The 288,358-nt window shown below is 43.2% G+C and overlaps 4 protein-coding genes across 6 annotated transcripts; 2 read left to right on the top strand and 2 right to left on the bottom strand.

Moving 5' to 3' along the window:
- Window positions 1–85,082: 85,082 nt before the first annotated feature.
- Window positions 85,083–102,360, bottom strand: LOC130865846 (zinc finger protein 345-like). 3 transcript variants are annotated; one of them, XM_057756905.1, is made up of 5 exons: window positions 102,258–102,360; window positions 94,793–94,919; window positions 94,210–94,305; window positions 89,470–91,642; window positions 85,083–86,841 (listed from the first exon to the last, which is right to left on the bottom strand). In XM_057756905.1, the coding sequence occupies exons 1-5, from the start codon at window positions 102,258–102,260 to the stop codon at window positions 86,667–86,669; spliced, it is 2,574 nt and encodes an 857-aa protein (XP_057612888.1). In that variant the 5' UTR covers window positions 102,261–102,360; the 3' UTR covers window positions 85,083–86,666. The 3 variants fall into 3 exon arrangements, with proteins under 3 accessions (XP_057612888.1, XP_057612889.1, XP_057612890.1); XM_057756906.1 differs by having other exon boundaries at window positions 86,724–87,665; XM_057756907.1 differs by having other exon boundaries at window positions 86,724–91,642.
- Window positions 102,361–117,435: 15,075 nt separating this feature from the next.
- Acad9 (acyl-CoA dehydrogenase family member 9) lies at window positions 117,436–143,865 on the bottom strand. Its single transcript, XM_057757193.1, has 18 exons — window positions 143,670–143,865; window positions 138,501–138,594; window positions 136,992–137,093; window positions 135,024–135,130; window positions 134,161–134,261; window positions 133,347–133,425; window positions 132,280–132,454; window positions 130,399–130,472; window positions 128,446–128,521; window positions 126,810–126,880; window positions 126,497–126,616; window positions 122,864–122,992; window positions 121,493–121,572; window positions 120,657–120,783; window positions 120,387–120,464; window positions 119,484–119,612; window positions 118,832–118,904; window positions 117,436–118,138 (listed from the first exon to the last, which is right to left on the bottom strand). The coding sequence occupies exons 1-18, from the start codon at window positions 143,838–143,840 to the stop codon at window positions 118,038–118,040; spliced, it is 1,887 nt and encodes a 628-aa protein (XP_057613176.1). The 5' UTR covers window positions 143,841–143,865; the 3' UTR covers window positions 117,436–118,037.
- A 116-nt stretch (window positions 143,866–143,981) lies between these two features.
- On the top strand, window positions 143,982–212,308 carry LOC130866055 (ankyrin repeat domain-containing protein 26-like). Its single transcript, XM_057757303.1, has 11 exons — window positions 143,982–144,070; window positions 162,914–163,057; window positions 165,990–166,182; window positions 172,554–172,737; window positions 174,248–174,385; window positions 178,998–179,068; window positions 179,521–179,614; window positions 183,508–183,798; window positions 184,819–185,033; window positions 186,476–186,701; window positions 212,177–212,308. The coding sequence occupies exons 1-11, from the start codon at window positions 144,034–144,036 to the stop codon at window positions 212,288–212,290; spliced, it is 1,707 nt and encodes a 568-aa protein (XP_057613286.1). The 5' UTR covers window positions 143,982–144,033; the 3' UTR covers window positions 212,291–212,308.
- Window positions 212,309–212,455: 147 nt separating this feature from the next.
- Mccc1 (methylcrotonyl-CoA carboxylase subunit 1) lies at window positions 212,456–262,721 on the top strand. The gene is made up of 19 exons (XM_057757110.1): window positions 212,456–212,615; window positions 215,747–215,793; window positions 217,353–217,489; window positions 220,705–220,800; window positions 222,957–223,078; window positions 223,572–223,719; window positions 223,803–223,924; window positions 226,709–226,820; window positions 227,996–228,077; window positions 241,448–241,575; window positions 243,749–243,932; window positions 244,592–244,701; window positions 246,770–246,986; window positions 249,110–249,196; window positions 253,375–253,424; window positions 256,835–256,972; window positions 258,449–258,556; window positions 260,949–261,020; window positions 261,745–262,721. Exons 1-19 carry the CDS (start codon window positions 212,539–212,541, stop codon window positions 261,856–261,858), a joined length of 2,151 nt encoding a protein of 716 aa, XP_057613093.1. The 5' UTR covers window positions 212,456–212,538; the 3' UTR covers window positions 261,859–262,721.
- The last annotated feature ends 25,637 nt before the right edge of the window (window positions 262,722–288,358 follow it).

Here is a 288,358-nt window from a genome sequence, read left to right as displayed (position 1 = left end):
TGGATTTTGGTTTATTGATACACATTTAAGGTCAATATTATTATATGTATATTTCTGCTCTTGATTAACGTATTGTGTTTGTGCAGTTCATTTAAAAATGTAATGTATAATCAAGAATTATGGGTTAATAGATAATCATCTATGTCAAGCTTTTACCCATGTTAGTTAGGTTTCCTTGATTTACAGAGATATATTTTAGATGAATAGTTATTCTTCAAACCTTTCAAAGACTAATAGAATATGGCATTTAAAATGTTTTAAGAACTTAAGACTTTTCATGATAATGAGACAAATCTGCTTCTGGTAGCTCCAATCTACTTCAAGAGGTTGATGTGCCTTGAAGAGACACATGGACTTTGCTACCCATTTTTGCAAGAAACTGCTCTTGCCTGGACTGCTTGATGATATGCTGTATCAACTGGACACCCACAGAAAAATAACTGTTGAAGTTGCCTAAAGAAGGTGAGACAGCCCTTCAGGGTTTGTGCTTCATGAAAGATTCTGTCAGACATTCTTCAGAATAGAGAAAAAAGTAACTGACAAACTGCCAATAGAGGTGAAACAGTCTTTGAAATTTCCTGCTTCATGGAAAAGCCTGCCAGATTCATATTACACATGTCAGAATGGCTAAGATTAATAAAAACAAGTAAAAGCTTATGCTGGCAAGGATGTAGAGTAAGACAAACACTCGTGCATTGTTGGGGGGAGTGCAAATTTGTACAACCATTGTGGAAATCAATACAGTAGTTCCTCAGGAAACTAGAAATCAATCTACCTCACGAACCAACTATACCATTCTTCGTAATATTCCCAAAGGAAAACAAATAATTGGGGCTGGCTTACAGTTACAGAGGCTTAACTATTATCATCATGCCAGGAAACATGGTGGAGTCATGGTGCTAAAAAAGGAGCTGAGAGTTCTACATCTGGATTGGCAGGCAGCAAGAAGAGAATGCCACACTGGGCCCTTTAAGCATCTAGAACCTCTAAGCCCCCTCCCAGTGACACACATCCTCCTACATGACTTACCTACTCCAACAAGGCCACACCTCCTAATAGTGCCACTCCCTATAGGCCTGTGGGGGCTATTTTTATTCAACACTACAATGTGGATAGTAACTGTAAAGTCAAAGATACCCAAACTACAATCTTACTACTACAATGAACTGTTAAGTCAAAGATACCCAAGCTACAATCTATAGTACCACAGAGAATAGTTTTAGAGGAAGGGACTAGAAGGTCCAGATAGCTTTCTTTAGGAAAAGAAAATAGAATAGATTCTTATGAGTAGATGATGTAGGGGCTAGAACAGGAGGATCAAGTAGGGAGGAGGAAGGAAGAGGGAGTTGAGGAGGGAAGACAGGGAGAGACAGCTAAAATTAAAGGGCATTGGAGGGGCATCATAGAAATATAATACAACAGAAACATCCTAAAATGTGTCCATATATGAAGACAATCTAAATGAAATCACCAAATAATTGGGAGGCAGAGTCCCACTTGGCCATTTCTTATCACCAAATGAAGTTTCCAGTACCAAGATTGGGTTCTATCTAATTGAATTGTTGGGCAAAGGTTCCCATGGGAATCCCCAAAGAATCCTGGCTGTTGCCAAAACAGTAATAGACTGCTCTTCACAAACTGACAGTGAGGCCCATTTGCTGAAGACAACACCCCCACAACTCACTGAACATGGAGAAGTCACACTGGCTCCTATATAGACAGCATTTTCACCACCATGTTTTAGCATCTTTGGTACAGGAAGGTATTCTTCAGGCTACCAAAAGACAAACGTAAACACCAACCAGCCACAAACCCTTTGATCTACAATGGTGTCCTCCCTATAAGATACGCTAGCCAGACGGTGGCACAAAGCTGTGAGATGGAACCCATATCTGGCACTGCCTGGGTGACCAAGAACCAGAGACCAGAGAGCCCAGGGACCTAAGGGAAAACCAAATATTACTGGTCTTTAATAAAAGGACAAAGGAAAAAATGTAGTGATAAAATGATTCCTAAAGATAATCTGTTATACTCATAATATACTCATACCTCCTGCAGAGATGGAAACAAATGCAGAGACCCACAGCCAGACACACACACACAGAGACCTGGGAACACTCAGTCCTGCCTGCAGTGTCTTCACCAAGTCCCTCCCCTCAGAGCTCAGAGAACACCATACAAAAGGAGGCAGAGAGAGTGTAACAGCCAGAAGGGAAGGGGGAAGCAGGGAAACAAGACCCTCAAAATCACATGAACTCACAGAGACTGAAGCAGCCTGCACAGGGCCTGCAAGGGTCCAACCTAGGTGCCCTGCCTACACACACACACACACACACACACACACACACACTTTCAGTTTAGTGTATTATGCAATTCCTGAGTGTGTGAACAAGTGGGTCTCTGATTCTTGTGTCTTCTCTTGGGCTCTTTTCCTTTTGTTTGTTTGTCTTCTCCAACTTTGAAGTTATCTCTTATTTTGTTATATTTTTATCATTACCTCTAAACATCCTGCTCTTTTCTAATTAGAGATAGAAAGGGAGTGGACCCAGATCAGAGGAGGGATAGGAGGAACTGGGAGGAGTCAAGGGAGGGGAAACTGTAATCAGGATACATTATGTGAGAAAACAATCTATTTTCAGTAAAAGGAAAATAATTTGAAAAAAACAACACTCCCCCACCCCACCATAAAAAGGATGAGAAGAAATTAGAGACCTATGCTGTCAGAAATGTTGAATGGCATAGCCAGTATGGAAAATAATGAGTATTTTTAAAAAAAAAAAAAAAAAAAAAAAAAAAACCTTGAAGATATATCTGTCTTCAAGATATGACAGATTCTATGCCTGGTGGTCATTATTCCAAAAGAACTAAATGTACCATGCTTAAAAGATTGTTTCACTCTGGTAGTCAGGGCAGAAATATTCACAATAGCCAAGATATGAAAATAAACATCCGTGACGGGAGACCTGAAAGAGAATGGTGGTCAGCATATACAATAGACTGCCGTTTGAGTCACGCTATTACAGCAAGTGAACTGAGCCCGTTGGGAAGGACAAACACTCCCCCATTTTATTTCTGTATCTAATATGGTTTAACCACGGAAGTGGAGAGAATATGTGACCTGGTGGTTTTGCGGTTACTATAGCAAATGTCAGGGACAGAACCAGAACCTCAGGATAATGTGTCTCTGCCCAACAGAAAGAAGTGGCTGAGCAGGATTCAGTCAGCACACTTGACTCCAGTGCCCAAGTGTTCCTGGAACATCAGCCCCGTTTCAAAGCACAGAAGAAAGGTATATTTCCAAACATCTGTAGATGAGGAAAATGTGTGAAAATGCCCAAGCACACATTGCTGCTGGCTCTGTCTTAAGGGCAGAATCTCCCACAGCTGGAACCCAGCAGGAGTTCCCGCCACTCTCACCCATCCTCATTTAAAATGGAAACACCAGCAAGGACAGACGTTCAGTCGCCATGTTTCTGCTCTGAAGTCATTGATATGAAAAGTGTATGGCAAACAGGAAGAGCAGTGGAAAAATAGGACACCAGCCAACTGGGAATTGTATATTTAATCTGAAAAAAAAAGATGGGTTTGAGAAATGGCCCATCAGTTAAGAGCACTTGATGATCTTCCAGAGGACCAGAGTTCTGTTCCGAACCCCCATATCGGGCAGCTCACAACTGCCCATACCATAAGCTCCAGGGCATCCAGTGTCCTCTTCCAGCCTTTGGACACACACACAAACACACTTGAGGCCTTAAAACAGAAAAGGAGTTAATTAAATATGTAACTATAGGTGTCAAGTCTCTTCACTTACCATATCTGCATAGTCACACTCAGGAGCATATCATCCAGGGAGCACACCTCCATCCTCTGTGGTCACACTCAGGAGCATATCATCCAGGGAGCACACCTGCATCCTCTGTGGTCACACTCAGGAGCATATCATCCAGGGAGCACCTGAATCCCATGTGTTACACTCAGGAGTATGTCATCTAGGGAGCATACCTGCATCCTCTGTGGTCACACTCAGGAGTATGTCATCCAGGGAGCACACCTGCATCCTCTGTGGTCACACTCAGGAGTATGTCATCCAGGGAGCACACCTCTATCCTTTGTGGTCACACTCAGGAATATGTCATCCAGGGAACACACCTCCATCCTCTGTGGTCACACTCAGAAGTATGTCATCCAGGAGCACACCTGCGTCCTCTGAGGTCACACTCAGGAGTATATCATCCAGGGAGTGCACCTGCATCCTCTGTGGTCACACTCAGGAGTATGTCATCAGGAAGCTCTTATGTCAAAGCTCCTTTATTATAAGCACACATTGCAGTTTGCATTTTAGAACTTGTTTCTAAAGATGTTTAGAAATAGATAAACAAAAGAGTCACTTCTCTTGGGGGATGTGGCTACTGTTACATTGTCCATGCCCCAGTTGAAGGTCCCACACCCACTTACACCTCAGTGCCAGTAGGACTCAGGGAGAACAACAACAGTAGCATTAACAAGAATAATAATTAAATGACCTGAAGTCAGGAGGGAGACAGTTTTAGGGTCCAGGGACACACTGGACAGAGGTTGGAGGAGAAAGATATGATCAAAATATATTTTGTACATATATGAAACTTTTAAAGGTAAATACAAATATTACTTTAAAAAGAAATAGCTGACTCTGCTAATTCTGCTCATTGTGATGCCTCTCATTACATTCAGGAAAGAACTTAATCATTTATAAGCATTTATTAATTGCTGTTAACAGCTACCTGCAGCATTTGAAAATTTCTTTCCATTTGAGAACATTATGTCTTAGGGCAACGAAAGTGATAGAAGCCATTGTAGAAGCAACAGCTAGTGCTGTAACAGAAGGCTCACAAATGCTCAAGGGCTCTAGATGGAAACATTAGCAGAGATGTTTTTATAAACAGAAAAGATAATTGGATAACCTAAAGCAATGAGAAATGAAACACATTTTCTGAACCTGGAGTTCATTAAGTTCCCACAATGCAGTCTAAACCATTAGACTTACCTGAGCCTGGTGGAAAAGGTGTAGATTTCCAGATATCTGCAGACTGAGGCAGGAGGATCACAGGCTCAAGACCTGTCTGGACTATAGAGTTCAAGGCCAGCCTGGAAAAAATTTTAAAAAAAAATAACTTTTTTAAAGGACTTGAAATATAGCTCAGTAAGAGAGAACTCACCTGGCTTTGCCCAGCACATGCAAGGCCCCAAGTTCAACCCCAAGTAATGCAAAGTCCTCCTTATGTGTGATTTCAAGATTAAGAAGCAATCTTTTTTTTTTTTTGTTTCAAACCTGTATATTTTTGTTACCTACTGAAGATTCTCTTAGTGATGTTAGAAGCCTGTACAAACGATGTGTAAAGGTGCTGGATTACATGACTTCTGGAGAAATAGTTTTATGATGTGGGTGTTTTGCCATATGGCTCGTAGAACATTGCTGAGAAACCCAAGGCTTTCTTTGCAAACTGCGCTTGCTCCCACGGAGGATCCTATAAGCATGTGTCATTCCTGTGAGCTATCATTTTCCCACTTCTGCCAAACTGTGCACCTAGTCAAAACATCAGACAGAGCAGAAAGCAGAAGGACTCCTACGCACACCACACAGCTCCATATTCTCCAGCAGGTAGGTCCAAGGTCGCTATCACTGCTTTTTCGCCTTCTGGGTAACACACAGCTGTTTCCTCATTAAGGATGCAGACAATTTTATAGCTTCATACTTGGTAACTCTAAAACGTCCACCAGCACCTCAATTCAGCAACATCAAAGCTGACCCCTCTTCCTGCCTGAATTTCAAACTTTTCTGCCCGATATCAGTAGTGACCTCATCACCCACTCAATTTCATAGCACAGAAAATTCAAGGAGTCTTCAACTCCTTATTCTTTAAGTCTGAATAACACTGTTTTCCAGCGGCATTGGCCCATGCTCTTGTTCTCTTGGGCTTCATCTCCTGACCAAGTGATCTCCCCAAGTTGCTCTCTGCCTCCTCCTCCTCCTCCTCCTCAGCCTCACATAGCGCAAAGGCAGATTTCTCAACAGTCAGTCAGCATCCCTGGCTTGCAGCAGTCTTGAAAGATTTCTGTTTTCTTCGGGGTGAAGATCAATCCCTACTCACGCCTGTAGAGCACTTTACGGGTTGGCACCACTCCGCATTTCCAATCTCTTAGCTCAGGGTGCTCACACTGCACGCTTTAATCTTTACCACACAGAAATTATCGTTATTCCCCTAGGCAGTCGTTCTCAACCTTCCTAATGCTAGGACCCTTTAATCCAGCCCCTCATGCTGTGGTGACTTCCCCCAAACATAAAATCATTTTATTGCTACTTCATAACTGTAATTTTGCTACAGTTATGAATTGTAACATAAATATATGATATGCAGGACAGCTGAAATACAGCCTTCAGAGGGGTCCCAACCAACAGGCTGAGAGCCACAACCCCAGGCAACCATGCTTTCACACTTGCTTTGATAGCTGTTTGAAATGATCTCTTGTTCTCGGTATGGAAGATTTGTACTTTGTGAGTTTTTCCTCTCGCATATTTCTCTGTGAAGTCTCCACTCCCGCACAGGCTGCCAGTTGTTCATGTCTCTGCCTGCATCTTGTGGGTTATGCTTCGAGTCCTAAAACCCAGTTCCCAGGAAAACACTTACTTTTTAGTACCTAAGGTCTCTGCATATGCGATCAAATTTAGATGAGGCTTGGGGTAAAAGAGAGTCTCAGCACTGGTATTTTCACAAAGAAGAAATGTGGACTCTGGTGAGTGTAGAGGTTGTGGTGAATTTAATCTGAAACAGTAGCAGAGACTCGATGACCCTGCCTTTAGACAAGGGACACTAACAGAGACACAATGACCCTGCCTTTAGACAAGGGACACTAACAGAGACCCAAATGATGCTGCCTTTAGACAAGGGACACTAACAGAGACCCAAATGATGCTGCCTTTAGACAAGGGACACTAACAGAGACACAATGACCCTGCCTTTAGACAAGGGACACTAACAGAGACCCAAATGATGCTGCCTTTAGACAAGGGACACTAACAGAGACCCAAATGATGCTGCCTTTAGACAAGGGACACTAACAGAGACCCAAATGATGCTGCCTTCAGACAAGAGACATTAACAGAGACTCGATGACCCTGCCTTCAGACAAGGGACACTAACAGAGACACAAATGATGCTGCCTTCAGACAAGGGACACTAACAGAGACCCAATGACCCTGTCTCCAGACAAGGGACACTAACAGAGACCCGATGATGCTGTCTCGAGACAAGGGACACTAGAATTGCTGGCAACAGCCATCGTCTAAGAGGCAGCATGAACTACATCCCTTCTAGAGCTGTCACAGGCCTCGATTTCGGGTCTTGGCTCCACAGCTGTCAGAAGACAAATGCATGCTGATGGGAGCTGGGCTTCCAGCACTTTGTTTACAGCAGTCTTACTAAGTCAATGAACCTGGCAAAGCAGCACGCTCCTCTTGACACTGAAGAACGGTTTTGCCTTATGTCTGGCTTTCTACACTGCCTGTAGACTAGACAGCAAAGATGGAGAAAGTCTGAGACCTTGTTTTCTTTGCACCTCATCCCTGTTTCCGATCAAAGTACACTCCCTTCAGCTCAAAGTACACTCAGTCCTTAGCTTGGTGGTTTCCCTAGGCCTCTGTCCGTAGCTAAGAATGTTCTGAATCTGTGGCATGTGTGGCTCAAACCTAGAACCAAGGCCTAGTTGAGGGAGAGTGAAGGAGTATCACAGTGGGTATGTGGACAGCAGCCTATCTTACCGTACTGTCCAATATTTTCTTTCTGTTTTAATGCTTGCATTGTTCTTACCGAGTCATTTGAAAGGAAATCTGAGGCCTCACTGTTCTGCATGTGAATCTGTAGCATGCATCCCACCCAAATTTTTATGTGGCTTCTGAAGATCCTGTCTCTGGCCTTTGGTTTGTGCAGCAAGAGTTTGTCCACTGGTGCATCTCCCCAGGCTGAAAACAAATATTTTTATGCTAGCATTTTATTACCAGAACTAAGAAAAACAGCTATTCCTTGACATTATCTAAAATGGTTTCTGAATTCAAATGTTTCCATAAGTTGGGCTTTAACCAGGGCTCAGACACTCAGTGTGCTTCTTCAAGCCCATCCTGATGTCGTTTCACCCTAGGAAATGTCCAAATGTTAAGATTCCTATTGACTGGGAAGGCAAGAGCAGACTAAAAGTCCCATGTCTCAGGTTTAAAAGTCAGCTAACGATTGGTCTCTGAAGTATTGGGGTCACTAATTAATTTGCTAATTGATAATATTTTTAAAGAGACAGATTTTATATAAATCCAAAGTTAGTATTTTTCTCATAAAAGATTCTAGTAAAGAATGTACTTCATCTTGTGGTTTAGAACCTGACAGGTGAAGCTTCCTATCCCCTGCTCACCATGGATCTCAATATGTGTCTTCTTGCACCATCGGGTCCATAGCCCCTGTTCACCTCAGCCTCCACTCACAGAGGCCCCCACTCAAAGGGGCCCCCACTCACAGCGGTCCCCACTCACTGTGGCCTCCACTCACCATGTCCTCCACTCACAGTGGCCTCCACTCACCATGTCCTCCACTCACAGTGGCCTCCACTCACCATGTCCTCCACTCACAGTGGCCTCCACTCACCATGTCCTCCACTCACAGTGGCCTCCACTCACCGTAACCTCCACTCAATGGCAGCTCCCTCTTACTGCGGCCTCCATCACCACAATCATCCATTAATGTTAAGTCTTATTTTTCATCCAGTTGACCACAGACTCCTCTTCAGTTTGCACTCCAGATATTCTCAAAAGTTTTACTCTTAATTTTCTGCATGCTTTCATGCACTAATAATGGAGTAAATTCCTGCGCGGTCCAAGAGATCCAGACTTGGGATTCTCTTACTAGAGCTGTCGAAACATCAGCTTGTCACCTTGGAGCACGGACGCTTGGTTTGTCCCTCATTGTTCAACACAGTAGTTCCGTGCCGTGAAGACGGAGTACAGACGTTACCTCTGCTGCTTGATAGCTCAGGTGCTTCCAGCCTGGGCTTGTCGTTTAGGAAATAAGGGTAACGAGAAAATGGGCAGCTGAAATGCTTTAAGTCATGACCACAACTCACATACACAGATCCAGTTATGACAGACTTTACTAGACCGTCCTTTTCATCATGAATGCTTTTGCCCTGGAGAGACACAAAGTAGAGGACTAGAGGTTCTTGCCAGCAATTGAGGGGGTGGAAGAGGGAGAGAGAGGGGGAGAGAGGGGGAGAGAGAAAGGGGGAGAGAGAGGGAGAGGGAGGAAGAGAGAGGGAGAGAGAAGGAGAGAGATGGAGAGAGAGGAAAAGGGAGAGAGAGGGAGAGGGGGGGAGAGAGAGAGAAGGAGAGAGATGGGGAGAGAGAGGAAAAGAGGGAGAGAGAGAGAGGGAGGGAGAGAGAGAAGGAGAGAGAAAAGGAGAGAGAGAGGAAAAGAGGGAGAGGGAGGGAGAGAGAGAAGGAAAGAGAAAAGGAGAGAGACAGAGGGGGAAAGAGGGAGAGAGGGGGAGAGGGAGAGAGAGAAGAGAGAAAAGGAGAGAGATAAAGAGAGAGGGGGGAAGAGGGAGACAGGGGGAGAGGGAGGGAGAGAGAGGAGAGAGAAAAGGAGAGCGAGAGAGGGAGGGGGGAAAGAGGGAGAGAGAGGGAGAGAGAAAAGGAGAGAGAGGAAAAGAGGGAGAGAGAGGAAGAGCCAGGGAGAGGGAGAAACCTTAGATATTAAATAGTATTTCCTCCCACTTCAGTTCCAAACAGACAAACAACCCCAACTTTTCCTGCAATTGAACAGCAATGAATTTGTGATTTGAACTCGAAGTCATCTGACTGGGGACACCAGGCTCCACAAATTTATGTGACATTTATGAGTAGAGTTCCTACTTACTCTTTTAAAAATATAATTCATGGGAGAAAAAGTCCCACAACTGTCTTGTAGCTGTTTTGCTCCAGAGGAAATCACCTCAAGCAGGATTTCAAAACCATGTCTTCATGGTGTAATGGATTAATTAAAAATACTGCAGATCTCCGAGTGGCTGCAGCTGCAGAAATGCTGCAGGTCCCACAAGTGGTGGCAGCAGGACACAAGGAGAGACAGACAGATGGGCACCCCACAAGACCACACTGCAGATCTCTGAAGGAGGCTGGACCCAGGCAGGAAGCCACGTGGCAGCGGGCAAGAGACAGAGACATGGATAGACACACCATGAAGAGTGAGGTTGGATATTTATTTAATAGGTTATGGAAGGGAAGAGGGAGGAGAAGGAGAGAATAGGGGGGGAGAGAGAGAGGGAGAGAGAGAGAAACAGAAGGGGGAGAATGGAGTAAGGCAGAAGCTGACTCTTCCAGGGAGAGATGGAAAAGGAAGGCACTCAGGCTGGAAGCTGAAGATCATCTTGCTTGAGCAGTCAGGGCAGGGAATGGGTGTGACTGAAAGAGACAGGACAGACCATCACATATGGGTGTGGTACCTACGCATATTTTTTTTGAGTTTATTTTATTATGAATTTCCCAAGGAGTGACAACTTGACTGCATTGGACTCCTAATGTTACACCATCTTGAGATTTTCACTTCTTCGGAGGAAGAAAATGGTAAGGAAAACAATAAATCATAAGGAAAAAATAAAACACAAAATTTCAGTTTGTTTTTCATATGATTTGATAAAGGTTAAGTTACCAGTGCCATTCTTGACCTAAGTGCTTGATGGTTTACCCACTTCTAGGAAATTATTTGTGGCTGTGTTGCCACACAACTTAGACCGGCAGGAACACACCTGGGTGGTCTTCCTTGCCTTGTCATATCTGTGCTAACTTGTTCTCCCAGTTTGAAAACCTGGCAGTGCAAAAAATCTATTTTTCCTAGGTACTGACATGATGGAAGTTCCCTCTCACCAAGTTCACACCCCAGGGGAGGGTGCTGATGAAAGTCACCTCTTGTTGACAGAGTTTCTGTCCTGCCTGGTTCCCACAATCCTTAAGTCCCAAAGATATCACACAGAGGTCTACATTAGTTATAAACTGATTGGCCCATTAGCTCAGGCTTCTTATTACCTCTTATAACTTCTATTAGCCCATTATTCTTATCTGTGTTACACATGGCTCAGTACGTTTTTCAGCAAAGCAGTCACATCTTGTTTCTTCTGTGGCTGGGCCAGGACTGCAGACCAAGCTTTCCTCTTCCCAGAATTCTCCTGTTCTCATTGACACACCTCTACTTCCTGTCTGGTTGTCCTGCCTATACTTCCTGCCTGGCTACTGGCCAATCAGTGTTTATTTTAAATATAATTGACAGAATACAGACCATTGTCCCACACCACCCTATCACCATGTTCACACCCCAGGAGAGGGTGAGATGGAAGTTTCCTCTGCCCATGCTCACACCCCAGAGAAAGGTGCTGATAGAACTACCCTCTGGCCATGCTCACACCCCAGGGGAGGGTACTGATAAACTACCCTCTCCCCATGCTCACACCCCAAGAAAGGATGCTAAATTCTTTGACTTATATAAAGGCCCTCTACCTAGCAATGGAGTGCTATGAAAATTTTATTCCTGCTTGTGTTGTCCCAGGAGTGAACACCTATTGCTGTGCAGTACACTTTCTGTGGAAGAGAGGCATCCTCTAAAGGAAGACCTAACCATGTAACATCGTCTGCATGACACAGGGAGCATCCCAGAAGACTGGTTGGGTAGACAGAAGAGCATGATGATGTCATACACTCTGAATCCTACCCAGAACAGCACCACTTCGCAGCAAGCCACCACTCTGCTGTCCTATATGCCAGACTACAACCAAACAAACCTTCCTCCCATAATCAGACGGTATTGCCTAAGACAAGAAGGAACCATAATGTAGCCAGGATAGGACAGAATACACACAAAACATGACTTTCCCTGAGACGGTCTGTATGTGTCTTATGTTGTCTGAGTTTATTGTCTACTCTAATGCTTAACTGCTAATTCTAAAAATGCAAGGAAAAATATCACCAACTCAAATCATCATGGTTAAATTCATTAAAGCAAGAAATTAATTAAAACAAACTTTTTATTTATGTCCATGGGCTGCTTCCCCTTAAGGCGGGGTTCAAGAGGTCAACACTGGACATGAGGAGGACAAGGTTTTATAGATCAGGTGTAGGGGGTTTCCAAATGGGGATTTGGCAGGAAAATAGGCATGGTTACATGTGGGGTCCCCTTTTTTCCCACAGCCACCAGTCCACAAAGATCAAGGGGCAGACAGAGAGCTTTGTATGGGCCGTGAACGCAATGGAAACAGCGGTCCGGAAACGGCTTCAGTGAGAGTTCAACTTTATTCCAGTGAATAGGGGATGGGCAGTAGCTGCAGAATCACCTAATTTGCATTAAACAGCTCGCACCTGTGATAAGGCTCCAGAACAAGGGTCAGCCTGCACCTGTGGAAGCACTGTGCTATTGCACCATTCATAGCACAACATCTAATTACCACATGGGCAGCAGGGGGAAGCTTCTGCAGGGAATGCTGTCAAGTATCACACAGGTAAGTCAGGCATCCAGGCCTAGAAACAGTCTCCAAATCAGGTCGGGCAGAGAACAGGCGTGAGAGGGCGTCCTCCCTGCTGCCAAGAAGAGAGCTTAGGAGCGGGCAGGAGTGTGTCAGGGGTGGCATGGTGGGTGAGACTGAGTCTGTCGTCTAGGAGAGTCAGGAGAGTAGAGCCAAGCCACCCACAAGGGGTCTGCAGGGACACTGAGGGAGGAGCCTGCTGAAGTCAGCATTCAAGGTTCCCAAGCTACCAGAAGGAACAGATGAGCAAGGAGTGAAGGCTGCATCCAGAGACCAGGAGGGCCAAAGTCAGGAAAACTCCAAAGCCAGCTGTGATGTCTAAGAAATCTTCAGACTCCCTAACAATCCACAGAATCTGTGATTCTGACAAGTCACTAGCTTTGTTTGAGAACATTCAACATTCCAATACATTTGGTCAATAAATTCAACATTTGGGTGAAATCTAAAAACAAAACAACAAAACAAAACACCTTGATTTTCTGTCAATGTCACCTCGAGCACCCACTTCTCTGCTGTCGCTTGCTAGGATAACGTCACTCTCCCCTCTTCATTGCCTTCCACTTATTGGGCTTCCTGCGGATTCTTACTCGTTTGTTCAGCGACGTTCAGAATGCTACGAGATTTTGCTTGAATATGATTCCACTATAACTGACTAATTTGAAAGAAATTAACCTATTCACACGCATTTATTCAATTCAAATCTTATTTTGCATCTCTTTTTGGCATGCTGCTGCTTTTTAAAGTTCTCACAAAAGTTATTGCTAAATATTTCTGTTCCATTTGCCTCTGAATATGATCAATATTTTAATTTTGAATTCTTAATGGCTTTTTCAAATTTAAATGGAAACAATTGATTTTCATAAACTAACTTTGTGTATAGCTAGATGAATGTATTAAGTCTGTATTTACCTGCATCTCTTGGCTTGGCCGCCTAGACTACTTTGCTGTCTGCAGATAATGAGATCCCCATGTCTCAACGCTGTGGCTCCCATGTCAGCTTCCACTGACTAAAACTCCCCTCTGCTCCTGTGACTCTGCCCTTTCCTGACAGTCTGGTTCTCTCTGGTGTTTTGTTGGAGACCCTCCATTTCTGCAGCGAGTGTTTTTAAGGTTTTCTCTCAGCCCTGATCTCCTGCCTATGCTCTAGTCCTAGAAGGTACGGTTTGCGCTCCTCTCGGTAGTTTCCCGACCCAACTCAGTCTGCGCAATTCCATTCTACCTTTTCTGAGTTCCTCATTAACAACATCTGTTTTGTTTTACTTTCCCAGACTGGAGAGAGTCAAGCATTGTTTTGTCCCTCACTCTTCTTATTCTCTTAGTCCTCCCCATGCAGAGTGTAATACCCTGAGCCTGCTGTAGGGGTCTTCACTGCTTCCTCCTCCTGGAGTCACCAGCCCAGTGACGTCATTACTTGGAGGCTAGGGAGCGTTTTTGTTTGTTTGTTTGTTTGTTTGTTTTCTCTTCTTGAAATACCACTTTCAATCTGCTGTTCTCTTCCAAGGTTGGCAGCAGGTACCTATTTTCTTAAATATTAATCTCAAATTCTCCTATATCTGAGATCTCTGCAAACTGCAAAATATGGAGCTCCCACCTGCTGGCCTCGGGTTCTGTGAGGACTGAACAAAGCCGCCAAGAGTATTTCCTTAGAGAACTAAAGCATCCCGTCCTTGCATTCCAGGTACGGATGGTCACACTCCAGTGTCCGCGTTTTGCTGACCCTGCCCAGAGGCCACTCCTCAATAGCTGTGGGCTCTCTCTGTCTTTTACTTTACATAAATAAAAGATCCCTAAGTTTTTAAGGCAACTCAGAATGTTCCAATATCACTCCATCTGCATGATCTGTCATTCAAACTGCATCAAACCACAAGATGAATACAGTGCCAACCCCATACATGGATACAGGCTGTGAAAACAGAGTGCACACTTTGTATATTCTGCTTATTACCATACACAAATACCTATACTAACTTTTTTCCTTTAAACAAAAAAATATTGTAAATAACTTGTAAATAAAAAAATCACACAGAGAGATTGGCCAGACCCAAGACTATACATCTTAATGAACATCTATACCACGGTGGATCTACAGCTATGGAGCTTCACATTGGACTTTGAACTTTCTTTATCGACTGTGTATTTATGCACTTACCCTGTCCTGGCTTGCTTTCTCTTGCTGTGGCAAACACCATTCTCCAGCACAACTTGGGGAAGAAAGGAGTCACCTGGTTTTTGACTTTCTGAGGCCAGCATGCCTGCACCATGGAGGAAGTACACAAAGCCCTTTGCCAAGAGTCAATCATCTCCAAGACATGCTTATATGCATACATGTGCAAAAACAGAAAACCAACCTAAACAACTGAGCATCAAGCAACAACAAGCCTGTGTCAGCTACCATCGCTGTATGACACACTACCCTAAATCTTGTCACCTTAAACCATAGCTACCTTCTGAATGCTGCTGGGTTTGACAAGTCAGAACATTAAAGATCGCACAAGAGAACTGCCTTATCTGAATGAAAGCCGGGCCTCCACAGGAGGGAATGGCTAGGAGAAAATGACCGTTGTGTTGGCCAGCTGGGATGATCTGGAGGCCAGTCCCTCACATGCTGTCTGGACTGCACACAAAGAGGAACTATGTGGAAGAGTTTGGAGCTGTGGCTAATAGAGCCCTAGAATCTTGTAAGGAGAGCACAGAGGGCTATTCTCGTGTGTGTTCAGACCAGAATGCCAGAAGAAATGTGGACAGCAGAAGCTAGGCACGCCGAGATTTCAGAAGGGGTGGGCAATCAGCTGTGAACTGAACAGAGACATTCACGCTACATTTTGGCAAAGAATCTGGCTGTGATAACTGTCTATTTCCTTTAAAATGTTTGAGAATTCAAAGGTAACAGACTAAGTTGGTTGGTGGGGGAAATTTCAGAACAGTGAACACCCAGGCTGTGACACAATCATTGCTCAATGCTCTTAGATTCCGTGTGGGGCTGACGGGATGGCTCAGGAGGAAAAGGCTCTGCTGTCAAGCCTGAGGACTTGGGTTTGAGGCCTAGATCCCACACGGTGGAAGGAGACAACAGACTCCCTCAAACTGTGACCTGACCGCCACACAAGTCACGCACATACACATGAAAATTGTGCATTTGGGCAAGAAAAAGGGCAAAATGTAATAAGAAATGTAGACAGAGGAGCTATAAATGCTAAAGAAATTGGCTCCATTGGAGGGAAGCTACTACACACTGGGAAAAGCGCTTGGAGGGCAACACTTCCCCTATCCAAAACCTCAGCTTATAAAATACAAATTCATTTGAAAAAAAGAATGCCTGGGTCAGGTCTCCAGGGCATCCTGCCCAAGTTGAGCCACTTAGGAAAGTTCTTTCCCACAGCAGCTAAGCAGGGGCCCCTAAGCTGCTGAAGATAGTGATAGAGCAACCAAGCAACATCGTAAGCCAGCGACACAATCAGGCGTCATCACATGAATAGATTCCGCGGGCATGCGGAGTGCAAGAATGGAGGAGGTCATGGAGGCTTGGAGTGAGGCTGCAGAGAGCTGCTGAGGCGAGGAAACACAGAACAAGGCGGGATTTGTGAACGCGGTGCTTGGTGACCTGTGGATGAAAGCGAAGGTAAAGCCTAAGTGTGGTGGAGATCCCTGGATACAAGAGATGCCAGCAATGAGGGACAACCACCAAGCTGGAGCACTAAGTGTGGTGGAGATCCCCGGATACTGGAGATGCCAGCAATGAGGGACAACCATTGGACAACCATTCTGGGCATCTGAACACATGATGCCCAGATCGTGGCACTGGCCTAGACTGCTGTTCTGCAATGGAGTCTGTCTGGATGAAGTTGGCTGCTGGAGCTTGGCCTTGATGTGAAGCCTGTGCCGGAAAGCTGTCTCCTCTGAGACCTGATCCAAGCAGTGGTGAGCCAGCTCCACTAATCTCAGCTGGAACTGCTCCTGCTGCCACGCCCTCCCCACCGTCACAGATTCTGCCCCACTAACCAGGAGCCAAAGTTAATCCTTTCTTAAGTTGATTCTTTCAGTTTTGATCATAGCACTGAGAAAAGCAGTATATACTGAGTACGACGGGAATTGTTGTGCACAGAGGGACTTGTGGACTAAAGACCTGGCAGTCAAGTCTGTGGAAATGCAGTCAGTCCTTTATAGCTATAGGTTCTGAACCCATGGATCAGAATACTTCACAGTGTGGTGATACAACTACCTACCCAGCAGCCACATGGTTGGGTAACTGATTGTCGTGAGCAATCTAGAGACAATGCAGAGCATACAGGAAGAGATGGCAGGTTCCATGCAGACATACCATTTTATAAAAATGAATAGTGATGGTCAACATGGCCTGTCAATTTAGAATGATCCCATGTCAGAACATGGTCCAAGAATAGAGTCATGTGAGGGCAATTCTGAGTATTTGTGTGAAAACTCAAAAAAATAAAAAAGCAAAAATCAAAAAACAAACAACAACAACAACAAAAAAAAAAACAAGACAAGAGTCTTGTAACCTCAGATTCTTTAAAAACAGGGAGTTGTTATGGGAATGTTTTCATGCCCCTTCTATTGCAGCAGATAGGAGTGAGTTTATTTCAGATTATTCATTACGACTGGCTATTGGTATTTGTTTACGTGGAAAACTGTTGTTGTCACGTGTGGCTTGTCCACCATGCGCAGCTCACCCTTGTAACTGGACTCGTAACTCATCAGTCCTCAGACTATAAATTGTCTGACGCCCTGAATAAAGCCGGTCACTGCATGGGAATAGAGCCCACCTCATTTATCAGCTCCACTCTCCCAGGTCCCACTGCCATTAGAGTTGGAAGCCCTAGAGTTGTCCAGGAGGCAAGCCTCGGGACACACCTTTAATGGAGTTCCCAGTTTGAGTTCATTGTTGTGGAAACCCTTCCCCCCGTTGTGGGCAGCACCCCCTCATTGGCGAGGGTCCCAATGGGTCACGGAGAAAGTGAGCTGAGCACCAGCTTTCATCTTCCTGCTTTCCGACTGCAGAGGTGATGGACAAACTTCCCGACACTTCTGCTGCCCTTCCTTCTCTTCCTCGCTGTGCTGCATCCTCAGACTATAAGTCAAAATAATCCCTTTCTTTGTTAAGTTGCTTTTATTAGGTATTTTAACACAGTTATTAGAGAAGTAACTAATGCCGCGCTGTCTTTGGATTTGAGTATCTGAAGGGGATGTAGAATCAATTCCCCACAGTTACTAATTCATGTATTGCGGTGACTGAAAACAGACTCATGTCACGTGGGAGCACTTAACTGGCCACTGTGCACAACAAGGGCTGTCTGACTGCTCTCAAGGACTTTAGGAAATTAGGAGAGTGCTAGAAGTGGGTAGAAGAGACATTCGGAACTGGAAAGAGTTATAGCCTCATTGTCTGAGGATGGAAATGATCCTGGAGAGGGGAATGGGGTGATGGGAAAAGAGGGAGACATTCACAAGAGTGACGTGTGTGGGCAGAAGTGGGTAGAATTGAATGCATGAGGGAAGGGTTGATTTTAGAGAGGAGAACAATTTATTCATGTTGACAACTTGTAGAATCCATGGGCATGGGGATGATTTTTGTTGAGAAAACAATTTCTTCTTAATTGCTACTAGTTTCTTAGTAACAACAGCAACAACAACAACAACAAAAAACCTAGGCCTTTAAATGAGAATAAGCAGGAGACAGGAAGGAAACAATGCATGGAAAGAAGAAACTATGAAATGGTTGTCTTGGGAAGGCAGAGCAAAGGCACATGGAGGTGTGGTAGGATGTATGAACCCTCAAGGGCCCCATGAACGTCCCAGTGATGGACAGACCTCTCCAATTAGACGCGCGGTCCTTTCCCCAGCCACTGCTGCTCTGTTAGAAATCCTTCCACTTAAGAAATAAGGCTCCTCTCCTTCTGCACATTCAGCAAGACTCTCCCATCTAGAAGGTTTCTCTCTGGAGCTTCTCTCGGGAACAAGGGGCTCGTGTGCTGAGCCCACGCCTGAGACCTCTCTGTAATCACCAGTTAGTTGTAATAGCCCACAAAATGGAAAGCACGCGCCAAGAAGAATAAATCAGATGTATAAAACAGTAACTAGAAAATGCATTCATCCATTCACCACAGTCTAGCTATTTGACGTCAAAGTGAATTGAAAATAAATGTTGCTCGGAGAATTGTGAAGCAAACTGCCTTAAAAGCAAATAGTACATTTTGTTCTTTTACCTAAATTCCCATGGTTTTCTGACTTTACTTTTCATATTGCGACTTGCCTGTGGCTTTAAAAATTCATATCAATTGTATGGAATAAGGCAAAATCAAGTACAACAAATCAACTAAAATTGAGATTTTTGACAAATCCAGAGAAAAGGCCACATGGCCAAGTCAAGAGAGCATGCTCATTGTGTTCTGCAAACATCGCCTCTATAGGATTGGACCTGGAGTTCTCCCTCTGATGGATTAACAATGCTAGCTCGTATTTCTCTAAGAACAAGGCAGTTTACATAAACTAAGAAGCCTCCTCCGGGAAGCTGAGTTGGCAAGCACGTGTCTCTAAACAAAGGCCACTGCCTTGAATTCCGTCCATCTGCCCTTTTCCCAGCTGCAGGCTTAGCAGCCTCAGACAGAAAACGCAGGACCACCATCCAAGTCCTGCTCAACACTCCAGTCGCTTTCCCGGATCGTGAGCTTCCTAGGCTCAGACTATTACCTCTGACCACCTGAGCCATTTGTTCTTAGCTCGTTCCTACACACCTGTCAGCCTCCATATCCCTCCTCAACTCATTTAGATTGCCCCATCCTTTTCCTCAACGGAGTTTATGCTCCCTCCCTCATAGATAAATAACACAGTGTATCATCAAATATTTGATGTCTGTGAACCTCTCTAGCTTATAAGCCACATAAAGGCCGACTGTGCCAGACTTATTGGCCACAATAAAGCTGTCAGCTGGATGAGGGAAGAAACGTGGCCGTCAGGAGCAGCTAGTGATGGTAAGTACGGTGTTCATAAACAAGTGGTCTTCTCTGGAACCCAGAATCTGAGACGGCGGTGGGGGAGCGATTGTTGTCTTTTGTCCTAAGTACTTGAAAAACAGAAATCAAGTAGGTAAAGAAGAGGGTAAGAACTCACTCCTCTATTACATGGAAACAGTTTTCCTGAGAAATGCCTGGAAAGTATTTCTGTGAGGCCCAGAAGCTCAGACTGACTGCATTTGGCTCCATCAGCTAGCTGTCATCATGGCTTTGAAAACCAAAGCTCTCTTGACCTCAGAGCCTCCCATCTGAAAAGGTGAGGACATTGGTGAGTGTGTAAATCCTATTCCTCCATTAAAAAAGGATGAGTTGAAGACAAGCAGACACAGGCAATCTCAAAATACAATTTCATTCTTCGGCAGCCAAGACGCTGGCATCTTCCTTACCTGAACTGCATGAATACTTATCTCCAAACACAAAAGAGAATTAATCAACAGACATAAAAGGGATACGCCCCCTATGCTCTTGTCCTTTTCCATAATCAACAGGACTGAACTATGCAGAGTGTTTTGATTGAAGGAAAATAGCAAGCTTTAACATTCAATAGATATGATTAACAAGCTTACTTGGGAAATAATAAGTTACATAGGGATAAGCAAACAGAATGAGAAACCCTGCCTGATCTAAGACAATGGGGTCAAATCTGAACTGCTGAAGTCTGCTCTGTGGAGCTGCTTGCCCCTTCATCTTCTCTGAAAAGGGTGGCATTTGTCCCTCTCCCTTGAGAAGCAACCACCAGCATCCGCCTACGCAGCATGTTCTGTTTGCTAAGGATGCAACTGTCCTAGCTAGAAACTTGCACATTTCAGCTTCTGGAAACCTTGCTTAGCTCTGGGAACAGTCTCTTTTGGGGTGGCCATGAGAAGACTGGTGGTCACAGATTGTGACAATGCCCAGCCATATATAAACCATGAAGCATTTCTCCTCTGGGCTGGGCCACTGAGCAATAGTTAGAGGGTACAGCTATGAGCTTATTAAAGAAATTGTCACCTTATCTTCAACCACTGAGAATTCCTTCTTGGGGGGAGGTTGAAGTCCCCCCACCTCAGCAACTTTAAATACAATAGCCTTGTTATAAAAATATGCCCTCCTAGTATCTGATCTCTTTTTCAGCCTCTGTGTTACCCAAAATTAGTATGAAGGATGATGCCGATGATGCTCAGAATGCACACCAGCATCTCCAGGACCTTTAAAAATGTCACCCTGTTCTGTCCCCAGGAGTCACTCCCTTTTGATTATGTAGCGATACTAAAGAGGGCAGGTGTATGTCAGCCTGCAAATGAAGATTGCTGGGTCTTGCTTAGTCAGAAGAGATTTTCCCACTAGGAGCCTGCTGCTTTGATCCTCACATCTCTCCATCTCACACCCGGGATCCTGCACACCTGCTGACTGCACAGCCTACCCCTCACCTTCTCACAAGGCCTATCAACCCCCCGGGCAGATTGAAACCCTGCCTTATCTTGCCTCACATTCTGCCTCTGCTTTGATGAATGTGCTTATTATATATATTGCCAAACAGATTCTAAACAGGGCTATAGTCTTAGGCTGCCTTGGCTCCTTAGACTGCAGGGTATCTAGCTCAGAAGTGACCTTTATAAAATGCTTGAAAACCACATGCCAAGGACATGAAGATAAGTGTGTGACTTTTTAGACTTTTTCCAGTCTAAAAATGCCTGCATTGTTTCTTAAAAATCCCCACTCTGGTGTTCTAACCATTCTCTGAGAATGGCGGAAGTCAACTATTTCCTTTCTTTGGTTCTACAGGAAACAAAATGGACTTGTCTGGTTACAGTTGTAACACCAAAAACACATTCAAGGTAGGACTCGCTGGAAGATTTTTGTTTTTAAATCTCTAAAGCCAATGCTTTCTATCAATTCTTTTTTACCTACCATGTCATGCTACCCATTATAAAAGAATATCTATCTATGACTCCAGGAATAATGAAGATGAACAAACCATCTATGACAAGCTGACTTCCTAAAACCTCTCTCATCCCCCACATACAGTCCTCCCTAGTAAATTCCCAGAGCACACTTTTAACATCATGAGCACATGCTGTTTTGCTTATATTTTTAAAATCTAAAGAGTTCCACGTAAGAGCCCCTTGCTCTGTTCTGAGGAGCTAAGTTACTCATTTGGCTTCCTCTTACAATCTCTGAATATAAAAGCCCCTGTGCTAAGTCCTAACTCCTGTTGTACTGAGGTCGTTACCTGGAAACAAGGAGAGCTGGGAAGCACAAAGACAAACCTGTTGGCTAATTTTCTTCACTATGGCAGTTTATCTGCCATAAACAACTTAAGGAAGGAAAACTTTATTTTGGTTACAGCCTCTTAAGGTTTTAGTCCTGGTTGATTGACTCTGCTGTTCTGGGATGTGAGGTGCAGCAGAGAATCATGGGAGAAGGGCATGGTAGAACAGAGCTGCTCACCTCAAAGCGTCCAGAAAGCAGAGGTGGAGGAGAAAGAGCGGGGCATGATATATATACTTGGAAGACATGTTCTCAGTGACATACTTCCTTCAACTAGGCCCCACCTCCAATAACGACATCACCTTAGGAAATATACATTCTCTCTGTTGTCTCAGAGAATGGGCATGTAGTCACATGTCTAATCTAGGGATTAATTCATTGGCTACAGCGGTGTCATCACAATCTAATCCCCTCTAAATGATTAAGTCTAACAGCTGGAAGTCAAGTCTTCAACATACAATCCTTTAGGAGACCCTTTATATTGAAATCACAACAGCGAAATATTAACTTTTTATTATGTGGCAATATTAATGAAGAAATACATCTGGGGGCAGTGGTTTGTGCCTATTGTCTCAGCACCTGGGTGGTTGAGGCAAGATGAGCAGCGGAGTCCAGAAGTTCAAGGACAACCTAGAAAATAAAGTGAGACTCATCTCACAGACAGGGGAGGAAGAAAAAAAGGGGGGGATGAGGGAGATTGTATATATGCTTCTCCCCAAAAAACTCAAAACCTAATTTTAAAAACTATAACTTATTCTTTGTAATCAAAAATCCAAAATGTACAATTCCAATGACACACGCTTATATTTGAATTACGTTCTTTTTTTTTTCTCTTAGTGTTTGGAGTACCATCATACCACATTTTCAAGAGTTACAAGGACATCGGGAGTTGATTGTAAACAGGGAGACATGGTCTCATTTCCCTTCATGTTTTGCCTACTACTTTGAGTAACAAAAAGAAACCTGAAAAGGACCTGAACTCTTTTGACAACTCTTTGAGAGAGAATGGGCTTTCATGTAAGAAAACAAACAACATCAAACAAAACTGCATGAACTTGGGTCAGAAAGCCCGGAGTAGAATGCCTTCTCTGTTGCTGACTCTCTGCTACCTTGGGTGAGTTCACAGCTCTGCCAAGCTTCCCAGGAGGCCACAGGAATAAATGTGCTCTTCAATTCACTCTAATTACAAAGGCGTGGCATTGTCGCTGTGGATCCAGGTAGCATGCGGCTCACACCAAGGACTCTATCTACCACGCATATGCAGATCCGGAGTTACAGGGTTCTACTCTAGACACACTGAGCAAGAAAATCCTGGGCATCGAGGTCTTACAAAACCTATACTGATGTTTCTGGCACACGTCTTTGGTTAGCAACCCCTGAACTAGAAAAGCAGGGTCAGAAAATACACGTGAAGCTGAGACTGGGGACTCCTAACTGAGGGGAAGCCGAGACAACATGACAGGTGGAAGGGAATAAGGTACAGCCCACCTTCACTGACAGGCAGAGCCAACGCCTCAATAGAGGCTGAGTCACAACCCCAAAAGTCAATTGCTTAGCTGGGAAGTAGCGTATGGTTCAACTATTGCACCTATCAGAATTCCCTGAGGGCAGAATCATACTAAATAGGACTATACATAGTACTTATGAATATTGGATAGCTAAAAGCAAGGACAAAACTGTCCTTTTAAATCAAAATTTTCTGTGCTCTAGAGATTACGGCAGTAAATTTCTCTCAAGAGTAAAGATCTGCCTGCTTCTGCCTCCCAAGTCCTGGGATTAAAGGCATGCACCACCATGCCTGGCTAAATGCGTATCCCAGGCTGGCCTCAAAGTCATGATCCCCCTGCCTCCCCCTCCTTCAGCAAATCCTACCAGCATGCACCATCACGACCCACAAGAGGAAACTCTTTTGAGTGAGGGCATGGATCAGTCTGTTGAGTGCTGTTCATGAATGGCTATGTGTGCTCTTAGTCCTTATTGATGATGTGACTTTGAGTTTTAGTGAAATAATTGAAAGGCAAATATTTGGGACTAAAACAGTAATTTTGAAGACATGGCCCTTTAGAAAGGATGTGGCACTATTCCTATAAGATAAAACAACTTCTGGTTACTCCTGGCAATCTTGACTTAGGGTAGACATCACAATGAGGGTGAATGGGAAGAAGAGTTCCAAGAGAGACCGATGCTCAGAAAGAGACGTGGTCAGCATGAGTCTCAAAAGTGAAACTTAAGACATGGGTCGGGTTCAGCATAGTTGACACTGAGTGGTCATCTCTTGCCCTGGGACATGCTTGCCCTCTGAAACACTTAGAGAAATTTTAATTCTAAATACCAGTGTTGTCTGTGTGTTTAAAAACTGAGATGAGTCCCATGTTCTCTCATGCCTTTTGCCTATAAAGGGGAGAACTGTGAGAAATGGCAATCTGGCAAATGCCTACATTTTCCCAAGAGTTTTCAAAAACACTGTTAGTAGCAGAAGCATGATTTCTAGGTTAAGCTAATATATTGGACAGTTATGAAAATGGGTAGCCATGGAAAAATGAGGGAAATTAGCAACGCTTACAATCTCCTTAGTACCTCCTTGCCTTGGTGCACAGACACTGCTGAGAACACAGAAGGCTTAGCCATTAAGAACTGTGTTGCCTGAACAGAGCAAAGTATGAATCCCAACTCTTCCAAGCGACCTTGATAATTCTATTAGCATCCAGAGGTTCTGTCATCCTGTTGAATACAGTCATGAGGTGGACTGAGCAAAATAATGCAAGTGAATATATCTGATATGAGGTAAGTACTCAGTAAATGATTTTTATTTTATTTTATTAGAACTTAAGTGATAGAGCCACATCTGCTACATCTTAGAAGTGCTAGTGGTCATTTTAATAAATCACCAGACCTCCTGAGCCAAAATCAGGACGAAGAAGATGGACGAAGACGAGGAAGGTGGTCAGCTGCAAGCTTCCCTCAATGTGGGCTAAATAGCTCTTCCTGTTTCCCACAAAGGAGCATGAAGCTTCTATCACTGCAAAGCCTCGCTCCCACACTGTCTTCCCATGACCAGTTCACACTCCCACTACTTCTAGGTGGGTAGCATTTGTACCACCCCCCACTGCTTGCCTATCACAGAGCCTATCAGGGGCAAACTCCCACCAGAATCTTACGCACCCATCCTCATGTGCCACAACCCTGCTTTTGGGGAAGTTGGCATTGTTTTTAAGTTATCTGTATCATAGAAAGACTTGGGTTGATAGGAGGGAGGTTCTGATGCTTTTAAAAAGTGATCTTGCACTAGAAGACCTCAGTGTGCTCAGAGTTTTGCCCTTGCCAATCATTTCCTATTTTTATTCAAGGCTTTTAAAAAACAACTACAGAAAGTTAACTCAAATTACTACAAGAAAAAAAATCGCACATTGATCATGTAATGCAATTCCACCTTAAAGGGACAATAAATGCATGTGTTCCCAACACTGTCAACCTCAAGACCTGACCTCAGAAGAACAGGAACACTTCCCTTCACCCAGTCTTCTAGTCAAGCCCATTGGCAGTAGCCCTACTCTCCTCTCCACGAACTTCCAAGCTAACTTCTAAGAGAAACAATAGCCAAGCCTGGCGTGTCGACACATACCCAAAATCCCAGCACTTGGAAGGCTGAGGCCACATGATTATGACTTCGAAGTCAGCCTGCACTACATAACTAGATCCTGTCCCACCAGGTTAGACCAAACCCACCCCATCCTTAAAGTCGAGATTCCAAAGTCTGAAGCCCAAAGCAAAACAAAGCAATGTCCTAATGGGAAGTCAATCATCACTGTCATCCTTTCTATAAAAAGAAATAAGGTAGGACTGAGATTCAATACTGTCTTAGTTAGGGTTTCTATTGCTGTGCAGAGACCCTATGACCACAGCAACTCTTCTAAAGGAAACACTTAACTGTGGTGGCTCACTTACAGTCAGAGGTTCGGTCCATCATGGCAAGGACGATGGTGGCATGCAGGTAGGCATGGTGTAGAAGAAACCGCCGAGTGTCCTACATCTTGCAGGTAACAGGAAACCAACTGACACACTGGGCGGTATACTGAGTAATGAAACCTCAAGCCCGCCCACACAGTGATACACTTCCTCCTACAAGTCCACACCCGCTCCAACACAGCCACGCCTCCTAAGAGTGCCACTCCCTATGAGATTATGGAGGGATCATCCATAATACATTTAAACTACCCCAATATCCTATACTGGGTAGGAAATCAGAGGGAGAAAAGGGGAGGGAGGGAGAAACAGAGATAGGCAAATGAGATAGACAGAAACAGAGATAAAGGAGAGAGACAGACATAAAAGAGTTAAGAAACAGAGAGGAAAGAGAGAGACCACAGAGACACAGAGAGAAAGAGACCCTGTGAAGTTAAGCCTCTAGTTAAACAAATTTGAGGCCTCAAACAAGTTTTCTGCTCCTTTCCCTTTCAATATAACAATGCTGAGCCCCGGAAATGAACCCGGAATATTGACCTTATGATTTGTGGGGTGGAAGACAGGGAAGAGGAAAGAAACTAGGGCTGACTTTAATAGGGAACACCATGTACAATGAGTTCATCACTTACAGATGTGCATTCGTCTGCAAGTGTTCAGAGAGATTTCTCGCAAGGAAGGCATGTTAATTCTTAATACTAAAGGAACCGAGGGAGGTCCCTTCCTCCACAGCAGATTGGGCACCTGCTTAGTATGAAAACCCCTTCCCACAGTGAGCTTGTTTGTCCTGGGCCTGGCTGTCCAACCCCGCTCATTGTACACAGCCTTCAAAGGAAACCACTGGCCTCTGGAGCCAGCACTCTATAGTCACCGAGGGCAGTCACATCTGCCCCCTAATCTGGTCTTGATTGTGTTCTCTAGGTGCAGGATTGGCGTCTCCGTTTCACTAAGTCTGCTGGCAGGCAGGCTGCACAGCACACCGATTGCAAAGTAGAAACTATTGCAAATATATCTGTGAAATGCACGTTTCTAATCAACTTTGTCTCATGTTGTCTTTAAGAACGCACACTTTGCACTAGCCTTTCTGTGGCTAGCATGCCTATTCGTGGCACTTCTGATCCCTCTCCTGTCTCACTGCTGCACAGCGGCCATCTCTAGCAAGCCCCAGTCTGAAAGTCTTTGGCCATTATCTGCAGACAGCTGCCTCCCACTTTCCTGTCAGGAGAGCGAGCTCTTTTATCCACAAGAACACTCTTAGTTGCTTTTTCCTCTTTTCAGAATTGAATATCTCACTGTCCTGACCCCTTTCAGACCCAGGAAGCCCTCACTAGACTCCCTGTGTCTTGCCTTCATTACTTCCCCGCTTTGCTCTCTCAGACTGCCACAACCTCACCTGCCTTATTCTCCTGCAGGATATAAAGAACCCGGGTCCTCAGGGAAAGCTCGATAAGCAAGAAATCCTGAGTGACCTAAATAAAGATCCTCTTGGCTGACAAGATATAAAATATATGAAAAGATGGAGGATCGGTTCCTTCTGCCATTTCTGATATTTTGATATTTGTGTGTTGTTATGGTAACAGGAAGAGCCTACATTTGAGAAAACCGCAGAATGATGAGATGTAGAGAGTGATGATTTTTGCATTTATTAAGCATTCATATAAATATGGTCACCTCAATGGTATTAGCAAATGTTTTTACATTAAAAATTCCCAAAGTTCTCCATGTGAAATAAAATTGTTTTGCTTTCTTATACAAACAAACAAAATACCAAATTAAAACAAACAAACAAACAAAACCCCACGGCATGGAGCTAATACAAAGGAATAGAGTCACAGGAGACAGAGTTGCTTGGCACACGGGTACCAAACAAGAGGTGCGGGAGACTGGGGAGGAAGCATTCCCTCCGAGGAGTGTGGAGAAGCAGGGACTCTTGCTCACAATCCTGAGGCCAGGTCTAGCCCAACAGTCATAATCATCATGGACAGAACAGGACAACCATCCTGGGTTTCTTATATTAACTGCAGCATCAAATATAGATTATATAGCTTTGGGTGGTTAGTGTTAGCCACGAAAGTCAGCCCTGGTACTGACGACCAATTCAAATTGTCATCACAAGGTAATAATAAAAATCGAATCGTATTTTGGTTAGTTGTTTGTTTTTTTTAAATTCATACTTAATGCACTTCCTTCTTTGACTGTTTGTGTGGTCACAATTCCACCGGAGTCACTGTAGAATAGTTTCTCTGCCTGAGCTCTGAAAAGTGCAGAAAGGAGCAAGGAAGCAAATACACTCAAAAGAAAGATGGTACAGGGGTAAAATGATATGCAATTATCATTTAATCTTTTATATGCAATTATATATTTCATATGCATTATATATTTTATATGCAATTATCATTTATAAATGATATGCTTTTGGCTCATGTGGCTATACAGTCTCTCAGGGTACAATAAATGCTTAACTCTCTTAGTCAATTGACTCATACATACTTAAAATTCACATGTTATGTAAAAGCCAGAGAAAATGAAAACATATAAGACAATTTCAAAACATTGAGTTTATTTTCTTACTCTTAGGATGCATGAGCTGCGTTTTCAAACTTGATGTGTGACTTTTAAATTATCTCCATTATCACTAAAGTAATGTTCAAGTCCTTCCACATAGTTCCTAGAGAATATTACCTTTATTTTCTTCTAAATTACTTCAGACACCACATTTTCTTGACTCTCTGGGGGATGCTAGCTATAGGAATTTTGTGCAGAAAAAATTTAGTCATTCCATTAAATATTTATTGGTTTTCTGTTACACATTATAAATGTATTCTGCAGCTAGTATTTTTGAGGACATATTTACTGTATCTTTAAGTAATCTCGGGAGGGTTTACTGAAGCAATTATCTAAGCTTGATGTGTAGTGCATGTCCCCCGGGAACAATCTGTAATCCTGCGAATGTCATTGTCCTCTTCTGAGCCAAGCTGTAAGTGACCTTCCATCATCTTAGGCACAAAAGGACAATGATATCTCCAGCTAGACACTGGACAGGGAAGGAGAGTTGGGAGCAGTGACATGGGCTAGGCAGCATGCTGACCCTCAAGGCTGACCAGCACTCACTGTTTGCTGTGAGGAGAGCCATTCTTCTCTTAACCAGGCAAGTGATGAACTCCCAGATTGAAAAGCAACAAACCAAGCACACCCATAAAGCCACCAGAGAACAGTTACCAAGACAACATGGGCTCTTATACCTAGACACTTCTCATGTAATCTTGTGGCCATGCTCTGTGTTCAGAATAAACAGGGAGGTGCCTGGACCTATGGCATCCAACTACAGTGTGACTGGGTGCTTTTCTGATAACAGCTAATATTAGAACTGCTTTAACCTTCGTCCTTCTGCAGGCACGTGCTGGATGAACCAAAGTTCAAACTTGACCCTCTCTGAAGCTGCTGTTTCTGTGTGAGTTCATTTTCATTAGAAATTATTTCTGGGTCTTTTTTTTTTTTTTTGGATTTTTCGAGACAGGGTTTCTCTGAAGTTTTTAGTGCCACTCCTGGAACTAGCTCTTGTAGACCAGGCTGGCCTCGAACTCACGGAGATTCGCCTGCCTCTGCCTCCCGAGTCCTGGGATTAAAGGCATGTGCCACCACCGCCCGGTTTATTTCTGGGTTTTTAGACATTCATTTCCCATGACCCATACCAATAACTGTACTGCAATCACTGATACCACCTAGAGCAACAAGGTAAACACAAGCCAGTTGTTTAAAGGGTGTTGGGGATCCTCAAAAGATTGCATTGCAAACCTCTATGAGTGCGTTCTGTCCCTAGAAGCTTGATTTCAGACTCTTTCTGTCCTGTATACTAACAAGGAAATCGGAAACCACACAGTTACTGCCTGAGCAGATTTCCCAGCCTCAGAAAATGTTGCTTCACACAGCTTGTCCAGTAAGTGAGATCCGACAGCAATTTCTTGGCTTGTATTTTCTTCATTTCTTTCCTTGAAGAAAGCACGAGCTGCCTCGTCTGTCATTATTAAAAGACTGGAGTTCAAGAAAAGCCTCAAGACCTGGAGGAGTTAAAAAAGAAAAAGACTCAGCTATCAGCTTGCTTGTGGCTAATTTATTTCTGTAGAGACTCTGTATGTGGAACAAACATTATTTCTGATAGTGCCGAACAAGCAGCATGTCAGAATGGGAGAGGCAGGAGGCAGTGTCGGTGGGAAAGAGAGCCAAGGCCCCAGCAGTGTGACGGGTTCCTTCAGAGACGTCTATGCAGGGAAACCAAGACTCTTGACTGCACCTCAGAAAAGAACCCCAGCGTGAAACAAAGCTGGACTTTATCATAAAACAGTTTTGATAGATTTAAACCCAGGTGTTTAAGAAATGAGAAGCACTTGGTGTCAGGGTAATAAACTCCCAAACACGAGTCAGGCTTCTCAGGAGAGAATCACAATGAAGGTTTTTAACAGTGACCAGATACATAATTTTGGTGAATTCTGAAGTTACATTGTTCAAAGTGCTTCTAAAGAACTTTTTTCTTTCATAAAGGAGACCATGGGTGGCTCCTGAGGTGCACTGGGCAGGACTCCAAGTCAGTGAGATAAGGCCACAAGGGTGAAAAACAATCTTTATTTGTAGGAAGTAGAGAAACTTCAGTGAATGCAGTCCTCAGGGAGTGTCTTTTGGTGACACCTACCTGCCATGCCAAAAACCACAGAGTCTCAGGTCTGCAGAGCGATGGCAAGGTCTTCTTCCCTGAGGTGAGGCTCACAGGCATGGCAGAACCTTCCTTTGGTCAAAGCAAATACGGAGACAGTGTGTGCAGGAAACATCCACCGTGACTTTCTCTTCCTAGGTGTTGGTGATCTGAAACCTGCTCCCCTGCAGAGACTGCTCCTACCAGGATCAGCCAAACCTGCCTCCATGATCCTGCCTCCGTGTTTTCCTGGATATATCCCCACCCCTACCTCTTTGTCCAGCTGTACGCGATAACTCTGTCTTGTTGTTAACTCTGAATAATAAACACGCTGAGCTTCCGTCCGAGAGCCCACACCAGGGGCCTTCTGTCTGAGTGTCTGTCTGTCTGTCTGTCTGTGTTTTCCTCACTCACCGTCCTAGTCAGGCTCATCCCTGGAACCAAGCCAGTTGAGGTGCTTATTACACCAGGTTACAAGGAAGTTAAGACACATGGTTTTCACTGTGAACAAGATTCATAATTGTGTTTATAGGATTCTCAAGGAGCTACAGGTCTAAGTTACTGGGATGGAAGTAGGTAGGGCCTAAAGGTCATGAAGGCTTCGGCCCCAAGCATGATTCACGCCTATTTTAACACTTGTATTTGAAAGATCTCCATATGAAAAGAATATTGTCTCCATATAGATGATCTATACAAATAAATTTTGTTAGATGTACAAAAATTCCTGACTCTTAGATGAAGAGCAACTTTAAGAGAGTGAGCGCCCTGCCCCTGTGAGTGCCCCACCCCCATGTGGCTTTGATTTTCTCTTTTAATCCTGCCTCAGCAATACTGTCCTCACGTTAGACGTCTCAGTCAGCTTACTAGATCAGCTTCCTGGACTGGAAATGGGATGATGGAATCTCAGGTTCCCAGAAAGCTCTAGAAAGGCACACGTGGAGAAGACAAGGTCACAGAACTCACGTTCAGGATCAATAGAGAGGGACTTGAAGTGAGGTGCCGGGTTCAAACCTTGGCGTTGCACATGGAGAGCAAGTGCTCTGCCCATATGTTCTAGCGCCAGACGCCTTTTTCCTTTTCCTTAATGAGAAAAAGACTTGGAAAAGCCCTCCTTGGGAACAGGCCACGCGAGCAGTCAGTGAGCACACGAGAAAATGCGCAACAGTTTTCTCCGTGAGCAATGTAGGGACACTAAGGTGTGATAGCACTTCCTCCCAGGGGGACAAATTTTGTTTTAGTTACAAAGGATGTGGATAGGACATGAAGCAATTCGAACGGTATTACAGCAGAGCACAGCTAGTTTGTGAGGCTTCTGGGGCATACCTAATCAAGATGAACAAGTGCCCGTGGCAGTTTCACGCATAGGCATGTGCTAGACAGAATGGGTGCATTTGTGCACCGTGAGTGCCCCAGGCAACATAAAGTGAAGTTTGCAGCCACAAAGCCCTAATGTGCTTACCTTATGCTCTACCCATGTGTCCTAGCGCCATTTCTGTCGCTGTCATAAAATACCCCAGCAAAAGCAACTTAGGGAGAAATCGCTTGTTAGCTCACAATTCCAAATTGTATTCCATCATAGTGAAGAAGTCATGGCAGAAATAGGAAGAACTAGTCTACGTGGCCACATTCGTGACCCGAGAGACAACACATACATGTTTGTGGAGAGAGAACACATGCATGTCCTTGGAGAGAGAATGCTTGTATGCTTGTGGAGAGAGAATGCATGCATGCTTGTGAACAGAGAATGCATGCATGCCCTTGGAGAGAGAATGCATGCATGCTTGTGGAGAGAGAATGCATGTCCTTGGAGAGAGAATGCATGCACGCTTGTGAAGAGAGAATGCATGCATGCTTGTGGAGAGAGAATGCATGCATGCCCGTGCTCACCTTAGTTGTTCCAATTTAACTCAGCCCAGGTCCCACCCCATGGAATGGTGCACCTACTCTCAGAATGGATCTTCTCATATCAGTTAATATAATCAAGACAAGTCCCCGCAGAATGCCTGCCAGAATCACAGGCTAGGGCCCCACTGCTGAAGTTCTCACACACTCCGGTTGCAGGACCAGAGAAATCGAGTTGAGCTGGCAGCTTTCCCACCTTGGCTAGCTCATGGTGCGCAAAGGGACCATGTTAATTCCTTAACTAACATGAGAAAAAGAATGTAGTGAGTCTAGGCCCTAGGCGGCATCAAGTTTATTAAAATTTTGTTGCTCTTAACTAAGAATCCTGGTCCTCACCCATTGCATTTTTATTCTCTATCCACATGAAACCTGAAGAAAACTATCTGGTCTCTTTGAAGCTGTTTCACAGCATGAGTTAATCCAGTTGTTCCTATCTGCTCCATCACTCCCTGCTCCTCTAGGGTGGTTGGTTTCCATCATCCGCAGATAAATGCACGAACAATGGTCTGCGCGGTAGGCGCTCTCTCTCCTGAGTCCCTCACTTCTTACACAGCCCAGTTAACAGAACGTCAACCCGCATTGTCCAGACAGCTTCTGCATTTCACATTCTGTTTCTCTTGTCAACTATTATCTTAACTATGCCGAAGTCGGCATACCTTCAACTGATGCAAAAATTAATAAATGTAAAGGCAAAATTAATTAAGATCACAATAGTCACAGGCTGTTACCATTATTATAGGAGTCACTCCTATCTGAGTCACTTCTGACAATGATTTAGACATGAGAAACCAGACGAAACAGACTAAATGCTCAGAGAGAATTCTACTTTCTGTCTGGGGCTGGTTGTTTCCACTGTCGAGAATACATTGCCACTGCCGCTCTGTGAGCCTGCATAACAACTGCACCCACCTTTGCAGTAACTGTCCCGCTTCTGGGGTAGCCAGGTACAGGAAGTCACCTAGATTTTATCCATCAAGCTAGTCAGGTCAAGACTGGCAGAAGAGGCAGACGCTGTGGAGAGTCATTCAACCAAAGGCAAGAGCTGACAGACATTCGTTCATTCTGAGAAGCCCCGAGACGAGCAGCTGGAGTCAGGAGTGTGTGTGTTCACTATAGTAGTTCTTTTTAGACAAGATACCTCCTAGAACCTGCATAGGTATCATTTGTTACTGTGCTATGTAACCAACCCTCGGGTGGCATGGGGTTTCTGAGAACGACATCTTATTAAACGCTGTTCACAGTAATCTTCAAGATCCGGTGGTATTGTTTAATCTGAGCAAATCATACTAATGTGTTCCGAGTGATGAATTGTATGCAAAGATACGGTGGTATTGTTTAATCTGAGCAAATCATACTAATGTGTTCCCAGTGATGAATTGTATGCAAAGATACGGTGGCACCGTGGTCTTGGAGGACAACTGTTACACAGCACCAGGCTTGTCTCCGTCCCTACCAAATGCTAACAGAGACTTTCTTTTGCGAAAAGAGGTCATTCTGTGCCTTCAGGCCTCCTAAGCTGTGTGTACCCTGTGATCTCCGGATGAAATCTTTCCTGATTCCTTTCCCTAACACAAGGTAGACAGTTCATCACTCACCTTTGGGGTAATTAGTTCCTCCCAAAGATTTCAAGTCTCCATGACAACTGCAAGCCAATCCACCTCACCTCCATTACACTCTGGGTATCAATTTAGAGGTTTGTCTCATGGAATCATTGCTTCCCTGGTTGATTTTCAACCTTCTGTGTCAGGCCATCACTTAGGCAAGGATGATTACCTGTCTACCTTAATAATCCCAGGGCTTTCTACAAAGTCTGTCACATGAAAATAATATATTTTTAAATAAATTAATTGACAAGAGAAAAGAGGAGGTACACAAACAGCTTTGGGGGTAATGAGTCTTTTCTGGATTGCGCTATAATGTTGGATACATGTCATTCAACTCCTGAAAAGCCACAAAACACAGAATACTAAGAATGAACCTCAATGTCACTATGGGCTTGGAGAGACACTGCTGCATTAATAAGATATTAAATCTTATCTTAATCAGATATTACTCAGGTGAAGGGAGATCTATGGGAACCATGTTTTCGGCAAGTCTAAAACCGACCTAAAACGTTGTCTATTGAAGAAAAACAAACAAGAGGAGTGTGGCTAAATGTCATTGAATGTCCTTGTGTGTGCCCTGACATTAAAGAGATTTCAAAACAGCTACCTGGAAATACAGATCACAGTCTTTTAATAAAACCACATAAAAGAAGCCTTGGAAATTAATAATGTTAACTCCATTTATTGTATGAAAAATCAATATAGGTAGTCTCTCAGTATCACATGGCTAAAATTTCAGCAAGGCATATGAGAGGCTAATTCCTGAACTGCTCCTTGAGTGAATGACTCAGGCTTGCTGAGATGCAAGCATAGAGTAAGGCTGTGGTCTAAGGCACCTCAGAGTCTGAAGAAGGAAAGTCAGGTCTGATTCTACTATGGGTGAACTCAAATAGTCCATGGCAAACTGTTGCCCTAAAATGACTTTATAATCACAATCAATCTTTGTGAAAAATAAAATAAAACTGCCAATGAATCAAATGAAGCAAAGCACGAGAAAGGAAATAGCAGGCATTGCCATGACTGACTACGTCTCTTGGCATAGCACAGTCCCTGCTCTGTGCTAGGAAGTATAGTTCAGTAACACATCATTTGACCAGGCTCTGTACATTACGGTTTAAGAGAAATGGAAAAAGCTATTAATTCTTAACACCTTAATATTCTTTTTCATAAGAAATAATTTTACAAACCTCAAAATACACTATATTTATATACATATGCTTATATATAGCTTACATATAAATATATAATTTATTACACTTTAGTAAGATTCCACACTTGGAATTATAGCCTTTGTCAAATAACAAAATAGGGATAATAAAGCAAATGGAATATCATCAAAGTCACAAACGTAGGCTCTTTTTTTTTTTTTTTGGTTTTTCGAGACAGGGTTTCTCTGTCCTGGAACTAGCTCTTGTAGACCAGGCTGGCCTCGAACTCACAGAGATCCGCCTGCCTCTGCCTCCCGAGTGCTGGGATTAAAGGCGTGCGCCACCATCGCCCGGCAGTCACAAACGTAGGTATGAAAATACTAAACAGACACTCAGAAGACAAATCCAATCAATAGCCTGTCTTCAAGCCAGGATCACCATAGAAAGGCAGTGAAAACTAGCAGTTAAAAATCTACTGTGCCATTTACCACAGTAAATGAAGATACAAGTTATGTAGTCATTTCTGAGGACATAAGAAAGCATTCAATGTAATACAATATTATATGTTTGATAACTTTCAGCTCCTAGGAAAAAATGTCATCAACATAAATAAAACATAATTTTATCATATAAAATCCTGGACCAAATCTCACACATGGTTTATCTTAGTCAGGGTTTCTATTGCTGTGACGCAACACCACGGCCAAAAGGCAAGTTGAGAAGGAGAGGGTTTATTTGTCTTAGACTTCCACATCAATGTTCATCATCAATGGGGGTCACAGTAGGAACTCAAACAGGGTAGGAACCTGGAGGCAGGACCTAATGCAGAGGCCATGGAGGGGTGCTGCTTACTGGCTTGCACCCCATGATTTGCTCAGTCTGCCTTTTTATAGAACCCAGGACCAACAGCCTAAGGCTGGTCCCACCTGCCATGGGCAGGGCCCTCCCACATCAGTCACTAGTTAAGAAAATGCCCTACAGCCAGATCTTATGCAGGTGTTTCCTTGTAGTAGGGGCTGCGGGCCTCTTCCCACAGCCCGGCTCATGGTTGCCTGGCTAGCTTATGCCCCAAAATAACGACACACAAACTCTATTCTTTTAAACACTGCTTGGCCCATTTCTGTTCATGTATGTAGCACCCCAGGTGCGCTTACCGGGAAGATTCTAGCCTACGTCCATCCTGGGTTGGAGTTTCATCGCGTCTGCTCTGGAGAGGAGAGCATGGCGTCTGTCCCAGAGAGCAGAGCTGTCGAGTCTGAGCTCACTTCCTCTTCCTCCCAGCATTCTATTCTGTTTACTCCACCCACCTAAGGGGTAGCCTATCAAATGGGCCAAGGCAGTTTGTTTATTGACAAATGACCTTCCTCCATCATTTCCCTTTTTTCTGTTTAAACAAAAAAAAAAAGGAAGGCTTTAACTTTAACATAGCAAAATTACATATAACAAAACAGTTATCAAGTAAAAATTACAATATTTACATCTATTTTATCTTTATCATAACTAAGGAAAACTATAACTATAACTATCTATCTATTATTCAACTCCATCAAAGACTCGAGAAGAATACAATATTACCTAAGCAAACAAAAAGTAAGCAACTTCTAAACTCTAGAAATGACAGAGACATCTCACTGCCTGGACAGTCACCCAAAGTTCCTCTGTACCGTTGGGGCATCCATCTTTGGCCTAAAGGTCCATAGTATCCAGAGACGTTTCCATGAAGCAGGAAATTTAAAGGCAGTTCAGTCACTTATCTGTTGTGTCCTGCAGAATGTCTCGCAGACTCTTTCATGAATCAGGAACCCCGAAAGATCATCTCACCTTTAGGCAAGTTCAGCAGTCCTCTCTCTGCGGGTTCTTTGTGTCCAGTTTATAAAATAGTCCAGGCAAGAGCAGTTTCTTGCCCAAATGGCTATCAAACTCCATAAGGATCCTCTTCGATGCCCATCTTCTTCTTGAAGTAGATTGGTGCTGCCAGGAGCAGAGTGTCTCATTGTCATGAAAAACCCTAAGTTATTAAAACATTTAAAATACCATATTCTCTAGCCTTTGAAAGATATGATGAATGCCTATCTGAAATATATGCATGCACATCTAGAAAATCTAACTAACATGACTACAAACTTGACTATTATTGATAATTATCCATTAACAACCTATAGACATTACATTTTTAAGTGAACTACACAATCACAATACCTTAATCAATATCAGAAATACATATACATATAATAAAATTGACCTTAAATTAATATCAGTAAACCAAGATTCATATCAATGCAAATTATTCACATCTATATCATCTCCCCCTTTAAATATAAAAGAACATTTATAAACAATATATGGGAACATGGGCGCAGGTTTTTCTCTCCAAACTGCTTCCTGCTGAATGGGGGCGCTGTTATTCGGGTCTTTTATGGGATAACCTGTCTGCTAGGTTCATCTCAGTTGGCAGTTGAGCGAAGCAATTTTTTAAGGGTGTTCACAGCAACCCTTCAGGAGGGCGTGGTCTATCATACCATATCGTGATCAAAGAAGCAATCCACAGTGTCTCATCTTCTGTGAAAACAAAAGAAGAAACTCTTTTCCAAAGTATCATATCCTTAGATCCAAATTCTGAAGTCAAGGTATTTTGAAAATATCTATCTTGGATTAGTTCAGCAGCATTTATAAACAAATATCTTTTAGCAGATGTTGCTCTTTCCTCAGCATTCAAACAATTCAAAGAGAGCATAATAGCATACAGTATCAAGATTCTCTGTGTATTTTCCATCTTTGTGCAGCTTTATTTTAACTCTATTTTGTTTACTTTTACTTTTATTTTATATTTTCTGTATATTTTCGTCCTGGAATAACTCTTTAGACCAGGCTGTCCTTGAACTCACAGAGATCTGTCTCTGCCTCCCAGGCAGTGGGATTAAAGGCGTGTGCTACCACACCTTGAAGTCACAGAGGTCAATCTCCCTCTGTCTCCTAAGTGTTGGGATTAAAGGTGTGTACTACCACACCCAACTGCTTTCTTCCTTATTTTTTTTTAAGAACTTTTAGCCTGCATATACTTTTAACACACTGTAAACAATTTAGAAATTTTCTTTGTCTTTGAATCTCTCTTTACTGTATATCTCTCTTTTTCTGACCACATGAGTCTTTAATTTACCAAGCAATATCAGTAGGACGAAAGCCGTGGCTTTGACGGCCGGATCCAGCACATTCCTTAGCTTTCCAGCCTCATGGCTGAGGTACCGGCTGTAGCCATGTTAATCACCACAACTCTGTGGCGTTTCAAGGTCCTTGCCAGCAAACAAGCTACAACATTCAAATGCTCTCTCTGTAGCTGACCTCCTGCCTCAGAGTCAGAGTTTGCCTTGGCAGGACGGACCAGAATGCCAGCATTTTAAAACAGCACAACCTTTTTTTCCTGCTACGTCTGAAAACAAACAAGTATGCAGTCAGCTTTTCATCAACACCGTTTTAAGTATTTCGTGGCAGGACCTCTTAAATGAGCTGCAAGGTTTCACAGCTGAAGCTGAGTCAGGAAGCCTCTCTTAGATGAGAGTGCTTGCTTGCCTCTAGCAAGCAGAGCAGACCCGAGAAATTGTTGCTACCAAGAAAACATGCTTTACTCTATTCTTTCCCAAGCTTTCTCAGGCTTTCCGTAGATTCAGTGCCCCAATGTCTGGGCGCCATCTGTAGTAGGGGCTGCGGGCCTCTTCCCACAGCCCGGCTCATGGTTGCCTGGCTAGCTTATGCCCCAAAATAACGACACACAAACTCTATTCTTTTAAACACTGCTTGGCCCATTTCTGTTCATGTATGTAGCACCCCAGGTGCGCTTACCGGGAAGATTCTAGCCTACGTCCATCCTGGGTTGGAGTTTCATCGCGTCTGCTCTGGAGAGGAGAGCATGGCGTCTGTCCCAGAGAGCAGAGCTGTCGAGTCTGAGCTCACTTCCTCTTCCTCCCAGCATTCTATTCTGTTTACTCCACCCACCTAAGGGGTAGCCTATCAAATGGGCCAAGGCAGTTTGTTTATTGACAAATGACCTTCCTCCATCATTTCCTCAAATGACATTCCCTCCCTCCAGACAACTCTAGCCAGTACCAAGCTGTCATAAAACTATCCAGCACATGGTTATAAAATATTAAGTTTATTGGCTACAATTTAGAAACATTCCTAAGGGACACTCCATCATCTGTCCTCTATCTATCTCATCTTCCTATAGCGGCTCTAGCCAGCAAGATATAGCAAATAAAGTTCCAGAACTGGAAAGAGCATTAACACAGCTAATACAGGAAAGATAAGGTTGTTACAGGGGAACATCATGTGAACACTAAGTCGTTGTCAACTGAAGAAGATGAAGGATGAGGCTTAGGACCCAGAGACTGAAGGGTAGTCTGTGAGAAATAGAAGTGCCAGGTATTGAAGGGTGTGATGAACTCAATTACCTAAGGTCTATTTCAATTATCTGAATAAATAACAGTTTGGCAATAAGAACAATTTCAAATATTGGTATTTCTTATACCAATAACAAATATAGTCCATGTGATACACAAATAACTATTGTTTAGAAAAACAATGGAAGAATATGCAGCTATATTTACCTATATGTAAAACATTTATAGGTAATGAACACCTTTATTGAAATATATTAAAGAAAGCTTAATGACAAGGTAACCCCACATTCAATGGCAGGACACCACCACAAGAATATTAATTCTACCCATATAGATGAGGAAATTAAAATCTTAATAAAGTTACACAAATATTATTCATGGAAAATAAGCTTACTTTAAAATGTATGCTTACATACAAAAGGTCAGGCAGGACTAGGTAAAACACTTACAAGGAAGAAATATGAATGGAAACCTCACTTTAAGTTTTTGGTACTTAAAACAGTATGAATTTGTGGGGAATAAGGGCATTGAAGATCATCTATCTATCTAAAATACATCTCTGCCTGATCTTGAAAGCATGCCAAATATATCTACAAATCTAATTGTTTTAGATGACTAACTACTAACCTATATTTCTTGATTATCTTAAATAGTTTATAAGAGCTTTCAAAAACTAGAATTTTACCTTACATTTTTAAATGAACTGCACAGGTACAATGTCTTAAACAAGAGTAAGAATATGGACACAGTGTAACAAAAATAACTTTTCATTTCTATCAATATACTATAATCCCCTAAATGATAACAAACGTCCGTACCCCACCAGATAATCAACAGCCACTCATACCATTTTTGGAAATGTGGGCATCATTTTCTCTAGACTGCTTCCTGTTGTCTGGGGGCAAAGACATCTTTAGGGGTCCCTGAGAAAAGTTTAGATAATGACCAAGTCCTGGCAAGACCAGGTATAATCTTTGTTGATAGATATCACCTGTCAAGTTTCAGGAGGTCTCCCTTGATCAAACCTGATCCATATTAATCTGGAATTAATCCACAGTCTCTTGTTTCCTGTGGAACCAAAGCAAAACCTCTTCTCTAAAGCATATTTTCATATAAAAGTCAATATATTTTTAAAATATCTAGGCTGGTTTATTTCAACAGTCCTTTCAATCCCATGTCTCTTAGCAACTGTCATTTGTTTGCTTATCAACAATCAAAAAATTCAAAATCAACACAATAACATACAGGATCCAGACTCTCTGTGTATTTCCATTGTCGTGTGGCTTATTCTTTTTTATATTACTTTACTTCTCTCTTTCAAGATTTTACTTCATTATTTTTTAAACTATTTCTTTCTATGACTGTCAATAGCAATATGCTTTCTTTCTTACACCTGCGCACCTTGTAGAATACACTGGAATCTGTCTACTGTAGATCTTTTACTGAGGGGATCTCTAGTCTTTTGGGACCCTGTGTGCAAACCTTAAGAGACTAAGCTACAGCTGGGTTCCCTGCACTGCGCTGTTGGCCAGCTCTGCCCACTTCTCAGTTTTCGGTTCATGAGAGCCAAGCCTAAAGCCTGCAGCTGGGTCAGGGCAGCATGACCAGGAACTGCATTCAGCCCCTCATAGCTCCGGAATGCGGAATGCCCGTGCTTGTGCTGTGATGGGCTTTTTACTTAGTGTGAAAGGGCTCTTTCTGTATAGCAGAGTTTTTTTGAAGAAGCCATATCTATTTTTTTTGTTTTGTTTTTAAGCTTTCTCAGGCCCTATGGAAATTCAAGTCCCACCGTAGGTTCTCTAAAATGTGGTTGGTTAATCTTGCTAGTTAGTTCTTTTGCTCTTTGGGGGCAAATAAATACCCAGAGGCTTAATATTTCTTATAAATGCCCAGCCTTGACTTGTTTCTTGCTGGCTTTTCTTAACTCAAATTATCCTGTCTACCTTTTTCCTCTGGGCTTTTACCTTTCTCTATTTCTTTTCTCTCCTTTCTATATCTTTTCTTTCATTCTTATTCTGTGTCCGTTGTGTGGCTGGACCCTTGAGTCCTCCTCTCCTCCTTTTCTTGTTCCTTCCATTAATTCTCTCTGCCAGCCCTGCCTAATCTTTCTCCTGCGTCGCTATTCATTCAGCTCTTTATTAGACCAGTCAGGTGTTTTGAACTGCATGGGCTGATCAGCAGTGCTTTGTGTTGAGAGGGAGCAGCTTTTTCTCACCGCTTTGCCTTCTATGAGCTAAAGCTGGAATAATGTTCTACTTAATTTCTCCCCTTGGCATTTTCTACCACTTTTCAGATCAATAAAACAGGATGAAGTTGACAGTTTCCTTACAAGAATTGATACCAAGGATGCTGTCAGGGATGTCCCCACCCTAAAGCAAAGTTTCATCTTTGTGTCCACTCGCTGGACTCAGGCTGTTCATCCAATAATTTATTCAGACGATGTAACAGACCATCGGCCACGATCCTGCCCCAGGTGAGGGCCAGGTCTATGCTTCTCCTTCAGTGCTCGGGAAATGGCTCGGCCTTTCATTTCCCTCCTTCCTATGTTTATTTTTAACACAACCTTTATTGCCTTTTAAGTCAGTTTTCCATCTATGCTTCTTTCGTCACAAGCAAAGAGAAAGTCACTTTACTGGGATTTTTCATCCTAGAAGCCCTTACATATTCACATGTATTGTGGAATATTATTTCTTATATATTTATATGTGTTGTGGATATTATTTTAACTGGGCAAATATTACATTTGTTTATGCTGTGGAATATTACTTTAGCTGTATAAAAGTGTGTTTCATTTGTTTATGCTGCATTTCATTAATGATGTAAGGATGTGTGTTTAATTATGTAAAGATGTGTTGCATTTGTTTCACCTTGCCTGCCTAAGCCACCTGATTGGTCTAATAAAGAGCTGAATGGCCAATAGCTGGGAAGAAAGGATAGGCAGGGATGCCGAGCAGAGAGAATAGGAGGAGAAATCTAGGCTAGAGAGAGAAGAAAGGAGGAGAGAAAAGAGAAGAGAAAGAGAGGGACACACCTGGGGCAAGAAGTCAGGCAGCCACCAGTGAGCAGACACAAGAGCAGTGAAAGTGAGAGAATAAAAAGAAAGTAAACAACCCCTGAGGCCAAAGGTAGATAAAGAGAAACAGGTTAATTTAATTTAGAAGAACTAGCCAGAAATGAGCCTGAGCTAGTTCAAGCATTCAGGACTAATAAGAAGTCTCCACATCATGATTTGGGAGCTGGTTGGTGGCCCCAAAGAAAAAGCCTAGAACACATAATGTGAGGATACCCCCTAGGGCTCCCCCTCCTAGAACACATGATGTGAGGATACCCCCTAGGGCTCCCCCGCCTAGAACACATGATGTGAGGACACCCCCTAGGGCTCTCCCGCCTAGAACACATAATGTGAGGACACCCCCTAGGGCTCCCCCTCCTAGAACACATGATGTGAGGATACCCCCAGGTCTCCCCCGCCCTGCCTCAGCAACAACACTACAATTCTCAGATTGAATGCTGAAAGTTGAACCAAGAATAATGTTAGAAAATAATTCATCAGACAAAGAATTACAGCACAGTATTTCTATGTAACTGCAAAATTCCTTAAGTGTGCACAACAGATTAAACACTAAGTGAGTATTTTGGGATGTGCTGCCCTCAAGACTGAGGCCAGCACTAGCAATCCAGTCCCACAGCAAGGAGGACCTTGCATCTCCAGCTCTCCTCTCAACGGCTTCCTTCTGCCCAGGGTCCAGGCTCAGACCCTGGGATGAAAAGCAGCAGCCTCTGTTCCAGTGAACCCCGAGTAACATTTGATAAATAGATCCCAACCACACAGAGGCAGGGAATTTGTCCCCAAGGACTGTGACCAACTGCCACAAACCAGCTGCATAAAGCCACACACATCTCTCACAGCTCTCAAGGCCAAAAGCCCCTCCAGTTTCACGAATCAGGGCCCAGGGAGGACTACACAATGGCTAGAGGCTCCAGAGACACCTGCTCCCTGCTTCTAAGCTTCTGTCACTAAAAAAGGATCCTCCTGCCTGTGATCAAATGGCCTTCTGCTGCCTTTTCGTAGGGGTACATATAGTTAGTTACATTTCTAATGATCTGTTATTGTAATGCCCTTAATCTAGGACCTTCTGCAAATGTTTGTTGCTGTCAGAAAAAAATAAATACATAACGTTCCCAGTCTCCAGGAAGTAGTATTTAGGCATGCTTGTGGAGAAATTGTTGAGCCATTCATGATAGGCAGATTCTAGATGCCATCATCAAAAGAATAAAATGGCCAAAATTCGAAGGGGTCCTTAAACAGACGGGTGGATATGCACGTGTTTATCTCTGTACAGTGAGATTTTGTCATCAGTTAAAGAAGCCACAGAAAACACACAGAAGAACCTCAGATAAATGTTAATGAGTAGAAAAAGACAAGGCAAAAATGTTCTAATCCTATGTTTCCTGTCATAGAAAATTCTGGAATATTGAAGCTGAATTCAAAGAGATCAGTGGCTGGCCAGGTTGGGGAGGTGGGAAGTGTGCAGGGAGGCAGGTTTCCCCTGGATGAAGCTGTAATCACCCATAGGCATAATTATGTCACGATCCCTGTGGCAAAAGGGTGGACCCAGATATGAACACTTGGCCTTAGTAATAATATTCTCCCACATTTGTTTCTTATAGCTGTAACAAGAGAACTACACACCTGCAAACTGCTAATAGCAGGGAAAGGTGAACGCAAGGAGAGAGCGTATGAGAACTGAAAACCGCTTTAGGAAATAAAGTCCGTGAGAGTTTAGAAAGAGAATTCATATGCTGCTCAGTGATAATCTTAGTGAACTCAGATAAATTATCAAACTCAGATCCCAACATAACATCTAACTTGAGTCCTCTCTTGCTTTTTATTTTAAATTTACAATGCTCCCCCTCCCGGGTGTGTGCATGTGTGTGTGCATGTGTATGTGTGCATGTGTGTGTGTGTTCAAGCATGCGCTCATGTGAAGGTCATAGGATTCTTTGGGAGACCAATTCTCTCCTTCCACCATGTGGGTTCTGGTGATTGAACTCGGGTCACCAGGCTTAGTGACAAGCACCTTTACCCACTGACCATCTCTCTAGCCCTTTCTCTGATTCTTATGGGACATTGTGTAGAAAGGGTACTTGTTATTATGCAGTATCATGAGAACAGAGGCAGGCTGCCAGTAATCAAAATGTACAATCATTTATAAAGTCATATAAGTAGTAAACAGACTGTCTTATAACTCTGATCTCATCTCTAAATATTCACTGAGAATGAGCAATATAATAGCTTTTAAAAATGTATCTTCTTTCCCCTCTCTGGCCTGTCTCTGGGAGGACATAAAAGCTGGGATGAGAAAAGGCCAAAGAGTGATTTTTTTTGAAGGATAAATAACAGGTGTTGAAATTGGTTTGAGAAATCAAGAAATGCTATCTTCATTCCCCAAATAAATTGTTCTTTAAAAGCCCATTTTATTCCAATTTAATTTCAGAGAGTTGAAGAAAAACACAAAGAAAGACATCAACAACAAACACCTTAGTTCTCTGCTTGAAGATGGATGTCTAAATTGGAAATGCCTAGATCACAGCCTGGCTAACTCACGCCCACTGTCTGCCTGCGGTGGCAGCACCAATTCAGCAGATAGGGAAAATAGGTTTCAGAGACACAGAAAACAATTCTCAAAATTAATACAATTTTATTCAATAACATTGGATTAAATAGGATTTCTCAAGAATAATTTGTCCTGGAAAATCTGTACTACTTGTATTTCCACTGATATTTATCCCAAGCCTGAAATTGCTTGCATAATCTAAAATAGTTAGAGGGCTGGGGATGTGTCAGTGATACAGGACCTACTGGGCATGCGTAAGACTCTGGGTTTGAGCCAGGCCACAAAAAGAGGTAACAGACCCACACTGCTGCTTCAACCACTTCTGTGGCCTTGAGCAGTATCTTGTCCATCACGGAACAATGCTCAACACTGTGAAGCATTTACACAGAGTCAGTAGCTCACCCAAGCCTCAACCCAAGGCAACACAGCACCTTTCAGTCTCCTCTAAGAGTTCCGTGTGCAAGTGGGGTCTCCCCTGCTCCTTACACAGCCAGGCCAGGTTTACATTCAGATCTGAGGGTTACACTGCCCTGCTGTGGGTGATTCTCACATTCTGGGCCCTCATTCATGACCAGCATCTTAGGAGAAGCACAGAACCAGAAACACTATTTTTATTTGCCTTCTTTAATTCTATGCATCTTCAAAGTCTCTACTCATGACCCAGCTCTCTCCAAGACAGACACAACAACCACTGGTTGCCATTTCTATGACTTGCCCAGAGATACAAGAGCGAGCCTTCCCACCGTACAATTGGTCAACCACTTAGTTATTTTACTCCCTCACCTCCATTTTATGCCAAGTTATGCATACTAATTTTTAAAACTCTCCTGTGTTCCTTCTGTCATGCTCCAGCATTCCTGAAACCATCTGAAATGACAGAAGAGCAGCAATCCTCCCTGAATCGAGGTCTTCTTTATCAGAAAATATCCAATTGTCTTGTGTGGTACATGGGAAAACTACGGCATGTCAAACCCAGGAGGGCTCGGCTGTTAACCCAGTCCCACCACCAGAGGGCAGAAGTGAGCAAGACAAGAGACCTGTGAAGGGTTTCTTTTTTCTTTCCCTTTACAGTATTTCATCAGCATGGCAAGCGATTACTGAGGGCCTTGCTATCTGATCTAAAGGTGCCTGTGGTGCCTGTCTCTGCTCAAGGGCCCTGATGATCTGGATTTTGGCTTTCACTATGCCCACATGTGGGTGTTGGGCAGTCAGCTTCTGTCAGTTAATTTCAGAGGCTTGGCTTCCACTAAAAAGTATTTATTCCCTATGTCTGTTAGCCAGGGTCCTTTCCTAGCAATGAGGACAGATCAGAAGACAAAACATACAAGACCTTCCTTCAGCCAGCACGTCTTTAACCATACACTCTTCTGCTTCTAATATTACTGCTATCTGCAGAGACCTTTCTAGACCTTCCCGGCAGCCACACATCCTCCATCTAAATTCTCTCTGAATAATTCCTATTGTTGTAGGAAGGAGAAATCAGCCTTAACTTAATTCTAGTAAGGGTTTGGGTGTTCACAATATATACTGAAAATAAGTGGAATTTATGTATGCCTTGTATTCTGCATTTCCAGAATTGTGTGTCTATCTTGTGCCAGCAACATTTCAGTTTAGCCATCATAAGCAGCTATCAGGGGTCTCTACTTGGAGGTAGATTTCAGAGGGTATGACTGGATTACTACTTTAAGATCATCAAATATCACTGTATCAGTCTGTGATGGCTATTAGTTTTCAACTTGACTATATCTGGAATTAACTAAACCCCCCCAAAATGGATGGTCACACCATTGAGGTATTTTTGCTTTATTTAAAGTAGGAAGATCCACTTCTGATCCAGAACTTTAGGCTGGGAAGACATCACTTTAATCCAGATCTTTGAATCTGGCCCGTGCCCTCTTCTGGAAGCCTATATAAGGACGTAGAAGACAGAAGCTTTTGCTCTTTGCCTGCTTGCACTCACCTCTCTAGCAAGTTTGTTTCTTCACTGGCAGTAGAGCCTACTTCTTCCGGTTCCCGTGTGTACTAAAGACTACATGAGACATTCAGCCTTGTGGACTGAGTACTACTGGACTCTGGAACCTACTATTCATGTGCAGCCATTGCTGGATTGGAAGGACCAGAACCAGTAAATCTTACTAATAAATTGTGTGTGTATGTGTGTGTGTGTGTGTGTGTGTGTGAAAGAGAGAGAGAGAGAGAGAGAGAGAGAGAGAGAGAGAGAGAGAGAGTTATTCCACAGTCTGTTATTCTAGAGAACACTGACCAGTACACCATCTGTGTCCAACAAGCTATTGGCCCCTTTCTAATGCACAGAATAGAGTATCGCCTGTTGTTTGTTCATTTCTGTCCTCTCCCGCACAGCTACTGTTGGAAACACTAGATCTAGGGTATGAATGTGGAGAGACGGAATACAAGTACATCATGAGGCACCAGAAACCCAGGGTGCCCCTCATTCATTGCTGTGACCCGGGGCATCACAACTCACACCTTTGAAAAGCAGTACACCCTTGCAGCTTAGCAGCTGCCAAAGCCCAGCTTGGTGCTATTTTAAATTGACATAAACATGGAAACAATCAAAGAGTCCATCGTGGCAGAATGCACATTTGTGGCTTCATGCAGTGGAAAACAATATAAAAAAAGGCAAGCGGCAAGCTACAGCAATTAAAAAATATACCAACACTGCACTGAGTGAAATAAACCAGACTCAAAATAATCCATAGCACAGAGATTCCACCATAATTAATCTACCATAAGGCTTACAGTAACAGCCAAGTAAACAGAAAAGTTATATAGTACGAAAGCTAATGTAAGCAGGAGGCAGTGTTCACTGACTCTCTATTTGACAGTGGATTCAGAAACCCTTAGACTAACATTCTAAGTAGTTGTATGTGTTAAAATAGCACTGGTCATTGGAAGCTCATATTCTCTGCCACACATTACTCATTAACTCTAACATGAAAAAGAAATACAAAGAGAAACATTCTGGGTGTGCAGTCAAGTAGAATATCCTTGGAATCTATGCCGTCCTCTGAGAGAGCTTAACAAGGTTCTACATCTGAAATAGGAACAGGAGAAAGGGACTGTCAACAGAACGCCACCATCAGCAGCTGGGGGCTTCCAGGTCCTCAGAGCACCAACATACGCAGTACCACCCAGTAGTACAAGAACTTCAATGGGACAAACTGATGTGTTATCAGCTACATGGTGTTTACAAATCAGTCCGTTTTAGATATTACACATGTAAAGTTGCCATGATCACCACCAGATGAGCGGAAGAGGAGCTTGTCTCAGGAGCATCCCAGCGACGCTGTCCTGACTCTCTGACTGCGATTCACTCATCACTGCCCTGGTCTTCCATGTTTCCCACGCTGCCTTGGATTGTAGCATTCTGCATAACTGCTGACGTGGGTGAGAGGAGACTTGCTCTGAAGCCCTTTCCTGTGATGGATCTGCACACACGAGAACACAAACACACACACACACACACACACACACACACACACGGCACTGACTTAGATGCTCCACAGTTTTTGATACTGTGCTCTCGTTATTATAGCACCTTAGTCTTCAAATGTTTGGGGGTTTCCCAGAGTTCCGTGATCTGTCATTTAGTTCAGCTGTGATTATAAAACTTGAATAGTTTTAAATTTACTGATACGTGTACCATGCATGACCCAACATACAATCAGTCTTGATGAATGTTCCCTGTTTACTAAAAATAATATCTTTTAAAGCTGTTGTTGGCTCGAATGTTCTATAGATGTCCCCAGATCAACCTCAACCCCCCCCAAAAAAAAAAGAAAAAAGAAAATGACAGATGACATAATGTAAAACTATTCACACTGAGAAAATGAAGTAAGTAGTTATTTTAAAAGAAATATTTCATAAGCTACAGTGCTAGCAAGATTGTTTCTGATTGGCATAATTCTAAATATATCTTTTGCTTTGTTTCATATTTTCTTATTTTTCAACTTTTCCTGCCTAAAAGTTTGTTTTAAGTATGGAGACAATGAAAAATTGTTGATGTACCATGTTACTATGCAACAGAATTCTGGAAATGTGGAAAGCAGAGTGACAGAACCAGAAGCTTTTAGTACAAGGGGACTCAGCCAGACACCACTAGGGCTGAGGGTGCAGCTTGTACAATAACATAATTGAAGTGTAACCTTCTCAAAGGCAGGGTAGAGACCACACCCTGGGCAATTTGTATCTACTTGGGGCCATGCAGAGAGGACACAGGAGCAATTTGTATCCACCAGGAGCCATGCAGAGAGAACAGTGTATCTGTTGAAAGCAAAGCTGAAGATTTCAAGACCCTTGGAATTTGGGAGACTGCCTGCCCCTCCGCCTCATCTTGTCAGAATGATGACTATCTGCTGCGACCGTTGGGCCTTGCCTGACCCTGCAAACAGGGCAAGCATCTTGAGTCCTATAACCTGCTCAAGCTACCATCACCTGTCCAGCCTGCTGCTGTCTTGTGTTTCTTCAGACCTCAGCACCCAGTGTCTGAGTATCACAGAAGGCTCAGGCCTCTATGCCTGATCTGTGCCGGCTTCTGACAGCCCAAACCTTATGCTTTGCAGAAAATCAACTTATTTGATTCAAACTGTCTAGATAAATAGCAGATAAACACCATGGCGGTTCCATTATTCTCTCCAAACACAGATATTTCTAGAATTAGGCTCTGATGAAGCACATGCATCATTTAGACAGATCAATAGTTTGCTAACCCTACAGAACAGCATTTCACAAATGCATATCCATCCTGTTTCCTTGCTGGCAGGGTTAGTGCCAGCAGGAAGAGACTTGATGATGCTGTCATCTTCTTAATTTCTCCCTGAGAAGTTTCCAGTGTTAGAAGTAATCAGAGGTTATTATAACCCAAAATAATAAACATATAAAACTAACATGACGAAAGTCGTGCGCCTTCTCTCCCCAAGGTCAAAATGACAGTGCACTGGGGAAGACATGAGACAATGAGAAATAGCATCTTGAAGTTATGTGGCAAGGAAGAGGACAGAGAAAGCAAATATTCAATAGCACTCACATTCATCCTGGATAAAGACGAGATCAGAGCCAACACAACAAATACTTGAGAACCTGAGAAAGAAGAGAAAAAACTGAGAGCAGCTTCAGGTGACAAAGAAAAAAATAATAAATCAATGAGGACAGAGAGATCAACTTGAGAATTATATTTTCCTTTGAGAAGTAACCAAAATAATCAAAAATATCAAACACATAATTAAGCAATTATTTTTTTTAAAAAAATTAAAGCCTTAAGATCATGGATTAAAACAATTTTCTCCATTTCTGAAGAAGCAAACCCAAAGAAACCCACAACTAGGAACATCTGCTAGCTTTAAAAAAATTGTAATGATTAACAAATTCTAATAAATTGCCAGGCTGATGAAAATCACACATACTGGCCTGCTGTAGGAAGTCTTACAGGTGTGGTTACCCGCCTACTGGGGCGTGGCCTCTTATACTATATATGCTGATGCAGAGCCTGCGTCCACCCTCTTTTCCAGCCGCTCTTTCTGGTTGTTGGATTCGGTTTCTGTTTTCCATTCAAGCAGAGGATTCTGATTTGTGAGTTTACCCCTAAATAAATAACCATCTATTTCTCAAATCTGAGCTAGTGTGGGATTTCTTTTAAGCATCTTTCCACACTGGCCACATTTTTTTTCTTCTATATTGCTAAACTTTAAAAGCATTGAAGATAGATTTGTAAGTCAGTTTTCTTCTCCTACAGTGATAAAATAGTCTACAACTTAAGAGAAAAGCATTTATGTTAGCCCACAGTTCAAGGTTGGACACATTGCATGGTGGGGAAGCAGGCATCAGGAGCTTGAAACAGATGGTCGCATTATGTCCACAGTCCAAAAAAGACAGGAATGACTTCTGCATACTCCTGGGTTCTCTTTCTTAAACAGCCCAAGATCCCCTGCCCAGGAAACAGTCCAGCCTTGGGGCTGAATTCCATGACTTATCTCTTTGGTTCTTCATTCAAATAATTAAATAATTTCCAAGCATCTACTTCATGCCAGGCACCACATGGGGCCCTAAAATACTGTAGTACAAAAGAGCCATGCCTGCTCCCCTCAAAAGCTGATCTTTTCACTTCTTGAAGGACTCTGGCCAGCTGGAGCATGCCTCTGGCAGGCCTTGCCTTTCTCCCCCATTTCCCCTGCCCATTAGATTAACATTCCTAAAGCCAGCCACCAAATCCTGAGGGTGACTACTAAGGTCCAGCTATCAAAGTACTGAAGCCCTGCAAATCAAAAGCCCCCTTGACTCACCTAATTATGATGGTAAATTAAAATCAAACACCTCGTCGTAACACGGGGTTTCCCACTTTACCTTGAAACCTCCATTGGGTCAGGTCTGTCTCCTTTCCATCCAGAGACAGTCCTTTGCCCCATCCCATCCTAGGATAAATACCTCTGCCTGGCTCCCTTCCCCTTCTCCCTCATCCCCTATCTCCTGTCTTTGTCTCTAATTCCCTGCCCTCTGTCCCTCTGGAGCAAATAAATCTCTTGTGTGAATTTGACCTTGGGGTCCTGAGACCACACATTTCCTCTCACTTCTCTTCCATCCTATGTAGAGATGATAATTCACGGGTCACATTCTTTACTCCAAATTTAGTAAGATCTCTTCCATATATGATGTCTGAGTAAAGTCACAGTGGGTGTGAAGGCTGGCGTTGAGTTGTCTGTAGATGGGACACCTGTGCAGATGCAGTTTTCACACCCAGGCCTTTGGTGCCTTCACATGAAGACACCGTGCAGACGTAATTATCACGTGGGCCTCCTGCTTCAGCGTCTATGGTGGAGCGCCTCTCCCAACACTTAGGAGGCTGAGCTGAAATTCAGTCAAGATGAGTGGGAACCTGCCTCACCTTCTAGCGTCAAGTCTCCACCTTTGAAATAGCTCTTACAGAAGATACACCAGTGTCCTTCATCTCGGAAAGGATGGGCATTGGGTCCAGAGGTGGACATGGGAGGGAACAGAGTTGGGAGCTGTGGACTGCACACACTCAGTTACTACACAAAGCTGCCCAGGCGTCAAAGGTCCTCAAGACCACTGTCAGCTCAGTGATCCTATACGGAGATTCTTTGATCTCAGCAGCCACAGCTGAGAGTTACCGCAACAAAATGGCACACAATGAAATCAGCAGAGGAATCTCATGTGGACAAAGGGCACCAAAAGATCTTGTGGATGCTCTTGGGGCACCGTGTGTGAGCAGAGTTTTCACCTGGGAATGGCCATGCAGGCCTTCTCTGTTTAACACACACGGAAACTCTGGACCACGAGGAGTATAGTGGGTACTGTTGCCACAGTTTAGACACAGTGAGCAACTTTCATCAGTTCTGCCCGTGATGGGAACAAATGTGCCTGGACTCCTCCCAGAGACCGTGCAGCCAGCAGAGCCTTCTATGGGCAGCAGTCTTAGCCCTGCCACGCTAACCCTGCTGGGTAGCATTTGAAACCACACTCCATAGCAACTCTTGCCTTATTCTCTTTATTGACTTTAAAAATACTATATTCCATTATTGTTTTAAAAAAGAAATGCCCACTTTCTTTTGCCATTAAAAGGGTTTTTCTCCAAGGTCCCCACGCAGTTTCCCTTCTTCCCTTTCCTCCCTACTGATCCTCAAGACAGGGAGTCAGTTAGCTAGTTGCTAACTTTGGAAAGAATAAATAGGTCTACTTGGCTCAGGCCACCCTTGGGAGTTGTCCTGGCTTCCAAGCGCTTGCGTTTTCCTTCAAGGTGAGGCCCATTCAGTCTTATTCAACTTGTGGCCTATGGCAGGCCAAGATTTTCCATCCCAACAATAAAAGTAATTTTTGCACATCTTCTGCCTTATTTTTATTTATCCACTACCGAAATGATTTCCTCCAGATTGAAATCCTCCCTTGTGGAGGGGTAAGGAAGGCTCACGAAGCTAGCAAAAAATTACAAGACTCATGAGGTTCTTCCCTGAGGTCCTACAAGCAGAAAATAATGGGCTTGGGGGAAAAGACTCTGTTGACAGAGGCTGCACAGGGAGGCCCAGAGGTACACTCTTTATGGGTCCTCACCTACACTGGGGTGGGCTTTTTGGTAATGTGACTCCAGCTGGGTCACCTACAAGTTCCTGTAAGTAACACCAATAAGCTCATTGGTTCAAGAAAGACGTGAATACAATGATTTCTTGCATCTGCCACTGCTCTCTACGTCAGAGTTGGATAGAAATAGATTCACCAGGAAAATGAACACAGCATTAAGTGATCCAGAACCTAGAGGGGAGGGTGCTTCTGGATGCCCAAGTCCTTCATTCTCCAGTCAACAGAAAAGACTGTTTGGAAATTGTCAAAACATTTTTTGTTACAGTTGTGCTATCATCCTTTAGGTCTTTAATTTTTCGATATGTGAATTGTTGATTGTGTGTGTGTGCAAGTGGAGTGCACACTTTGTCAGTGTTCTATGGCTATGATGAGACACCATGACCATGGCAACTCCTATAAAAAAAAAAAAAACATTTAACTGGGGCCGGTTTACTGTTCAGAGGTTTGGTCCATTCTTGTCACAGCAGGAAGCATGTCAATATGCAGGCAGGCACGGTGCTGGAGAAGGAGCACACAGTTCTACATCCAGAGCAGTCAGCAGGAAGAGAAAGTGACATTGGGTCTGGGTTGGGCATCTGAAATCCCAGAGCTGCCCCCAGTGAGACACTTACTCTAACAAGGTCACACCTCCTAATGCCATTCCCTAAGTATAAATCTATGGAGGGCATTTTTATTTAAACCATCACAGTGTGTGTGTGTGTGTGTGTGTGTGTGTGTGTGTGTGTGTGTGTGTGCCCGTGCATGTGCGTGTGGAAGCCAGAGTCCAACACTGGGTATTGTTTCTCAAGCACCAACAACCTTTTTTTAGGTGGGTTCTCTCACCAATTGGACCTAGACTGGGAGGCCAGGGAGCTCCAGGGAGCACCATATGTCCATCCCCACAGCCTTGACATTACAAAAATGCACCAGTGTGCCCAGATTTCTCTGCAGGTTCTGAGGATCATACTCAAGCCCTCATGGTTCCACAGTGTGTTAGTTATTTTTTGTTGCTGTAGTTCAATAGTGACTTGTAGAAGGAAGAGTTTATGTCAGCTTACAGGTCCTGAGGGGTAATCTAGGCAAGGGTGACATGGCACCAGGCAGCCGGAATGGAGCAGAAAGTTAAGAGATCTTCAACCACTCGCAGATGTAAGAGAGAGTGAACAGGAAGTAAGGAAAGGCTACAAATACTCGAAGCCCACTTTCAGTGATGTACTTCCTCCGGCAAGGCTCCATATCATAAGAGTTCCATAATCTTCCAGAACAGCAACAAGGGACCAAGTGTTCATATACATTAGCCTATGCAAGACATCTCTTGTTAAAACCAACACAAATAGCAAACACTTTCTCTACTGGGCTATTTCGTCGGCCCCAAAACTTTTGTTTTATACCTTTAGACTATTAAGACTGTTCATGGTGCCACACACCTTTAATGCCAACACTCAGGAAACAGAGGCAGGTGGATCTTTCTTTGCGCATTCAAGGCCAGTCTGAGCTACATAGAGAGTTCCTTAATAGCTGAGGCTACATAGAGAGATTCTGTCTCGGGGTGGGGGACTATTATTTCTATAATTAAGTAAAATTTTTTACCCAAAAGTCCTTGGTGTTGCCAGATAGTAGTGGCGCACGCCTTTAATCCCAGAACTCAGTAGGCAGAAGCAGGCGGATCTCTGTGAGTTTGAGGCCAGCCTGGTCTATAAGTGCTAGTTTCAGGACAGGCTCCAAAGCTACAGAGAAAACCTGTCTTGAAAAGCAACAAAAAAAAAAGTCCTTGGAATCTTCAAAAATCAGGAAAAAGATTAGACAGTGACTGTGAGCTTAAAACCTTAATAGAACTCCTTGTACATCACCTGTAAAATCAGTTCAGGGTTAATTTCCAAATAGGAAAAAATGAGGACAAAATATTGTGATTCTTGTGATCTCACTGAAAATCTGATAAAATCTATGAAATAATAATCTCCATGTTATAAGGGCTATAGTTGCTCCAGATGGAGGACAATAAATTACCAAGTATCAAGTAAAAATGCACAGCATAGACAGTAATAACAACCCCACTTAATGTAATCATGCAAAGCATGATTTTTACCTCTTTCCCAGTAGCTTATGCGTATTTCAAAATGATGCAGATTTTAAAGCCTTCACACTAACCTCAGCTGGCTTTGGATCTTTTTTTAACCTCTCTTCAGAGGAAACCATTTGCTGAAATGTGTTCTTGACAATTGATTGAGCTCTATTATTCAATTCCAACACAAACACTTGACTAAGCTGTTTGCATGGCATTGTTGGAGCTTTGATGTCAAGGCTGAAAAAAACTCTCTCTTTAAAGTAAGCTTTTTTCTTGAGCTTTCAAATACATTGGAACCTTCATAGAAGACCATGATTTCTGATAAGAATGTATCATTAGACAATTGAAACATTATGGTGAATATCAGAGGAACAAATGGCCCCAACATCTCCCAAGCTCCAAGCCCTAAATTTTTCTTTTATTCATAGATAAGATAGATTATAGAGATAGATAGATAGATAGATAGATAGATAGATAGATAGATATAGATGACTGATAAGACAGATTATTGACATGTGATAGATGATAGACAGATATAGATAGCTAGATAGATGAGCTAGATAGATGATATATAGGTAGGTAGATAGATAGATAGATAGATAGATAGATAGATAGATAGATAGAGAAATAGATCCAACAGTATATTAATGGCAATTTTAAAAGGCTTTATTTTTTTGACTTGTATTCATTTATCTAAAGATTAAAAAAAATGTGTTAAAGAAATTTGAAAAATACATCAAAACATTAAAAAAAACAAAAGTCAACTATAATTTTACCATCATCATTTCTTTTACAAGACACTTTATTTTCTTTCAGCTGTTTCCCCATATTTTGTTGCAAATGCCTTTTATAAATGCATATATTATATGCCCAGAATCCCTCTGAAACTGTTCTCCAAGTCAGGATGTATAAAGTTTAAATTTGTATAAAGTTTACTTCTCTACTCTTTCACTATGAAAAGATTAATTCACTGTAGGAGCCGGAGAGGTGGAGAACTCCAGGAGAACACGGCCCACAGAATCAACAAAGCATGGCTCTTAGGGGCTCATGAAGCAGCAATCATGAAACCTGCATGGGTCTCAGCCAGGTCCTCCACATATATGTTAAGGTTGTTTAGCTTGGGGTTCTTGTGGGACTCCCAAGAGTGAGAATGGGGATGTCTCTGACTGTTTTGCCTACTCTTGGGACCATTTTGTTCCTACTGGGTTGCCTCGTTTAGCCATGAAATGAGCACTTGTGCCTAGCCTTATTGTATCTTGTTATACCACATTTGGTTCATATCCCTAGGGTCTGCTCTTTTCCGAAGTGAAACAGAGGAGGAGCAGATCTGGGAGAGGGGAGGGAGGAGTACTGGGAGGAGGGGAGGAAGGGTATACTGTGGTAAAGAAGAATTGTATGAAAGAATAAATTTTTAAAAAGAAAGATTAATTCACATTATTTGATGGGACAAGGGTTTATTTTCATTGCTGTGTAATATTCTACTGCAAGAAAGACATGAATTAACCTAGTTCTACTCTAGTTAGGCATACCAGCTGGGTCTGCTCTTTGCCATTTGCTTTCCATGTGGAATTACAGTCTCTCTAAAATGTTATATCTATTTTAGCACTTAACATTTTAGTATATTTTTCATTTACTACATGACATTTCATTGTGTATACGTGTCATCTATCCAACCATGCCTCAAATGGTTTTGTTCAGATTCTTTCCAAATGCTATAAATAAAATTATAATGAACATTTTATAGGTTGGAAACTTTTAACTGTATTTCAAAGTATTTCCTTTGGTTATTTCTAAGAAACTAGAACCGTCATGTTAAATCGTATAAGTATTTTTAATCGAATTCTATACAGAAGAATGGTACTAATGAAAAGTATTCTTTTCTTGTGAATAAATAAGATCATTTGGCTTCGCTCTAGCTGGAATTTAGACCTCCCCCCACAGCAATGATTTTGATGGAAAATTTGACCTTTACTTGATCAAAAAGTATTCTTAAAAAGGCATGTTGAGTACAAGAAATACCTAGATAGATCCCACCTGCATAAAGAGGCAGCACAACCAAGTGCCCTGAGGCTCCTAGAATGTGGCAAAGTTTTTGAAGTAGCAGGGGAGACAAGACATACTGTGCTGTGCTGGGGGAAATGTTCTGGAAGAGCCACTTCAAAGGAATCGCCCTCAAGGTCCCTCCAGCAGGTGACACAAACCACCCCAGGGACCCAGGCTTCCAGCTTCCTTTGCCTCCCACAAGTGACTCAAGTCCTGGGGAGAAATCATGTGTCATCTATCAGCCTAAATCCTGAAGTGAAGAGAGCCTCATGGGGGGGGGGGGGATGTTGAGTTCTTTTATGTCTGGTTTGATAATCATTAGCCGAGCTTCATGGATCCTATAAACCCCTCAGATAGCCTCATAACTATGGAATGCAAAGTTTCCAAAGCTTCTTTTTCTCTGGGTCACATGGAAATCTGAATTTTAACTCATTTTTCATATCAATGGGAATTCCAAGCATTAAGGTACTTTATGAGTGACCCTGAAACCACAGGAGAAACTTAAGGCAAAAAAAATCTCAAAACAAAACAAAACAAAACCCCACAAAACAACAACAACAAAAGAAAACCCTTTAAACCAAGGTTTTAGGTTTCTACGGCAAGCACTTCTCTCTGAAGATATTAGCTAAGTGGATCCTTTAGGTTTTGTTGTTTGTTTTGTTTTTCCTTGTGTTGGTAAGCTCCCCCCAGCCCCACTCCTCCCATTCCAGGTGCCGCCCCTGAAAAAGCCCTCCATCTGCAGCTCCTCCCCTGGACCTGCTCAAGACCACCTATAGGCTATTTAAGACCTGGCCCATAGATCTGCTTATCAGCTGGTGTGTTGGCCAGGGTGAGTTTGAAAGACCCTCGGGGAGGACCTTCCCTCAGGAGGTGACCCCGGGACCCAAGGAACAGTCCGAGACCACTCACTGGCTGCAAATATCAAGAGGTTTATTGGGTGTGCACAGGTACCTGCAGGCAGCAAAGTCTTTTCTGAGGACTTGTACGCCTGCAGTCTGGGAGAAGGTCTTTTTATAGGAAAAGGGCGGCAGAAGCAGGCATACAGAAGCAGATGCATGGTTACAGGGATCTCATTGGTCGGCTGGAATGAGGCGAGAGGCATATGTGGTTTTTCCTCTCCCAGCACAGATGTATGGCCACAGATATCCTGTTCTCCTAAGCAAATGGGATGTTCTCATGAGAGCAGGCTAGTTGCAGATCCTGAGGGGGTCCTGAGGGTCTCAAAACAGACTGTTCCCATGGGAACAGCCGACTGCAGGTCCTGAAAATCTTTCAAACAAACAGGATGTTCTCACGGGAGCCAGCCAGCTGTGGGTTCTGAGGGGGAGGATCCAGAGGGTCTTTCAAGTTGAGTCTTTCCCAGACCAGTTGGTAAGTATTAGATCCCCAGTTGTCGGGTTCCTCCACTGAAGTAATAAGCCAAGTCAAACCAAATCAAGGCCAGCTGGTCTGGGACTGAATAAGCATGGGTTGAAACTGGACTCTCTGAGCATGGCGGACAATGAAGGCTGATGAGAAGCCAAGGACAATGGCACTAGGTTTCGAGCCTAATACATGAACTGGCTTTGTGGGAGCTTAGCCTGTTTAGACGCTCACCTTCCTGGACGTAGATAGAAGACCTTCGTCTTCCTGCAGGGCAGAGAATTTGGACTGCTCTTCAGTATCCAGAGGGAGGGGGAATGGTGTGGGGGGAGGAGAAGAGGAGTGGGGATGGGGGAGGGGAGTGGCGGGAGGGGGCAATATTTGGGAGGAGGGGAGGGAAATGGGAAACGGGGAGCAGGTGGAAATTTTAATTAAAAAAAGAATTTAAAAAAATTCAACTTAATAAACAGAGGCAAGCAAAGCAGAGTACTCCCAGGTGACTCTTGGGAAGGGAGAAGGGAGAGCATGAGAGCATGTAGAAGATCTATGGATGGGTCTTAACCTGTAGGCATTCTTGAGCACTTCCATAAAAGGAGCTACCAATAGCGGGATTTTTTTTAGGGGTGGGGGGTCTGGAATGGGAGGAGTGGGACTGGGTAGAGTGTCCCAACACTTTATTTTCTTATCATTTAGCTATAGCAGGCCTGGAACTCACTATATAGACCAAACTGGCTATTGTGCTGCCTGTGCCTACAGAATGCCAGGATTACAGGCATTCACTTCTCTAATAGAAGTGGATGTACCAGATGACCCAACATTTCAGAGGACCTCTGTTGGAGTTTCCTCTGAGTTCTACATCTAGAACAGCCTGAAGACTGATGGCTGAGATGATCAAGCCTCACACAATGTTCCAGTCAGGACTTGACCACCATCCTAAATTTTCTTCAGGTCTCCATAAGATTATCCGTGCTCCCAATCAGCAGGAAGTTTCATAAAAAATCCCCAAAAAATGGATTATGTGTGTCTGTCTTTGTTTAGAGTGTTGGTTACAAGTTGTTATGGATAATGGTCAGAGAAAAAGCTAAACAAAGGAGATTAGATTCAGAGTTCTTGTTTTGAAAAAAAAAAGGAAGTACTATAGGACAGTGCTCTTGCACCCCGTAAAGATTTGTCACTTCTATTGGTTTAATAAAATGCTGATTGGCCAGTAGCCAGGCAGAAAGTATGGGGAGGGGCAACCAGAATAGAAGAATTCTGGGAAGAGAAAAGGCTCAGTCTGCAGTCATCACCCAGACACAAAAGAATCATGATGAGAAAGCCTCACTGATAAAAGGTACCAAACAACGTGACTAACAAAGACAAGAATTATGGGTTGATGTGAGATGTAAGAATTAGTTAATAAGAAGCCTGAGCTAATAGGCTGTCACTCACAGAACTCCCAACAGCATAATGGAGAGGATAAGTAGAATCTAAGACAGAAGAACCAATTTAAAACTTGGATACTACACGGAATTGACCCGTGAGTTCAGAACATCTCTTCTGCTACTTCCACCCTAATCCTGGCCAGAAGAAAAGAAGGAAGGAGGGCTGAGAGAGAAGAACTAAGTGAGGAAGGTGCCTTGTCTAAATGATTGATCCATCTCTGGAGAACCAGGGCACTCACTGGGAGGGTAACCACCAAATGCTGGCATCTAGAAGGTCAAGCCTGAAAGGTGTACAGCACATGGAGTGATAAATCAATCCAATAAAAGTATGAATTCTCCAGGAAAGAAATCCCAGAATGAAAAGTATAGGGAAGGAGCCACAGGCTTTCCTCTGGGCTTGGCTATTACAGACACTTAAAAAACAATTAAGATGATCATATCCCAGCCCACACCTCTTGCAGAACTTCCTAGTCCACCAGAGACCAGGCCCCCTGCCTGAAAACCAGGTCTCACACACACACACACACACACACACACAGAGAGAGAGAGAGAGAGAGAGAGAGAGAGAGAGAGAGAATCATAAGATTGTATAGTGGTACATGCCTATAATTCCACCACTCAAGAGGTAGAAGTAGAAGGATCAGAGTTCAAGGCCAGCCTAGAATACAAAAAAGACCCTATCTCAAAAACACAAACCTAAACAAATGAAAAACAATTTTAGTGATCCAAAGGCAGCAATTGATTCTAAGAAGAGGGGGAAAACTGGGCAGCCAGCACTTTACAGGATAAAACCGAATTTCCCAACTGGAAGAGAGCATACCTCTAACTCCACAGTGGATGTATCGAGGGTTAAAATTTAGATTAGGTTCTGTCTGTCAGGGCAAGGAAGCTTTTACAATAATACTCAGTAGTGGCATTGCTTCTAATGGTCACATAGAGGCCCAGGATTGAGGCTGCAACCAGAGGCCTTGGTGATGTCCCATGATCACATAGCTACTGGAATCATTCCCATATGAGGCTCCAGTCCCCCCACCCAGAGCCAGGGTGTCTTCCAGGCCTAAACTTCTGCCAAGGACCATGTCTGGGTCATGGTCCAACCACAGCTGGGGTCTGTGTTGATGTCTGTAGCCAGAGTCAACTCAGGAGATCTTAGGAACCATGCCAGATGAAATCAGAGGGCTATATGGAACCAGTACCACCCTTCACTGCCCTGGGAAAGCTGGCTTTACCTCTCGCTGCCCATTACAGCACCAGAGTTGGCCCCTGCACTCGGGAGAGAGACCACCACCACCACCACCACAGGCTAGGATGAAACTACCCTGAGGACACGCATGTAGGGAAGCTGACTCCACAATGAAACCCCCAAAAATTCAATAAAGAAATAATAATAATAATAAAAAGAATATACTGCAATGGTATTGAAGTTTCCAAATTTCCATGTAATTGGAAGAGTAGCCTGAAGGTGGTAGAAATAAACTCATATCAACAGCACCATCTGCTGGACACAAAATGGACTGCCTGGATGTTAGAAAAAGAGGCCCACACCAAGACACACACACACACACACACACACACATACAGACACATACACACAGACATACCACATACATTCACAGATACACACACTGGCGCACCACACACACATATATACACACACACACCACATACATCCACAGAAACACACTGACACACTACCACACACACACAGACAGACACATACACCACAGACATACCACATACACTCACAGATACACACACTAGCACACCACACACAGACATATATACACACACACCACATACATCCACAGAAACACACTGACACACGACCACACACACACACACAGACACATACACCACAGACATACCACATACAGTCACAGATACATACACTGACACACCACACACACACACACACACATATGGATGCACACACACCACAGACATACTACATGCATTCACAGATACATACACTGACACACCACATACACACACATATACAGGCACACACAGACATACATACACACATGCCACAGATATACCACGCACACTTACAGAAACACACTGACACGCACCAGAGAGAGAGAGAGAGAGAGAGAGAGCAAAAGAATGGAACACTTGTGCAAGAGGCTTTTGAAAATTAAAATTAGGTATAATTTCAAATGATAACAAAATGATCCTCCTGCTAACCAACGCCACGTGACGTGGAGACTCCTCCTTCACCTGAGATGGGAAAGTCAATAGTCGCTTGTGTGGTGACAGAGACCGACTGATGTTCCTAACACAAAATGAAGGCACATGCAATAGTGCTGAGTTGGGACAGGGTCTGCCTGCCCTCGGGGGAGCCGCCCTCCCCTTCATTCCTGCAGCCTATGGATCGGAGACTTCAGACAAGACTTCTGCGAGTGTGGTCTGAGATGGAGCGCGTTCGGGAATTTCTATCCAGTGGGGTCAAACGTAATCATAAGGCTCTTTAAAAAGGAAAATGGGGGCAGGAGAAGCAGAGTCCAAAGAACTAAAGACTAGAAAGCAGCGCCATTGGCACGACTGGCAGCTTTTCCAGCTGACCAGGGGTAAGAGGCAGGAGCTGGAGAAACTGGATCCCCCAGCCGTCTGTGATGAGCACAGCCCTGCCAGCACCAGAACTTCAGCCAGAGAAAGGGATGTATTCTGGCCTACAGAACTGCTAGAGGATCCTTTGTGTCATTTTAAGTTGCCAGACTGGTGGTAGATATATATTTGATATTTATATATACCCTTCGCTATAGGGAGTGAAAACGTTCTACCATTGTAGGAAAACCCAAGAAAGTAAAGAACACACAGGGATCTTGTTGAATGAAAATAATTGAGACTCAAAGTAAAGGTCATGGTATGGTCACTTTGTGCAACAAAAGAAAAATATTAATGAATGCATTTCCAGCTGGGAGTGCCATTTTTCTTCAATTGTGTGCTCGCTGCTAAGTTGTTCATGTTCCAGTAAATGATTACATGCTCACACAAGTAACTCTAATCCAACTCGTGAATCATTTTAAAAAGTCATGAAGTAGGAGGGATTGGTGCAGAAAGGGTTCTAGAGAGGTGCTGAAAGGTATAATGGGGTGAATATAATAAAAATTTCTACAAGTTTGAAGTTGTCAAAGAATACATTTTAAAGACAAGCAGCAAAAAAATTCTCTTTGCTTTATCTTGCAGTGAGCTGGGCACCTGCCGCCATCTGAGTGGTGATGTGGGATTCCCCTCTGTATGCTGTGAATATGTTTTATTACCATTGGTTAATAAAGATGCTGCTTTCAGCCAGTGACTTAAGAGAGTAAAGCCAGGTGAATAATTCAAACAGAGAAGTAGAGAGAGAGTAGGTGGAGTGGAGGAGATGCCATGTAGCTGCCAAAGGAGACAGATGCTGGAACTTTACCTGGTAGGCCATAGCCTCGTGACAATACACAGATTAATAGAAATGAGTTAATTTAATATGTAAGCGTTAGCTAAAAATATGCCTAAGCTATTGGCCAAACAGTGTTATAATTAATATAGTTTCTGTATGATTATTCTGGTCTGAACAGTCAGGAAAACAAAAACAAGCAGTCTCCACCTACAGTGTGATCTGCTTACAGCTCGCAGTGAACTGGGCACCTGCCAACATCTGTGTGGTCTGCTTACTCCAAAGAGCTTCCCAGAGACAGTTTTCTACTGGAGACATACACTGAGCTCCATTATTAGGGAAAACATGTTGTAAAAATATTAACATAATAGGGACCAAACTATAGGTAAGTTTCTTATCCTGCTTTTTCCATTTCTAACCAACAAATATTATTCAAAAACGATATGCCAGATTAAATAGAATGTTTTACACATTAGTGCATGTGCAAATGTTCTTGCTTCCCATAATTGAGTCTGCAATGTTCCCTCAAGGCCCATAAAGGCTTAGTCACCAGAGTGTGGTGCTATTGGTAGATGAGGGAGGCCTACAAAGTGGGCCTAATGGAAGCTAGATCCCTGGGGGTGTGCTTCTAAAGGGGATATGGGACCTCGGCCAGTCCCTTCTCTGCTCTTGCTTTCTGGTGACAATATAAGGTGAACCATCTTCTCTGCCGCCCACTCTCTGTAATGTACTGGGTTCCATGGGTCCCAAAGCAACTGACCAACTGACTGTGGAATGCGAGCTCTGAGTAGACACAGCTCTTGAAAAACTGGCTGTCTTAGGGACGGTCACAGCGAGGCAAAGCCTTCCTCTGGCCCAGGTGCGGGTGTTGACAGTGTATGAGAAAAATGCCCGCCATGCCTTCCTCCTCTGGGATATTTATGATCTGAAGACTGCTCCCCTCAGAGACGGGGATTAGCCAAACCTGTCCCTGTGATCCAGCTGTACACCACAAACTCTCCCTGTTTATCTGAGTGTGATAACCACACCTGTCTGCTCACCATTATATGATAAACAGTCTAAGCTCCTGGGGGCTGCAGGTAATCCACTGGAGAGCCCAGCCCCCCTCCCAGTTTTTCTGTGTGTCTGTGTGTCTGTCTTGTCCTCATTCCCTCACCACCTGTCAGGCCCACCCCTGTTTGATCTTTGCTAAACTAAGTGGGAAAGTACACCTCACCATAATTTTATTTTGCATTACTCTCATGAATGACTCTATCCACGTGTCTATTTCACCTTACTCTGTAAATTATTTTTTTTCACATCCTTGGCTTTCATTTTCCAGATGTCATGGTCATTTTGCTTTCAATATGAAGGATTATATACAGGCAGTTGATGGCTGCTGGAGCAGTCAAAGATTACCCAGTGATCTCTACACAAGTTATTTCAAAAAGGAACTGCCTTGTCTATATGTTCATATGCATATAAAATATATGCCTTAAGACATATTAAGTAGATAATATATATAAAGAAAATTATGCCTTTGAGTTGCAAGTATTTTATAGGTGTTTTCTTTTAAGCTTGTCTATTGGTACAAGTCGTATTCACAAAGCAGTTTAATAACTGAGTACGTGAGACCTGTGTCACTGTCCTGCTGATCCCACTTCCTCCAGACCCGCTCCACATGGGGCTCATCAAAGCAGCATGGATGAGGGAAAGGTGGCACTGCTTACCTCTGTTAAGGACCTCAGGCATGAACAGACTCCATCATGGGCAAATCAGGTTGATGCTCTCCTTGGCCTATACCCAAACATTTAAGTCATGCCTCAAATATCTTTCAGCATCTCTTTGTGGAGATATAAGCTAATACATGTTTTCAGTCTTTTCCTTATCTCCTACTTTTCAAACATGAGTTAGGAAAAGTTATGGATACTCTTCTGAACCCTGAACCCTGTTTCCTCACCAAGGGTCTTGGAGACTCTGTCATAACATACATAGAAAACTATTATAAGGCTCACACGGTAGCTTATTTGAGCAGTCTTTCATGGACAGATAATAAGTTATTCCGAATCTTTTGCTAAAATAGACATTCTCATAAGAACCTCATGTGAGCTCTGTTCATAAACAGATAGGGAGCAAGTCCCAGAGTGCTGCTGGTGTGACTTGATGAGCACTGTCAGTGTGTTGGCTTACTTCCCAGTTTTGTCACGTGACAGTTCCTCCCTCACCAGTGAGCACACACTGTATCACACAGCTTTGGAACTCCCAATCTGATTGGCAAAAGAAAGAAATCTTGACGTAACTTGGATCTGCCTCCCCTATTAGGAGCTTTAAGCTTCTTTAAGGTGCTAAAAGCCCATTTAGGCCTCGCTCTGGAAACCCTTTCTCCTTAGTTTTCATTATAGTGGTGGTGGTTTTTCTGAGACAGGTCCTGCTATGCAGCCCAGTCTGGCATCTGAATTGACAGCATCCTTTGCCGCCATCCCAAGAGCTGAGACTACAAGCGTTTGCCACCGTGCTTGGCTTCGCCTTTTTACTTTCTGGGTGTTATTTGTACAGTAAGCTCTTTGTTATATAAACTAAGTATTTCTCATCTTTCTCATCTTTTACATTTTTGTGCTCATGATGACATTTTACCTTTCCATCATCTTTGGTACCCTCCCTCCCTCCTTCTCCCTGTCTTACTTTCCTGTTGCTGTGAAGAGATACCATGATCAAGGCAATTGGAGGCTACACACTGAGAAGGCTGCTTTTCCATCCTCGTCTTTCAGACTGAGTCACTCCCCACCAGCAGATGCCAAGCCAGTAACTAGGATGGAGGTACAGACAGGCCAGACACTTCTTCCGTGGCCCTCACTCCCAGGAAATGTATCCAAAGCTTCATGTCACATTAGCAGCTACTTGTGAGGTTCATAAAGAAGTCTGATGCATGACCAAGTCTGCCTCCTGCAGGTAGAAGTGGCTGGCCTATCAGCTGACCTGTTTGTGCCCTCCTACAACCCTACCTCCATCCCAGCACTGTACCCTCCTGCAACCTTACATCCATCCCAACGCTGTGCCCTTCTGCATCCATTTCTCCACCCCAGCGCTGTGTCCTCCTGCATCCCTACCTCCACCCAAGCGCTGTGCCCTCCTGCATCCCTACCTCCATCCCAGCACTGTATCCTCCTGCATCCCTACCTCCATCCCAGTGCTGTGTCCTCCTGCCTCCCTACCTCTACACCAGCACTGTGCCCTCCTGCATCCCTACCTCCACTCCAACATTGTGTCTTCCTGCATCCCTACCTCCATCCCAGTACTGTGTCCTCCTGCATCCCTACCTCCACCCCAACAGTGTGCCTTCCTGCATCCCTACCTCCACCCCAGCAGTGTGCCTTCCTGCATCCCTACCTCCATCCCAGCACTGTGTCCTCCTGTATCCCTACCTCCATCCCAGTACTGTGCCCTCCTAGACAGGACTGTGTCACAGTCCTGCCTGTCCCAGAACTCACTCTATAGACAGGCTGGCATTGAACTCACAGAGATCCTCCTGCCTCAGCTTCCTGAGTGCTGGGATGAAAGGTGTGGACCAACACACATGCCTAAACTATTATTAATGTGGCTTTAAAGTGAGTCCTACTAATGCCCTCAGTACCTTCCAAACAACTGGGCAAATAACCAGATAACCTGTATCCACAACCTCAGCCTAGACTTCCCAAAGGGAAACTTGGGTTCAGGTCATCCAGCGCCATGTCATTCCCTTATTTTCCATGAAGAAACATGATTATCTTCAGATTTAGTCTGAACTGGATGGAATCAAATCATCTCACAGGAAATACTACACACATTGCAAATTCACCTACCCACAGCCAGGAGCAACTGCTCCAAGTTCCCTGAAGTCTCTCGATCGATGGTTTCCTCCATCTGAAATCCTGAGATTGTCACGTATTGTCAAACACTAGAAAAAATAAAAAAGAACATGCCTTCACAATCGATGAAGAAACCCCACCACCACCTTCCATGCTGTGAGGGCCACCCGGTGCCAAGCCCTAAGCAACAGTTTACTTATGTTGTAATGCATGTCATTAATTAGAAGTTTGCAAAATTGAGCTTGCTTTTGTTTGTCGTGAGAAGAGTTTACAATGTCACACAGGCTGGCCTCAACTTTGACCCTCCTGTCTCTGCTCTCCAAAGGCTCACTTCAGATGTGCCCAATCTTTACAATGTCGCAGAGTGGCACCCTTTTAGTTTTTGTCTAAAGTTATTAGACAGAGCCTGTTAGCCAGGATGAATGTCCAAATAAGGCCAAATGTGACAGTGGCTTGCCTGAGGAGCTGGGCAGGCTTAAGCATGAAGGTTATACTTAGGCATAAGGTGCCACGCTTGGCTCCTAAACATCGCTTCACAGATGCTGATTTCCTGGCTTCTTGCTGGTTTTAATCAGTGAGAGCAACAGGCAAATCTGCTGGGAGAGATTCTCCTTCCTTCTAAAAGGTGGTCAACAAGTAGAACTGATTTAACGTTTTCTCCTCTTCTGTTGTGAAAACCAGGTTTGGAGCCACAGCAGCCACCTTGTGATGATGAGGTAATGAGCCTAAGAAGGGACACGCTAAGGACAGTGTGGCAGGAAACAGAAGGATACAGGTCCTACCAAATCACCACATCATCCCCACAGAAATAAAGGCCAACTGTTAAAGCCATGATGAGGGCTTTTTGTCACTTGCCACCAAACTAATTCTCAACTGGCACTGACAGCTGCACTGAATGGATGCCTACGAATCTTAGGGACCAATGTGCAGCAAGTTCTTAGAACGTGGCCCTCCTTGGCGCCCGACAAGACTCCAGCATAAAGACTGGACCTCTGAGGGTGAAGGGACTGCTGAGGACACCTAGCTTTGTGAAAGCAGCAGTAGCAGTGTCAAGAACTCTGAGATTTCTCCTGATCAAACTGTGGAAACTGATTTTTCTCTGGGGCAGGTATCTGTTCAGATTTGCCCATGTTCTTTCCAGATTTCCCAAAGCACTGGTCTCAAGCAGTTGGTTTTTTATTTTTGTTTTTTACTTACCTCTTCTCAAATGAGACACACTGCGTGTCCCAAAGATGGTGATAAACTTTTCTTCATCTGTCCCCCACTTCAGCTCCCCAGCCTGGAACAGCGCCTGTAATGAACCACCCTGCGTGAGTCAGTCACTTTTCTGGTTTCCCAAGCACACTGTACCTTCCTGAACAGTGATTCTGCCTGCCTGTGTACCAACTTAATGGGTCACATACTAAGCATTGAAATGACACAGGAGCTCATGTTTCCACGATGTTGGCAGGAATAGCCCATCTTCTAGGAGATGCCGTGGTCTGCGAGAGTTCCTGCCATCTCGCTGCTGGACACTGGTTTACAGACAGGAAAGTGACCCAGTGAAGAGTTTCTTGGTTCTGTTTTGCTCTTCATATAGTTGCTGTCATGTCTATAGCACGTGACAAAAAGCAAACTCCATAATTCCTGTTTACATCAGTGATGTAAGCAGAGTTAGCTATAGAACACCTTGGTACACAACCACACAGTTCATGGTGAAACGCTTAACGTTGCAGGAGAGCACAGTGGTTGGGATCTAAGGGCACTTATACTCTTGAAACCACCCGAGTACCCATATTTACTTTTGACATAAAAAATAGGAATACTCACAAAGTTCATGCACAAGTTAAATAAATTTAACCTATATTTAATAAATTACAAAACTTATACATGAACATTATGAAATATAAGGTCACCTGAGGTGTACCAATCTTTACAAGGTCATACCTTTTTAGTTACTGGGTTGTGTGTTTGTTTTGTGTTTTTTGTTTGGTTTTTCAGACAGCGTTTCTTTAGCTTTGAAGCCTGTCCTGTAACTAGCTCTTGTAGACCAAGCTGTCCTGGAACTCACAGAGATCCTCCTGCCTCTGCCTCCAGAGTGCTGGGATTAAAGGCTTGTGTCACCACCACCTGGCTTTTAGTTACTGTTTTAACAGACTTAACCTTGTTAAACCAAAGGAATGTAATTTGCCTGGAGATGGCCTTGTTCCTCAAGGAAACTCCAAATAAAGACAAGACAGGACAGTAACTTGCCTCTTGATCTTGGTGGTACAAGCATGTGATTATAGTGATCTAGAGCTATTTTTTATTTTACCAACAGAGAATTAAAAGATAAGACCCCTCCATGCATCCTTGTGCTTAATAAACACAATTCCCTTTTCCTCCTCTCTCCTTTCTCTAAGAGTCCAATCCTCTGTCCAGAGCAAGAACTGGGCAAGAAAGATGACAGACATCAGTTTTAACATTCTTAAAATATTAAATCAGCTTAACACATTTAAAAAAGGTGAGACTGGAGGCTGGAGAGATGGCTCCGTAGTTATGAGCATTGCCTGCTCTTCCTAAAGGTCCTGAGTTCAATTCCCAGCAACCACATGGTGGTGGCTCACAACCATCTGTAATGAGGTCTAGTGCCCTCTTGTGGCCTGCAGACATACACACAGACAGAATATTGTATACATAATAAATAAATAAATAAATAAATAAATATTTTTTTTAAAAAAAAAGGTGAGACTGAGGGCTGGAGAGATGGCTCAGCAGTTAAGAGGACTGGCTGCGATTCCAAAGGTCCCGGGTTCAATTCCCAGCACCCACATGGCAGTTCACAACTGTCTGTAACTCCAGTTCCTGGGGATCTGACATCCTCACACAGACAAAACCCCAATGCACATAAAATAAATAAATTATAGAAAACATTTTTAAAAATGTGAAATTGATTTAACGTGTTTAAAGTAATAATTTTTTTAAAAAAAGTGAAATATTGCCCATGAGTTCAGTTCCCAGGTGAATGACTCACTGTGGCTTTTCAGATTCCCAAGATAACAGACCTGCCTCAGTGCCAAGTATCAGTAGAGAAAACCTCCAAAGCCCTCTGTCTCCACTTCCGCCCCACCGAGACATCACAGGTCCCACCTCTGAAGCCAGTCTCGCTGCCTTTGCTAACAGGTGTGTGTGGGGGGGTGGCTCCCCAGACCTGGGAGAAGCAGACTGCACAAGGCTGGGTCACTGGTGCGAACAGTCAAGAGGACGTGGCCAGTGTGGCTTGCTCTCTGCTGGTCCTGGCCATGGTGAAGGAAGGAAAGCCTGGGTTCTGTCGAGGATATTAAAGTCCGCCCCATGAGGCAGTATTCACATGTGCAAATTCTCACTTTCAGTATCCTAAATGGTCACATCTGCTGCATGACAGGTAAGCGATGTGTCCACAGGCTGGGTAATCAGCACAGTCCAGATAAGGACATTGGTGCCTGGGAGTCTATGAGAACCATGGCCCCATCCTGACCTGAAGGGCCAGAACTGAAGCCCAAGATCTCCAGTGATCAGAGGCCCATGGACAGGAGAGACGGTTCCACGCAACATATGGTGAGAGGAAAAAAATCAATGAGAAGGTTCAAGGGGAGTGTTTCCCCTAGGCCTCACACAACACAGTGCCGATTACATCAGATTTCACATGCTGGGAAGTCTGTCCATGGGGCCCTAATGTAGGTCTCCCCTCTGTCATCTCAGACTACCTAGAGTTCACTTCCCAAGCCGTAGCCACTGAAAAACCTCCAGAGCGCCTAGTCCCGAGAGCAGGAATGTGAGAACTACACCGTCTCTCACAAAAGCCTAAAGAAATCCATGCCTGGAAAGCCATGTGGTCATCTGAAACGGGGTGAAGCCCCTAGCTGGGGGATCGATGACTCGATCGATGTCTGAAGGTGGACTTGTTGGATCTGAGCTTTTAACCTACAATTACTAAATGCTTCATAAGATAAGAAACCAGAACAGGGAGCTGACATTGACCATGAGGCTTGTTTGGGGAAGAGAGAGGGTGCTGGGATCACAGAGTCAGGCTGGGAATTGGAGCTCCAATGTTATTCAGAGGACCTGGGCTTGTTTCCTTGATCACAGTTGGGAAAGGCCTCCTGGAAGGAGTGTGACCCTTACACGTCAGTGGCTGACTGAATGCCAGCGCTACTGTAGGAGCCGAGGCCGGCACAGAACTGACACGGGGCCCTAAATAGGCAGGCTGAGGCAGGAAGACAGGGCACTGGCTATCACTGCAAGGGAAACACAAGTATCACTTCTCAAAGACAGTACACTGCTGCCTGCAAGGGTCTGTGAACAGAGATTTGGTTAGGAAAAAAGGGGGGAAGGGCGGGTTAAAGACATATTGTATCATAAAGGTCAAGATGGAGAATATGTAATCAATATTGTCAAATACCAAATAAATGCTAGCTGCAAGAAGATAGTGGACTTGAGAAATGAAATATTCTGGATGGCAGAGAGAGAGAGAAGAAACCAATTGTGGTCTAGCGTGCACAACAAGGAGAACATGAGGCTAATAAATTAAATCTCTTCTGAAGGTAATAAAGCCATAGTGTGAGAAGGAGCTCATAATGGTTAGTTTTGGTACTGTACTTGGCTGAATCTGGAGTCAACTGAAAGGCAAGCCACTGGACACATCTTATAAGGGATTTTCTTCATCCGGATATCTGAAAGGAGAAGACCCCCCCTAAATGTTAGTGGTAGATTTTTGTGGCACCCTCACAAAAGGAGGTAGAAGGAAGCTCTTGCTTTTGCCTGCTTTCCTTCACTACCACTGGGAAGCTCACTGCTTGCAGCTGCTGCTGATGAATTCCTTCATTGTTATTAGGGTGCAAATGCCTCCAGATCCTAACATGTACCAAACCAAGACAGCTCTAGAAATTCTCCAGGTTTTCAGCACTAGACCAGGGTGCTTGGCTACCCAGCCTCATGGACTGAGGCACTACCAGGGCTCTCATCGTCTCCAGAGTGAGGCAGTCATTGTTGGACACCCCAAATAGTATTATGCAACCTTATGTAATAAATTCCCTTTTAATATACATTTTATATATTAAATATTATATATATGTACACACACACATATATATCCTAACCCTTTGCATTTGGTAAGCACTCAATCTCTACTAAATGAAATAGTGTTTTCATTTACAGATCAACTGACCTATAGAAACAATCCAGTGCCTTCCACATAAAACAGAACAGAACAGAATCATCATTGGGTAGGAAGGACTAGACAAATCAAAACACATTTTATGTTCTAAGTTGTGGGCTAATTGGTGAGAAGGCCTTAATTTTCCTGCTCCCTGACAGCACATACCCAAATTACAGATCACAGTGGGAAGGAAAAGAAATGACTGTCTTAGAGTAGAATCGAATGGTTAAAAAATAAAATAAAAGAGACCTTTAACTATCTTACTTTGCAAAAGGATCAGGCATCAAGCTGCTGCAATTCACCATAATTACATATCAATCATTATATTGGACATATGAAATCGAGACTTGGAGGATTTTGAAATAATGGGCTTAGGGTGTAAAAGTGAAAAAGCAGACCACCATATTGCATGATGCTTGGGGCCAGAGAAAATGGGTAAAGTCAACATGCACGCATCAGGTGTACATATAAAGTGGGAATAAATGACTACAGAAAATTAAAATAGCTAACAGACCTGAGTGGTAGAATTCAACTTTATTGTCTTTATCTTGTCTGTAGTCCCCAACTTTCTACAGCTACAATGGTCTGAAATTCCCCAGTGTCACGGGAACTTGTATCTAAGCGCTTATCGATTTGAGCACTTTTCTCTGGTCTAGAAGGCTCTAAAATAACAAGTCACCTAGTAAATAATGCCAGACTTGAAGTGGCCTGCAGTCTCCTGCATCCCAACTCTGCCTTGCTCTTTCCATCTTAACTGCAGTTGTGGCAGCCATCACTTGTTGGCTAACCTGAACCCCATTCCCCCTGTCACCTCCATTTCATGGTACCCCAAAGCTGCATTTGTGTATCCTGGCACCCCAGCAGTGGGTTACATTTGTGGTCGAAGCTATGACCCATGAAACATACACAAACAAGCATGGGAGTTTGTGCTTTCCCAAAATGCAGGTCAACAAGGAGCTCAGATTGTAAAGCCGAGGTGCTGCCTATACCCAGACATCCCTAGGAGCAGTGAAATGGGAAGCACCTTTGTATCTGTGTCAAGTAGTTCAAGTGGGAGGAGGGAGGGGGGCCTAAGAGACTTTTAGGAAAGCCCTGTGTGAGGAGAAGACTCAGGCATGGGGACCCCAGGAGTGACCTCACTTCTTTAACAGTGACATCACAATGCAGAAACCTGCAACCAGTCAGCCAACTGCTTAGAGACAGCACAGAAGGCTCATTTGTCTTGAGACAAGAGTGAAATTTGGGAAAACCGAGATTTCAGAGTGGTTACCTGGCCTGCATTGGTCTGGCTCTCGCTGCCCCGTCTCATCTGGCCGAATGGCCAGAGGTGCTGGCGCCAAGAGCGAACCAGGCGTCTCCATACACCTCCAAGGCCATGGCTTCTACTTTTCTTCCTCCCATTACTCACGCAGCAGCAACTCCACCAACAACACGAAGCCATTACTAAACTTAACTCTGCATTGTGATGTCCTTGTTAAAGAAGTGAGGTCACTCCTGGGGTCCCCATGCCTGAGTCTTCTCCTCACACAGGGCTTCCCCAAAAGTCTCTTAGGCCCCACTCCCTCCTCCCACTTGAACTACTTGACACAAAAAGATACAAAGGTGCTTCCCATTCCACTGCTCCTAGGGATGTCTGGGTACAGGCAGCACCTCGGCTTTACAATCTGAGCTCCTACTGTTGACCTGCTTCTGGAATCTAAACCCAACCCTAATTGCCCCAGCACACCTTAAACCCTTGCCATGTTGCCTCGCTTCTAGGCTACTCTGTGTGTGTTCTCTGTGAAATATGAACACATATCATCTGTGTGTTGGGTTTTCATGAGGATCTAGAGTGGGACTTTTTTTTTAGCTTTTTTTTTAAAAAAACATTTTGTTTTGTATTGTTTTGTTTTGAGACAGGATTTCTTTGTATAGCTATGGCTGTCCTGGAACTCACTCTGTAGACCAGGCCGGCCTGGAACTCCCAGAGATCCACCTGTTTCTGCTTCCTGAGTACTGGGAATGAAAGCATGCACCACAACCAGGATCAAGAGTGAGGCACTTGTATAGTTAATTATAATCGTGTGCTTTTTTGATTTTTTTTTTTTTTTTAATTTATGTTACAGACTCCTTCAGGTCTCTGCACCTAGGCATCACCGATGTCTCCTCCTTTATTCTGAAAGTTTGCCAGCAAGGGAAGCGGTGCAGGGAAAGACACTGGGGAAAGATCCAGCCAGGAGGCCTGGAGCCTTCAGCAGCTCCTCCCCACTTCCCATCTTCCCCACTGACTGCTGAGCTTCACTACCGCCCCCGTGTGGAGGAAAGGGACACAGCCGGTGAGAGTGCCAGGGGAAAGTGCAGTGGGATGTTTTTAAGTACAAGTCTGAGGTGTGGGTAGGCTGCTCTTCTATAGGTCTTGAGTTCAATTCCCACCAACCCCATGGTTCCTCACACCCATCCGGAATGAGATCTGGTGCCCTCTTCTGGTCTGGCATGCAGACATACATGCAGGCTGAATATCTATTCATAATAGGTAAATAAATCTTTAAAAAATAATGTAAAACTAAAAAAACCTTAAACTTAAAAAATGGTAAAAAAAGAAGTCAGGGCACTGTTAATAATATCTCAAATATATACATGAATTTATACAAAAACAGTAGTATCATATGAATTTGTAGTCTATTTGTGTTCAATATTGGACAATTTACATGAAAATTTATTTCTGTACTTAAATCACAAGGGTTCAAAGTAATCATTTGTCCGTAGCAGGCAGAGCACGGGCCAGCTCTCCTTTACTAAGGAGGCGGCGGCACATCCCTAGAGGAGGGGGCAGTGGGGGTATGGACAGGGCTTCAGCTGGTGCAGCCCTGTGGCTCCTTGCCAGACTCAAGAGTATTCCCAGGCCACCCCACATTGGTGGACCATGTTGCCTCATCAACATCCTCACACAGGGATGCTGACAGGCCCCATCCCCGCCTGGAATGGAAGGCAACCCCCTGTGGCAAACTTGCCATCCCTCTCCCTGAATGCCGTTGTTCGTATGACCATGCTGTCTAATTCATGCTGCGGGGTGCTCCACACTTTGCCCCCAGCGTCAGGCACCGGGCCTCACTTGCCCGTGGTTCAGACCCTGCTCTGCTTGCGTGCAGCAGAGCTGAGCACCAGAGCCTTGCTGTGCACTGCAGGGAGGTCAGAAGAACCTTGCTGATGTCAGAACCGAACTGACCATGTCTCAGAGGAAGCAGTTCTCTTCCTTGTTTTACAGGTGAGAACAGGGAGGCTCGGGGATGTTAGTGTATTGGTTGTCAATTCCGCATAACAAACCACTCAACAGTGGAGTGACTAAGGAAATTACTGTTACTGTTATTGTGAGATTATTGTTCACACTTCCACGAGGCATCACTTTCAGCCTGGCTCCACTGAGGGTTCCCTAGGCCACGCTCACGGGACTCACTCATGAGACTATGTTTACCTGGTGAACTCCCAGGCACTCATTGTGTTGGGTCTCAGAAAGAGGCAGGCCATCCTGTCTAGGGTTTTCTGGATCAGGGTAGCCCAGGAATCTTCACACAGTCACTGTGTTCCAGAAAGAGAACAGAGGCGTCAAAGCGTCTGCAGATGCAGTACACACAAACTCACCATGGGTGCACACAGACACAGACACTGATAATAAATAAATGCTATAGAATTTAAATCCCTCTGTTGACTTCTGGTAGAAATATAAGGAACTCTATCATAAAGTTCTTGTCATGAGATCATTGAGAGTGGTATCATTCTTACACACTGATGATATCTGCCGGGGGAACCAGATATATTTTTGGTGAAATGTAATGATTTTTGTGCTAGCTTGATCCTTCATGAACTTCATGGAGTAAATACACCTCACCGGTGCCTGAGCCGAGATGATAATTATGTTTGGACATCAGTGGACTGGGAGCTGGAGTGAGGGCTGCCTGCTCCACAGAGTGTCTGATACGATCAACAAGTTCCCAAGCTAGAAAGTGAGCCAGAGATTGGCAAATGGTGCCGCCTTGTGTGATACTTTCTTTGTTTTAGGATACAGGGCCGTGGTGGCCGGGCCTCCAGACCTGAGAAGCAGGATGTTCCTGACCTGTCAGCAACATTTAGTCCAGCCACACCTGGGGCACCAGGTAAAGAGGGTAGATGTGGACTGCCCTGTTGCTCAACACTCCATATCAAACTTCATCTTCAACACAACAGAAATCCCCAGGGTTCCCTGGAGAATTCTGTAGAGAAGGATCAATGGCTTCTCAGCCCTGACTGAACAGTTTGAGTGACAACCACTTGTATTCTAGAAAGCACAAAATGGGCTTGCTCCACTTGGCTGTGAGGTGAGAGCTGGGAGAACTCTGCGCAGTGAGTTCTCTTTGGAGAGCAGAATGCTCCACCCCTGACCCCCACCTAGCCCTACAAAGCCACCCTCCTCTACCAGTTCATTACTCAAGTATGGGAAGCTCTCTGCCATTTTTGTGCTTATAGGACATCTTCCCTGGTTGACAAGCAACAAGCCTGGCTGGGACCGGCCTACACACCACAGACTAGAGAATGAACCTGTCTGATGGCAATTCATTGTGTCTACGAGACAAATATGCTGTTAGCTGCCATGTTGGTTTTGCTCTCTCCTTTCATTCACTTGGCCGAACGTGCTGACATCTGTCCATGTCAGTGGACAGCCAGATTTTCACTCCCAGACCAATAATTTATCATGCGATTGTGTAATCAATAGCTTGGTTCCTTGCTGTCTTCTTTGTATGTTTAAAAAGTAATATTGCCTTGGACATTCATGGCCTCTGTCCATTTCTCTTGACCTGATTGGTTTTTGTTTGTTTGTTTTACAAAAAATTCCTGGAAGCTGAATTTCTTGGTCAGACAGGGCAGCCTAAGGGGATTCTGAGTGTCCATGACAGACCTCCACTTACCTGCCTGGATGTCCATTGCAGAAAGTAACTGTGTGTGACCTTCTTCTGGCCTCCGTGGGCTCCAGGAATGCGCATGGTACATATAGAAACATGCAGGCACAACACTCATACACATAAAATAAAAATAAACACGTCCTTTTAAATTACACATTTATTTAGTTCTGTAAGTCAGAATACAACTTGTGAGGGTCAGTTCTTACCTGTCACCCTTCAGGTCTCAGGAATTGAACTCAAATCCTTAAGTGTGTCAGCAGCTGTCTCTACTCACTGGGCCATCTAGTTGGCACATTTTTCAAGGACACAGGTTATGAGGATCTTCCTCTATAACCTTTACAAACTTTCCATTTGTAAAGTAAAAAACATTTTAGTGAATTTTTGTGTAATTCAAAGTTTATGTCTATGTTCATTTTTCCATTTGGATTCTACACAGCTCACTTTTTATATTCTGTCGCCATTTGTGGGTCACTTTCCTCTCCACTGAATTGGATTTGTCCCTTTTACAAATTCTCTGGGTATGTGGGTTGGTGCCTTCCAGTGACTGAAGAACTGATGGCATTTCACTTACTGTGATGAGGGAGTTCATGAGCTGGCTGAGGTTGTTGCTTCTCTTGGTCCTGCTCGTTTTGTTCCTAAGTACTTGGTACAGCTGTAGGCAAGCTCTGTACTGGTGTGTCTTACACACGGACCCCTTTAGACATCTTACACGGGTCACCCTTCTCCCAGGCAACAAGTGAGTCTTGCTCCAGTCTATGGTTCACACTTGATTTCCACATCACAGGATACTACATTTTTTACTTTATTTATTTAATAAACTTTATAATTGAATAAATTATTGTTTATTAGCTTTAATAACTTTTAATTAACCTTTAAGTTATTTAAAACATTTCTATTTCTTAATATAGGCATCTATTGTTATAAATCTCCTTCAGTGTGGTCTTTTTGCTATAGACCACAGATTTTGGTATGTTGTGCTCATAGTTTTTTAAGGAAAAATTTCAACATCTCTTTTTGAATTTCTGAATAATCCACTTGTTTTTTAAAAAAGTTACCTAATATCAATATATTTACACAATCTCTAAAATTTCTGTCTCAGTGAAGGTTTCCATTACTGTGATAGAACATCACAACCAAAAGCAACTTGGTGAGGAAAGGTTTTATTTCATCTTATAACTCAGGTCACACTCTCATCACTGAAGGAAGTCAGGGCAATAACTCAAGGCAGGAGCCTGGAGGCAGGAACTGACGCAAAGACTGTGAAGGAGTGCTACTGGTTTGACTCCTGTGGCTTGCTCAGGCTGCTTTCTTATATCACCCAGTATCACCCGCCCAGGGGTGGCACCACCCGAAATGAGCTGAGCCCTCCCATATTAATCATTAATAGATAAAATTCTCTACAGGCTTCCCCACAGGCTAATCTATGGTGACATTTTCTCAGTTGACGTTCCCTTTTCTCAAATGACTCCAGCTTGTGTCAAACTGGCAGAACAACTGATCCCTTGTCAACTTGACCCACAAATACATCACTGATTAATCGTCACCTTTCCTTATTGCTTGTCCCCCGTACCTCATATTATTACTTAATGCCATAATCAAAAGCATTCCAAGTTTAAGTCTGTCTGTCTTTGAAAACAGTCCACAGCTTTAAAATACCTGTAGTCTCTCTCATACTTCTAGGCCTCTCTAAAATAGCTGTTCTCTCTAAAAGTTCAAGTCGTTCTAAAATATCAGAGTTCCTCTTAATTTCTAAAGTTTCTATGAGATACTTAAGATCTTATAGCTATCAGTTCCTGTAAAGTTAAAAAAAATGGGTTAAAAACTTTCTTACTCAAAAGGGAAGAACTGGGACACAGTCACAACCAGATCAAAGGAAACCAAGTCCAACAGCTCAGTTCTTGGTGTCTGGAACCCATTCACAATCCCCTGGGAGAGATCCTTGGGCCACTTCTCTGGCTCCGCCATTGGCAACACACACAGCTTTTCTCTCAGGTTCAGAGTGCCCTTGGCAGTCAACCCACGGAATGTCCATCTCCAAAATGTTGGGAGTTTTTTTTATTGCAACTTCACCGATAGCTTTTCCTGGCCTTCCTCCAAGAACTCTAAGCCTCAGCTTCTCTCCATACCCACTTCACACTTTCAAAAACAATAACATCTGGGTGACTCTTAAACATTACCAAGTTCAGTTAACGTGAGGAGCAGCCTTGGCCCCTGACGGCCCACAGCTTGTGTGTGCTGACCCCGAGGAGATACTCCCCGGTTTATGATCCTCGGTGATCCTGGTCTCTTTTTTCTTTAATTCTTCGCTCACATATTCCATTTCGACTGCAGTTTTCTCTGCTCCCCTCCCTCTCAGATAGTCTTCGCTTCCACCTAAAACTTCACAAGCCAGGAAGCCTCCATCATCGTCACGGACAGTCTTGACTTTTAAGCTCCCACAGAACAACCCACTGAGCTCTGAGCATTCAAAGGCCAAAGTTCAAACACTATTATAATCCTCCCAGAGACACGTGGTTAGGTCTGTCACAACAATACCCCACAACCTGGTACCAGTTTCTGTATTAGTTAGGATCTCTGTTGCTGTGATACACACCATGAACAAAAGCAACTTGTTTCAGGGGTGGTATTTGGCTGACAGTTGGATATTCAAATCCAACATGGAATTGACATGGGACAGGAATTTGTCAGGTAGCTGGTTACTGGTTGGTTCCTACTGGCTTGCTCAGCCTGCTTTCTTAGAGCACCCAAGGCCAACCCAGGGTAGCATCACCCACTGTGGGCTGGGCCCTTCCACATCAATTGTCAATCAAGAAAATGCCCAGAACTCTGTATACAGGTCAATATGGAAGAGGCATTTTCTCAACTGAAGTTCCCTCTTCCAAATGACTCTAGCCTGGGTCAAATTAAAAAAAAAAAAAAATCTAGTCAGCAAAGTTTCTTTTGTGACCAGAAGATATAAGGTTCCAGATTTATTCATTTTTAAGTTCTTTTTTTTTTTTTTTTTTTTTTTGGTTTTTCGAGACAGGGTTTCTCTGTGGTTTTGGAGCCTGTCCTGGAACTAGCTCTTGTAGACCAGGCTGGTCTCGAACTCACAGAGATCCGCCTGCCTCTGCCTCCCAAGTGCTGGGATTAAAGGCGTGCGCCACCACTGCCCGGCTTTAAGTTCTTCTTACACCTGATGTATTGTCTAAGAAACTGTCTGCTGCTGAGGCTTGGAAACTTCTACCACTAAATTTGAGCCTATCTTTTGAGTCGATGTATTTATATTTATGAGGTCGGGTGCTTCATGATGGAGACACTGGCTTGGTACAGTAACTCGAACTGGCCACAAATTCTTGGTTCTGCTTCAGTTTCCCAAATGCTGGAACTGTGCCGCAAATGCATGTCGATTTATAATCACCATATATTCTTGATTGATTCCCTAGGTCATAATATGGTGACCTTAGTTAAGAAATCTCATTTTGAGGCACTGGAAACGTTTGGCAGATTTGTAGTTTAATGTGGGAATTTAAATAAAAAATTCTCAACAGAATTATTTGATTTTGTCATTTCTTAAACAACAGGGACACCTGTCATTGCCAACTATGGGCTTATTTAAGGAAGTGGAGGCAAGGGAGAAATTGGCATAAGGTACTTTGATACAAATTTCACTGTTTGTGGAGACCCGAAGTAATAACTAGCCTCAACCTGTTCAAGATGTTGTTGAGCAAGTATTTTCTTTAAGACAGCAGTTCTTGACCTGAGGGTCAGGACCCCTTTGGTAACCCTCTACCTTCAAAAATATTTACATTGTAATTCATAACAGTATCAAAATTCATTATGAAGAAGCAACAAGACTAAGGTTATGGCTTGGGGTCACCACAATGAGGAACTGTCTATATTAAAGGGTCACAGCATTAGGAAGGTTGAGAACCACTGCTCTAAGGATCTAGCCTGAGCTGTAGACTTAAATTCCAAAGATAATCTTTGTCAGGAAACCTGTACATCCCTTGGGAATGTGTAAAGCCTGGACTACCTGAAGAAATAAACTCTTGAGTCTTTAGAATGTCTTTGAGACAGAACGTACCTCAGGGACCTCAGGGAGGCAAACATGGGACTTCCCCATCCTAACTCCCCAACCCTAATTTTCTTATGGATCTGACAAGCACATCTTGTTATCTTCAATTGCCAAAGATGATGGATAACTCAGACAGCTATTGACGCCAGCTGCACGGACTTGCTAGTTCTGTGCTGCGGAGATAGCAGGGGGTTCCTTGCACACACTTGTTTGCTCAGTCCTCTTTACCAAGGTTATTGACAACAATGGAGAATCTTCACTTAGTCACAGTGGCTTTCGTTCTTGCTGCTGTTTTTTTTGTTTTTTAGATAAGGCAAAATTCACTAACAGTTTAATTAGTTTAACACTCAGTGTACAATGAGGTTATTGTTTTGTTTTGAACCTCATTTCTCTGGGGAAGGATTTAGCAAAATTAAAAAGTAAGCAGCCGTTATCCCTTAGGCAATGGGCCTTGAGCTATTTCTCTGCGCTGGGAGGTCCTGGAAGCAGGAGGTCGAGAGAGCTGGGACCTAGTCCTCCTTAGACTCAGCACTCTACAAACGGGAGCAGCTATCTGAGCTGAGATCCGGTGGGCCCATCCTCCGCCCTCTTCTCACCCTGTGCACCCAGAGCAGAGGATGCCATTGCGGTTGCCATGGTCACTCGGCTGCCTACAAGATGGGGTCAGTAGGCAGAGTGAAGGACTGTGCAGTGTTCTGCAGTAATGCCTGCTCTCGAAGGATAAGGTCTGGCCCATGAGCAGTACTTGGGAAGCCTCAGGACGGCCCTCTCTGATCTGGCAGAAGTTTCTAGCTGTGCCTGACACCAAATTTAGCAGGCTAAGTGTTTTCCAAGATGTTGTCTTGCTGTCAGATCTTATTTGTCCTGGTCAGTCACCAACTAGACTTCTCTGAAGACGTAGTGTATCAATCCACTGAGCCAATGCACAGCTTCTACCCTCCCCCCGTCTCCTTTCATGCGCAAGAAGGTCGCAATATTAGGAAGATTGAGAGCCACTGCTCTAAGGGTCTAACCTGAGCTGTAGTCTTAACAAATCCCAAAGATAAACTCTGTAGGAAAATCTGCACATCCCTTGGAAGTGTGTAAAGCCTGGGCTACATGCAGATCTTCAAGTTCGAGATCAGGCTCCACTTGGAAGCCCCTCAGTCTGAGCTACCACCATCCAGTTGGGCAGCAATCAGACTAAATCTAGAAATTACAGACCCTTCGACTGGAATGGAAACACAATATTAGCAGTGTGTACCCCAGAGGATGGTGAGGAGAGGGGGAGCTGCCACTCAGCAGGACAATTTCATAAAACAAACACTATTGGACATAAAGAACAGATAAATACAGATACAATAGTAGGTAATTTCAACACCCTGCTCTCATCAATACATAGAGCATCTAGACAAAATATCAGCAAGCTTTAAACTGTACCAAAGACCAAACACAGATCTTAGACACAGACACACTCACACAAAGAATATCCCGATAGCTGCAGAATACACACTGAACTCAGCAGCCAATGAAACTTTCTCCAAAATAGTTTATATCAGACCCTAAAGCAAATCTTAACAAATAAAAAATATTGAATAACTTCTTATACTCCATCAGATCATGTTGGGATAAAACCAGAAATCAACTGTAAGAGAAAATAAACTAATATATGAAACTTAAATAATATACTATTGAATGATTAGTGGTTCACTGAAGAAAGGGGAGGATTAAAAACTTCACAGAATCAAATGAAAATTAAAAAACACTTATATGAGTGTGTGGGATATAGCAAAAGCAGTTCTAGGAAAGAAACTTATATAGTAATGAGTGAAAGAGACAGTAAGTAAATAACTTAATGATGCTATCTCAAGGTTGTAGAAAACAAGAATAAGTCAAACCTAACACCTACAGAAAGAAATACTAAGTTCTGCTCTCAAATTAATAATTGGGAAAAGAGAAAATCATGAAGGATTAAAGAAAGGAAAGGCTACCTGCTTGAAAAGATAATGTAGAAAAACAGCCTAAGTAACATAAGTAAAAGAGAGAAAACTGGAAACGAACACAATTAAGAAATCAAATAAAACTGATACTACTGAAACCCAGTTTCTATGACACTTCAAGACGCTACGAAATACACAGACAATTAACAAATATATTCCAACACGGGGATGTCCCCAGCTAGGTCCTTGGGCAGTAGAGGAGAGGGTGCCTGAACTGGCCTTGTCTCGTAGTCAGACTCATGACTATCTTGAATATCACCATAGAACCTTCATCCGACGACAGATGGAGATAGAGACAGAGACCCACATTGAAGCACTGGACTGAGCTCCCAACGTCCAGTTGAAGAGCAAAAGGAGGGAGAAGATGAGCAAGGAAGTCAGGACCACCCACTGAGACAGTGTGACTGATCTAATGGGAGCTCACCAAATCCAGCTGGACTGGGACTGAATGAGCATGTGATCAAGCTGGACTCTCTGAATGTGGCTGACAATGGGGGCTGACTGAGAAGCCAATGATAACGGCACTGGGATTTGTCTCTACTGCATGTACTGGCTGTTTGGGATCCTAGTCTATTTGGATGCTCACCTTCCTAGGCCTGGATGGAGGGGGGAGCGCCTTGGACTTCCCACAGGGCAGGGTACCCTGGCCCTCCCTTAAGACTGGAGGGGGAGGGGTGAAGGTGAATGGGTAAGCAGGAGGGAAATGGGAGGAGAGGAGGAAGTGAAAATTTTGAATGGTATTATTTATAAAGCAATAAAAAAATAAAACTCTCTGCTAAAAAAAAACAAAAAGAAAACAAATATGTTTCAATAGATTGAAAAATATAGACTGTTCTTTTAGACACACAGTCATTGCTAGAGTCTAAGAAACTAAAGAAATCTATCATGGACAACGTGATGGAAGAAGTAGTAGCTGCCAAATGAAGAAACCAGGACAAAGATGGCTTCACTGCTGCATCCCACCAGACATCTGAAGAAGCTGAATACCAATGTTCCTCAAAATAGTCTGTAAAAATAAAAATGAGAGTACTTCCAAACTCATTCCTCTGCTAAGAAAAAAACGAGTAGGGAGGGAAAAAAGGAACTACAATCCAATTTCCTTCGTGGCAAATCTAGATGCAAAAATCCCCAACAAAATGCTTGCAAACTCAATGCAAGAACACAGCAAAAGATCATGTGCCGACTACTTGGTTTCACACTAGGAATGAAAACTGGTTCCGTATACACGAATCAGTAAGTACTGAGAGCACACAGAAATGTGGACAAAGCTCATATCATCATTCCAACCAATACTGGAAATGACCTTTGACAAAATTCAACACTCCTGAATGATAAAAGTCCTGAAGAAACTGGTAAGATCATACATACTTCAACACCTGAAAACTGTTGCCAATATCACACCGAATGGGGAAAACCTGAAAGCACCTCGTTTAAAATCAGGAAGGAGACACACATCCACTCTAACCACGCTTGACCAAAGCAACTTCTTGAAATCCTAGTTACAGCACGAAGGGAAATGAAAGGATCTAACAGAAAGAACTTAACTGATTTGTAGAAAACACACTTTACTTAAAACATCCAAAAGACTTCTTACATTTGGTAGTTTTAGCAAAGAAGCAAGTTTCAAAATCTGTTTCTGTATGCACCAGCAAGCTTCATGAAGGAGAAATCAGAAAAACTCCACCCACTGACAACTTCAGAAATGTATCTGGGTGTGGGGGAGATAGTACAGTTGGTAAAAGGCTGGGCATGAGAGCATGAAGATCTGGATTCAATCTCCAGAACCCATGTGAGAAAGTACTCATGTGGTAGTGTGTGCCCGCATCTTAGCATGGGGAAGAAGACTGCACTTCTCTGGGGTTGCTGAACACCTGCCTCGTCCTGCTGAATCCACACCAGGGAGACAAGGCAGACAGCACCTGAGAACTAACACCTGAAGTTTACATCCAGCCTCCCCGAGCTCACATATAATATGGACACAAGCACAAAGCTTAACCAAACAGGTTAAACACCTCTACAGCAAAAGTGCACAAGACACTAAAGACAGGAAAGACCTCCCATGCTGACGGCTGGGCCGAATCTATAGCACCAAGAGTGATATCCTAACACTTATAAAAATGCCCCCAAATAGCTACCACAATCTTAAGTAGGAAAGGCAATGCTGGAAATAGCACTTCAGACTTCAAACTATACTATATCCTCCTAAAGGCAATGGTGTGCAGTTGGGGAAGAAGTAGGAGTAAGAACGTGACCAATAGAAAACTAACCCAGACCCATGAAGACAAATATAATATGGACTCACTCATAAGTGGCTTTTGGACATAAAACACAGGAAAGAGGAAAAGACAAGCTCTCTAGAGTAAACTGGGAGTATGGGGATCATAAAAGGGTAAAAGGGGAGAGGAGAGGAAGAGAAGGGAGCAGAGAAAAATGTATAGTGCAATAAAAAGACTTTACAAAAAAAAATGTGATCAAAACATAGTTATAAAATTCTCAAGTTTAAAAAACAGCATGGCACTGGCACCAAAGCAAACGTGCACACTACCTTGTGGACTTATGCTGGTGGCCTTGCATTTGGAGGAAGAAAATACACGTGGACCCCAATCTAAGGCACTGTAATTCTGTGAATTTGAGGAAATCGAGGGGACACTCATGAACTGGCATCGTAAGCAGGGTCCTTGTTGGTGTTCACGGCCACCGTGTGCAGCGCTACAATAAAGAAAAAGCACAGCACAAGGCTCATGCAAATTACCTGTTGTCAGAACACAGGCTCAGTTCTCAGTGACTACTGCAAATCTTAAATCACTCTGCCTAAAATCTGCGGCAGGCACCTATCATAAGATGCAGACAGTCGTGTACAAAATGTCTATTTAACATGGCATTATGTGCTCACAGCATGTTATGAAACTGTGAGCTGGAAACTTCATATTGTTCGCAAGACTTAACATAAGACCTAGAATTTGGGTACTGTTTCATCATGCGTGGTGAGCCATACAGATGTCAGGACCAGCTGTGTGTTTCCATATCACTCGTTTCTTGCTAATGCAGAGAATTAAAGGCTAAACACCGTAACTGGGACAAAGGAGAGTTCCTAGAGTCAAAAGGAATCTCACTACCTTTGGGCTTGCTATTTTGTATTTGGAGCAGTCACCAGACCTTCAGGAATCAAAACGCAGAGTATCTGGGAGAACATTTCTGGACACAGGTTTAATAAGAAATCAAGGAGCCATCCCACCAAACAGACTTATCTTCTTTGGAGTCTAGGAAAAGTCCGAGGCCAGTGTATCCACCAAATGTATTGACCTCTTGTTTCTTCTTTTGAGGGGAGACTGCTGGTTGGTCTCGCCTTGAGCGGGCCTCTTCTGAGCATCTCTGTGGAACCCTAAGCAGGATGCAGGCTCCTGGTTTGTATTGCTACCGTAGCTACTCTGTGGCCCTCCCTAATCACTACCTTACACTGTACCGTCCTTGTTTGTTCTTATTCTCAACTTGACACAGCAAGAGTCATGTGCAAAGTGGGAGTCTCAGCCAAGGTGCTGAGGAACTGCCCAGATTACAGTGCTCTAACCGTGTCTGGGATGGTTATGATTGCTGATTGATGTGGGAGGACCTAGCTTCCTGTGGACAGTGCCCCCCAAGGGCAGGTAGTCCTGCGATGTTTAGAGAAGCTGGCTGAGCAGGAGCCAGGCGGAGCAAGCCAGTGAGCTTCTCTTCCACGGTTCCATCCCCTGCTCCTGCTTTGGCTCCCATCCTGACTTCTCTGACAGACTGCTACATGCAAAAGGAAGCTAAAACCATTTCCTCCCCACGCTGCTTTCGGTTCTAGTGGTCTATCACAGCAACAGAGAGCAAACTACAATTACTTTCCCAGTTAATAACATAAAACAACAGCCAAGTTAACATAACTCTTTAAATTTCTCTAAGATAATTCTATTAGCGTCTAAATCCTCCAACAAGGAAAAAGCAACACAAATAGAAACAAGAACCCTTCTAGAAAATGCCCTTGTAGAAGTGCATCAGAATGTATAATACAATAAATCAATCTTTTCCAAACAAATTCCAATCTGTCAATCATTCCTTCCCTTCTTCATGCTCATCAACTCATAAGTTCAATTATTTGTCCACTTATTTTACACTGAAGTTTTCCAGAAGTTTCCAGCCATGGCAGTTTTGTGTTTGTTCTTGTTGTTGTCTTGGAAAGAAGACCTATGGAAAGAATTTTATTTATTGAGTATATTTTGCCTGCAGGTGGACACAGGTTTCCTCCTTTGAGTACCAGAAAACTGGAATGATTCCTCCATAGAACCAAAAACGCTTCTGTGAAGGAGTTCTGAATCATTCACTCCTTTCTGACCTATTGTTAGCCTGAACCAATGTGCAACCTGAACCCTAAAAATCTGGCAGGTCCTTGGAGCAGTGAGACAGTTCACAGTGACCCTGGACTCTAGACCAACACAGAGTATCAAACATCCCAGGGCTGTCCTCCACAGCCACCTCTGGGAATCCAGCACTGTACTCCAGAGCTCGACTTGGGCCCCCCAGTCTCCCTTCTGCCCATGAACTGGAGTCCCTCGTGCACCCCCGCCCTCAGGACTGGTCCCCTCCGCCCTCGGATGTGGAAGACAAGGCTGAAGTGCACAGCCTTATGGGTAACTTTCATGTAAATTTTTAATATTTTTACTTGAAATAGAATGACATCACTTCCCACTTTACTCTCCTCCCTCTTTCCCCTCTCAACAACCCTCTCTAGAAGCCCCTCTGCCTTACCTACTCTCAAGTTGATAGGCTCTTTTGTATTATTATTGTATTTGCCCCAATAGAAACCTTCCATAGTGTAACAGGACTGGTCCTCCGGCGGCCGAGGCAAACGACACTCGCAGTCTATAGTTTAGTAAGTTGTTTACAGCTCTGGGCTAGGTGGTGTCTAAGTTTCACTCCTCTCAGCTCTTCTCCCTCCTGACAATGTATCAGATCAAGTGTGCTGCCACTGTCCCTTGCCCTTACAGATTCCGCACTCATCACCAGGACGCTGGCACACAGCCTTCTAGCAGCGACGCCTAACTAGACATGATCTGGAGAACACGAAAGACTACCCCAAAAGGCCTTTAGCTCTATGGGTCGGTTTTGAAATCTCAGCATAAAAATGTTTCCCTATATTTTCTGAATGTCCTCATTTTTAAGTATGGTTACGTCTTCAAGTCGCAGGGGGATGATAAGCCCTGTGCTGAAACTGTAGGTGGCCTGCCTGCCTTTTTCATATGGCAGGGTGGACGACAGCAGGGCTCCGCGCCATAGAGGCGGTTCTAGTCGAGCCAGAGAAACCCTAGACCCTAAAATCCCACCACGGAAGCGATGACTCAGATAAAGGAGTTTGCAGATGAGCCTGACGAGCCGAGCTGAGTTCCATTCCAAAAACAAAATGATAGAGGACTGGGTGCTACCCGCTGACCCTCACACGCATGCAGTCACACAGCAGCCCTCCCCCAGTGTAATTCAATTTTATAGAAGTGTGGATCCAGCATGCAGCAGCTATATACTGGATAATATCATCTTAACTGTGCTGCAGAAGAGATGATCAACACAACTGGAGGAGACAGCCAAGCTCCATGCTACACAGTTTAGAGATGGGACTGTAAGTCACAGGGGGACTCTGAATGGTGCCCGCCAAAAACTACTCTAGTGTGAAGTCTGGTGGACAGTTTTATGTATACATTGGACAATGTATTTTTTTTTTTTTTGGTTTTTTCCAGACAGGGTTTCTCTGTGTAACAACATATATGTTTTATGTTTACATTACGGGAAATACATCTGAGAATGCAATGAACACAGAACCAGTTGACAAAATGACAAGAAAGAAAACTATTACTCAATTAAACCAGAATGTGATATTCTGGGAATCTAGTGAGGTATTGCAACAACAGAAAGAAGTATCTTTTATATAAAACATATCACATGTTTAACAATGAATCCTACGGTCTGTGAGCTGACGGTAACAGAACAGTAAACTCACATATATTGGAGGAACTTTGTGTCTTGGAAGCAGCTGCCTAAGGAAGCGCACTGGTGCTCAGCGAGGCGAGAGCTGCAGCTGAAAGTGCTCTCGCATGCTTTACACTTGTATGGCTTCTCTCCGCTGTGGATTCTCTGGTGTCGGTTAAAGCTTGACCTCTGAGTGAACGCCTTGCCGCAGTCTTTACAACAGAAGGGCTTGTCCCCAGTATGAACCCTCTGGTGCTGCGTTAGGCTCGATCTTTGATTAAACGCTCTGCCACAGTCTTGGCAGTGGTATGGTTTCTCTCCTGTGTGAATTCTCTGGTGTTGGATCAAAAGGAGGTTACGGCTGAAAGCTTTGTCACAATCTTGGCACTTGTAGGGCTTCTCTCCGGTGTGGATTCTCTGGTGCCGAGTAAAGCTCGACCTCTGAGTAAAAGCCTTCCCACAGTGCTTACAGTGGTAGGGCTTGTCCCCGGTATGAACTCTCTGGTGCTGGGTGAGGCTCGAGCGCTGTTTAAAAGCTTTGCCACAGTCCTTACAGTGGTAAGCCTTCTCGCCAGTATGGATTTTCTGGTGTTGAGTGAGGAAAAACACACGGTTAAAGGCTTTGCCACATTCGTTACATTTATTGGGTTTCTCTCCAGTGTGACCTCTCTGGTGCAGGCTGAGGCTTGATCTTTGATTAAAAGCTTTGCCACAATCTTTACAAGAATAGGGTTTCTCTCCGGTATGAATTCTCTGGTGTTGAGTAAGGCTTGATTTTTTATTAAAAGCTTTGCCACAATCTTTGCAGTGGTAGGGCTTCTCACCAGTATGAATCCTCTGGTGTTGAGTAAGGAGAGAATTACGGTTGAAGGCTTTGCCGCATTCTTTGCATTTGTAGGGCTTCTCTCCAGTGTGAACTCTCTGGTGTAGGCTAAGGCTTGACCTTTGGTGAAACGCTTTGCCACAGTCTTTACAATGGTAGGGCCTCTCTCCAGTATGAATCCTCTGGTGCTGAGTAACAGTTGATCTCTGATTAAATGCTTTGCCACAAAATTTACAGCAGTAGGGCTTCTTCCCGGCATGGATGCTCTGGTGTTGTGTAAGGAGTGACTTATGGTAGAAGGCTTTGCCACATTCTTTACATTTGTGATGTTTGACACCAGAATGAATCCTATGATGCTGTCTGAGGCTGGAACAATAGGTAAAGGCTTTGCCGCATTCCTTACATTTGTAGGGTTTTTCTCCAGTATGACTTCTAGGAAGGCTGGAACTTTTATTGAAAGCTGTGTTGCAATCCATCCCCTTGGAAATCTGGTCTTGAATATGGATATATTGGTGGATGATGAGTTCCGAGTATTGATGAAAGACGGTGTCGCATCTGTAGCATTTGTAAAAGTCCTTTGGGAAATGAGCAGACTGCTGATCCGCAGGACTTGGCTCATGGGTTATGTCACTATCATTTTCATTGCACTGATACACCGTCTCTCCAATAAACGTGCCCTGGTGATTATTTAAGGCAGATGCCTCAGTAAAGGCCTTCCGATTTTCTTTACATATATACTGGATTTCTAAAATATCTGTACTTGAATTTTGATTAGGTGATACTGGATGTGTAAAGAACCTGCCATATTTATGGAAATTCTGTGTTTTGACACATGAAAGACCTATTTGTGGATTATATATTAAGGAATTTTTCATAATGGAGTTCTCAAATTGATTACATTTAGAATTTTTTTCTTCATTTTTAAGTTCCCCATCTACAAAAAGGTTTGAATGAAAGCTTAACCCAAAACTACACTTGAAACTGCTGAAGTCAGTAACTGAAGAATGGGCTAGACCCCTCTCTGTATTTCCCAAACCATCTTTGAAAGAAGAGGTACAGTTCAAACTCTGACTCCGATGTTTACTGACAGAAGCACACGGCTGTTCACAAGTAACAGGCAGAGCCTGAGGGTTTTCTTGAGCCATTTCAGGTTCTTGCTGTCTACTGGGAGCAAAGCTTCTCCTACTATCGGTTGTTACAAACGGGTTATACCCATTATAATACGTCTTCGGAACTTCACGCCCCTCTACACGGTTCCTTTCTTCTCTGGAGCACAAATTGTCAACGTCACCATTTCTATGGCTTCCATCGATCAGTTCCTGGAATGAATACTTTATGTGCTGCTCTGGTGAAAAGTGTTGGTTATAATGAGGAAACACAGCTGAAAGAAATCAAGACAAAAAATTATTTCACTCATTAGACTCTGATGAATACAATTTACACATCTAAATCATGCTAAATTTAGCACAACAGCAAACAGCAGAATGTAAAAATCTATGGCCTTCATTGCTTCACTGATACTGAACACAATGACTCTGCAAGAAAATCAACACTCCTTTTTGTTCATAAATACTGAATTTTTCTTTTGTAAAATGAAAAGCTCACAGAGATGTGTTAAACAACATTTTGGATTTAACAGTATAAAATAGAATAAGAAAATCTTTCAGACAATAAATTTAATTTTTTTTTTTTTTTTTTTTTTTTTGGTTTTTCGAGACAGGGTTTCTCTATAGCTTTGGAGCCTGTCCTGGAACTAGCTCTTGTAGACCAGGCTGGTCTCGAACTCACAGAGATTCGCCTGCCTCTGCCTCCCGAGTGCTGCCACCACCACCCGGCTAAATTTAATTTTATGTGGTACTGATATGGTAAAAAGCTAAGAAAGAAATGAAACTGAAACTTCTCAAAAGCTACCTTAAACAAACTGTCTCTCTTAGACATAGATGATACAGTAAGGTAACTGCCAGTAATACTCACTGAGCCAGGATGGAATGAACAAGGAGCACAACCCAGTCAGAAAACATCCCCACCATAAGCAATAGGGGCACTATTTAGCCAGGCAAATAAAAACCCACACAATTTTATTGGTAATAGACAAATACATAACTCAGTCTTATTTTAATTTCTCCTTACACTGTCCTGCAATATACAGTATTTATAATAGACATTTAATAATAAAATACAGGTAAAGCTACTAATATTAAGGAATATAAAGGAACCTACTGTAAAAACAGAAAATACAGGAAAAAAAAGTAGGAAAAAAAGAACCATTGTGCCATAAAATCCTAAACCATCAGGTGATAATTAAAAGTGTCTTTATAGAAAACGAGTTCTCAGTTTTGTCTTTATATACCTGTAAATCATTAGCAGTCAGTGTTTGGTAGAAAAAAAATCAAAGAAAATCCATTAAAATGTTTATAAACACCTCTGAGAAAATTGAAAAAACAAATATATAAACAATGTTAATAGAAAACTTCTTGCTGGGCAGTGGTGGCACACGCCTTTAATCCCAGCACTCGGGAGGCAGAGGCAGGTGGATCTCTGTAAGTTCGAGGCCAGCCTGGTCTACAAGAGTTAGTTCCAGGACAGGAACCAAAAAGCTACGGAGAAACCCTGTCTCGAAAATCAAAAAAAAAAAAAAAAAAAAGAAAGAAAGAAAGAAAACTTCTTTAGCATATTAATATAATATACTATATTGACCAAGAGGTCCTGAAAAAGGCGACAAATTTTCTGAGGCTCCAAACATTATGAAATAACTGTCACATTATACAGCTCCCCACAGGAGAGGGGAGGATTTCAGCCACCACTGTGAATGTGGAGACCACTGCAGAACTAGGCTGGAGGAGCACTGTGAATGCGGAGGAGAGCACTGCAGGAGGACTAGGCTGGAGGAGCACTGTGAATGTGAAGATCAGTGCAGGAGGACTAGGCTGGAGGAGCACTGTGAATGTGGAGGAGGTCACTGCAGGAGGACTAGGCTGGAGGAACACTGTGAATGTGGAGATCACTGCAGGAGGACTAGGCTGGAGGAGCACTGTGAATGCGGAGGAGAGCACTGCAGGAGGACTAGGCTGGAGGAGCACTGTGAATGTGGAGGAGAGCACTGCAGGAGGACTAGGCTGGAGGAGCACTGTGAATGTGAAGATCAGTGCAGGAGGACTAGGCTGGAGGAGCACTGTGAATGTGGAGGAGAGCACTGCAGGAGGACTAGGCTGGAGGAGCACTGTGAATGTGAAGATCAGTGCAGGAGGACTAGGCTGGAGGAGCACTGTGAATGTGGAGGAGAGCACTGCAGGAAGACTAGGCTGGAGGAGCACTGTGAATGTGAAGATCAGTGCAGGAGGACTAGGCTGGAGGAGCACTGTGAATGTGGAGGAGAGCACTGCAGGAGGACTAGGCTGGAGGAGCACTGTGAATGTGAAGATCACTGCAGGAGGACTAGGCTGGAGGAGCACTGTGAATGTGGAGGAGGTCACTGCAGGAGGACTAGGCTGGAGGAGCACTGTGAATGTGAAGATCAGTGCAGGAGGACTAGGCTGGAGGAGCACTGTGAATGTGGAGGAGAGCACTGCAGGAAGACTAGGCTGGAGGAGCACTATGAATGTGGAGATCACTGCAGGAAGACTAGGCTGGAGGAGCACTGTGAATGTGGAGATCACTGCAGGAGGACTAGGCTGGAGGAGCACTGTGAATGTGGAGATCACTGCAGGAGGACTAGGCTGGAGGAGCACTGTGAATGTGGAAGAGATCACTGCAGGACTAGGGTTGAAGGATATAAAGGATGGTGAACACAGCAGGAAGTGCCCTTCAGTGGCAACGGGAGGACAAACAGAGCTGCACTTTGGAAAAGCCAATGCCACTGGAACAGACTTCATAACACATCTTTCAGGCCTGCTTCCTCAAATCCTGGATCCCACATTTTTGGGCTCTGCTTCAGTCACTTCTACTGACCTGGGAACAAGAGCATGGTCTTTTGCCTCTTTACATTCCAGGGCTCTTTCCTTTGCTCCAGACAGGTAACCAGGTATGGCTTAGACACAGCAAGACCTGGTTATTGGAAAACAGAACACGACACTTATTTGATTTTCCTCATAACTACTAACATATCTGGTCTAGTATTAGGTTCAGTATGAAAAAGATACATAAAATATATACAATAATACTCTATAACATCATTTTCCAAATGTTATTTCCCTACAGATATACAGTAACATATTTATAATTTAAAGATTCTTAGCTCCATTTTTGTCTACTACCCAATCACAGGTAAAGGGAGAATAATTGGACTTTAAGATGTAAATTATAACAGTTTATGCCACTTGGCTGCTATAATTACCACTAATTTTAATTTGGGATATATATTACCTGAAGAGAGATGGAAAGGATAAAGATTTTAAAATATGAATATTATCTATTTCAATTTCTTCACCTCCCCCCATTTCTCTCCTGAGCCCATAGGCTCCCAAGATATACTCAGCAATGCAGGGAAACTAAATGCAATACTGAATTCAAAACTCTGCAGAGTGAGCCTCACCCAAGAAGACCAGGTTCCGATAGTTTTCCAGCATCACGTCCTTATACAGAGTCTGCTGTTCGGAGTTCAGGCATTCCCATTCCTCTCCAGAAAAATCGATGGCCACATCCTTGAAGGTCAACGGTTCCTGAAATAAAAACAGGCAGCACAATGACCATGTGGTCATTGACTCAGTTCTTGAATTTGACCCAGGATAAAGGAGTTAGGGAGAACTACCCTTCACACAGGGGAGTGGTCTTAATGGAGACATTTCAACCCAGTGCATTTCTATTGTATCACCTAACTATCGAGTAAAGATGATATAAAGTCCACAGAAGCAGGGTAGATACTATGCTTTTATGAAAAATTAAATGTAATGGCATCAACATAAGTATTTACATTTTAAAGTTCTTTTAATATAAGATCATGTATGTCTATTTTCAGGTGAAAAGGACATGCTTATGACTTTTTGAAACACTGCTACCTCTTTTGGGGGCGGGGGTGGTAGCTCAGACCTAGGACTTTACACAAGCTAGGAAACTAATCTATAACTAAGCTACATCCCAGCCATAAAATCGGAGGTTCTAATTCAGCAGTTCTGAGTAGGTTTCTGACAATGCAGCAAACTCACTAGTAATGCCAATGTTAGTGGGCCAAAAACACCTCACTGAAAAGCAATAAAGAAGATACCAAGAGAATTCATACATGGATTTGAATTGAGAGGTTTAAGGAATTTACTTTTTATTGTAATAGCAGCAAGACAACCATCCTTTCTGATGATTTAAAATAGACTAAGTATCACTGAATTGTTCATATGCTAATGCGTAACCACCCCAACTAATCTATTGAGACCAGGGACGTTTTCCTCAATTATGACATTTTGTCAAACATCCATAAATGTTTTACAACCATAATGTAACCCCACCCTCGCCAACTGTAGTTCAGTAATCTATGCAGGTGCATGTGTCTAAGATCTTTATTCCAGGCCTGGGATGAAGGAGCAGCACGCAACCATGGCAACGGACACGCGAGAGAATATCAAACTGACACAAGAGGAAATAAAGGTCAACAGGACCAGCTGAAACCCTTCTAACAGGCAGACGTACATTATAATTAAAATGGAAACAAGGAGAAACCTAAAGACAATTCAAAGGTAAGATGAGTGATAATAATGTGTGGTTTCTAGAAAGTTGCTTTTTAAATTTAGCCCATGATAAGAAATATATTTTAGGTTGGGTAGTGGTGGTGGCACACGTCTTTAATCCCAGCACTCAAGAGGTACAGGTAGGCGGATCTCTGTGAGTGTGAGGCCAACCTGGTCTACAGAGTGAATTCCAGGACAATCAAGGCTACAGAGAGAAACCCTGCCTCAAAAAAAAAAAAAAAAGAAAAAGAAAGAAAAGAAAAGAAAAAACAGAAGAAAAGAAGTGTTGTATTACAACATGCCAAGTATACACCTACACATCCTTGAAAAACTGAAACAAAAATTAAACATTACCTTTGCAAAGTATGATACTATGTTATAATATTTTAATTGAATTCTATAAGTAAATTAATCATAATTGATTTTGCCTCCAATATAAAAAATATTGATGACCAGCAAGATGGCTCAAGCAGGTAAAAGTGCCTGCTACCAATCCTATCAATTTGAGTTCAATACCAGGGACACACACTGTAGCAACGACTGACTCCTACAAGATATCCTCTGACCATCACATGTGTGTTGTGGTACATACATGCTCCACATACATACACAGGTAATTACATGTAATACAAACCTTTGAGAAAAGGTGCTGAGTTAGAAAAGCAATGTAATGGTTAGGCACTGCCTCTTCCACTTTTACTTGCTACAATACTTAACAAACTCACTAACTGGCCTGCCTTCTCTCAAGCACTTTGGAATGGGCAATGTGACAATTCCCTGAGACACGTTCCCATTACGATAGCTCATGCTCAAATCTCCACACAGATCCCTGGAGTCTAAGGCAGAGTCTAACCCTGCAGGCCTGGGGATTGTTTCTACTCCTTACCACAAACCTGCCTGTCATCTGCTTAAAAGCTGTGCTCTGAAGCCAGCGGTTCCATACCCTACATTCTCGTGGCTCATTTTTTAATGTTAACAGTATATTAGTATGTGTTGAAGACATCTCTTCTCAGCACTGAGTTGGTGTCTTTATTCCACCTTTTGGGTAATATTTCCTCATGAAAAGGTGACCATTACAACGAGGGAAGAGTCCCAACGGTGTAAATTTAGCTCAATATCTGTGATCAAGTCTACAGCGTTTTTTAAAATCAGTAATTATTAACGTTCTGCAGCAAACTTGTGTGTTGGAATATCCTTATTTCTAAACTTAAAATAAATACACGATTTACAACATTGTAAAAATAGAGCAAAATGTGTAAATACTGTCAGGTCCAAAGCTTTCCTTCCCCCAAAGTGGCAGTGCTGGTGACGCGTCCTAAACAGGACTTTGGCCAGGTAGACAGAAGGACTGTTAGTGGTGGACAGACAGAAGGACCGTTTGTTAGTGGTGGGCAGACAGAAGGGCTGTTAGTGGTGGACAGAAGGACTGGTAGTGGTGGACAGACAGGACTGTTAGTGCTAGACAGACAGAAGGACTGGTAGTGGTGGACAGACAGAAGGACTGGTAGTGGTAGACAGACAGAAGGACTGTTAGTGGTAGACAGACAGGACTGATAGTGGTAGACAAGCCTAAAGGTTCCTGTTCCCTAGAAAAGCAGGTCTTAAAGGTTTTTGTCTGCCAGGAGCTACCACAAAGTGCACCGGTTTGTTCAGAAGCCTCCCTGTGCCCTTTTGGGTGTGGACCATCATGAGGAGGAAGGACACTCCTCCACTGAACCGGGGCATCTCTCTGACACATCTTTAGTTCCACCTGGGGACATCCCAAATTAAAATTCTTGTGACCTGGACACTTCTTGTTCCTCTGCTCCTGGCCGCCTCCCCACCTGGTGTCCCAGCTTCTCTTGGAGCTCACTCTCCAGCCATGGCTGACCATCCGTCTCTCCTCTCTTCCCCTCCTCCAGGAGCTGCCTGCTCTGTCTGTCCCTCTCTCTGGATCCTTCTGATTCTCTCAGCTCCAAAGCCTACTCTACAGAAGTCCAGTAGGTACTCGGGCAGCTTCTCTAAGTCCTCCTGGGCCTCTAAGATAACGGAACCTCCCTCTGACAGAATTCCTATTCCCAACACTTTTCTCTCAGCCTCTCCCACCTCCTCTTCACTCCACTTCTGAAAGATGTCTTCTGTCCTGCTGGCCCTGTCTCTCAGCACCCATTGCTAACCACGGCTTTTCCGTTCACACAGACCCCCTCGCCTGCCTCAGGGACCCCATTAAAGCCCTACTGTCCTACTGCAAATACTTTGGTCTCCGTGCAGACTAGACTATCACTCTCCATGGCCAGAAATTGGCCAAATTCTAGGCTTGTGACAACTTCTGCCACCACACAAACAAATGATCCAAAAGTCCCCTTTTCTCTAAGCTTTCTCTGCTTGTCCCAAAAATCTTATCCTCTGGGCCTTCTTTGCTCTAAGCTGCTCTGGCCTCCTCCCTCTGACCATGGGATTCGTTCTTAAAGATTCAAATCTCTTTGGCGTATAAATAATACTAAAAATGGCTTTGTATACTGTTCTACTAAAAGAGGGGCTCTAGAGTTGAGTTACGGCGTCTCTCCAGACCCAAGCACATTCATTTAAAAGCTTCCTACAACGTCTCTGTGTCTCGGGTCCAGCTGGCCACCTGACTCTGTGACAGCGAATGAAAGCAAAGGGAAACAGCCAGGAAAAGGGGAAAGACACCTGTGCTTTAGAACACTAGAGCGAACTACGCCCACTAAGGGTTACCGCTGCTCACCTCACCCCGTTCTTGGCTTTACTGAACTTTCTGAACACTCCCTTCTCTTCTATCTCTGAGACTTTCGCTGAAGTACAAACTTCATCTCAAGATTCGTAAGACCATTGTGCAAATTTCCCGTATCTCAGGATTTTTAAATTTGCTTGGTGTATTTGTTTTTAAGGTCTGTAATAAAAAGTTAGCTTAAAACTTGTAACAGAAAGGGCTGATAGGGAAAAAAAATCTATACATAGGTAATCTCAACTTGCTAAAACACACTTACATGTAACTTGGATTCAACTCTTGTTTAGAAAAATAGATGTTTATAAAAAGAAAAAAAAAGTGTGTGCCTGATGGCTCACTTTGGAATAAACAGCCACCAAGAGGCTGGCAGGCATGGGATCTTGGTTAAGGTGACCATGTGGCACAAACCAACTAAGGCAGCACCCACAAAACTTCATGAGCTACTGAGCCCCTGCCTGTCACTGTACTCCTAGCTGAGATTACAATGCAACACAAGGACCAGGGGTCTGGAGAGATGGCTCAGTGGTTAAGAGCACTGGCTGCTCTTCCAGAGGACCTGAGCTCAATTCCCAGCAACCACACGGTCACTCAAAACCATCTGTAATAAGATTTGGCACCGTCTCCTGACCAGCAGGCATACATGAAGACAGAACACTATATACATAATAAATAAATAGTAAAGAGAGAGAGAGACAGACAGAGACACACACAGAGAGACAGAGAGAGAGAGAGAGAGAGAGAGAGAGAGAGAGAGAGAGAGAGAGAGAGAGAGGGAGGGAGGGAGGAGACCAGGAAAGCAAGGTTCCCAGTCTCTCTGTGAACTATACTTTTATCTTGTTTTATCTTGATGCTAAAGGATCTTCGATTAAATCTCCAATTGTAATTTTTCAGGCTCAAACTTAACAGGAATAGAACTGCAAAATCCTAATCTTATAAAAGCCAAGAACTTGTAAACTGTTAAAGATAATTAAGACATGCAAGTTACGGTCAGTTACCACATAAATGATTAGTCTTTTAAGGGGCTCAGAACATAACTTATGCTGAGTACAAATGTTATTCATTTACAGGGACAATCTTTAGTCTTCCGAACACGTTGTCAAGATTGAGCTAAAAACAAGTAAAGCTTGTTTTAAAAAAAAAATCAGGTATACTTAACAAATTCAATGATACCCATCAAATCTCTCAGAGAGAGAGAGAGAGAGAGATCTGCTGAAAAACATTTGAGGTATTTAGTGAAAAAAAAAAAAGCTTCCTGTGACAGACAGAAATGGCAGCTGCAGCTCCTGACAGCCCTAACGTCTTCTTTGAGAATATGGGGCAATGGACTTCACCTGGAATGTGGCTCAAATATGATCATCGGGCACATTTCTGCCCTTCAGTTTGCCATTCGCCAGAACCCTGCCAAAACCATGCAAAAGTGGGACACTGAAAAAATCTCTTTCCTGGCCTTGCCAAGGTAGGTCAGTTCCCCGGGTACCCCCTCTTGAGAAAAGTTTCTTGGATCTTTCTGGGCCTGGTGCCCAAAGACTGATGCTGCCCAAAGACCTCTGTCCCCCTAAAAAGCCACAGAGATTACCAAAGAGGAGCCCAGGCAGGCCATCCAGATAGAGGGTAAGCCTTGGTCATTCTTAATTGCTACAGAGGCCATTTGGTCTATAATTCCTACTCAGATTTATTCTTCTCAGTTCTATGACGGGGTCAGACAGTTTAGCTGACCTCAGTCAGCCCCTCCCAGTAGGCTACAGCTGCCAGATCCGTCCAATCGGAGCTAGAAAGCCTGTTTTACCTTAGGAACATCTTGGTTTTACAATAACTTGGGGTACAAAAGTTATACGCGTTACTTGCTGATGGTACAAATTTTAAAAACTCTAAATAAATAAAAACGGTTTTTTGGGCTGAGGCCCAATCAGGCGTTGCTTCTCTTAGGGTCCCCTGCTGAGAAAGGCGGACTTGCAAACAGCTTTGCCTTGCTGACAGGCTTTGTGCTAAGAAAGGTAAACGCAGAAAACAGACTTCCATGTTTTAAAAAAGATGCTTTTTACTATTCCTTTATTTGAAGAACTTGCTTTTTAATGACTGCTCTCAGTAATCAACCACCTCAGTGGCCCTTGCTGCCACAACTGACAACCTAAACTTGGCCCCTTGAACTGACATTATGGAAGGACAGAATCGAGCCCTGCCTGCAAGTCGGCCTCTGACCCTACAGGAGCACCAAGGCTGGCATGTACCTGTCCCGCTCAGAAGATTAAACAAATGAAAAAGAAGTGATAATAACAGAACAATGAGGCAAGAAAAACTGGGTACAAGCACGCCCAGGAGCCCTGCCACGTCCATCCCCAGAAGTAATGGCAAAAGGACCGGGAAGCGGAGATCCCTTCATCTCCAGGACTGGTTTACAGAACACACTTCCCAGGATTACTTGGCAGCCTAGATTCATTCTAACACACCAAGGATTTAATTAAGCAAACAGAAGACTTCCCGCATCCTAAGCACAGAATACTACCAAAACACTGAAATGAAGTGCCCATCAGACGAGCCTCTTCCGAGGCTCAAGACATCTAGCGGCTCCCAGTACGATCTATGCCCATACCTCAGCTGCTAAGATGACGGAGCCCAGACACTGATATACACTGGATGCTCTCAGACACCAAAGACACGGCAGATGGTGTCAGGCATCTCTGAAACCGGGGCAAGGAAAGGGGTGGAGAGCGAGATGAGTGCAGGCAGACCCATCACTATGTAAAATCTCCAAAGGGGAAGCTCAACGCCAAAGCATTCTGACTGGGTTCCTATGTCTAAGGAAGACAAAAGGAAAGGCATTAAGATTTTTAAAATAAAGCGTCCACTGATTTTATATGAACTATCCCCAGAGGAAACCCTTTAAAAAGTGTCACCCGGTATGTGGAGGAAAAAAATAAATCAAAACCAATCAACCAAAACCTATGCCTACTTGAAATGCAGCATGGGAAATAGGTGTTAATGTTGTTATTATTTTTAAAGTCAGCAGTTGGAAATAGAGTCGGGAGATGCAAATTCAGGAATCTTCCGCCACCCATGAGAGAAGCGAGGTTGGGGGAAGAGCAGGCGTCTGGATGCGAGGTTCTGCTTCGCGTGTATTTGGAACGCCCGGAAGGAGGGACCGGCCACCACACAGAACACAGCTCCTTCCACTGCGGGAAACCCATACCGAGGCTGGCACATACCCTAACCCCGGCGATCCTGGTCATCGCCACCCATTTCGGGCTGCTGGATCTGAGCGCTGAGGACTCCAGCGGGGAGCCAGCCGCCCTCCAGCGAGTCACCCGTCAGGGCGGCCTTCGCCCCCAGCGCAGCAAGGGGAGCCCACCGCCCAGCAGCTCGGGGGCGCGGCAGGACACGGGAGCCTCCAGCACACCCACGGGGGACTCGACCCCGCCACCCCCAGAGCCGTCCGAGGAGGGCGGGGCCGCCATAGCTTCCCTCCGGGAGCCGGGTGTCTCAGCTCGCCGCGCCACGCACACACTCGGCAGCTGGATCTCCGTGCCCTCTGTCCTCCCTCCCCGACGGGCGACCGCAGCCGGCTCCCACCGGCTCCACACAGCCTCCCTCCGGTGTCAGGCGCCACGCACACTCACCATTGTGGCCCGGCGTCTGCGGCGCCCGAGTCCTCCCGTGATGGCCCGGCACCCGCCAGACGCAGGGCAAACGGATGCGGCGGGGCCGAGCGAGCGTCCACACCGGAAGAGACCCAGCCTGAGCAGGATTCCAAGATCCTGGACTTCAGAAACAAAACGTGAAAGCCCGCCCCCGCCACCGTTTCTGAACGTCTGATTGGAAGGTCTGACTATCGGGATGCTACTGATTGGATGACTTTCAGGTCCCGCCCCATCAAGCCCCAGCACTACCTTAGGAAGCTGGAATGACAAGTCGTAGTAAAGCTGACCCTAAAGGGGACATTTGTATTTAATCTTGTATATAAGGGCATACCGATTTATGAATCGTATGTATATTATTCTCAATAGAAAAGAACTTCGTGACAATTTTTTTTTCTGAATTCTGTTCCCGAATTCTAAATTTTAAAATGGGAAGCAATCCCCTGAATCAGCAATATTCAATACTAAAAGGTGGAGTAACACTCAGTATATCCACAATGTTATCATTATGCGGAATTGCTGCTACTGATATATATATATATATATATATGCATATGTACATATACACATGTATTATTACTGATGTATATATACACATTACAAGAAATACTGGGTATATATACAAGAAATACTGTGCAGACACACACACACACATAAATTTTGGTTACTGTACTAAATTGTCAAGATTTATCAAGTCTTCAGCAGGTTTCAGTTCAGGCCGGTCACATTCCTCCTCCGAGGCGAGGGGCCTGAGAATTTCTCCCATTTATGTCAGAGGTGAAGAAATACTATTCCTGCCAATATTTCTCTTAGGCCCAGGGCATGGGAGTAACAGGGTCCTCAAAGAGAGCAGGGGCTCCAACCAGGAGGGGCCCAGAAGTGGGTATGGGAGGGAAGCCCATATTTCCTGACCCTTTTACAGACTTGCTCTCTGTAGCTTAAATGTATTAAAGGCAAAACTCATTTTGTTTTCTTTTGTTTTCAGTTTGGCCTTGGACCTAACTGACAGGTTGTGGACATCTGTGTTCTCCTGTGATGTGGAGTACTGTGTAAATTTAAGAAGCCAACCATATGCACAAATGACTGTATATGAATGAATGAATCTTGTACAATGCAACACCATCTACCAAGAGATCCAACTTTAATTAGTGGGAAGGGAAATTAATGCATTCATAGCAGCTACCATTTGCCACGCAATTTACAATTAAAATATCATTAAGTCATGGCATCGTGCCTATAAGGGCACATTACTTTTCTGCCCCTGGATAACAAGCCACTCCAAAACTTATTTGTTGGTGATTGGGTTGCCCCGCAATAGAGGTTCAGCTGGGCCACTTCTGGTGCATCTGGTAAGTGAGTGGTTGTCAAGATGGCACAGCCGCAGAAAGGTGAGCTGGCTATCAGCCAAGGCATCTTTACCAACACCGCATGATATCTCATCATTCCAGCAGGCTGAGGTGTTTTGAAAGAAAGATGAAAAGCATTCGAGACCATTCCAGCCCAGGTGTCAGACACAAGGTTATGTGAGCTATGGCGCAAAAAGGCCAACTCAATTGCAAAGCACAGAAGCAGATACCACCGTCTGATAGGAGCTACAGAAAAAGCATGTTGCCTAGGCTGTGGCTGCAGGGAAGAGCGAAGACATGCTGACATTTCTGCATCCAGGATCATTACGCCTCTTCTTATTAATGAGGTTCAACTGTTTCAAGTCAAGGAGTTCACCCAAACAAGGCTGGAATTCCACAAGCCTTCCTGTCTTCCAAAGCCCAAATCCTTACTCTGGAGCATGTGATCCACCCCCCATATGGTCCTCTTAGGGCTTGAATACCGACCTTAATCGAGGGAGCGGGCTTTGTGTCCAGGAACAATATAGTCTTCATTATTGGGAATGGTCTTTTCGACAGAATTCTTTTCCAGCTTCTGCAGAGGGCCTAAAATAATTTGGAAAAACGTTTTTCTAAAAAAAAAAAAAATGTGAAAAAAAAATTTGAGAAATCAAGAACCAACATTTTCATTTCTCATCACAAGAGAAACTTGAGGACACATATAATGTAACCCACAGGCATGAACATTCTTTTTGCCTGTTTTTTGGGGGGAGGGGATATTTGTAGGAGATTTTTCTTTCTGACGCAGGCAGGATGAGATTGCTATGCCTGAAACAATATTTTACTATGAAAACAAGTACCTCACAGACATAAGGAATGTCTGCTGAAATAGATATGCTTGAATTATTTATATTATCTTGGTTTAATTTTAGTCAGTCATATGTATCTAGAAATTTATCTTCTTCTTTTAGATTTTACAGTTTCGTGGAATATATGTTTTTAATATATGTCCTAAGGATTTCCTGAATTTCACTGGGGGTCAACTTAAACGAGTAGCCAGCTCCCAGCACAGCCATCTCTGAGATGGCGTCGTGTTTTCATGGCATACCTGCCGCACTAGCAATCCCCCAGCATGCTGACTTCCACGTAGCTGCTCACGGTACCTCCACTGTGGGTAAGTTGTGGTTCAATATCTAAATATTTTGTCTTTCCTGTTGTAATAGATTCCATGAAGATTCCTCCAACACGTGTGGTTTGCTGTCTGCCTTAACCAGGACTTGGTACTATGTGTGTACTTTTAAATCCGAATAATTACTATCAGGCCACATTCATTTTTTATTTGATAGATATATGTTAGATTTTCTGCTTTCATTATATGTCTTTTACATATTCTGTACTCTACACATGCATATATACTCATGCATAAACACATAAATACATACTTTAAAATCTTGGATATTTCTACAGTCACACAGTATTATTTCCATTATGGTTTTGACCTTTTACTTTTCTCTGAAAAGTATGCTTTATATTAAGAATGGGAAGCTTCATTTAGACCTGAAATCGCATCTTTAAACAACTTAAACTTTAAAATGAGAAAGTCTATACAAAATTTCATGTCATACAGTATTCTTTTCACAAATGATTTTGCCTATATATTTGTCCAAAATCAAAACTGAGATAAAATTGACTATTTGGCATCTTTTGCAGTGGATGGCAGCAGCCCTAGCCAGCCCTGCCCTAGCCTTTTTCTGCCTGGAAATTAATGAAAATTTTTGTTTACTGTAGAATATACCAATAGGAACCTTCTTGATCAAGAAAATTATACCCCCATTTTTGCAAGAGCGGAAGCACTGTCAGCTGCTGCACCATCTCTGGCCCCATTACATCTTTTTACTACATGGTTTTATTCTCAAATCTTTTGATCAATTTCTGTTCATTCTGTTTCTTCATTTTATTCTTTAATCGTTCAATCTTTGTGTTAAGGGTCTATCAGGAGAGTTTTGTTTTTTTGGTTTTTTTTGTCAAATGCTGCTTTGCACATAATGAAATGATTACAGGAATTTAGACTTTATTCTTTCAATGTGATGTGGGACATTTTTGATTTATATATGTTGCCCCATTGCTACACCCCAGAAATAAATACTACTTCATCATTGAGGATGATTTTTTAAAAACTCACTACAATTTATCTGTCTGTCTGTCGTCTGTCTGTCTGTCTGTGGGTGATAAGGCACATGTGTGGAGGTCAGTAGACAACTTGTGGGTGTCAGTTCTCTACTCCCAGTGTGGAACTCAGGTTGTCAGGGTTGGCAGCAAGTGCCTTTACCTGCAGCGCCATCACAATAGCCATAGCTGATAATTCTTTTAATGTTCTGTTGGATAAACTTTACTGTGTATTTTTGTTTAGAATTTTTGCATGTGAGGTCATTAGAAATATTGCCTCTAATTTTTTCTTGTATTGTCCTTATTTTGCTTTGATATGAGGGTATTGTGGGTTTTTATAAAATTAGTGTCTCTTTTTATAAACCTATTTATGTACATGTGTATGGGTGTTTGTCTGCATGTATGTTTTTGCTCCACATGCATGCCCCGTGTCCTCAGAAGCCAAAAGAGGGCATTGTTATCTCAGAAACACTGAGGTGCCTATGAACATATCAAAGGGGACACTGGTCAGTTCTCCCAGCATCACTAAGTACCTGTGACTCCCCAGCACTTCTCATTTCTACCCCTCCCAGGGGCGGGGCTTCCACTTCCCTTCCCCCAGCCAGATCACTATACAATTGAGCCATTTTGGCTAGTCCAATCTGATGGCCCAGGCTGCCTCTCCTGGTCAGTGGCTCATCTCTTGCTCTCCTTCCCTCTTCCTCTCCTGGTCTGTCTAGCTCTCTATTTTTAAGAGTTTAAGAAAGATTGGAGTTAATTCTTTAAGTATTTGGTAGAAATTGCTAGAGAAAACCTCAGACTCTGGGCTTTTCTTTTCTGGTATGTCACAGGGCATTTCTATTCAAACAATTAGACCCGATAGTTGCAGGATGTCCCATCTGTCTAAGAGCTGTGATGGCTTCTATTATTCAGACAAGACCCAGAGCTCTGGGTCAGGATCTTTTTGATCTTCCCACCTTTGCCTTCTAAATGCTGGGATTAAGGCATGCACTACTACTGCCCTGCCTGGTTCAAGATCTTATACTCACAGAATACCACACAGTTGAGGAACACCAGACTTCAATGGCTGCCTAATGCCCATGTGACCAAGTACCAGGTCCTACTGCTGGAGCACCCTCAGGTCTGATTTGAGAAAGCCACCGCCACCAATCCACTGCCATCTTGCCTGATGATAACCCACAGGTGCATGCATGACTGTCTTGAGGTTATTGTTGTGGGATATTTGTACACTATGTGAAGATCTATTTGCTGTGATTGGTGTAATAAAAAGCTGAATGGCCAATAGCTAGGTTGGGGGTATAGGTGGGATTTCCAGGGAAAGAAAGGAAGAGGAGGAGGAACTGAGGCATGCAGGAAAAGCCAGGGGACACAGAGAGGAAACTGGGGGTGCAAGATGGAAGAGAGGTAATGCCACATGGTAGAATGTAGATTAATATAAATGGGTTCATTTAAGTTATGAGCTAGTTGAGAACAAGCGTAAACAAAAGGCCAAGCTTTCATAATTAATAAGTCTCTGTGTCATTATTTGGGAACAGACTGGTGAGACAGAGAAAGACTCATTATAGGTGACCAGGGTAGTCCAGGAGATCTGCCTGGACCTAACAGACATTCCCCTACAATATCCTGATGCAGCGCTCTACACAGATGTGTGCAGCTCCATTAAAGGTGGACCCAGGTACACAAGGGGTTGCAGCAGTTACTCGAGCTGAACAGATTAGGGCCCAAGCCTTTGCGCCAGGTACCTCAGGCCAGACAGCAGAACAGCTTGCTTTGACACAGGCTCTCAGATGGGGAAGGGAAAGTCTGTCACCGTAAATATGAACAGTCACTATGCTTTAGTCACTGCACATGTACACAGACAGTATGATCTATAGAGAAATGGGCTTCTCCCCACCAGGGAAGGATGTTATGAACAAAGCAGAAACCTCCCCTACGAGTTGCTACCCTCCACTGCCAAGCAATGATGAAGAAGATGACTTCTCTGAGGCAAGAGGTAACAGAGCCCAACCTGGTGTTGCCTGAGACTCCATGGCACAGCCAAGAGGAAATAGATGCAAAAAGAAGAAATGGACGGCACAAACCCATAGGTTGGTGGAGGACACCAGGGGGAAAGATCATCCTCCCAGAAACAACTGGCAGGACTCTGATAACCCAGCTTCACCAGGCTCCTCACCTGGCGTCCACAAAACTATCTCAGTTGCTTAGACCAAGATATGTTATAACCTAGACTGGACACTTTGGTCAAATGCCAGAGTTGTGCTCAAGTAAATCCAAAACAGAGAGCCCTTATCCAGGAAGGGATCCAAATGAGCAAAGGCTAACAACCCAGTGAACTCTGGGAAACTGACTTCGCTTGAGATCTGGCCCTCCAGGGGACAATACAAGTACTTGATAGTTTTTTATAGATAGCCTTTCTGGGTAGGTTAAAAGCATTAACTACCTGGACTAAAACTACTCAAATAGTATTTAAAAAGTTCCTCCAGGAACTGGTTCACTGATTTGGCCTCTCCCTAGTGATGGAGGCCAACAATGACCAAGCTTTCATAGTCAAAACCCCTCAATAGCTAAAGACTTTAGCATAGATTGGAAACTTCACTATGCAAATAGACGTCAGAGTTCTGGGCAGGTACAAAGAACGACGGTATGTTAAAAGGAGCCCCAGCAAAGCTCTCATCCGCGTCTGGCAAACGATGGAAAGACCTTTCCCTTCTTTGTCTTGCTTCAGGCCACTGTCCCTCACACAGGGAAGGATTCATCTCCTATGAGATTATGTTTGGAAGACCTTACCACTGTTTCTCCGGAACAGAGACCAGCAGTTGGCAGAACTCTCTGCCATTGCGTTCTCAGATCACTACAGGCCCTCTAGTCCTGCACAAACCCTATTCATCAGACTGTCTAAGAGATCCAGCTGACCTCCAAATCCACAGCCAGTTTCCCCTCGTTCTAGCTCAATATATCTAGTCTAGATAGATAGTACCTAGGACAAGCCGGTAGCCAAGGGAGCACTGGCAACAACTTGGGAAAGACCCTACATGGTGATTATCTCCACCCCTATAGTCAAGAAGTAGCTGGCATTATACCATGGGTCCACCACACCCAGGTCAAGAAAGTGGAAACCACAGAAAACCATGCCAAATGGACTGTTTCTTAGACTATGGACCCATTAAAATTAAGGTTTTATTGGTCTTGGACCCTTGCATTCCCTGCCTCTCCACCCGAGTCTTGTGGTTTCACCCTATGGCTATGGATATGAGGTATGAGCATGGAAGGGATCAGGGTCCAACTCCTACTGCCCTCAGGAGGACCTAGGAGCTGAGGAAGACAAAGAAAGGGGAAGTGTTAAGGATCACGAGTACAGACCAGCAACCCATACCTCACCTGGACCTAGGCTCACTGCTGCACACTTTGTCCCGTTGAGAAAGTGTGGTGCATTTCAGCTGTATTTCAATAAATAAAGCATGCCTGGGGATCAGGAAAGTGAAACAGCCTCACTGGTCAGCCTTACAGCCAGGCAGCAGTAACAAAACACCTTTACTACCAGTAGCCACACTAGTTGCCATAGAAACCGGGCAGTGCCTGCCTTTAATCCCAGCCCCAGGGAGGATTATAAAATTGAAGGAACAGCTCTCAGACACAGTCTCATTCTGAGATTCCTGGAGGCAGGTTCACCATTTTCATCTGAGGTCAAGGTAAAAGTCAGAGACTGACTGCTTTGCTTTTCCGATCTTCAGGTTGAACCCCAGTTTCTCTGAGTTTTTATTAATTGTGCTTCAGGAAAGAAAAGATGTGGGTGCTTATCTTTTGAGATCGGAATACAGAGTTTATAATTCTGTTCATGCCCTATGTCTGGGACCCTAGTTGCTAAGAACAAGGGCGTTTCATTGCAAAGAATGGGGTTGTGAAACAGAGACTCCCTGGAAACACACAGATAAATATGTGCACGCATGCGCGCGCGCACACACACACACACAACACACACAACACATACATCACACCACACACACACACACATAGACACACCACCCACATCACACTACACACACACACACACACACACACATACATAAATGGAGAGAGAGAGACCAAGAGAGACCAAGGAATACACAATCAGAAAATGCAATTCAATGGTCATAAAATTAAAGGTCTGTAAATTTCTTAAGAAAGAGTCTGGCCTATAGAAAACAGGGAGAACTAGAGGAATCAAATTCAATGTCACAAGAAAGGGCCCAGGGGATAGGTTAACTATCCAAAAGAAACCCTCCCCCTCAGGTCCCCAGGCCCTAGAGTCCTAACAAGATCTACCCATGCCAAAGCCCTGACCTACTCTTCCCTCCAAAGAAAACTATCTCACTCAACACACCTTGGGCCAGAGTCCTGCCTCCCACTCTCCAGGAAACTGAGGATCCCCTTTCCTATTTCCACTCCAAGTCTACCACTTAGTTAATCATTCCTGGCCAGAACTGGCCAGAATTTCTGGTTATGTTTAAGCCCCCAACCCCTGTAATATATAGGGATAGAAACTAACTAGATGGTCAGTCTATAGACTGACAAAACTCACTATGACTGGGGGCAGCCCGAATTCATACTAGAGTGTTGACTGAGGGTTTTCTGCCCTGCCCAATTCTCACAATCATTAAGTCCCCAAGAAATCACACAGAGGTCTACATTAATCATATACTGATTGGCCCATTAGCTCAGGCTTCTTATTAACTCTTACAATTTATATTAGCCCATTATTCTTGTCTATGTTAGCCACGTGGCTCAGTACCTTATTCAGCAAGGCAGTCACATCTTGCTTCTCCTGTTCTCATCACCCTGCCTCTACTTCCTGCCTGGTTGTCCCCCTATGCTTCCTGCCTGGCTACTGGCCAGTCAGCGTTTATTTAAAATATAATTGACAGGACATGGACCATTGTCCCACAGCACTAGAGGACTTAACAAGGGTTGAAACCTGTCCAGTATCTTTAACTTAGGCACTTCCCCTTATTCTGATGCCTGCTATTCCACCTTGTGGAATGACTCATCTTGTTTCTGGATATTTGATCACATTGTGTGAAGATATGTCTCTGTTTAATCTAACCTGCCTAAGGCACCTTCTGATTGGTTTAATAAAGAGCTGAAGGGTCAATAGATTGGCAGGAGAGGATTGGCAAGACTTCTGGGCAAAGATAGAATCTGGCAAGAGATTCTACAGCAAACATGAAGGAAGTCAGATGTATGGTACTGAGGTGAGGAAAGGTATTGAGCTACATGGCAGAATGGAGATTAACATAAACAGGTTAATTTAAGTTTTAAGAAATAGGTAAGAACAAGCCTAAGCTAGTGCCAAGCTTTCATAATTAATAAGAAGTCTCCCCGTCATTATTTGGGAGTTGATGTTCCAAAGAAAGACCTGTTACATCATCTAGACAATAACAATATTCCTGAGCCCCTGAGACTGTTTGGTGGGCGTGTACTAATGGTTTGACTAAATGTTCTTCTTCTGATCCTTTCAAAACTGAGAAACCCTTTTATGCATCTTAGTACACACTCTGTCCCAGGTATACCTATTTACTAGAGAAAAGGGAGAATATATTTTAATATGTACACTGGACTACAGAGGAAAGAAAGAGCTTTGCCGATCCTCATCTTACTCCTGGACAGAGCAGGCATAGTTAGCTCAAGGACCATAGGCACATTAGCCTTTATCATGAGGGGTAGAAATTTAAGAAACTAAGTAGACAGGTTGATCAGTACCTAGAGGTCTTAGATCAGTGGTTCTCAATCTTCCTGATGCTGAGACCCTTTAATACATGTTATGGTGACCCTCAACCATAAAATTTATTTTTATTGCTGCTGTATAACTGTAATTTTGCTACTGTTATGAATATACAATGAACACACAATATCTGTGTTTTCCAATGGTTTTATGCAGCCTCTGTGAAAGTCATTCAACACCCAAAGGTGTCATGACCAACAGGTTGAGAACCACTATGCTAGAGGATTCCATTTCTGAATAAAAACAACTGTTAGACTGGTCCCCTCGCAGCACTGTCCTACAGAACAGGAGAGTCTTCGACTGACTTCTCATGAAATAGGGGGATTATGTGTGCCTTTGGGAAAAACCTGTTGTTTCTATGCTAATCAACCAGGAGTAAGTAGTAAAAATCTTGCCATAACTGGAGAAAAACTCAGGAAGGATTTTATTAATTTAAACCTTTTCCTTGGAAGTTATACTATTTAAAGTTTTGTCAGTTGTCTTTATCTCGATATTTTCTAGTTTTTACTGACTCTTTCCTTTTTAAAAGATTTAATTTTTGTCTATGGGTGCTTTGCCTGTCATATGTCTGTGCACCACATGTACAGTGTTCATAGACACCAAAAGAGGGTACCAGATCCTCTGGAACTGGAGTTACAGATGGTTGTGAGCCACCATGTGGCCATGGTGTTGCTCATGAAGTTGTGGAGAGAGCACATGCTTCTCTGTTGGGCTCAAACCGCTCACACCAAGGGCTGCTTCCTCAACAGGGAGGTTAACAAGTCCTTTGCTCGAGCTCAGGTCTCTCTGCTTCTGTAGAGCTGGCTCTTAGCTCAGAGAAGCAGAGCCTGGACATAGGCAGACAGCACTTACAGTCTCTTAGTGTGTTAATAGCGAAGACCGGTTCCCTGCACTGGGAGGAAAGCTTTGGAAATGTCTGAGACCTCGCATGCAGGGGCAGTGCACACCAAGGCAGGTACGATGACTGATGTCAACAGAACATGCTTCTTCTTATAGGCAAAATACAGTTCTGGGTTAGTTTAACATGATGAGGGCCATAGCTCCTCTAGTTTAAAGCAAGTAAATAATAACATTATCTCACAAAACCACTTTTATATGAGAGATGCCAGATGCATGGGTAGATCTGATGTCAGGAAAGAAATAAAGCAATTAGACAAGAAAGGGCTCTTGCCTCTACTGCTGACTGTATGCTGTCTTAATTGGAAAGCAGGACACAAAAGAGACTGCCAAACATTGTCAAGAAAAGGAAGAATCCCTTCAAAAATCCTGTTTCATAGAAAAGGCTGTCAAGTATTCTAGGATTGTTGACCAAAGATGGATGCCCCAATGTTGCAAAGGAACCTTGGGTTTCTGTCCAGGCAGCCAGCTGTTTTTGTCATTCCTCACGTTTTTTTTGGAAGCTGCTTGAACACACTTTTCACTTACTCAGTTACTATTGTTTCTTTCTCAGGTCTCTGATGTAGTTGAAGACTAGACAGTTACAGTTTTCTTTGTTTAACAGACTCAAAAAGAAAATTCACTAAAGAAATGTAAAGTATATAAAGTTGAGAGATATGAAAATATAATTTTGAACTGATAACACAAGTTAGAATAGAAAGTGAATTATGTATAATACTTTGGACTCATCAGGATAGGATAATGAAGTATATTTTCTGAATCTGTCAAATGCAAATGAACTAGGCATTGTTGATGCACTTATTGCCTGTATATATTGTATATAGTTATTGTGCTTATTATATATAGATTCTCTTGTAGACCAGGCTGGCCTCGAACTCACAGAGATCCGCCTGCCTCTGCCTCCCGAGTGCTGGGATTAAAGGCGTGCGCCACCACAACCTATAGATTTTCTTATATTCGGTACAGCCTTCTTTTTTATTAGACAAAAGGGGCAATGCATAAAAAGTAATATTTTGTTTATGTTTTAACAAATAAAGCTTGCCTGCAGATCAGCATGCAGAGCTAAGCCACTAAAGGCCAGGGAGTGGTGGCACGCACCTTTAATCCCAGGACTCAAGAAACAGAGGCAGGGGGATCTCTGTTAGTTCAAGGCCAAGACTGAATTTGTCTAAAAGGGAAACAGAGCTCACCCAGTGATTCCAGCACTTGTCTTTAATCACACGCCTTTAATTCCAGCACTAGAGAGGAATATAAGGTGGGACAAGACAGGAATTCGCTCTTTTTCAGTCCTAAGATTTCATACAGGTAAGAGCTCTCTGGTGGCTTGACTGCTTTGCTTTTCTGATCTTCAAGTTGAACCCCAATATCTGTCTCTGTGTTTTTATTATTTGTGTTTTTATTATTTGTGTTTTAAATTCCTGGAAATTTCCCTAACACCAGCTTTCCCCCTAAGCCCATGACGGCCCCCACTATTAAGATAACTCTTCCATTGCTCTCCCGGTCTGTCACTCCCCCAACTTGACCATCTATCCCTGATGGGAGCCCATCCCCTAGGTATGTCTTGATGCAGGGAGGGAGGAGCTTGGTCCTGCTTAAACTTGATGTGCCAGGTTTTATTGACTCCCCATGGGAGGTCTTACCCTTTCTGAGGAGTAGATGGGGTGGGGGAGAGAGTGGGGAGCAGAAGGGGGAATTGTGGTTGGTATGTAAAATGAATTTAAAAATGAAAAAAGAACTGAACACACACAAAAGAAAATGCTGCACAGACCTACAGCCCAGTCTATGTCTCAGTTAAGGTGTCCTCCTCTTATTTTGTGTTCAGTTGAAATAAATCTAGTCAGCATACCCTCACATTTCAGAATCTATCATCTTTGCCTCAAAATGTCCTCTAAGACTTCATTTCCAGGGCCGTGTTGGGCCTCTGGCACTGTGACAAACAGAGGAACAGACGAGTAAAAAATAAGTGTCCCTTTGGAAACTGAAATTGTTTGAGTCAAAATCCACTGTGCCCTTGTGAGTGGCCGGGAGCTAAACTGTTCTCAGGACTGTAGTTGGAACAGCTATTTGGAAGTCTTGCCTGGGGGAAAGGCATTTTGCCTGGGACCCTCTTTATCCACCAGGACCTCTATGTGGTTTTCACTGGCTTCTCCCGTCATTCTAGCTGGATGATACTGGTAGGTTGGCCCAGGTCCCTGTTCAAGAGAGAACCAGGACCTTTGGATAAATAAACTACAAGTTTTGCATGTGTCAGAATCTGACCCAAGACCACTACATTCTGTTACCTAAACTCGCACGTACCCTGTTATCTCCTTGACCAGAGGTCCCCTCCTAAAGAGTTATTAAGGGCAGTTTCTTTGCTTGCAGCAGCTCCCTTCCCCTTTAATGCTCCCCCACCACCATCCACTGCAGTAGTTTGAATGTAATTGGCCCCCATAATCTCATAAGGAGTGGCATTATAAGGAGGTGTGGCTTTGTTGGAGTGTGTATGGCCTTGTAGGAAGAAATGTGTCACTGTGGAGGCAGGCTTTGAGGTTTCTTATGCTTAGGGTATCCCCACCCATGTCTCATTTGACTTCCGGTTGTCTGTAAGATATAGGACTTCTCCAGTACCATGTCTACCTGCACGCTGCCATGCTCCCCACCATGATAATGGACCTCTGAAACTGTAAGCAAGCCACCCCAATTCAATGTTTTTTTTTTCTAAGAGTTGTTATGATCATGGGTATCTCTTCACAGCAATAAAATGCCTAAGACACATACCCAACTTAAATGATCCCATAAATATCCAAACTCCCGCTTGGAGGCACTGTTCTCCCTTTTCAGAGACACATAGCAGTTCATGCCCCAGTAAAGCTTTGATTTTTGGCCTTATTAGTCTTGCTCTCCTGTAAACCTTACAGATATAAGTGGCTGCATCTCAAGATCTGTGGCTTTTTTTTTTTTTTTTAACTTTTGGTTACTGTATCTTTAATAACTTCCCTCAATGAAAACTGAAGACATATCTATCATGACTGTTCTCCACATAGAATACCACGTCATATTATAAAATTAATTCATTGCATGTCAAGTACCAGAGCCTTGTTCCTGGCTTGTTCTCTTGAACCATTTGCCCTTGTTTGGTAAGTGAGCACCCAAGCTATGTAAAGGCTTCATCTGTCATCTCTAAATTCCGTATGAATGTTGTTCCACCTACAGGATTCAGACGCTGCTTCAGTGTCCCCTGCCATTCCTAAAAAATGTATTTGTGACTTAAGAAATGTTTGGTAGAGTGCTTGCCAGGCACACACAAGGTCTTGGGCTTGATCTGCAGCACCACCAGAAGACTCAACAAGAAAGCAAGAGAAAAGTCAAAACCAAGGTGTGTGTGTGGGGGGGGGGAGTGAATTATCAAAAAAAGGATATCCAACCACAACAGAGTGTACAAGTTTTATGGACATGAACCTAATTCTTCTAATAAAATCCTAAAGTGGAATGCCAGGGATCCGGCAGTCATTGGACTATGCTTACAGCTGCAACTAAGGGCTTCCCAGCAGATTCTGGTTAGTTTGAGGACCGTTTTGGCAGAATGCAAAACCATCCAAGGATTCCCTGGAAGCAGGGAGCTTTCAGAGGACCACAGAGTGGAGGGCTGAAAGGGCAGTTTTGTATTAAGTTATTCTGATAAACTACTCTGAATCCTTGAAAGCAGTCAGTCCTCAGGAGCCTCTGCTGTCTATACTAGGACAAAGTGAATCTCCCAGAATCACAGGTGGTCCAATACCCATCTCTTTCTGGGGCTGTATGTCCTCACCTCGATTCTGAAGTCCACGGATGTTAAGTGTCAGCAGGCCTATGCTCCCTCTAGAGCAGTGGTTCTCAACCAATGGGTCTCCACCCCTTTTGGGGTCCAACAAACGATCTTTTCAGAGGGGCTATGTAGCAGATACCATATACTTATATTACAACTCAATTATAATTTGCTACAAGATAGTAACAAAATTAGTTATGAAGTAGCAACGAAAATAATTTTATAGTTGGGGGTCACATCATGAGGAACTGTATTCAAAGGTTGCAGCAGTAGGAAGGTTGAGAACCAGTACTCTAGAGATACTAGAAAGGGTCTCTGCTCTAGCATCTCTAATGTTTGGTCCACGGTGGTACAACAGCTCAACGTTCCTGGATGTGCTCTGAATCACGCTCTATGCAAGAACACAATGCTATATACACTGCTTTCTACAATTTGGTCCATGAGATTTCTACGGTAAGGCCTTTTTAAGATGCTGTTCATGGTTTTCATCCATTTGGGTTCCTTATGGATCACTTTTTCCATAGTTGCTCTGTAGCCATTTGTAGGACAGACTGCTCTCTGCATTGATTTGTCTGTACGTCTTTGATAATCAATTGACAGGATTATAGTAGGGCTGTTCTGTCCCACTGGCCTGTTCACCTATGCCTTCCAATAATACATTAAAAAATTACTGTACTTTATGGTAAGTGTTGCCTTCCAATAATACATTAATTACTGTACTTTATGGTAAGTGCTTAGAACCAGATGTACAGGTTCTTGAAGTGTTTTTCTAGTCTTATGACATCTCTTCAAGGTTTAGAATAGTTGGTACATTTTAGGAATTAAATTGGCATTTTGCTTAGTCTATAGATGAAGGTGAAAAAACTTATTAGTTCAGGCGTTTAGAAAGGACTGCTGGGTTCTCGGCTCTCAATTCACATCAACCCCCTTCCAAGGCTCAGAGAACGTTGCTAAAGAGAGGGTTGGAAAGAAGCTATGCACAAGAGCAAGCCAACAAGTCAACATTCTCACGCAGCACTAATTAGACTCAGTGGGTTGGGGAAAAAAGAAGTAGGGAGGTGAGCATGTTGGGGATGCCAGAGGAATAAAAAGGGGAGCTGGGAGTAGATATGACCAAGATACATTATTTACATGAGCGAAACTATCAAATAAATAACATTCTATTAAAATAAAACTAACCAACCTCTTGGAATAATCCTAACAAAGGAAGCGACAGATCTCTACAATACCCAAGAAGACATTTTTATTGTTAAGACACCCTCATGATTGGGAGATGGGACATGAATAGTGACACTTTACACTCTTTTCTATTAGAAAGTTCCTTACACAGATTATAAGCGGTTTTAGTAGGTAATATGGACTCAGCTTGCTTCTTCAGTGTATGGTTTAGTAGGAATGGCTACCTACACCGTAGTTCCCTGTGAACTTTGTACCACAGAGTGAGCCATTTCCACAGAGATCGTTGATCATTTGTAGCCACACACAGGACCACTAATCTGGTTCCATCTTTCTTCAACAATTTGGCCCGTCCGTCCGTCCGTCCGTCCGTCCTTCCTTCCTTCCTTCCTTCCTTCCTTCCTTCCTTCCTTCCTTCCTTCCTTCCTTCCTTCCTTCCTTCCTTCCTTCCCTTCAAAAGACGGTATCTCTTAGACGCAGGGACTATAGGCCAACACCTACCTACCGCTCTTTTGCAGAGCAATAGTTGTTCATACTATTGCTTTACTGTATACAAATGACACAGTCCACAAGGATCAAGGATTCAGTCTTCTGAAGATGCTGAATTATGTTAACCTGGGCTAGGTAGTAGGTACAGGGGCACTGTCCCAGCCTCAGGATGTCCTGTCCAGAGGGTGGGCACATATGTAGGCTCGCTTCTCAAGGATCTGCTGAGACACTTTCTTAATCTGCTCATCCAGGTTTTCTGGAGAATCTGTAAGAGGAGAAAGGAGTATAGGTAATCCTTTTTGCAACATGGTAATACAAAGAGGTTCAAGGAGTGTGCTTCTAAGATAGTTCTCCACTGGACTAACTGTACCCAAAGACCCAGGTCTAATGTGAGAAGACCCTACTTGTTACTGGTTCCTGGAAAGGTCATTTCACTATGCTCCACAGTATATCACAGTCCTGTAAGCCATGTAGGCTGGGCTGGGCTCTACAGCTGCAGGCTATATCTCTTCAGTAAGGGTTGTAATGGCCCTCTCCACTCTAACTGGCAACAGGGCTAGGCTCTTCAGACTGCCATGCCAAGGTAAACCTGGTCATATTTCAAAACAAGGACAAGCAGTTACTAAAGAGAAAAAGCATTTCAAATGAGAAGTAACCTGTCTTCCAGGGCCAAGACTTCTGGAGAAGACATTGCAATTCTGTAAATCATTTTGGCTAGAGTCTATGGCTAAAGAGACGAGGATAATGGCCGTCTCCTTCTTTCAGGATCTCTCCTAAACAGACACCAGCATATCCTACATAGAAGGCCTTAGTATGTAGGGATGTACTTGATCTAGCAAGCCCTCTACTGTGAGCCCAAACCACTTTCCTGGCAGCAAGCTTCGGGAGGAAATAAAGCACCAAAAGCTATGGATGCGGCTGGACTGGGCGCCTGCTTCCCACAGGTCATCTCACTCACACTTGTCCAGCTGAGACAGGCTGAAGAGATTCTGGTAATAAGCTTCCACACAGAACATGTTGGCCAACAGAACCTAGAGAACCAAAGTCAGAAGGGACAGCAACTGAGACCCCCGAAGTTGACCTGTAAACTCAAAAAAATCCAGCCTATTGCCACACCGGGTGTGACATCTTGTGCAAAAACGCCTGGCTCAGAAGTTACATAGCACCATGACCAAACACAGCCTGACCAGGAGCAAGCTCCTTGGGATCTCTGAGACGGTTTCTGTCTCTGGGAAGTGTGCACCCATGGGCTATTTGGAATAATGTGTGTCAAGAGCCTGGCAAACAGGAGTTGCTAGTGACCAACTTGCTTCCCCCTGCAGGGTGAGGAAAGTGTAGTACAGGGAATGAGGGTGGGCTTGTCACTCACCTGCCCCCTGCCCGAGACTAAAGGCCAGGATCAGGAGCAGCCCTGACTTGGCCACAACACAGCAAACTCCTCCACCATCTCTGCAACTCCTCCTTGGGGCTGGAGGCTCAGCCTCTCTGGTGCAGGACTCCTCAACAAGCCACACTACCCAACTCCTCCCGCTAGGCTTCATTAAAGCACAGTATATAAGCCTGCCCCTGTAGCCACAACCCTGGCAGCCTTGTAGGGCTGTGCAACTTACCTCATGGTCGTGATTCGGGAGCCCAGTTCGGATGGAGCGGCTGGCCCGTGACAACACGGCCGTCATAGCATACAGGTTGATGAGGATGTTGGCCACCCGCTTCAGCACCAGCTGCTCCTCTACAATGGTCTGGGGACAGAGGTTCAGAGTGGTGACCAATGACGTTTTCCCTTCTCTATACTTGGGCACACGTCAAGGCTTAAACAGGTCTCAGAAACCTGTCTGGAGCTTAGTGCACTCAACGTCACCTTCAGCAAGACTCCCCACAGACATTAGCTCCTTGAGTTCAGCCTCAGGTAGGTGGGCCCTCCAGGTATTCCAGAGAGCCACTCTTTGGTTGGAAGGTACTTAGAACACTGTGAATAATTCACTCAACAGGGCCCCTCCATGGGCAGTGCTGGCCAGCAGTTCCATGTTCTAGACCTGGACTCAAAGGTGGGCAATGAGCCCAAAGTGGACCCATGGCTACTGACCGCACAGGAGTATAAGTAGGGGAGGCAGTATCCTGATGTGGGATTCCCCTCTGTATGCTGTAAATATGTTTTATTACCATTGGCTAATAAAGAAGCTGCTTTGGGCCTGTGGCAGGGCAGAATACAGTAAGGCTCAGGGAAAACTAAACTGAATGCTGGGAGAAAGAAGGTGGAGTCAGAGAGGTGCTAAGTAGCTGCCAAAGGAGACAGATGCCAAAACTTTACCGTTAGGCCACAACCTGTGGTAATACACAGAATAGAAATGGGTTAATTTAAGATTTAATAGCTAGCTAGCAATATGCTTAATACAATTAATATAAGCAGTATTGTAATTAATATAGTTTCTATGTGATTATTTCAGGAATGGGGCCCAAGAAAGAACAAGCAGCCTCTGTCTACAGTATCCCATGCCCAGGCAGGACCCACTTACCTTTCCGAAACGGAGTAACAGGGTTTCAACAGTCCGACCAAAGTAATACACATTTTCCTCAAGCTTGTTGGCACTGTCCTGTCAGTGAAGAAGACAGACTTAGCATCTCTATTCATGCTGTTCCACTTGACCCACCTAGTATTCAGTCTGGAGGTCCAGTGAAGGGCAGAGATGGAGTGGGGCACCTGAGTGTACCAACAGCCTTCTGGATTGGGAATACCTGGCAGGAGGGGGACCCAAATGTGAAGTACAGGTGCTGGACATACTTACTCCAAGACTGGGATGTACAACGCCAGGTTTGCTTGACAGTCCCAGGTCCACGGTTCGGCTCAGCGAGTCCCGAAGCTTTCGACCAATTGTCTCCATGACTGTGGTCACATTGCCTCTTTTAAGCTCTCTGCAGGAAGTTCACATTCTCGTGATTTAAGACTCTACAGCTTGTTTTCACTGACCAACAGTTTGGCACCATGGAACTCTGGGCTTTTCTACAGCTGAGCATGTGGGCTCCACGCAGGGTGGCTTTCTCCTCCTGGCAGGGGGAAGCTTTTGTATGGCCAGCTTTCAAACAGTAAAGTAGTCTACAAAGTCCTACTAGCAGCCTGTATGTGGGTTCCAGCAGGGGTCTGACTGCTCTGCCCTGGAAGGAGGCCAGAGGAGATAAAGAGGGGCAGAAAAGAGAAACTAGTCTCAAACTTGCAACCTGTTAGTGGGGCACCTCTCACTCCTTAGCTTCTGGATGTCTCAGCAGTCCAGTCAACATAATAAACATTTCCAAACACCAGGTACCCTCCACTGTGGGGGAGGAACATTTGCAAGGGAGGGATGATAGAATTTAATGTGCCTGGAGGACAATGTGACTCCAAAGGCAATGAGAACAATTTGGGCAGGTTGCCCTTCCTGCTGCTTTTGGTGAGGGGGAAGTTAGAGGTGTTGCCTTCTGGACCCTGTCACCACTGTGCAAATAATACTGTACTTGCTTGTGCCAGCTCTGAAGTGAGCCTGTGTGCAGGCTGCACTACCCACCCACTGTTCCAAGATTGAGCAGTCTTTTCTCTGGCCTCTGCTGACAAGTAGGGACCAGTAACAGATGGGAAAATAGCACATACTTGATCCTAGAGGTCAGGATGCGTCCAGCATGCTGCAGGCCTGTCAGGGCAATGAACAACCGAAGAATCTCATTGGTTCCCTGCAGCCAGAAGTGTGAAGGTCAAAGCAGTCCAGCAGTGCAGTCTGTGACTGGACAGATCCAGCCACTACTCACTGTTCAGATGGTAGAGGCTGAAGCAGCTTGGGAATAAGGCACAGAAGCAGGCTGTGGCTTGGTGTTAGGCAACACACGGGAAGGGTTGTATGGCTGACCAGAGGGTATGGCCTCCCACTGGGACGCTTACCTCACAACTGTCCTGCATAGTCCATACCTTTTTCTAGGTCCCAGAAACCTTATTAAAACTGAAGCCAGGTTTCCCTGGGCAATGAAGGGATGTAATGACTATAAAAGTGTGGAACAGATAACCCATGGCTCTGTGGGTTATCTTAGATCAGAATCCTTGGGGAAGCTACAGACAGCTGAGCAGTAGTAGCTTGAAGCTCCTCAGGGGAACACACACACACACACACACACACACACACACACACACACTCACTCTACTTCTCCATGTAAGAACAGCACCTACCAGCTACTAGGCTTCTAATACAATTCTACTATAGAACAGGAAGCTGTAGGCTTCACAGCCCAGCACCATCCTGTAGTTGGACTGGCACCAAGGAGAGAGAAGTTTCCCTGGAGGAAAAGCTGGGCATGGAGGCTCTCGTGTTTCTTGCCCCCAGCTCTGAACAAAGTCTGCCTCACATTAAAACTTCTTCACCCTTCTATAAATTATGGCCCCGAGAGCAAACCCTGCTGGACCACACCACGTTGCCAGGAACTCTGAACAATCCAGGCCTCTCCCTGCAGGAAGGGCCAATAGAGAGGCAACCTCCAGACAAAACGACTTAGACATGCCTGGCTCTTGGAGGAGCCAACCCTTCTGCTACTAGACTTTGGCTGATAAGGCAGAGATGTTGACTGGGCCCACGACCAGGGAGACTCCTACTGGAGCCGACAGGAGTCAGCTTAGCTTCAGCTCACTGAGTGAAAGCACAGCCTAGAGAGTACGGGACGGAAGCAGAGTGGGAGCTGGGACTGGAGTCCTGCCCTGGCAAAACTACAGCAGTCACTGGGAAGCTACAGGCCCAGTGGAAAAGGCCTTCAGGAGCGCGATCTGAAGGGGCTGCTGGGCTCTCTCAGCCTGACTTCCTCTACAAAGCCAGAGAGGGTGGAAGCACTGGTGTGTGGTTGAGGGTTCAGCCAGAGGACAGCCTGCTATGTCATTTTAGGTCTGGGGACTTAGCAATCTCTCAGGGCTAGAAAGGATGAGAGGAGCACAGGGGTATTACTAAGGGGTGTACAGGGAAGCACGGTCAGCAGGGATACTCACCTCAAAAATGAGGAGGATGCGGGCATCACGCAGCATACGCTCATAGGGGTAGTCCTTCATGTAGCCCGAGCCCCCAAGGATCTGTAGAGCCTCACTCACACACTGCCAGGCAGCCTCGGAGCTGAACACCTGCACAGACCCAGACAAGGTTAGAGCCTGGTGGGACTGCTCCACAACCAAGTCATCCCCTTGGGTGTTCTAAGAGCAAAACCTAAGCTCTGGGGAGCTGAAGCCCAGAATACAGTGTGGAAAACCTGAGCTTGGAGATGAGTGGTTCAGAGGGGAACTTCCCACGTAAGCACAGGCAAGTTCTTCCGCCTTCTTGGACCAGTGACCAGTCTGTGTGCTCCATCCCCAACATAACTTGTCTCTTGTACCAACTCCTGTGCTCTGCAATTCACCCAGATTTCCCCTTCTTAGGCAGGGCGGCCACTGCTGTCTCCCTCATGGGCTTCCATTTTGCTCTCCTGGCCACTGTCTACTGAACATCCTATGGACAGAGAAACTCAGCTCTAGGTTAGCATGTGGAAGAGGTCAGCTCTTGGGCACCAGTTGGACCACAGCAGACTCCCCAGTGCCCATTTCTCTGGGCTGTCACATCTTCCGGCATTTCTCTTAGGAATTCAAGTCCAGAGGCCAATTTAAGGTGGGGTCGTCATCTGCATCATAGATGGAAAAGACCCTTTCTCACCCGACCTTCCGGTCCATTCCCATCCCTTTAAGTCAGCTGCCGATCCGTAGAAATACTTTCTACCTCAGAGTCAGTACCACAGCAACCTGCAGTCTAGAGATCCTTTCCTAAGATCCAGAGGACGAGCAACTAAGAAATAGAACACCTACCCAAAGACAAAACCAGATGCCAACACCTAGAATTACCTCAACTATCATTACTACAAATGCCTAGACACCAGAACAAAATGGAAACACTCATAGTCAAGACAATGTGATCCCTCCAGAACCCATACCCTCGCTACAGTAGACTGTGAAATTCTACACAGGTGAAGCCTAAGACAAGAACGTTAAAGAGGACACGAATAAAGCCCTTAACGGAGTATGTGAAAACACAGAGAGTAGAGTGAAATAGTGACAACCACTCAAGACATGAAAGCAGAAACAGAACCACTAAAGAAAACCAAAACTGAAATAAAACTGGAAATGGACAATCTAGGAAGTCAGACAAAACCTCAGCTCAACCTCACTAACAGAGTACGTGGTAAGGAGGAGAAAATATCAGGCGTTGAAGGCAACGTAGAAGAAATGGACAAAGAAAATGTTAAATGTAAAAAATCAGGCACAAAGTATCCAGGAAATCTGGGACACCATGAAAAGACCAAATTTACAAATAATAGGAATAGAAGAAGAAGAAACCCAGGTCTAAGACACAGAAAATATTGTCAACAAAACAGAAGAAAATTCCCCAACCTCAAAACAAGAACCCCAAACAGAAGCAGCAGAAAATTGGTATCTACATACATACATATATATATATTTGTGATTATTCTATAAGAATTTTACTGTTTATCTTGACTATACCTTGATATTATAAAACTAATAAGAAGTGACATGTTATTCTAGGCACTGTAAGTTTTAGCATCATTAGCTTTCTCAGTAATTTTATGTTGGTGATTTTATCACCTCCACTGTATAGATAAGAATGGAGGCCGAGAGATACTAAGTGAATTGTTCTAGGTGACATGGTTAGGAACTAGAGATACTAAGTGAAGTGTTCTAGGTGACATGGTTAGGAACTAGAGATACTAAGTGAAGTGTTCTAGGTGACATGGTTAGGAACTAGAGATACTAAGTGAAGTGTTCTAGGTGACATGGTTAGGAACTAGAGATACTAAGTGAAGTGTTCTAGGTGACATGGTTAGGAACTAGCAAACTCAGGATTTGAGCCCAGGCGTCAATGCTTACTTTTGCTGTTTTGCAGGTAATGGCCAACTTGTGCTTTTCCCAGGTCTTCCTGACTTTAACACTTTAAGTACCCATATCCTTGGAAACTGCCCAGTTTAGGAAACCCAAGATGGCTGATCTCTTTGTCCTTTCAGCTCCATGGTAAGCAACTTAGTAAATAAAGTCACAATTACCTTTTACTGCGGATTATCCAGCTCACTGATTGTTAATTAGAATGGGGTTGTTGGACAATGTGAAGACAGCGAGGCCCTGCAGCACTCAGCCCTAAATGCTTTTACCATTGCTGTACTCTTAAGGCTCAGGGATGGATGGATGCAGAAGGGGAGGTGGAAAGATTAGAAGAACCAGGGGTAGTAGATGACTTTAAGGAAAGTTTCCAGACACAATAGGACTGATACACATATAAACTCAGAGACTATGACAGCAAGCACAAGACTACACATGTTCAAGCCAGACAAGATCCCAACAAGGAGAAGGGAAGTGGGTGCAGAGTCCCCCCAGTCAAGAAGCAATGGAACGACACTGACACAGCGCCCATTCTCCACCCAAACCCATGCTCAGTAGGTGGACAACACAAACTAGGCTCCGTGGGGAGGAAAGAACATGAAGTTGAGTGGGTAGGGAAGTGGGGAAAGATCTAGCGGGATTTGAAGGAAAGTATATGATCAAAATAGGTTATATGGAATTCTCAAAAAATAAATTAAAAAATACTTTAAAAAAACAGAACAAAGCTAGAGGGTTGTGAAAATGAACTTACAGGCTCTTACTCTTAAAGTAAGCATATGAGAAAACTCTGTGGAGCCGAGGGAGACAGTTCCAGCTGACAGTAAAGGCCCAAAGACAATGGGTCCAGTAGTAAGGTGGCTGAACAGAAGAGCAGGAAGCACCCAGTGCCACAGAGGTAAAGACGGTGACTGCTGTATGCTGTGGACCAGGTTCTGTCTACTTGTGATCCCAGATTTGCCTGTTTAACCCTTAGGTATCCAACTGAAGCAGTACCAATGTTACCCCACCATGTTAACTGACAAAGTTATGGCCCAGAGGTGAAGCTAGGAGAATCCTTATTGCAGCAAAGGAAGGAGCCACCTTGAAAAGGGATGGTTTGAGGAAGCCCAGGAACAGGGGTTAGAAAGTGGGCCCGTCCTGAACACCAAAGCATTTTCTACTTGCAATGTTTCTAGATCCCCTTAAGACAGAAAAACAACATTCAAGGAACTCAGGACTTGGCCCTTTTACACACCAAAGAAATACAATTCTTGTAACCAGTGCCTTCTTTTTACCTCATTAAACATATTATTAATAAAGTTCTGACCAAGAAGAAAGGCTATTAAATCTGAGAAAATGTCATTCCTCCCCAGGGGAGCCCAGCTAATTTACATGGATATAGTTTTGACATCTGTGCCTTCTCCTATTGCTACGACCAGGATCAATCAGTAAAAATGGGCACAGTCCACAGTGGGAACCACTGAGCTGCCTGCAGACTCACACTAAATGGGCACAATCCACAGTGGGAAACACTGAGCTGCCTGCAGACTCACACTCGGCTTCACTCCTCCCAACTTCCCTAGAGCCCTGCTAACCCGGGAAGCTGCACATGTGCAAATACTAAGTCAAGTCGCTCTCTCACTTAATAGGAGGAGGAAGATGGCCGACTATGCCACGGATCAGAAAGGCTGCCCCTCCCCCAAGTGCTAGCTCTAGTTGAGCTGGGATTACCTTCACCATGGCTGCCTCGATCGAGCAGTCGGGAAACCCTGGCTGGTCTAGCATCCCCGCGGTGAGGTAGGCCATGCTCTCCATTACATATGCCTTCTGAGCCATTAGTGCAAACTTTTCCTGAAATGTTCAGAAAAACAAAATCAAGAAGCAATTTGCACGTGCATAGGCTTATATCTCCTAACTCTTCTCAAGAAGCAAATTACATCAGAAGCCTTGATGTCCCAGTGGCAATAACGCCTTGTATAGATTTCATCCTATGTCCCTGCCCATAGGCATAGCTCAGCGAACCAGCAACTGAAAACCTCTTTACCTGAATCAAACCAAATTCACTGAGATTCCGATTGAACTGCTTCCTTGTGCAGGCATACTCAGCAGTCAGTTCTGAAGAAGAAAAGAGTTGTCAAAACAGACAAAATATACAAAACAAACACAAAAAAGTTTTTGAATTCTGGAAAGTATTTCCTAAGACCAGCATTTCTGGTTCCCACTTTCTGGTAGCTAGTTGGAGGGGTATTCTTGGTCCTCATGGGCCTATCGGCAACAGGCAGGGAGGGTAAGAGCAGAGAAGGCTGAGTCAGTTGTGAGGGTGTGGGGGAGACACTCGTCTCCCTTAACACACCACCTCCTCACAGAAACACCGGAGATACAAAGAGGAAGGCTACAGGCATCGGGTGTAAGCAGGTGCACAGGGCATCCAAGAAAGATGCGAAGAGGGCCCACAGACACTCAACCACCAATGTGACGGGTACCTTCACGTCAGAGCTCTGGCTGGGGCCCCAATGTGCACAGCTGTTTATAGTGCCAGGTTCTCAGAGCCTCAGAGGGACACTCAGCCTACTACCCCGGCACCAGTACTTCTAGTTCTGCCTGCCTACAACTTGTTTCCAAATATGCCCTCTGGTGTGAGCCAGTAGCAGCTGGTCTCCAATTGTCCCTGCACTCACATGTTTCCAGCCTGTGAGGACTCTCACTGATGAGAGCCACAGCATGCTGAACGAGCAGGTTCAGCAGAGCATAACAGGTAGGTTTGCCTTTGGGTCATGATGCATGGGCCTGTGGAAACCACCGCCCTCCCTGGGCCTCGGTTCTCTACTAACCAAATAGAGGGAAGAGTCCAAATGTGTGCCAACATTGTTGTAAACTCTAACAGTCACAAAACACACAGGGTTGTGCTTGCTTCCAGGACTTCCCAGCCCACATCTATGCCCAATGAGCCATGGGGCTCTGGTGAGATCAGAACTAATGTTTTCTTAGTGCCTGGCTCAAGGACTGGCATTCATTAAACAGCCATGTTTGTCATGGATAGAGTAGCAACACTTTATGCTTCTGACAGAATGTCTGACTAGTGTGTAAATAAAGCAGAGAATATTGAAATATACTAGCCTCTGGGGAAGGAGTACATTTGGTCTAAATCAAAGGCCATATGCCAAACTTAAGCTGTCCAAATGGCCTACCTCAGCCTTGCCTACCCAGGAGAAATGACAGAGACGTTGTTGGTATGCAGTTGGTGCTGCAAAGGGCTCCCGCTCCTGACTTACCTACTATGGAGATCAATCTTCGGTGTTAACCTGATTGGCTTTAGAAGCACAAATCACGATACTAGGAGACAGCTCTGGGCATTGTTTGTGAGGGATTTCCAGAGATGCTTAACTGGGGTGGGAAGAACCACCCTGAATATGGGCAGTATCAGCCTGTAAGCTGAGCTTCCGGACTGAGGAAGAAAGGAGGAAGCCATGGGAGCACGCATCTATTCTTCCTGCTTCCCAACTTCCCATGTGGTCAACTGCTTCCCATTCCAGCAGCCACAGCTAGAGATGTCCTAGCCACACCTTCCTTGCAAGATGGACCAGGCATTCCAACTGTGAGCCAAAATTACCCACCCCCTTCCTAAGGTTGTTTCTGTAAAGTACTTTGTCACAGCATGAGTTAAGTAACTATTCACCTACCAATCAGCTTCTTGAGCATCCCAGACACAGCACTGCCCATGCTGAATCGCCCGCTGTTGAGGATGTTCATAGCCACCTGCAGGGAGGGCAGACAGGGTTCAGAGGCTCTGAAGGAGGCCGAGGGAGCCAGCCATACCAACTTGTGTTCAGAAAGCAAAGGCAAGTGTCTACAGGATTCTATGCCAGCATCCAGACCAAGTAAATCCCTCTGCCTGTTTCCAGGGCAGACACAAGCAGTTCTGGTGGCTTAGTCACTGTTGTACCTTCCCATCAACATCACTGGCCTTGCTCTGACCACAGAAAACATCATTGCTCACACTCTCAATGCACCTGTCAGAACTCCTCGTCCATGGGCAGGCACAGAAACCCAGACTGATGTAAGTATGCCGCAAGCAGCAAGAACTTTCCAGCTGTGCTTTGAGGTCAGCACACACATTTTACAGATGAAGCAGGTGTCTGTGTTCAGAGCAGAGCTGTGACTTTCTCAGGAAACAGAGATGACCCTGGTGACTGCAGCTAGGAGCCTACGACACTGGCTGATGCCTCCTTCCCTGCCCTTCATTCTGTCTGATCCAGTACAGTGAACAGGTGCGCAGCTCTGGTTCACATGCTGTGCCACCTCATCCGGAGTCACGGGGTCTCCTCACCAACCAGAGAGCTCTCAAGGGAAGAAACTGAGTGAAGCCACAGGCTTCGTTCTAAAAATGGGCAACAACACAAGAGCTGGGGAAGATGGGGACCCTTGGACACTGAAGGCACCGTGGGAAGAGGTCTCCAAAGACCTACTATAGTCTCCATACATCCAGCAATTCTGATACTACCGTTACACACAAAGGGATTGCGAACATGTTTTCCAAACACAAATTTGAAGATGAAAGCTCACAACACAACAGTGCTACCCCCAAAGCGACAACAATTCAGCCTAATGAAGCAATGAGTAAGATGTGGTTTACTCAGCCGTAGATGGTTATTCACCCACACAAAGGAGGAAATGCGGACTCATGCTGAGACGTGGACGATGGCTTGAGAATATGCTGCGAAAGCAGCCACAAAACACCTCACACTGTGTACGATTCCCGCCATACGAAATGCTCATCATCCACAACCCAAAGAACAGAAGGAAACAGCAGTTGCCAAAAGATGGGGGTAGACCTGGAAGCGTGGCATGAGGAGTACACCAGACAATATATTAAAAATGATAGGCATGTGTATTTAAAATGGCAAATTAAATGTCACATAAAACACTTCTCAATGAAATATAAATCTGGGGCTGGAGAGATGGCTCAGGAGCTAAGACCACTTGCTGCTCTTGAAGAGTACTCAGGTTCAGTTCTCTGCACCCACAGGGTGGCTTATAACAGCCTGTGGCTCCAGTTCTAGGGGATCAGAAACCTTCTGGTCCCTGCAGGTACCAGGCACACATGCAATTCACATACACAAATGTAGACACTCACATACAAACATAAAATAGAAATAAACAAATCCAACTGAATAGGTGGTACACGCCTTTCGTCTCAGGACTAAGGAGGCAGAGGCAGGTGGATTTCCGGCCAGTGTAGTCTACATAGTGAGTTCCAGGCCAGTTGGAACTACATGGTGAGACTCTAATCTCAGGAAAATAAATCTTTAAAATATAAACCTGACTATAAGAGGAAAAGCTTAGAGAGGGAGTTAAGACTCAGGGTGCTAGTTTCTTGGAACCTAGACTTCTGTTTTTCACACTTACTAGGGAATGGAAATCCATTCCTCACGCAGGAAAAAGATAAAGATTCCTCATCCTAGTGAGACCCCTCCTCTAAGAGCAAGCCACTCCTCTGGTCTCTACAGTGCTGACAGCCACACATACACAATCACAGATAAAGCACAGGCTCACGCACTAGGGAAAACAGAGCAGAACACGAGACTCACACATGAAAAGGCACAGTACTCACATGAGACTGGCCTTCAACTCACCTTAAAGCCACCTCCAACTTCTCCAAGGACATTTTCCACAGGCACTCTGGTATTTTCAAAATGGACTTCACAAGCTAAAACACATGGAATTGAAAGATGGTGACTAACACATGCAAAGCAGTGAGCTCCTGACCCACAGGCCCGTGACTCAGTCACTCTCTTCGCATCCTGAAGAGCAGGGAAGAAAGGCCACATTCCTGCCTTCACGGAGCTCATTCTTTGGCCAGAAAGACACTCTATAAATGCAAGAACGTGGTCGCATGATCAGTGCTATGATGAAATAAACAAGCCAGGAGTTAGGCTGTTTGTGTAGCAGAACATGCAGGCAGCGCTGCAGGGAATATTGTGCAAGGGCACTGTTCCAACCCTGCCTCACCCTGTGAACCTCACTCTGTCACTCACATGGTCCAGTGGAAATAACCAGCACAGCACAGAAAGAGACGGGGCTGTAAGGGCAGCTATCATTCTTTGAAAGGCTATGCCAGACTTTTTTAAGGCAACATCTAACAAAGGCTGAGAGGACCAAAATAGTCAAAGACAGAAAGGCAAATAGAGCACACCAGTATTTCTTCCAACCCAGATTCAACAGGAATCTTGTTCCCTATATTTAACACAGTCATACTCCTGTACATAGGGTAGCATCTTCCCAGCTTGGTGTGGTGCTAGCAGATGGAATGCAGCTAGTCATATGTGTGCAGACACACAGTAACCTAAACCAATTCATCAGCACCCTTCAGACTAAAGCATCCCCCAAAGAAATAAAATCCTACTGTTGCAAGCTAAATCCTGAAGCGTCTGACAGACAGGGCTACTGTAGCCAGGGACCACCAGCAATCCTGAAAGAAACACAGGCTCCACTGGTCCATGTGAGTGACAGAGTGAGGTTCACAGGGTGAGGCAGGGTTGGAACAGTGCCCTTGCACAATATTCCCTGCAGCGCTGCCTGCATGTTCCGCTACACAAACAACCTAACTCCTGGCTGGTTGAACCAGAGAGAGACTAAGAATACGGAAGGTCAGGGTTCAAGGGACAATCAGGCCAAGTGCCATAAGCTGACCTGATGATTTTTCACTCAGCTGTTGCTCTGGCAAAGTGTGGAGATGAAATGCCACAAGACATGACCTCCCTGTCTGCTGGTCATATTGAAGGGCTGGCTACATGGGCTAGAGGATATGGCCATTCTTTCCAAGAACAATCTCATGGGTTCAGTAAAGATTTCTGACCTCATCTTATGTTCCTTGACCCTCCTTGGGGTCCTGCATGTTGCTGTGGCACCAGCTTCCCAGCTGTCAACAGGTAAGTGACACCGTTGAAATGCTCAGCTCCAAAGACATAGGGTACACAAATGTGGGCCTTGATGTGCCAGGAACACAGCCCCTTGTGGGATGGCCACTCTAAAACTGCACCACGAGAATAGTTTAGGAATGCCATGGCCGTACTGGGTGAATGGAGCAACAAACAGGACACCAGCCTCCACTGAAGCAACGGCTGACCAGGGAAGGAAAGGCAGGTCTGCATGGAAGGAAGAGAGAGGAAGGGATTCCAGGAAGAGATGGGTTGGCCTGCCAGAGGAGGTTTACTCCAGACACCGTGGTTGTGTGACACCCACTACTGCGCCATCAAGGCCGAGATTCCAACCGACTTCACTCACCTAGAACCAACAATGCTGAACGCACCAAGGAGCATAGGCTGTGACTGCATTCTTAATTTGATTATGCGGACATGCTTAACCGAAACCACAAGCAATTAGATGTCATTTTCCGTTATCGTTATTAGAGTGGACAGTGAACGTGTCTCTCAGGTCTGTCACACCCAGAGTGGACAGTGAGCGTGTCTCTCAGGTCTGTCACACTCGTGCACATGCCTATCTGCCACACTTACTGTTGGAGCCTCGAATGCCTAATTTCTCTTCAGGTTTCCCATTAGTGATTCCACCAAAGTCTCTTTCTACTATGAATGCAGTGATTTTGTCTTTTATCGAACCATCAGAATCAACCACCTGAGTTTTTGCAAATACAGTAAAAATACTGGCCAGTCCTCCATTGGTGATCCAAACCTGAGGAAAAAACAGAAGATCTTTAGAGACACCCCCCAGCTCCACCCAACCACTGAATTTCAGGCCAACACACAGATGTTCTGCATCAGGGAAGACAGGGAGAAAGCCCCAAGCCAAGCCTGTGTGAATGAGCACAGGAGCAGATGCGGCTAAAGTCTCTCCAGAGCAGGGATGCTCTCAGGAACCAGGGCAGGGTAGGGCTGGAGCATAGCTAACGTCACTAAGATGGCCTCTGAGCTCCACTAAGACCTGACCACTGACAAACTTAAAGAAAGAAGGAACCTTTTCACCACTGCTGCACAAACACAAGGGTACAAGTTTTATGTACTGTATCTACTTATCAGCCAAAGGAGCGAAAGTGGGGATGAGGAGGGAGCGCTCATGGACTGTAACAGACGGGAATTATTTACTTTTAGTAAGAGAGGAGCAGGAAATCAGAACGCTAAGTAAGAGGCCATCACTATCCTTTCCCCAACTGCTAATGGCATTTCAGTGTTCTATCTTTAAGCAGTCCTTGATGAAATCTTGCGGGTGCCACCCAGAGGTGCTGCTGTCAGCAGAGGAAGGACTGCCAGCCGTGAGTGTGCACTCCTCCAGCGGGTGCCAGGGCCGTGAGTGCACCGCACTACACTTTACATCTTTGAAATGGTGTGGAACCAGAACTGAAAATCAACACACGAAAGCAGCTGTGAGCACAGAATCAAGGAGACTATGGAGTCAGACGGCCTTGCTCCAGTCCTGCCTCTGCCACTGAGGGTCTTGACCAGCCACTCAGTGGTGCCTCGGCTGTTCGAATAAAGGAGCAGCACACGGCCAGTGTGATATACAGAAGATGAACACGCAGAGTCAGTGGCCTGCTAGAGCAGACAGGGTACTGAGGTCATGGCTATACCTTGGAGCCATTGAGGACAAAGTACTTCTTATCTTCACTTAACGTAGCTCTGGTCTGGATGGAGGCAGCATCACTCCCACTGCAAAGACAGAGCTGCGAGTAAGATTAAAATATTTCCGAGGACTTGGAAATAAGACAGGCCTTTAAAACACCGAGTCAGACAAAAAAACCCATGTCTGTTCCACTTGAGCTCTGATGCTTGAACAAGGAACATGGTCAGAGTCTGGAAGCAGAAGGGAACATTCCAATAAAACTTATACCAATGAGAACTGTGTGGACAACAAGTAAAATAGTAGTAGTGGAGACAGGCTGGGCTGAAGCCCCATACGGAAATGGGCTCCACAAGGGCTTTGCAGAGTCTCTGTGTGGGTTCGGCCACAGCAGGAGGAAGCCTGTTCAGGATTTCAGGTGAAGGGAAACACGATTAAACAGGGCCCCGCTGGACTTGCAACAGAATCTGAGTCTTGCCCAGGCCTGCTTCGTCCTTGCTGTGTGACCCTGGACTGGTTACAACTTCTCTGAGCTTCAGCTCCTAATCTGGAAATGTGGACTTGCCATCCACCCCATGTGCTCTGAAAGAATCACTCAAGTTTGAATGAGGCTTGTGAGCCACAAACACTGACTTAGTAGATGCTGTAGGAATCCATCTGTAAGTCTCAATGGGCCAGAGACAAGATTGCTATCCTATCAAGAGTTGTGACTCTCTGAAGGCTGCAGAGAGAAGGAAATACAAACCAGCTACTCCACACAAGTTCCATGTCCCAGGGACCTTTGATGGTGCCAAGTACACAGGTGACATTTTGAGGAGACAGACCTGGCTGGCTCTGTTAGGCAAAAGGCTGCGATGTGTTCCCCAGATGCCAGTTTGGGCAAATACTTGGCCTTCTGTTCCTCAGTGCCAACCAAGATGATCCCCTAAAAGAAACACACAGACCAACTGATGTTGAGAGTGAGGTGTCTTTAAGGGCAGCCCCTCTGTTGACAATATTTACTTCACTCAAGAGAAAACAGTATGAGTTCAGAGGCAGCAGCCTCAGACGCTGCTTAGAAGGCCAACCTGCTGAGGAAAGGCCGACTACTTATGCACAAGGTCCAGCCACAGTGGCAGCTCTGGAGCCAACACCTAGGATTCTCATCCCTGACTACCTCAGGGCAATCCTGGGAGACCATGGGTCAGATATGATTTACAAGCTGAGGACTTCTCCTTTATGGACAGGAAGGTCTGGATGATGGAGTGTGAATACAGGGGGTGCTAGAACTTTACCCAATATGGGAATGTACAGTTTCAAAGCTGTGTTCCCCAACTTTAACCCTGTTGCTAAATCACTGCAGTCTGGACACCTAGCCTTAGGCTGCAAAGCTCAACGCCGAGTCCATTCAACTGTCTTTCACCTGTATACAGCAGAACTGCCCCGGATAATAGGAAACCCTTGAAGACTGTGTGCCCTTGAAGCTGTCCCTTCCACCATGTTTTAAGTTTGGGGAGCAGGTAGGGTATGTGTGCAGACAGGACAGGAAGGGGTGCATTTCTAAAGACAGCACGAGCCTGTCTCATATGCAAGTGCAGCTGGGCTTCTCCATTAGACCCTGAGTGATCAAACCCATTTATGTCACAGGAGCAGTCCCCTGTCTCCTACTTCCTCCAGAAAGCCAAACATAGGACCTCAGACAACTGACCTTGAGGCCAATAGCCTGGTGTGCTGCCAGGGTCACGGTGATGGAGCCGTCCATGCTGATGATCTCCCCAAGACGGGCATACATGGTGTTGGAGAGGCCTAGGCCACCTAAGAAAGACAGACCAGTCTAGCTGACTCTCCAACTGGGGAAAGGGATTTATTTTATTGTTCTAATTTTAAAGTAACAGCAGAAACTTTAAAAGAAAATTAAAAAACAAAAAGTAGCACAAGGAAACTATCCTCTATAATCTTATCTAGAGTATTTCTGTATACATCTTTAGATTTCTGAGGCAAGAAAACATATATGAAGCTGAGTTGCTAATATAGACATCTACACGAACAGTAAGCCACTGAGTATGTCGTAAACCCTTTCTACCAAAAGACATTTACAATCCAGGTGGCACCAGATCAAGGCTCTTCTGTTGCAGCACTGCAACCCTTGAGATTGTGTTCATCTTCTGCAGTGCAAACTATCCCTGCATTGCACTTGAGACAATGTTCATCTCCTCCTGTGCAAACCATCCCCTGCATTGCACTACACTGAGCAACACTTGAGACAGTGTTCATCTTCTGCGGTGCAAACCATCCCTGCATTGTGCTACACTGAGCAACACTTGAGAGTGTGTTCATTTTCTGCTGTGCAAACCATCCCCTGCATTGCCCTATGTTGAGTAACTTTCTGTTCTCCACCCACAAGATGTCATATCAAATCTCCCTACGCCCAAAGCGTCCAAACCGAAAATGTGCCTTGACATTGCCAATGCTTCCTGAAGTATAAAACTGGTCTTCTCTGGGAATTGCCGCTCTAGCACTAAAAGACAAAGGGTCTAAAAACAGCAATGAACTTATAGACTATACATTTACTCTTCATATTCCAGAGGTGTCCACATCCACTTTACACAAGCGAGACCCACAGTTCTCAGGACAGTAACTAGCCAAGCCATCCAGCGAGGATAAGAGTGCACAGCCCCCTTGAGAGGGCGGCATGCCTCCACACCCAGGTGGGCTACCTCCGCAGCTGTGGAAATATCTTGATGATGTCAGGCCTCCATGCATTCCCACTTCCTGATCCTCCAGCTACAAGCACCCGCCCTTCCCCATCTTTGCTCTGATCAAACACTTGCTTTTCCTTCCTTAACGAAGCGAGGCTGCGGTACTCTCACCTTCTTTCTACTCTATTTGGTGTGGCTGCACACGATGGTGACATCTGTCCCTTGGGAACACAGCCCTGATGCCCACTGGATGAGTTGCCTCTCTAACGGTTTCATGTAGAGGCCAAGTGAGCTATTTCTGTGAAGAAGCAGAGTGCTGATGCCACAGATGTAGGGCTGGCTGCAATGGGCACTGGGCATACTTTAGGCAGTCTGCAGACAGTAAAGTTTCCACATACTTGGTAATGTGCTTGAGAAATGTTAAGGTTTCAAGGAAGGCACATTAGTTAACAGTTTTAAAGCCATCACTCAACCAGGTTAACCAGGTCAAGATGCCAAGGCAGGCAATTAGGCACCACCCTTATTTCCTTGGACTTTCACTTGTGTCTCAGCTTGGACCAGCCTCAGATTTGGCACTATTATGGACCTATTCTGTATACTTGAGGGCCCACCCTCTGCTGTAGAAGGGGGTTTACACGTTAGTATCTGGAGACACAATAGGTAAGGAACTAGAAGACCAAGAATGCAGTGTAAAACTCAGTAATGGCATCATTAGTTATGATCTGGGAAATATGCACAATAGCACATCTCCAAATGAGCAGCCCAGAGCCGGGAAAGCTGTCCAACTCAGCAGGGTCACCAGCGTACTATTTCCACACCTCAAGGACCTTTCAGGTGCTATGCCTGGAGGTTGCAGGCAGGCAAAAGCTGTAAAACCACAGCTTTACATACCACTCGCACCTAAGCCCAAGGAAGACTGCGTTTAAAGAAAGGCCGCCGTGAGAAGCTCTTGCTGAAAGGCCTTTGTTCTAACTTACCATATTCTTCTGGGACCTGTATCCCAAAAAGTCCCAGGCTCTTCAATTTTTCTAAGGTGTCAACTGGAATTTTTCCCTCCTGGTCAATTTTTCGAGAGTCCACTAAGAAAAACAAATATCTTAATTAAGCAAGAAAAAAATAAGCTATGTTCATACAAACAGAAGTATACAGAGTAGTTCTGTATAGTACACCAATATCAGGGGCAGAAAACGTCTGCAACCTGAAGTGGCTGGCGTCATGCCATCAAGTTCATAAGAACCGTGTTAAGTCACTGGTGTCGAGTGAATCTTTCTCCTGACCTGGGTGTGAGTGACCAGGGTCATGTAAAACAGCAGTGTAGCATGACACAGATTCCTGGAGGGTATTATGATGGCTCAACTCATCTGTCAACTTAGCAGAGTTTGGAGGTACTTAGAAATCAAACTTCTGGGTGTCTCTGAGGAAGTTTCCAGAACGTTTAACTGAGGAGGGAAGACCCTCTCCTGTGGGCAGCGCCATTCCATAAGTTACAGTTCTGGGTTATATTAAAAGGGGAGACAAGAAGGCAAGCTGAGTACCAGCTCAGAACCATCTGTTCTCCTGGTTCTGACTGGGTGTGAGATGGAGCAGTCACAAAGATCTGCTTCTGTCAGCAGACTTCCAGCTCCATGAACTACATTCTCAGAACATGAGCCAAAATAACCCCTCCTTCCCTAGGTTGCTTCTTCCAGGCAGTTTCGTTACAGTGATGAGAGAAATAAGTAATGAAATGTTTCACTAGGTAACGTGTGGTCACAAAAGGAGGCATGAGAATCCTCACAATCTAACTGTATCTGTACCTTCATGACTGCACACACAACAGCACATACGATAACACATGCACATGCACCAGTACATGTTGGTCAGCTGGCTCGTACTGATATCAGTATCCTGTCTGTGATGTTACATGAGTTATCCAGGACGTTACCCTGGAAGAACCAGAAGAACATAAAGTCTTCAAGAAAGTGCTGGACCACAGATCATGATGATTCATCAAACACCCAGTACAAAGACCTAGACTTAACCTTACAAATATGCCATCTTAGACAGCCTTTACCACAGTATGTGATTAGCAAGTCTGACCTTCTTGGCCTCAGCTACATTCATCTTTTCTAGTTCTCACTTTTAGCATGTCATACACAAGTGTTAGCCTGCAGCAGGGTAGAAACATTTCAAAGCGGTTCCTTACCACAGAAACTGGGTGATTCCTGAATGTTCTATTATAAATGGAAACTTTTTTTTTTCCGAGACAAGATTTCTCTGTAGCTTTGAAGCCTGTCCTGGAACTAGCTCTTGTAGACCAGGCTGGCCTTGAACTCACAGAGACCCACCTGCCTCTGTCTCCCGAGTGCTGGATTAAAGGTGTGTGCCACCACCGCCCAGTGAGTAGGAACTATTTTTAACTTAATAACAAAAACACCAAGGTGCTTCTAATATAAGCAATCCAATTAGCCACGTACTGGAAATGGCAATGATAAAATCATACAAACCTTCTTCAGTAAAGAATCTTTCCAGTGGTCCCACAAACTGGTTGATTTCATTAAGCTCATCCTGACTAACTTCGGGAAAGGGGAAGACTCCTTTCTGAAAAGGGAAAAACAAGTATGACAGTCACACTGGATGTCCAGCCCTCTCACTGCAGTCACACTGGATTCCCAGCCCTCTCACTGCAGCCACACTGGATTCCCAGCCCCTCTCACTGCAGTTCACTGCAGTCACACTGGATTCCCAGCCCCTCTCACTGCAGTTCACTGCAGTCACACTGGATTCCCAGCCCTCTCACTGCAGTCACACTGGATTCCCAGCCCCTCTCACTGCAGTCACACTGGATTCCCAGCCCTCTCACTGCAGTCACACTGGATTCCCAGCCCCTCTCACTGCAGTCACACTGGATTCCCAGCCCCTCTCACTGCAGTTCACTGCAGTCACACTGGATTCCCAGCCCCTCTCACTGCAGTCACACTGGATGTCCAGCCCCTCTCACTGCAGTCACACTGGACTCCCAGCCCCTCTCACTGCAGTCACACTGGATGTCCAGCCCCTCTCACTGCAGTCACACTGGATTCCCAGCCCTCTCACTGCAGTCACACTGGATTCCCAGCCCTCTCACTGCAGTCACACTGATGTCCAGCCCTCTCACTGCAGTCACACTGGATTCCCAGCCCTCTCACTGCAGTCACACTGGATTCCCAGCCCTCTCACTGCAGTCACACTGGATTCCCAGCCCCTCTCACTGCAGTTCACTGCAGTCACACTGGACTCCCAGCCCCTCTCACTGCAGTCACACTGGATGTCCAGCCCCTCTCACTGCAGTGCCTAGCAGAAGGGAGGGAAATGTGTTGTCTTCCACACCAGGTCCCAGGAGAGAAGCAGAAAGAAGAACTCATATGACACTTCAGGCATGGGGTTTATGTCTAAGACTATTTGATGGAGGAAGGTCATTGGTTAAATAATAAAGAAACTGCTTGGCTCTCATAGGTTAGAACTTTGGTGGGTGGAATAAACAGAACAGAATGCTGGAAGGAAGAGGAAGTGAGCTTAGATTCAGGGCAGCTCCTCTCAGAGGCAGACGCGATGAAGCAAGCCGCCAGGTCAGACATGCTGAATCTTTCCCGATAAGACTGGTGCTACACAGATTATTAGAGATGGGTTGATCAGGATATGAGAATTAGCCAGTAAGGGCTAGAGCTAATGGGCCAAGCAGTGTTTAAAAGAATACAGTTTGTATGTTGTTATTTCAGGGCATAAGCTAGCCAGGCGACCGGGAGCTGAGTGACAGGAACACAGCCCACAGCACCCCGCAACAACTATTTGCACCGATTTTTCCTCCACATGCAGGTGGGCTGAATCCTCATTTTCAAGTTTCCTCATCAATAACAAGGGTGGAGAGTGTCCCCATAAACAAGGAGCCTGGGACTTCCATTTAGATCCCCTGCTGTTTACTAATTTTGAGGTCAGTTTCCAGTAGCACTTCCATTTTCTCACCAACAATGTGCAGGTCACATTTCCTCAAGATTCCTTTGAGAATCTTGTACAAAACAATACATGGGCAGATTCTTCAATAAAACAGACATCAGTCTTCGTATGAGCTCGAAAGCTCCCCATAGTAGGAGCATATTCCAATCACCATATATGCCCCCCTTGAGCAGCTCTTTCCTATGTCCTGGATATTGGTTCCCTGTGTTGAACACGTGAGGTAGCAGGGTGACAGGACAAGAACTCAACCTGAGCTCAGCCACTCTTTACATGTGGCTAAGATCTGAGCAACTTCCATGTCCTCTATAGTGCGATTTCTCCTACATTACACATAATCCTGTTCATCAGAGAAAGTAGCTGTAAGGGTCAGAAAGGACATACTTGGGCCATGAAGTAACCATGTCTGTGTGAGACTCCAGCTCTTCTCATGACCACTCTCTTTATCTTAGTTATGGTTTCTATTGCTCTGAAGAGACACCATGACCAAGGCAATTCTTACAAGGAAAACATTTAATTGAGTTGGCGACTTACAGTTCTGAGGTTCAGTCCACTATCATCATGGCGGGGAGCATGGCAGTGTGTGGGCTGTCATGGTGCTGGCTACACCATGATCAGAAGGCAAAAGGAAGTGGACTGTCACACTGGGTGGTATCTTGAGCATATATGAGACCTCAAGCCCACCTTCACAGTGACACATTTCCTCCAACAAGGCCACACCTCCTAATAGTGTCACAACCTCCGGGGCCATCTTCTTTCAAAGAATCACACTTTTCTCCTGAAGAATGACATGATTTCTACTAGCCAGGGTCCCCTGCTGGCCTTTAAAATCACCCTACATGGCTTGAGGGCCTGTGACCATTTGAGGTCCAGTCGTCCCTACAGTTGCTTGATATGGGATGTAGATTTGGACCCAGAGCTGCTGAGCACGGACAGGTCACAAATTTCCAGGTTCAAGAGTCTCCCATCTCTTTGGCTCCCCTCATCACAGGGGAGCCCTCACTCTTCCCTGCCTGCTACCCTATTACTCTCAAGTACTTGATTCTCCACATGAGCAACGCTCCAGAATCTATTTGTGCCTCTCTGGCCAAGGACAAAAGGCTAGTTGGTATCTATTCTATCAAAGGAATATGCTGCTACCCACCAGCACTCCACTGTCAAGGTCGACTCAAAGGGAAACATGGCTCCTCTCATCTGTCTGCAGCTCTCGGAACATGGCTGCCAACTCCTAGGAGTGCAAGCTCAAACCATCACCTTCACAACCCAACTAGTCACTTAGTCTTGGTCAAATGGCTGTGTGAGAGGAAGGTGATTCTGATTCCAGTAGACTAGGCAAGAACAGAAAATCTGGCAGGTAGCTGGTCTCCAGACATAATTAAAGTGTTAAAAAAACTTCAGGGGTCAAGGCACGGTGATGCACACCTTTAATCCCAACACTCAGAAGGTAGAACAGACGAACTCCTATGAGTTCAAGACCAGTCTGGTCTACATAGTGCATCTCTGGACAGCCAGGGCTATACAACAAGACCCTGTCTCAACAACAAAACGACCAAACAAAAACAACCTCCTCAAAACAAAACAACCCCCCCAACAAAACCAAAACAAACAACATAAAAATAAAACTTCAGGGGGAGATGATAGGGGTCAGGAGGAAAGCATCCACTAGTAGCCAGAGACAAAACAGAAAGAGGGACACCATGGGAGGGAGCTTAACTTCAATTCATATCTCTCAAGTCATCTTTCAGGTCCATAAAGCAACAGAACCTGTTATTCAAGTGTTTCTACTGTAGAAGTCAATTACAAAAGCCACCTGGCTGTAACTAATGCTAATGTCACATAAACCTCACCCATTCAGCCTCCCGCTTGACCCTGTGGCAGTCATTGGCACGAGTAACTGGGACACTTTCCCTTCTCCCACCCCCAAGGTTCTAAAGTATCGCAGACACTGTTAAATCAAGGCCCAGACATGCTTTGAGAACTGTGTTTGACAGATCCAGGAAGGAGCAGAGAAGTCAGGTTCGGAATAAAACTTGAAGTTAGACAAAGAAAGATTTACTTATAGGATTCAATGAGGACTATGACAATAAGAAGAATCAGGGTGTCACTGGAGAATGTGTCAAATCAGAGCCTCCATTATTACAGTAAACAGGCTTCTGGAAAGAGCAAGAGTGTGTGGGAGGGACCCAGGGGAGAATTTTTATACATGCTTATCAAAGATGCTTATTACACATCTAAGAGGAGAGTTTGGGTTAAGGGAAGAACTCTTAAGTGGAAAACTAAATTTGAACCATAATAATAGAGGAGGATTTAAAGCTAGGACACTGAATTAGTTCATCAAGGGACTGGCTGTAGATGAAAAGAACACGGACTTGAACTTTAGAAAACTTCCTCTTTGCTAGGTGTGGCATATGACTGCAATCTAGCACTCAGAAAGGAAGGCAGAGGTAGAAAGATCTTGAGTTCCAGCAAAAGCTTGTCAAAACAAGCAATCAACACAACCACTACCTCCACATAAAAAAAGAGAAAACAAACAACAACAACAAAAAACCCTGACTTCATCTGGGCTCCCAGAGACACTGGCCAACGTCTACAGAGTGAGAAGCCAAAGAACTAACAAAAGGAGATAAAGGAGAAAATGGTTTCTCAGAAGCCTAAAGTGTGTTCAGAACAAGCATTGAGCACTTCCCTGCATCAGATACCAATGGTGGGAATAGGAATGACAAGCAATTACTTAGATTTGGCAATGTTGAGATCACTATTGACTGTTGGGACAAAGCTTGAGGGCACAGGTTCAAGAAGCAGCATTATCCTTGAATAAGTGAGAAAGCTGAGCTCTAACGGCCAGGCCAGCCTTTGTTAGGGGTAGACAGTTCACTATAGTAGTAGGGTGTCGGTGACACCAGGGAGGACAGCTACCCGTTGGGATTCTCATCAACTACATAAATGTAAAACTGGAAGCAAACCGATGTGATGGGGGAGGGGACTTAAAGATTAAAAGAGGGTAGGCAATGACCCTTTCTTTCCCATGCCTTTGAAAGGCATGAGAATCCAAGACACATCACCTTCTGTCACAAGTTGTGGGAAAAATGGTTACCTCACTTCAACGTTAGCTTTGAACTTTGTAGCAGGGCAGCCACTCCCAGTCCGTGTCTTAGATTCTGCTGTAATACAGTCAGTCAGTCAATGGGAGAAGACTGTTCTAAAGAGAATATAGTTAAAAGAAGCGAACTTAAATTCGTTGACAAACCTTCTCACTCTCAAGGTGAAAGCCTGAAGGTTGCTACAAGCTGGGTTGTGGAGCTCTGCAAAGGGAAAGGAACCTGGGGGAAAGTTTCAGAGCTGAAGGGAAGCCAGAGAAGCGGCACTGATTGAGTTGTTTAGAAATCACATTTCCAGACAGAAAAAGGAGATGTCTTCGTAATCACCTCTTCCAGGAGTCCAGACATTTCCTTGACAAGGAATAGCTAGAAAGGCGGGTGTGGTGGCACACGACTGCACACCAATACTCCGGAGACTGAGGCAGGAGAATCACTAATTCAAGGCATGCCTGGTGTAAGGAGTGAGTCCAGAGTCAGCCTGGGCTAATCCCCGAGCTCTGCCTCTCAGGTGTTTGTCTTTTAAGCACTCTGGCCGGGTACCAACGAAAGGCGGAAGCAGAGGACGAGAGCAGTCAGAACTTGTCGTACCTGCTCGATGTTGCCCAGGAAGAGCTCCTTGGCGAAGGAGCAGCTCCGCAGACTGGTGTGCAGCGGGCGGTGCGTCACCGTAAAGACCCTGGGCACCCGGGAAGCTCGCGCTGCAGTAGCCGCCGCGGCCACAGCCGCTGCTCGACGAGAGAAGAGCCGGCAGCCAGACATCCTTCTCTTCACACCAAGCTTCAGATCACCGGAAGTCACGCCGCGACTCCTGATGACGCAATTGCCCCCCCCCCGGCCGAAAAGCCCTCTGTAACCGGAAGCTAGTCCGCGCTGTCTGAGGACGCACTACTGCATCGTCTGAAGATGACCCCGAGGCTCTGAGGAGGAAACCTGTTGGACAGTTTGGTCCGGAATGTGTTTACGAGCTGTCTTCTGCGTCAAGCACTGCTGTATGTAATTTCTAAGTATGTAATTTAAAAATTGTAATTTCTTTTAATCATCCAAACAGGCTAGGCATTTTTTTCTTGTTATTTTCCCAAGAAGAAAACGAAAATACTCAGAAGTCAAGTTGCTAAAGTACCATCTGGGCTCCCAAAACACGAGAGCCTGGGTGCTCATTCTCACCACGTCCCTTAAGCAGAAGAATTGATTTAGGCAAATAGACTTAGAAACATAGCCTTTCTTTGTTCTCATCTCGCTTAATATAGGACTTAGGATATTACCAAATGAGTATAATAAAACGACAAGCGCCCCATTTTATTAGTCCACCCCTACCAAATCCTTTTAACTGTGTTAGTGGAGTGATCCCGTTTTATAGGAGAGATTACATGAAGCACTAAAGGCATACAGTTTCCTAGTCTACCACGCCCTGGGTTGTGCACTAGTGAACCTGCCCCCCTACTGGCCACAGTCTTCAGACACTTGCTCTCTCGACCACTCCTTGAACAAGTCACTTCCTTTGTGTCAGTGGCCTCCCCTATGAAACTACAAACACCACTAAGGTCATGTGTCCGAGGAAGTAAGGTGAGGCAGGTTTGGGTCCAGCTCTCATATCCGGGTTTATCCCTACGTCTGTGTTGTCTTTGTTTCTGGGCTGGTCATCTCCAGTGAACCAACGTGACCTCCACTGTTGCAAGGGAACTCCTTCAGAAAACATTTGGACTCTTAAAGCCAATAGAAAGTCTTTATTTGCCAACTGAGGGCTACACAGCGAACTTGCTCAAATCATGTGATCCAGAGTCTCATCATTCTTTGCTTTTTATGCACAAAAAGCACATCCTGTTTGACACATTTTAGTCATCAAAAATCAAAACTATAGAAGCGAAAAACAAGGTTGGTACATTTAGGGACTTTCCCAGGTCCTGGAACTATGCACTAAGTTTTTTATGGGTTTGGTCTTTGTTCCCATTTTGGCAGGTGTTGGAGCCTATGTTGCTGAGTTCAAAGGTCAGAATAGTGCCTTTAACATGCATCAGTTGTGTTAAGGTCTTGGGGGCTACTAAGGTTTGGGGCCATGTTATATCACCAGGCCATACCTTGTTCATAGGAACCAATAACTACTTGCCCTGTACGCTGGCTAGTCCCATGTCAATTTGACACACACACTGGGAGGAAACCTGAAAGGAGGGCGCCCTAATTGAGAAAATGCTTTCATAGGTGTAATATTGAGTTGGATGTGTCACTCCCGGCCTGCCAAGTGCTTTGTGCTTGGACTCCAACTCCCAGCCTGCCATGCGCTGACCCCACAGGGTATTTAAGCTCACACCGAAAAGACAAACATGTGGTTTTGGGTTTGCCTGTGTGCTCATTCTGTCTTTCCCTCGCCACCATGCTTTCCTGGCCACCCAGGAGTCCGCCGTCTGTTAAACTCTGACATTTAATGTGGCTTAATCTGGTTTGATTGGAGTTCTTTGCGCCAGTGGAGAGGTTTTTCTTAACAATAGGATCCAGTTGAAAGGCATTTTCCCAAATGTGACTGACAGGGAAGGCCCAGCCCGTAGTGGGTGATGCTATCCCTGGGCCAGTGGTCCTGGATTCTGTAAGAAAGCAGACTGAGCAAAGTGTGAGAAGCAAGTCAGTTAGGAGTACCTCTCCATGGCCCCTGGATCAGCTCCCACCTCCGGGTTTCTGCTTGAGTTACTGCCCTGACTTCATTTGATGACTGACTCTGATGTAGAAGTGTAAACACGGCTGTCCTCCCCAAGTTGCTTTTGGCCATGGTGTGTCATTACTGCAGTAGCCACCTAAGACAAATGGGTTTGGTGTTAAGGTCAGCTGGGGGCTAAGGGGTCTCATGAGGTTAGCACAGGGGGTTAGGGGTTGGCCTTTAGGGTTATACTTATTGCTAGGGTTTATTTAAAAGGGACACCTATCATGCTATATTTTACTACTATACAATAGTTAAATATTTTATTTTCATTTCATGTAGCAGAACACCTGTTGTGGTCTCCCTTTTTACTTTGACCCCATTCCCAAAAGATCACAAAGATCTCCAGCCTTCCTTCCCCCAGTGCATGTCCCGTGGGCAAGGGCATATCTGAAGAAACAAAATAGGTGAGGAGCAGCCTGAGGTGGGTGCTTCGGTGCCACCAAGAGCAGGGGTGATGTTAGTATTCAGGCATCTGTACTGGCCTGCCCTTGGGGTCCTGACAGGAAATGTCCTCAGCTGCAGCCACTAAGAACACCTCCTATGCTATGTTCCCTTTCAAAAGGTGGGCCTTGCCCAACTCCTGTCTCTTCCTTTCTCTGTCTCTTTCTGCTTTTTGCCCCCCCCTTCTCTCTCTCTCTCTCTCTCTCTGCCTCTCTCTTCTCTTTTGCAGCTCCTGTCCCCAGAGACTGGTCTCCCCTCTTCCCTCCCCCACCTTTTCCCATTCACTTTACCCAATTAAAAAACAAATCTCTTCACCTGAGCCCTGTCGCATAGCATCTTTCTCTCACGCACTGCTTTTTTTTTTTTTTAAAGATACAATAGTGCTGTCTGGGCTTGGGCTGCTGTTGGGGGTCCATGGCTCTGTTGGTGTTCTCTGCTGATGTACATGGCTCCTGATACCACCAAAGGCAGAGATGCTAGACCCCTCGCTGGCCGCAGCTCTAGGGAGAACTGGTCCTGCCCCTCACGGGCTACAGCACTCAGAAGAGAGGGTCCTACACCTCACATGGGCAGCACACTATAGCTGACCCCGTCTGCGGGGGCGTAGGCCCTAAGGACATAAGAATGGGAGAAGCATGTGCTGTCTGCCATGTGGTGGTGTGGGTAAGGAAAAGATGCCCTTCTTCCCCTCTCCTCTTGCCACCTGTAGCAGGTGGGAGACCTGACCCAACATGTCATCAGCTGCAGCACCCCTGAAAACAGATCTTGCACCTCACCTGGGCAGCACAGTAGAGCCGACGGGCACAACTGAGGCAGCCTACGGCTCTAGATGGTCATAGCTGATATGGCCTCCCTCGTCTGCAGCGCCACAGTGGGAAGAAAGGAAAGATGCCCTCCCCGCTCGCCCTACTGCCTTCAGCTGGCAAGGGAGCTGACCTCTCCTTTAGCAGCTGCAACACTCAGGAGAGCTGGCCCTGTGCCTTGTCTGGACAGCACCGCAGAGCTGACCCTGTTGGTGGAGGTGTGGGTGAGCCAGCCCTGAAGTTGTGAGCTTGGGGGACTCTCCCTACTACTAGTCTGTTAAGCGGCTGTGTGGGCCGGGGAGAGATGTCCCTCCTTACCCCTAGCTCCTAGCCTCCGGCAATAGACGTGGGAGCTGCCCCCACCACACCAGATACATCAGTCAGTTGCAGTCAGGAAAGCAGGACCCTTGTCTGGGCAGTACAGTAGAGACTACTCTGTTTGCCACCCTGTTCGCAGAGGACCAGTGAGCTGGCCCTGAGGGTTCGAGAGTAGGATACCTGGCCACACTCCCTTCATCTGCCACGGAAGAGGGAAAGATGTCTTCCACCCCTGCCCCTGCCGCCTGTGGTAGGGGAGGGATCTGACACCCCCCTTTACCAGATGTAGCACTCAAGAAGGTGGGAACTGCACCTAACCTGGGCTGTACAGCAGAGCTGACCCTATAGACGGTCGTTTGGGTGAATGGACCTCCAATAACAGAATCGGAGATCTGACGCCACCCCTCATCTGCCATATGGTGATGTGGGCAGGGGAGAGCCGCACCCCACCTCGGCTGCCCTTGGTGGGTGGGAGAGCTGGCCCTGAGGTCATAAGAACAGGAGCGCTGCCCCTGCCCCTCACCAGCTGCGGCACTCTGAAGATTGGTTCCTGCACCTCACCTGGGCAACACAGAAGAGCTGGCGCTGATGGTGTAGGTGTGGGAGAGCCGACCCTGAGGACATGAGAGCAGAGAACTGGCCCTGCCCTTTGCTCAGTGCTGCAAGGGGTGAACCAGCCAGGGTAATGCTGGAGAGCTCCCCTGGTGGTGAGGACAAGGGAGATCCGGCAGGTTGGGCAACCCTGCCACTACCAGGGCCCAGAAGCAGGGTTATGAGTTGGCCCACCCCAACATCCGCCCCATCTGTGATCTGCTGGAGCATGTGAAGGGACCAGTCCTGCAGACCCAAAGCTGCAGGATCTCCACAACACAGAGCAACAACAGGATATCCAAGAGGAGTCCCAGTGAGAACCGAGCATCGATAGTGTGTTAGAAACCAGAGACCGCGAAGCAGATGAATGACTCTGCAATGAACACTTGCAAGTCAAGATGTATGGACAAAAGGGTCTGCTGTGTGACTCACTGCGTCACACTACAGCTTCCATGATGAGATTTTTCCTTTCCTTTTCCTTTTTTTCTCTTTTTTTTTTTTTTTATTGCGAGGGTGGCAAGTGCAGAGGGGGATATGAAGGGACGCAGAAATGAATGGGATCAAGATGCATGATGTGAAAGACACAAAGAGTAAATAAAAAGAAAGTTTAAAAAAAGACACAAACTAACAGAATAGGTGCAAACCCCTGATCTATCCTTTTGCTACACCCAAGAAACACACCTCAACATCAAGGATAAACATTACTTCAGATTGCCAAAAGATATTCCAAGAAAATGGACCAAAGAAGCAAGCTAGTGTAACCATTTTAATATCTAACAAAAATAGATTTGAAACCAAAATTAATCAGAAGAGATAGGGAAAGACACTGCATACTCATCAAAGGAAAACTCCACCAAGGTGGCGTGGTTACCCTGATACCTAAACCACGTAAAGACCCAACAAAGAAAGAGGATTACAGATCAATTTCGTTCATGATGTAAAATCACTCAATAAAATACCTGCAAATCAAATCAAACACATAGAAAAGATCATCCACTGCAATCAAGTAAGCTTCATCCCAGAGATGCGGAAATGGTTTGACATATGAAAACCAGCAAATGTAATCTACCATGTAAACAAACTGAAAGAAAATAAAACCCACACGTGATCATCTCATTAGAAGCAGAAAAGGCCTTTAACAAAATCCAACATTCTTTCATGGCAAAAGGCTTGGAGAGATGAGGGATACAAGGAACATACCTCAACATAATAAAAGCAGTTTACAGCAAGCCTGTAGCCATCATCAACTTAAATGGAGAGAAACTCAAAGCAATTTCACTAAAGTCACTAAAATCAGGATCAAGACAGGCTGTCCACTCCATATCAATTGGCAAAGCAGCAGCCTACAGCATGGAAAATGACTTTTATCAACTCCACATCCAATAGCGGTTTAATATCCAAAATACATAAAGAACTCAAGAAACTAGACATCAACAAACCAAACAATCCAGTTAAAAATGGGTACAGGTCTAAACAGAATTTCAACAGAAGACTCCCAAGCGGCTGCGAAACATTTAAAGAAAAGTTTAACATGCTTAGCCATCAGAGAAATGCAAATCAAAACCACTTTGAGATTCCATCTTACACCTGTCAGAATGGCTAAGATCAATAACACAAGTAACAGCTCCCACTGCCAAGGATATTGACCAAGGGAAACACTCCTCCATTGCTGGTGGGGGTGCAAACTTGTACAGTCACTTTGGAAATTAATATGACAGTTCCTCATGAAAATGGGAATCAATCTACCTCAAGACCCAGCTATACAACCCTTGGGAATATACCTATAAGACTCTACCACAAGGACACTTGCTCAGTTATGTCCATTGCTGCTCTATTTGCAATAGCCAGAAATTGGAGAAAAAAAAAAACCTAGATATCCCTCAACCAAAGAATGGATAAAGAAAATGTGGTACATTTACACAATGGAGTACTACTCAGATATTTAAAAAATAATCATAAAATTTGCAGGCAAATGGATGGAACTAGAAAAGATCATCCTGAATGAGGTTAGCCAGACCCAGAAACATAAATAAGATATGTATTTGCTTGTATGTGAATATTAACCATTAAATAAATGATAACCAGGTAATAATCCATAAACCCAGTGAGATTAGGTATAGAGGAAGGGACTAGGGGAAACACAATGGAACTTCCTGGGAGGGGAAAATAGAATAGATTTTTATGTGGACTGGAGGTTGTGTGGGCTGGATTGACAAGATATGGTGGGGATGGGTAGGGAATAACTGGAGAGACAACTAGAATTGAGGGGCATTTGGGGGTGGTATGGAAACCTAGTGTGATGGTTTGAATGAAAATAGTTCCTTTAGGCTTAAAGGAAGTGGCAGTAATTGAAAGGATTAAGACTTGTGGCCTTGTTGGAGTCTCTGTCGCCTTGTTTGAGGAACTATGTCACTGGGGGTAGGCTTTGAAGTTTTAGAAGCCCCAGCCAGGATCAGAAAACATTTGATCTTTCTACTACCTATGAATTCAGATGTAGAACTCTCAGCTCCTCCTACACCATGTCTGTTTGCTTGCTGCCTTTCTTCCTGCCATTCTAATAATGGACTAAACCTCTCAAACTGTAAGCAAGCTCCAATTAAGTGCTTTCAATTATAAGAGTGGTCATGGTCACGATGACTCTTCACAGCAATAGAACACTAGGACACCTAGCACAGTGGAACTTAGTAAAATATAGGAAGGTGATCCCAATGATAGCTCCAAGTAAGGGAGAGACAGAGAGTCTTAACTGCTGTCTCTTGTCACCAAACAAAGCATACAGTACTGGGACTGGGTTACATCCAGTTGAGTTGTTGGACAAAGAAGTCCCATGGAAATCCCCAAACAACCCAGGCTGTTTCCAAGACAATAGGTTGCTTTCCACAAATTGACAGCAAACCCCCTTGCTAAAGACAACACCCACACAACTCATTGACCATAAAGAGGTCAAGCTAATACCTACCTACATAGAACCTTCTCCCCTATGTTCTAGTGTCTGTTATACAGGAAGTTACTCTATAGAATACCAAAAGAGAAATGTATATACCAAATGTAGCCACAAAACCTTTGATCTACAATGGTGTCCTGCCTGCAAAATATTCTAGGGCAATGGTAGCACAAACTTGTGGAAACAATCAACCAGTGTCTGATTTGACTTAAGGCCCACTCCATGAGATAGAACCCATACCCAACACTGTGTGGTTGACTAAGAACCAGAGACTGGATAGCCCAAAGACTTAAGGTAAAATCAAATACTATTGTTTTTTTGTTCTAAAGTAGTAATAAAATCACTTCAAATGATATTATAATATACTCATAGATCGGTGGCTTATTCAGCCATCATCAGAGAAGCTTCCTCAAGTAGCAGATAGAAACAAACACAGAGACCCACAGCCAGATGTTATTCAGAAAGAGAATCCATGGAGCATAGTTCTAAATGGGATGTCTCCATAAAGCATCTCCCCTTGGAGATCAGGAGAGGAGATAGAAACTTTTATCATTACTGTTGTAGTTAGGGCTTTTATTGCTGTGAAGAGACACCATGACCAGCAACTCTTATAAGTGAAAACATTTAATTATGGTGGCTCTCTTACAGTTCAGAGGTTCAGTCCATTATCACCATGACTGGGAGCATGGCAGCATGCAGGCAGACACAGTGCTGGAGCTGAGAGTCCTACATCTTGCAGGTAACAGGACGTTGACTGAGACACTGGAAGGCATGCTGAGCATAGGAAACCTCAAAGTCCACCCCCACAGTGACACACTTCCTTCAACAAGGCCACACCCACTCTAACAAGCCACACCTCCCATTAGTGCCACTCCCTAAGAGATTATAGGAGCCATTTACATTCAGACTACTATAATTACCAATATGATTTTTTTAAAAAAGAACACAATCCAAGTGATTGTACTCCCAAAGGATGATTCTTCTAAAATAAGCATAGCCATGACTTTGCTTACTCTCATCTTTCCTGCGATCACTGATCGACACTTTAATGTTACTCTTGCTTAAACCTCACATATTAGTCTTGCAAGATTTATGTCTTCTTGGAGAGTTAATGATTTTAAGCTCCCTTTGACAGGAATTCCAGATAACTCTTATTACTGGAAATGTGGAATTTCCTCTTTAGTCAAAGGATGATATAGGGAATTTTGTAGTTTTCTTAAGTAGAGAATCTGCCCACTGTCAGCTGAGAAATAGTATTAGAAGGATAATTGATCAGCACTGCCTTAATCTTACTTTCTATTGCTGATGAAACACTGGTAAAAAGTAACTCGGGGAGGAAAATGTTTGTCTAAAGTATGCTAATCATTTTCCTTCACTGAATGAAGCCCAAGGCAGGAATGGAAGCAGGACAACCATAATTGATCAAAGAAGCTTCCCCACAGTTGATGGACAATCTGATGGTGGCATTTTCTCTGTTGAAGTTACCTCTTTCCAAGTGATCTTGGCTTGTGTCAAGTTGACAAACTAGCAAGCATAATTCACTCCATGTCAACTTGACACAAGCATATCATTATCAAACCCTAACTTCTCCCCCTTTATTTCCAAGATTTCATGTTAGTTTCACAATACATCAGTTAATCTATTAGAGATTACTACAGCGAAGTCTCTTTCTTTCTCTGTGTGTGTGTGTCTGTGTGTGTGTGTGTGTGTGTGTGTGTGAGAGAGAGAGAGAGAGAGAGAGAGAGATCTGAACTGTCTCTATTGCCTATGCCTGTTCTGTTTCTCTGTATCTGTCTCAATCTGTGTTTGTCTCAAAAAAAAAAGTGCTTTGCTCTGTGTAGGGATAGCCCAGCCCATTAGGAGGCGTGTTCGCCTCGGGCTAATGTTTACATATAAATCTGGCGAGCGTGAGCCCTGCCAATCTCTTTTTTGTATTTCCTGCTCATCGCTGGATCCCTGGTGTTGTAAGCTATCCCTTCATTAAAATTTGCTGTTTCATATTAAGCTAGCCTGGTTAATACGCCGTTTACAGCTCTGCATTTCTTAAACATAAAACAGCATGGGCAGGGAATGAAAGATTCTTTATAGAAATCTCCAACAGAGGTTTTGTTTTTGTTTGTTTTTAGGAGGCTCTCACTTTGCAGCCCCAGCTGTAGGCTAGGCTATGTCTCTGATACAGCAACCCACCTGCTTTCCTCTGTTGCTGGGATCTCTCTATAAGCAGCATTGTGATACTGCTGAGAAAGGAAGAGAAATGTCACTGAAGCCAGGAGAGTTTGCATCTCCATCCTTCACTAAAGCCACAAGGTGGGGCCAGCAAGCAGGGAAGTGGGAATTTTCCAGACAGAAGCATACCTGCCAGTTAGCCGTTTATTTTAAAGGCATAAATTATAGTTGACAAGTTTAAGTTTCTGTGGTCAGGCTCCTAAAGGCAATGACTGCCTTGAGACTGGGACTTTCCCATGTCCTTGGCTTCTCTCCAGAATAAGAGTTAGAGGTTTAGGGTAGGTTAGGGTTAGGGTAAGGGTATGGTTAGGATTAGGGTAGGTTAGAGACTGGGTTAGGGTTAGGATATGTTAGGGTTAGGGTAGGTTAGAGTTGGGGTTAGGGTTAGGGTAAATTAGGGTTTTGTTAGGGTTAGGATAGGTTAAGATTAGTGTTAGGATTAGGGTAGGTTAGGATAGGGTTTGAATTAGGTATGGGTTAATGAGGTTTTAGTATTTGGATTAGAAGTTTAGGGCTAAATTTAGGATTTAGGATCCTGTTTAAGGTCTCTACTAATAGAAACACCAGTTCTTGTGTGTATAATGGCTTTCATGGGGACCTTATTCTTGGAAACTGTAATATAGAGACAATGACTGGCTCCACTATACATCTATGTGATATTATGGTTATTTTTAATGTCTAAGCTGTTTGCAAACATCCTACACACATCCCACATTTTACCCATCATGACACATTACACACACACACACACAACACATTTTATCCATCACAATACATTACACACACACCCACCACATTTTACCCATCATGACACATTACACACACACACACACACACACACACATACACACAACACATTTTATCCATCACAACACATTACACACACGCACACACACACCACATTTTACCCATCACAACACATTACACACACACACGTGCACACGCCACATTTTACCCATCACAACACATTACACACACACACATGCACACACACACACACACACAAGCACACAATCCGTTTATAGATTTTTATCCTGCAGATGACTTGTCCTAATAAGTCATAATTCTTTTTGCTTGGTGATCATTTCTGGACATCTATCTTATCCTCTTTAGGCATCCAAACATCCAGGGCCTTTCTTCATTTTGAAGATGAGTATTTTCCTGCAAAGACAAGAACAGAACCCTGCCCCAACCCTTATGAAGTTTCCTTACCACCTGTATGGTTGTCACCTCTATGGTCAAGCTGTCATTTCTCTTTCTCAAGAGGTTTCTCCTTTTCAAACTGAATCTTTATTAATTTGATGGTATCCATAGCTTTTCTTCACTTGTGGAAATAAGAGCAAAACCCCTTCTCCAATGTTCCCATTGTGAGGTCAACACATCCTTGAAATACACCAGCTGATTTAACTGAGAAGTTTTTTCTATTATTCAACATCTCTCTGCTGCTGTTGTTCCTTTCTTTTTAGCATTAAGCAAATTCAAGCTTAATAAAGCCTGTGTTATCTATTTCTGGGGGTATTTTCCAACCCTTTCTGTTTATTTAATATACCCTTTATAGTTGAATATGATCTTTTTATATCTGCCTGACCTGTAGGATTGTTTGGTATATTTCTAATACGCTTTATATTAAATAAGAAAACCCTGTTCATTTTCTTAGATACATATGCTGTCTTTATTTGTGTAGGTATACCCATAATGGCCATAGCTTCTAATAAATGTATGATTACTGAATCAGCCTTCTGAGCTCAAAGCAGTTGCCCATTGAAAACCTGAATAAGAGTCAATGGGTGGTGTACATATTTTACTTTTCCAAAATCTACAAAGTGGAACACATCTATCTGTCATATTTCATTCCTTTGAGTACTCTTTGGGTTACTCTCTGCAGGTAGCAGTGTTTGGTTATAGAAAGAGCAAGTAGGACATCTCTTTATAATCTCCTTAGCTTGTTGCTATGTAATAGGAAACTCTTTCTTTAAACCTTCTTATTTACATGATGTCTTTTATGAAATTCTGAGGCCTCCAGCACATTTCCAATCAATAATCAATCAATTTCTGCATTACCTTGTGCTAGAGGAACTGGAAGACCCATATGGGATCAGATGTGTGCTATGTATATGGAACAAAGCCTATTCCTGATTATGTCTTGAACCTGAATGAATAATGAAGTCAATTCTGTATCATCTGGTGTAAATTCAGCAGTTTCATTATGCAAGGCACTTCTTTCTCCATATTGTGAATCAGTAACTATATTGAGAAACCCTTTAAAATCCCTTAGAACCATGAGCATAGCATATAGTCCTGTCTTTTGGACAGAAATATAAGAGCTTTGTTCCACCTGACTCAAATCTTCTGATTTGTAACCGGCCTTTCTTAATTTACCTGCATCAGTATAGGATGGATCCAGTAATTGTTGCATCATGTACAGTTTGATGAAGAATTCCAGTAGTTATCTTTATAAGGTTAATTCTGTCACTTTTGAGATAATTGCTATTAATCTTTCCTAAAACATTAGCACAAGCTCTTTGCCAGGGTTCATTGTTTCCCCATAACTTTCTAATCTCATCAGTAGTAAAAGGCATTATAATCTCTACTGGGTCTATTTTTGCTAGTTGATGAAGTGTCAATTTTCCTTTTATAATTAATTCAGAGATCTTTTCCATGTAAGTTTTACTTCTTTACTTGGTTTATGTGGTAAACAGATCCATTCTAAGATAATATCTTCCCTCTGAATTAAAATTCCTGTAGGGGAAATTCTGGAAGGTAATATGACTAGAATACAATTAAGATTTGAATCTACCCTGTCCACAAATGCCTCCTGTAATTTCTCTTCAACAACAGTTAATTCTTTCTCAGCTTCAGCTGTTAATTCCCTGGGACTGTTTAAGTCTTTGTCACCATCTAGGGTTTTGTTTAAATGAATTATTAGAATCTCAGCTGGAAATGTTGTATACCAGAAAAGTCTCCAACAATCTTTGAAAGTCATTAGGAGTCTTCATTCAGTCTCTCCTAATTTGTGCCATTTGTGTTCTAATTTTCTGTAAACCTATTTTATAACCTAGGTAATTGACAGAACCTCCTCCTTGTATTTTTTCAGGAACAATTTGTAATCCTGATTCAGGCTAAACTTTCTTCTTCAAACTTTCTTTCTTTCTTTTTGTTTGTTTTTGTTTTTTGGTTTTTGAGACAGGGTTTCTCTGTATTGCTTTGGAGCCAGTCCTGGAACTAGCTCTTGTAGACCAGGCTGGTCTCGAACTCACAAAGATCCTCCTGTCTCTGCCTCCTGAGTGCTAGGATTAAAGGCACGTGCCACCACCACCTGATTTTTACATGTATTCTTATGATTATCTGAATTTCCTTAGTGTTTGTTGTAATGTCTCTCTTTTCATTTTTAATTTTATTAATTTGGATAACTTTTTCTTTTGAAGAAAATAAGTGAAGTATCTGTACAGTGAAACTCTAAGATACTGAAAAAAAATTGAAGATATTAGAAGATGGAAATGCTCATGGATTGGAAAGATAAATAGTGTTAAAATAGCCATCTTACCAAAAACCATCTACAGATTCAACCAGTTTTTGGATTTAAGACCTGCTCCATTGTATTGAACCCGTATCTGACACTCTGAATGAGGCAAAAATGTGAGACTAGATGGGTCGTAAACCTCCTACTGTTTTGTTTTGTTTGGTTTGGTTTGGTTTTTTGAGACAGGGTTTTGCTGTAGTTTTAGAGCCTGTCCTGGAACTCACTCTGTAGATCAGGCTGGCCTCAAACTCACAGAGATTCGCCTGCCTCTGCCTCCCGAGTGCTAGGATTAAAGGTGTGCGCCACCACCGCCCGGCTCCTCCTACTGTTTTATAGCTAAATGAACATAGCAATAAAACAACTCAATGGCATATTGCTCTATGCAAAGAACAGTGTGTCCCTCAGTCCTCACAAGGGAAGCATCTTACAGAGATGGTAATTAACAAAGAGATGCACAACTGGTCAGCTGGTCAGCCCTAAATGGGAAGCCCTTTCAAACCCTTCCTCTCAAGGCTCAGGAATCTACGTGTAAAAGAAAGTGGAAAGATGTTAAGAGATGGCAGTGAACAACTCCAAGAACTGATGTACATATGAATGCACATGAAACTGGTAGCAAACTCAAGACCTGACAAGCTCAAGCCAGATGAAATCTCAGCACAGAGATAGGGAAGTGGCCGCTGAGAGGCTGTGTGCACTGATAGCTGCTGTTAGGGGGAAAATCAGGTTTCTTCAATGGCTGGATGACCCTATGTCATCCAGACTCCAGGACAGGCCCCAGGCTCAGGAGCACTCAGCCAACACGAACCAGACTCCGGTGTTTTGTGGGCTTATTTTGGGGTTTTGGGTTTGTTTTAAGAGAGAAAGAACATGAAATGTTGGGTACATGGAGTGGTAGGGGGATTTGGAAGGAGTTGGAAGAAGAGAAAGAATGTGATCAAAATGTATTATATAAAATTCTCAATAAATAAAAAGACTTTTCAAACTAAGCCCCCCCCCCCGAAAAAAAACCCTCAGTGGTTTCTTGTATTAGTTTTGTGTCCTGATACTTTGCTGGAGGTGCTTAGAGGACTTGAGAATTTTCTCTTGACTGCCGAGGATCTTTGAAGTGTAGGATCACATGTTCTGCAAGCAGAGGAAACTTCCGTTCCTTTTCTGCTTGTCTCCCTTTAATGCCATTCTCCTGCCCCACTGCTCCTTCTAAAACTTCAAAATGGTGTTGAATAAGGGTTGAAAGAATGCATCCCCAACTTTTTCCTGATTTTAGAGAAAATGATTTCAGTATTTTCTCTTCTAACACGCTTGCTGTAGATAGCATTTATTATGTTGAAGTATGTTTCTTCTGCTGGTACTTTTTTCAAGGCTTATAAAGAAACATTGATATCTTTCAAATTTCTCTCTTATAGTTATTCAGATGATTATATGATTTTATGCTTGAGTGTAATTATATAGTTCAATTGTTAATTTGTGTATTTTAAAATATCCTTGTCTCTCTGGAATGAAAGCAACTTGTTCATGGTGTATGGATTATTTTAGTGTGTTGGTGAATTTAGTTTTTGAATATTTTGTTTAATTTTTTACCTTTGACAATTTCATATGTGTATATAGAAATCTATTGTGATATTATTTATTCTCAATAACCCTCTCTTATCCCACTCTCACTGAGTCTTCCTTTTTCCTGTCTGTTCTGTCTTCTACTTTCAGGTCTTTCATGGGTTTGTATACCTCACCAAGTAGAAACAGAGTTGCTTTCACATAAACTTACCAGTGGCTACATCACTGAAAAACACCGTTGCCCCTTCCCCAGCAACCATTAACTGCCGAAAGCCCCTCAGAGGGGGGATGGGGCCTCATGATAGAACACTGAAGGGCCCAATTTTGTGAGCTAGAACCACCCACATCAATCACTAATTATGAAAATGCCCCACAGGCTTAATTATAGACCTATCTTATAAAGGCATTTTCTCATTTGTGGGTCCCTCTTCTCAAATAATTCTAACTCATGTTATGTTGAAAACAAAAACTTTGGATTTTGTTAGTATCTATTATGTATCTATAAGTATCATATCTAATTTTTTTTTGGTTTTTCGAGACATCATATCTAATTTTATTAATGGAGCTTTTCCTGTTTTGGTTGGCTTGATAAAGCGTTTCTCAATCTTGTTTATCAAATCTGTGTTTCGCTGATCCTTTGATATTGTTCTTTTCCTTTCCATTTCGTTAATTTTTGCCTCAGTCATTACTCCCTTTCTACTAGTTCCAGGTTTTCCCTGTGTTTCTTTTGTTTGTCTTGTTGTTGCTTTTGAAATAGCCTCTCATGTGGCTCCACTTGGTTTCAAAATCACTCTGTAATCGGGAAAGGATAGCCGCGAACACCTGTGTCTCTCGCTTCTGCTTCTTAGTGCGTCTTGTATGTGTAAGACCTGGAGCACTGGTTCTCAACCCTAACACTTCAACCCTTTAATACAGTCACACATGTTGTTGTTATCTCCAACCATAAAATTATTTTCATTACTACTTCATAACTGTAATTTTGCTATTTTTATGACTTGTAATGTAAATAAATGTGTTTTCCGCTGGCATTAGGTAACCCTTGTGAAAAGGTCATCGTTCAACCCCCACAGGTTGAGAACCACTACCTGGAAGAACATTAAGTCATTATAGAAATTTCTTTGATTTTTCTTTCCAATATGGGCAATCACAGCCGTGAGCTTTTCACTTAGAACTGACTTTTCTGTACCAACTTCTGTTTTCATTTTCATTTAACTCTAGAATTAAAAAAAATTCTCCCCTGCTTTCTTCAAGACCTACTATTTATTCTGAATGTATATTACTCCAGCTTGTTTTTAGGTTTCTGTAGTTATTCTTGTTGCTGATTTCTAGATTTATTCCACTTCAATCTGCCAATAAATGGAATTATTTCAATTATTTTGTATTCTTTAAAAATCATATTAAGAAATAGCAAAGAATATACCGCCTGGTGCTAAAAAAAAGTCTAACAAATTCATACACAAAGCTCAAGCAAATGTAAAAACAATAGTCCCGTGAAATAAATATTTGTATTAACAAGAAAATACTGGAGAATTTTTACAAACGTGTTATATTTAATCCCCTCACAACAAAGGAAGCAGAAAGTACCAAGTACCGTAGGACAAGCCTTGTCAGTGACTCCCAGAAGCCACTGCGCCCAGCCGAATCCCCGCCCCTAGCAGTCTCCCCTCCCCCGGCAGCCATCGCTGGACGGTTAAACCCTCCTGGCTGGAGGCTTCTGTGTGCTCTTGTGTTTTCGGCAAAGACGTGAGAAATATGGATTGCTATACGGTTTTGGAAAAACTTACAAAGAGCGCTGAAATGAATTCAAAGTTGTGATATTGTAAGTGACCTTAAAATCCAGGTGTTTCCGTTTATCCATTGTTCAGACTCCAGGGAAAGGGGGGGATTTTGTTTATGTGTAATCAACAAGTAAAGTTGGGTCGAGCATAGGCCATGAGATCCAAAGCCCCAACGGTGTCACTACTTGGCTGTGACGATGGGTGATTGTGGTGCATGAGTAAACAGCTAAAAACATGCCCATTGAGGAATTTATTTGAGGGTGAGGGAGAAAGTGAGCTCCCCACACACTGCCTATGTTTATTGCTACTTTATTTTTTAAAATATTTTCAAGATTCGGTGAGGATACTACTCAGTAGGTAAAGTGTTTGATTGTCAAGCACAAGGACCCGAGTTTTGGTCCCCAGCACCCATTTAAAAGTGCCAGGCATGGCAATATGCTCCTGTCGCCCAGCACTAGAAGGCTTGGGCAGGAGACTGTTAGACCCAAAAGCTAAGTCTAGTCATGGTGCGCTCCAAGTTCAAGAGACGGTGTCTTAAAAAAATAAGGTGGGGGGTTCAGAGAGGTCAGCAGGTAGAAACACTTGGCGCTGTTGCTGCTGAGAACTGGGCGTGGCTCCCGCAGTGGCGTGTCAGCTCACAACTGCCTGTAACTCTAGTTTCAGTGGTCCAACGCTCCCTTGTGATCTCCCAGCCACCAAGCGTGCACGTGGTACACAGTCATATGTTCAAGGATGTAAAATACACATACATGTAAAATTAAAAACTAATTAAGGGACCTGGAGAGATGGTGTGCAGGTTAACAGCACTTGTTGCTCCTTCCAGAAGACTCACGTTGGGTTCTCGGCATTGACCTGGTGGCTCAAAGCATCCTTAACTCCAGTTCCAGAGAATCTGACACCTTCTCTGGCTCTGCAGGCGCCAGGCACACATGTGGTGCCCACACTACATACAGGTGAAACATGCGTACACAAACATAAAATAAATATTTTTAAGTAATTTAGGTAGGGAATAATATTTGAGACCATCAAGCTGACCTCTGGTCTTCACATGTGCTCATATATGTATATACACTACATACATGTGCACGTGTGCACACACCATCACATACAAATATTTTGCAAGATTCAGAAATTATCGATTGTAACAAGAAGTGGAGTGATAATATGAATTCATCTGCCAGTATATGACTGTTGGAGATACTATATCACCACATACGAAACATGTTCTGGAGTCAGAATCCATGGCTGAAATTCTCGTGTAGCCACTGTTTTGCTTGGGTGAGTGATCCAGGCTTTCTTTCTTTATTATTTTGTTTACACTGATTGATGGGAGGACATGTATTTGCCACATGTGGAGGTCAGAGGACGACTTGTGGAGTCAAGTCTCCCCATTGATCCTGTGGATCCTCAGGACCTCAGGTTTGGCAGCAAGTGAGTGCATTTACCTGCTAAGCCATCTTGCTGGACCAGGACCCCAGGAATTTTTCTAATTCATTTCTTTATAATGTAACTAATGTGTAACCCACCTCACAATTGTGTGAGGATTGAAATGAATACAACATGTGCCCAGTGCTTGGAATAATACATAGTAATTGCATAGTAGCTCCTGAGAAAGCTACCAATTAAAAGTGTTTCCCCCGATAAGAATTTAAGTAATATTTTCCAAATTGAGTTTGACTCTCATTGATGGAGGTGGGTCTTGTATTTATCTGTTGCTTTCATTGGTTAATTAATAAAGAAAACTGCCTAGGCCCATTTGATCGGCCAACCCTTAGGTGGGCGGAGTAGACAGAACAAAATGCTGGGGAAAAAAAGCTGAGTCAGTGAGTCGCCATGATTCTCCCACTCCAGACAGACGCAGGCTAAGATCTCCCTGGTAAGCCACCTCATGGGGCTACACAAAATATCAGAAATGGGTTAGATCAATATGTAAGAGCTAGCCAATAAGAGGCTAAAACTAATGGGCCAAGCAGTGTTTAAAAAAATACAGTTTCCGTGTAACTATTTCGGGTAAAGCTAGCCGGGTGGCGGTGGGAAGCAGCGCCGCTGCTCTTATTTCAACATCTCATAAAGGCTTATTTTATAAAAAATGACAATAACAGCAAACTGCCTGGTTTATGTCTACTTAATAGTGAAGCTAATGTTGTTTTCCTATTAGACTGAAAGTTTGACTTTGCCATCTTATTAATAATACTAGCATTTGACCCTTAATGTTGCTTTTTCCGGTACAGATATATCACCCTTGCATTGTTTTCCAATAATTTGCAAATATTATCAATGGGGCAGATAAAGAAATAACCTTTATATGAAGTTATTTTTAAATGGTTTGTAAACTTTATGAACAAGATAAATAACAAATGTGATTTTATATAAAGTGATACAGGTATAGACGTTCTTCTGTATTTCACAAATTTACCATTTGTCTTAAAGGGATTTTTATGGGTTTGTAATCCAAAAGGGCCACACTGAAGGCAACAGTGTAGGCTGCTGTAAAAATAAACAAAGTAATATTTCATTAGAATACATTGTAAAATGCAGAATTATGCTTTTTTTTCAAATAAAGGGAAGCTTCCAGGGATGAGGAAGGGAAAGAAGAAAAGGAAGAGAGGATAGAGGAGTATAGAGTGAATGAATATTATATGTACATAAATATATGCATGTATGGAAATGTCATAATGAACCCCCGCATTTTGTATTGCTAATATACACTAATATAGCAATATTAAAAGATATCTTATGAAAGATAAGGCAAAAAGAATCTATTGTTAGGTGAAGTCATTTAACTTTTAAAATGAGATCAAGAAACATTGTCTCATGGATAGCTAGCTTCCTCCCATCAAAAACATTAATTTTCTTCAGAAACCCCTATGGTTCTAACTATAAAAAAGTGTTCACATTTGCCTCTTCTGTGCTGATAGTATGTAGTAAAATTATTAAAGTGCATTTTGAATTGATATGATTTATTTTAAAGGTCAAAAAGAAAACCCGCCTGCGATGGAAGATTCTGATGACTTAGCTCAGTCATCTGAAACAGCCTCAGAGTACGGCAGGTATTCTTGCCCTAATTATGAAGCTATATTAAAACTAATTGAGCATCTTAGCCTGGAATGCAAAGGTAAGCCCACTGCACCTAGAAGAGCAGCAGCTGTACACATTTCCTCACTGATGTGTCTCAGTACATGGCAGGGGCACAATGAGACTCATATACGGTTAGCCAGAAATGTTATTATTCCTACTGTATTTGCCTCAGTGTGAGTGATAGGCCTAGGATTTTAAAGCCACTATTTCTCTCTTGAGTGTTTACTATGATTAGGTCTGTCTACCAGGAAAACTTTGAAATGCTTTGGAATTGTTTCTCTGCTAACATCACCCATCTCTTGAGACCAAGATCTACTTCAGAACCCTAATCATTTGTTGTTAGCAATTAAGATACAGTCATGTCAACACCTTGCTTAAGATCCAACAATTGGTCTAATTTCATTTATACTGCATGCCTGTGTGTCTATCTTGTGCCTCAGAAGTTTGTCCTTGTAATGGAGCTTTTTCTTTCCTATATACACAAAGTATATCATTTGAAAATTTAGACATGTTGTTAGACATATTGACGTATGCTAAACACACATTTAGGCACCATATCAAGATAGCAACAGATCTAACCTCACAACAGTGTTTCCTTGTGTGCTTAAGAGCTCACAAAATCATTTCCATGTTTGTACCATCTTCCAATCCCTTCCTTCAGAAGCATAGAATTGTCAGTTTTAATCTTCCCCATGGATTGTAACACATATAACACAATTACATATAACACAGATCAGTAGCAATGCTTAGCATTTCTCCATGTCCAGGATAGGCTTCAAAGCTACTGAGAAACCCTGTCTCGAAAAACAAAAACAAAAACAAAACAAAACAAAAAAGCCAAGTTGTTTATTTGTCTGATTTTAGTTTTAGTTTGTTGTATATTTTCTCGATATCATTCCTTCATCAACTGTCTCCACTCCAGTTTTTGGGTTGTCTATGTATTCTCTTTATAGTATCTTTCTTAAATGTTGTGTTTTCTTTTATACTGGAGAATGAGCTCAGGGCCCCACACATTCTAGGCAAGCACTCTAACAGTGAACTACATCCCTAACATTAGTAAAGATATTTTGAATATTTATTTATTAAGTATACAATATTCTGTCTGCATATATGCCTGCAGGCCAGAAGAGGGCACCAGATCTCATTACAGATGGTTGTGAGCCACCATGTGGTTGCTGGGAATTGAACTCAGGACCTTTGGAAGAGAAGGCAATGCTCTTAACCACTGAGCTATCTCGCCAGCCCCAGTAAAGATATTTTGAAGAGCAAGAATTTAAATTTTTATAAAATCCAACTTATGTTTTGTTCAGTTATGGATTTTGATTTTGGGGCCATAGCTAATAATCTTCATCTAGCCCAGTCTTGGTTTAGAGGTTTTAGGTCCATTTTGAGTTTATTTTCATACACAGTGTAAGATTTGAGCCTGCGAATATACAGTTGTTCCTGATCCACATGTTGGAAAGTCTATCCTTTCTCCCCAGTGCTCTGATTGAGCCCCTCCAGGATAGCTTGTGCTTGCTTTTAAATGTTCAATATGTTCCTGTAGGTTCTGTTGTTTTCACTGATTTATTTGGCTTTCTTCATACTGGTGTCATACTGTTTTGATTACTATATGTTTGTTATATCGTAAATGGACTCTGTTCTTACAGGTTTTCAGGGTAATTTTATAGTCTAGGTGTTTTGCATTTCCATATAGCTTCACAATTTATTGATTGGTTTGTTTGCATTTCCATGAAGCTTTCTGGTTGATTTTTATCTGCACTTGCTTTTTTTTTTTTTTGGTTTTTCGAGACAAGGTTTCTCTATGGTTTTGGAGCCTGTCCTGGAACTAGCTCTTGTAGACCAGGCTGGTCTTGAACTCACAGAGATCCGCCTGCCTCTGCCTCCCAAGTGCTGGGATTAAAGGCGTGCGCCACCACCGCCTGGCTACTTGCTTTTATATAGTCATAAGGATTAAACAAGCCTTGAAAATATTCCTCAGTTCCCTAGCCATTGATGTCAATGTGAATTTTAGAATCATCTTGTCAATTAAAAATAATTGACAGTCAGGCAATGGTGGCGCACGCCTTTAATCCCAGCACTCGGGAGGCAGAGGCAGGCGAATCTCTGTGAGTTCGCAGCCTGATCTACAGAGCTAGTTCCAGGACAGGCTCCAAAGCCACAGAGAAACCCTGTCTCGAAAAAAAAAATTGACAATTTTAATTAAAAATAAGGATAAAAATAACCTGAGTTGTGGTCCTGCACTGGCCATTAGACTGCCAAGCATTAACATCTGAGCAGATCCTCAAGCAACTAAGCAATAGATTGCATTTATTTTCATGGATAACATTTTATATTTTCATGTTGCTAGAATTTCCATGTCTTTGTGCAATATATGTGTGTGTGTGTGTGGTCTGCCTATCTATCAGTCATATCTCTCTCTCTGTCTCTCTCTCTCTCTCTCTCTATATATATATATACACACACACACACACACACACACACACACACACATATGTATTCGTGCGTGTGGATATTTCTATATTGTATCAGTTTTATCTGCATTTTAGCTATCTTGATAAAATAATATTGTAAAATTTTGTAAAATAGCATTTTATTTTACTAACACATGGGAACATATCTTTACTTATATTTATAGGGCTTAGTATAGCATTTTAATACATATCATGATGTATAATTACCAAAACATAGCTTTTATATATCTATAACCTCAAGCTGTCATCACTTTTTAGCTGTGGGAACATTGAAAGTTCTGTCTACTAGCTATTGTGAAATAGTTAATGTTAAGCATAGTTGTCCTATCGTGTTATGTGGCAGTAAAAGTGATTCTTCTCACTCAGCTGCCTCGTCCCCTTTCCGAGGCCTATATTTGCTCAGTATGAGAATGCGTGAATGTGGCAACAGACTGTCCTTCATATGCAAAACGTACTTACCTATTCTATTCCTATGTTGGTGTCTCCCTGATTCAGATTCTGGTAGCCTATTAAAAATCCAAGACACAGTTCATTCATATAGAAGGTTAATAGAACTTAAGAATAGTCACTGCAAAGCACTTCTAGGAAAACTTGGAACTGTGGACAATGAAGTGAGTGGACTCCATAAGAAGCTATCAGACGCCGAACATGAAAAAATAAAGCAGGAACAAGAACTCTGCAATCTAAGGTATGACATCTCAATGTTAAAGATGTCTAAGGGTTAGGGGTTATGGCTTAGTGGTAGAATACTATGCCCAGCATGTGTAAGGCCCTAGGTTTTAATCCCCATAACTTCAACGGGGGGGGGGGGGATCAAATTTTGAGCTGGTTGTGGTAGTGTGTGTAATCCCAGCATTCGGGAAGCAGAAGCAATAAGTCTCAAATTCAAGGCCAAAGGCAGATAGGGAAACACTGCAGAGGAAGGAGAAGAAGAGAAGGAAGACAGGAGGGTGGGAAGGAGGAGGAGGGAATCGAGGAGGAAGGGGGGAACAGCAGAGGCAGCACACTTAATCTTGCGAACTATGTAAATTTTGGCATTGACACAAAAAATGAGCTATCACCTCAGAGGGAATAACAGTTTATTCTGGAGACAAATGTAAGTAACCATGGCCCCAAATACCAATATGGTCACAATTTATAAATTAAGGCATTTTTATTTATTCTTTTATCACGCAATACATCCTGACTGCAGCCTCTTCTCCCTCCACTCTTCCCAGTCCCCCTCCGACCTCCACCTCTCACAGATCCACCACTGCTCCTCTGTTTCCCTTTAGGAAAGAGCAGGTCTCCCGGGATGTCAGCTGAACATGGCACAACAAGACACAATCAGACTAGGCACAGACTCTCATATTAAGGCTGGATGAGGCAACTCACTGAGAGGAAAAGAGTCCCAAGGGCAGGCAAAAGAGTCAGAGACACCCCCACTTCGACTGGTGTCAGATATGCAAAGCAGAGAAGTATCTGCTATAGACCACGATGCTGTCTGCTAACATTCTTAGCCTTCGGGTTAAGTCTAATGGTATCTTTTAAAAAGGCTCTCACTGGGTAGTCAGAGATGTTCGCTCAAACAGAGGACAATACATGGTTGTTTAGGAAGTGAAAGATATCCCATGATAACTGTGGTCTGCAACCTTCTAGCGTTCCACAGTTTCAGAATAAGTCAGCCAGATGTGGCTTTGGGAGGGGAGCTTCAGGTCAGAGTTCATCTTTTGGGCAAGAGGCACATTTTGTGCTAAAAGACATAAATGTTATTTTATGTTCTATTGTACTAGGAAGGCTCATTCCCAAAATCAGCTAGAGATGAGGCTGAGCTAAGAGAAATGCAGAGAGAGAGAGAGAGAGAGAGAGAGAGAGAGAGAGAGAGAGAGAGAGAGAGAGAGAGAGAGCTGGTAAAGTCATTAAGAAAGAAATCCCCAGTTTATACTACATAATGTTTTTGGGTATTAGATTGATACTGGCTTCAAAGAAGGATTTTGGGAGTATTCCTCTGCTTCTTTATTTTGAAGGATTGGTTCTAGATCTTCTTTGATTTTTGTTTGTTTGTTTGTTTGTTTTTCAAGTGTTGGGATTAAAGGTGTGTGCCACCACCACTGCCTGGCTAGATCTTTGAAGGCCTGGTTGAATTCTGCTGTGAACACATCTGGTCCTGAATTTTTCTTAGCTGGAAGGCTTTTATTACTATTTCAATTTCCTCATTTTTTTTGGTCATGTTGGTGTTGTTGACTTCTTTTTTATTTAATTTTGGCTGAATCTAGAAAATCACTCATTTCTTTTAGATTTTCCAACTTCATAGAGTACATGTTATTAAAATATTCCAGTATAATATTCTGAATTTCTTTAGAGTCTGTTGTAATATTTCCATTCATTTCTGACTGTTAATTTGCGTCTTCTCTTTTCTGTCTGTCTGTCTGTCTGTCTGTCTGTCTTTTTGTTAGTTGAGCCAAGGGTCTGTCAGTTTTGTTTATTTTCTCAAAGGACTAGCTCTTAGATTTGGTGATTCTTTGTATTGTCTTCTGTGTTTTTATTTCATTAATTTCAGCTCTGATTCTTATTGTTTCTTGCCATGAACTGGGTTTGGATTTGATTTGTTTTTGTTTTTCCACCTCTTTTTGTTACATCATTAAGCTATTTATTTGCACTCTAATTTTTTTTAATGTAGACACTTAGAGCTATAAATTTCCCTGTATGGGAGGGTACCCTGCCCTCTCTTAGGACAGGAGGGGGAGAGGAGAGGGTGAGTGGGGGAGCAGGAGGGAAGTGGGAGGAGGGGAGGAAGTGGAAATTTTGATTGGTATTATTTATAAAGTAATAAAAAAAGAAAAATAGCCGGGCGGTGGTGGCGCATGCCTTTAATCCCAGCACTCGGGAGGCAGAGGCAGGCGGATCTCTGTGAGTTCGAGGCCAGCCTGGTCTACAAGAGCTAGTTCCAGGACAGGAACCAAAAGCTACGAAGAAACCCTGTCTCAAAAAATCCAAATAATAATAATAATATGACTTAAAAAAATAAATAAATTTTCCTGTATGACTGCTTATAATGTGTCCCCCGAGGTTTTCATTTTCACTCAGTCCCAGAAAGTATTTTTTATTTCTTTCTTGATTTCTTCTTTGACACATTCATTGTTTCATAATAATAATAATATAATTAACATCCACGGGTGTGTGTATTTACTAGAGGTGTATTGTTTTTGTTTTGTTTTGCTGTCAACTTTAAGATTATTGCACTCTGGTAAGATAAGGTATAAGCAGTGATTTCAATCTTTAGGAATATGTAAGTATTTGTTTGTGTCACAGTATGGTCTGCTTTATAAAAACATCTGTGTACTGCTGGCGTGAATGTGAATTCTTTGGTGTTTGGACAGAATATGCTGTAGATATCTGTTAAGTTCTTCTGATGTGTGAAGGCAATTAATTTTGATGTTTTCTGTTTTTGTTTTGTCCAGGCAACCTGTACATTGGAGAAAGTGGGATACTGAAATCACCTACTATTGATGTTAATCTGTGTCTTCCAGTTGTTGATATTTTCTGAGATTGGGTACCCCAGAGTCTGGTGCATATCTGCTTAGAATAGTAATGTCTTCCTGCTTATATGTTCCCTTGATTTGGATAAACTTCCTAAACTTTTTACCTCTTCTGATTCATTTCATTTGAAGATATTTTGTCAGATATTAGGATAGTGACACCTTCTTGCTTCCTGGTCCCATTTCCTTAGAGTACTTCGGTCCAGTCTTTCACCCTGTCTTTAAAGGCAATACCTGTCTTTAAAATTAAGCTGTGTTTCTTTTCTTCTTCTTTTTTTCTTTTTTGCATTTCCTCTTTTTTTTTTAAAGGTTTATTTATAATGTTGACAGTATTCTGCTGGCAAGCCAGAAGAAGGCACCAGATCTCATTACAGAAGGTTGTGAGCCACCATGTGGTTGCTGAGAATTGAACTCAGGACTTCTGGAAGAACTGCCAGTGCTCTTAACTACTGAGCCATCTCTCCAGCCCCCTAAGCTGTGTTTCTTATAGGCAGCAGATAGGTGGGTTTTGTTTCTTGATCCATTCAGTCAGTCTGTGTCTTTTGATTGGAGAATTGCGGCCATTGCTATTTCAATGTGTGTTAGTTGTGATCATGTTGTTGATTTTTGGTCTTGTTTGTATTCTCGGCATGTTTTTATGTTTTAGCAGTTACCACTTTGTATTCCTTTTCACAGTCTCTCTCCTGTGTTCATTCTCTTCAGCCTGAAATAATGCTTTCTATATTTTCTTCAGGCTTGGATTTTTGGATATACATTTTTATAGGGAGATGATGTTGTGGAAAGTTTTGCTTTTCTCTTCAATCATAGTAGATAGTTTTCATAAATATATTAGTCTACATTTTTGTCATTGGGTTTTAGGACTTGGCGTGCATTGCTCTAGACTCTTTAGGCTAAAAAAGTTTTCATAGAGAAATTAGCTGTATTCTAATCGATTTTCATTTATATCTGACTTGCATTTTTTTTCCTCCTGTATCTTTCAGTACTCTTTCTTTGTTACTTACTGTTTTAATAATGGTATGCTGTGGGGGATTTTCTTTCTGGTCTTGTCTATATTATGTTCTGTGTGCTTCTTATATTCATATGGGTGTGGTTTTTCTTGTTTATGTACATTTTCTTCTATGAGCTTATTTAATACATGCTTTATGCCACTGACTTGGGATTCGTCTCCCTCAACTATGCCTATAATTCAAAAGCTTTTTCCTGTGCTTTTAATTTTCTCATGTTTGTTGCTTATTTGGTTTCGATCCTCTATTTTATCCTCCAGACCTGATACTCTGTCTCCCACTTGATTCCTTCTATTTGCTAGGCTTTCCTTTGAGTTCTCTAGTTGAGCTACTGAGTTCTCAGTTCCATCTTCATTTCTACTTGATTCTCTTCAGTGTTTGTTTCTTTATTTAGTTCTGCTTTCAAGTCCTGATTGCCCACCTCATTTCCATCAGCCTTCTATGTTGGTGTTTCTTGGACGCCACTTAAGCTCTTTCTCCCTGATTTCACTGAACAGTTTCTTTGTGTTTTCTTTAAACTGCTTGGATTCTCTGAGGAGGTTTATACTTTTTCTTTTAATTTCTGTGTCCTGGAGTTCATCCAGGTAAGTTTCATGGGCAAACATTTCTACAGCACTGGTGGATTTTGGAGAGGAGATACCAGCTTGATCTTTCCTATTGTTAGCATTCCTTAGGTGAGATCTGGGAATGTAGGCTTCCTTTCTCAGTCTTAATTTTGTCGTGGATGGAGCAGTGCTGGGTAGAGAGAAGATGCTGAAGCAGGCTTGCATCTAGAGATTGGAAATGGCCGCCAGGTAGGCAGAGGAGACTGGCCTGGTACACAGGACATACTTCTTGTTCCAAGCTGAGAGTGTGGGGATAGATAGGTCTGAACGGCAAAGTTGGCCATGACCTGGGAGAGTTGTGTTGTGTGTCAGTTGGGCATGGAGGATACTGAACCAAGCCTAGAGCTCCTCTGCAGTGAAGGCAGCGAAGGCCTGACTAGGCTGGTACACTCATTGTGGGAAACGGTAAAGGGTGTGGATGAAGAGGCCAGTGGTCCTCACCAGGACAGAGCCTGGAGGAGGACATGGGTAGTCTGCACGTGGCATGGGGTTGTGAAGGCCACAGGAATGATACAGACTGAGTCTTGGTGGAAGCCTAGGTGTTGACTGCAGTACAGGAGGAGGTTGTGGGACTAGGTCAGGTTGTGGGATTGAGGACCCTGTGGAAGCCTAAAGGTCTCCACTGCCAGGCAGGGGCTGTCAGACTTGGCTAGGGCACTGGTTGGAGGACGCAGGCTCTCTCTGGCATGATGTGGCAGACAGGTATTGGGGGGTACTCACCAGGCTAGACCCTGGAGGAGGATGTGGAAATTGGTATGGAGTGGGGTGGTATAGGCAACACAAAGAGTTCTGGGAGTGGATCTCAGTAGGTTTTTTTCCTTTGATCAATCCTGATGGTTTGATTCTTCAGTATTTAAATAAGCGTTGTTACTTTCTATGTACTTGCATTAGTCACTTTTTGTTGCTGTGACAACATAGAGCATCCCATAAGGAATTATTACTATTATAGAGCATGGCTACTTTCTTCAGTAGGCATCCTTTTGAGAATGATCCTGTAGAGCAGTCATCTCCATTGGGAACAGTTTACTCCTTAGCTCTTCTTATGAACACAAGATCTTTACTCCTGGGGTGCTCTGTTGCACTCCTTCTCTTTGACACAGTAAGGTGGCAGCCTGACCCAGGAGAGAGATTAGGAGGACAGATTGAGACATGTATCTGAGTGGGAAGGCCAGTTCATCTCCAGAGCCAGTTTTTTGGTGAGGCAGTTTATCAATATAACGTGTTTGAGAATGTGTGTGCATGTATGTGCGTGTGTGTGTGCATGTGTGCATGTATATGCATGTGTGAGTGCGTGCATGTGTGCACGTCTGTGCATGCGTCCATGGGTGCATGTGTGTGTGTGGCATTTACTTCTGTGTAGAATTCAAGTCAATGGTTTACATTGACTAGGAAATTTGCTGTGGAGTCCAGTGAAAAGTGGCTACGCCCAAAGCACCTCCTTCTTATGACCTACATAAAATTGTTCAAACAAGTCATGAGTTCTGTGTTGTGCGTTGCAAAAAGGCTGACAAGGGACAGAGAGCATCTCATCTCCCCCTTTTGGTGTGCTACAAGACACAGAACCCTTGACTTGGGTTCCTTTCTGATCGCTTTAAATTTTGTAAGGTGGCAACTGTGTGTCACTCTGTACTTATAAGTATGTCACCTTGGTGAAGGTCACAGCACCCTCTGACTTTGTTGGTGTCTGACTTGATATTGTCCCTGACTTGTCTTGAGGGAGCCAATTGCTTGAAAACCTATACCCAGTTTGTGTGTGTTTGAAAATGGAGGCATGACGTCAGAAGGGGCAACAGTAAGTAAGAGTCTTCAGAGAAGGGTTCAAAAATACTCTAGAACATAGACACTTTAGGATAAAATTAAATAAATGATGAGCCCAGCAAACTAACATTTCTAACAAAATGCATTCCTAACATAAGCATTTTTAAACTGCAGGTTTGCTTTAAAACAAGAGGAGGAGAAGAGAAAAAATGCTGACTGGGTTTATGAAAAAATGAAGGCTCAGCTAAGAGAAAAAGAAGAGCAGTATAATAAAGAAGTTAAAATGAAGCAAAAGCTTGAAATACGCGTTAGAGAACTGGATGTGGAGTTGAAGGCTGCAAGAAATAGTCTTAATAAAGTGAGTTAATCAGGTACAAATAAAATTTGGTTTTGTTTTTATCAATATTGCTTATACCTTTGGATATATTCAATATAAACATACACAATCATATGTTACTCACATATGGGACATGATCTGAGAAATACATATTGATCTGCAGTCATCAAAAGTGTGCAGTCATGCAAGTATAACCCATCTAACTCATCACCCAGGCAATGCAGTCTCAGCCTTATGGCGTCCTTGAGTTGAATGGAGACTTCCTTGGCACTCTCTATGCTTACTAGGGAGGCTTGGGTCATGCAAACTCAGCTGTGTTCAAAGCCACCCTCAGCCAATGGCTTCCAAGTTCATTGTTTCATGTCCACAAAGAATAAGGAAATGTGAACACAGAAAAATAAACAAAATACAGATTCATTAAGGAAAATTGAGAATGAATTCACCAGACTAGGACAGGCTCCAAAAGAGAAACACCATCGTGCTGCTCTGATTGATTGTGTTGCCCTTGTCTTTCATGGGTTCTATAGAGAGAATTCAGTGGAGCCTGATAGGCTCTCCAGGAATTGGTCTTTCTGTGCACATAATGGGTCCGGCTAATGAGAAGTCTCTATGCCCTGTGCATGCTGTCTTGGCTCTACCTAAGAACTTTTATTCAGACAGGGAAGGGGTCACATGTGATATATGACTAGCTGGTGATTGACCATGGGTCCTGCCCACACGACCAAAGGGCAGCTAGCTCCTGTCTCATTACGGGACCACTGTGTTTTCTTATGTGGTAAATGACAGTATTATTTAGGTTCTAAATAAAAAGTGTCGTGAGAGTGCTGGAAGTTGTCTAGGGGATTGACAAGCCCATTCCCTGGGATGAACAAAGAACTGAGTGAGCATCTAAGAAAAAGCAAAAGACCAAACAATAGAGAAAGCAAGAAAGCCAAAGTAACCCCTTGGGATGGGAGGGTCCCTAAGGCTGGGAGTCTGCTAAATCGGCTCTGGATTGGATATTCTCTAGGGCCTCTAAGTCCTCCCTGTTCCCCTATTGATCAAAGTCCAAGTAGACGGTCTTGGACTTCCATGGCAATTTTATGAAGTGCTAGCTAGCGGTCTGAGAACCTTCGTTGTGTTTGCGCCTTTCCTGCTCCAGTATCATCTTCAAGTATCTTCAGACTGACATTCTTGAACTCGTCTGTAGCCTAAAATGACCTTAAACTCCTAATCCTCCTGGTTCTGCCCACTGGAGTTCTTGCATCACCAGCATCTGCCGCAATTTCTGATTTTACAGTGTGTTCTGAACGGAACCCAGGGCCTCATGCAAGCACCCTGCCACCTGAGCTGTGTTCCCAGCACCAAGTTTTGTTTTTACTGCTGAAAAAGCTGGCTATCATTTATGTGATCAAATGATGACTAATTCATGTGGGAGGCAGGTTCTTGAGGATTTGATCCACTCTTTGAACATTTTTTCAAAGTTTGTCTCTTAATATGGTTTTAACTTGTCACGGGGTATAAGAATAAATCCTTCTCTAAATGTGTCTAGGCTATAGAGGAACGGAATGACATTGAGAGGCAGCTTTTGCAAGAACAGAATGCCAGAATCCTGCAGGACCAGATTCTGGCAAATCACCTCCACAAACAAAAGGAGCTAAAAATGGCACAAGAGAAAATTAGTTCTCAGGTACTGTCTTCAGTCTCTTCTGTTTTAGATTTTAGTCTCTGTATATGTATTTGTATATGTGCATAGCTTTTAAAAACAATTAATGGACTCGTAAAAAGTACAGAACACTTTTCAAAATTCTATGTGGATATACTTACTAATACACAATTTGATATGGGAATGGCTTTTTCAGAAAGTTGGATAAAGTAATGTTAATTCAAGTCCAACTGTTTACAATACAGTAATGAAATTCACAGTAGCCTTGTCTAAATGTTCATTCATGTGCAATTTTAGGCATCATAGAGTAATGTCTTTTACAGTGGTCTCATTCATAAGGATTCATTTTTACATGGTCACAAAAGCCTTGTTGATAACAATGTTTCAATCATCTGTGTTGGGACTGTGTTTTCTCCCTCTTGATCTGTTAGTGGACAGATCTGCTTATTTGTCCCAACATTTGATAAGGAGGAAAAGCACAGCCAGGAGAGATCATATTTCTGATGAGTAACAGTTCCCTCCAAATCTGTATTTCAGCACAAAGAGCTTTTGACAGCGATGATACACTGTAGTGTAGACAGAGAACCCTGTTACCGCTAAGTCTCACCCAGAACAAACGCTTTGGTTTCTGTGCTGTGATTTCTACAGTGTGGTGGCTGGAGCCCAGGTGTTTGCTGCACAGTTTTTCTCACAGTGAGACAGGTCTCTAAGCTCAGAGCTGGACCTGACATTTCAAGATAACATTATAGAAAGGCCTTTATACCCTTCTCCAAAGATATTTAAAGGATGTGAAAGATAAGGCATTTCTCTTTCATTTTAAGCGTATTTTGAAGCACATAAATAGTAGGAACAAGTTTAATACTTAATATTCAAAGTAAATCAATGAGAAATTATATAGATTTTGTCATTGGAGCGTTAAAAAGCAACTTTATTTAGATATAACAGATGTAATACTAAATAGTTTATACATTTAACATAGAATTCACTGTTTCTTAATATACACACAGAGTTTCATAACTACTTCCAGCATCACAAGCAATTTTAAACTGTTTTCATTACTTTGAAAAAGAAACCATACACTTTTCATCTGGGAAACCTCTAGTGACGGGTCCCTCCTCCCTTGTCTTCTGTGCTAGAAACCCATCAGTCTGTTCCTTGTCTCCTTAATGGCCCAGATAGAGTCCTTTCTGTGTGTCTTATTTCTCTTAAAATAATGCAACTTATGTAATTTCAAGTGTCAGTCCTTTTCCTTCTGTTTATTGTGTATCTGTGCCACTTAGCACTCACCAGCTGAGAGATGTCAAGGCTCCACTTGCTGGCTGTCTCAGTTGCTTCTCTTTTGCTGGGAAGAGACACTATGACTAGAGCAACTTACAGAAGAAAGGCTTTATTGGGGCTTACAGTTTTAGAGGCTGATTCCATGACCATCCTGTTGGGGGGCATGGCAGTAGACATGGTGCTGAAGTAGTTGAGAGCTTGCATGCCTATCTATGAGAAGAAAGCAGAGAAAGACACACACACACGAGAGAGAGAGAGAGAGAGAGAGAGAGAGAGAGAGAGAGAGACAGACAGACAGACAGACAGACAGACAGACAGACAGACAGACAAACTAGGAATAGCGTGTTTCCTAATCTTTCCCAAACAGTTCTGCCAACTGGAGACCAGACATTTAAATATATGAGCCATTGTCACTCAAACCACCACCCTGGCTGTTCCTGAAAATGCTGCCGAGAACTCTCATTTATGGAGTACAATATGTCATCTCCCTACTACTGGATTTTATTCTAGAGTTTCCTAGGCTGCTTTGATCATTTCTCTTCTTTTGCTCTTGCTGACCAATTATGTGCATTTGCTTGGGAGCACAAGGTCTCATGTTGCAGCCAAGATGAACTGAAGCACAATATATAGGCTGGGTAGGCCTGGAACTTGTGATTCTCCTGTCCCATCCCCCCAAACGCTTGGATTCCAGGCATACATAAGCCACCACACAAAGCTAGATGTCTCGCTGTTAAATAAGTGTAAATATGTGCACTTAACAGTTGTTAGGTTAAGATGAACTCTTCCAGTCTAAGTCAGCAGACTACACAGGTGCCTGCACAGCCATATTTATTGTGGCATTATTCACAGCAATCAATTTAATGAACCAACTTAGATGTCCATCAACAGATCAGCAGATAACGGGAAAAATGGCATGCTGTACTGTAGAATTTTATTATGCCATAAAAGAACAAAATTATATATATATACACACATATATATATTTATTTATATGGTAGATATGAATACCATGTAAGTGATAAGAAGACAATTTAGGGAAATGAAGGAGCTATCCTAGCCTAAAGGGGAATGAGAAAGGCAGAAAAGGACAGTGTTGCCTGGGGTTAAATATAGTTAAAGTTTATGATATATACAGATGAAAATGTATTTTTGAAACTTGCCACTATGTACAGTGAAATATGCTAATAAATAAAAGAAAAAATTACATTCTTTATATTATTATTATTTATTATTTAAGACACTGACATAATTAGGCTCTCATTTTAAATAGGCTATATAATTAAATATAAAATTAATAGCATTCACTTTAACAGTGCAGAATTGTTTTGCATTTTCTCACTATGGATAAAGAATGAGAATCACCATCATTCTTTATTATGCAGTTGGAGCTGGAATTTATGGTTGTATAATAATTTGCCACCTAAATTGCTCTGGATTCAGATTTTCTGATGGCCATCATTCCATATAGTCTTCAGTATTCATCAGAGCGCACACGAAAGCCTCCCGTCATGAACAGTGACTGGGAATGAATTGCTTCAGGACTTCTACTGCAGTCCAATGTTTTCAGCACTGGCTCCTGCCTGCCTCTTATGGCCATGACAGTCGCACAGTCCTCAACCCAAGAGGCAGCGTTTGCCTTGGGTTTCATCATCACTGCCCACCAAGGAGTCCAGAGAACAGACGGGCTGTAAATATTGATAAGTGGGCAAAGGTTCAATAGGTTAGTGATATTAATGGCTTCGTGGGGTTTTCAGAACGTACTCTGGACCTCCTAGTCCCCATTTGTTACAGTCTCTAGAAGGAAAGAATGATTAGTTCACTTCACATAGGTTATTTCATCCACTGGCATGCCTCTGGTTAAGAACACCAAGTCCTAGTAAGCATAAAGTATAATAAAAATGCCCATGACAGTATAATTTATACTATCAGCCTATTGAAGTTCTTTATGTATATCCTGTCATTTAACCTTCCTAAATGTCCAGTGAATTCTGTACTTTTATTGTGTCCATTACAGAGAAGAAGCAGAAATAGAAAGATAACTTACCTGGGACCACATAGCTAGTGATGATTGAATCTGGGCTTTAACCCAGTATTTAGACTTGTGCGCAGACACCGAATGTATTGTTCAGATTACTATGATGATTGGAACTGCCACAGTCATTTATATATGTATGGACATTTCAGATCACACTTGAGGGAGTCCTTGGAACACAACAGTTTAAATTTTCACCATGGGGAATGTATTGTTTTCCTCTATGTTATCAATTTTGTTGTTTTTAGTGTTGTTATGGCTTGAAAGCAAAATGTCTCCTACAGGCACATGTGTTTAAATACTTGGTCTGTTGTAGTAAGTTATCTTGAGAAAGTGAGGCCTAGATGAAGGGTGTGGGTTACAGGGAGGCAGGTCTTGAGGCTTGTAGGCTGGCCTTGCTCCATTTCTAGTCTCTGCTCCTGACTGGTAGAAATACAGCAAGCTGTGCTGCAAATGCTTGCCACCACACATCGAGCCCCCGCTGACTTGTGTTCCCCACCATAAAACTGAGATAAAATAAATTTCTCTCCTCCTGAGTCACTTCCTGGCAGGTTTTATACTATGGCAATGAGGAAAGAAACACTGGAAATTGGTACCAAAAAGTGGAGTTATTGCTGAAATAAATCCAATTGTGTGGTTTGTGGGCCTTTGGAACTGGTTTGCTTGAAGAATATGGGGGAATGTGTAGCTCAGGGCTGAATAAGCCCTGGAATGTTGTAAGTGAGGTTCCTTTCTGCAGTAGATGATAACAATTAATGCAGAGATCCACAATCAGTCAAATGCAGAGCATAAGGAATTGTGAGAGGCTCAGCTCTAAATGAGATGTCTGTGTCACACTCCCTCTTCCAAAGGTTCAGAATTCATTGCAGAGAGGGGGACAGAAAAATTGTAAGAGCCAAGATAATAAGCCCCTGCAGCAAAAACAGTGTTTGCCAGACATGATGGAACGTATTCCTCAAACCATGAGTGAGCCATGGCTTCTCCTCATTATTTCTGTGAGATATTCTGTTATAGTGACTTGAAAAGTAACCAATATGGTAACACATAAATCCAAAATAATATTTCCTTTCAGTTGTAGTATAGGCATCAGTAAATTTTTAAAGGACTTCTAGGCTCTGTGAATCCTAAGATCCTCATATTTTGCTGTAAGAGACTCTTTTGGATATGTGTGCAGTAATTTGGATAATTTTGCAATTGCAACAACAAAAAGTAGCTTACACATTCTTCAGGCAGAGGGCTACTGAGTCCACTGAACCTTGACAGCAGTGCCCAGAGTGGGAATGTGTACACCTGATGACTAGTGAAGGATGTTTCCCTTTGTTTTAGTTGCAAGAAGCACTGGATCAACACATAGAGCCTGCACAATACGTTCAGAAGATGCACGACTGCATTCAGAAGTACACAGCAGCATGCACAATGGCTTGAGTATTAACAAAGCAAATAAATAGTGTGCTCTGAGATTTATGCCATTCATGATGATTTATGAGAGTTATTCCTAATTTACTTGGAGTGCACAGTTGAGGCCTGGAGGACAGCTCGGCAGCATAGTAATTTTTGCACATTTTACATAAATGTTGCATCTTATCTACAAACATAGCTAGAAAAATGATACTTATTTTACTGTTTTGTTCTGTTTTGGTTTTTTGAAACAGGGTTTCTCTGTCTGTATAAGAGCTTTGTAGACCAGACTGGTCTCAAACTCATAGAAATCTGACTGCCTCTGCCTCCAGTTACTTTTTAATTTTTAAGAATTTAAATAATTATTACTCAAGATGTTTGTTGAGAAATTATGAGATGTTTTTAAACTTGACACATGAGAGTAACTACTTTAAAATGTACATTATAATAGACTTGGGCTTGAAAATTGCAAATTAAAAGCTACAGCGAGAAAACAAGCAGAAAAAATCGAACAGTTAAAGAAGAACCTACTAGGAAAAATTTTGGTAAGTTATTCCCTTATTTCTCATAATAATGAAAATAAAGTTTTATTTTTCTAGTATTTGGAATGTTTTAGGCAGTAGAACAGTTTGACTGGTGAACACACTGTATTCATACCAATGTGTACAATTATATTAGTAACGCACATACTCCTCTTTGCAGAAGTTTGCTGACCTCATAAAATTAATGATCTGGGCAGCAAATTTTAAATTAAAATGTTGTGGGAGTCTAAAGACAGTCTGTGTGTCCTACATTGTTAGCCACTCACCCATTGAAGGACATGTAGGCATCGTCTATGTTTTGATTATTATGAATAGTGCTGCTCTTACAAGATTATTTAGTAAACAGTGTGTAAAATTTACATACAGTGTACAAAAGGAATACATTTCTCTTATTAATGTAGTTGTTACTGCTATGATTGTTACGATATTTTGCATAGGGATTGAACCTGTGACCCAACAGATGCAAACCAGGCGTTATGAGCACCGAGCTACACACCTCGCCTGCACTATGCATCCTGAGGCTGTGATTGAATCTCTGCTTGGCTTTTAGAAAAGCTTTTAAAATTATAGGAAAGTAATTATTTGATGTAGACTTTGGGATACCTATTTTAGTCTAAGCCTTCCCCACAAGATTTTGACAATGAATTCCTTATAACATATATCTCATCAGGAATGAGTACTAGGTCATTATATAAACATTTTTCCCAGAGGACAGTGGAATCTTTGGATTCTAGAAAAGAAATTTTTATATTCATCTGTGATCATTAGCCAAAGACTTATTAGTCAAAGTCCAATTTAGGAAAAAAGAGATTGTTCGGTATGTCAATATAATCTTGTATATTGAAAACTCTATAAATGTTTTCCAAGCAGAACAGAATGCTTTCACCTGTAGAACTTAAGATCGTAAGTCTGCAATATAAACACTAAACTGGAACAATGCAGTCGTTGCTCCCAGTAGTTGTTTTTTAAGTCACAATTACCAGACTCTTACAGTTCCATTGTAAAGCTGTAGTTATCGCTGTTGGATATGTAGTCACTCTTTCTGCTCCCAGCTCATGCACACAAGGACTTAAGTGCTGAAACATTGATCACCGGCTGGTGCATCCAGTCACTGGAGGTAAGTGGCTCATGATGGCACTGATTTCTTTAATGGACTAATACACTCTTGTTTCATAGCTGAGTCTAGATGAAGAGTGACGGGAGACACATCTGTCCTTGGCCTCATCGTTGTTGCTCTGCTCCATGACTGTCATGAACTGAGATTTCTCCTCAGTAACACATCCAGGCCACCATGGTTTTCTGCCTCACTTCAGGCATAAAATGTCAAGTGACTGGGGACTGAAACCTTTGAAGCCATGTGCTGAAATAAATCTTTTTCTAATCATTTGTACCAGGGGCAGGGAAACCTGAACAATATAGAATGTCGGCACCAAGAAGCAGAGTGATTGCTGTGTCAAACACCTAACCCTGTGGTTCTTAGGCCCTTAGAACCAATTTGTGTGAGGAATGTAGAAACGCTTGAAAAAAAAGCTTATAGAAACTTTAAGAGAACTTTTGTCCGGGAGCTCAGAAGACTAAAATGTGGAAAGTATAGGCTGTGCTCATGAAGTTTCAGATAGGAACAAGGACTCCACTGTAGGTAGACTAGAGGCTATTTGTGTTTTCTTCTTGAAAAGAATATGTTCTCCTTTTGTTCATGGCCTAAGACTATATGAAGCCAAGTTTAAAGTGATAAATTAATTTAACTTGCAAAAGAAGAAGTTCCAGTCAGCCTGACATTCAGGCTGTTGCGCCACCATTGCGAGCTGCTTTTAGGCATGTGTTTACTAAATAAAAACTAGGAGCAAAAATATGATTGGACAATTTTTGAAATGTTGTGGTTTGGTCCTTTTTGCCTCTATAAAACTGGGGTTAAGAAGGTATGGTCTCTGTAGAGATAAACACTGTTTAAAAGAAGCCAAGGTCAGGGCACAGTGTTGCACACCTTTAATCCCAGCACTCAGGAGGCAGACACAGGTGGATCTGAGTTCTAGGTCAGTCTGCTCTACATAGTCAGCTAAGGTTATAGAGCGAGACCATCTTAAAAAAGAACCAAAAACAAACACAAAACCAGCAAACAAAATCAACAACAACAGCAAAAATAACTATATAAAAAAGAAGCCAGGTTTTTTGTTTTTGTTATTTTTTTGTTTTTTTTTCCAGGACAATCAGAAAGATTTCTTGAGGGCGTCTCAGGTATCAACAAGACCACCACACCAGTAAAGGCATTAAAGTTATAGAAGGGTAAATTCATTTTAAAAAGACTTGAGAAGTGAAAGCAGCTAGATACACTTCTGACACAAGACTGCCTAAGATGCTGTTTCTCAGAATTCCTTACACGATGCTCAAATCATACCTAAGGGTTTGCATACAGCTCAGAAACTAACAACAAAAGATTGTCAAAACTTTTAAATGTATACTTAAATGCACACTAAATGTCTAAAGGACATAAGCCTTTAGAGGCCAGAGGGAGAATATTACAGTTTAAAAAACCTCATATGTTGAAGACTTGTGCCCTCGCTGATGGGTCCAATCATTCTCAGTGATTGGCTCATAGAGGTGCTAAATTCAACAAGAGAATAGTGAGAGATATGATTGGCTCATAGAGGTGCTAAATTCAACAAGAGAATAGTGCATCCATGGATTCGTAGCTGAATATGGTATAAGGTCTGAGGCCTTCTTGGGGAAAATAAGTCAATGGGGATGGGCCTTTGACAGATGGATCTGTCCTTGAAAAAAAAAACCTAACAGTTGTGTTGATGGGTCTATCTTATGACTGAAAAGTATCTTTGAGATTTCCTATAGTCTCATTCTCTTACTATATTTTAATACACAGAATTTGACAATTTCTTAATAATGAGTTACTAAGAATGAAAGCCTCAAGGTACCCTCTTATATCACTATCATACAGATCAGAAAGTGAGAGACTAATAGGACCCCAAGCCTATTAAGTTTATCAAAAATAATGAGGGTTTTGCTATTTATCCTTTAAAAATTAGGAATATTAGCTAAAATCATTAGCCACTTTGAACTCCTCTCCACAGGTCAGAGTCACCCAGTGTCCCAATTCCTCATGTTCAGCTGCATCTCATTTCTGTGCCACTTTTATGTGTAAGAAATCACCTCAAAATTCAATGTCTCAAAGCCAGCATTTTTTTTTATGATCTACATTTAAGTAAGAATTAGTGCAGCTGGCTCACTTAGCATCAACTTCAATGACTAGAAATTAGGCACTAAAATAATCTCAAAACTTGTTTATACACATGTTTAGCAGTAGAATCTGAACTTTAACTAGACTTTTGGCTGGGTTGTCTTTATTAGGATTCATTGTGTGGCGTGAGTTCCCGCACCATTACAGTATCATGCTACCGAATTAAATCATTCTTATGCACAAAATAATATGAATTGTGTCTCTCAACCTTTTTATCACTCATCTTTGAGAATCATTACATCTCGGCACGCACTTCAAATATTATCAAACATTTACAGTTTGGGAAAGAATTATTGACATTAGAATCTTTATTTATAAGATTCATTAGAGTCTTATATATTACTTTCCTTCCTTATGTCTTCTTTAATAGTGAAAATAGATGCCATAAGGTGCCTTCTTCTAAGGGGTAACTTCATGTTAAGACAAAAGTGTAGAAAAATAAAATTTTTGTAACAAAGATAATGAATATGAAGATCATGTTTTTGTGACTTTGGTGAAGTTTTTATTGTTGACCTTCTGAGTAACAACCGTGTTGTAAGAATCAATTAGAAATGATACTTTGTTGAACTAAAGTTGTGTCCGATTTCTCTTAGACTGTTCCCAACCTGCTTCCCCAGCACCGAAGCGTGTGATTTTGTGCCCACAGAATGATGATCTTACTGCAAAACTGGAAACTGCGTCTTCCAAATGTCTACACCTGCATAAAGAAAACCAGCGGCTCCGGCAGGAGTTACTGTCTACGGAAACCGTACAAAAGAAATGTGAAAAATTAAAGAAGCATAAAAAGAAGTTAGAACAAGAAATAGTTAACCTCAAAAATCACATGGAAAAGAATATGATAGAATGTGGTCAAATAGAACAGTATAAATGGGAAATCCAAGAGAAAACAAAGCAGGACTTAGTGGAAAAATTAAAACAAATCAACCTATTTTTGCAGGTTATTTGCTTACAATATGTCTTTTCACTGTCAATTATATTTTGGATGTATATGCTGCATGTACTCCTCCTACTTCTTTTGTAGAGGTCTGTTTTATAACTATTAAAGAAGTAGTGGAAAAGGCCAGAAGTTAGGGAGGACCAGACTGAAACAGTGTCTTCTGGACACAAGCCAACTGAACTCACAAATGCATAGCAGATGTCACAGTTTGCAGAAGACCTGGATGAGATGGAGCCAGTCAGCATTTAGCATGAAGTGGGCCGGGGATTGTGAGCTCCTCCCCTGACTAAGGAACTCTGGACAGTTGATGGCTTCTAGGGAAGGGAGTAAGTTTTATAGGCTATCGTCCCTAGTAGGTCAATCATGATCCAGTAGGTAGCCTTACAGGCATGACTAGATGAACAGCACAAAATTGGCACATCACTATATTTAAGAAAAGAAAGATAAGAAATTAAATGTAGGAGGTCTTGAAGGAAGGAGAGAGGATGCACATGACAAAATACATTAAAAATACATTCTTATGAGACTCTCAAAAAAATAAAAATGTTATATTAGAAATTTTGGAAGGCAGATAATGCATGTTTTCCCTTGAGATAGTCCCATTGGTATAACCAAAATGATCATGCAAAACTATTTTTCTTAGAGAATCATTTGATATTGAAGACTAGCTGGCACAAGACATGACTTAAGGAGAAAAAAATATAGCACAAAAATTGCTCTTAAGTTACCGAATTCCACTTTTAAAACTGTTAGATTGTGTGAGTCTGAGCATAGCACAGTACTGATTTGAGGCCGTAGTTAATGGTTAGAGCACATGGTAAGCACATGCGTTCAGAAACGAATGGTTCCATTTTAAGTTCAAGTTTAATGTAATTCGTATTTATGAAAAAGGTTTAGAATTTAGCATTATTTTACATATTTAAATGCATTTGTGATGTAATTGGTCAAAACTAAAGGAAACAGATGCATAGCAACTGTTTGAGCTGGTCATTTTGAAACTGCTCACCTTTCATTGGCCAGACGCAGGCAGCCTATGAAGACAAGCTAGAGAAGCTGAGGCACAAACAGAACGCTTCGGTGCGAACGCAGATGGAGCTCAGAATAAGGGACCTGGAATCGGAATTCTCTAAAATGAAGAATCAAATAGATTGTAATCAAATCGAAATGGAAAACTATAAGCAGCTCTACCTGCAAGAAGTAAAAATTAGAAAATCATTGTCAAATAAACTAAGCAAGTAAGTCAGAACATCATGGAAGATAAATCAAACTCATTAACTTGTCCCCAGGACACATGAGGGATAAGGAAAGAAACTCTAGGATGTAAATTTAGAGACTGGTGCAGCAGCCAATCAGAGTGCTGGTCTAGCAAGGCAGTGCCCCTCCCCTGCAAAAGTTTCAAAGGAAAAGAGAATATAATTTTAGAACGTAAGATCGACAAAATAACTTATCCTTAAGGGGCTGGAGAGATGGCTCCGTGTCTAAGAATGCATACTGCTGTTGCAAAATAACTGAGCTCAGTATCCAGCATCCTCATCAGGCAGCTCACAATATCCATAATTCCAGGTCCAGGGAATCAGTGTGTCAGGCTCTGCCAGCTCCTACATGTGAGCACACACATATCCCTTTCTAAAGTTTTAATAACTTCATGTCAGCGTTTATCTCCCCCTCTTCTTCCCTATGGCTTTTTATCCTGCTTTATACTCCGCTATAGTTGACCTGCATATTCTAAAGCTGTGTACTTCATATACTCTTGTTACCAAACTTCTGGTTAGCATCTTCTCAAAAAGAAACATTGACAAGGTTGGAAAATTACAGCTTAAGCCTGTGGGTCATGGGATACTATTACCAGTGCGCTGGGCACATTCTAGCCTGTGGGATGAGGTTCTTTCCCATTATTTCTTGAGGGTCCCTACACACAACATGTCCTTTGGCATGTTCTACTGTACCTAAAAAGTACAGTTTTGTCACAGGAAAACATAAGGAAAATATAATTTGGAAAGATGAGAAGACACTTTCTGATTCAGTGTAGGTCTGAGTGAGGCCTCTAAGGCCTTGGTAAATGTGTAATGGCTGCTTTGTCCAGAGGTGCCTAAGCTGTTTGTGATCACCATCTCAGCCATCTCTTCTCTCGTAGAAATGATTCCTCTGAGTTATTTTTCACTGCCACACACTTAAAATGGGCAGAATGTACATATAATAAAAGACAAATGCCTTTAAGGGATAGTTTTTTATATTGGTTTGCCAAATACATATATTTCTAACTTTCTCACTCTTACTTTCAATGTTCTCACAAAGTAGATTGGCAATTAAAACTGGCAAACTAGCGTACTCATCACTTCACGGGCACCCTTTCACGTGTTTCTAGGGACGTCGGGAATCAAATGCGTAGGGCTTCTCCAGGAGTCAGCGGTGTGACTCACTGAGCCATGTGTTAGCAACAGAGGTCTCTCTGCTGCACTGTTTGGATTGTTTGCTAGTTAGAAATTCCCCTAGAAATACATGCACTGCTTTAAAGCAGTTTAAGCTCTTTATTTAGATACAATGTATATGCTCTGACACAGTCTGAGTACTAAGATACTGCTTAAGGAGGAATTTCACTGACCGTTTTAAAATGTAGATTACTGGGGATGCACTCAGGAAAATGAGGTGTGAACAACTTGTCTCCCACTCTTCTTAGAACAGATGAAAGGCTAGCAGAGGTGAAGACTAAACTCCTCCTGGAGAGGAAGCAGAGCAGATCACAGCACAGCACCATTGACGCAAGATCTGTCCTGGAGTCCACCTGTCCTCGAGACCTTAGTAATAGACTTTTCATCCCAAGAGCTTTCTCTGGAGAAGACATAATGGTTCCTACCTCAAACCTCTGGCGTTCGGTTGAGACCATGGAAAACTGCAAGACCAAGGTAATCTTTTTTAATTGCTTTAAATTTCATTCTGGTGTGGTTCTTTTTCATTCAAATAATACTAAAAGTTGGCTTATGCATGTTGAGTGAGCACCACAGTATATGCTCATAAAGAAAGAAAGCAGGAATTGATCATCTTCAGAAGCTCAGAAGCTCCTTCGCACACAGTGCTCATTTGTTAGCTTGGGTTCCATATGTGACTGACAGCTAGACTGCAGTTTCTCTAAAACCATATTAGCTCACACTTTAGAAAACGAATGTGACAGCCAAGAGCCAAAGGTTTATTTTACTTATTTATTTATTTATTTTGATTTTTCGAGACAGGGTTTCTCGGTAGCTTTTGGTTCCTGTCCTGGAACTAGCTCTTGTAGACCAGGCTGGCCTTGAACTCACAGAGATCCGCCAAAGGTTTATTTTTAAATGCTTGGGCTTGCCTTGTAAATGATTTTACTTTGCACTTCTGTATTAGTTCCATGTTTCCTCCTAGTTAAGTGAAAAGTATCATTAGAATTTTAATGGAAAGCCGGGCAGTGGTGGCGCACGCCTTTAATCCCAGCACTCGGGAGGCAGAGGCAGGCGGATCTCTGTGAGTTCAAGACCAGCCTGGTCTACAAGAGCTAGTTCCAGGACAGGCTCCAAAACCACAGAGAAACCCTGTCTCGAAAAACCAAAAAAAAAAAGAATTTTAATGGAATTGCATTGACTCATGATTTGCTTTCCATATCATGGCCAAATTCACAATATTAATTCTGATAGCCTGTAAGCATTGTGATAACTTTTCATTTCCTATTGCTGCCATTGGTTGCTTCCTTTGTTGTTTTCAGTGTTTCATTGTGAACTTTCCACTGTCACCTTCCTTACCCACTCAACTTTGTTTGCCCCCTCTTTTGTTCATCCATCAGTCCAATTTTAATGTCCATGTATTCGTGAATGTGCAGTGCGGTGAACCTATCAGTGGTAACACTCTTAAAGAAAAGTGACTCAACAGCTCTCAGGGGCAGCAGTTTCTCTGATATGTCCACTTCCCATTGCCATGGTACTTCTGGCTTGAACGTGCTCCAGGCTTGTGTATGCTGTCATAACAACCGTCATTTCGTGTATGTTGCTGGCTGCTTTGTCTGGAACATATTGGTCCCTTCTGTTCATTCGCCTCCTCTTGCTTTTGCAGTTTTTATGCCCCTCTGCCATGGTCCCTTAGCCTTGCGGGGAGAGGGTGCAGTATAAATGGGCCATTTAGGGCTAAGAATTCTGCAGGATCTTATTCCTGGAACCTTGGCTCGTTGTGAGTCTCTATGTTAATCACAATCTACAGCAAATAGAAAGTTTTTCAGTGAGGGTTGAGGAGACGCATTAATCTATGGATACAATGGCAAGTCATTAGAAGTCAGTTTAGCATAGTGCCCATTTCCCAGAAGAACAATAGTAGATTCTCTCTAGGAACTCAGGACCTGTCTAGTCACACGTTCTTGGGCCAGTAATGGTGACAGATATGGGTTTTATCTTCTTGAACAGTACTTAAATCCAAAGTGATTGGTTACTCCCATAAAGTTTGTTCTACGATTGCATCTGTGAATAATACCTTGACAGGCCAATCCCTATGTACATCACAGGGTCTCACAGACAGGTAAGGGTGATGAGCACCTTCTCCCTCTAGTAGCATACACAGATGTCCCAGTACTATGAGAGCTGACCAGTATGCGTTCAGGTCAGTACCATCTTGATGTCTCCATGCTCTATGACTCAAGCATGTGGTGTCTTCAGCAATAGAGTCTATCATCAAGTTCTGGGGATAACCAAGATCTTTGACAAAACCTGTAATGTGGGATTCTTTGGAGACTTAATAACAAACAACTTGTAGAGAAGTAACTCATTCCTCGGGCTGGGTTTTTATTTGTCAGACTGTGGTGTCGAGTAGGGTCATGATTGCTGTGCTATAGAATAATTCCCCATTTTGACACTTTTCTGTGCAAGAATATATATACTTTAGTATCTGCATTCGCAGGTTTCCATATGAATTCTTTAAGCCTTTAGTGTTATTTATCCTTCCCAATTATTTTATCTTACGCTATTTCTTTACTCCAAATTAACCCCTTTTGTTCCATAATTCCCTCTTAACCTTTCATAAATCTTCATTATATATCCCCTCTGTTGAAAGCTTCTCCATGGGCCCTTAGTAATTTCCTCACCGTGATGGGCATTCCAGATGAAACGTGTATATTGAAAGATTCAAGGTGACATCCATAAATAAGGGGAAAAAATATGGTGTTTGTCTTTCTGGGCCTGGGTTTCCTCACTCCAGATGACTGTTCTCTTTCTCCTCACTCACCTATGAATTTCATTTCAAAAACATTGCAAATAAAAAAGTCACACATTTGTTTTTCTTAGTAGCTGATTAATATTAATTGTGCAAATGTACTACATTTTCATTGTCTGTTCGTCACCTGATGGGCATCTAGGCTGTCTCCATGTGCCGGCTGTGGTGAATAGTGGAGCAGGGAGCATGGACGCAGTGTGTCTGTAGCAGGATGGAGCATATATCCAGACGGGTCCAGCGGGGTCCTGCGGAAGGTCTGTGTTCAGCTGTTTGCACAGCCTCCACCTTCATTTCCGTACTGACTACATACGTTTGGACTTTGAACAGCAGTGAATAACTGCTACCTTCTCACCACATCCATCTCGCCATTTGTTAGCATTGGGTCTGGGGTTTTAGCCGTTCATTGGAACTTTAATTTCTGTTTCCCTGATGGGTAAGGATGTTGACTGTTTTAAAAGTGTTTCAAAACCATTTGTGTTTCATCTTTTAAGAAGTTAGCTCCTTATTTTTTCTTTTTCTTTAGTATTTTTTTCAATACAAGTATGATACTTCCCTCATTAAAAAATGGAGATGTTTATTTCACTTACGATTTTGTGAAATAATTTGAGGCATGTTGGTATGAATGCCTCTTTGAAAGCATAGGGATACAGCAGGTGTGGTAAAAGGCGTGATGGCTGGAGCCACAAGCTAAGAGCTCACATCCTGATTGTAGACAGGAAGCAGAGAGACTGAACTAGGAACGGTAAGAGTCTCTGAAACTTCAAAACTCACCCCCAGTGACACACTTCCTCTAACAAGGCCATACTTCCTAAGCCTCCCCAAACAATGTCACCAACTGGGGACCAAGCATTCACATGCCCAAGACTGTGGGGACAACTCGTTCAAACTATCACAAGGAGTAATAGTAGCACACAACCTAGGAGCAACATCATTAGTCATCAAATTGGACTTTAGAGAGAATTGATGCATGGTAATGGAAACCTAGTCCACTACTCAAGGATGATGAAATATCATTTCTAACTGCATTCTAGACACTTTGTACCTACAATTAAAAGTAGCTCTCGCTGTCTCATCAAAGAAAATTCTTTCTGCAGTAGACAGAGACCTTTACAGAAACCCACAACTGACTTAGAACAGCCAACTGCACTAAAGCTTCAGGGAGCACTAAAGCCTCAGGGAACACTAAAGCCTCAGGAGCATCACCAAAGAGAGCAGGAGGATTGTAAGAGCCAGGGCGGGGCAGCATCTGCTGTGAGGCTGTCTTCCACATCGACACAAGCTGTACCCGTGAATTTCAACAGTCCTGACAAATGGCACCAGTTAGCATGCCAGTGTGGATAGGGACGCTCTCACAAGGCCTTGCCTCTAGATGAAAAGCTCTAGGTAATGATGCCTGCTGAGAGAGGGAGAATCGTGTTTCCCAGGGACAAGCCCCCTGATAAGTTAGCAAAGTGGTCAGTTCTAAACACACACACACACACACACACACACACACGTGTGAGCAACACTAAAGGGGTTCAAATGGTTGTATTTATAAATTTACATGTAAACACATGTTAAACATAATAAAGAAAAAGAGGCCATGAAGTTAGAAGAAAAAGGGAGTTGGAGTGAGGAGAGGAATGGGGAAAATAATAAAAATTTTTAAAAATATGTGTGGCATTTTGTCACTTTTGAATAAACTTTGGCTTGAAGTCCACTTTATCAGCTATCATTATGGCTGTTCCTGTTGGTTTGTTTACATTTCTTTGATTTACATTTTTGTTTATTGACTTTATTGACTTTAATTTCAGTCTGTCTTTGCCAGAAAAATGATTTTGTGGTAGATAATAGTCAAGAGTTGTTTTTTTTAACCAATCATCTCTGTATCTAATTGGCGGGTTGAGATCATTTATACTCAGGATTATTATTGAAAGAGGCTTTTCTGATTCCCATAATATTGTGCTTTTGTAAGTTGTTTGTATGATGGTTCAGGGTTTGTTGTTGTTGGTTGGTCCCATGTTGCTATCAAGAGTTTTCTGGCTTAATATAAGTATGTGGTAGTTTGAATAAGAATGCCCCCCCTAGGCTCCTATATTTGAATGCTTGGTCACCAGGGAGTGGGACTACTTGAAAGGGTTAGGAGGGTGTGATCTTGTTGGAGGAAGTGTGTCACTGGGGTAGGTGTTGAGGTTTCAAAGGTCCACACTAGACCCAGTCTTTTTCTCTGTGCCTGTGGGTCAGGATGTAGCACTCAGCTACAGCTTCAGCACAGACCTACATGCCGCTAGGTTCCCCATGATGATAATGGACTCAACCTCTGAAACTATAAGCAAGGCCCCAGTTAAATGCTTTCTTTTATAAGAATTGCACAGCAATAGAATACGGAACTAAGGTGGTACCAGGAACTGGGGTATTGCTCTCATAGACCTGATCATGATATGTGTTGGAGAAATATGGAAGACTTTGGAAGTTTGGACTAGAAAAGCAGCTGGATGCTTTAAGTGGGTCTTACTGTGCCATTCTAGTAGGAACATGGATGACAACGCTGAGGGCGAGTTGAACTGTGGGAGCCTGGGTCAAGACGTTTCAGAAAGGAAGACTATTGGTAAGTGACATAGAGACTATGCTTGACTCTGCTTCCCAAGTGCTGGGATTAAAGGTGTGCCACCACCACCTGGCTGGAGACTGTCTTTATACATCAGCATAATCACCCTAGCCAAGAAGTTGGTCTTGGGGAACGTCCATCCCTCTAGCCCTACTTCATTGTTCAGTGGTCTCAGCCTCATCTTGCCACCAGGTCTTCCACTGCGATTAAGGACCAGGTTCGTAACCAGGTCTTTCCAGTCTTGTGGGATAATTCTGTCACCATTGCCCATGAATTTAACATCAGCCTCACAAAAGGTTGATGCATACTATATGAGACTATCACTTCCTTAAATAGCCTCACATCTGACTCTTCCACAGGAATCCAGTCAGTTCTTACTTAGCCTGGAGGATACCTGTCATTTGGCAGTTGTTCCCATAGGGTGACTAGGTAAATTAAGGTTGTTCTTTTTTTCTTTCTTTTTTTTTTTTTTTTTTTTTTGGTTTTTCGAGACAGGGTTTCTCTGTGGTTTTGGAGCCTGTCCTGGAACTAGCTCTTGTAGACCAGGCTGGTCTCGAACTCACAGAGATCCGCCTGCCTCTGCCTCCCAAGTGCTGGGATTAAAGGCGTGCACCACCATTCCTCTATTTTACAATGTAATGGTGAGGTTGATTCACCTTTAAATTCTCCTGTCTTTTTCTGAATAGCTCTATTATCTGTTTTAGTAAGTTTTTCTAAGGCTTGTAACTTATCAGTCAATATTGCATTATTTTCATTAGTAACGTTTTCTAAAGCCTGTATCTTGGTACTTATTATCAACAAACATTTTTAGAGATGAAACAAGAATTACCAGACTAATAATGTTTACAATTGACATTACATAAATCACAGCTAAGTTATTTATCCCCTCATCTAATTGCTCCATTTTTAAATCATCCATTGTGGAATCATCCAGAGACCTAACTCCCTCCATAGTAATAGTGTTTCCCATTTTTTAACGTGGAAAGAAACTCTCTCTCATCTTTCTTTAACTAATTTCCCCCTTTAAAAAAATCCCAGTTGTCAGCCTGGCGGTGGTGGCGCATGCCTTTAATGCCAGCACTCAGGAGGCAGAGAGACTGGCGGATCTCTTTTGAGTTCGGGGCTAGCCTTGTCCACAAGAGCAGTTCCATGGCAGGTTCCAAAGCTACAGAGAAACTCAGTCTCAAAAAAATAATTCCTGTTGTCTCACAAAATCTGCTGATGATGGTGGTGAAGGGTGAGGCTAGCTGTCACTTCGTAGCATAGCTGGGTGGAGAACACAGGTGGGACACAACCTGGCTTGGGACAGCTGCCACTTATCATGCGTCAGCAGCCTGAGGAAGAGGTTCAAGGGAGGCCCACAACCCACAGGAAAAAGGAGCCAAAGAGGCCGTCTGCAAAGTGGACCCTGGGAAATGTGAGAAAGCAGCATGTGTGATGGGTGGCCGGGGAAAGCATAGCGCTACCCAAAGCCAGAGCTGCCCAATGAGGAGGGGCTAACTACGGTGGCATTTGGAGTCCAGGCACCTGTGGAGTTTGAGACTTGTAGAGACTGCTGTAGATTGGGTGCAACAGGAAAAGCCCAGACTCGCTCAGAGGGCTTGGGGAAGAAAAGGAAAAGCCAGCCTGCGGTGTAGTGCCTCCTTCGGGTACAACTCCTGTGTGCATGCAGCTCAGGCAAAGCCACCAGCAAGTGGTTATTTGTAAATTCCTGCCCTGAAAGTGGAATGCCCGATAAAGCATTAATCTAATTAATCTCTTCAGCTCCTCAGTCCAAAAGGGCCAAGATCCTGTCTCAGCCCACCTAACCACTTCCTGTTCCTCTCTCTACAGTCCTCCAAACCTCTATGGTCAGCTAGCGGCTAACTCCACCCTCTGGCTCCCACTAAGCTTTATTTGTAAGAACACAATCAAAATATCACACAACAATGGGAACTTTTGAAGTTGGGCTTGAATGCATTCTTACACTGTAATATAGTTAGAAGATTCTTGGGCCCAGGTATGTGGTGGTTTGAATAAGAATGGCCCCTATAGACTCATATATTTAAATGCTTAGTCATCGGGGAGTGGCACTATTTGAAAGAATTATATCAGGAGGTGTGTCCTTATTGTCACTGGGGTGGGCTTTTAGGTTTAGGTTTCAAAAGTCCACACCAGGCCTGGTCGCGCTCCCCCCCCCCCCTCTCTCTCTGCCTATGAATCAGGATATAGCTCTCAGCTATTGCTTCAGCATGTGCCTATATTCAACCATACTCCCCAAATGATGATAATGGACTAAACCTCTGAAATTGTAAGCAAGGCCCCAATTAAGTGCTTTTTTAAAATAAGAGTTTCCTTGGTCATGGTGTCTCTTCACAGCAATAGAATATTACTCTATTCTTCTCATGAAATTTATCCTTTCCTGTGCTTGCATGATCAAGATAATCTTCCCCCGCTGCTCTGCATCTAAATTTCCTTTAAATATCTTCTGAAGCATTGGCTTGGTGATTCTGAATCATGTTAATTTGTGCTTGTCTTTAAATATTGTTTTCTATTAATTTCCTACTCTGCTGGCTATAGTAACCTTAGTTAGCAATTATTTAACTGTGTTTATTTTTTAATAACTGAATTTCTCATTTACATAATTTTTAAAAATGTTTCCTTGATGATTTTTTCCATGTTGCTGTCTTTTCTACTTTGTTCTATCCTTTTCGACATCTTGATGTCCTTTCTTCATCACATTGCTTGTGTTTGCTCTTAGACGTCACTAGTAATTTCTAATGTGCACTTGGAACATTAGAGAACTCTAAAGCCTAAGTCTTCCAAACTTGGGCTGTGGAGGAGCGTGAAACTGGAGATTTTTATATTTTCTCACATTTAGACTTGTGCTGACCCTAAAATATTAAGTGTCAGATATCTGTTAAACAGAAATAGCTGGGTTGGGGTGGGCTTAGCTCTCTGATGGAGAAATTGTAGCACCCTGGAAGCTGAACATATTTATTACATAGAAATGAACAAAGATGAAGTTATTACAAACAGCTAAATATGAAGACATGGTTATTGCATATTTATAAACAAGAGGCAGGGTTTATGGTTCATGAACAGATCACAAGTTTAGCTACTATTAGTAGGAACAATCTCTGCAGGGGAGTCCAGGAGGAGAAGGTTATGATGAACATTTTCTGCACACACTGTCAACACTCACTCTTAGTCCTCCAAGGAAGGCTTTGCCATCCCTCTGAGCCAGAGGGTAAGGAGTCCTTGATGTGTTAAAAGCATGCATCCACTCAGGACTTCATTCACTCAGGACCTCCTCCACTTCCTACACAAGACAACAGAGCTTCTATTCCACTGAAATTTCAGCATTTTCAGTTGGATCACCCATGAATCTCAAGTGATTGGTGGCTTCAGAGTTGGGAGATCTGATGACCTCTGACTTGACTGATGAGATTCTATAGGTATCTCCATATGATAGGCTTACCTCTTAGCCTCAGAGGGCAGACTGCTTATACAAATCCTCATGCTGCTAGAATTTCTTGGTATGTCAGAATCCTGCCCAACTTCTCTCCATGACTGCCTTCTGCTCTGTGTCTTATATTTTGGCTGTGGGGTTGGCTTTGGGATTCTTCACATGTATTTGGGATTCTTCACATTTTTTCTACAAGGACCCCACAAAATTTTAGTCTTAAAAACAATTAGATTCCCTCTCAAGATGATGACTTCCCACAGCTCTCTGAGTCTTGGGGAATGACAAACAGACCTGTTCTGGACTGTTGACCAAACACACGAAGAATGATTGTTTCTTCCAATCTCAAAGTTTGCAGGAAGCATGAATTTGTCACGTGCATTGACCACTTGTCTCTTTTCACCAGGGCCACGTCGTCTACCTTTTGAAAGGAAATTGGTTACCCTCTCCCTCAAATTTTGGAAGTATGTGATCATTCTTCCTTTGTCCCCGCCACTCTGTTCTCCACACTCTTCGAGGGTCTTCTTCGTGGTTTCCGGTGCTTTGACATCTTGCTCTCTGAAGTAGTCCGTTCCTTGCTGTTTGGGCTCTCTTCACTCCCTGCAGCATGTGGAGGCAGTTTCTAATCCGTCCTCTTACCCAAACAGCCTCAGTCTTTAATATTTTAATGTGAAGTTCTTTTTTTAAAAGATTTATTTATTTATTATGTATACAGTATTCTCAGTATTCTGTCTGCGTGTATGCCTGCAGACCAGAAGAGGGCACCAGATCTCATTACATATGGCTGTAAGCCACCATCTAGTTGCTGGAAATTGAACTCAGGACTTGTGGAAGAGCAGGCAGTGCTCTTAACCACTGAGCCATCTCTCCAGCCCTGTAAAGTTCTTTTTAAGGGAAAAAACACCGAAGTGAAAAAGCAGTTTGAACAGATACCCTTTTTATGAAGAGTAACATATTGCTAAGAATCACAAAGTAATGCAACCAGCCTAAAATATGAGGATATGTTTAACCTTTGTATTAAAAACACAACTCTTTGAAACATGGACATGAAGTAGATAAAGAGTAACAATCACACTTGCGTTGATGAATCTACAACAGGTCCGCACATTGTCCCTATTACTTAACTCAGAACACAGTGGGGTTTCAGTTTACTTATGATTTTATTTTATTTTTTATTTTTATTTTATTTTATTTTTGGTTTTTCGAGACAGGGTTTCTCTGTGGCTTTGGAGCCTGTCCTGGAACTAGCTCTTGTAGACCAGGCTGGACTCGAACTCACAGAGATCCGCCTGCCTCTGCCTCCCGAGTGCTGGGATTAAAGGTGTGTGCCACCACCGCCCGGCTAAATTTAATTTTTTAAAATTGGATCACTTTGTGATCCAATTGACCTTTGTATTACTATGAATCCCAGGTTGGCCTGGGATTCACAGCTTTCTCCTACATTACCCTCCTGTAAGTAGAGATTGTAGGCATGTGTTACCTCAATGCTTATTGGCCACATTTTAATGATATATAGTCCCCATCATATTGTTTCTTGCTTAATTTAAACATTATAACTAATATTTGACTTCAGGTGCTGCAGGAATGGGAACAAAGTATAACTAGAGAATTAAGACAAGGTAAGTGTCAATTTTGATTCATTAAATTTGGATTAATTAACTGATTCCTGGAATAAAGTATAAATAGCTAACAGTATCTCTTTCAGTGGGAGTTTCTACATTGCTATTTGTTCTTACAAAATCAAGGGAAAGGTGTGCAAAACAAAGCATTCTTAATGAAAATATATTTATCCACTGTTTATTCCTTTCCTATTGCTTTAAATTCCTCAAGGCCTTAAACAGATTAAACAGATATTTTTTATATATAAAGAGTAACATTTTGCTAAGAGTTGCAAAGTAATGTGGTTAGCCTAAAATATGAGGGTTCATTTAACCTGGTATTAAAAACACCCCGTTTTTGAAATGTGGATGTGAACTAGATGAAGAGTAGTGATCACACTTGTATTAGATGATACAATGGATACGTATTATTCTGTATGCACCATGTGGCTCCCACTCTCTTCATTTCTCCCATTCTGGTGAAACTATCCTTAAAGACAATGGCATCGCTCCAAAGACCCTCGGGATTACAGGCAGCTAAGGAATTGGAAGAGCAGGATAAGGATTCTGCTTCAGGGAAGAACACAGCAGTTGGTATCCAATACCAAATGGTCAGCCCTGAAAATATACATACAGGTAGCTTTATACAGACAGAGCAGGTGGTATTTATGTATTCAGTAATATATACATGCATGTATGTATGTGCGTAACAATAATTAATGAAAACGTGACCATGAATTTGAAAAAGAGTGATTAGGGATATATGCGAGGGTTTGGACAGAGGAAAACAACAGCAAAAGAGCCGCTCTTCATAAACTGTCACTTGACAAGTGCCTTTCCAGTCTCCCAGCATTTACTTCCTTATCTGTTTGCCGTTTATCCTCAGGGGAAGCTTAAACTTCCTTATCATCAACTGAAAATACCCAAATCCACTTATTCTTGGCAGTAAGTCAGACTTACCTCTGCATAGACTTCCCTCTAGCTGCTGGCTCTCACTCCTGCCAAGGCAGCCTACTCGGAACTCCACCCACGCTCCTGCCCGTGTCCACGTTCTTCTTTCATTCTGCTGAGTTACCTTTCTTCTTACCCTTCAGATATCAGCTCTTAGATATCCACCAAAGAGCCGTACTGACATCTGAGTCTGATTGTTCTAGAAGTGTTGTGTTTTGTACCTGTCAAAGTGTCTGTGAGTACATGGACATTGTCAACTCACCTGTTCTTTTTCTTAGCGTTATAGTATTTGGTCGTGGAGGAACAGACTGTATGATCCTCACCTGTCTTACCTGTGCTTGTCACAACACCTTACTAAACAGCTCTTGAAGAATGCTTGAAGACCGGAAAAACCATATGTACTGTCATTTAGTCACATTGGCAATTAATTGTATAACTAGTGCCAATTTCATTTGTCTTTTCTACTGTAATAATTTTAATTTTTCTTTATTAATGAGAATTTTATACATGTATATAAGAAATACAATATATATATATATATATACCTCGTTTCCTCCAACTTCCCTTATTTTTCCCCCAACATGTCCCCTTCCATCTTCATTCTTTGTTTTATAGGTTGTCAACTTCAGTTAGTGCTGCCCATCTGTTCACGGGTGTGGAGCAATTCACTGGAGCCTAAAAATCCTCCTAGTGGCCATATTTCCCCAAAGGAATGATTCTTCCCCTTTAGCAGCTGTCAGCTCTCAATAGCTCCTCAGTAAGCGATAGAGCCTGGAAGTCATCAGCCCCGTCTGTGCCACATGTTGATTTTGGGTAGATCTTAGCTCCATCTGTGCCAGATGTTGATCTTGGGTAGGTCTTTGCCCCATCTGTGCCACATGTTGATTTTGGGTAGGTCCTGTGCAGGTAAGCACAAGCACATATGCTGTGAGCTCGTGAGTATGATGGGTGTTTCCTGTCCACAAGTCAGCCCCTCCCATCCTCTCATTTTGATATTCTTCCCACCTCCTTTTCTGCACTATTCCTAGTCTTAGCTCAGGGGATTGTCTCTTATTCTCAGGGCTCTGATCAGTTCTGCATCTCTCCAGTGACTACTGTCTACTGCAGATAGAAGCTTCTCTGATGACTGCTGAGACCAGCCCGGGTCTTTGGGTATAAACATAACTGTTTAGAAGGTTACAGATATAATGAACATTAGCAAAACAATAGTAGGTTCTGCCCTCCAGTCTGTGGCCTGCCGAGCTGTGTTGTCTAGTTTTATGTCAACTTGACACAAGGTATATTCATCAAAGAGGAATTTTCATCAATTGAGAAAATGCCTCTAGAAGACAGGGCTTTATGCAAGCCTGTAGTGAATTTTCTTAATTAGCTATTGTAGCATGGATGATGAAAATCCAGAGACAGAGACAGGGGTTGAAGCTGAAGAGGAGAGAAGCAGAGCAGCAGCCACTAGAAAGACCTTTTCCCTCTATCAGTGCTCAGACCGAAGGGGCGATCCTCAGACTGCCCAGAGTGCACTGCAGCTCCACCAAACCCCAGACTCCACCCTCCAGTGAATATCCTGTCTCTTCCCCTATGTCTGCTCAGCTATATCCCTTCTTGTCTCCACCTCCCTAGTGGGATTAAAGCTGTGTGACTTCCAAACAGTAGGATTGAAGGAGTGAGATTAAAGCCACCGCCACCTGGATCTGTTTTGGACAGATCTTGTGTAGCCCAGAGTAGCCTTGAACTCACAGAGATTTGTCTATCTCTGTCTCCTGAGTCCTAGGATTAAAGGTGCATGCCACCACTCCCTGGCCTCTAGTGGCTTAGCTTTACATTCTGATCTTCAAGCTTTATTTATAAAAATATGCCTTTAATCCCAGCACTTGGGAGGCAGAGGCAAGCAGATCTCTGTGAGTTCGAGGCCAGCCTGGTCTACAAGAGCTAGTTCCAGGACAGGAACCGAAAGCTATGAAGAAACCCTGTCTCGGAAAAAAAAAAACATATAAAATATCACTACAGGGGGCTGGAGAGATGGCTCAGCGGTTAAGAGCATTGCCTGCTCTTCCAAAGGTCCTGAGTTCAATTCCCAGCAACCACATGGTGGCTCACAACCATCTGTAATGAAATCTGGTGCCCTCTTCTGGCCTACAGACATACACACAGACAGAATATTGTATACATAATAAATAAATAAATATTTAAAAAAAAATATCACTACAAGCTATTGATGGAGGAGGGCCTGGCTCACTGTAGGTAGTGTTAACCGTTGGCTGGTGGTCTTGGGTTCTATAAGGTTGAGCAAGCTGTGAGAGCAAGCCAGTAAGCAAGCACTCTCCTCCATGGCCTGTGCATCAGTTCCTGCCTCTGAGTTTCTGCCCTGTTTGAGTTCCTGTCCTGACTTCCTTCAGTGATAAACAGTGACATGGAAACATAAGGCAAACAAACCATTTCCTCCCCAAGTTGCTCTGGTCATGTGTTTCACAGTAGAAACCCCAGCTAATATACCAGCCAACGGTTCTGATCAGGATGACGGTACCAGGCACTGAATTTCCTTCTCTGTACGGCCTCAGATCCGATCAGAAAGTGGTTAGTCCATAGCAGTCATGCTACAATTCACCAGTGAAACATACTAAGTTTATCTTCATTAACATTGATATTTTTTTTAACTTTTTAAAGCTACCTCATTGTTAATTCACTATAAAGTCTTTGACATAGAGATTTTTTTCTTTGCAGCTACTGCTGAATCTGGACTTCATAGAACTTCTTCTCTAGAATTCACTCATATGTGAAGTCAGAGTCTTCCTAACAGACCTATCAGAAGAATATGTAGAGATCTTAATACACACACGCACACATACACACATAATTTGAAATATAATATTTTACCTTTGATATGTTATTTGACTGTTCATAAAACATTTTTATTATTTTCCAGTATGTATAAAGCATTAAAGAATATTTTGTATCAGAGATTGGTAGTAAAAAATAAATATTTTAAACTATTTTTGGCATCTGTAATTAATTTTTAAGTAAACATTTCAAGTTAACAAATGTACCATGGAATTTTATGCACTCAAGCTTCTTCAATGCTAGTTGTCACAGTGGCACACAGAGAAAAAATTCTTTTTTTTTTTTGGTTTTTTGAGACAGGGTTTCTCTGTGGTTTTGGAGCCTGTCCTGGAACTAGCTCTTGTAGACCAGGCTGGTCTCGAACTCACAGAGATCCGCCTGCCTCTGCCTCCCGAGTGCTGGGATTAAAGGCGTGCGCCACCACCGCTTGGCAAGAAAAAATTCTTAATGCTTTGGTGGGATTAAATGTCACCTTAGTGAAGACTTATTTGCCAATTTTTATCAACCCATGGATATATATTAATATATATTTTAAATATTATCATATATAGTTTAAATATCATCTTGATATACTGGCATCATAGCCTTTGTCAACACATTTTAATTCAACTTAACAAAATCATGGATAAAAAACAGACACTGTGGAAATTCAGAAAGTCATAATGACTTGCTTTTAAAATCTTTATTCTACCAAATCAGAGCATCTAACAGAAACGGATCAATGTCTAGCTGTATCTGGGATACCAAAGCTGAATCAAGATGAAAAGCAATAATTTAAATAGACACATAGCACTCAATGGATTGCAAGAGGTAATTAAAAATCTTCCAACAAAAAATGCCCAGGGCCAGATGAATTCAACACAAAATTATACCACGTATTCAAAGTAGAGTTAACACTAGTACTCCTTAAGGTATTCCATGAAGCAGAAAATAAAGAACATTTCCAAATTCTCCTTTTAAAAGCTTGTTTTACTCTATTACCAAACCAGACAAATACCCTATGGACAAAAAAAAGAGAATTATGGGCTAATATCTCTAATGAACATGGATACAAGAACTTTCAAGATTTGGGTCACCCAAGTCCCACACCTACTGGGACCACAGCTTCCTCTCAGATAGTCTTCTTGCCTTTCAGCTCCACCCCCATCCCCGTCAGCTTGCAGCCAGGGACTCTAGCTATCACAACTAGTGCACTCCCAGTTAGGTTACCGATGCTCTTTCTCCTCCTCCTTTCTGGTCACCCAGGTACTGTGACTGTTTGCCAGGTACCACAACCTCTTTTGAGTACTTCCCTTCCTCTGGGACCAGCCTGCTCCCAAACCATCCACTACTAGGGACACTCCAGTTTCAACACTTGGCATGGACCCTGCCTACCTCATTTCCTGTCACAGCAGAGAACAGAAGACATAAAATAGAGGCAGTTGCCCTAAACACCATGATAAACAGAGCAATCCTGGTCTGAGTTAGACTCCTCCTGAACATTGCAAACGCCACTGCTGAAAGAAGAAAGGTGGCTTGAACAAAAAAGAGAAAAATTCGACCAAGAAACTAGAAAGTTGTACAAATCCTTCAGCAGGAATAAAATCTTGGGAAAATAGTCACCTCTAAAAATGTAAGTCCCATAGTAATGACCCGAATGAAAGTGACATGAAGGAACTTCCAGACAAAGAATTCAAAAGTATGATTATAACCATGGTCAAACAATTCAAAGATAACAAAGAGCTAAATGAAATAAGTTGGTCTAATACATGAAAATAAAGTGTGAATTTTTAATGAAAACCCTTAACTGAAATAGTGTTGGAAATTAATACTCAATAAACCAATTACAGTCCTCAGTGGAAAGCCTTACCAAGAAAATTGCTCATATGAAAACCAGAGAGTTGGAAATGGAAGACAAAATTGATGAACTGGCTCACTCTGTAAATATCAATGAGAAACTTTAAAAAACATGAATGGAATGCGGGAAATTCTGGAGACATCAGGATAAGGCTGGAGACTCAGTCCTGCCAACTGCCTGGGTTATTGGCACCAAAAAATGACAAAAAAAACTGCTATGAAGGCTTCCCCAGAGACAGAGATGCCCCTCCACGTGCAGGAAGCCCACAGAACACCAGATTGACAGGACTAGAAAGAAACTCGCTTGACATGCTATATTTCAAACATTAAAAATACAGGATACAGAAAGAATTGGAAGCTACAGGGGAAAAGGTCAGGTCACTTAAAAAGGCTGGACTGTTTGGAACAACACCTGGTTATTAGGTGGAAAACTTAAAAGCTAGAGGGTTCAGGAAATATTCATCCCAGGTTGTAAAAGACCACACTGTCACCCTCAGCAAAAGTTTCTGAAAGTTGAAGGAGAAACAAAAACTTAAGAGAAGTGTAAGTGGAGACTACTTGTTCATTTTATGGCTGCCCAACTCAAATAATCACACAGAATCTATAATAATTACAACACTACTTGGCCTATTAGCTCAGGATTCTTGTTAACTAACTCTTACATCTTAAATTAACCTATTTCTTTTTTATTTATTTTTATTTATATTTTTCTCTGCTCCTCTCCCTGCCTCTCCCCTCCCCTTCAACCCTATCCCATGGTTCCCATGCTCCTAATTTACTCAGGAGATCTTGTCTTTTCTACTAAATTAACCCATTTCTATTCATCTATGTATCCCCATAGGCTGAGGCCTACCAGTAAGGTTCTAGTGTTCTGGCATCTTTCTCCTTTGGCAGCTACTTGACATCTACCTGACTCCACCTTCTTTCTCCCTGTATTCAGTTTAGTTTTCCCTCCTAGTTCTATTCTGTTAAGCCATAGGCCAAAGCAGCTTCTTTGTTAATCAATGATAATAAAACATATCACAGCATACAGAAGGGAATCCCACATCAGAGCAAATAAGAAATTTGCTACTACTAAGCCAGATCTACAGAGGGTGCCAGAAGCAGGACTTCAGTCTGAAGAGAAGGAGAAATACCCAAGAGTCACAGAAAAGAAACAAACAATGCCGTAACAGGGAATCAAAGAGATATTAAAAAAACCACAACATTAACAAAGTTATAGAAATTGACTTTGATTTTCAATAACTGTGAATGTTAATGGTCTCAATTCCATACTAAAAAGACAGACAAAAAGATGAGGTCAGAAAAGAGGGCGCATTTTTTTTTCTGCTTCTGAGAAACATGTTTCATATCAAAATAGACATCACCTTAGAGTAAAAGATGTAAAAACCAAATGTAACTAAAAACTAATCATATTCCAATTTCTAAAAAACAGACTTCAAATCAAAATTAATTAAAAGAGGTAAGGAAGAATGCTCCCCTCTCATTAAAGAAAAAAAAGTCTATCAACAGGATTCTACAGTCCTGTACACATAGACACAAAACACGAGGGCACACTTCATAAAAGAAAGACTGTTAGATCTAAAACCACAGAGCAGGTCCAAGGAAGTGAGAGTGGGTGCTTTCAATACCCCATTCTCACCAATAGTCAAGTGCAGGGGTTTGTATAAGAAGTGTTCCCCATCGTCCCCAGTATTCTGTGTCCCAATGGGTGACACTGTTTGGGGGGAGTTGTAGTCGGATCCAAGAGCGTCATGTCTCTCCCACATTTGTATTTGTATGCAGGATCTTCTCAGGCGTGTTCTGTTTATTTCCAACCTTTCTGCCAATCGGCTTCTTTCATATGCTATTCTCTATGCTGCTATCTCTAGTACCTACTCAGTAATCACAATGTCTCAGTCTTCCTTGCTGAGTCACAATGTCTCAGTCTTCCTTGCTGAGTTACAATGTCTCAATGAGTTACAATGTCTCAGTCTTCCTTGCTGAGTTACAATGTCTCAATGAGTTACAATGTCTCAATGAGTTACAATGTCTCAGTCTTCCTTGCTGAGTTGAATTTCTACTCCAGCATTACGAGCTCAACCCTCTCTTGTAAGTTCCTGCAGCACAGGGCACTAGCTTAGAATAGTGATCGTGTGGCCAGCTCCTGTCTTCTCTGTGTGCTGAGTGTCAAGAAATAATTTTGTAGGTTAGGTTATAAACTGACAATTTTATGGCAGCGGTGGGGCACACCTTTAATCCCAGCACTCCAGAGGCAGAGGGTGGAAGATCTCTGTGAGTTTGAGGCCAGCCTGATCAACAGAGCAATTTCCAGGACAGCTAGGGCTACACAGAAAAATTCTGTCTCAAAACCAAAAACCAAAAAGAAAACAAGACAAAACAAAAAACCACCACCACCAATAACAACAACAACAACAAAAACTATAAATAATGCCAAAATTAAAAACTCCTAGAAAGAAATTGTGTCTGCAGAGACTGATTATAATTTCAATTCTGGGAGGGTTAGAACGCTAGGGTCCCTGAGGCTATTGACCTTATTTTGGGTTAGTTTTAACCCTCAGGTTAGCCTTTCCTTGACCACCTCCGTGTGAGAACTAGTCTTGTGGGTAACACACAGCAGCTTACCCAATACATTGGCTCCCACCAACCCAAAAGCAAGAATGTCATCAGATGTCATTTTAGGCCTGTAGCAAAGCCTCCCCTTCTCGCTGTAACCCTCTCTAAAGTACCCTCTAATTCGTTTTAAACTCTTGTTTTATGACTTTTCTGGTCTCTAAAACTATGAACCTCCATAAAACTTCCTCCATGTTAGAACACGGAGTTGGGGGAAGTCTGAATCTTTGTCCTAAACCGTGCTCACCCAAATGGCTCAGGAATAAAATATCTCTTATTCTCTTTACGATGGGGCTCTGTTTCTTCTGTTGACAGTACTGTTATTTTTTTACTTGCATTAGTAGGTGTAATGGTCGCATGTCTCTGAGTAGTTAGACTGTGCCAAGCGCCTTTCCCACATTTGTTGATGTGAGATGCAGAAGGGTATCTGAACTATGTTTTAAACTGTACTTCCCTCTGCTGGTGTAAGTTGATTGCTTTTCACTTTTATTTACTGTGAGGCCAGTGGAAAGAAAAGACAATCACGGAAATGAGTGACTATAAGAGCACAGGTTTAATCTGGAGGGGGTGCACCTGTCTGCCTACAGACTGGGGTAGTTAGGGGGAAAGTGTTGGAAGGTTGAAGGGAACTGGAATGTTTCCTCTTTTGTCTCTAGGTTGGCCAATGCTAGGGAGTTATGCCCAAGTTATTAATCCCCAAATGAATTCACGCAGCCCAGTTTCTGATGCAAATTACACGAGGGTCCTTATTTTACAAACCCAAGTTTGGACCACCCCTTTCTAGCACCCCAGCTTCGTGAATGAGGAAAGTGTGTGGTGATGAGCCGGGGAGGGGAGATGTTTAAAGGGGAAGCGCAGGAATCAGGGCAACTCAGGTCCTGTTGTCTTGGGATTGGGTAAGGAGGACATAGGGTAAGGTAGTTTCTGAAACCATTGGCCAGTTTTGGGGCATGAAACACCAACAAAGAGCTATAAATTACTGACAAAGTATCTTCAAGGACAGGACCCTTCCTAGGAACATCTGGACCTCATTAAATTTTATGGTCCTGGCCCCTAGTTCCTTAATTGGCTATTTATTTGGTATCTATTCAAATTCCACTATTGCAGCGCATTTCTGGAGCTGAGATTCCTCCCACCCCACCCCCATTATATGGTTTAAGATGAAACCCTTTCTTTAAAACAGAGTTTGCAAAGTCCGGACCTCACAAGGGGTAAAGAGGTGATGGTGAGTTGAAGAATTTTAAGTGATCCATAAACATTTCTGATCTATACTCTCCACATTTTACCATTTTCTCTCGCATTATAGGGCTTTTCCCCTTAGTTCATCTGAGGTGTTTTGTATATTAAGGAAGGTATATAGTTGTATTGGTTATTTTTCTATCGCTGTTTTAAAACGCCATGACCAAGGCAGACTGTAGAAGAAAGCATTTACTTGGGGCTTATGGGGATTAGAGTCCGTCGTGGTAGAGAATCGTGGAGGCAGATGGCAGAAAGCTGAGAGCTCACATCTTGAATAGCAAACAGGAAGCAGAGAAGCTAACTGGGAATTGCATTGGGTATTGAAAACCCAAAGCTCACTCCAGTGACATACTTCCTCCACCAAGGTGACATCTACCTCAACCTTACCTCCTCAAACTGCACCAAGTTCAAATGGCTGAGACTTCCAGGTGACATCTCTTTCAAACCACTACGATAATCACACATCAGTGGGAAAACTTTAAGAATTATTCAGTTTTCTTTAAATTTTTCTCTATATGTTGGTTTTCATGTATGAATTTAAAACTGTTTTTTGTTTTTGTTTTTGTTTTTTCGAGACAGGGTTTCTCTGTGGTTTTGGAGCCTGTCCTGGAACTAGCTCTTGTAGACCAGGCTGGTCTCGAACTCACAGAGATTCGCCTGCCTCTGCCTCCCGAGTGCTGGGATTAAAGGCGTGCACCACCACTGCCCGGCTTTAAAACTGTTTTGAAACAACATTTCACTGCGTTTGTTGCTGAGTTTGATACCCTGAGGTTGGCTGAACCTCCCACTGCTACTTCCCAGATAGCTGAGAGTACAGCACGTGCCATCACACTAGGCTAAGCATCTTTATATAGTTAAGGTTAGCGTTCGGTCTTTTTTTTGTTATATTAAAATAATACACACAGAAAGATACAGACAACCAGCTGATGAGCCAATAAAAGTATGAGTCCTTTATTATCCAGCAACCAAAGTGGGCTTACACCTCAGAGTCTGTTGGTGCTAAAGCTCAGGGGTACAGCCATTTTTGCCTTTAAAGAGCGTACTTTACATCAGCATCAAAGGACAGATTAACCTGGCAATGTTCATTCCTAGCAGAGTATAGTATTCATTTCAGGTGTTACATGGTAATTATTTTTGACTTACACCTTCTTTCATTGCTTTAGTTTCTATTCATTATTTTGGTTAGAAATCTCAAACATAGCTGGGCGGTAGTGGCACATGCTTTTAATCCCAGCACTCAGGGAGGCACAGGCAGGTGGATTTCTGTGAGTTCGAAGCCAGGTTGATCTACAGAGTGAGTTTCAGGACAGCTAGAGATACACAGAGAAACCCTGTCTCAGAAAACCAAAAATAAAACAAAAATAAGAGAAAAGGAAAAAAAAAAGAGAAAAGACATCTCAAACACATTGCCAAGGCAGGCATGATTATTGGGGAGCTAGAAGGCTGAGAAAGGAGCACAAAACGGAGTCAGGACAAGATGGCATTACCATAGTCAACATTCTGAGTGTTGGGACGGGTGGACAAAATCCTTCCCTGTTCTATTTCCCATAACATCTTCTAGAATTTTAGAAATGTTACACATGGGAGGAAATGGGAAGAGTTGAGGTAGAGAAACTGTCCAGACTTATACTGCATGAGAAAAGAATCTGTGTTTAATGGGGGGGGGGGGACGTGGAGGACAGCAGACAAACAAGTGCTTCTGAATCAACACCATCCAAGCTCATATGAACTCCCAGAGACAGGCAGCACACACAGGGCCTGCTCGGGTCTGCGCCAGGTCCTTCGCATATAAATTATGGCTTGTGTTTATTGTTTTCATGGGATTCCTGAGTGTGCAAACAAGTAGGTTTCATTTCTTGTGCCTTCCCTTGCGCTGCTTTTCTTCGGTTTGTTTGTTTTGTCCGATTTCTACTTGCTAGTTTTTGTATTATCTTACTATATTTTATTACTACCCCTTAGAAGTCCGTTTGTTTTCTGAGGAGAGACAGGGGAGTGGATCCATAGTGGAGGGGAGGTAGGAGGACCTGGAAGCAGTAAAGGGAAGGAAAACAGTAATCAAAATATATCATATGAGAAAAAATTTCAACAAAAGAAAAAAAAAGGAATATCCAATATTCTGGTGTTTTTATCTTGTTGTGGAAATGTGGGTTAAAGGAAGAAGAAAAAGCTGTAGAAATAATTGGAAGAATTTACAAATCAATTTACAAGATATTTCCCCTTGATTTCTGTAGTGCTCTTGAAATCAAGTGCAGCTTTCCTAGCCTTTTCAGGAGAAATTATGTCAGGGCATATGAGTGGATTGCCAGTCTTCCACATCTACGATCCTGAGCTGCTCTTAGCACACTGAGCCTTCTCAACTGTAGCCCACAAGACTCATGCAGCTAGGAAGATCCAGCGAGACAGGGGAAATATAATGAAAGAACCCTGTCATGTTTCCAGAAGTCACCCAAGTAACAGCTGAGGGAAAATCACTTTAATTTGTTGAAATCATACAAACGTTAGACAAATAATTGTTAGTCCTACTTCTGAGACCAGTATAAGACCACTACCACAATTTTAGAGCCAAGTTAGAAGCAAGCTCTATTAAATACTGGTGGGACAATGGACACTGGCCAGGTCCATGCCTGGGATTCCCAGAGAATGGCAGCGAGTTAGTTATATTAATCCAGCGCCCATAAAGACAAAACCCACAAGTCTATGTACTTACTACTGCCATTCAATCCAGGATAGCCTCACCAATCTCTGTAATTTTATCTACCAGTGCCTGCCAAGTGTGTTGCTATATCTCCATGGATAGCAAGAAGAGTGGACATTTATCCAAAATACCCAAGAATCAGACACTTTTAACCAAAATTTCAATTATATACTGTGGATTTTATTTGCTGTAATGTATTAAATGTCAGAGGCAATTTGGGATTCAAAAGCTAGGATTCTAAGTCAGTGTGTGCATTTCCCACAATGAGCTGCTATGATGAGCAGAGTATAGTATGCTGACTAGACTTTCCACATCCGTGTAGTAAATTATATGTATTCTGTGGTATTGAGATTATAGAAAGTTTAGAGTGACAAACATGTTTAATCTATATTTTAATTAAATTTATGGCAATTAAAATGTTTGGAGGCAAGGATAACAAAGTTATACATGTATGTGTACATGTGTGTGTATTTGCTCGTGCACACATAAGCTTTTGTCCATTTAAAGCTTCTTTGGTGTTGAATGTGCAACATGAATAACAACCCAACACTCTTTTTTCCTGAGAGCCTAACCCCTCCCCCCACTCTTGAATCATTGAGTTACAGCAAAGAAGGATGACCGGTTTTGTCAAACACTGGCCAAGTAACTATGAACAGGACATTTTCTTTTCTCGCAAATACCAACATGATCAACTGAGTGGGTAACTGTTCAGTAGTAACTTAATTCTCACATTTCTACAGTAAAATTCACCTTTTTATATGGCACTGAGTGCTTTAGCAATATTTACATAGGGTTTTCCCACTAACACCCACAAATGACCTTGAGTTATCATGTGTGTGAAGAACATGTTGTTTTTATTGATTTTGGCATCATCATTATCTTCATTAAAAAAAAAAAACTTCAAAGCCGGGCGGTGGTGGCGCACGCCTTTAATCCCAGCACTCGGGAGGCAGAGGCAGGCGGATCTCTGGGAGTTCGAGACCAGCCTGGTCTACAGAACTAGTTCCAGGACAGGCTCCAAAACCACAGAGAAACCCTGTCTCGAAAACCAAAAAAAACAAAAAACAAAAAACAAAAAAAAAACCACAAAAACAAAGAAACAAAAACTTCAAAATTTTCTATCTTTTTATTATCTAGAAAAAAAGTTAATTGCTTTTTAGTAAACCAATTTTTATCATTTATATGGGATTACTCTGCAAGGGAAGATGGTTTTTTTTTTTCATCATTTGGTGTAGAGGGGAAGAGGAGAGTGGAATGGCAGGAAGAATTATTTTTTGGTCATGTAGTCCAGTTCCCCTGTGCTAATGGTTTGCTTAGACTTCGTCTATTTCTGGGATCTGAGTAAACTGTATTTTCTTGTAACATCCATTTAGTTTCCTGTTTGTTTAAAGTTGAGTAAAACTAGTTTCTTGGTAATCTATTGTTTTCTGTATGTGTGATTTTCCTACTTTAAAAATGTCGCGTCAAGGCTGGGTGTGATGGCACACACATTCAGTCGTAGTCCTTAGAGGGCAGAGGCAGGTGGATCTCTGTGAGTTCAAGGCCAGCCTGGTCTACGCAGTGAGTTCCAGGACAGCCAGGGTTATAAAGAGAGACCCTGTCAAACCAAAGAAAGAAACGTCAAGTGAGATTTTCCCATTTATTTATTTATTTATTTATTGCTTATTTGAGGGTCATGTTCACTTTGGTTTAGTGTTTCTAATATATTTTACATTAATTGTAGGTACAAGATAGAACCAATTTCTCCCCATCCCCAGAAAACAGTGTGTCATTTATTTAAAAATTCTGGGACTCTTCACACCCAAGACAGTATAAAAATAAAAAAAATCAATTAAAACCTGAGGAAACCTGAGCAACAAGGAACTGAATACATAGAGTTCTTATAACTCTGTAGGAAAAAAGCCGGGAGGTGGTGGCACACGCCTTTAATCCCAGCACTTGGGAGGCAGAGGCAGGCGGATCTCTGTGAGTTCGAGACCAACCTGGTCTACAGAGCTAGTTCCAGGACAGGCTCCAAAACCACAGAGAAACCCTGTCTCGAAAAACCTAAAAACAAAAAACAAACAAACAAAAAAAAAAAACCAAAAAACTGTAGGAAAAAACAAACAAACAAACAAAAAAAAAACTCTGTAGGAAAAAAAAAAGGTATGTAGCCACACACAAAAGGCAACGGCACAGTGTTCCCAGGGAGGTTTTAGAACTATCTGATGACGTTACTGATAAAAGTTTAAACAAATTTATTTAGCAAAAGATGTCCTTCCATGGAGAGGGGATAGGCAGAGAGAGGGGCAGAGAAAAATGTAGAGCTCAGTAAAAATCAATAAAACAAAGATGTCCTTCCACTCTTAATCACTTTTCATGTGAGGAGTTCATTAGTGCTGAGTTACAGTGGAACGGGCTCTTGTGCTGGCCAGCGGGCCTGATCACTAGGAATCTTCTTGAAAACATAGGTAAGCCAGTTTGTATCCTGAGCGTCTAACAGTTGGAAACTTTCAGGACAGATTCCTAAATTTTTAAGCAGTTTCTGGCATAGCCCAGGCTGGCCTCGAACTTGCTGTGTAGGGGAGGATGGCCTTGAACTCTTGATCCTTTTGCCTCCACTGGGCCCCCTTCATTTCTGATGGACTGTTTTCTTATGTGTTTTCTGAGTTCCTGATGTTAAACCCACCAGTCAGAATAAGACCATTACCACAGTTTAAAGTCGAATTTGAAGCAAGCTTTAATTAAATACTGGCCAGGTTAATGGACTTCTCTAGCCAAGTCCATCACTGGTTTCCCAGAAAATGGAACCAGAACATGGTTTGTAGGGGCTTAATTATTTTCCATCAGGTCCAATCATACATCCTGAAATTTTCGCTGGCTGAGCCTTCCGCCCATGTGTCATCAAGCACATCTGGTGTTGGGTCAAGCAAACTTGTTTAGGGGGGTGCAAACCCAAGCATTTTTGTTTTGTGGATCTCTTAGGCATAGAAATTAAAACACAAAATGTAACTTTGGCTCTCACGCTGGGTTAGTCCAAAGGTATTAGTTCTCTGAAGCCATTACTTTTTTGTGTGTCTTTACCCTTGTTTTCATTCTGCATTCACTTTTACATTTTCCTTATTTTGGTTTTTGAGGACGGCCTTGAAGTATTGCTCAGGCTGGCCTATAACGCACTGTCTAGTCAATGCTCCCATTCACCACAATCCTTCTGCTTCTTTAGTTCTGGGTTTGCAAATATGTGACTCTATGCCTGGTTTCTTTCTGTAATTGTTGTAACCCTTTAATTGACTGTTTTACAATGTATTCGTCCCCCAGGAACCTTGCCCCAGCTATCTCCAATAACCATCTACAGATATTTTTACTGTGTCTTTATTTTCTAGATATTCTGCCACTCAGTTTCGACTTCCCCTTTTCTGACGTTCAGGGAGAGCGCTTGCATTTTGAGTGGGGTTAGAAAGGCTCCGCGTCTTCCACTCTCCCCGGCGCCCTCCTAGGGAGGTGGCGAGCTGGCTCCGCCCCCAGCGCAGGACTGCTGGAGCCCAGCCCCTTGATCCACAGCCACCCCGGTCCAATCAGCCAATCGGTGCCTTTGAGACACCCGGCTCTGTGATTGGCTCCCGCGGAGACGCCCACCTAGCCTTCGGTGCAACGGTGGCCGACCGCGGTCAAGAGGCTTGCGAGGCGAGGGACGCTTTCACGAGGACGCCGGGCAGCTTTTGGTGTCCGGCCGGGCTGTGCGGAGATGGCGGCGGCGGCTCTGCTGGCTGTGGTGGACAGGAACCAGTTGCGGCGGGTCCCGATCCTGCTGCGGCAGCCGAGGTGACGGTGGGGGCGGCGGGTTCGTGCGCGGCCGGGTTGCGGGGGCGGCGGGTCACGTGAGCGACCCTTCAAGTGTTTGTGTGGTTTTGGTGGGCGCTGTCCCACTTCAACCGGTTGGCTCTTCCCCTGGTCCCTTGTCATGGGCAGGTTTCTGCTCTGGCGTTTGGGAGGGTGGCGCTCTGAGTTTGCGGGATTTCGCACCCCGCACGGCTCTTCCTACCGCAGAGTGCACAGCTGGAGGCGTAGGCCAGGACCCCCTTCCCAAAGTCTCTTTTAGCTCAGCTCCCCCATCTTGAGTGCAGTTCACAGGATTCCCATTGCTGGAAAGAATCGAATTAATGAACGCCACCTTGCAGAGGGCTGAGGAGTTTTGTCGAAAGCCGTTCACAAGTTTGAACAAAGCTGTCAGATGACTTACTGTACCCCAGATACTTTTGGCGATGAAGCTCCACGCTTCGTGGACAGTAACTTCTGCTGTGGAAACCACCCATTGTGTAGGAAGATTGCTTCTTCATTACCATCCCTTCGCACATTTTGGAATAGCAGCCTCCCAGTACCCACCTGAGGGCAAGATTGCCCTGCGGGCAGAAGGCTGGTGTGTGTGTGTGTGTGTGTCTGTCTGTCTGTCTGTCTGTCTGTCTGTCTCCCTCCCTCCCTCCCTCCCTCCCTCCCTCCCTCCCGCAGCTGCTCACTGTGTGTTTGAACTTGGCCAGGTTATCTTACGTCTTTGCTTCAGTTTCTTCTACGAGGAGGTAATGGTGCTCGTATCTAGCGGAGAAAATATTAATATGATACTAGTCCTCTTTTTTGTCCAAATTAACAAGTGGATAAAAATTTAACCAGATGTGGTCCATATGATTTAGTCAATTAACAGACTTTGAAGAATCAACACTTTTCAACAAACAGAGGTAGATACCCTGACTTTTCAGTGAATTCTTAGACTCACCCGTATTTTAGGAAAGAAAGGTGGTGAAATTAGTGCTAATGCTGTTTTCTTAAGTTTCCAAGCACCGCCTCTGACTCATTCTCTTCTCTGTTCTCTCAAAGTCTGCTTAATTGTCTGTAAAAAAAAAAAATCTTTGGTAGCTGTCATCCTGTTAATAGTTTCTAGAATTAAGAATATAACCAGCATGGGATTTTGTTTAACCAGTTTTGATTCTGCTAATCTCAGAGAAAAGAATCCCTAGTAGTACAATTCTAGGAATGAGAATAGATGTTGTCTTAATCGGTGCCATTATCTCATGACAGCAACTTACTTATCTTGATTAAATGTTTTAAGATGTAGCGAAAATAACTGTAAATAATAGGATAGCGCAATCAGAACATTGTCAGGACAGAGGATTCTCTAAGGACTACGTCTTTCTACCTGTCCTGTCTCAGTCTTTGCTAGCTGAAAGGAACATGCTTTGGGCTGTCGGTGATCCCATTACGAAGTTGCTGTTTCGTAGGCATGACTGCCTGGAAAGGCTTTAAACCTTAACTTACCTGAACAGGTCAAAGGGAAGTCAGTGCTTTAAGCTGGAAAAGGTCTCATAAAGATCAGGAAAGATGCCTTCCTTCTTGAAGATCAAGAATGTGAGGTGGGTTGCGTTGGAAAGATTTACGATGGCACCAGTCTCCTGGAGAAGCCAACTGCAAAGCTCTCAAGCCAAAGATGTGTCTTCCGGGTTTCAAGAATGACAACATTTGATTAAGCGTGTTTAGACAAAAGATTCTGTCCCACCTGGTCCTGTAGCCACTCAGTCCCAAAGAAACGCACAGAGGCTTATATTAATTGTAAACTGTTTGGGCTATTGTTCAGTCTTATTGCTAACTAGCTCTTACAACTTAAATTCACCCATAGTTCTTGTCTATGTTTAGCCATGAGGCTTGATAGCTTTTCTCAGTAAGGCATTCTCATCTTGCTTCCTCTGTATCTGGCTGGTGACTGACTCTGCCTTTCCCCTTCCCAGAATTCTTCTAGTCTGGTTGCCACCCCCCCACCCCGCCCATGTTTCCTGCCTGGCTACTGGCCAATAAGTGTTTTATTAAACCAATACGAGTGACAAACCTTTACAGTGTACAAAAATATTATCCCATATCAGTGTGCCTCCCAGGACAGTGGATGTATAGTGTGCCTCAAGTGACCCTTGGGAAATACTAGTCATGACGGTTGCATATTTACATGTAAAGTGTTTATGCATATTGTTGCAGTTAAATAATATCTAATGCATACTGTGATCTTTGTGCTTTATGAAGGAACTAAGCTCATCAGTCTATAGTCAGCTGTGGCTTTGCTTGGAAAATTGTATACTTTAGAGCTGAGAAGTATCTTCAAGATCGCCTCTTAAAGAGTGGGAGCTATAGGTTAAGCACTTGACTAGCAGGTGTTTGTGGCCCTCTATTGTAAAATTTATTCCTTATTATTTAAGTTTCCTCATTGAGAGGGTATTAGTAAAAAAAAGATTGAGGCAGCCCAATGTGATCTGACTGTGGGCAAGCAGTGCTGAAGAGAAGCAGTGAGGACTAGGCCATAGCCAACATTTCTTATTTCTGTTATCCTTGCTCGGCTTCTTTCCTTTAATTCCTCTGCCTTTATATCAAAACTGTCTTATCAGAGGTTTGCATTCAATTTGTTTTTTCAAACTGTAGTTTGATTAGCATATTTGATTCAATAAAATAGAACAGATAACAAAGTGCAGAGTGAGAGTAATCTTCCTTGACAATTCTGTGTGTGTGTGTGTGCGCGCGCGCGCTGCGTGATCTTCAGGCAAGCTTTATTTGTTAAAACATAAACAAAATATCCCTATGTTTTACTATTACTTACAGTCCAACAAAAGGTTTTTAAACAGCCAAGGTAGATGATTCTTAGCCTTAGCCTTGTAATTGTCTCACTGGCCTTGTGCCAGCTTCAGATGTTAGACAGGATAGGTGACTCATTCAAAGACCTTGACACACAGGGAACCTGGCCAGCACTCAGCCTCCCGGGTTCTAGATGGGTCTTTTCCATGGAGAGTCTTAATAAATCACCTTGCTAATGGGCTTAAGGTTAACCTTCCACCATATCTGGGCTTGTTTGTAAGTTTTGAAAGAGCAGTAGCTGATCTTGTATATTCTGATTAATTATAATTCCATTTGGGTTTATTTTACAGGGAATGGGCTTGGAAGCAGAGAACCATGAAGTATGGGACAACCCCAGGTACCGGCAGACTTGGTTTGGCATTGCTTTAGGATGTGAGCCAAGAAAAAGAAATACATAATCTTTAATTTGTGCACAGTAGAATTAGCTTCTCATAAACAAGCCTTCCTACTTTGGTATTTTCATGATAATTTTCTTATTAATTACTTCAGTCACCAATTTTGCTTTTTATGTCAAATCCTTTTTGTTATTGGGTGTGAATTTTGATGTGTAATGATGGACAACATTTTCAATTTTTTGTTTGTTTATTTTTTTTTTAAGACATGGTCTCCCTATATAGCACTGGCTATTCCGGAACTCACTATGTAGACCAAGCTGGGCTTGAACTCACAGAGATCTTCCTGCCTCTGCCTCCTGGAGTGCTGGGATTAAAGGAATGCACTACCACTGCCTGGCCAAAAATCATATTTTTTTTTAAAGAAAAACCTTATTTTAAACTGTCAGCATTTATCTCATTTATGATGATAGAAATGTTTATCATAATATTTTTCTAGATCAGACAGTTTTATTACCATGGTTGAAACAAAAGGAAATAGCAAATCTCTTCGGCACTCAGAATTAAATATGAACCATCAGGTGACTGTGCAGGCGATACTACAGGGGTAGTTGCCCGCTATACTGTATCATTTCTTTATAAAATGTGATTACATAAGTGTTTATCTTATGGATGAATCCTAAGTGTGTGAACAGGGCATAATCATTATGAATAGCTTTTTAAGAAATAAATTTGGAAGAGCTATGCAGATGGGCAAAGAAGTGACCTGTGCTGTTGGACACATTTGGAACACGTGTCTTGATTAGGTTTAGACTGGATTCTAGTACTGGGAAGGGATGAAAACCAGCAACATTTCAGGCAATAGCAAAGGAAAGCCTTGAGAAGCCTGTTGATCTGACTGGATGAGAACAGCTCTCTGGGGAGATGGCTGAGGGAAACTGACTGTAGAGAGCTAGAAACATGAACGAGCTGGAGCCGCTGAGAGCACAGATGTCACCCACAGAGAAGGGGTGGCATTTGAGAGGAACAACGTGACACATGACACAGTAAGAAGAAAACTGAGAACCAAGTCATGGCTCCTTCACACGTGTTTCTGGATGTCAGTGTCCTGAACTCTTCTATATGAAGATCGTACAGTCTGGTTTTTTTTTTTCTTTTTTTAAAAATATTTATTTATTATTTATACAATATTCTGTCTGTGTGTCTGCAGGCCACAAGAGGGCACCAGACCTCACTACAGATGGTTGTGAGCCACCATGTGGTTGCCAGGAATTGAACTCAGGACCTCTGGAAGAGCAGGCAATGCTCTTAACCACTGAGCCATCTCTCCAGTCCCTACAGTCTGGTTTTTTAAGCTTTATGTAACTTTTACTGAGTAGCTTGAGTATGATTAATAGAGATATTATACTTTAGTGATCAGAAAAGAAATCCACTGTCTAATACTAAGGGTGATTTTGAGTTTCAGTGTGCCGGTTTCGTCAAAGCCTTTAAGAGCAGACTAGTAACATATTTTAATTTCTCCTTTCCTAATATCACTTGTGTCTTCTTCATGGTGTCTTAACAGGAAGAAGCATTGCCAAGGTCCTCATTGCAAACAGAGGAGAAATTGCATGCAGGGTGATGCGAACAGCCAAAAGGATGGGCATACAGTCTGTGGCTGTTTACAGTGAGGCCGACAGGAACTCCATGCATGTGGATATGGTACGCTGCTAAAAGCTGGGAGCAAAATCTTATTGGCGATTGCATGTATCTGCCTCTGTGTCCAGTTTAGTTCTTCACGGGGACAGTTGTTGATTGCAAGTGTTAACTAGGTTCCTTTAGGTAGGTTCCAACTTCCTGGACCAGCTTCAGATGGCTTCTTGGTTTTGTTTTGTTTTGTTTTGTCCTAGTAAACTACTCTGTCTTGTTAGAAATAAGTTTTCCTCCTGCCTTTCAGGTCTCTGAACCTTTCTCCTTTCTCAGTGTCCTTTCTGGACCCCACCCACTTGTATGAATTCGACCATTACTGTTAAAGTTTTGATGTCGAGATTTGCCTTGATTCTCCTCCTTTCTCACTGCATTCTTTATTCTTGACCATTTGACCCATCCCTTTGACTTTGTGGGAAATTCCCAGATTTCTGTCAGCCTTCTTTTTGAACATGGGTGTCCAGGGACAACAAGCTGCCCATTTGTCAAACAGCAAACCAGTATGTCCTGACTCTGAACTCTAGCTATTTTATCTACACGCAGCTTGATGGTCTTCCACATTTGCCTTCCCAGTGCCGACACCTCTGCTGATGCAAATAATGATGCAGAGACCTGGGTCTGGTTAAATGTCCCCCTTCTCTTCCCACTTTATACACATCATCCCTCACTATTTAGAGAGCACTAAGGGCTGCTACTTCTGCTTCCCAGATGCTCCTCCCACTTCCTCCTGCCCTCTCTTACCTGCACTAGAAATCAGGCCACTGTCTTGACGGGAGAGTGCTGTTGCCTTCTGATGAGCCTTCTTCCTGTTCCCTCCTGGTCCTCTTAGGATCTCTTTCTTGCATGTCAGCCAGACCAAGTTCTGAACCAAAATTGTTCACATAGTTTAATTACATTATGATCCATCAAGTTGGGAAAACTTTAAGAGACAGACAGCTAATTCTTGGTGTTGGTGAGGATAGGTAGAATTGGTGCATTGATGGAGATGTTCATTAGTGAAATCCCAGTGCTGATGAACCATGAACTTTAAAATGTACACATGTGTGACCCTGTCCTGCAAACATTATGCTTGGTCTGTGGCTCCAAGGTGTGTGGGGGGGCACATTCACATAGAAATGTACAGAGTTATATAAAGAATTTTTAGCCTTGCCTGTGTCCAGTGCTGTGCCACTACAACCCAAATTCAAGTGGAGAGGCTTATGATTAAATGAACTGTGGTCCCTCCATTCTGTGTAACTGTTCTGTACAGCTGTACTTGTGTGTGCTAGCAAAGAGGCACCCCAAAAAACAATTCCAGAAGATAGGCAAATAGTGTGATTCTATTTGTATAGAACTAAGACTGTGTGTGTTGATGTTTATATGAACAAATAAAAATATGGATATGAAAAAATGTTCCATATTAGTTCTAGTGGAAAATAGGTCTGGAGAGGACTATAAATGAAGGCTGGTACCCAAGGCCAATTTGCCATTGTATTATTGTCCATGTTTTTCAGAATGAGAATGTCCTTGTGTTTTGTGAAGTTAAAATATGATTTGGGGCTTTTTTTTGCCTTTTGTATTCCCCTCCTCCAAATCTCATTATGAGTTATAATAGGAAAAAAATCCAAATATTTTTACTTCCCAGAGGCCTCATGAAATCTGTTATCACAGGTCCCTTGACTGCTCACTTACTATGACCCAGCCCACATGAGTTATCCTTGGTTGCTTCCACAGACCAGGTTTCTGTCCACCTCTGGACCTTCACATAAGTGTGTTCTCTCCATGGAATCTCTCCAATCCCTTTCCTAAGTCCATTTTTTCATCCATCCCCAGGCCAAGTCCTTAGCAACACCAACTGACCGCCCCTGCTAGCTCACCCTGCCACCCTCAGACCAGAGCCAGTCTCTCTGCTGCTGTCATATCCCTGCCTCTTCCTTTAGGGCTTTTATCACAGTTTCTGTTTGTGTGCGAAGGTTTAATGGCTGTCTTCCCTCTGTAAGGGACACTTTCCAACTCAAAGCCTGGCACGCCGTAGGATTAGAGGATACATGCTTCCTATTTGGTCTACTGCAAAGGATGCTTTGGTTGTGTGAGAAATGTAAAGGGTAGTGCAGAACAATGCACAAATTATCAGAGATAATATGAAATTTTAATGTTTCCTTGCTACATAGTTCTGTTAATGTATTTTGTGTCTGTTTTTAGAATATAACTTTGGGCACTAAGTACATTTAAGATCATTGTAATGCTGTGATTAAATCTAGAATGTGGTTTATTTGGGAAAATTGAATTTTGACTCTGCTTACATGCAGGAGTGAGTCCCAAACTGGATTCTTCTGCTTCTTCATCTTACATTATTCATGTCGTTGTCTTTTGTGCTCAGTGTTTTTGTTTTAAATAGTAACTATATCAGGATTTTTCTTTTGGGTCGTTAATGAGCTCCAAAATCATAACATGGAGACTTATTAACTTACTATTAATTATGAATACTTGCCCTTAGCTCTTATTTTAATCTGTTTCTTTTTATCTACAGTTTGTCTCAGGGACGTTTACCTTTCTTCTTTTCTTCTTCCCTCCCTCCCTCCCTCCCTCCTTCCCTCCCTCCTCCCTCCTTCCCTCCTTTCTTCCCTGCTCTCCCTTCCTTTCCTCCTTTCTTCCCTGCTCTCCCTTCCTTCCCTCCTTTCTTCCCTGCTCTCCCTTCCTTCCCTCCTTCCTTCCTTCCTCCCTCCCTCCCTCCCTCCCTCCCTCCCTCTTTCCTTCCTTCCCTCTTTCCTTCCTTCCCTCTTTCCTCCCTCCCTCCCTCCCTCCCTCCCTCCCTCCCTCCCTCCCTCCTCCCTCCCTCCCTCCCTCCTTCCTTTCTGTATATCTTACTTTCATTGCTTCTCATGGCTGGCTGGCACCTTCCTGGCTTCTAGCCCTGGGCATTTCCCTCTCTTTCTCCCTCCTTTTCTTCTCTTCCCCTTTGTCTAGATTTCTCCTCCTACTTATTCTCTTTGCCCACCAGTCCCACCTATCCTTCTCTCGTTCAACTATTCATTCAGCTTTTTATTAGACCAATCAGATACCTTAGGCAGGCAAGGTGAAACAAATTCAACACACCTTTACATTGTTAACAAAGGCAGCAGAGCAAATGTAACCCACCTTCACATAGTTAAAGTAATACTCTAGAACATAAACAAATGTAGCATATCTTTGCCTAGTTAAACAAATTTTTTGCAACAAGTAACTGAGGATAGTAATGCTGTCTTTAACAGGCAGATGAAGCGTATTCCATTGGCCCTGCTCCGTCTCAGCAGAGCTACCTTGCAATGGAAAAAATCATTCAAGTGGCCAAGAGCTCTGCAGCACAGGTAAGAACTGTGAAAAAGTTTACAATGCAAAGCAAGTAAATTTTGTATAGTTTATGTAAAGTTACTTCTGTGTAGGCATTTTCTCTTTCCAGCCAGTTTTTGTGTGTGATTATTGAGTTATCTTTGAAAATTGTATACATTTCTGTATACATTTGTATACATTCTTTTTTTTTATATTTATTTATTATGTATACAATATTCTTTCTGCGTGTATGCCTGAAGGCCAGAAGAGGGCACCAGACCTCATTACAAATGGTTGTGAGCCACCATGTGGTTGCTGGGAATTGAACTCAGGACCTTTGGAAGAGCAGGCAATGCTCTTAACCACTGAGCCATCTCTCCAGCCCATGTATACATTCTTCTTCCTCAGCCTTTTACTGGATCCTCTGCACTTGAATTCTTTTGGGAAGTAGATGGAGGGAGAATCTAAATCATAAATTAGAATTGGAAGAGAGTTGAGCTCTTCTTCCTCAAAATTCAGGTGCTTTGAACATGAGATGTTTGGGTTTAGGTCAGTTTTGCACGGAAACAATAAATAAACCCCTCCTGGAGTGTTCTAGGCTGGATGACGTGGCTCATCAGGTAAAGGCCCTTGCTGCCAAGCCTGTCAACCTGAGTTCAGTGGAAGGACAGAACTGATTCCTCTAAATTGTCCTCTGACCTCCACATGCATTCCTCACCACACACACACACACACACACACACACACACACACACGGCAAAAGATGCAATAACAACTGTTTAAATAACTATTACTCTTTTAACCAAATATATGCCTTAAATTAAAAAAGGAAAGCTGTGTCTTAATTGTGTTTCTAAATTTAATTTGTATTGAGTAATAGCCACTTCTTTTTTTTTTTTTTTTTTTTTTTTGTTTTTTTGGTTTTTCGAGACAGGGTTTCTCTGTGGCTTTGGAGCCTGTCCTGGAACTAGCTCTGTAGACCAGGCTGGTCTCGAACTCACAGAGATCCGCCTGCCTCTGCCTCCCGAGTGCTGGGATTAAAGGCGTGCGCCACCATCGCCCGGCAATAGCCACTTCTTGATTTAAGCATTTTTAAAGTTCAATTATTGAAACTTTAAAAAAGTTTATGTAAAGGTAAAAAAAATTTAATGTGTATGTAAAGATTGTTCTAGAGATAACCACACAATTCATTAATTCCACTTTAAATTTTTATCTATGTGTGTGTTTGTGTGTGTGTGTATATATATATATGTATATGTATATATGTCTGTAAATGTGTGTGTGTGTATATATATATGTATATATGTCTGTAAATGTGTGTGTGTGTCTGATGTAGGGGTTGGAAATTTGTGAATGTGAAGGTAAAGAACAACTTTGCAGAGTCAGTTTTCTCCTGCTGTTTTATGGCTTCCAGACTCAAACTCAGGTGTTTGCTTTTGGTGGACACTTTACCCACTGAAATATCTCACTACCCTATTAATTGTACTTCTAGGTATATATAGAAGAATTTATACTAGGGGCTCATACTTGTCCACCAAGGTTCACAGTCATGTTATTTTAGATAATAAAAAAGTAGAAACAATTCACACGTCTGTGAACAGATTTGTGGATGACCAAATCTGGAATGTACATGTAATGAAATATTGGCACTAAAAATGTTAAAGCTCTGGTACAAGTTGCCACATGGATTTGAAACCAGCTAAGTTAAATGAGCCACAGACAGACAAGAATTCCATCAGCAGAAGATAGACATGTAAGTTCATAGAAATAAAAAGAAAAATAGCGGCTGCTTGTTCATTGTGTCTGGGACGGTGGTAAGGTTTTGGAGACAGGTGATGATGACAATAGGAGGGATCCTCGTTGTTAATCATGTGCTTAGAATTGCTTGAACTGCTACCTCGGAAGCTGTGACTTATTTCTGTAGTAAAAGGTACAAGGCTGAGAATAAACTCTATGGTAGACACCTTGCCTAGCACACACGAGGCAACATCAAGTGAAAAAAGAAATAAGCTTTTATGGTGTAAAACAGGCTTCAAAATTTCAACGTGAATGTTCTAGAATCTCTGTGGGAGCATGTCGTGACAGAGGCCTTGGTGTCTCGTTGGCCACATCTGGATCTCCCCAGAGGAGGGCGCAATGCCAGCACCAAAGCTCTGCTAGCCAGTAAGTTGGTTGTGCTTTCTCTCTTTTGTAGGCCATCCATCCAGGATATGGGTTTCTTTCAGAAAACATGGAATTTGCTGAACTCTGTAAGCAAGAGGGCATTATTTTTATAGGTCCTCCTTCATCTGCAATTAGAGATATGGGAATAAAGAGGTAAGCATTATAAGACAAATTGAAGTAGTTTATTTTATTACAACAGGTATTTTTTTTAAATTAATTGTTCCTTATGTGTGTTTGTGTGTGTGCACATGCAAACATTCCACCTTTACATGGGTTCTGAGGACCAAAGTCAAAGCTTGCAAAAGGCAAGCATTTTGCCCACTGAGCCATCTGGCCAGCTCCATTAATAGGCATTCTAAACTATACTCTCTTTGTTGCTCTTCTGGCATGTAGGAAAACTCCACTGAACTATGGAAAATATAGAAGTAATTAGTGTTTTAAGATATATATTAGCTGTCCAGGGTTAGACGATGGTGGGATGAGCTATCACGTGAAGTAAGGACCAGTGTGTAACAAGGACTTTGAGTGTGTGCTGTAACATTGGTCTCAGTCTGAAGTCCTTCCTTTACTTGTGCGATTATTCTTTAAACAGTTGTGATTTATTGATACCACAGAATTGGGACATCTTGGTATCTTTACTCTAAAGCACATCCAAGTCCATCATGGCGGCTGCTGGAGTTCCTGTTGTGGAAGGTTACCATGGCGAGGATCAATCTGACCAGTGCCTGAAAGAGCATGCTGGGAAAATCGGGTACCCTGTTATGATCAAAGCTGTCCGTGGTGGAGGAGGAAAAGTAAGGTTATGGGTACCTGTCCTTGTCATTTCTGGCAAGAGGTTTGTGTTTATTTTGTGGTCACACAATTCTTTCTTTCTTAGGGCATGAGGATCATTAGATCCGAAAAAGAATTCCAAGAACAGTTAGAATCAGCCAGGAGAGAAGCTAAGAAGTCATTCAATGACGATGCTATGCTAATCGAGAAGTTCGTGGACACACCAAGGTCAACTGCTGGTTTGGGGTTTTTGGCTTTGAGGTGTATGTGTGCAATGCATGTGTAGTCTGTAAGCTATGGTGTTGTAATACTGTATACGTTCTTGAAGTTCCCCAGCTCTGCCTCTGTAATCATGAGTTAGTGGACAGTATACTTTCATCTAAATATTTTTTTCTATGTTATTAGAAAACTTATGTGTAAACACATAAGAATCAAAATATGCTCAAAATAACAGTGAATAGAATAATTTATAACATAATGTTATTCAGTGATATTATACTTCCAGGCAACTTTCCGTATCAGTAAACACTAAGTCTGTCTTAGTGCCTTTGTTCAAGTTGGAGTGGCTCTGAGACAGTGATGTACCAGAGTTTGTTTATTACTGGTGAAACCGAGGATTTTCTTCCGGTATAAATATATTCTAAGAATCAGTATAGGCCGGGCGATGGTGGCGCACGCCTTTAATCCCAGCACTCGGGAGGCAGAGGCAGGCGGATCTCTGTGAGTTCGAGACCATCCTGGTCTACAGAGCTAGTTCCAGGTCAGGCTCCAAAGCCACAGAGAAACCCTGTCTTGAAAAACCAAAAAAAAAAAAAAAAAAAAAAAAAAAAAAAAGAATCAGTGTAGGAGTTACAGAGCTGCAAGCATTAGTTGAGGGATTTAAAACAATGGAACTTGTTAGTTAACTAGAGCCAGTTATGAAGATTTTTGTCATCATTCTGTGTTAGCAGGTAGTAGCCCTCCTGGCTAACATGGACTCTAACATGTGCCAGATTCTATGTTTTCATATTCTAGGTAGTCTTATCGTCCTAATTCGAAAGCCCCTCCCCCAGGTTTCAGTTTGTGCATCAGGGCACCAAACAGTAGAGTGACTGTTGCTGCCTGTGGTCGCCCAGCTACTATGTTGTAATCTGAAATTTGAGTTCAGAGTTCTATTATTAATATACACACAAATATATACATATATTAGATATAAATATGTATTATATATATGTAAAACCTTTAAGTCAAGTGGAAAGAACAATTCATTTGTGAACCATGCATAGAAAGGCTTTACCTTGCAAACAACGAACTTGAAGCACTAAGTTCTTTCCTTAAAAAGAGCCCAGGAAGGACTTTCTTTAACATTATCTTCTCCTTAAAGAGGGCCCTGAGTTGTTTTTGGGTTTTTTCTTATGCTGTTTAAAAGGTGGAACTGTAGGGCTGGAGGGAGCAGTCTCAGCAGGTAAGAGCACTGACCACTCTTGCAGAGGATCTAGGGTTAATTCCCAGCACCCACCCAGCAGCCCATCTGTAACTCCAGTTCCAGACCTCTTCTGGCTTCTGCGGGTCAGATGTCAGGCATGCATGTGATGCATAGAAAGACATACAGGCAAAACACCCATACACATAAAACAAAAATAAGTAAATCTTTTTTAAAAAAATTAGTGGGACCATACTGAGTGTGATACATGAAATTTAATTGCAGTTTGATAGCTAAAAAATAAATCCATTTAAAACAGTTCGATAATTAGAAGAGCACAGCATATGCTCCCTATTAGTGGGAAGGCAGAAACGAAAAAGATTCTAAGTGTTTCTTTTTGTAATAGCTTTCAAAAGAAAATAGAAGAATCAGCATCCTTTTCTGTGAGAACTCTAGGAGCACTTGCTGGACATCCCAGTGAGTGACTCAATACAGGAAATACTGATTATCTGATACAGGGCCTCCCCATGTAGCCCTGGCCACATGCTGACCTGGAGCTCACTATGCAGAGCCCTTGAGCCCACGGTCCTCCCACCTCTGCCTCCCCAGTGCTGGGATTAGTGACAGTCATCCAGCCATAGAAGTAGGACAAATAGGTTGTGTGGTGGTGGCACACGTCTTTAATCCCAGCAGGTGGGAGGCAGAAGCAGGGGGATGTCTGTGAGTCCCAGGATAGCTAAGGCTGTTACACAGAGAAACCGTGTCTCAAAAATCAAAAAAATAAAAAGTAAAGTATAAGATGAATGACCAACTATCTGGATAAATAGCTAAACGTATCTACTTGTGTGTCTGTGAAACTTGACATGAAGGCAAATAGAAGCCATGGGGCGGAAAGCTGCCAGGGTCTGGATCTGAAGTGCCTGCCCCCCCAAGACCTGTGTGTGAAAGCTTAGTTCCCAGTTTGGCATTCACTGGAGGAAGAGACGCCTGGTCTGAGATATTTCAGTCCTGGTGGACGTGCTCTTGGGAGAGACAGTGGTACCTACCCCTTACTTTTCTTTCTTAGCTCTGAGATATACTTGGCTCTGCCATGCCCTTCCACCTTGCTGAGCTGTCACAGGCCCAGGGTGGCAGGGCCAATTGGTTGTGGATTAAACACCAGCAATCATGGACCACAAGCAGTGACAGTACTCTCTCTCTTCCTTTTTAGTATCTATTTTGTAATTATTATTTATTTTTAATTTTTGATATTATAATTACAACATTTCTCCATTCCCTTTCTTCTCTTCAAATCCTTCCATGTACCCCTTGTAATTAATGCCTATTTTAGGTCTCCTGAATTTTCACTCTCCTTACCTACCAATCATTTCAGATACATAAATTTGTTTTCTGTAGTGTCTACAGTACAAGTAGAAGCCATATTACTTGGACTTTACAAGATTGTAGCTGTTTCTAAATCTGTAACCTCAACATGGAGTCTAGAAGATGATATCTTTCTCAGAGAAAATGAGCAAATCTTGGTCATTTTGGTCAACAGTTTGGGTTGATAAATGTAAAATCTCTGAAACCTTAGTGAATTATGTTAACACATTGGTTTCTTTTTGAAATAGGCACGTGGAAGTCCAGGTGTTTGGTGATCACCATGGCAATGCAGTGTACTTGTTCGAAAGAGACTGCAGTGTGCAGCGCCGCCATCAGAAGATCATTGAGGAGGCCCCAGCGGTAAGGAACCTGAAAGGACATTTCCGGGGTTCTCTGGAATGCAAACCTTGTTCATTCTTATTTTCATGTCTATAAAGACGACGTCTCTCATCCCTAGCGTCTGACTAGTAATGCATTGTAAGACTTTGCTGCAAAGCTGAGGATCCAGAGGGTTGGGGAGCGATGTGTGGGTTACTGTTCTGGGATCAGACACAGGGGAGCCCTGCTCCTAGTGGACATAGTCCAAAAAGATCTACCTCGGTGCAAGTATATGACCAAGAGTTAGCAACTGGGCAGTGATGTGAGTACACAGTTTAAACTGTAATTAATTAGGACTGATTGCATGAATAAAATGGAATGATCTGGTCAGTTGGACATCATTTTCATGGAGAAGACTCTTGTTTTAATCCCTGTTTCAACATGTTTCCCAGCTGTGTTAGTCATCTTCTTGCCCAACAGTTACATTGGAGGAAATGTAGTCTCTGTTTGACAGCTTCCCCTTAATACTGTTTCTATCCCTTAGTTGGTTCAGGTTGCCAAGAGGGTCAAAGCCAGGGCTTCCTATTTTGAGGATTCTATTTCTGTGGAGCTTACAACTGCCATTGGTGAGATATGTGTTGTTTGTATTGCTGAAACACCAGTGGTTTCTAGTTAGCCAGCTCTTACCCTACTCAAAATAGAATTTTTGTTGCAGAATATATTATATATTTGAAGCACTTGTCAACAACTTCAGGAAGGCTTAGTTTTTAAGCAGTGATTACTTGAATGTCTATGTGCAGAACATTGTTGGAAACAGTGCCTGTAGAAGTAGGTGGCATCAGATTCCGTTGGGCCCCCCTATAGGTTGTGAGCTGCTTGTTCTGGAAATCAGACTCTAACCCTCTGCAATACATACTCCTAACTGCTGACCCATCTTTCCAGCTCAATCCTTGTCATCTTCTATATAGTTATGAAGGTTGTTACGCAAACACCAGGATAAAGATATGTAATTGTACTGAGTAATATGTGTGGTTCATAGACATTACTAGCAGAAGCATTCAGTTTTGGTATATTGACAGACAGATTGGTATATTAGCTTTTAATGCAGTTATTTAATATACACTATTATCTAATATGCATTTTAATTATTTTGCATTCTGGTGGAAATGTATAGAGACCAAGTACTAGTGGGAATTATTTTTACTCTCTCCCTGTAGCCTGGTATCAATCCTGATGTAAGAAGAAGGTTGGGAGAGGCTGCAGTCAGGGCTGCTCAAGCTGTCAAGTACGTGGGAGCAGGTATGTCAAAACTTCCTCACAAAAATGATAGGACACAAGGAAATGCGTCAGGCTCCTAGATGTTTTTATCGTATCTGCAGTAAGAAATACACGCTTAAGGAACAAACATTTCCTAACCAGTACTTCGCCTAATCAGATATGTGGAAGTCTGGTACTTCTATTTCAAAATAAAATGAATAAATTGTGTTTCTTTTTCAAAATGATTAAGTTTTATTTTTAGAGTGTAGTTCCTATTTGTTTCTTTACAGAGCTGAGAACTTTGCTAGGGCCTCACATGTGCCAGGCAATAGCTTTACCATGGAGATGCACCCAGAGTCTTTAAGAACATTTCTCAGGTCACAGCAAAGCTGAGCCGAAAGCCAGAGTTGTACTTCTACACCGCCTGCTCCGCCAGCCTCCAGGGGTGTAGCATCACACCTTGTTCTATGATCTTACAGGACTCATGTCCTACCCTAGGCCCGGTCATGGTTTAGGGCAGTGGTTCTTGATCTTCCTAATGCTGCAACCCCTTAGTACAGTTCTTCATGTTGTGCTGGCCCAGCATTTCGTTGTCACTTCATAACTAATATTGCCAGTGCTGTGACTCATAATATAAATGTTTGTTATGCAGGATAACTGACATGGGACTCCTGTGAAAGGGTCCTTCCAACCCCAAAGGGGTCATGACCCACAGGTTGGGAACCACTGGTTTAGGACTTAGTCCTGGTATTGCCCATCCTATGAGTTTTGATGAATGTGTAGTGATGTATATGCACTCTTGCATTAATAGCATGCTACACAATAGTTTCACTGACATACTATCCTCTCTGCTGTTCCTTGGCTGCCCTCATGGCTTACTGTGAGAGTTTCTGTAGGGAAATCATCCAGTGCGAAGCCTCTTCAGCTGACGCCTCCCTCCTAGCGCTCCGTGTTTCACTTGCCTCCACGCCATCTCACAGCTGATGCTCATTTCCTATTGTTGTAAATGGTGTTCCGTGTCTGTGTAACTGTCCATGGATAAGCTTGATTGCTTCCAACTTTTGGCAATCACCGCTAAAGTTACTATAAACATCCATACATAGAATTTTGTGTAGACATAAATGTTCATTTCATTTGTATAAACAGAAAGGATCATTGATGGAGGAGTTACTTCTCTGTTGTAATAAGGGCGGTGGGGCTGCGTCCCCGGCACCCGGCCGCCCGCATGGCTTAGCTTATGCCCCGAAATAATTACACGGAAACTGTATTCTTTTAAACACTGCTTGGCCCATTAGCTCCAGCCTCTTACTGGCTAGCTCTCATATCTAGATTAACCCATTTCTAATATTCTGTGTAGCACCACGATCTGGTGGCTTACCAGGGAGATCTTAACCTGCGTCTGTGTCTGGTGGGCGAATCATGGCGACTCCTCACTCGGCTTCTTTCTCCCAGCATCCTGTTCTGTTTACTCCACCCACCTAAGGGCTGGCCTATAAATGGGCCAAGGCAGTTTCTTTATTAAATGAAAGTAACTCCTCCATCATTTCCCCTTTTTTTGTTTAAACAAAAAAGAAAGGCTTTAACTTTAACATAGTAAAATTACATATAACAAAACGGTTATCAAGCAAGAATTACAGTTACAATATTTATATCTATTTTATCTTTTATCATAACTAAGGAAAATTATAACTATAACTAACCATTCTTCAACTCCATCAAAGACTCCAGAAGGATATAATATTACCTAAGTAAACAAGAAATAAGAAACTTCAAACTTTAGAAATGACAGAGACATCTCGCTGCCTGGATAGTCACCCAAAGTTCCTCTGTACCGTTGGGGCATCCGTCTTTGGCCTTCAGGCCCATAGGATCCAGCAGACTCTTCCATGAAGCAGGAAATTCCAAAGACAGTTCAGTCACTTCTTGCTGTGTCCTGCAGAATGTCTTGCAGACTCTTTCATGAGTCAGGAACCCCGAAAGACCATCTCACCTTTAGGCAAGTTCAGCAGTCCTCTCTCTGTGGGTTCTTTGTGTCCAGTTTATGCATCAGTCCATGCAAGAGTAGTTTCTTGCCCAAATGGCTATCAAACTCCATAAGGATCCTCTTCGATGCCCATCTTCAAAGTAGATTGGTGCTGCCAGGAGCAGACATGTCTCATTGTCATGAAAAACCCTAAGTTATTAAAATATTTTAAATGCCATATTCTGCAGTCTTTGAAAGATATGAAGAATGCCTATCTAACTGAAATATATCTCTATATATCTAGAAAATATAACTAACATGACTAGAAGCTTGACTATTATTGATGATTGTCCATTAACAACCTATATTTCCTAATTATACATTACATTTTTAAATGAACTACACAATCACAATACCTTAATCAAGATCAGAAATACATATACATATAACAAAATTGACCTTAAAATCCACACCAATGCAAATTATTCATATCTATATCATATCCCCCTTTAAATGTAAAAGAACATTTATAAACAATATTTGGGAACATGGGTGCAGTTTTTTTCTCCAAACTGCTTCCTGCTGAATGGGGGCGCTGTTATTCAGGTCTTTCATGGCATAACCTGTGTGCCAGGTTCATCTCAGTGGGCAGTTGAGTGAAGTAATTTTCTGAAGGTGTTCACAGCAACCTTTCAGGAGGGCGTGGTCTATCATACCATATTGGGACAGAAGCAATTAACAGCGTCTCGTCCTCTGTGAAAACAAAAGAAGACCCTCTCCAAAGCATCATATCCTTAGACCCATATTCTGAAATCATAATACCCTTATATCCATTCTGGTTTAGCTTGGCAGCCCATATAATGAAATGTCTCTCTGCAGTTAGCTCCTTTACAGTCAAAAATTTTAAAGAAAACACAATAATACAAAAAATCCAGACTCTCTGTGAATTTTCCATTTTTACGTGGCTTATTTTTCTTTATTTCTTTTAATCTATAACTATCTGTACTCTGTCTCTTTAAAGACTTTATCCCCCTTTTTAAGGGCATTAACTTTATTCTCTCTCTCTCTCTATATATTTTTTTTCTCTCTCTCAAGCCTACGTACATTCATCCAACACTGTGACCCATAGAGGTCTTTTAAGTCTGAATCTGTTTTATTGTGAATCTGTAATTTATTTTTTTTCAGGAGCATTTCTTAAAATGTTAAGCAGTTCTTTTTTTTTTTTAAATATTTATTTATTATGTATACAATATTCTGTCTGTGTGTATGCCTGAAGGCCAGAAGAGGGCGCCAGACCTCTTTACAGATGGTTGTGAGCCACCATGTGGTTGCTGGGAATTGAACTCAGGACCTTTGGAAGAGCAGGCAATGCTCTTAACCACTGAGCCATCTCTCTAGCCCTAAGCAGTTCTTAAAAACTTAAGTTGCACCATGTACAGGTAATATGGTATTGCCTGTTTACAGTCTAAACCTTAACTTCGCTGTTATTATGGTAATTATGGTAGTTCCTGCCTGAGACCAGCACAGTTCAGCATGGCGGAGCTGAGCCCTCCTGCCTCAGAGCCATTTGGTGACCCTGAGCCACACACAGTTCCAGGCACACAGCAGTCCACATTGCCATCAAGCAAGCCATAGCACTTTACTCCAAATGCTCCATTCAAAGACTCTGTCTCCCGCAGGAGCCAGACAGAGATCGCGATGGCGGCACAGCCCAGAAAGCCGGCATTTTAAAACAGCCAGTTTTTTCCTGCTGCTGAGTCAGGACAATTTCTTTGCCGCACGCAACCCACAAACAGCAAAAATCTGTCTTAAATTCTCTCTGTGTCCTTTTTAAGCCCTCTCAGGTTTTACGTGGAGTTCATTAGCACGTTGGGTGCCACTCTGTTGTAATAAGGGCGGTGGGGCTGCGTCCCTGGCACCCGGCCGCCCGCATGGCTTAGCTTATGCCCCGAAATAATTACACGGAAACTGTATTCTTTTAAACACTGCTTGGCCCATTAGCTCCAGCCTCTTACTGGCTAGCTCTCATATCTAGATTAACCCATTTCTAATATTCTGTGTAGCACCACGATCTGGTGGCTTACCAGGGAGATCTTAACCTGCGTCTGTGTCTGGTGGGCGAATCATGGCGACTCCTCACTCGGCTTCTTTCTCCCAGCATCCTGTTCTGTTTACTCCACCCACCTAAGGGCTGGCCTATAAATGGGCCAAGGCAGTTTCTTTATTAAATGAAAGTAACTCCTCCATCAGATCATAATTGTTGGAATATATTTATTCTGAAAGAAACTGCCAAGCTGTCTTCCAAAGTGTGCCGTTCTTGCACCCCATTGACAGTGGCGGCCCTGCTTCAGCTCTCCAGCACTTGTGTTGTCAGTTGTGCTGGTCAGTTCTGTCATGGTGTCACAGACCAGCGTCACCAGGAAAAGTGGGACCTCGACTGAGGGACTGCCTCCGTTGGACTGTCCCAAGGGCAGTCTGTGAACATTTTCTGGATTAATGATTGATGTAGGTGGGCCCAGCCCTCTGTGGGTGGTACCGTCCCAGAGCAAGCCATTCTGGGTTATATAAAAGAGCGAGTGAGCAAGCCGTGAGTAAGCTGGTAAGCGCCACTGCTTGATTTCCTGCCTCCAGGTTCCTGCCTGGAGCTGCTGTCCTGGCTTCCCTCGGTGATGGGCTGTAAGCTGTAAGATGAATTAAACCCTTTCCCAAGCTACATTTGAGCAAACTAGGATATCAGTGCTGTGGATTGTTGACCACTTGTTATCCCATTGTTTCATTTGTTCATTCGTTCATCTTGCATTCTGGCGCTAGACCACAGAGCCTTGAGCGTGCCAGGCAGGTGCTGTACCAATGAACTACATCTCGTCCCTCATTGTTTGAATTTTTATTTCCCTCCTGAGTTATTTATGAAGCATCTCATCGTTATTTGCCATTTCTATATCTACTTTGATAAAGTTTCAGAGTCTTTCGTCCATTTTTTTGCTGTTTTTTGTCTTTTTTATATTTGTTTTATAGATAGTCTGTACTTGGCCTCTCACTTTATTTAGAACGTCTTTTGGAGAGTGTGTGTTTTCAATTGTGATGAACCTGTCAGCTCTCCCATGGGCTGTGCCTTTGGTGTGTGTGTGTAAATGTCATTGCTATACCCCAGTTTACCTAGATATACCCCCAGCTTATGTTGTATGTTATTTTCTAGGGCTGTGGTTTTGCAGTTTTCATTTAGACATATTATCTGTTTTGAATTAATGCTTATGAAGAATATACAATCTGTGTCTAGGTTCCTTGTTTTTCTTCGGAATGTTTTTGTTCCAGTACCATCATCCCACCAAGTTATTTGTGAATATCAGTAAACTGACTCTAAAGTTTATATTAAGAGGCAAAGGACCCCAAATAGCCAACTCAACAATATAGAGAGACTGTACAATTATATTGCCTGTACCCTTTGCCATAGGTTAGTATATTTACGTGGTTCTACGTTTAGGCTTGTTTTTCTAGTTTATTGATTCATTCATCTCCTCTTGGTTTAACTTTAGCCTTTATAGTAAGTCTTAAAGTTGAGAACTGTTATTCCTTCATCTTTGCTATTTTCCTGTATTGTTAACTCAACAATTGATTTGGGTTTTTTACATTTTTAAAGATTTATTTTTATGTACATGAATAGTTTGCCTGCATGTATATGTGCACAGTGTGAGCGTGATGCTTGCAGAAGCCAGAAGATCATGTTAATCCTCTGGAACTGGAGTTACAGGTGGCCATGATCTGCCATGCGGGTCTTTTGTTGCGTATTTATTCTCTGTGTACATGTGTGCCCTTTTTTGTTGTTGTTGTTTTTTTCCTTAGAAGTCTAACTGCGGTGAACTAGAAACCCTACCATGTTTGGATTTCCCTTTTCCCAGCCTCAGTCTTTTCCTTAGCTGTTCGTCTGATTCCTTAGCTTGGCTATTGTGAGCACAGCTAAGCAGATAGTTGTACCTGTATGCTTACATGCACACAGGTGTGCCACAGCACACAGGAGATCAGGGGGTGGCATTTGGGAGTCAGTTCTCTCTTCCACCATGGGATTGAACTAGGGTCGTCACACTTGGCAGCAAACCTTCTGAGCTATCTCTCCAGTCCTTTGTTGTAATATGTATTGTTTGACTCCTAATTTTTATTTTATTTTTTTAAAAAAGAAAACAAACTATCTTTTTTCACTTTGCATACTAATACCAGTCCCTACTCCCTCCCCTCTTCCCATTCCCGCCACCTTCTCCCCTCACCATCCCCCATCCACTCCTCAGAGAGGGTAAGGCACATTGCTTTGGGGAAATCCAAGGCCCTCCCTACTTTATCTAGGCTGAGCCAGGTATTCATCCAAACAGAATGGGTTCCCCAAAAGCCAATACAAGCAGTAGGGATCAATCCTGGTGCCACCAGTGGTCCCCACAGTCTGCCCCCCATACAACGGTCACCCACATTCAGAGGGTCCAGTCTGGTCCTATGCTGGCTCCTTTCCTTTCCAGCTGGAGTTGGAGAGCTCCCATTAGCTCAGGCACATTGTCTCAGTGGGTGTCCCCATCATGGTCTTGACCTCTTTGCTCATATTCTCACTCCTCCCACTCTTCAGCTGGACTTTGGGAGCTCAGCCCAGTGCTCCACTGTGGGTTTCTGCCTCTGTTTCCATCAGTTGCTGGATGAAGGTTCTGTGGTGACATTTAAGATATTCGTCAGTCTGACTACAAGGCAAGGCCAGTTTGGGCACTCTCTCCACTATTGTTTAGAGTCTTAGCTGGGGTCTTTTGACATCTATAATCGGATAGATGCTCGCCCAGTCCCACTGGGCCAGTTTCTTTCTTACCTGCCGGGTTCCTACAGCCACTTATGGAATAATCACTCAGAGGCTAATATATTAAATATAGTTGTTTGGTCAATGGCTTAGGTCTCTTACTGGCTAGCTCTAACTATAAATTAACCCATTTCTAATAGTTTGTATTTTATCATGAGGCTCATGGCTTCCCAATAATGTTCCGACCTCTTTCTCCTTTGGCGGCTACATGGCATCTCCTTGAGATGCTACACTTTCTCTGTGTCTTTGTTTGGACTTCCTGCCTAGCTTTACTTTGTTAAGCCATTGGCCAGAACAGCTTTATTTGTCAACCAACAAGAGCAACACATATACAGAAGGACATCCCACATCAACGTCTGTTACTGGATTATTGAATTAATTTGATATTCTTTCTTCCTTTCTTATACATTTGCCATTACAAATCCATAAGCACTGTCTCACTGTCTCTGCTACATCCACTCATTTTAATTGTATTTTCATTTAACATAAAATAAAAAGTTTTCTTTAGTTTTCAGGTGTATTTCTGACGTGTGTGTGTGTGTGTGTGTGTGTGTGTGTGTGTGTCTCACTGTGGCTTAGTCATCAGTTGGGGCCTTGGTGTATGATCAGTCCCTTGTTAAGTAAAGTATTGCTGAGCATGATGGTCACCATCGTTGTCAATTTGACAGGACCTAGAGTCACCAGAGAGACTAGCCGGCTGTGCCTATGGAGTATCTAGATAAAGTTACTTGAGGTGGGAGGATCCATGTCAGCGCACCAGTGTTCATTGCTCTCTTCCTCCTGCCTCTGGACAAAATACGACAGTCTTGTCACCGTACCTTACTGCCATGACAGACTGTCCCCTGAGCCCAAATAAACCCCTTGATGGTTTGATGAAGGATTTTGTCACAGCAAGAAGGAAAGTAATGAACACATCAAGATTCAGGGACAACTATGTCATGGTTGGGTTGAGGCACAGTTTCTTAAAACTGGGCTGGGATATAGCTCTGTATCATAATATCCATTCATCATACTTAAGGCACCAGGGTATAGCTTTCACCATTGAGAAAGAAGAAAACAATAGTAACAGCAACAGTGTATTACATCCAGATACAGAAACACTGCAACAACTAATTAAAAACTTTTACTAGCACAATGAAGAATAATAAATTAAAATATTTAAAAGGGAATGAAAAATGTAGGAAAAGTTTATTTTGGAAAAAGGTCTCACTATGTAGCTCTGACTGGCCTGGAGCTTACTGTGTTGTCATGGTTTGAAAGAAAATGACACCTAGAGGGAGTGGCACTATTAGGAGGTGTGGCTTTGTTGGAGGAAGTGTGTCACTGTGGAGGAGGGCTTTGAGGTCCCTTATATGCTCTAGCCATACCCAGTGAGACAACCCACTTCCTTTGCCCGTGAGTCAGATGCAGAACTCTCAGCTCCCTTCCGGCACCATGTCTGCCTGCATGCTGACTTGCTTCTCACAGGATGATAACTAAGCCTCTGAACTGTGAGCCACCACAATTAAATGCTTTCCTTCTAAGAGTTGTCATGGTGTTTCTCCACAGCAATAGAAACCATAACTAAGACAGAAGTAGACCAGGCTAATCTCCCAGCTTCTGGGATTAAAGATATACAAGGCTAGAAAATAAAATTTTAGAATTTAGAAATTTGTCCTAATTGAAAAAAGAGAGAGAAAGAAGATCAAATTAAGTATAAACACTGTATATGTGTGTTAGCCTTGGCCTAATCCTTAGCATCCCAGAGAGAAGGAAAGACAATAATAAAAAGGAAATAAGCAGGAAAGATCCAGTTAAAACATTTTAGAGGCAAAATTACACGCTAAAGAGAGAAAGGGTGTGCAGAACTGAAGCCTGCGCAGGCCCCAGCAGCCTGTGGCGTGGGGTTCTGTCTGCATCACAGAACCTTGAGTTCTTTACCATACAGGCCATGGCCACCTTCTCTCCAAGGTTTCTCTCCCACACTGCTGGCCTTGGCATTTCAAGGAATAGCAGTGCAGGCATGGATGGAGGCATCAAGAGCTGGAGTTCCGGCTGAGGTCAGGACCGTGGCAGTAACTGAGATGAGAAAGCCCAGAATGCAGTGTCTCTAACCTCCAGAGCCTGGGTTTCACCGCCTATAGAGGTTTGTTTCTTAACTATGCAGTAAGAGAATATTCTCCATGTGTGTTCATATAGTACACATAAGCATGTCTTTGTTTATATTTAATATAATTTATATGCCAAACTAAACAGGGATGCCATCGTTTCTTTCCATATTACTGTGACGGAACCTAACAAAAGTTACTTAAGAGAGGATTCATTCTGCCTCACACTTCAAGAGTACTATCCACTGTGGCCCAGAAGTTACAGGAGCAAGAGTCCAGCTGGTCACTGTAAATATACAAACAGGAAGCAGACGGTGATGAATGCATGCTGCCAGGCAGTTCCCTTTCTTTGCTTACGTGGTCTAGGATGCCAGGCATGGAATGCTGCCACATACAATGGGCAAACCTCCCCACTGCAATTAATCATAGCCAAGCTAATGCCCACAGGCATACCCAGAGGCCCTGTCTCCCTGGTGACTCTAGATTCTTTCGGGTAAGCAGTGAGGGGGGGGGAGAATTTACGCACACACACACACACACACACACACACACACACTCTAATAAGATTCCCAAGTGGTCAGCTCAGAAATCAGAAGTAAAGTGAATGGTTTCAGCCTTTGCTGAGCAGATCTTTTAGTGACCTCTGAGTTTTGCTCACCACCACCTCCCCCAGCCAATCACAGACTGATTTGCGAGGTGGTCTAGTTAGTGATCAATCTTATTTTCTCTCTTCACCGTAAGGCAGCGCTGACCTGTCTGGCTCCTTCTTTGAGGGTTTGAATGAGACTCTCCCATAGGCTCAGACGTTTGGTTCCTAGTCAGCGGTACTATTTGACTAGAAAGTGTGGCCTTGCTGGAGGAAGTGTGTCAGGGGCAGGCTTTCAAGTGTCCAAGCCTTGGGCCATTCCATGTGCCCTCCGTGTTTCACGCGTTTGTTCCAGATGGGAGCCTTTGGCTCCCTGCTGCTGTCGCCCCTGATAAGCCCTTTCTTTATAAGGTCCTTGGCTGTGGTGTTTTATCGTAATTGGTACAGATGGGGTGGGGGACTCCATGCCGGGGTGGGATTGGGTCAATCAACCGTGCCTGATGGAGAGTGAGGGCTGAGCGGGGCTTCACTAGAGCTCTCACCCTATTCTAATATAACAAATGCAGCTCCCATTTTTATCCTGCCTCTCTCCCCACCTTTGTTCCCTTCCAATCCAGACTAGCTTTCCCCAGCACAAAGCTCTCGGCAATTCCCCTTCCGAATCGTTCCCCTGTTCTCAAGGTAGCCCTGAAGACTGTGCCCAGTGTATATACACACCCCTTGCTGTGGGTTCCTTCATACAGAAAGATGTTAGAACCTTCGACTCTTAAGCCAGGAAACTCATTAGACAAGATATTCTAAGACAGCCCTAGGGATAGGGCGCTGCGGAATTTTCCCATCTCCTGCCACCCTAGGTCCCAAGTGTGTGGAGGCTGCCTTCCCTCCCGGGGCTGAGGCTGCCTTCCCTCCCGGTGTGGAGGCTGCCTTCCCTCCCGGTGCTGAGGCTGCCTTCCCTCCCGGTGCTGAGGCTGCCTTCCCTCCCAGGGCTGAGGCCTGTGTGACTCTGCTTTCTTGGTCTGCCCTTCACTCTCCACCTTCACCCTACCCCCAGATGCACTGTGGCGTGTTTGCCTGAAGCACTTTCTCTCAACCTTGGCCCTCCAAAACTTCTGGGTTTTGTCAAGTTATCTGTTCACAACTAAACTTCATGACCTTCCCAGAGTCACAGCTCCAAGAATATCTGCTCCCTGGTTGTTTTGGTTCTATTCCCTAGAGAAGTGGGAGATTATGAACTGTTTCTTTCTTTCTTTCTTTCTTTTTTTTTTTTTTTGGTTTTTCGAGACAGGGTTTCTCTGTGGTTTTGGAGCCTGTCCTGGAACTAGCTCTTGTAGACCAGGCTGGTCTCGAACTCACAGAGATCCACCTGCCTCTGCCTCCCAAGTGCTGGGATTAAAGGCGTGCGCCACCACCGCCCGGCGAACTGTTTCTTAAAAATTGTTAAGGAGTTACCTGTAGCCCAGCTCATGGCCATTCTAGGTGACTAGTCATTGCGAGTTTGAGAATGTATTCTGTTGTGGTCCATCGACAGCAATCTAGTTGGTTGACTAGATTGTTAGCCGTTGAGCTAAGCACATCCGTACTAATTACTGCCTGACTAACCCGATAGAATACTATCATTTTCAACGCCTGTCACCAAGTCATCTATTTCTCCTTGTTCTCAGTGTTTGTTTGCCGCGTGTGTTTTATAGTTGTGTATTTTTGCAGAATTGACCTCCTTATCATGTTTATATTATCATCCTTATGTTATTATTCATCCATGATAACATTCGGTGTCTGAAATGGCTACTTCTCTCTTCATCGTTTGTATGAGGTATCCTTCTTCTACACTTTTCATTTAAATAAGTTAAGTCTCTAAATTAAAATTGAGTTTCTTGTAGGCAGTAGACAGTTGGGGTCTAACTTCTTTTCTTTCTTTCTTTCTTTCTTTCTTCCTTTCTTTCTTTCTTTCTTTTCTTTTTCTTTCTTTCTTTTTTTTTTTTTTTTTTTTTTGATTTTTGAGTTAGGGTTTTTCTGTGGCTTTGGAGCCTGTCTTAGAACTAGCTCTGTAGACCAGGCTGGTCTCGAACTCACAGAGATCCACCTGCCTCTGCCTTCCGAGTGCTGGGATTAAAGGCGTGCGCCACCATCGCCCGGCTACCATACATATATTTTTCCTGCTCAGTTCTGTCACTTTCATGGTTTTACTTGAGCATCTTATATAATTCCCATTTTTCCATTAACACATGCATTAGTAGCCCCCAAACTCATAATGTGCATTCAGATTAATCCTAACCCACTCTCAAACGACAGCCTCGGGCCAGTGAGAGGCTCTTGTCATGCACATCTGACCACCTGAGCTCCGTCCCCAGAATCCGCACTGCTAGGGGAGAACTGACTCCGGAAGTTGTCCTCTGACCTCCCCCTGTGTACCATGGCATGTGTGTGCCCCCACTCATCGACACACACAATGATAGACACACACAAATAAAGTTTGAAAACTTTTAAAAAAACAAACTTTAAAAAAAAACTATTATCATTTCATGTCATAAGTACAGGTACTTTATAATAATAATTATATATCTCTAATATTTCTTTATCCCTTCTGTTATTGCTGTCATGCTCTTTATTTTTATATAAGCACATATATGGAGAAATACATAATCACATTCACTGTTTCTGTTATTTTAAACTGTTCATTAAATCAACTAGCAAGCAATTAAAGCAAAATTAGTTCTTTCTACTTTTCCTATTTATTTTCTGATGGTCTTCCTTTATATAGACATGTATTTCTTAGAAATCTGGCATAATAATTGTATTCATTTGACAAAAATCAGCTCACCTGTACTTAAGATAATTAAAGTATTGTATGAAATTAAGCCTAATAACCTGAGGGATGTTTGTTGACCATGCACTAGGGTCTGGGGCCCATTCCCAGAACTGCTAAGAAAAAACTTGGGGAAGTATTGTAGATCTTGATAGATTTCCAGTAGACTTGGAGTGGTCTGCAACTTAGATACTGAGCAGTTAAAAAGTCTTCTAGTGTGTCCCTAGCAAGGACTTTTCTAACTGGGAGTAAGGGACAGTATTGAAGACTGAATTTAGGGCCTAGTGCATCTGCATCTGAGATAAACGACCTACCATGCAGCTACAGCCTTGTTCCTCGTGAGGACTTTAAGCGGGAACCACGGGAATCAAGGGGGGGAGTTATGCCTTATCCAGAGTTCACGTGAAGTGGGACGGGACGGCACGAGGCTCCTGGGGTAGGTATGTGGGACAGTAACCCATAGTCCAAACACATTCTCATTACTACAGCAGATAAGACTGGCGCATAATTTGGGCTCAGCATTTGCTCAGAATTCCAAAAATATTTTCTATTGCTACATTTCATAAAGTTCTCTATTTTAAAGAAAGACTCATTTGTGCTGCAAAATATGGCATTTTCGGGCTGGAGAGATGGCTCAGCGGTTAAGAGCACTGACTGCTCTTGCAGAAGACCCGGGTTCGATTCCCAGCACCCACATGGCAGCTCACAACTGTCTGAAAATGCAGTTCCACAAGATCTGACACCTTCACATCAATGCACATAAAATGAAGTTAAACAAATCATTAAAAATTAAAAAAAAATATGGCATTTTCCTTATGAAATACAAATCCTATACCATGAATGAAATCTGCAGCAGTAAAACTCAGTGTGCTGCATCGTAGAAAATCTTTTTAATGAATTTTTATGTTATATTTTTATTTTTCTCTGTGTGTGGGTGTTTTACCTGTGTGTGTGTGCCTGTGTACCTTTCCCGTGGAGGCCAAAAGGATGCATCAGATGTCAGCTGGTCCCCGAGTGGGTGCTGGGAACTGAGCCTGTGGGAGGCCTAGTACCCTTCCCTCCCCAGCTTTCCAGCTCCCATCCTAGGAATCTTGATTTGCTGCTGCCTCTGTACCACTGACATGTGACAACTGCATCTTACCCACTAGGAACTGTGGAATTCATTATGGACGCAGAGCACAATTTTTATTTCATGGAGATGAACACAAGGCTGCAAGTGGAGCATCCTGTCACCGAAATGATCACAGGAACTGACTTGGTGGAGTGGCAGTTCAGGGTGAGAAGGTTTGCCTAGTGACGAGCAGTCTTGGGCTATGGGTGGAGCTCAGTGGTAGAGTTGTTGCCTAGCGTGAGTGATGCCTGGGCTCAGTCCCCAGCACTACCAGGAATAAGGTCAGTGTTGAGAATACATTATGTTGTGAACTACTTTTATGCTACTTAGGGTATCGCTCACTTTTGGGGTTGGGATAAGGACAGGAAAATGTAAGATTAAAAGAAAAAAAAGCCGGGCGGTGGTGGCGCACGCCTTTAATCCCAGCACTCGGGAGGCAGAGGCAGGCGGATCTCTGTGAGTTCGAGGCCAGCCTGGTCTACAAGAGCTAGTTCCAGGACAGGAACCAAAAAATCTACAGAGAAACCCTGTCTCGAAAATAAAAGAAAGAAAGAAAGAAAGAAAGAAAGAAAGAAAGAAAGAAAGAAAGAAAGAAAGAAAGAAAGAAAGAAAGAAAGAAAAACTGGCCGGGCAGTGGTGGTGCACACCTTTAATCCTAGGAGGCAGAGGTATACAGATCTCTGAGTTCAAGGCCAGCCTGATCTATACGAGCAAGTTTAGGAAGGCCGTGACTGCACAGAGAAACCCTGTCTTGAAAAGGAAACAAAGAAACTGCATCTGAGGCTGCAATGTTATTGTCACTGTAGGAACACAGATTCCAAATGATCAGTTCCCTTCATCTTAAGTAACTGACCCCATAGGCCCTGGGCTGCAGGCAGGTGAGCTGTGTCATTGTATCTTGTCCTGATCCCATGGCCAAGCCTCGTGGTCTACCTAAGGTCACAACATTCTGGGCCATGCCACTGTTAGAGTTTAGAGGTGAGACGTGCTAGCCACAATGAAATGACCTAGGGAGCTGGGAATGAAGAGCGAGGGGCAAGGTCTTCTAGCAATAGAGTGATCCGTGTATAAAGTTCATTTGCAGACTGCTGTCAGCCCATGAGTAGGTGTGCATGAGTAGGTGTGCATGAGTAGGTGTGCGTTTGTAGTAGCTGTTCACAGCCAGTGTTCAGTGTTGTAGTCTTTGGCACTGCTGATGTGTCTACTACACACCGTACACACACACACACACAACACACTAGATCTATATGTAAAAATATGAAAGTATTTAATATGAATATTCTTGATTTCTGTGTGATTCTTGGTTCATTTTATGTACTGAGTCTAAGTTATTTTTTTCCATACTTTGATGATGAACTCATGACATTTGGATAACTTTGTCTTTTCAAAACTTCTGTGGACAATATTGTCGTGTTTCTTTGGTGAATGATTGGTGGTTCAGATTGAGCCAAAAGATTCTTAGGGACCTTGGAAGCTAGAGAAAACCAGGCATACTGAGCTACTAAACATTAATAGTGTCAGATAAAACTAGCAAGTGTGTTTGTTTCTAGAATCAAGAAGAGGGATTTTTTCCCCCTGAAGCAATAACCAAGTGATCCCAGAGCACCTTGCAACTGAAGACAAAGAATTGTAGTTATTTAAAGTATCGTGAGCGGTTGTTGGTGCTGCTGTTGTGTTTATTCTAACTTCGTTGCAAAGTTCTCGGGCATGAACTTTGTAGGTGGCAGCATCGTGTTGGGCCGTCAAAATGCTGGACGCCTGACAGGACTTCTAAGTCACGGAGGAACTGTGTTCCTGAGCCTTTAGGAATGAGAAAGAAAACCAGGGATGTTTTTATTTCTGAATCTCAGGAAACTCAGGAAGCTAGCTTTATTCATCCAAAGACACATTACGGACATGAAGGAACTGGGGCCTGATGTGGGCACGAGGTGTCCTGGAATCATGCATATGAAAAGTTGATAAGTCAAGAATTCAAGCTCAGTCCTGCCTCTAGAATCAAAGACTTCTTAAAATGAGGCTTCAGAGGCTCACACAGCTGAGATGGGATTACAGTGCAGGGCCGGCAGGACTTGGGATACTAAGGAAATCAAGGCTTTCGGATGCTTCGTGTCTCTCTGAGAGGGAGAATGGCACAGAACTCCCAGCCTGAAGGTGCAGCTAGGGCCACTCTCTTGAACTCAGATGAAAGCCAGTCATCTCAGAAAAAGGGGGGGGGGGGCAGTAAAGATAAGCCAGCTTGAAAGTGGTCGTATAATAAGAAATCAGATTATCCTAGAACGTAGGAGTCTGATGGTGACTCTAACATTCATTTTCATGAGGAGCACTATTTTGTTACCAGATTGCAGCAGGAGAGAAGATCCCCTTGAGCCAGGAAGAAATACCTCTGCGGGGCCACGCCTTTGAGGCTAGAATATATGCAGAAGACCCTGATAATAACTTCATGCCAGGGGCCGGACCGCTGGTTCACCTGTCCACCCCTCAGGCAGACATGTCTACGAGGATTGAAACTGGAGTACGGCAAGGTAACATTAAATGAGATCAAAGCTATCGGTCTAATTGAACTCGCAATCAGTTACTTTTCTCCCAGATGAGGCCAGACTGTGGTGCCCAGACTGGGCTTAAACTCCTGGGCTCAAACTCCTGCCTTTGCCTGCCAATAAGCCAGAATAATGTATCTCACTATAATACCCAGATTAGACTGCATTATCCTTGTGTGTGTGTTGTTGTTGTTGCTGTTTTACATTTTATTTAATTATCTTGTGGGGTTCAGTGGCTTGGTGTACGTGTGCATGTGCCCCAGGACAACGTGCAGGAATGGTTTCTCTTACCTTGGGAGCTGAGAGTGGAAACAGGTTTCATGTGAGGGGGTCCGGCTTTGCCTTGACCTCCAAAGAGAGAAAGGAAAGGAAGATAGACCCGAGAAAACCAGCCCGGTGTCACTGAATCACGTGGTAAAGCCTGGTACTCTCCACGGCTAATCCTAAGGACAAGATGGGCAAGTTTTTAAGTCCATCAGAGCCTTGGTTTCCGGGAGAATAAAACTGCTTAGGGCACCTGCCGCTCAGGGCACCTGCCGCTCAGGGTTGGTGAGCATGTGCCTGAAGTGGCAGGACGTCCTGCTCTGCCTGCTTCATCCCTCAGGGCTGTGACATTGGCAGGTGACAGTGTCTCTCGATTCTAGGAGATGAGGTCTCGGTGCATTACGACCCCATGATCGCAAAGCTCGTGGTATGGGCTGCGGATCGCCCGTCGGCCCTGTCGAAACTGAGGTACAGCCTTCATCAGTACAACGTGAGTGAGCTAGGCCGATGCTGACTCCCTTTGTCGTCCCCAGAGGCTCGCATTATCAGACACAAAACAGTTCCTCCCGAGGCAAGGCCCCAAGGCCGAGTGTAGGTTTGAGTGCACTTTGTTTCAGTCAGGAGGGAAAGGATTGCAGAGGTAAACTGTTCACGTCAGTACACAGTCCTGAAATCGTAGTTGTCAATCCGGCCAGCTGTATGAGTGAGTGCAGTCAGTTTTCTTAAAAATATTTATTCTTCATTTTCATCCATTTGACAGTTTTTTTTCTGTATCACACTAATTTCCTTTTTAAATTATCTTATTTTTTTAGACAATCTTTTTTACTTTAATACCAATCCTAGTTCCCTCTCCCTTCCTTCCCCCTCCCTCCCCCTTTCCCACCCCACTCCCCATCCATTCCTCAGAGGGAGTGAGGTCTTCATGGGGAGTCAACAAAATTGATCACATCACTTTGAGGCAGGACCAAGGCCCTCCTCCCTGTATCTAGGCTGAGCAAGGTATTCTTCAATAGAGAATGGGCTCCAAAAAGCCAGTTCATGCACTAGAGATCAAAACTGGTTCCACTGCCAGTGGCCCCACAAACTGCCCAAGCCACACAACCGTCACCCTCGTTCAGAGGGTCGAGTTCAGTCCTCTGCTGATTCTGCCGCTGTCAGTCCAGAGTCAGATGTTTCTGTGGGTGTCCCCATCATGATCTTGACCCCTTTGCTCATATTATCGCTCCTCCCTCTCTACAACTGGACTCCAGGAGCTTGGCCCAGGCCTGTGGATCTCTGCATCTGCATCCATCAGGTACTGGATGAAGGTTCTATCCTGACAGTTAAGGCAGTCATCAGTCTGACTACAGGGCAAGGGCAGTTCAGGCACCCTCCTCCCATTGCCTAAATTCTTAGCTGGGGTCGTCCTTGTGAATTCCCGGGGAATTTCCCTAGTGCCAGCTATCTCCCTAACCCCATAATGGCTCCCTCTATCAAGATATCTCTTTCCTTGCTCTCCCTCTCTGTTCTTCCAGTTCCTCATGTTCTCCTCCCCTCTCCGCTTCTTCCCTCCCCTGTTTCCTCCCCTCCCCTGTTCTCCCATTACATTAATGTTCTTGGTGCAGAAATCCCAGACACCTTAACTTCCCTTCATAGAAGGATTTATAACACATGATTTAAAATTATTGTGTTGTTAACCTGCATCAATTTCTGTGGCTCTCAGCACTGTGGTTCTACTTGCGATCCCTCAGGGCCCCACGTGGGGACATGCTCTTACCTCCCCTGTAGAGTGTCTTTATCTGCTGACTGTCCTCAGCCCTGCTTACTTCCTGACTCTATTTCTAGTTGTTCCATTTAGAAAAGGACACTTTGATGTTCTCTGTCACCTTGGCCAGCCTCAGTCTCTGACACAGCCTTTGAAGGCAGGGGCTGCATCTGTTTTGCCTCTCCCTGTCCCAGAGCCTGTGTCAGATCCTGGCACCTAAAACTGCTCAGTAAATGAAATAAGGAATGGATGATTGAGGGAGTGCATTCATGAACCCAAAGCCATAGTTACCTTTATCTTTAGTCCCTTTATGTATCTGGTTGTTTGTTTGTTTGTTTTTGAGGAACGGTAAACTAGGGTTGCTGTTATTCCTTTTTTAAAATTTTTATATCCATGAGTAAACTTTGGATTTTAGTACTGGAAGGAAGTTCTTTCCAGACTCTTAATCTTATTCCCTCTCCAGCATCACACTCACACCTGAATTTGCAGTCATTCTATTCTGTGGAATGTTCTAAATAACAAGTCCCATCTCTTGAAAATACATTTTGTGTCTGTTTTAAAACATTCACCATTTTCCTAACCTGAGTCAGTTAAATGTTTAACCTGAGCCAATCAGACACCCCTGCTGCACCACGTCCTACATCTTGTTTCTCTTCTTTAACTGGATTTTGAAGTGTGAGTCCAGATGTGCAGTGATAAATCTGGGGACGTGACACCTTCTCCACGTGACACCTTATTGGGTCGTCAAGCAGATGCTTTTCTGAATATGTTGCTTTCCATATTCAGCAGGGCCCTGGTTTGCTTCTTTCCCTAGATTGTCGGCTTGTGCACCAATGTGGACTTCCTGCTCCGGCTGTCTGGCCACCCAGAGTTCGAAGCTGGAAATGTGCACACTGACTTCATCCCTCAACACCACAAGACACTGCTGCCCACTCACAGCGTCATAGCCAACGAGGCTGTGTGCCAGGCAGCTCTGGGGCTCATCCTCAAAGAGAAAGCTATGACCAGCGCTTTCAAACTGCACACCCAAGGTACAGAGCACACCTCTTCCCTCACTGTGTCCTCTGAATCAGCAGGCATGTGCTTCTCTTTCTGTGTTTCATTCTTGCCTTTTCTGCTGCCAATGACTGATCCAATTACTGCAGATGTTTTTCAGTGTGGAAAAGAACTCTCCATATATCCTAAGTGCACACATAAGCACTGTTGAGTGCAGTGAATGTAGCTCAACTAATGCCCATTTAACACTGTGGAAACTGATCTCCTTCTACCAAATGCTAGTTCTTTCTGTCTCGTGCTGAGCCCTGGTGACTTTGTGCATCCACCACCCCTTGTGGCTTGTGTCATTGTGCCCACCACACCTACGGCAGTACCTGTGTGCCCACCGCACCTACAGCAGTGCCCGTGTGCCCACCATAGTACAGCACTGCCCTTGTCGCCCAGAGTCTAGGCCACAGGAGATCGAGTCCTTTCCGCTAGCCATATTTCATTACTGTGTTTTTTTTTCTCTGTCCTGTAATTCAGTTTCTGTCTGATTAAAGATTTGGGTCCTTGAGGCTGTCAGAGAATGCACCGTGGAAAGGTCTGTTCTGGTTACCACATAGGCTTTCTTCCTCCAGCGTGCTGTAGGTGCTTGCCCAACCTCTTTCTGGCAACTGTTTACCTCACAGGCTAGCATATTATAGCCTCAGTCAGCTCTGCATTGAAAGGTTCCCCCCCACACACACAAAAAAAGACTAATACAAAATCTGCATTCTCAAACTTGCCTCCCCCACCCCCAGTATTTACTCAGGATGTTAGACATTGAATTAAATGTAATTGTAATGGTAAAAATAAAACAGCACCATTCCCCAAGGGGCAGCAGCAGGCAACGAGCCACGAGGGGCTGTGGGTCCCAGGTAGGGAGTCACGAAGCGGGTGAGAGACCTAGGAGGGTCAGCCAGTCCCACGAGGAGCGGTTGAGAGACAGATCCAGAGTCACACCATGCAGAGAAAGTGAGTATTTACTTAGTGCGTTATGGAAGGGAAGGGGAAAGGAGAGAGGGAGGGAGAAAAGGGGGAGGAGAAGAGAGAGGCAGAAAGAGAGAGACAGATGAGGGGAGAGGAGAGAAGAGAAGGTACTTCTTGGGGAGAGATGGAAAGGAAAGCTCTCAGACTGGAAGCTGAAGGAAGATCTGCTTGCCTTGGACTGGGAGGGAAGTGGGCGGGGCTTGTCTTTTAAAGGAACAGGACAGACTGGCTTCAAACTCAGAGAGATCCACCTGCCTCTGCCTCCCAAACGCTGAGATTAAAGGTGTGCGCCACTACCGTTCAGCAGATTAAACATAATTTTAAGTCTGTTTGTCTTTTATTGTTAGAATTGTTATAATAACTTTTTTGTGTTTAGTTTATTTGTGTTTTATGTATATGGGTGTTTTGCCTGTATCTGAGTCTGTACTTCATTTGCCTGCAGTGCTCATCAGGGCCAGAAGAGGGCATCAGATATCCTAGGACCAGACTTAATGGATGTAAACCTCCCTTTATCTGGGAATCAAACCTGGGTCCTGTGGAAGAGCAGCGGCTGCTGTTAACCATTTAGCCATTTCTTTAACCCCAGGGTCAGTCTGTGTTCCTGTCTACTGTAGTATTGTTGTTAGCATCTTTGATTTTAGATTTTTTTTTCAAGATCATTGTATTGAAAGCTTAAAGAAAACAACTATTGCTGTGTTTCCACTTTGTTCCTTTACTCTTTAAATTTATAAGTGTCTGCAGTCGCAGGCTCCACGCTCGAAGGCTTCAGTTTAGTTCTAGCCTCTGGGTGTATCCAGCAGAGCAAGTCCACCTCAGCACATAGCACTGGGCCAGTGACACGGAGACCCAGAGCAAAGGTAGAGACTGGGGCAGGACATAGCGCTGGGCCAGTGACACAGAGACACACAGAATGGTAGAGACTGGGGCAGGGCGAGGACTGGCTTACAGACACTCAGATTCACCCATAGAAGCTGAACTTCTCATAGTAAGTCCCTGAGATATAAGTCAGGGTTTCTTCCTTAAATTTAAACCAGTCAGAGCTGAGCTGCCAATCGAGGACCCAGGGTTTATCTTCGCTTTTGTAGAGTATGCATTTTTGGGGGCTCGATACTTGTAATTTTGTTGTTGCATTTTAAATTTTTTCTAGATCAATTCTCTCCGTTTTCATTCAGCAGTGGGAGAAGACTGAATATCTCTTACACCAGAAACATGACTCTGAGAGCTGGTAAAACTGGTGAGTAGCGTTCCATCACGAGAGAGCGCAGTGTAGAAACACAGCACCTTAAACCAAAGCCACCTCCAGCCCTGTCACGCTCAGTCAGCGCTTAGTTTTTAGGTGGCCGAGTTGGAGTTGATCGGCTCAGGGTCACTGGTTAATGGTGTACATTTTCTCCCCAGTTCTGTGCTGTTAAGTGTTCTGAAAATATTCTGTAAGACATACCTAGCAAACAACTGAAGCAGAATATGACAAAGTATTTTGAGGAGCCCAGGGCATGACCTGAGGCACGGGCTTTCTGAGGAGCCCGGGGCAAGGCCTTTCTCCTTGGATCTTTGTTCTCTGTATTGGTTGCAGGTTTTCTGCTCTAAGAACACCCATTGCTCAGGCCATGCCTTGAGATCCACGTGGAATGGGTCACCAGAGCTGTCACTTAGTGTGTGTCTCATCACATGAGTGTCTGTCTTCACAACAATTAATAAGGAACTAAGGCATCATTGCTTATGTTCGGATGTTGAAGCTAAAGCCGGGAAAGCCAGCCAGGGCACGGCATTATGATGCCCGCTCCTTTTGATACCGACTCCATGGTTTTTCTAATACTTTTCAGTTGGGTAGTTTTGTTTTTGTTTTTAATTTTTTAATTGTACTACTTAGGGAAGGCTCAAAGTAAGGACTAACTCACTTTAAAGTTAGAAGCCGGTAACACCTAAGGCAGAAAGTGGTCAATAAATCATGACCAGGCAGGATACAGAGGATCATAATCCTGGGACAGCCAGTGACCGTCCCTTCTGCTACAGGACAGTCAGCCTGAGAAGCCAGGGTAGACGAAGTAGGCTGGATGTAGGATGTGAGATAGCCTTGAGCTATGGCAGCTCGCTGGAAAAGCAGGCATTCTAGTTGGAGTAGCTCCCTGCCCACAGACCAGTAGTCTTCTCTGAGTAGGGCGTGACCTTTTGACTCTAGATATCACAGCCCTCACTATTGTGTGGGAAACAGAGTGACTGCATTGTGATATCATGCCACCCTCAGCCTAGATGGATGCTGCTAGAACCACACTGGCTGATCTCCGGCCTCCACAAAGGAAGTTTGCAGGCACGGCTCTACTCCATAGCATAACTGGTTGCCCGTGTGTCCTGGGTGGGGGGGTTTACTCATATTACCCTGTAAAGCAGCCTCCAGAATCTGAGGATGTCTTATTAGCAACTCCTGCATGCTGAATGCATGGAGCAGTCAGAGAAATTACAGTGGCCTTTGCAACCTAAATTAACCAGACAAATCCCATGGTCAGCTGTAACTCAGATGAGGCAGCTGTGCTATTTGGCATGGGTCTTCATTAAACCACTGAGGAGTATTTTGAATTGTGCTGAGTTTTATTCAGATTAAATCTGTTTTAAGTTACAAATGAGTAAGTATGTAACTGGAAAGCCAGCATGATTGCTGTTCCACAAAGACAGTCTGACTCTGACGGTGCCTCACCGCAAGTGTTCTGAGGAGTCTTCAGAAGCTGCTGATGAGCAGTGACCAGGAGAGTATGCCAGGCAGGAAGCCCCAACATACTTACAAGTCTAAAGGAAAACCAGTTTTCAGTTTTCTTAATGAAAATGACCAAGTGTTTCAGTGTTATGTTTATGACTTGTATTTTTATATATGATCTTGTTGCTATTGGCCGTGTTTCACAGAACCCCGTGTTGGTTCTCAGTAGTAATAATAATAGCTCAAATTTATTGAATGTTCTCAGATACAGTATTACACATTTCCCAGAGATTATCTCATTTGCATTTTTCAGAACAGGCCAATAAGATTCTTGCTATTATCAGTGCCACCTTTCTTGGCCAAGGGCAAAGCTCTCGGATATCAGTAATTTTCCAAAGGTCATAGAAAAATAATTCAAGGCAGGGTTCGACCCCACACACTGAGGAATGCGTACTTACGTAACGCTACACCCTGCTAAATTGCCATGCCTTATTAAATGTGTGACAAGCTGTTTACGATTCTCTGGTAGGAAACAAAATAAGCGGGGCAGGGAATAACAATTCACTCTGTGACATCATAATCAAACCCTTACTATAATTCTACTTCCGACCGTGACACTTAAACACTTTGAATGTTTTGTAATGGGAAGAAAATCGATCTGGTGTAATCGGAGGCATTTTCTTTAAAAAATGTAAGGCATGTTTATAATATATAGGGTGGAGAATTTTTACCCACCCAGCATGTATGTGTGTGTGTGTTCATGCTCATGCGTACGTGTGTAAGATTTTTCTGTTAGGAGTGTAATGGCTGTTGGAGCGCTTGAAGGTGGAGCCCTGGTGTTTTGGTGAGCAGTTTCAGTTTTTTAGTGTTTTTTTTTTTATTTTTGTTTTTTGGGTTTTTTTTTTTTTGAGAGAAAAGTTTCTCATAAATTGGGGTAAAGAGAGAATCATAAGTGTTTTATAGTTTATAGTAGAAGTCTATTTATGTTCAAAAGAGTGGGTTCAGAGACCTAAATAGACGCTCCCCAAGGACTGTGAACCTGGTGTAAATAGGAGTGTGGGGAAGGAGCAATCCTGAGCCAAGAGGCATCTGGAAATATCAACTGGACCATTTTCCCCTTTGCTCAGAGCTGAGCCACACATGGGGACAGGAAGAAAGCAAAGCTGAGCGCTTTGGGCCTTACATATTATGAATTTACATTTTTAAAGAAAATGCCTCTGATTACACCAGATCAATTTTCTTCCCATTACAAAACATTCAAAGTGTTTAAGTGTCATGGTCGGAAGTAGAATTATAGTAAAGGTTTGATTATGATGTCACAGAGTGAATTGTTATTCCCTGCCCCGCTTATTTTGTTTCCTACCAGAGAATCGTAAACAGCTTTTCACACATTTAATAAGGCATGGCAATTTAGCAGGGTGTAGCGTTACGTAAGTACGCATTCCTCAGTGTGTGGGGTCGAACCCTGCCTTGAATTATTTTTATAATTCAAAATTCCTGGTAATTGCAAATTACCAGGAAAGTAACTTGAATATGGAAATGAGAGGGTTGAGATGGGAAGCAGGGAGGGCCCCAAGTGGCCCTCAGAGCCAATCAGCCCGGGTCAGGAAGAGTATCGGGAAGGCAAGGACGAGACTCAGGACAGAATCTGGAAGGAACTTGACAGCCAAGTGCTGCCCACTGAGCATAGAAGGGATAGCGTAAGGCGAGGGTGGAAAGCTTCACACCAGATGACAGATCAGCTGTGCCCGTCTGGAGCTTATGAGTCGGGAGGGACAGTGCGGGAACAAAGACATTCGTTTCAGTGCCAGCGGCACCCAGCTGGGCATAACTGATCAGGGTCCTGGAGGACATCAAGATGAAAACACCCAAGTTGGCAGCATCCGATGATGGCCAGGACATCCGGTCCATGAAATGGTGTTAATGTGTACAGCTCTGATCACAAAAATGCTTGCTGCTGGGAATTGAACCCAGGGCCTTGTAGATACTGCACCAAAACACCCACATAAAATTGATTTCCAACTTGGAGAATGGTCTTCACCCAATGCCATATTCATGTACACCTTGAATAATTCCTTACATTCTTATGGTCTGGTACAGTTTTAAAGCACTTTCCCTTTTACTTAGTCGTTGCTAGCATTCCCATACCCACTTAGTGGCCGACCGTGAAGGAACATATCTTTTTCTTTTTTTTTAAATATTTATTACGTATACAATGTTCTGTCTGTGTGTATGCCTGCAGGCCAGAAGAGGGCACCAGACCTCATTACAGATGGTTGTGAGCCACCATGTGGTTGGTTGGGAATTGAACTCAGGACCTTTGGAAGAGCAGGCAATGCTCTTAACCGCTGAGCCATCTCTCCAGCCCATGAAGGAACATAGAAAAGGTAGCTGAGCCAAGACCACAGAGGTAGTCAGATGGGAGATTTGGGTCTCAAAGCAGACCTTCTCTGGTCTGATGCTGGTTGATGGCCTTTTCTGACTATCACTGCAGCTTTTTGTGTGCAGGTGAAAATATGTCAAATATTCAAAGTCCATTTGCCAATTCACCTGTGCTGAACTCGATCAGAGACTTTGCTAAGAAAAATATTGTATCCCCTGGAGTTAAGATGTTGCCTTTTCTTGGACTAGCTAAGTAACTTAGAGTTGAGAGGGAGAATTTTGTCATCTCCATTGTTTACATAATGTCTTTTTTTCTTCAATTTCCCCCTTGTTCCATAAAGATACAGTCATAGCTGTGACGTATAACCGTGATGGGTCATATGACATGCAGGTAAGCCTTGTTGGTTCTGGTCTGTAGCTCAGAGCCAAAGCCTATCTTTCTCATTCTAAGTAGGGTTGATTTTCATTCTCAAATTCCCCTTAAGCCTTTGACCATTGTGACTGTAATGAGAATGCCGTGTGCTTTTATTTCAGAGCAGTTTGAGGGACTTTTATTTCGGAGCAGTTTGAGGGACTTTTATTTCGGAGCAGTTTGAGGGACTCACCCTGTTTTGTTTCCACCTTGTTCACTAGGTTTGGCTATGATTTCCTTAAGCATAAAAACCTAGCCAAAAAAAAAAAAATAGCCTTGAGCTGGAGAGATGCCTCAGCTGGTAAAGGCTAGGCTCACAACCAAAAATAGAAGAATAGCCTTAAACTAAACAGCTCATAAGCCCCTCAGGTATGTGCACACATTTCACCAAAATAGCAGCGCTCGGATTTTTGGGCTTAGAAATCCTATACACACTTAAAAATTATTGATAGGTCAGATGTGCAAAGAACTATTAGAAAACTTAAGAAAATTAGATGTACAGCGTAGCGGTACAGAAACCTTGGTGGTGTTGTGGAAGCATTGCCACCACCCATCAACAGATCAAACCAGAACTCCCCTATCTCGGTCCTCTATTCTTTGACAATTTCTATCATAAATACAATGTATTGTGAACACCTCTTCCACTGCCCTTCTTATTCCTCCCCCATCCACAAGACTTCCTTCTCCCCAACTAGCCCCCTCCAACTATCCTGGCTTCATTTTAATCCACCGAGTTAGGGTTGCTTATGAAAGCATGGGTGGAGAGCTATTTGTCCAACCATAGGCAACTCACCGCTGCTTACACCACTTAAGAAAATGATGCTCCTTTCCCAGCAACCATTAACTGCCAATCGCTCCCTCCCTCTTCCTCCTCTTCCTCCCCTGGAAGGCCTGGGAACTCGTGGGCCTCTCTCCATCCATGACAGAATGTTGAAGAGAGCAGTCTTACGCGGACCCTGTGCGGGTGCCGCGGTTGCACAAATGCCAGCAGGAGCGGCTGCACAGTAGTTCTGCAAAGCCACTTAGTTTTTTGCGTACATGTCCAAAAGTAGAGTTGCTGCATCATGCACTAATTCTGTCTTTCATTTTGGGGAACTGGAGCAGTGGCGGCACTCTGCATTCTCACCAGAGTGCCACGACGTTTTCTGTGCCCTGGCCTCAGGGCTTTCACCCCATCTAGTTTAATAACAACCATCCTCATGGGTACAAGTGGTCAGGTGTTGAAGCTCTGATTTTTAGATGACTTAAGGATGATGCTTTTTGTTTGTTTTTTAGTTACTTGCTGGCCATTGGTATGTCTGTTTGGGAGAAATTTCCCTCTGTGACTTTTGTGTATCTATATTTTAATGCAGTTATTTTATTGTTGCTTTTGAGTTGTGGGAAAACTAGAAAAAAACATAAAATCTAATATCACACAAGTATTCAATGCATTAACCATTGTGTTACATTCGCACAAGTCCAATGGCTCCCTAGAGACTTCTGCTCCGTACTCAAGAGGGGGAAAATGATTTAAAAGGCAGATAGCATCTTGGTCCTATTATGAAAAGGTTGATTTTGCAGTTTCTCTAAATGGCTGTTGGAAAACGCAAGGGATCTAAATCATGTCACTCCAGGGTAAAGCTTAGGCTAGCCCTTAATTAAAATAAATCTATTTGCAAAATGAAATGCTAAGAAGGTTCTAATTGTTATTTATTCTTTTATGTGGGTCTCACTCATGAATCTAGAGCCCATGTGGAAGTCAGAGAACAATTCACAGAAGTCGGTTCTCTGTCTCCTGTGAGTCCTGGGAGTCAAACATGACACTCGGGTCATCAGGCACCATACACTAAACCATCTTGCCTAGCTCCTTAAGAAGGTGTCAAAAGTTGGAACTGAGCTACAAGTTCAGTAAATATATCACGTTTAATATGAACTGAACGGTTTCAAATTCTGAATGGATTTCCCAGTTACATGTGTTAGACCTCCCAGCGCTTTGAGACCCAGCAGTTTTCTCTGTCTCTGCACCAGCCGCGGGAAGTCACCCACTTTGATGCATGCACCATGCTTCCTTCATATTGGCGCCTCTGCTTTGGGACCCTTTCTTGTTCCTTGATTAGTAAATTGACAGTTGTCCGGTTGGCTTATGGGAATAAATGTACATTTGTTTTTTTTTTGTTTTTTTTTTTTTGTTTTTGTTTTTTTTTTTTTGGTTTTTCAAGACAGGGTTTCTCTGTGGCTTTGGAGCCTGTCCTGGAACTAGCTCTTAGACCAGGCTGGTCTCGAACTCACAGAGATCCGCCTGCCTCTGCCTCCCAAGTGCTGGGATTAAAGGCGTGCGCCACCACCGCCCGGCCCATAAATGTACATTTGTGAATTTTTAGATAAAACTTTTATTCCCTGAGATTTCACAGATATTCAAATAGCTGTTTTAGTAGCTTGCGGGGTGGAGTAAATGTCATGTTTAACTTCAGGGAGATGAGAATTAATGCAAATTCTGCCATGCGACCTACTTCACTTTAGCCCAAACAGCATATTCACAAAGAATAGACAGAATCTATTCTAATATGATAGGAATTGAAAAGGAAAACATGGATTTAAATGGACTTTCTGTGTGTGAGGGAAGTTTTCTCTTGCGTGTAATTCAAGAGAACACTCTTGGAAACAGGAAAATGTTTCCCGTTGCCAGCTGCCTTGAGACCTACGTTCTCTTCACACACAGCCTCTGCGAGCACGACAGCTGTAACCAGTTCCTGTCCTCTCACCTCACAGCCAGAGCCCGTGGAGGAATGCCCTCTCTGCCGTCTAGCTTCGCTTTCTGTCGTTGCTGACCTTGGCACAGGGAAACTGCACTAACTTAAGAACTCAGAAATGAGTCCCAGCATGTAATATAGCCAGGGGAATTAGATAATTTTGTTTGGTTTCTACTTATTTATTTGTATTTTGAATTATATATATGTAGAGGGTAGGACTATGTGTATCTGGGTGAAGTTACCTGAAAAGAACAGAAGAGGGCATTGGAGCCCCTGGAGCTGGAGTTACAGGAAACTGTGAGCTGATGACGTTGGTGCAGGGAACTGAACTCAGGTCCTGTAAGAGCTACATACGCTCAGCACTGCTAAGCCATCTCTGTAGCCCTTTGATGTGTACTTTTATTTGACTTTTTTATGCCGCTCCTTCCATTCTTAAATGAACTTCTTCTGTGGCATTATGCTGATATGGATAACATATATAGTAATTTTTTTCTTTTAATTATCTTACAGCTGTTTGTATTTCAATGTTCTGGTTAGGATCTCAGGGTGGGGTTCTTCATGGTTCCTTGAAAAATACACCTTTGAAACTGCTAATAATAAAGACACTGTGGTTTTATTAACTCTACATGGTCATTTATTTTAAAGACTTTTATTTTTCAGATTGGAGATCAGACCTTCCGAGTCCTTGGTGATCTTTGCAGTGAGGGAGGCTGCACCTACTTGAAGTCTTCTGTTAACGGAGTAGCCAGTAAATCCAAGTTCATCGTCCTGGACAACACCATCTATCTGTTTTCCATGGTGATGTCTCACTCTTGTCTTGTTTTGATGAGGTTTCAGTCTGCAGCCCAAGCTGGGCTAGGACTCACGGCAATCCTTCTGCCGTAGTTTCCCAAGTGTAGGATTAGGTGTAGGTTACCATGTCTGGGTTTGATGATGTCCCCCTCAGAGTTGGGATGGAATTGATTAACCAGAAGCATTTCACGTCTGCCACTGAGATCATGTTTCCCCCTCCGTATTTCTTTGCCACAGTCCTACATTTCTAGTTCCATTTATCTGTTTTGTTCCCACAGAGTCTCATTGTTAGACACATCAGTTTTCTTCTCTGAATTTAGAAATGGAGCTTGCACTGTCCTTGAGAGGCTCTGCCCTCAGTGCTGCCATTTTTTTCATACTTTACCCGAACTTGTCCCCCTGACACTTGGAATCTGGGGTGGGGGAGAGGTGCCCACTGGGAAAGCAGTCTGGACCAGATGCTTCTGGTTATAGGGAAGCGAATGGATTAGTGGTGACGACTTGACATTCAGAAGAGAGCCAGAGCGAGCTTGGCTTGGCTTCGGTGTAGAGCCTGATGACCAGTGAGTCCTCAGCTTCCAGGCAGTGGAGAGTAGATGGTCCATCAGATAGATGGGACCACATCAAGATGAAGAGTAGACTGTCCGTCAGAGAGATGGGGCCAAATCAAGATGGAGAGTAGACTGTTCATCAGAGATGGGGCCACATCAAGATGGAGAGTAGACTGTTCATCAGAGATGGGGCCACATCAAGATGGAGAGTAGACTGTTCATCAGAGATGGGGCCACATCAAGATGGAGAGTAGACTGTTCATCAGAGATGGGGCCACATCAAGATGGAAAGTAGACTGTCCATCATCAGAGAGATGGGGACATGGAGAGTAGACTGTCCATAATCAGAGAGATGGGGACACATCAAGATGGAGAGTAGACTGTCCGTCAGAGAGATGGGACCACATCAAGATGGAGAGTAGACTATCCGTCATCAGAGAGATGGGGCCATATCAAGATGGAGAGTAGGCTGTCCGTCATCAGAGAGATGGGGACACATCAAGATGGAGAGTAGACTATCCGTCATCAGAGAGATGGGGCCATATCAAGATGGAGAGTAGGCTGTCCATCAGAGAGATGGGGCCATATCAAGACTACAATGTTTATGGCGAAATGGCTTTAGTTCTTACTGTAGAGTATCTTCCCCATAGTAAGGATGCTACTAAAAATCACTTCTAGAAGTATCCATCATATCATCTACAGTCCTGTCCTTTAATTCTCAGTCCCTGGCTAGGCATCTGTACCATTACCTCTGTGTCGTGGGAGATGAGACTGAGTGAGGCTTAGTGGCCTTAGATCACCAGGCTTCATTAGAACCTGGGTGTTGGTGGCACCTAATTCTCACTAATAGCTTGAAAGCTGTTGATCCCTCAGGTGTACTTGTAAAAATAAAGAGATGAGACCTTGATTCCATGTTCATTGTTTTGTATAGGAAGGCAGCATTGAAATTGGCATTCCCGTACCCAAGTACTTGTCTTCAGTGAGCTCAGAAGGGACTCGGGGGGGTGCTATCGCTCCTATGACCGGAACCATTGAAAAGGTAATCATCAGGAGACACTGATAAAATGATGCCAGAAATGTCTTTTTGGAGCTTGGTGTTTGCTTTCTTTCTCTATTCTTTATCCTCCTAAATTTTGCTCATTGGAAAGCACTCACTTAAAGAAAGTAAGAAGACTGAAGTGTCGTGGTTCAGTTGTCAGTGTACATACAAGTACCTGTTTTTTTGATAAAGATTACTGTGGTTTTGTTCTGGGGTGTGTGTGCTACATGTATGGGCCTGAGTTCAAATCTAGAGCCTCAGACATGTTGAGAACTCTATACCCGAGCTCCACCCCAAGACTTCTGGGGGAGGGTTGTTTATTTGTTTCCTAATTTTAATTTTATTTATGTGTGGGGGTGCATGCATGTCTGTGCCCCACATGTGCATAGTGCTCATAGAGGCCAGGAGAGGGTATCGGCCACAGCAAATTGAGGCATAAGGGTCACCTGAATTCGAGCCCAGCCTGCACAGCAAACATAGCAGGGCTCTGTCACAACAGAAGTGCAGTTAATGCTGACTGAGGAGTATAGCTCAGCGGCAGAGCCAGTGCGCAGCCTCTCCGGGGCCCAACCTCTCGGGGGGCCTCAGCGGCAGAGCCGGTGCCGGACTTGGCTCCAATCTCCAGGGCTAAGGAAAGGAAAGAGAGCTAGGAGGGTGAATTAAAGCGCATTTTTCCTTTTCACAGTGTCAGGTGTCCCAGACTGCTCTTGAACTCCTGGGCCAAGGTGGTCCTTCTCAGGTGCCACCACACCCAACTCGGAATGTAGTTTTTAAGAATGAAAATGGAGTGTTCACCAAAGATTATCTAAAGTCGGTGTTGTAATGTGAAGTTTAACATCATACAGTTTTGTCATGAAATAATGACATATCGCCTATGTGTTACAATGAGTTTGGAAGGCTGGTATTGGGGGATCCACGTGGCTCAGGGTGGGGTACAGTTTGGAGAGGAAGCTGTTTGTTTTTGTGGTTTTGAGATAGGGTTTCATTATGTAGCCGGGCTGCGCTCAGACTTGGAGCACTGGTCTTGCACAAGCACACACCTCCACAGCCAGCAAACCACGTGGTCCGAGCAGTCTGAGAATAATGCAGGGGCATTCGCTCTCTTAGCCCACGTGACTGCCAGCACCAACTTCCATACTCTGAGGAATTGAAACTACATAAGTTTATTCTTCAAGGTTCTGGAGGTTGGGAAAATCTCAGATCACTGGCTGGTGAGAAGCCTGCTTCTTGGTGTTGCAGTGGACACGCCATCTCCTCCCTGGGTCCCCACATGGTCGAAGGGCACAGGACCTCTCTCGGGCTTTCTCTGTGAGGGTACAGACCCCCGCTGATCTAATTAATCACCCTCGAGAAACCCTAGCTCCAAACCTTGGGTTTAATATTTCAACATGAATTTCAGCAGGACACAGACATTGAGATGGTGGCACAGGACAATCTAATTTCTATGGGGATAGATATCTGGTCTCCCCAGTACATTAAGTCCTAGCAATCCCACTGTGGCCGAAGACTGGCCAAGAGAGTAAAACCTTCCTCACATAGGGTGAAGTCCTGAGTTCATTCACCAGACTGCAAAAACAAAGTCCAGCTGTACATTCTTGGAGGGAGGGAGGGAGGGAGGGCGGGAGAGAGAGTGGGGGGGATAGTTATTTAGTCTCCCACTGGATTTCACTGTGTAAGCTGACTTAGGTCAGTCTCAGTTCACTCAAGCCTCCCACAGTGAGGGATGCCTGGAGAGAATATTCAACTTCCATCGAAGATGGGCACACAGTGGCTTTGGGAGGCTGTACTGAAGAAGTGTCACCAATGACTGGGTGATCTTCAGGGCATCCAGAGATGCTTGTTGCCTATGACTGTGAGATCTAACTCTCCTGGCGATGCCTTTATAGACTGTTTGGTAACTATTAACTAAGGAGCACTTGGCCTGTACACACTCATTAGTCTTGTAGAACTGGAGAGAGGGGTATCTTTTGGTGTTGTGAGAACTATTTACACATTTGTAACACAAACTAGAGAAGTGGTCAAGAGCCTCATCCTCTCCTAGGAGACATTGACGGGTATCTGTCTTTGCCTGTGTCATATATGTGTACGTTTTCCTGTATCAGACATCCAGGTCTGTCCTGATCATATTTATGAAAAACAAAACAGCAGCACCAAGTTATGCAAAACCCATTCATCTGAACCAGACAAAGCTAGGTCATAACCCAAGAGACTAAGCATACGCAGCCAACAGTGCTAGCAATGCTGGGTGGACCTGGTGGTCTCCAGTTTACCTGCTACATCTGCCCTTGGCAAACACACAGACATGTGGGCATGTGATTCTGTTCCATTTGTTCACATACCAATTCTGGAGAGCAAGAAGGACTTGCGTTTTAATGCATCCCTCAATCTCTAGGTGTTCGTGAAAGCTGGGGACAGAGTGAAAGCCGGAGACTCTCTGATGGTTATGATCGCCATGAAGATGGAGGTAGGTGGAATCCCAAGTCCAGGTGCTGAGTAAGCCTTGAGAGCAGCCCAGCCTAGATGTCCTTTGCTTTATTTGATGGGTAATAATATTTTAAATACTAAGCATCAGGAACTGGCTAAGTATTAATCTCAAGATGCTAAAGCAACCATCTTTCTGCTAAATGCAGTTTTGTCTTGTGAAGCCCTCCCTGCCTTTGTAAACTTACTGAAGTATCCTCACTGAACACTCCCTGTTGCTGTTTCCTTGGAGTTGAATTACAGTGACAAGTGTTGGTTAGACTGTAGGCCAGCAGCTCCTGGCCCTAGGCAAATACTACATTCACTCTGGAAGCTTTGTAGACCTGCTTCTGGAGACAAACTGAACTGGGACCTCCAGCAGGAAGGCCTAGTTGTAATTAATGCTGGGATTGATCCCAGGGCTCTGCAGCTAGCGGGATACAGTCACTGGCACCCCAAGTCCTAGTGCTTCATGTAAGCTTCTCACATGAAAGTGTGGTGTATAGCCTGGTTGACATTGCTCATCAGACCAGAGATCCCGGGTCACATCCTTGATGGTGTTACTGCGCAACCGTAAAAGTGTTTCCATTTTCTCTGTGGATAGGGATGTGTAGAAACAAACTGAGAAACGACACAGCATTGAAGGTATTAGCTGTATTTTCATTTTTTTTCTCCCTCTCCTGGTCCCCGCTGACATGACTACCATGGCTCTTTGTGTCTCTCTACAGCATACCATAAAAGCTCCAAAGGACGGCAAGATAAGAAAGGTGTTCTTCAAAGAAGGGGCCCAGGCCAACAGACATGCACCGTTAGTGGAGTTTGAGGAGGAGGAATCAGACTGACGCACGCCATAATGAACTGTGTCCATCACAGAGAGCTGCTGCACAGCGTCTTAGCTGCCTGGATACAGCAAGTGCCTCTTCAGTCTAAATCCCGGAAAGAGGAGCTTTATTAAATAAGATGATGGGATTGGATGAAAGCCCTTTCGTACTCACAAGTTATCTCAAAAGATTTCTTAGAAATAAAACTGAGCTGTATTTTTTTTTTTTTAATTTTGGGAACTAATGTTTGCCTTAAATCTTACATGTTTACTCTTTTAAGAATAGGGTAGAGGGCAGCTTGATCTAAAGAGGAGTCAGAAGGAAATGCCATGGAAATGAATGGCTCCAGTTACCCTGATGAAAACATCAATAGAACATAAACGTCCTTCAGAGACAGGGTCCCGAGCTGAACTCAACCAGGGTAACTTGAGGAATTTAAGACATGAGCATTATTTGTTTCTAGACCTTGTGTTTGGAACGTTTCTCTTTAGAGTCTTCTGCCTTTATTGTATTTGTGGGGAGCCTGGGGAACCCCGAGTGAGTGAAAGTCTTGACTAAATGTGTGCTGTTGACCTGGGCACAGCCAGGTCAAGGACCTTAGCCTTAGACTCAAGGAAAATGGCACTCCCCCATCTTGAGATTCCCCTTGGGGGGGGTAGGGAGTGAGGTGATGGAGGAAGGTCATTGGCTAATAAAGAAACTGCTTGGCCCTGATTGGTTAGAACATAGGTGGGTGGAGTAAACAGAACAGAATGCTGGGAGGAAGAGGAAGTGAGCTCAGATGCAGGGCAGCTCCTCTCAGAGCCAGACGCGATGAAGCAAGCCGCCAGGTCAGACATGCTGAATCATCAGTAAGACTGATGCTACACAGATTATTAGAGATGGGTTGATGGGATATGAGAATTAGCCAGTAAGGGCTAGAGCTAATGGGCCAAGCAGTGTTTAAAAGAATACAGTTTGTGTGTCATTATTTCGGAGCATAAGCTAGCCAGACTAGGAGCTGGGGTGGCAGGAACGCAGCCCGCAGCTCCTACTACAGTGAGGCTCAAAGGAATTTTTGTTTCCTGTGCAGTATATTATTGATCCTGTGTGCAAAACTGTCCACCATAGCCTTCTACCTGGGGTAGGAGGTCCTTCTGTTTATGTGTTGCTTTCATTGGTTAAAGGATAAAGAAACTGCTTTGGCTTTTTGATAGGGCAGAACTTAGGTAGGTGGGGAAAACAGAAATGAATTCTGGGAAGAAGAAGGCAGAGTGAGAGACGCCATGGATCCTCCACCTGAGATGAACACTGGTTAGAATCTTTTCCGGTAAACCACTGTCATGTGGCAACATACAGATTAATAGAAATGGGTTAAATCAAGATGTGAGAGTTAGCCAATAAGAGGCTAGAGATAATGGATCAAACAGTGATTTAATTAATATAATTTCTGTGTGGTTATTTTGAGGCTAAGCTAGCTGGGCGGCTAGGACAAACCAGCAGCCTTCCAAGCAGCTCAGAGACACAAGTGGGCCTCTCCTTACAACAAACTTAGTCAACAAATGGCACCCACATAGACATATAAAGCCTGAGAGATTGGAAGTAATTCTAGACATAAAATAATAGAGTTAAGTACTTTCCCGGGTGGGCTCTGCTTGCTAGAGGCAAGCGCTCTCATTTAATAGAGGTTTCCTGACTCAGCTTTAGTTGCAAAACCTTGCAGCTCTTTTAAGAGGTCTTGCCATGAAACACTTAAATGGTGTTGATGAAAAGCTGAGCACATGCTTTTTGGTTTTCAGCTATAGCAGGGAAAAAGCCACGCCATTTTAAAATGTTGGCTTTCTGGGCCGTCCTGCCAGTACAAACTCTGACTGTTTCAGGAAGGAGTTTTGGCTACAGAGCATTTGAGTGCAGTTTGTGAGCTGCAGCTTACTTGCTGGCAGGGACCTGGAAACACCACAGAGTTGTGGCAATAAACATGGCTACAGCCAGTACCTCTGCCATGAGGTAAGAATCCCAGAAAGCTAAGGAATGAGCTGAATCCAGCCATCAAAGCCATGGCTTTAATCCTCTCCATATTGCTTAGCAAATTAAAGACTCACATGGTCAGAAAAAGATATACAGTAAAGTGAGATTCAAAGACAAAACCTCTAAATGTTTTACAGTGTGTTAAAAAAATATATGCAGGCTTGGGAAAGAAAAGAAAAAAGTTAAAGTCCTTAAAATAAAAAAAAAATAGTTGGGTGTGGTGGCACACACCTTTAATCTCAACACTTGGAAGACAGGCAGGCAGACCTCTGTGAGTTCAAGGACAGCCTGGTCTACAGAGGGAGTTCCAGGACAACCAAAGATATACAGAGAAACACTATCTCAAAAAGCCAAAAATTAAAAGAAATGTTAAAGCCATGCAAAGATGAAAAGTACACAGAGTCTGGACACTGTATGTTATTATGCCCTCTTTGAACTGTTTGAATACTGAGGAAGGAGCAACAGCTGTTAAAAGATATTTGCTTATAAATGCTGCCGAATTAATTCAAGATAGGTATTTTGAAAATACCTTGACTTCAAAATTGAAGCCAAAAGATATGTTACTTTGGAGAAGAGGTTTTGCTTTTGTTTGCACAGAAAATGAGAGGCTATGGATTTATTCTGAGTTAAGAGAAATTAGATTTGATCAAGGAAGATCACCTGAGAAATCTCCAGTAGGAACAGATAGCCCAGATGTCTGAGTTCTACATCCAGAACAGATTTAAGATGCTGCCTGAGATGATCAAGCCTCACAGAATACTCCAGTCAGGACTTAATCATAATTCTAAATTTTCTTTAGGTCCCCATAAGATTATCAGCACCCCCAACCAGCAGGAAGTAGCCTGGAAAACTATGCCCACATTCCCCCAAAATGGGCTATGGATATTTTCCTTTGTTTAGAATATTAGTTACAAGTTGTTATGGCTAATGGTCAGGGAAAAAGTTAAACAAAGGATATTAGATTCAGAGTTCTTGTTTTAAAAAAAAAAGGGGGGGAAGTGCTATGGGACAATGGTCTGTATTCTGTCAATTATATTTTAAATAAACGCTGATTGGCCAGAAATGGGGATGGGCTAGGACGAGGGCTGCGAGGGGCCGGAGAAAGGCTGGAGTGCAGCAAGTTTCTGTGGAGCCCTCAGGGAGTGGAGTTTGGGCAGGAGGAGGAGAGGCACCTGCAAGCAGGCTGCTGCAGGGCTAGGGGATGAGGCTGGAGTCAGTGCAGTGGAGGGTAGACAGGCAAGAATTGCCCAGTCAATAGCATAGTCATGTCAAAAAGGAAGTGATTCCAAAGGCAGTAGTGACCGCGGTGCCAAAGAGAGTGTGGGTCTCCACGTATGAGCACACGTCCTAGTTAGGATGCCCACACAGTCACCTAAGGTGAAAGCTGACTGGTATGAAAATGGGTGTTTCTGTGGAAGTTAGGTGGGCAAATGTGACCGGGGTAAGATTCACTAAGGAAAACCCAGGGCTGTAGGATTTAGACTAAGAAGTCAGGCAGCAGCAGAGCCTCACTGGACAGTGAGTCAGTGTCCTGTGCCTGAGCAGGTTCCCACAACTGGAGGAGAGATGCCAAGCTGGCCAGGCTACACGAGAAAAGTGTGTAACGAAGGCTGAGGAAAAGTCCTGCCAGGAAGTGAGAAATGGATGAGGAGCCAGTAGTGATTGTTATGGTCAAAATAAGATGGTGCCATTCTCCAAGTGGCTGCAAACACTGCAGGTGCTCTAGGGGTGGCAGAGGACAATGGGCCATGAGACCACAGCTGGCCACGAAGGCAGCTGGTCCTAGGCAGGGAGCCACGTGGTGGATGAGAGACAGAGACATGAATAGGTACGCCATGCAGAGAAAGTGGGTATTTATTTAGTGGGTTATGGAAGGGAAAAGGAAAGGGGGTAGGAGTGAAGGGGGAAGAACAGAAAGTGGCAGAGAGAGAGAAGGGGGGGAGAGGAGAGAAGCCACAGCAGCAACTACCTCTTCAGGAAGGAACTCAGGCTTGCCTCAGTGGAGGGGGGAGGGCTTGACTCTTAAAGGGACAGGACAGACCATTACAGTGATTGTATAGAACTATATAGAATTACTTTTTAAGTAATGAATTGAGAAACCTGCCTGACTCCATTTTGAAGGCAGGGGCCATTATACTGTATTTTACAAAAATAAGTTTATTTACTGTGGAGATCAAGACAGTGAGAGAGGGAGTAACATTTTGGCTGAGCTTTAAAGGCCAGCCATTTGCCACACAGGGAAAAGAGATGGTAGGTAGTATTAGGACCCCAGGCATCGGGACTAGCAGAAGCTAGAAGGAGCTGTAAGAAAGCAGGAAACCACAGTGTTTGGGGAAGAGTGCTCCACCAAGGACTGGACAACAGAAAAGGAAGCTGCTGCCCACGGAGGCAAAGGCTTCTTGTGCCCCCGTCTGTACCTGGAGCTGGGGGCTGATGAAGACTTCCTAACAGCTTATGGTTTACTAATTGTATATTGTGCACAATTCCAAGTGCACCTTGGAGAATGTGGAGGCTGTCCAGAGGAGACTAAAGGCAGGGCCTAAGTTTAGGGGCTGAGTAGGGAAGACAAACCTTGGTGTACACACATCTTTGTATTTATTTTCTCTGAGACAGGGTCTCGCTTTGTTGTACTAGCTGGCCTGAAACTCACTATGTAAACTGTTGTGTGACAAAACATTTTCCCGGGGGATGCAACTCATAACTACTAACTCCAGATAGGAATCCCAATACAGACCAAAGTACAGAGACCACCAGGGTCAAACTCGGTGAACCAATGAGTTTTACAGGGGTTTTAGAAGTATGGTGAGGGGTTACTTCCAGGAGCTGACTCAAAGACAGCTGCATTATCAAGGCCCTTCCCAGCCCACCAAAGCTAGGAACCTGGAGCACACTGCATAGCCTACAGGGAGTTCAAAAGGTTGAAGAGTGTTCTTTCTAAATGACTCTGGTCTAAACCTCTCCCAGGCTGACTTTTGTTTTTTGGTTTTTTGTTTTGATTTGGTTTTGGGATTTTTTAAAAATTTTTTTTCTAGGGCTGGAGAGATGGCTCAGCGGTTAAGAGCATTGCCTGCTCTTCCAAAGGTCCTGAGTTCAATTCCCAGCAACCACATGGTGGCTCACAACCATCTGTAATGAGGTCTGGTGCCCTCTTCTGGCCTTCAGGCATACACACAGAAAGAATATTGTATACATAATAAATAAATAAATATTAAAAAAAAATTTTTTTTTCTAGGAAGCAGGTCTGATGTCAGAGTTTTCTTTGCAGACGGGCTTGTTTGACAGTCTTTGCAGTTTAGATTAGGCAGTTTGAGAGTAACTCTCAGCTTTTATTGCTTACTCTGGCAGGAAGGGGCCTAGTGAATCTGGTTAGTTTCCGCAACTTCCTGAAGCTACTTTGAGTTACGAAACCTTCCTGTTTAAGGAGATTCCCTGGAGGATGGAATGTTTCAGTCTGGAAGGAAACTGTTACACAACACAGGCCAAGTGGCCCTGAAATTGCAGCAGTCCTCTGCCTTTGCACCCAAGGGTCAAGATTACAGGTATGAGCCACCATTCTTGTATTTGTTTTGTGACAGTATCTCTTTAGCCCAGGCTGGCCTTGAACTCATAGCAGTTCTCCTATCTCAGTCTCCCAAATGCTGGGATTGCAAGCTTGAAACACAGTACCCAGCTACATGTCCATAATTTAAAAGTAGTTCTTCTGGGTTAGAGGTGTTTTTCAAGGGTAGAGTGCTAGCCCACCATGAACAAGGCTCTGGGGCTTGTAGAGAGGGGAAAGGAGGGTCAGGGCTGGGAAAGGGAGCTAAGTTCAGCCTGGCTGGTTGCTCTTGCAAACATCAGGTCCTTGGGTGATGAGCCTTGGTTAAACATGCATCAGCCAGTTGCTTCTCTTCCCCCTCTGTCTCTAGTCTATTCCAGTGACATCATGACACCTGGCAACCACAGGAGACTATATGCTCTCTAGGAAAACCTCCAATGTTTGCCAGACTGGCATGTCATTGGAATCTGTGAGCTAAAGGGGTCTCAGTATGTCTACACCAAGGGCAGCTCATCTCTGGCATGAAGACTGGGTTTGGATTTGTTCTGTTTGCCTGGCAGCTGTAACACACCCATAGCTGTCATGGGAGGGAAATTGTTGTGACTGACTTCAGTGTGGGGACAGCACTCCTTCCTCTGGACAGCAGAGTAGGGCTGGCTTGCAGCTGAGCTCATTGCCTTATTTTTCACTATCAGCTCTTCTTGCTTTTGTGCACATGCTGTGCTTAACCCTCAAAACAAAATCCTCAAGTATGTCAGAAGTGGTAGCATCACTAGCTCCCTGACCTGCTTGCAAGGTTCATAACAACGCTTGGCTTGTGTTGCACCTTTCATCAGAGGACCTCAAGAAGCACTCCTAGATTTTCATACAAGGCTTACAATTTTCAGGAAGACAGGGAAAATGTGGTTTGAATTGTGTGTGGGAGGAGAAGAGATGGAGGCCTCAATGTGCTTTGCTTTGTGCCTGCATTAGATACTTCTCTCTGGCTGTAATAAACACCATGGCCAACACAACATAAAAAGAAAAGTTATATGGGTCTTAGAGTTTCAGAGGAATAGAGGCCATGGCCACCATGCTGGGGAGCATGGCAGCAGGCAGGTAGACATGGTTGCAGACGCAGCAGCTGAGAGCTCATCTTTTGGTCAGCATGCAAGAGGCAGAGTGAGTCCTGAAATCGTGAGGGTCATTTGAAATCAAAGCCCAGCCCCAGAAACACACCTTCTCTAACAAGGACACACCTAACCCTTCCCAAACAGTTTCGCTAACCGGAGATCAAGTATTCAAATATATAAGTCTAAGATCACCTTTCTCATTTGATCTGCCACAGTGCACAATGCAAGGAAGAAACCTTTGGTCATGGCTCCTCAGATGTGGGATTTTTCTGTATGCTGTGGATCATTGGTTAATAAGAAAACTGTCTTAGGCCTGCACAAGGCAGAACTTAGGTAGGCAGGGAAAACTAAACTGAATGCTGGGAGAAGAAAGGCAGAGTCAGGGAGAAGCCATGTAGCCCCACTGGAGACAGATGCCAGAACTTTACCTGGTAAGTCACAGCCTCGTGGTGATATACAGATTAACGGAGATGAGTTAATTTAAGATATGAGTTAGCTAGAAATACGCTTAAGCTATTGGCCAAACAATATTGCAAATAATATGATTTCTGTGTGATTATTTCAGGGCTGAGCAGCCGGGAACAAACAAGCGGCCTTCACACAACATTCCTCCCCTGCTGAACACACTTTTGCTCACACTTTCTCGGGTCACAGCCATGATAGTAGACTTTTAAGTCCTGCAGAGCCCCCTGACAGCCCTGCTCAAAGCTCTAATCCATTGGCTGTGTGGAGGCATCTTGCCCTTTCCCCAGGACCCTGCAATGTCCTGGGGAAATGTCTCTGAGGGCACTATCCCTCTGGGCTATGGGATTCCCAGATTATCCTCATCACCAAATATTTGTCTCATGGCTTCAGGAATTAGAGTGCCTTAGTTACCACAATATACACTCAGGCAATAATGTAAATGCCTTCTTTCCCTTATGGTCAACTCAATTATTCATATATAACAACCCTCATTATTGCATTATTAAGCCTTTAGATTAGGTTGGAACTATTTCTTGAGGAGTTAGGTAGTGTAGCTCAGTAGGAGAGTATGTGGTTAGTCTGTGTATGGTCCTGGCGTTAATTCCTAGCACAAACCCTGACTTAATTATTTTTCTATTGCTATTTTAAAATACCCAGATAAAAGTAATTTAAGGGAGAAAGAATATATGAAAAGCCATATGGAAACACACAACATCGTAAGCTAATAAAAATATTTCTTAAAAAGGGAACTTGAATGGTAGTACACAGCATGAGTGGACGATACTGTCCCCAAAAGACAACCTCATCAGCAGACATGGGACACACCTTGCAAGCTGTAGATCAAGAAGGCCCTAGAGACTTCCAAATCAGCACACGCTATGGTCATTGCTCTTGGCTGCCTACCAGAACTAGAGGTAAGATCCATAGTTGACGGTAACACACATTTTGGTTTTAGGACAGAGAAATTCATTTGGAAATGATCACAAAGCCTCCTCCTTACTGGCTAGCTTTCATAAGGTCTGAAGGCCAAGGGGAGAAAAAAAAATCAATGGTCTTACCCAGAGCTGGACCCTGTATGCCACAATACTAATATGCCAGGCAAGACCTGTTGATGTAACAGAGGCACAACGATTTATAGGAATGGCAATGATTAGAGCGTAATCATTTTTTTTTATTTTACTAGAGTTAAGGCCTGTCCTACAAAAGAGAATTCATGCCTGGTACTGTGTCTTAGGGTTTCTAGTTCTGTGATAAAACACCATGACCGAAACCAAGTTGGGGAGAAAGGGGTTTATTTCATCGTATAGCTTGTCACCCATCATCCGGAGAACTCAGGGTAGGAGCTCAAGGAAAGAATCTGGAAGCAAAAACTGATGCAGAGGTCAAGCTTTGGGCCTGTCCTAGAACTAACTCTCCTAGACTAGGCTGGCCTCGAATTCACAGAGATCCACCTGCCTCTGCCTCCTGAGTGTTGGGATTAAAGGCATGCACCACCACTGCTGGCTATCAGTTTTTCTTATATACCCCAGAACCACCTGCCCAGGTGTGGAACTGCCCACAGTGATCTGGGCCCTCCCACATCAAATATTAATCAAGAAAATGCCCTGTAGACTCTCCTACAGGCCAATCCTATAGAGATATTTTCGTAATTAAGATTCTTCCCAGATGGCCCTCGCTTGTATCAGTAAAGCCGGACAAAATGCTGTGTGTGGCTGAGGAAGTCATAGGCTCTAGGGGAGGACTCACCATTTTTGTTTTGCTAAATGGTCATACTGTCAAACTACCTTTTAATATTTATGGTTATACCCATAGATCCGTTCTGCTCTCAGCCTCCATGAGAGAAGTGTTTTATAGGGGTAATAGGTAATGCAGGGACTCATAACTGTCCGAGTGCTGAGAATAAGTGACTGAGTGATCCATCCTAAATGGATCGTTTATATCAACTCTGTCCCACAAGGTCAGAAAACCTCATGGAAGAGAGGGAGGGACATTTAAGAGCTAGAGGATAGGGGAAATTGTGTAAAATGCTGCCTGTTAGACACGACATGACAGCTGTGTTCATGAGCTTACCACAGCCGTAGTTACCTGCACATGTAAGGCAGAGAAACAACAGCAAGGCTAGGGAGGGGCTCCTGAGACCTCACCACGAGCTGAGAAACTACTGGCAGTGGGTGGCCGCTCTGGGAGGGAGCATGTGACTTTGAGGAAGTGGGTTTACTTACAGATTGTCCATGTTCCAGTGGATGGCTCCACACGTGCATGTAGGCAGCACTGATGGGCACACTGGGTTGGGAGGAGAAGGTGGAGGAGGACTAGGAGGTGATAATGGAGTTGAGAAGATGTGTTGGGAAGGAGTCCAGGAAAGTTCAAATGGGAAGAGGGGATGGATATGTTCAAAATACATGGCACACATATACAAACTCTCAAAGAATGAAAATATCATTTGAAATTAAGTAAGTGTAGGGAATAATCCACCCAGCCAGCTCTACTTCATTCAGCGGTTAAGCACTATTGTTTCTTGTGTATCCTGGCATTTCGTTACACTCATAAAACAGGTAGCAATGCAGTCTAACTCCCTCCATTCACAGAAAAAGTAATGTTCTCCACAGCCCTTGTGATGGGCAAGTAATGGAGTCCTATCAGGATTTTATTCCTTAGCAACTAATGATGAATACTTTTTCATATCCTGTTAGCCATCCAGGTACCTTTCTTGGTGAAATATCTATTCAACTCTTGTCCATTTAAAGGCTGAATCTCTAACCTTTTGCCTGCAAGAATTCTTTACATAGTCTGGGCATCCTTTTTTGTATTTCTTTTTTTGATTGATTTTTATTGAGCTCTACATTTTTCTCTGCTCCCCTCCCTGCCTCTCCTCTCCCCCCTTCAACCCTTCCACAAGGTCCCCTTGCTCCCAATTTATTCAGGAGATCTTGTCTTTTTCTACTTCCCATGTAGATTAGATCTATGTAAGTCTCTCTTAGAGTCCTCATTGTTGTCTAGGTTCTCTGGGATTGTGGTTTGTAGGCCGGCTTTCTTTGCTTTATGTTTAAAAACCACCTGAGTGAATACATGTGGTAATTGCCTTTCTGGGTCTGGGTTACCTCACTCAAAATAATGTTATCTAGCTCCATCCATTTTCCTGCAAAATTCAAGATGTTGTTATTTTTTCCTGCTGTGTAGTACTCCATTGTGTAAATGTACCACATTTTCCTTATCTATTCTTCAGTCGAGGGGCATTTAGGTTGTTTTCAGGTTCTGGCTATGACAAACAAAGCTGCTATGAACATAGTTGAGCACATATCCTTGTGGCATGATTGAGCATCCTTTGGATATATACCCAAAAGTGGTATTACTGGGTCTTGAGGAAGGTTGTTTCCCAATTTTCTGAGAAATCCACACTGACATCCAAAGGGGTTATACCAGCTTGCATTCCCATCAGCAATGCAGAAGTGTTCCCTTTTCCCCGTAACTTCTCCAGCATAAGTTGTCATCAGTGTTTTTGATCTTAGCCATTCTTACAGGTGTAAGATGGAATTTCAAAGTTGTTTTGATTTGCATTTCTCTGATGACTAAGGATGTTGAACATTTCCTTAAGTGTCTTTAAGCCATTTTAGATTCCTCTGTTGAGAGTTCTCTGTTTAGGTCTGTACTCCATTTTTTTTTAATAGGATTATATGTTCTTTTGGTGTCCAATTTCTTGAGTTCTTTGTACATTGGAGATCAGACCTCTGTCTGATGTGGGGTTAGTGAAGATCTTTTCCCATTCTGTAGGCTGTCGTTTTGTCTTGTTGACTGTGTCCTTTGCTTTACAGAAGCTTCTCAGTTTCAGGAGGTCCCATTTATTAATTCTTTCTCTCAGTGTCTGTGCCGCTGGGGTTATATTTAGGAAGTGGTTCCCTGTACCAATGCATTCAAGTGTACTTCCCACTTTCTCTTCTATAAGGTTCAGTGTAGCTAGCTTTATGTTGAGGTCTTTGGTCCATTTGGACTTGAGTGTTGTGCATGGTGATAGATATGGGTCTATTTTCATCCTTCTACATGTAGTCTGGGCATCCTTTATCTAACAGGATAAAGATAACTCAAGGAGGTGCTTCCTGTGGTCAGTGACTCATCTTTTCATTGAGCTATTGCTGTCTTTGGAAGTGTATTTTTTTTAATTTTGGTAAGTCACTTTTTTTTTGATAAATTGTGATTCTGTGTCATTTCTAAGAACTCACCAAACTATGAGCAAATGCTTCTGTTTTCTCCTAATGTTTTATAGATTTAGCTCTTACCTTCAGCCTGTAATTCATATTTTATTTATTTTATCACAGCACAAAGAAAAATCGAATTCATTCTTTGAAATCCAGTTGTCCCAGCCACGTTTGTTGAGTGTTTCTTTCTCCACTGAGTTGCCTGGATCCTTTTGTTGAAAATTAATTAAACATAAGTGTAAAGGTTTATTTGGGAATTCTCAATGATGGGCAATTGATTCTTGTCTGTCTTTATATTGCTATAATGTTTGGGTCACTACAGCTTTATTAATAAAATCCACGATATGGAAACATAAGTGGCTGAACTCGGCTAGAGTTTTTCCAAGTTGTGTTGCTAGTCCAGGTCCTTCGAATTTTCATATAAATCTTTCGTAGATTCACCTTATCAATTTCTAGAAATCACACTAAGATCTTGGAAGGAAACTATATGGAGCCAGAAAATTAATCTGGGGGGATGAGCTATGTCAGCAACATTGCATATTCATGAGTGTGGGATAACTTTGGCTTACATCGCCTTTAACTTGTAGCAATGTTTTTTCATTGTCAGATTATAAGTCTTGCACTTAATTTGTTAAATTTACTCCTCAGTGCTTTAATACATAGAGTTGTTCTATTAGTTCTTCTTCTCTAGAGAACCTTAATACACTAGCCTTAACTATATTGTTACAGCAATGGAAAATAGGTTAATACAAATCGTGATACCAGACATACTTTTCTTCTTACCATTTTAGGGAGACGCATTCAGGTTTTTGGTGTGGTTTTGTTGTTTTATCCACCAGTAAGTATGATGTTGGTTCTAGGATTTTTTTTTTTTGTGCTCTTTGTGAAGTATGGCGTTTCCTTTTATTACCATTTTACTGAGAAAAGTAGCTGTGATGGCTAACCTTGGTTGTCAAGTTGAATACATTTGGAATCATCCAAAAACACAAGCGGCTGCCACACTATGGTTTCTTGATTGAATCATTTGAGGTGAGAAGACCCACCCCACTTCTGGTACCACAATCAGTATTAGTCAGGGCTCTCTGGAGGACTGGCACTAACGGAATACACACAGACGGGGCTGGGGTGCCATGAGAGTGACTCACGGGCTACATAGTCCAGCTAGTTCAGCAATGACTGACTCCCAAAGGAAATGCCAATAATCCAGAAGCTGTTCAGTTTACAGGACTGAAAGTCTTACTTGTTCTTCAGTCTGTGTTGAAATCTCAATGAGGTATGTTCCAATGCCCGGAAGTAATGCCTCAGCAGCACGATAGATGAACTTGGCAGTGAGAGAGGCGGGCAAGCAGATAAAACTGAAAAGTTTCCCCTTCCATGTCTTTCTGTGTGGTCCAGACTTAGGGCTGTTCCTCTTACCTCAAAGGATCCAATAAAGAAAGTTCCTCAGGTGCCTGTTTTAGATGATTTCAGATGGAGTCAAGTTGACAACCAAGATTGGCCATCACATATAGATTCACTGAGTGGAGATTCTCAGTTCAATATAGATGTTTGATCAGCTTTTTAAAGGTGTCAAAAGGTTTGAGCTATTGGTTGGTTGAAGCATTTATCAAAAGACGGCCTATTGAATGGGAGCTGGAGATGCCTGATATGGCTTGGTTTTAGTATTGATGAAGAGATATGAAAGCTCCAGGAAACAACAGTGACAATGTGGGTGTGATGTGTGAAACTTTACCCCCCACCATGAGAAGGCCCACAAGATATGCCCTTCACTCTTGTAAGACCCAAATAGTGAGAGGGGCATCTGCACATCTGAAGAGCTTCTTTTCCTTGTGTCGGGCCTGAGGGTTAGAGATGCTGGTGCTCAGATGGATGAATTAAATACGAATGATGGGTTAATTGGGCCCCAGTGTAGCAGGGGCCAGGTGGCAGCAATGCGTTGTCAAAGGCAGGATGACTGTAGTTATCTTAATAGGCAGCACAAGCAGAATGCTATTTATGGTGGCATGATTCGTATGGACCTTTGGTGTTGGCTAATAAGTCATGGTGTTTCCAGGAATCAAACAGATAAGTCCACTATATTTTTGTTAATTTTATAAGCAGAAAAATTCTGGAGCAAGGGAAGAAGACTATACTGGATCATAGTAAGAAAGAATTTGGCCTGTAAACCTATTTCCAGACTTGGGCCAGTCTGCAGGCCCAAAACTCCTTAAGTGAAGAGATAGCCAGGTCTACCTGAGAAAGGACCTTGCTAAAATATCTAAGAGTTTTATCGTTAGCCAGATGGTGGTGGCGCATGCCTTTAATCCCAAAATTTGGAAGGCAGAGGCAGGAGGATCTCTGTGAATTCAAGGCCAGCCTGGTCTACAGAGTGAGTTCCAGGACAGCTAGTGATACATAGAGAAACTCTGTCTCAAAAGCTCTCTACTCCCAACCCCAAAAGGAGTTTTATTGTTAGCCTCTCTCCCATCCTTCCCTACAGGGACCTATAACCTTTACAAGAGCAGCTGTACACTTGGGGAAAGGAAACAATCATTTCCCTGGGTCTACTGGACACTGGTTTAAAACTGAACTGATTCTGGAAAACCTTAAGAAGCACTGTGACCCTCCAGCTAAAGTGGGTCTTAAGGAGGTCCACTGTTTAGTGGAGTTCTGGTTCTAGTGGGTCTCGGAGCTAAGCCTGTGGTTATTTCCCCAATTTCAGAATATATAATTGAAATGGATATAACTAAAAGTTGGCAAAATTCCCACACTGGTCCCTGGCCTGTGGAGTGAAGTAAGGGCTATTATGGTTGGAAAGACCTGAAGCCATCTGAGTTTCTTCTACTAGGGAAAAGAGTGAACCATAGAATATATTGAACCTGGAGGAATTGTCGAAATGAGTGTTACATCAAAGACTTGAAAGCTGCAGGGATGGTGGTTCCCCGCACATGCCCCCTCTGCTGTCTGATTGGCCTGTGCAGGATATAAATGGGTCGTGAAGAAGGACAGCTGATCATCACAAACATAGGCAGCAACTCTAACTGCAGCTGCTGCTACCAGATGTGGTGTCCTCATTGAGCAAATTAACCCATCTCCAGGTACGTGATACTGTGGAATAGTAAGATGTATTACATTTGTTTATGCTGTTGAACATCTGTTTTAATGATGCAGATCTGTTGCATTCTCTTACGTTGCATTTGTTTAACTCTATGAAACTGTGATTCTTTGCCTATCTAAAACACCTGATGGTCCTAATAAAGAGCTGAATGACCAATAGCGAGGCAGAAGAAAGGATACGTGGGGCTGCAATAGAGAGAATAAAGGAGAAATTTGGCAGGAAAAGAAGGAGCAAGAGAGAAAAAGAGAACAAGAAGAGAGATCAAGGAGAGAAAAAAGGAGTCAGTCACACAGGCAGTCACAGAGTAGGAGTGAAAGTGAGATCACAGAAGTAAGAAAGGGGAAGCTCAGAGGCAAAAGGTAGATGGGAGAATTTAAGAAAAGCAGGCTAGAAACAAGCCAAGCAAAGGCCAAGCATTTATAATAAAAATACTCTGAATCTTTTGGAAGCTGGGTGGCAGCCCCCGCCAAAGACAACATGACATACAACTATTGATCTAGAAAATGCCTTTTTCTCTATACCTGTTTGTACAGATTACCAGAAGCAATTTGCTTTATACCTTCATAGTTTTACTCCAATGGTATATGAACTCTCTGGCCCTATGTTATAACACAGCTTGCAGGGATAGTTATGGTCTCTGTCTCTCCCACAAATATCACACTGGTTCACTATATTGATGACATTATGATAATTAGTCCATATGAGCACTTTAGTAGTAAGCACTTTAGACTTGTTGGTAATCAGAGGATGGGAAATAAATCCAACTGAAATTCAAGAACCTTCAACCTAAGTGAAATTCTTAGTCCAGTTGTGTGGGACATGAGAGATATTCCTTCAAAGGAGAAAGAAAAGTTATTGCACTTGGCCCCTCCCACTATCAAGAAGACACAGAACATTTAGGCTCGTTTGGATCTGGAGGCAGCACATTCCACACTTGGGTGTGTTACTCTGGCCTATATACCAGGTGACTCAAAAAGTTACTAGCTTTATGTGGGGCCTGGAACAGGAGAAGGCTTTTTAAAAAGTCCAAGCACTGTGCAGACTGCTCTAATACTTTGACAATATGGTCCAGTAGATTCAGTGGTATTATAAGTGTCCATGGCAGATAAAGATGCTGTTTGGAGCCTCTGGTAGGCTCCTATAGATGAATCACAGAAGAGACCTTTGGGATTTTGGAACATGGCTCTACCATTATCTGGAGACAACTAGTCCCACTTTGAGAGACAGCTCTTGGTTTGCACTTGGGCCTTAGTGGAAACTGAATGTTTGCCAATGGGCCACCAAGTTATTCTGCAACCCAAGCTGGGTATTATCCGACCCACCAAGCCATAAAGTAGGATATACACAGCAGCAATATGTTATTAAATTGAAGTGCTATACATGATCCTGAGGGAAAAAGAAAGTTACATGAATCTGTTGCCCAAATGCCTACTATCTAACACTCAGAAGTGGTGGGGCCTGGGAGAACGGAGGCAAGAAATGAGGCAGACTAAAGTCTCATGCAATAGCCAACTTTATTCAGAACATCAGACAATACACACTTTAAGGAGGAAGAGTCAGGTAAGTCACATAAGTACAATCACAAGGGCAAGCTGACTAATATGTTCTCCCGCAGAGGCATGTAAACAAAACACCCAGCTGTAATGAATGATCTGAAGTAGACTCTCTCCTATCTGCTACACCTGGGGGCGGGGGGCACGAAAGCATAATACAAGAAACAATTTCACGTTTTTTTTTTTTTTTTTTTCTTCGAGACAGGGTTTCTCTGGAGCTTTGGTGCCCATCCCGGAACTAGCTCTTGTAGTCCAGGCTGGCCTCGAACTCCCAGAGATCCCTCTGCCTCTGCCTCCTGAGTGCTGGGATTAAAGGCGTGTGCCACCACCGCCCGGCACAATTTCACGTTTTTAAAGAAATTGAGGTCCTAAGACTCTTGTTTTCTTGGAGTTTTCTCACAAGCACTCAGAAATCTCCCACTACATTCTTGGACCATGTTCCGACACCTATGGGTTCTTCTCCTGTTACAGGGCCTTCTGCTCCCAACTATGCACGTATAGTTGCAGGGGTTGACTGAGGGAGAAAAAGGCTAGGGTCTGTTTTATTGATGGTTCTGCATGCTATGCAGGCACCATTCAGAAGTGGACAGCTGCAGTATTACAAACCATTTCTGGGACAACTCTGAAAGACACCAGCGAAGGAAAACCTTCGCAGTGGGCAGAACTTTAGGCAGTACACATGGCTGTACATTTCTCTTGGAAGGGGAAATGGCCAGATGTGCGACTGTACTGATTTATGGGCTGTAGTCAATGGACTGGTGGGGGGGATGGTCAGAGACTTGGAAAGAGCATGAATGGAAAATGGGTGAGAAAGACATCTGGGGAAGCAGTGTGTGGACAGATCTGTCTCAATGGGCAAAGGATGTGAAGATAATTATGTGCCATTTAAATGCTCATCAAAAGGTGACTTCTGCTGAGGAGGAGCTCAATAATCAAGTAGATAGGATGACCCCTTCTTTGGATAGCCAGCCTCATCCCCAGTCATCTTAGTCATTGCCCTGTTGCCCATGAACAAAGTGGTCATGGTGGCAGATGGACGTTATGCATGGGCTCAACAACATGGACAACACTCACTCAGCAAGGCTGGCCTGGCTACAGCTGCTGCTGAGTGCCAAATCTGCCAAAAGCAGAGACCAGCACTGAACCCCAAATATGGCACCATTCCCTGGGGCTAACAGCCAGTGACCTGGTGGCAAGTTGACTACATTGGAGCATTTCCTCTGTGGAAAGGACAACGCTCTGTCCTTACTGGAGTAGACAATTTCTTCTGATTGTTGATTTGCCTTTGCTGCATGTCCTACTTCTGCCTAAACCACCATCTGTGTACTTACAGAATGTTTCTTCCATCATTGTGGTATCCCACACGGTATTGCTTCTGACCAAGGAACTCACTTCACAGCCAGAGAAATGCCACAGTGGATCCTCGCTCGTGGAATCTCCTGCTTACCATTCCCCAGCATCCGAAAGCAGCTAGCTTGATACAACAGTGGAATAATGACCCGTGGAAAACACAGGTACAGCACCATTTAGGTGGCAGTGGCCTGGCGGGCTGTGGCAGAGTCTCAAGCAGGCTGTATATTCTTTGAATCAACATCCAATATACAGTATAGTTTCCCTTCTAATCAGGACTCATGGGATTCATTCCACTCACTATCACCCCAGTGACCCAGCATGAAACTTTTTGCTTCTTGTTTCCATGACCTTGAGTTTGGATGGCCTGGAAGTTTATCTCCGGATGGGTGAACACTCCTGCCAGGAGACACCCTAAGCATTTCATTGAACTGGAAGCTCAGATATCCCCCTGGTCACTTTGGGCTTCCGATGCTCTTAAACCAGCAGCCTAAAAAAGGAGTACCAGTGTTAGGATGGGGTGACTGATCCAGACTATCAGGGGGAACTGGATTGCTTCTCCACAAAGAAGGTAAGGAAGATTATGTCTAGAATGAAAGCGGTCCATGAGGTAGTCTCTCTTGGTGTTAAAATATCCTGAGATTAAACTCAATGGGAAATTGCAACAATGCTATCCAAGCTAGCTGACAAAGAACTCAGACCCCAAAGGAATGAAGGGATAGGTCACGCCTCTAAAATCCAAGACCTGCTGTGTTACACTTAGACACACACACAGACACACAGACACACACACACACACAAAACATATTTGTGGGGGTTTTCCCCTCTATTTCTTTATCATGTAATGTAACATCAATTGATATAATAGCAATGGCTGCCATATTTTAAGTTATAAGACACTTAAAGAATGTCCCTCAAGGGACACTGGCACCTATTCATTTGCAGATGCACATGGGGTACTTGGTGAATGTTCATGGGAGTTGCATCATGTTAGGTGTAATTATGACCTGGTTGTTGTTTCTGTCTGTAAATTATGCATTGCATGACAAAATGTGTCAAACCGACAAGGGTGGACTTGTGACAGCTGATTTTGGTTGTCAGCTTAACTTCATCTGCAATCAACTAAAACACAAGCAGCTGGGAATGCTTCTGAAGAAATTTCCTTGATTGGATAATTTGAGGTGAGAAGATCCACCCTAAATCTGGACCACACCTTTTGTTGCAGCCTACATAGAACATAGAAGGACATGGAAGAAGGAAGCTTTTGCTTTTTGCCTGCTTGCCCTCACTCTTACCGGCAAGTTCATCTTCCTCGCAGCCAAGGCATTACTCTGTTGCCGTTAGAACACACTCGGGTCTGGGCTTCAGCACAGACTGAGCTGAGACATCCAGTCTCATGAACCCATCAACCACTAGATTCTTTCCTTTCTGTCAGGGGACAGTCAGACTAGCTAAACCATTGCCTGTAAGCCACCCTAGTAAATCTCTAATATGTTCACACACACACACACACACACACACACACACACACACACACACACACAGAGAGAGAGAATATATATATTCTTTCCATCAGTTCTAATCCTCTAATTATAAAATAGGTGTTGGATTTTATTAAATGCTGATTCTGCATGATTATGAGGTTTTTGTCTTTGATTCCATTAAAAATCATACATGACCTCAGTTGATTTTCAATGATAAAATCAACTTTGAATTTCTGGGTACTTGGTCATACTGTGTAAATAGTTTTGTATAGTATTAGATTCAATATGCCAAGACCTCAACAAAGAGAAATGTCTAGCACCAGTAGCTACTACACTCTAAGCTGTTTGCTAATATTTTCAAGACAGGATCTTCTATGTCGCTTGGTTGGTCTGGAACTTGTGATTCTCCTGTCTCAGCCTTCCAAGTACTAAGCTCCAGAATGCACCTTCATGCCGGTCTTCGAATACTTCCCAAGTTATTTTTTGCATGTATATTTAAAAGGATGTTAGTCTCTACTTTTATTTTCATATTTGTCTTTTCATTTTGGAGTCAGGCTCTTGGCTCATAGTATGGCAGCATGCTTCCACAGACATGTAAACAAGTTTTCACTGTTATAATTTATAAATTGTAATGTTTCACTTTCTGCGAGTCAAATGGCCACCATCATCTGGTGCTGGAATGGACCTAGTACGTAGTGTGCTAGAGTGCCCTGTCTGAACCATCACAGTTTCTGCCAATTCCCAAGTTACTGCTAAGGAATAAGGCAGATCTCACCAACAGTCTGACCGCCATCTAATTGGTGTGGCATGTCTAGAGTCTCATACTGCGTCTTGTTGCACACAAGAAGAGAGGAAGATGATATGCCAGGACCTCGTACTCAGCTTCACTGACTAGACAGAGAGGAGTGTGCTGCTTCCCAATTTCTTCTGTATCATGGGGTGATTAAAAGATACTTCCTGAGTTGTCGCTGACCACTGTTGTCACGGCTTCTTATGCTGAGATCACATTCTCTAGAGATGTGGAGGAGATGTGTGATAACGTACACAGATGTCTATGAACAACGCTAACCCTGCTGTTTAGTGTCTCCAGATGCCATGAGCCAGTCAGCTGTCAGAAGAATCTCTGTGTCAGCCTGATGTTTCAAGGGATCAGACTGTCAAGTCACTGTTGTCTTCATTATGCTCCCATGATACTTGTTATTATGACTGATCTGGGTTACTGTTAACTTGTGTGGTGTAGTGTTATACGAATATAAGGCCATTGGAAGGAACTGGTTCTTTCCAAATCTTGGTATATAATTCATTAGGTTACTTCAAAAACTTTGTTTTTGAAAATAAAATTACCTCAGTTTGATAGTCACTGCTGTTCATTTTTCAAACCTCAATTCACATGTCACCTCTTCTAGAATGGGCAGCCGCTACTTAATCGTCTTGTGCTATGTGTACTGTCTCCTTTATCCGTCACACAGGCTATGCGGTGGACCTCTTACAGATGAAGACCCGGGGGCCCAGAGAGTTTAGGAAATAAGCCATTACCACCTCTACAGTGAAATGACCAGTTTGGGTGACTCAAGCTGCCTCTCCTGTGGCTGAGCCAGCCTGGCCCTCTGCTTGCCGCTCACCCCCTGCCTCAGCACTTGACACAGAACTCTGGGATGAGCAGCATGGGAAGGCCTTCCAGAACTGTTTGGTTCTGTTTTGTATTTCTAGCATTCTAAAGTGTAGTTACACACAGGAGTTCTGTGTTCAAACAGATGACTTACTGAAAACAGCTATCCATCCAGGAACTCTGACACAGAAGGGAACTAAGTATTTAATACAGACTTTGCCACCAAAGAGGGAAGGTGGCATCTGTCAGTCACGCAGGGATGAAGTGGAACATGTTTTCTGTCCATGGCTGTTTTCGGGTCAGAAGTTGCAAAGTTGTACGCCAATTGGTAAGTTGTTAAAAAAATGTAAAGACTAAAAAACTAAGGGATCTGAACTTAAGATATCAGAGGTGCTGTGGAAATTCAGCCAGTGACTTTATGCCTGTCAAAGCTGTTTATTGGTTCTGAAGATCAGCCCCCACCTGAAAGAAATGGAGGCCTCTCTCAGGCCCCAAACCAGCCAGCCAGCTTAACCCTTCCTCAGTGCTAGTAAACAAAGAGCCTGGACGTGGGCCATTGAATTCGGCCAGGGTTCGCAGCCCAGCACAGTTGCATAGACAAGCATGGTGCTCTACTCCACGGCTGTGCGCTGAGTCCTATGGATGGAGAATAAACAATCTCTCTCTCAACCCCTCCCAGTGGCTGCTCCTTCCAGCTAGGCCTGACCTGCTAGCCCTGCTGTCATTCCCCCCACGCCCCAGAGCTCGCCAGGCCTGCCCAGCCACAGGCCTCAGGCTTCCTTCCTCCCCACTCAACACCCACCCTGGCCCATCCCAAGTACTCAAGGGTATCAAGAAAACCACGAGTACAGAAAACAAAAGCAAAGACAACCTCTAAACATCAAATTCTCTAAAATTCATGGTTTGGGTACCACCTAGCGAACTGTGCTCACAGCCTTAACTCATTGTGCTGCCGGTCAGTTAGAAGCTGCTGTCTCACATTTCCCTGATGGATTCGGCCCAGTCATTTCCTTGCTCAGCTGCCCTAAAAGGATCTCCTAGTTTTTCCACACCACATTAACGCAGCTGGGCTTTGCTTTTGATTTCTCCATTGACATTCCTTTTGTATAGACATGCCCTCAAAATGGTCATCTTATAATATAAACATTTTGTTATTTTGATTATTCTCATTCATTTATGCTCACCTGACTCTGCTATCGGTATTTTCTCTGTTTTCTAATATTTGCAAAGAATATTTTTCTAGAAACCCTAGAAAAATTAATCCTAAGTAATTTCTTTGAAGTTATTACCCACTGTGATGGGGCCAGTTAGGGCTGAGTTTAAAGTCAGGCTTGGTAACGTAGGGAGGCTTGCTCAAAATTAACCTGTGAAGAGAGGACAGGGAATGTAGCTCAATGTAGACGGCTTGTTTGTCTGGACACAGACCTTAGGTTCAATTCCCAGTACCAGATTTACTTTGATTTCTGTTTATTTTGTGAAGGTAAAAACTTTGTGGCTGGAGAGACGGTTCAGTGATCAAGAGCACTGGCTGCTCTTTCTGAGGACCTGGGTTCAATTCCCAGCACTCACATGGCAGCTCACAACTGTCTGTAACTCCAGTCCCAGGAAGAGTCAGCACCTATCTCTGACCTCTGAGGGTACTAGATGCACACAGTGCACAGACATATTTGAAGGCAAAACTCCCAAACATACAAAATAAAAATTTAAAAACTCAATAATTTTAAAAGAATACTAACCTCCCAGGATTGTTGAGTATCTGTTTCAGGCCAACTACTGCCCAGGAGCTGCTCCCACAGACAACAACTGGGCTGAAATGCAGTTCTTCTTTCTGAGTTAGTGTGCATGGAAGGTGGGGGTACTCACCTAATGCAAATCCTACCTGGAAAATAGAACATCTCTGTAATATTTTATACTGAATATATATTTGGGTTAAATAAAGTGTTAAATAATAAATAATGGTCTTTTAAAAACCATCGGTGGTGGTGCATGTCTTTAATCCCAGCACTTGGGAGGCAGAGGCAGGCAGATGGAGGCCAGACTGATCTACAAAGCGAGTTCCAGGACAGCCAGAGCTGCAACATAAGGAAACCCTGTCTTGAAAAACTAAAAACCAAACAAAACATCCAACCAACCAACCAAACAAACCCTTTAAATGTCAATATGGGGAAACCTGAGAGTTCGCCATTTGCCTGCACTGTGCCATTAGTTAGCAGGCAGGAGTGCTCTGCGAATGTCACACTCGAGACAGAAAGGTGAACATGTCTACATTTCCCTCATTTTTCCTGTTTTGTGAGATGCAGGTGTCAATTGTATGGCTCATGCTGGCTCAGAACTCAAGATCCATCTGCCTCAGTCTCCCCATGCTGGGATTACAGGTGGGCATACCTGGCTATTTCCCTGATTTGGGGAACAGTTACTAGCAATGAATCAAACAGGATTTTTGTGAACTTTATTAAAAATTATCACAATATGTTCATTTGTACTTGAGACTACCAAGCCCCAGAAAGGCAGTTTTAAATATTACATACTATTCACGTGATAAAGACGGGGCAGCAGTGATAACTCAACAATGGCACTCTCCTGTCATCCCTGGAGGAGATGCCTGTTGGAGGCCATGTTCTCTCCACTGACTTCTTCATCCATTGAAACTGGAGAGCTGTTCAGGATGAATACCTGAGCAAAGGGGGTCCCATTTAGGAAGGACTGAGCCTACTGGGACAGAGAGGTATGCTCACTCAGGGACAGTAGGACATTGTGACATCAGCAGTGATGACCTCTGAGTTTGCTACTGCTGACTCCCCGTCCATGCTGTTACTTGCGCCAAGCCCATTCCTCTACCATGAGTGTGAAACAGCTAAAATCAGCACATCCGCATGGACCTTGAGGTGACAGACTGGCTCTGGTGAATATTCCTATTTTCTATTAGAAGGTGGCCCTCCACAGTATTACGCATTTGTTACAGTGGATAGTGATGCCTGATTCCCTGAGGTTTTTCCCTTTGTCCTGATTAAGGATAGCTCTTCGAATGGTTCAGAATATGGAGGAAAGAGTCCCAGGCAGTCATTCCTTCAGCTTCACTGGTAACGTTTACTGGGGCAGGGGACAGCAAAGGCTTTTACTTCTAAGCCCACTCTCATAATTTTGGTGCGAATTGGGGCCTGTGTCCCCCATAGATTTCCTAAAATAAAGGGCTCTCTCTTTGAAAGTTATATTTTGGAGGCTGACAGTAAAGTATAGAGGCACAGGTGTGCTCAACATGTATGAGGCTGAGTTCAATTTCCAGCACACACAGGCACAAAACATGCTACAATTCTGCATCAATAAGCACTACATGGTATTTTATTCAGGCAAAAATATGTTGTGACAAATTCATGTACACATTTATAAATAAGTAAGCATGGGTCCAATAAACACATCACATGTAAACACCGGACTAAACAGCATGAACTAAGGGATGAGTGAGAGACTGGTGACCACATCTCAGACTCATGCCTTGAAACCGAACTTGGGCATACAGAGCTAGCCTGCAGTGATGCTAAGTGAACTACCAGAAATGCTAACAATCTGTCTTTTCAGAGTTTTCCTCTTTCTGCCAAACATGGTTTTCCATGTTTTTCTAAACAGAGTTGCAATGATTTTTATCAGTGAATGTTTACCTTAACATGAAAAATGTAAGCTTTTACAGCAACATTTTCCAAATTGGTTTACCTTGGAATGTCACCTGTCTATAAATACTATGCCATTATAGCCATGGGTACACAAAGAATACGAGTTTGCATGTATGCAATATTGGATTTTAGCTGGGTGTTTTCATCTGATTTCTTTTTACTTAGCCAAAATCACTGCTATGAAAGTAGTTTTTAAATTTATGTATTTAAGGTACTGGAGAGATAGCTCAGTAGGGAAGGGAGCCTGCTGCTTAAACACAGGGGCCTGAGTTCAGATTCCAGCACCCACATACAAAGCTAGGCATGCCAGACTGCAAACCCAGGGCTGGGATTGGGGTGGAGCTGAGACAGGAGGATCAATGGATGTTGCTGGAAGCTGGTCTAGCTCCAGGTTCAGTAACAGACCCTGTCTCCAAGGAGTGAGGCATAGAGTGACGAAGCAGGACATCTGATCTCATTGGCCTCCACAAGGGCACGTGCACACCTGCAGACACCACACACACACACACACACACACACACACAAATTCTGTATTTGAAAAAAAGCTAAAGCATTTGGAACATATTAATGAATACCTTTTGTTAATAAAATATTATAACTTACACTTTATCTTCAAGAACCTGCCAATTAAAAAAAACAAGACAATTTTCACAAATATGCTTATCTCACACAATAATAATGACTAATATTCTTCATTTCACACTCAGTTCTGTAGACTGGAAATGTAGAGGTGGGTACCACTGCTATTGCATTTACCACATGACCCTGTGTGTAATATGCTAAGGAGCATGAACATCCTACTACAACAACAGACAGCAAGGGTACATTATTATTAGAACTTCCTTTGAGACAGCTCTCACTGTGTAGCCCTGGCTGAGCTGGAATTTGCTATGTATACTAGCCTGGCCTCCACTTGCATCTGCCTAACAAGTACTGGAATTAAAAGCATGTGCCACCACACCTGGTCCAGTTTTTTTTTTTTTTTTTTTTTTTTTTGTGAAGGGCAAACATTCTACCTCTGAGCTGTATACCTACAATCTTAAGATTCACGGAGACCTGGTTTTTCTGTGTAGCTTTGGAGCCTGTTCTGGAACTTGCTCTGTAGACAAGGCTAGCCTTGAACTCTCAGAGATTCACCTGCCTCTGCCTCCTGAGTGCTGGGATTAAGCACCACCTGGCTGATTATTTTCCTTTAATTTATCCAACTAAAATTCCCCCTCCCAGTGTGTGTGTGTGTGTGAGAGAGAGAGAGAGAAACAGAGAGAGACAGAGAGAGACAGAGATAGGTCAGCCTCTCACCCAACACTAAAACTCAAAGATAGGGTAAAACACTTGCCTCATAAACCTGAGGACTTGAGTTCAAATCCTCAGAAGGTATGGAAAAGTAGAGCACACAGTTCATTGTGTGAAATCCTGATATCCTTACAGCAAAATGGAAGGTGGACACTGGGGAATTCCCAGAGTTCAAGGGTCAGCCAGTCTGGCATATGAGGTGGAAAAACAACAGGAACCCCATTTTAAACAAGGTGGAAGGCATGACACCTGAGGTTGTCATCTGAGGTTCATGCAAATGCCACGGCATCACTGACTCCACATACAAGCAAAACAAAATTACCTCAAAGATGCATGTGATCAGGTCTCTGCCCCTGTCCAGAGGCAAATGATTATCAGAGGATGCCAAATCCAACAGTATACACGAGGTGGGGGGGGGTCATAGAAATGCAAAACGAGATGTCCCAATTGCGGAAGCCCAGAGTAAAAAATAAACTGTTGTAATTAAGAGAACACATTAGAAGCAAATTGTCTTGAGTTTAAGTCCTAGTTCTATTGCTTGCTGTGTAACCTTAGGCATATTATTTACTCTAGCTTTGGTGCTCCCTACAAAATGGACATAGCTCGGACCTGATACATGGGGAGCCCTCACTCTGTTGGCTAGTGTGCCAGGGACAAAATAAAATAAGATCAAGCCAGGAAACATGAAGTATCATTCTTAGCAGGCAAACACAGAAATACAAGCTGCATTTGTGGAGAGTCATGAGAAAGGCAGCAGGAAGATGAGGGAGGAAACCCCTCTGACTCCAGAGAGGCTCAGGCTAGGATATTTCTCGGAGGTGCACTGCAGATGGTCGTCTCTGGCACAGAAGACGAAGTATAGAGAAGATGGAACAGGGGAGCACACAGGCCTGGAACCCTCGGCAGGTCAGCAGAACTGTTAGCGGTTAGCCTGGGCTACGCTCAGACCCCTACCATCTCAAAAGGGACGACGGAGAAAGACTACTGATGAGAGATAATGAACTTTGGGCTAGGAGACAGAGGAAGAGTGCAGGTTTGTTCATGTGATAAAATTGGCAGGCTTAGACTACGGGAAATGAGGTTGAGCCACTGTGGAAGGTTCTGATATTTAGATTGCATGAAAAAAAAGCAGGGGGGAAAGGAGGTTTGGGG

The sequence above is a fragment of the Chionomys nivalis genome, chromosome 24, assembly GCF_950005125.1.
Source record: "Chionomys nivalis chromosome 24, mChiNiv1.1, whole genome shotgun sequence".
In the NCBI taxonomy this organism is placed as follows: domain Eukaryota; kingdom Metazoa; phylum Chordata; class Mammalia; order Rodentia; family Cricetidae; genus Chionomys; species Chionomys nivalis.
This window is presented reverse-complemented; position numbering and strand designations above follow the sequence as displayed.

Bases quoted from the DNA above. Each gene is read 5' to 3' on its own strand.
- LOC130865846 (XM_057756905.1), bottom strand. The intron at 94,306-94,792 runs GTGAGGCTCACT...TCCAATAACCAG, and splicing joins TCGGAACCTGGTCTTCTTGG to GTCTTGCTGTGTCTAAGCCA. The intron at 91,643-94,209 runs GTCAGTAGAAGT...GATTTCTTTCAG, and splicing joins GACCATGCTCTTGTTCCCAG to CTGTGTTTCCTCATTATAAC.
- Acad9 (XM_057757193.1), bottom strand. From the start codon at position 143,840: ATGTCTGGCTGCCGGCTCTTCTCTCGTCGAGCAGCGGCTGTGGCCGCG. The intron at 126,617-126,809 runs GTAAAGAGGTTT...TGAACATTTCAG, and splicing joins GTGAATTTGGTTTGATTCAG to GAAAAGTTTGCACTAATGGC. The intron at 120,465-120,656 runs GTAAGTATGTCC...CTTCACTGACAG, and splicing joins TTGTACATCCCAGTCTTGGA to GACAGTGCCAACAAGCTTGA.
- LOC130866055 (XM_057757303.1), top strand. From the start codon at position 144,034: ATGTGTTTACGAGCTGTCTTCTGCGTCAAGCACTGCT. The intron at 183,799-184,818 runs GTTATTTGCTTA...TTCATTGGCCAG, and splicing joins AAATCAACCTATTTTTGCAG to ACGCAGGCAGCCTATGAAGA. The intron at 185,034-186,475 runs GTAAGTCAGAAC...CACTCTTCTTAG, and splicing joins TTGTCAAATAAACTAAGCAA to AACAGATGAAAGGCTAGCAG.
- Mccc1 (XM_057757110.1), top strand. From the start codon at position 212,539: ATGGCGGCGGCGGCTCTGCTGGCTGTGGTGGACAGGAACCAGTTGCGG. The intron at 226,821-227,995 runs GTAAGGAACCTG...CTCTCCCTGTAG, and splicing joins TCATTGAGGAGGCCCCAGCG to CCTGGTATCAATCCTGATGT. The intron at 244,702-246,769 runs GTGAGTGAGCTA...TTCTTTCCCTAG, and splicing joins ACAGCCTTCATCAGTACAAC to ATTGTCGGCTTGTGCACCAA.